This window comes from Anopheles arabiensis, chromosome X (genome assembly GCF_016920715.1).
Source record: "Anopheles arabiensis isolate DONGOLA chromosome X, AaraD3, whole genome shotgun sequence".
NCBI lineage: Eukaryota > Metazoa > Arthropoda > Insecta > Diptera > Culicidae > Anopheles > Anopheles arabiensis.
In genome coordinates, this window is record NC_053519.1 from 8,743,402 (window position 1) to 9,026,792 (window position 283,391).

Genomic DNA, 283,391 nt, shown 5'->3' on the forward strand with positions numbered 1-283,391 from the left:
CTGCCCCCGTACGGAATAGGACGGCTGCTGCTGCTGCTGGTACTGGGTCTGCTCCTGCTGGCCCTCGCCCGTCTGCTGGACGTACTCGTACTGTGGCTGCTGCTGCAGAGAAATCCAGCGTGAGTTTTGGGGAGTTCGCGTTCTTTGCAGCGTTCCGATGACTAGTCCTTACCTGATTGTTCCCTGCGTAGACGGTGGCGTCTGGGGCCGTCGGCTGAGCACCGAAGCTGGTGAAGGTGGCATACTTGTTGGGCTGTGGGGCGGCGTACTGCTGCTGCTGCTGCTGCTGCTGCAGAAGGCGCTGCTGCTGCAGCCGCATCCGAATGTTGGGATTGATGTAGTTCTCCTGGACGGTGTAGTGCGGCTGGTCCGGGAACTGGGCGACGTAGCGGTTCAGACTTTCCTGCTGAGGTTGCTGCTGCGCCTGCGGCTGATAGTATATGGGCTGCTGCTGCTGCTGTTGCTGCTGATAGGCCTGTGCCTGGGTGCCGATCAGCGACGGATGCGACTGGAATGCAGGAGAAAACGTTTCGAAATATCCGTTAGATTCATTGCAACGACAAATTTGTTTGTGCTACAAGGTGCACCGTGACTCCGCGTGATTTAAATGTCAAAATAATTTGATTCCGAGGTATGTCCTACGTTGTCATCTTGATTGTCGATTCTTATCAGGTTTTACTCCCATCAATACACCCAGATTTATTTCCAATATATCTAAAACTTACTGAATAGTCCAAATTTCTGGTTAAGAACTAGTTAGATTTCAGCTGAAAATTAACTTGAAGGTATCGTTTGCTTCTACTAAGCCTTGCAAAATGTATTGAAACCAAAGAAGCTTTATAAGCCAGTAGCGTCGGATCAAATATCTTTTTATTTTATTTTGCCAATTATTTTTGGATAAAAAAATCAAACCAAAACAAGCTTCATTAAAGTCCGTAGGTTACAATCGCTCGCAAAACGCGTTCCCGAGCAGCATTGCGCTCAAACAATCAAACATGCTGCCCACAAATCCCGCGATAACGAATTATCTTACATCAATTAAAAAATGCTCCCCGCGCCAGCAAGTCCAGCAAACTCATCGGGACGTTATTGTGTTGCAACTTTTAATGATGCACTTTTATTACAACCCTGCTAATGAGCGTAGCTCGGCGAGGAAATCAATGCCAATGCAAGTTTTTTGCAAAGCACGGGGAGAACGCATCCCGGCGCTACTCCTTCCACCTTGGCTGGCGGGCGCTCCCGTCCTGTCCAGAAATTTAAACCGACACTCAACGTTAATTAATGGAGCATAGTTCCGACAACACATTTGCGCTGCATTCCACTTCGCTTCCGTTTGGTGGAATCAATAGTTTTCGGGGTAAGTTTGCGGTACGTTCATTTCCGGTTGTATGTTTCTTTTTTTTTTTTGCTGCATCATCAGCAGTACGCACAAACAGGCATTTGGTGCGAGAAGCTGCAACACCGATCTACCGAAATGATTCCGACTGCAAATGGCAGCGGGAGAAGCGCACCAAAAAAAAAGTAAGGATAGAATAGAACATCCTTTTTCTGCTGCATTACAAGGTAATGTGCACAAGAAAGAGAGATAATGAGAGAGGGAGTAAAGGGAAGCGCAAGAAGATTGACAATTTATGCACCGGTGCCGGTGACATCCGGTCCTGCCGACGGTCAACTTGCCGTCAGCTTCAGCAGAATGCGAGCTGAGGCAACGCAACCGAACATGCGCCCGCTCATTGCTATTTATGTGCTGCTGGCAAGCGTCCCCTGCCCCACCGCCCGGCGCCTCGCCACCCCGTTCCTGTGCAATGAAGGTGCATTTGATTACGCGCCCGGGTGGTGGATTCACGCAAGCAGCAAAAGAAAAGCGCAATCCCAGTGCTGTAATGGGCGGTACGCCATGTTGCCACATCTCTCTCGGTCTCTCTGTCAGAACTCGCTGCAAACAGGGAAACATTTGAACATAACAAGCGTACAACAACTTGGAAATTGTTCAACACCGGAAGTGTGGGAAGCGCGAGATCGGCGGCACCATGGCTACCTGCACAAAAGATAAAATTTAAGTAGACACCCAGCCACTACCAAGAGACTAGCAAGAGAGAGAGAGAGAGAGAGTGAGAGGTAATGCCTGATAATGCCACTGTATATTAATGTGTGTGTGTTGTAAATTTCTACTTTGAAACGACTACCAGCAAGTGATGTGCTGTATGGAGCGCACCCACGACTCCGATCCGACTCCGACTATTGTTAGTTCGATTCCGACTCCGGCAAAATGGAACCACTAGATCCGCCCGGAGTCGGAGTCATTCGGAGTCGTTCGGAGTCGTCCGGAGTCACCCGGAGTCACCCGGAGTCGTTCGGAGTCGTTCGGAATCATCCGGAGTCGCCGGAGTCGGAGCCGTCCGGAGTTGTCTGGAGTCGAACGACTCCGAACGACTCCGATCGACTCCGGACGACTCCGACTCCGGGCGACTCCGGACGACTCCGAACGACTCCGAACAACTCCGAACGACTCCGAACGACTCCGTACGACTCCGAATGACTCCGGACGACTCCGAACGATTCCGGACGACTCCAGATGACTCCGGACGACTCCGACTCCGAACAACTCCAGATGACTCCGGACGACTCCGGATGACTCCGAACGACTGCGAACGACTCCGAACGACTCCGAACGACTCCGGGCGACTCCGGACGACTCCGACTCCGGGCGATTCCGGACGACTCCGGACGACTCCGAACGACTCCGGGCGACTCCGGACGACTCCGACAACGGGCGATTGCGGACGACTCCGAACGACTCCGAACGACTCCGAACGACTCCGAACGACTCCGAACGACTCCGACTCCGGGCGACTCCGGACGACTCCGGACGACTCCGAACGACTCCGAACGACTCCGGGCGACACCGGACGACTCCGACTCCGGGCGATTCCGGACGACTCCGAACGACTCCGAACGACTCCGAACGACTCCGAACGACTCCGGACGACTCCGACTCCGGGCGACTCCGAACGACTCCGAACGACTCCGAACGACTCCGAACGACTCCGACTCCGGGCGATTCCGGACGACTCCGGGCCTTTTTTAACGATTCCGAACGACTCCGGATATTGCAGCGCGGACCTACCTTCCGAAGTCGATTCCGAATTTATCGGCGTCGGATCGGAGTTGACTCGGGATTTTTGCCAACCTTACCCATCACTACTACCAGCGCACTACATTCTCGCGCCATTCCGTGCAGTCGATATTTATTTCCTTTTCGTCCCCGTTGTTTGTTGTGTTCGTCGCCTGTTTTGGGGAGGCGAAATTTGCATCGGAGACGCATCCGCACACAACTCTTCACTGGTAATGCAATTATGCGGGAAACGGTTTGATGGATTGACAACTATTGCACGGCACGCAACGCGAGGGATACACGATCTTGTTATTCGGTGGGGACTGGAATCGAACACACCGATTGGTATTGTTTACGACGTTCCCCGGTGTGCACGGTGGCGTGTGCACAGTAATAACAAGCATAATGCGTTCCGCGCAACCTTCGGGAGAAGGATGCACACTTGCCAGCGATTCAGGCAGCAAACAATAAATAATAAAACGGGTACAGTGTTTTCCACCGCCCACGCTTACCAGTGTGCTGGGAATTTGTTGCTGCTGCTGCTGCTGCTGTTGCTGTTGCTGGAGCAGGGCACCCTGCGGTTGATTGCCGAAGTAGCGCGTGAACGATTGCTGGAAGGAGGGCAGCTTGATCGAGAAGCTGTTCTGGGATGGATCGTTGTGGAAGGAGAGCTGACCGGACGCGGCGGCCACCAGTGCCAGCAGCGCCACGAGTGACAGCTGCCCGAAGCGACGAACTTGACGGTTGCTCATGTTTTTGTTTTTTTTTTTTTCAACAACCGGAAAACACTGGAAATTGAGCACTATCACACACACACACACACAGTCGCACGGTTTCAACAACAGGATTTTCACCCACAACCAAGCTGCAACGCAACAGCGAACAATGAATCGGAAACTTTTATTGTTTTTTTTTTTTACTGTTAATGTCACGAATGTCCAGCACCGTACCTGAGACTGAGGCTCGTACCGGTACCGGACGGCAGTTAAATACCACCTGCCCGCTAAAGCGTCCCCCACCATCGCAGTAATCCGGCAGGGTGGAGGGTTGTGGGTGGACGGATTTTCGGACCAACCAATGCTCGCGCGAAAACACAATGGCATCCCGTGGCAGTTGATGGCGCCCCATCCGGGCCCAGAACTGCTGGGCAAACAGAGAGGAAAAAAATAAAAATAAAAAACACCAACACGAGTGTTTCCGGGTACGTTAATTCACTTTCGATTTCTACTCCCAGCTCGCTGACCCGGGTGGTAACGGCGACCGGCTGGGAAACTTTTACAGTTCAATTTTATAGCCCCGGTAAGCCGGGCTTGTTGTAAGCTGCATGCGTCCGTGGTAGGATATTTGGTTTTTCGTCCACCATTTTTTTGTTTGCTTTCTCTCTCTCTCTCTCTCTCTCTCTCTCTCTCTCTCGCTCTCTCTCTCTCTGCTTGTTGTTTGTGGCGCTTGTTACACTTCCAATCCAGGTCGCATCATCGGAACGTATGCTACGCTCGTCTCGAGTGATCGGCGGTCGGTTGCGTGCGTCACACCTCGCCTTTTAAAATTCACCTCGTCGCCCCAAGTCATCGAACCGTGGCTGGGAGGTTATGGTTCTTTCTTTTTTTTTTTGTTTAATACTTTTTCCCATTTTTCTTGCCTTCTTTCTCAATCCCCGGGCGCTGATGTTGGATGGATGGAAGTTTCTTTCTATTTCTCTTTTTTTTGTTTTTTTGTTTTGTTCGGTTGAGATTTTTGCCGTGTGGCCGTTTCCTGGTGCCCCGTGCCGCACGGCGAAACGTGACTGTGTTGCGATAATCGAACATTTAAAATCGAAACCATCGAATGGTTGCGATAGGTTAAAGCGCACACACGTACAGTGGCGCAAGACTGGGGCACAGCAGTAAAGCACGGTCGACGCGTAGGGGCAGGTTCTTCCGGCAGGGGCGCCGTCAGTCACGCACCCGGACGCGCGACGGAGCGGCGCAAAAGGATAAACTACAGCTCGGCACGGTGGGCACGAGCGGAACCCGGATGGAGCTGGTCAAAACTTCGCTTACTTTACGTGTGTGTATGTGTTGCTTTTTTAACAGCCAATTTTGCTGGATCTATTTGTTGAAGTAGGCCGGTCTCGTAGTACAGTCGTCAACTCGTACGACTTAACAACATGCCCGTCATGGGTTCAATCCCCAAATAGACCGCGCCGCCATACGTAGGACTGACTATCCTGATATGGGGGGGAATCAATTAGTCACTGAAAGCCAAGCCCAAAGGGTACAGGCAGGCCTTGACCGACATCGGTTGTTGAGCCAAAGAAGAAGAAGAGATTTGTTGAAGTAGGTGAGCAAGTATTGATTGAAAAAAAACAGTTTTTTTCTAGCAAAATTATCTAACGTGGTGCACTAAGGAACCATCCATGAATTGCGTAACGCTACGCACACTAATAAAAGTTTTAGTTTTTTTTTTTTTTTATTCAGGAGTAACGGTCCAAAAGGCCGTATTGCTTAAAAAGTTTTAGTTTTTATTAACAGTAAATATCAAAAATATTCCCATGCTTTTTCCTACTCTATTCAGTTGCTCAATCGGAACAAGAACTGAATCAACTCCAGAGCATAACCGAATCCGGAACAGGTCCAAGTACAGTTGACATATAATATCGGGTGCTATTTCAGGACCGATATGAGCTCAGTATTAATTCCACGCCCGATAAGAGTTGATAAGCTTTTCCAGGGGTTCCGGCATGGGCTCATGATCGGTTCCAGAACCGGTATAGGTTCATGCTAAGTTTCGGGATCGGTAGAGGTTCAGCATCAATTTCAGAACCGGTATAGATTCATGAAAGGTTACAGGAACGATACAGGTTCAGCATCAGTTCCAGGACCAGTATGAGTTCCTGATCGGTTCTAGGACCGGTACGAGCTTATGATCGGTTCCAAGAACGGTGTAGATTCAGTATCAGTTCCAGGACTGATATGAGTTCATAAGCGGTTCCAGAACCGTAATGGGTTCATGATAGCTTCCAGGATCGGTATGAGTTCAGTATCAGTTCCAGGTTCGGTTTATGAGTTCATGATCGATTCCAGGATCGGCATGGGTGCAGTTTCAACTCCAGGACCGGTATAGGTTCAGTATCAGTTCCAGGACCAGCATTGATTCATGATCGATACCAGGACCGGTATGAGTATTGTATCAGTTTCTGAACCAGTATAGATTTCTGATCGGTTCCAGAATTTAAATAGGTTCGTGGTCGAATCCTGGACTGATATGAGTTCAGTATCAGTTCCAGGACCGATATGGGTTCAGCATCAGCTCCAGGACCGGTATGAGTTCATAATCGGTTCCAGTACCAGTATGGACTCATGGTAGGGTCCGGGACCAGTATGAGTTCAGTATCTGTTCCAGGTCCGGTATGAGTTCATGATCGATTCCAGGATCGGCATGGGTGCAGTTTCAACTCCAGCACCGGCATAGGTTCATGATCGATACAAGGACCGGTATGAGTATTGTATCAATTCCTGAACCAGTATAGATTTCTGATCGGCTTCAGAATTTTACATTTATTTATTTATTTATTTATTTCTCATTTAGTATCTTGCATAGATTTGCTGGGACACGTACTTATATAATAAATCCTTAATTCATCTACAAACTTAGCTACAGCGCTATCAATAAGGAAACGAGAGACAATTTGTTTTAAACTGAGCTATACTAATATTGAAGTCGAAGAATCTTTGGTATTTGTTGAAGCTATGTATCATTTGGTTAATAGGCGCATTGCAGGAATGTGCAGATCTTGAGAACGTAGGTCTTAACAGCTCACGTATCCTGAGAGGTCGTTCAGGAGCATAAAGATTCAGCTTTTCAAGCAGGTTTGTTGAAATAGGTTCGTGGTCCAGTCCTAGACTGGTATGAGTTCAGTATTGGTACCAGGACCGGTATAGATTCAGTATCAGTTCCAGGACTGGCATGAGGTCATAATCAGTTTCTGAACCAGTATGGGTTCTGTATTGGTTTCAGGACAGCTATGGACTTGGTTTTTCATTCTGACCTCTCAATGAGTCGTTTTTGTTCCTCGTTTGAATTGGGTTTCAAAATCAATAACTTCGGCGTACACTTCAGAGGAATCAGGCCAATTTACTGATTTACAAAAACGGTTAAAAACTGCAAAAATCCTCCACCTAGGCCTAAGTATCTGCACAAAAACATTGTTTTTTTTTTTCAAACTTCAAAACAAGAAATCACGTATCTCGTTTTGAACGAAAATCCTAACAAATATACCGTTTGGGGTGGAGCAAAATACGCTTTCAGGTATACCAAAGCAACAACAACCGTACAGCAAACCCGAGCACGAAATTTATCCCATACGCTTACCATACAGCGCTCACTGTGCCAATCTCGACTGTTATTGCTTTGCCCCGATGATGATCGAACGGGGACACTTTCACTCAAGCTGCTGCCCCAAAGGGTGCCCCAAGCACGGAGCGGGACCGAAAATAAGACACGCTCCGACGTGTCGCTACCCTTTCGATGAACGAACTTATTTGACTCAGCCCACCACCGCTTCATCACACACTCGTACGGCACGAGCGAACCCGGTGCCGGCTCCTTGTTCCGTTTTGCTTTGCATTTAAATTTGCACATTCCCCCTGCCCACCCTCCACTCCAGATCCTTTTTCGTACTGCCTTGCAAACCGTCCCCGTCCGTACCTTTTAATCCCAGCCAATGAAGCTCAAAGCCCTGGCGCAAATCTCGCTGAGGTTCGTTTTCACTTTCAGCATCGGCTGCATCGAACCTTTGGGCCTTCGTAACTTTATCCCTTTTTCTTGCCCTTTTCCTACCCACGCCTCTCATCACCAACCCGCATCCTTTCCTTGCATGTTTAATGCGGCGCTCTGCCTTAAACGATGGACAGCACCAAAACGCCGTAGCAGCAGCGACAGATGTGGCGTGGATCGTGTAACTTCACGTTTGCATAATTTATGCCGGCAGCAAATCGGCAGTGGTACATTTCGTCCCGTAGCTTTCCAGGACGTGCCTTCATCGGTCCACCGTGCTTAGCAGGCCGGGGGAGAGGGCGAGGACGGCTACCACCTTAATGAAACCGGCAGGGACAGTGATCTGAGCGGTAGAGACGGCGCCCGGTACAAGCATCATTGATGATGCAAGGTTTGGGGCTCGGGGCCGACTGTTTGCTAAAGCTGGACACGCCATCCACCATCACAGGGAGAGCATACCGTTTGCTGCCAGCGGGCCAAGTGCAAAAGCTAACTCTACACCTCGTTTATAATTCATCGTTCAATGATTTACCTTCCTGAATCGATTACTGTCAAACATCTCTTTAAATCCAGCGAGCTCATTTTGTTCCCTGCCCGGGTAAACCCTACCACCCCAGCCGAAAAAAGAAAACAAACTACCGTTCATTACTATGAGGCTGTCGCTGGCAACGGGTACTGTCCATACATTACGTATCGCGCGCAGGCAAGCATTGGACAATTGAAAAAGATATAGAGAGATACTGTGGAGGGCGACATCACTCATGAACAACCTTGACAATCCTCATTTTTTACTTGTTTTCATTCTATCCAAACTACAGGCAACGCAAACTTACTTAATTATTGTGTTACGTAGCTTATGGATAACTCCTACCGATAGTACTGTCAACCGTTGGAAGTCACAGCAGCAATTCGATGCAAATTATTTCGACAACTGGGCGTCCTGTATGATATCTCTCTCTCTCTATCTTTTCTCTCTCTCTCTCTCTCTCTCTCTCTCTCTCTCTCTCTCTATTGTGATTATTCCGGTGCCGTGGTACCGTGAAATGAGCACTTTTTCGGTGCTTCACTAGCTTCAATGCTTCAAAAGATGTATTTTCCCCTCGCTGAAAGAGCAGCCCCCGGGACGCCCACTGCCTTCCTACCCGTTTTGCACGAGTCCAAAAACGTTCAAAATATTATTCCTTCTCGAGTGCGATTAAATTTTATTCGACGCGAACCACCGAACCTGCCGCCTCCAATATCTCCACCCATACAATTAGCCACCGAGCCGAGTGCGAAGAGGCGCATCCGTCCATTCGTTCCATTGCCCGATGTCCTGGCGGAAACAAATGGAATTAAATTGCCGCATCGTTGCTGGAAACTCTCCAGCTATTGCGGTAGGTGAAGGTCAAGGGCGAGAAAGAGAGAGAGAGAGAGAGAGAGCAGATTTGGGATGTTCTTTTTTCCTAGCTCGAGGTGACTTCTTGCCAACTTCGATTGCATGACACAGCGTGAGAGAGAGAGACGGAGAGTGAAACAATTGCTCGTCCATCATCGTTTGTTTATTTAATCAATGTCGTTCGCATACTGGAGTGTTGGAGCCGGAGGCGGCAAGCACAGCCACGGTTCCATCGGGAGTGGAGAACCTCTTAGAATCTAGAAAGATACCAAATTAAAGCTTCCCACTCGAAAAGTTCATCCGTACTTTGTGTGTGTGTGTGTGTGTGTGTGTGTGTGTGTGTGTGTGTGTGTGTGTGTGTGTGTGTGTGTGTGTGTGTGTGTGTGTGTGTGTGTGTGTGTGTGTGTGTGTGCCACATTTTGACTTCCTGGAAACTTCTGGAGAAAGACACGGCTCATCAATTTCTTGCCTCACATGCCAAAAGCCATGCCATCGGACTTGTTTGCTGGGAAGATTGACAGGAACCACCGAGGCTTTCGAATGATTCGACTTCCAACTCTCACAACCCATTTCCCACGAAGGCATTAAGCTGTACTCCTTTGGGACCTTCTGTTCCTTCTTCAGGCATTGGCGTGGATTCAACGGTAGGTGGACTGAGCGACCGCCCGGGGATCCCCGTGGATAGTTACTCCAGCATATACTGAACATTGGCAAAGCCGTCCCAAACATCCGAAATCCACCACCGAGTTTCAGAGAGGGTAGTCGAAACAACAACAAAGAAAAACGAAAAACGCCACCAAAATTTTCTTACGTCCGAGCAGCACCTACTGCCTGTGCCACTGTGTCTCACATTTATTCGCATCCTTGCTCGAGGGGGCTGTTCACCCGAAATGCACAGTGGTTGCTAAGAAGAACTTAGTTACTAAGCTGCTAACTGTTTTTTGCTATCTGTCTGTGTGTGTGACTTGACTCTTCTGTAAAGCTATTGCTACTGCTGAGCTAGTGCGACGTCGTCGTCGTCGTCATCATCATCATCATCATCATCGTTGGTATCAGTGCGTGCGATGCAGTCAGCGGGAGGCCTTACCAGGCGTAGCTGGCACCGAGACCGGCGAACTGGACCACGGATCCACCGTGCACGGCGGCTACAGGAGCGGCCAGCGGAGTCCTGCAAACAACCGGGGAAAATTTAGAGTAAAGGCCCGTTTTGTTCCCGTACCCCCTACGAAACTTACTTGTAGGCCAGCGGGGCAGCGTAGGCAGCAGGGTAGGCGGCCTTAACGATCGGGGCGTGGGCAGCGTAGTGGACGGCCGGAGCGGCGTAGTGAGCGGCAGCCGGATAGTGGACGGCGGGGGCAGCGTAGTGGGCGGCAGCCGGGTAGTGGACGGCCGGGGCAGCATAATGGGCAGCTGTGAGGCGGGACAACGATTAGAACGATCAGTGTTACGTGACGAGTGGAGAAACTACGAAGTGAAAGCAGACGTCACCGGTTCATCTTTGCTTACCGTAGGCGGGGGCGGCGTACTTAACGGCGGGGGCGGCGTACGCGTATCCGTCGTTGCTCAGGCGCGAGCTGTGCACGCGCACCGACGAGTGCGCCGAGTCGACGGCCTTCGAGTACTGGGACAGCACGTTCTGGCCGTACAGGCCCTTGACGGTGTGCTCGTGCGACGAGCCGACCGAGTGGAAGTCGGCGCTCGGCGCAGCAATCGAGTAGGCGGCCGGTCCACCGGCACTGACGGCGGCCACGAGCGCAGCAAGGATGACAAACTGCCAGCAGGAGAGACAATGAAATAGAGCAAGATGGGTCAGAATCACTATCACACACACACACACAGACACACACAAACACGCAACCATACACACTCTCAAGGACAAAATGTCAGAATTTTGAAGAATTTTGGAGAATTTTGGAGAATTTTGGAGAATTTTGGAGAATTTTGGAGAATTTTGGAGAATTTTGAAGAATTTTGGAGAATTTTTGGAGAATGTTGGAGAATTTTGGAGAATTTTGGAGAATTTTGGAGAACACTGGAACATCTCTTATAATGTCTTAGGGAGTTTCACAGACGGCACCCCACTGTTCGGGAGTTTGTGCGGAGCGTTCCTGCCATTAAATCCCGCTGGCTGGCACGGGACCAACTTACCTTGAAGGCCATTTTGCAGTTGGTGTTGGTTGGTTTGATTGGGCGAGTTGATTGAAGGGCTTTGCACACACTCGTTTGCAGAACGGAGCTGATGAACTGATGCTGCCAAACCCGTCGGCCGGGCGCTTTTATACGGTTGGACCCGCCAGATCTGCGGCTCGGCGAAATCTGTCTTCGCAGAATCCCCTCCCCCTCCCAGTTCTGCCCCTCTTTCGCTCGGTCGGGTTATCAGCCCCCCAGAATGAACGGGGAGTTCGCGCAAGAACTTATCTAAGCGCTGCGTACTCGCACGCGTACGTTCACTTTTCGCACATTACGGGACCGAGGGGCGGGGGGGTTTTGGGTGTCGCCCGAAACCCAGGTTATCAGATCACCCACCCCGGGTGTGTGTGTTTGTACGGGGAGGGATGTGACGGGGTGACCCAACGCCTCTACGCAATACGCACACGCAGCAAACGCGCCTCTAGGGCGTGCCTGCTGCTGCTGCTGCTGGAGGTCAACGTGCGCGTGGCTAGAACCGGCTTTCGGCAGCACTGCACAATGCACCACACACACACACACACGCGTGCGCACACTCGAACTGGTGCATATGCACCGCACGTGAGTACTTTCGCTTTTCTATCGGCGCCCGACCGCACGTTTGTTAGAGGATGTTGGTCCAACACAGCAGCAACAACAGCAACAGAGAGAAGAAAAAATAAACGAAGTCCCGTCAAGACTGGCTGGTTGGCTGGCTCGGGGTGGCAAATCATAACCGACGCCCTTCCCATTCCCCTTGAGTGTGAACGCTGCTTTGGTGGCGGTACGGCCGCACCTTCGCCGCTTTGGTCGATCGCTGTCGATCTGGGGTAAAAAGGCCGGCGCGAATCGGGGCCCACAATGTAGGTCGTCCCGTGCCTGGGTTCGCAGCTGGCGAAACCAATATTTCCACGATGGGGATGAGCAGCGGCAAATCCGTTCGCTTGAAAAGGTCGCTGATGATCGTTTTTCGAGTAAAGCCTAAGAGCGAAAGGAAGTTAATCGAAGACGAAAGCTCAACCGAGGTTTTGTACATTAGCTCTATACAGTGGACCACTGTTGAAGAATCTATGTGACGAGAATATCGGAAAACGATACAACGAAAACAAATCATTAGCAAGATTGTTAAGGCGATAATTTGAATTCTGTGAGTGCGAAATTTTCTGTGCTCTTTTGCAAACTAGTTGATTTGGCCCGGTTACAGGGTTACGCAAGATAATTTCGGAGGTATTCAATAACTTTAGGATGCGTGAAGACAACGCAAATTTAAGATGACCTTTAACTCCAAGGGACACATTAAGATGTTGATCCCATGGAATTTTACCCATCCAAGCAAGGATTTACTATCCGTCAGCGTGGTTCTTAATAAGTCCCAAAAGTCTGTAAAACCCGGCAAGAAGAAGGTTATTTGTTGCAGTAACTTTTCTGTAGCAATGTTACCACAACATTTTCATACATGCGGACCTACAGTGGACAACTGAATTCTGACATTGAGGCATCCTAGTCCACTTTTTGGGAAAACTTTCCCCACACGTCATAGATGACATTCTTTAGCTTTGTTTCAGCCAAAACATTAGATCATATGTAAGGAAACAATCTCGAAACCCCATGCAAAAGCGTTTATCTACTGAGTTGTGGCTGTAGTTTGTGTCGTTCTTCTCCTTACCTTTCAAAACACGCCAAACTAAGTCGGCGTTGCGAACCGATGTGATAACCATTCTATTGATGTAAACTAAAATAAAATTAAGCCAAGCAACCGCCGGGAAGTAACGCTGATCGATATCATGCATGAGATGGACAAAAAATCCATTATTTTGTGGATTAAGTCAATATAATTCTGCATTCCTTAGGATTTCAACATGAAACTTGAGTTTTATTACAGCTGTAAATGGTTACAAAAATACGATTGCTTAGCTGTTATTTTCTTATAAAACTATTTTGAAAAGAAATTGCCCAAATTGCACAAATTCGTTGCCTTTTGGCCTTATTTTCCATTATTGGTACATAAACCAGACATGTTTCGCTGGTATTTCCAGTCTTGGAATCAGTAAAAACTGTTCTTTCGAGGAAAAAACCAGAATGCTTATAAGCCACTCGTATTGCCGGAATCGCATGCAATTGGAATTTGCATATCCTGCTGTGAGTGCAAAATTGATTTGAAATCAAGCACACTTTTTCTAGGTCTAGGTAAACTACAATCATCACGTAGCGCTATATTCTATCATTTCCTCTACATCTGGATTTTACATTTTGGAATTACACTTGCCAGTAATCATCGCTCTTCATAGGAAACAAGATTCAAAACTCTTCAAAATAAGCGTAGATTTGTTGTGTTTAATGGTACAAAAAAAGATTGGACTGTACAAAGTGAAGAATACTTTAATTTCTCTCTGTGCACATATTACTATCTTGACACTTTGAATTCATTAAAAATCATCTGCAACACTACAAGCTGCACCACTTTTTGGGGTACATTTACCCTAAGTGTTTGCCGATTACAGCCAATGAAATGCTTTTTCCCGGAAGAAGCAAAAGCGAATGAAACGTTCTTGTAACAGCAAAAGTCTTGTTTCATTAAGTAAATCCAAGCGGATAAGGGAAGCTGAGTGCAATAAGCACAATAAGCAGCGGATAAAGCTCAAACTGGTTGTGATACTGGAACGGTTAGAGCAGCATTGCTTCACAAATATCGTTGTTGAGGGCCATTTACAGCTATTGATTGATTGCCTTTCAAAAGTAAAAATCGAATTTTCGACGAAAATGCTCAAACTAATAGAACGCTTTTCGTTACCTGTTTATACAATCATCACAGGCCTTATTAAAGACTCTCGACGGCAGCGCACTTAAAGCGATCTGAAACAAGCCTTTGGACAAATTTTAATAAAACTGAAAATGCTCTTAAACGTGGGCTACACGAAACCATGTTCTGTCAACCAACCTTCGGCGTTCTAGCAAACATTGACTCACGGCAGCGCTTGCCGTTTGTGTGTGGGCTTGTTTCTAGATTAAAGCATCAACACTGCTCAGTGAACCACCCAGCAAAGGGCAGTTTGGTGAGTCTCCATTTGCATTCGAGCAAAGCAAAAAAAAAATACTTCCAAACGCAACACGTTCCTGTGTGACTTCTGATGTGTGCCAAACGCACACGACGAGCAGTGGAAATAATTTATGAATGCTCCAGCCCCTCGAAGCGCATATTTTTCCGCATCCTCCCCCTCAAAAAAAAACCCACTCAATAACCTCAGTAAATCCCACTGTGCGTGCGGTACATGTTTGCATATCACAATCAAACGAGACGTCTTCCGTTTTTTTTTTCTCTCTGTTTTCTTCCCGTGCGCCCGCCCACACATATCGCTCGCATATATCATGCTTATGATACTTTCACTTTTAAATACCTTTTCAGCTCCTGCGAGCAAAACGCTAGCGTATCAACGAAGAAAAGGGACCGCTTGAAAAACCTCCAAATTGCCCTGCCTGTTTTGCACCACGGGAGCATCCCGATCGCGTATTTGCTTATTCATTGAGGCGGCAGGCATTTGCCACCCATTTGCCAGCAATAAATCACACACACACACACACACACACACACACACACACACACACACTTAAATCCCGGGCGCTATAAATATTAAAATCACCACACAACTACATTCCGCAGCGGGCGTGTAATCGATACGCGGACCGCGAAAGCGGGGGAAAGTGGCCGCCTCGTGTGGCGTGGCGGGTAGCGACAATAACACACAAAAAAACCCCGACATCCTCGTCAAAGCATCGTGACATGAGCGAGCGAGCGAGCGGGCCTAGGATCAGTATCAGCAGGCCGACGACAGGGGCAAACCGATATGCAAAAGTAAACGCAAAACAAATGGCAAAACAAGGGAGATTCCCTTTTTGATTGAGTCCCTGGATAAACCCAAAACACCGCGACAGAGAAAGAGAGGCGAAGGACGAGTTGTGAAAAACAGCCACCCAGCCAGCCCCGCAAAAAAAAGTTTCGATTTGGGGTTTGATTTTTTCGATCGCATTGCATTGGGGTAAATATGCATGCACAAACGATCGGGCTCGAAGGATTCGCTAGATTGGGTTTGGGGAGTCTGCGAATGGAAATGCTGAAATCGGCAGGGCCGTGATTCGGATGCTTTGGTGCGCTATTCCAGACCGAAACATTCACGGAAAGCAATCGTTGTCTGGTGGTGTTTGTTGAAGGTTTCTTTTTTGTTTGTTTGCTTCTCGCTCAACCATCTGCGAAACCCTAAGCCCTTTTGTTGCACAGCCCGCCAACGGAGCCGGCGTAGCAAATGGAGCAGCTGGTAGAAATCGAACAACTGCCATCGTTAGGAATTATCTGCCCGAAACTAGCAACATAGCAACTACATTCTCAAATACATTGCGAATGAATAATAAATGTTCCGTTTTTCGGTTCCATGCAAAAGTCCAGCAGCATTATGACTTGTTTTGCTGTCACTTTACCGTCCCGGGGAGGAACTGGGGAGCGCTGGATCGCGACAAGTGGATCTCGAAATGTGCTGAGTGACCGTGGGTCTCACACCCACACCCAGTCCAATTGCATGCGCCCCAAAGCACGTCCATAATGGCGCGAAATCATTAAATGTCAAACGCTCTGTTAGCACTCTGAGTTGTTTTTTTCATTTTTTCATTTTTTTTTTTTTTTGGTTGCCACTGTAGCGCTTTGCTGCCTTCGCCAAAGCTCATTTCGTTTCGTTGCCTTGGTTGGACGGGGAGGCGGAGGATTTGTTTGCCCTTGCCAGCGCGCACTGTTCTTGGGGTTTTGGGATGATCGAATTCTTGCTTTCGCCCTGCTTTGCGGATTAGTACATTGATCCCCACCCCCCACCCCCCCTGTTGTTTGTCGTCCAATTTCGCATCCTTGGGGGGACATAGCAGCAAGTAGCTGAGCGATTTGTCGGTTACGATTCAGTGGAATTTTATTTACCTATTTGACCTTACTGATTTTGTTTGTTTGACCTTGTCGTTTTGATGCAGCTGCAGGTAGTCTGTTTCATTAAATTTCATTTGCACTTACTTTTACTGCATTACTTAGTCAGTGCAATTTGCTCTTTACTATTCATTGGTGTCTTGGCTTATTTTCTTTCAAATTTAGTTTTGTATTTGCTTTTTTTCTAGTATTTCATGGGTCATCTTGCAAGTTACGGATCCAATTCTTTGAATTTATCACACTGTTGTGATCGAGTTATATAAATCTATCAATTGTTATTCAAAATGGTGTTTAATTTGACTCAGCTTAGCTATTATGAGCTTAACTTTTGAAAAAAAAAAAAAACGTATTGCATCATATTGAAAACTAAAAACTGTTGAAACATTATTCTTCAAGCACATCCAATGTATCAAACATGTATATTCCACACTCTAGATTTTTTTCATATTTTTTCCAGAATTCTAAAGCATTCAAAATGTCTTCTTACTTCTATTCTACTAGTAAATCTATTGTATTAGGTCCTCCACAGCCTCTCTAACGTCAGTCGTGTAAGGATTGTAGTTGGCTGGCCAAGTTCTCTTGTTTTTATAGTCTCCTGGCAATGAGCTCTGTGGTGATGTGAAAAATGAAGTTTTCGTCGGAATCGATTCCACGGCTAGCTCCGAAGTTTTCTGGTATAGATTCCAGGTAATAGGTCCAGAATCAGTTTCCGGAATCGGCTTCGGCTTCGGATTCAGATCCGGAATCGGCTATGGATTTGGTTCCGGAATCGGCTCCGGAATCAGAACCGATCGGTTTTGGCATCTCCATAAGAATAGGCGATTGGGTCCAAATGATGCTACATATTGAAAGCCGCAAAGAAACCAAAATCACTTGTAAACGATCTATTCTCATGAATCACGGATGAATTCCTGGACTGATTTCGCTTCTGAAACTTCTTATTTCAATTCAACAACTGATTCTCATTCCAGAGTTAATTCCAATTCTGGAGTCAATTCCGATTCGGTTACCGGAGCAAATTGCGATTCCCAACTTGATTCCGATACCGGATCAAATTCTGTTTTGCAATCGGAATCGCTTTCAGCAACTCCAGAATTGACTCCAAACACGGAATCGGAATCGGGTAGGTCCGATTCCGAGCTCTCACTTCTAAAGTTCTGAACTACCCAACTACTTTGAATGTGCAGAGAATAAAAAGTATAAAATGGAATCTAAACCCTCAATACAAGCATACGCTAAGCAACGCTTTTTTGGAAAATCTGGAAAAACTGGAGAAGAATGAATTTTCGGTGACGATTTTTATAAAAAAAAAATTCTACAAATTGCTTCAAATTCAGGATTCAGACTCTCGCTGTGTCAGTACTTAGCCTCTTAAAACGAACGAAAACGATGCATGGCAGTGTTTGTTCGCCTGCACGCTTATTCCACTCGCAGGTTTATGATTACGAGGCAATTATCCGACCCGCACAATTATGCGTGCGTCAAATGAAGGGACGTCGGGCGTAGTCGTAGCTGGTAGCAAACAGAGCAAAGAAGAAGTAAAAACAAAAAGCCACCACCAGCCAGCAATAACAGGGCAACCGCAAAAACGCTGCCCCCGATAAGGGGCAACGTTAATGAGATAATTGTGGTGTGTGCGCATTTACCCACATCCTCGCCCTTGCCAGGGCAGGTGGGACATCGGACACCGAATCTTTGCCAGCTTGTTACCACGTCCTTTCAGCTAATAAATAAATAAACTGCGTGAGTCCCAAGGAAATCATTTTTATCGACCTGTTACGCCGCTCGGTAGGTGTCTTTGATTGTGTCTAACCATTAGCAAACAATGAAATGCAGTGTAATGCCAGTTTGCGCAGCTTCCCAGGAAAATCCTATCGACATCACACGCTCTACGACCTCAAAATCCTTCAAACACAATTTATCAAATGCCCAACAGGCCATTGGTTTTGTCGTGCTCAATTACGCACTCAAATTATGCATGTAGACTTTGATTGTTCCGTGTACACAAAAGCACAACATACTTCAATCGATCGTCGGATGAGGCCGATGTTTGCGCCCGCGGCCCAATTGAATCCTGCCCTGCACAATGCACCCACTAATTCGATTGGATGTTTAGCTAATTTATCGTTCGCTAAAAGGGTGTTACACTCTATCGGCGAGCGGGCCGCTTCACTGCTCGAGGACGCGGGCTGTTCACACACAAACGATCGGTTGGGTAGGGTCAAGCGAACCAGCGAGCCCTTCTTTTGCCTGCCCTTTTTAAGACGCTCCGTACCACACCCGCTTCAGCAATGCGCCGACCGCGCTGTGGGCACCCAGTTATGCAATCTCCGGGGGCAATGCGAATTCGTTACCACCTGCAAAAGCCGTTTCCACCGCCGGTCGTCCCGGCACGTTCCTCCCCGGCTTCGAGAAAGCCGGTTCAGCCGCTGGGTGGTTCGCTGGTCGCGTATTTCACTGACGCCACGCGTCAACTTTACTATTCCATTCACACGAAACCGACACACACATATACACACCGAATGCATTACCATTCGTCATGCTGCCGCCTACAGGGCCTACGACGCTACATTTACCGGGCCAGATTTTTGCATCCCGTTCACCCGTATCTGCCCCGGGGTGTGTTTGTGGAGGGGATGGGGCAGGGAGGGAGGGCTGCATTATTCATCAGGGCACGCGAGGCTTGCGCCGCCAGCCAGGGCGAACGGAAACTGGTGCAATGGATGCAAAAACGCATCGGCGCGGTGCTGTGGTGGTGGTTGGCATTTTTATTTGACATTGCTCTTGCTGTGCATAATCGGACCCCAGCACAGTGCACAGTGTATACAGTGTTTACGTTTTACGGTTCCTCCCCTTGAAGATTAGCTTAATAAGGAGGATTTTGGTGGTTTATAGAAAGAGCCTTTATATATTTGAAGTGCTTGCTATTAGAATATGTATGAAGCTGGTCGCGCTAAACAGTTTTGCTTGATTCGACAGTTGACTTTTATAGTAACTTTTTCTTGTTTGGAAGCAAATTATTAAAACAGCTGCTCTCTTTTTGATACCATCTGATTGAAAAAAAAGGTATCCATTTGGCTTAAATAAGCCTTCGCAGCCGTCAGCCACAGAGTAGCTGCAAAAGAAATGTATATGTTCTTCTGATACACTTGTGAAATCAAGTTCATGTTCGGTTAACATTGAACATTTGTTTATTTGTGCTTCTGATATCGTTTAATTGCGTGTTGCCCTATCGACCTCTGGGGAAGGTTTTTGGATAAAAAGCAAGAATGATATTGGTAAAGGAATTCCCAAAGCTTTATGACCTTTATGATTTATGACCTTTACAGGGTTATCCATGAGAATTAGAAGTTGTGGGACACTTTACTCTTTCTTACCTGAAATGAACCTATTGTAATGGGAATTTGACCCTATAACATCCTTGTTGGACATATCCAATAGGTACTTCTAAGCAGCCTGTCCGAAAAGGGAGCCAGAAAGAGTCAAGGAAGTGTCCCACAGCTATACTGGAACGGATGAAACAATTTTAAGTGAGGATCCAACTGTATGGCGCATTATTTCCAATATTTTGAAATTGTTTCTTCTTCTTCATTTGGCACAACAACCATTGTTAGTCTAAGTCCTGCTTGCACCACTAATGGGGCTTGGCTTTCAGTGGATTTGACTTACTGATTACACACATAGCAGGATAGTCAGTCCTACACGTATGGGGGCATGGTCCATTTGTTCACAACACATATATAACACATATTATACATATTGTGTTCAAAATAAAATATAAGTGCAATAGAGAGAGCTTAAAAATAACCCACGTTGGAGGAACTCTATGAAGTAATCAAACGCAGGCTACCAACCACCACACACAGTTAAAAAGCAAACCATTATTACCTCAATAATATCCTCACAATAACAACAACGCTCAGAAAGATGCTTTTTATCGCTAGCAGCTGTGTGGATATGAACAACACACCCCCGCCGCGCGCGCTCCAGAGGAGATTACGTTGCACATCCTGTGGCGTGTGAACCCAAGCACAAGGCACAGCACCATCGCAAAGCGTCGCCAGCTGAAGCGCTACTTTACTATCACGTTCCACAACACGTGACACTTTCTCCCCGCGCCAAGCACCGGAACGGGCCGAGCAGGGCAAACTGGGCGCAAGGCAGTGAAAGCCGTTCCGTTTTGTTTACATCAATTATTCATTGATTGAGTTTTTTTTCTTTTCTCTCTCTCTCTCTCTCTCTCTCTCTCTTTTGTCTCCATTCCAAACTCTCGCCTTCCTCGCTTAGTCAATAAAATTGATCGATTAAATTGTGGCACAATGCGTTCGTGTGACAGTACGGGCAAACGCAACGGAAAAAAAACCTGATACCTCCCCGTCGGCATGACATAAGCTTCCCCAACGCAAATGGAACCACAAAATTTACAACCCCCATTGCAAAGGAATCGATTGCATCACGAAGACAGACCGATTACAAATTCCGTGCGCACTTGCACCAGCCAAATAAAGAAGCTATCGCGCGACGGGGGGGTATGAGAATTGAGTTAACCACTAAAACACGCCACATAGGGGTTTGACCGGGACATGATTACGATCGAGCGACACGAGGGTATATTGCGGACGGTTTGTTTTCCGTAGAAAACCACCCCCGAATGGATGCACCGCCCGAAACCATTATTAAATGTTTTTCCATTATTGCAGTGCGCCATGCTCTCGTTTCGGATTGCCTACCGGAGGAGCAGCAGCCTCACGGTGGGTCGTTTCAAAGTACAAAAATATATTTAATATGTAAATCACTGCTTATGTTTATACACTTCAGTTCTTCGTACCTTTAATTTGCATTTTGCGTTACAGTAACAATCCCTGGTATTTCCGTGCCACAGCCGGTGGCCATTTCCTGGCCTATCTCCTCTAGTAGTTCGACGAAGTCCACGTGCGTGTTTTTGAGTTCGTTTGAAATTGTGTGAAATTCGCCGCTGTCGGTGATTTTAATTTTAAAAATTGCATCGGCTTATCCGTAGGCGTAGATGGCCATTGTATTCACGCCCACACTGTGCACACAGCAGTAATAAAGTCGAAACATGTTGGATCGACAGGAGCACAAGCAAAAAAAAAAGAGAAAAAGTAAAATCCATCGCATCGCATCAAATTTGCGGTCGGAATGATGTCTCCCGTTTCGCTACCCTGCTATTATCCTCCCCCGCTTCACAGTAGTGTCTCGTACTTGATCATTTAAAATCTGGAGGAAAATGTGCGCGCCCCCGGATGGAAGCTGGGTGCACAGTTCTATGAACCAGCTGAGCCAGGATTACTGCCAGTTCTCGGTAGCACATCCCGTTAGCGACAAACCATGTTCGTTAGAGATAGATTTTTCAACGCTGCTTCCGGGCGCGCTCGCACCCACGACTGGGTCTCTAAGCAGCGGGAGAGGTGAGTGGAAAACGCTACATGGAGAATGCTACATGAGCTACAGGTTGGCAGAAACAAACATTCATTGAACATCGACTAAACATCTCGGAAAATCGTATCGCAAAACGCGCGAATGGGAATGCTTAGGAAAATTATTCCCTAGAAACAAACAGTACCTACGAGATACGATTTTAGTTGCGAGGATGTGTTTTCAGGTTATAAAATATGAGTTGATGAATTAAAATGCCACACATCGAGCAAAGCTAAGTGATGCAACGCAGAGTGCCTAAAAACGCACATTGAGCGCGTCCAGTTGAGCTCCAAAAAGAGCTTGGAGGCATATATAGAGTGTGTGGAACAAAATTGAGCGCACGGAACTACATATTGCACGCTACCTGTAATGTGTGATTAGCAGACTTTGTCTTCTCTTTAAAATGAATTACTCCGAAAACATTTGTCATTTCGTTAGGTATGCATTTATTTGTTTATCTCTTTGCTTATTCAGCAGTCCAATTCTAATTAATATTCCAAATAACAAAATTGGCTAAAATAGTCAATTTTGACATGAATTCGTCCTTTGGACTAATTAAACAGCATCAAAGTTCCTGATGAGCCTTTTAATGAGCGCTTAAGCAGCTCCCTTATGCCACATTGCAGGGATTCAACGTTGAACCAAACCTTTTATTTTGTTTTTACAAGTTTTTTTTTTGCTAAAACTTTGAAATCGCTTAAAATACAGCAATAACCGAATTTTCTACGCAAATTGCATCAAATAAATAGTTAAAAGTGCACAGGAGTACAAAATTAAATTTAAAAAAAAACCTTTTTATCTACTATATTTAATCTGAAATACATGATATTTGATATATCCTTCATAACCAGCAACAAAATATGAGATAACCGGCATGATGTTTGAAATACAGTGGAGCGCCGTCTACCCGGGCTCATCGGGACTCGACCTTGCCTGGATATGCGAACAACACGGGTGAGTGAGAATGAGTCAAATAATATATTTTATCACAAACTCCTGATTAGTTTTAAAAAATCATCTTATTTTTTGATAAAAATAACTCAGTTTATATTAACTTTAAGTTTTTAAGATGAGAATTTTTAAAATTTTCCGGGAATTTATTGTTTTTTGTTATGTCAATGCGCTCCGATAACCGTTTTTCAAATATCTTCCTCAAAACGCAATGTCACCTTTGTATTGAACTGTCATTTCTTAACAGCACGGGAAAATGGGCAGCCGGATAAAAGGTACACGGATAAACGGCGCTCCACTGTATTTGATATTTCGTTCATAAACAGCAGCAAAATACGTAACAAAATACGGTTGAAATACAAATTCGCCAAAAAAATACGAAGCGTTTTTTTTATTTTCTATTTTAATGCTGAAGCGTTTTAGCTTATTCCTTGCAAGTCGAGACTACGGTCAGCATAAATTATTGCATTTTAATTAATTACTTTACTTAAGTTGCCTTATTGCCAAACGTAAAATCTGTTTCATTGTAAGCTGGTATGCTGAAAAACTATATTTTTGTTATAATTATTTTTTTCGCACACACTCGCCGATATCGAACATACACCGCGGCCTAAGCGTTTCAAGCGTTTGACAGCTCCGTCAGCCGTACGCGCCGAAGCCGTTTTCAGCCGGGCGGTAGCGACTGTTTTGCTTTCACTCGCGAAATCAGTGCTTCGTTTTTGCAAGAGCTTCAAACCAAAAATGGACAATCTTTCACACACGCAATACAATCTTAAAACGTCCGCGAAAGCCAATAGTGTTTGCCAACAAGCCCGACTTCCGACACGCTCCCCCCAAGCATCAAACAGCTGTTCCAAAATGTAAACAACGGCCGAAACGTCAAACCCTTTGTTCCACCGAGTGCAGCTGTCAGAAAGGCGAACAAATAAAGCGTAGCTGTTTCCGCGAGAGTCGTCCGCGGTCGCCCTGGCTTTTCGTTTGTTGCCCTTTGGTGCATTCGCTCACCTTCGTACCGTAGTGCAAAACCGTGCGTGCATCCGTGTGTGTGTGTGTCTGTGTTTCGGTCCCTTGTTTTCCCGTGTGTGGTTCTCCCTTCCGGTGTGTGTGTTGCTCCGTTCCCCCATTTTCGGCAGACCCGGACGGCCCTTCCCGTGTGTCGCAGTGTCCTTCGCGAATGTGCGGCTGTGCGTGAACCCGTGTGCCACACTGCGGCACCGTAAGTGTTGCCGGGTCAGTTAAGGCGGCGAGTTCGACTGTCCAACCAGAAGCATCAAGCAACGCTGCTCAGCACCAATCAACCGGAACGCCACACAGCACAGCACCAGCCGGCCAGCTAGCGCTCTCCAGCAAGGGAACGGAAAAGAAGAAAACACACTTGTCTCATCAGCAAACAAAAGAAGAAAAAAAAAAGAACAAAGCCACTGGGGTAAGTGCCATTCCAGCTGTAACCAAGCTGCACCATCTCGAGCTGCTTTGTGCGTATTCTGGGTATCTTTACACCCCGCTCATGTTCACTTATCATCATTCGCTTCGCTTTATTACACGTTTTTCGTTTGCTTCTTTTAGTTCTATCTCGGCCCACTGCCGTTCTATGCCGTTCTATCCCCTCCCCTCCCCAAGATTACAGGGAAAAAATGATGCAACCAGCAACGACAAAACCTCAAAAAGAGCGAAGCATCGAAAATCGAGCCGATTCCGACCCGTCAAGGCATCGATTTTCCTTCCAAAAGCGCGGCTTGGCAAGGATCAACCCTATCGCCTAGCCGTACACTGAGCGGATGACGGTTGCATCCAAAACCGGTCAGTGCTGCATCTCAATGCCCCCGTCCCCTTTGTGCGCACAAGCACAGACACAACGAGTAGGATATGGTCGCAGCACGGAGCGCCGAGATCAGGTGGCCGTTTGAAAATAAGGTCACACGCCGGTAGATCCCGATGCGAAACGCGTCGCGGGGCGTATTTTTAGCTCTCTGCACTGCGATGAAATTAAAGATGAGAGGATGCGTTCCCCAAAACACAGACCATACTGTAAAAGAAAAGAGAGAGAGAGCGCGCGGGGGTGGCAAAACACACACCTACACATGGCACACACACACGCGGATACCAGCTTCGGTCAGCCTGTCAGGTCTCAGGGTCGGTCGTGCTCCATACGGACCTTCAAGGGACGGTTGACCTTCGGCCCCGTTCCTCGCTTGCAGGTGTTTTCTCAGGCCGCCCCTTCCCCCTGAAAGATGAGATAAAGGTCAACGTGGCCGCGGTGAAACCGTACTGCCCAGCGCGTGTCGGTGTGCTGTACGCTGCCCAAAATCGTATCGATCCATCACTGTCAGACGTCCCCACACCTTTCCGGCAGCCAGCCCAGGGGTCGGGCACCAGTCCCGATTTTGATGCTTTTTGGATAATTGTCTGCTGCTTGCGCGTGTGTCGAAGAAATGTAATGTAGATTGTAGTTTTTGCTTTGTTACAAATGTTGTATTAACACATTTCAACTACTATTCTGCTTTGTTCGCTTCTAAAAGGTGTTTTAAACTTTTCTAGCAACGTGATGGATGGAAAATTTGCTTCTCAACTGTTAGGCAGTAGTTTTGGTCTACTATTTTTAACTCACCGCACCACAAGCCGTTGGTAGCAGCTTAGAAACAAAATAAAAAAAGCAGGGAGTAAAAACTTTACCATCCTAACTCTCGCACCCTTTGGTGGTGCCGTGGACGAGTTTTCCAGTACGAGTCGATAATCACAAGGTGATCAACCAGCCGTGTGGTGGACACTAGTGTTGGGAGCTCGTGCTCGGAATCATTCCGGAGCCGATTCTGATTCCGGAGCCAATTTCGGAGTCGGTTCCGGAAATAAAATTGACCTAGGAATCGCAATTTGCCGCAATTTGATTTGGTAACGGAATCAGGATTGACTCCAGAACTGGAATTAGCTCCGGAATGAGCATCAGTCCTTGAATTGAAATAAATAGTTTCAGAAGTGAAATCAGTCCGGGTATCGCCATCAGAATGGATCGTTTACAAGTAAATTTGGATTCGTCACTACGGATGCATCAATACGTAGTATCATTGGACCCAAACGCCATTTTTTGAATGCCGAAATCCACTCCGTTTCGAAACCGATTCTGATTTCGGAACCAATTCCAATTCTGGAACCAATTCCAATTCTGGTACCAATTCCAATTCTGGAACCAATTCCAATTCTGGAACCAATTCTGGAACCGATTCCAATTCCGGAGCCGATTCCAATTCCGGAGCCAATTCCAATTTCGGAACTGATCCCGGAGTCTAATCCGGAACCAATTCCGTAATTGAATCCGAAACCAATTCCGGAATCGATTCCGGAACTAATTCCGGAGCTGATTCCTGAACCAATTCCAGAAACTGATTCCGGACCTACTATCCGGAATCGATTCCAGAAGCATCGGAGCTAACCGAAAAATGATTCCGGCAAAATCTTCATTTTTCCCATCACTAGTGCACATGCTCTCGTTACAGTGTGTGCAAAAGTTTTTACTCCTCCGCCAACCGCATTATTACATCCCCATCCCCTCCGTCGCGAATCCACCAGTAGGCGCTGGTTGGGCTGCTATACCAATGATGTGCAATTTGCTTTTCGCTGCACTAGAAGAAAAAGGATTATAGGAAGAGCTTTGTTTTTTGTTTTTGTGCAGCACCGGTACCAGAGTTCCCCGGGGATTAACGAGATGCAAATCGCAGGCACGAAGCAGGGCTTAGGCACAGGGTTGCAGTTGCAATTACACAAACAAACTGCAACTGCAAGCTTTTCATTAAAAAGATGGTGGATAACAAACAAGAAATCCAGCAAAGGAATTATTGCTTGATGTGTGCTGCGTTACGCAACGATAGGCACACCCCAACGATGGAAAAGGAGCGTGTTTTTAACAGTCCTGTATGATTGTTTAAGTTGATTTTTTTTTTGCTCCTTGAAAAGCGCCGCAAGCATGTACATACACAGATATGAAACCACAGGCTCAGAAGAAAAACATAGGTATCGGTCTAGGAACATCTTTCCGAATAGAATTACCACTCCCTCGCCTAAAGAGAAAAAAGCCGTCTCGGTGTGAATGTGACAAACAGCGTGTGAGTGGGTAAAAACACCTACGCTCGCCTTTAGCACACGGTGTGCCGCCCCGCGGTTGGCGGTTGCCGGAGTCCGCGGCCATGGTAACCAACCGCGCGGTTGGCTTCCGAAATCGGCTTATCAAGCCGCAGATGGAGCCGGAGAGTGGGAAAGGTGGGACAAAAAAATCGTTCTCGTGTTGTTGGATTATGATTTTCCAGTTTCCCGGCTCCGTGTCATTTCCGTGCTCTTCTTCTGCCAGGTTTTTTTCTTTTTCTTTTTTGCTTTCGTATTCGCAGAACTCGTCTCTTTGCCCATAGTGCACGCGCGCGCCTTCTCCTTAGCAACTGCCGGCTTCCGGAACTGGCAGGCGAAAGAGTGTGGCTTGGATTAACAGTCCACCGGTTAGCACCCAATGCCCCAATGCAGGAGTAGTATCTCCCTGAGACAGCGGGCATCACGCTACGATAACAACCGACCGCAACTGGGGAGAAACACGTTGTGCACACGTTTGATGGGGGTTTTTTTTTCTTTACACACAAGCACTTTGTTTGTTCCCAGACGAGATTCAACGAGATGGACAAAACAAACAGGACCACAAACGCACGAGCCGGCCACGCGCGCATGGGTGGCGGGGTCGGGGCTGCGCTGCAAATAAAAGGAGACGCCCCGTGCTCTGGTAAATATGTGCCTTTGCTGCGTCCGTCGGTTGGGTTTGGGGGGGGGCGTCTTCCCTTGGTCTGATGGCAATGTAACAAATTCTGCAGCGCACAACAACCGACAACGACATCGTGATGAGCGTATGTGCTTGATAGGTGGGAATCAAGAAAATCGTTTTTTTTTGCTTGTAAATTGGCATATGTTAAGGATGAGACGCAGCGTTTGCTGTGTAAGGCAAACGGTCGGAATGATTGTGTTTAAAGTTCAATGAATGGAATTTAGGTCGAGGTAGGCTTTTACTTCCCCTAGCATTAACTTCAAATCTCAATTACAACTAATCATACAGCTCAGCAGTTGAAGCATACAGATGCTGTTAAGGAAGATTGCAGGATACAGAGGAGAATTATGGAGCAGGACTTTACCTTTACCACAATTCAAAACGATGTGTGGTCTCTAACTTGTGACGAAAGGTATGTAACGCTACAAGTTCTAGCAGCTCCGGAGAATTAATGGCAACGCTGTCATGAACCTCGCTGCTAAATGTGGTCGTCCTATATTCCTTCTGTATTAAACAGTTCACAACTTCCACCATAGAAGGGTAGTGAGATATTGGGAGTTTTTTTATATGCTGCATATGAGTAACCAAACCTATCCCAGAAAGATGTGGTCTTGGAATTCTAATCCAACAGAAATATCTCACAATTTCGAGGACTCTGCGTTCGAGGAGCCACTGAATTGTGATCTTGAGATGAATCCGAATAATTCCTTCAAAACCACCTAAAGGCGTTCCTGGTGATCTTACTGTATGAAGTTCAGGAATTTCGAGAGTTGGTCAGAATTGACGATGATACTATCCCAAGAGCCGGTCTCGTAGTACAGTCGTCAACTCGTACGACTTAACAACATGCCCGTCATGGGTTCAATCCCCCAATAGACCGCGCCGCCATACGTAGGACTGACTATCCTGCTATGGGGGGGAATCAATTAGTCACTGAAAGCCTAAGCCCACAAGTGGGTACAGGCAGGCCTTGACCGACATCGGTTGTTGAGCCAAAGAAGAAGAAGAAAACTATCCCAAGATTCATAGATATTCGATAGACTCTTGGCAGATTCTTAAAGAAACCATTAATGCATCTCCAAGAATATTGGTTGAGATAAACGATTTAATCAAAGAAAATCCATCATACATCAAACCTTAGAGAAACTTGACTGGAAATGAATGTAAAGATAAAAGTGGATTTTAAATCGGATCCAATCAGAACGAGATCAGGTTTGCGGATCAGGGAGAAAGAAGCCCAGATCATAACCGTGAATCTCCAAATTGACGATTTCAGATCCTTTCAATCGTTAGAAACGTTCATTACAAATTCGAAAATAGTATCTCCGAATCTGTAAATGAATTACGGAGAACCAACACGCAAACTGTTAAGCCGACGCATGAATTTTGGGCTTTGCTGGGGCTAAGTAGAGTTACAGTGCGATAAACCTTCAAACATAGCTGATGTACGTTACTAAAGGCTGTCCTGAAATGGATTAAAACCAAAAAAAAAGCTTCAACTAATCTCCCACCATCCGGAATCTGCATCCCAGTCTGTGTGGACCATGGAGTGAACACAAATTCGCTCTCCCGTCACTTGTGACTGTTGTGTTGAAACGGGGCTAGCGGTTTTTTACGTTCCATAGTGAATAGAAAATCTCTCTAGGCAGGCCACTTCAAATTAAAAAAAAAAAACACACACACACAGTGTAGCAACGGTTTGCTGTGGCTGCCACCAATTAATGGGGGATTAAAATTAGCGCTATCGCGCGCACACTGCAACCCGTCCTGCAGCCTGTGGCTGCATGTGGAATCCTCCGACATCTCCCCAAGCGCACGGCAAGCTTATAATCGCCTCCGCATCCCCACGAAAGATGGGCTAGTTTTATTGTTTTACGGCAATGAAGCAGGGTTTAGCCTGGCGGCAGCGCCTACCCCGGTCCAGTTGGCCGTTGCCAGAGTCGGCTGGATTTGTAGTGGTGAATTGAAAGCAATTTAAGGCTAAGCCGTCGCTCTCTTCATCGTACCCTATCACACACACACACAGATATACACTATTGAAATACACTTTTGACAAGCCTATCGGTGCCCCATCTGATCAGGATTTAGCACCAATGGTAAGGGATTAGCGCGTGCGTTACCGTGCGATTCATTAGAGTGATCTCTGTGAACTCCACACCAGCTCCACGTAGATACCCAAACCCGAGATACTGGTCCCAATACTGTGTCTCTTGAGCTGACCAACTGTTTTCTGTTTGTTGAGTTTTTTTTTGTTTTCTCGTTGCATGGAAATATCTCAGGCAACTCTGAAAGATGTCCATGAGATTTCCGCAATCCTCAACCGTCAAGGTTACCCAAACAGATGGGCCCGTTTGGAGAGGTTACGTAGCTAGTTCGGTGTCTTACGCCCTGACATTTCGATCTTGGTGGCAAACATCTCGTTATCGGCTAGCGATAATGCTTCAACAAACACACACACACACTCACACATATCGTTGAAAGCTTCCCAGTAAAATCGGAAGCACTTTTCTGCTCAGCCCGATGCCGTAAGCTCCAAAGTCCTAAATCCCGGTGCTCTGTGCACCGTAAGATCCTCGCCTCCAAGATCCTCTCCCCAACGATGATGCGGCTGGTGCTAATGTTCTGCTCGTAACGTCTCGATGTTTGTTGTCGATGTGCTTCCCAAAACCCCACAGTTTGGCAAAGACACTGATAAAATCATCCTGGACCCTCCTCTCCACATCCGAGACACTTCCTCCGATGCAAGAACGCTTTGGAAGGTATTGGAAACGTTGCAATGGGGTTCTCTTTTTTCCACTTCCTGTCCATCCGCAAACCTGAAGTACACTCCAGCCGTACGCCTCGCTCCGACCTGCACAACCGAGATGTATTGAAGCACGTGTCCTGACTGCCGCTGATTCTTCCTTCATCGGGCCACGCGGCCCAGCTGACCCGGGTCTTCCGTCGGAGTACCAGGGGGGGGGGGGGGGGGGGGGGGGCACTACAATTGCGATTCCAGTGGAGCATCCAATTAAGCGCCTTCTTAACAGGAATTGCTCATTCACACACACACACACACACATCTACAAGCATTCTAACAGAAAGCGATGTATATTGCTGGGCAGGAGCACACAATCACCCAGCAAAACTGTCTGAGAGTGAAGGGGCAATCCCGCAACCAGTAGTAGTAATGCAACACCTTCATCACCACCATCATCGTCATCATCATCCTCATCGGTAATCATGCAGCAGCACACTCCCCCACCGTAACGATGAAAAGGAGCCGGAAATTATTGATAGGCGGAGGTACGGCGGTGGACGGTGGAAGTTGGTGTCGGTACAAACTGGAAACTGTTTTCTCTAACCGCACCAGCTCGTTCCGTAGGTTTCTCGTTCAATCATGCCCCCACACGCCCCCCCCCCTTTCCGCTCGCATTGCTCGCAACACAAAGGAACGTTGTTTTTCCGACCTGTGCTCATGCCCTCCCTTGTCAAACTCCTTTGCCTCTCACTCTCTCTCTCTCTCTCTCTCTCTCTCTCTCTCTCTCTCTCTCTCTCTCTCTCTCTCTCTCTCTCTCTCTCTGTAAAGCGGAACAATAAACATATTGTGCACGCGCATGAAACAACCCAAGCAAAAGCGTTGTGCTCCAGAATTGCACAAGCGAATGCGCGCCTGAAGGTAGGCAAAGCATCACCAAAAGCGTGCTCGTTTTTGTGGCATCGCCGCCTGGCGCTTATGCAACGCGTTGGAGGAGAGGGAGCATCTCAGCCGCAACTATGTTGAGCGGTTTTCTTTTTTTCAATCTGTATACTCAACCCGGTTTTTTGCATCCGTTTTTTTCCGCTCTTGTGCTCTCGCCAAAAGCCCGAAAAACGTGATTAGTTATGCAATTTATTAATTTATTTGTCTTGACCCTTTTTGCTTGCAGCGGCACCGGAAACGCGATCCCGATCCCGAACCAAGGAGCTAACTCAACTCGACTCGCCCAACCCCGGAGGCGGCCCGGAGACCCACCAAGCGCCCACCATGTACTATCCGACGGCGGATCTACCGTCGCCGCAAACGTTCCCCACGGCCGGCGGCGGTGGCGGTATGGCGGCGGGCGAAGGACATGTGAAAAAGTACTACCGCAAAGCCGAGCACAGGTTAGCATCATGGGGGGTGGGGGAAGAACCAGCGCATCAACAGTACACTATTGAATCAACACGCCGGCGGTCCAGTGAAATTATGATGTTAATTTTAGAGCCATTCACATTTCACAACCCAACCGAAGGATGTATGTGGGGAGGGTATGGTTCAAAATCGCGGTTTCTAAATCAACGCGCGCTCTGAAACGCCGGTAGAGCAAGCACGTTCACGTGGCGCGCGGGATTTTGTGGCACACGTGCCTAACGCCCACAAACGAAAGTGAAGGAACAAACTCCTCCACCACCGGGACACGTAACACACCTACACACCGTTTTAGTTTTGTTTTATTCTTTTAGGTTTTGCCTCCGGCTGGTTGACCCTTTTTCGGTGCGAGCATGATGGGGGTTGAGAACAAACAAAAAAAAAACGTACGGCCACCCTGTTTCGGTACGGTTTGCATGTGAGAAAGATATACGACGGTTCGCCACGAACACGACCGGGAGAAACCACTGAGTTGGGCTTTTTTTTTGCTTTTGCTGGGTACGGTCGATAAGATATACCTTAAAATGGATGCAGGGGAAATAACCAGACAGGGAAATTTCGGATCCCCATTGCGTTCAGTTTGCCGTACCTTTAGATGAGGACGCGGTATGGAGAGACAGCAACAAAAGAAAAGTGGCCACTCGATAGCGTTCCAGGCAACTCTCAATCAATACGCGAGCTGTGGCTAGAAATAGAATAGATTTTGAATTTTCCGCCAGACCAATATGTTTTTGCTGGGCATTATGAAAAGGAAGGGAAGGTATACATTTTAAAGCGAAAAGCGCTATCCTGGCCATAGTCCTGTCAGTCGAAATAGAATTGTTCGCGACAACTGTTACAACCAGAGCCGCATAAAACGGGACCAGAGCACCCTCCTCAACCGACAATGGTTTTGGCAGGGATGTTGTTTTTTTTTTAAAGGGTAAGACCGCAATCAGACGGTGAAACGGACAGGATAGGAGTCTTTTTTTTTGGGTAGCTTTCGCGATGTGGTACCAGTGCTTACTGAACACACTCACACACAGTCCAATCGCTGTGCTAAATCGGCCACTGCTCGCGCGAAGGAGGCCACCCGTTGAGGATCGCCTTATCGCCCGGCATGACCCTGCGTCTCGGATACTGATAGTGGGCCGACCTTAACACTAACGCTCAGGTTGGAGCATCAGCATCCCTTGGAGCTGTACCTTGGAGATGGACGGTCCTGCTCGGTCGTCTTGCGAGACATTCAGGGCCAAAAGGGCTCACACGCACACGGGAAATAGACTCCCGCGTGGGACAAAGCATCCCAAATACACTCTCAGCAAAGCAAACACTCTTGAATCTCGCACCGTGTGACATGCGAAACATGCACGCAATACACTACACGCTGCCGATTTGACAAGGTTTGTTGTCCCTTCCTTTGGCACCATTCGCTCATTTTCCTACTCGCATTCGCCTCCCATCATTGCGGTAAACGTGTGCGGTCTTTGTGTGTTTTTGCTCCACCCGCAGCACGATGCAGCTTATATTGATGGTGCTGTTGCGTTGCATCGCGATGTAGGTTTGTAAAACCTGAACCTGGCACACAGTGGCGGGCGGGGAAATGCGATCGGCGCTCGGCGCCAGATGGCAAAGATAAGGCCGAATGAATCAACCGAAACGGGCAGTAAGAGGCAGAAGCAAACAGGCAACCACGACCGCTCAGATGATGTTAGGTGATTTATCGGAACGGTCGCCGCAGACGGGTACCGCCTTATCGGAGAACGTTTGCCTTTCTTGTTCTGTTGACGCTTTTGTACCGAAATGAGTTATTGGGTGGAAAATCCGAATCGTCACGAGATGATAATCACAAAAAGAGGAATAAAGAATAGGACTTTGTTTGGGGTCAGAGGTGATTTGCGCATTCGAAGAGTACTAAGATACGCTTAAAGTAACCTATTCGAAGTAATTAATTCATATTTTTTTGTAAAACTGTGTAGTACAGTCCCATTAATTGATTTAAACAAGTGAAGAATAGAGTTTAAAAATTGATTTATTGTTTTTAACAGAACATTTCCTCCACTTTCGCTGGTATTTTGATAGTGTCCCTAAGTTTGATACTTGAGTGGCACGTTGTTGATGAAGCGAAAATAGAGGCTCATCCATAAACAAAGTGCCGTTCAAAATTGGGTCAATTATTGTGCAAATCTTGGTCATTTTCTGTACCATGAACAGCTTGAACCAGTCGAGTGAAACAGTTTGTTGTGTGCGGGCGGCTATTTCTAGGTTTTTTGTACACTTCTTACTTCAAATGTTGCTACAAAAAAGGATAATTCTGAATCAAAACAAGCATATTATATCTTAGACCGATTTTTTCTACGCAGTTCAAAGAGACAAAACATTTACAATCGTATTATTTTCAGCAATGATACTAGCAATGCAAGAGAGAGCATTCCTCATCGCCGAAAAACGTTTGTGAAAATTACAAAACCATCAATTAGATCAACAAAAGAGTGAAATATTACTAAAAAAGGAATTTCGCAATTTTGTAAGTGTTTGCATAGCAAATTTGATTAACAAATTAGCTCTATAACTAATTTAATTCTGTGTTTTGTTTTTGTTTTCACTTAAACTCGGACACAAAATGGCAAACCCCGTACATTTGGGTGGGACGACTCGGTTCATACTTCCATGGAAAAGTTATGGTTTGCCGATCCAATGTTAGCGATAGTTGAGAAATGTTGAAAGCAAACGCTAACTATCGCTGTGGACAGCGTGCCTGTGTCAGTAGAGTCACCAATCGATTGTTATCGTTGAGGACCTCATCATTAGAATTCACAAATGGCACACGCACAGCCACAGAAGCTGAACTCGAGAGATTACGTCCACGGTGACCTCATCCGGAACCGCTCGCAAATCGCAGCACCCTCCCCCCCCGGTGCCGGAGCTTTCGTTTCCAAAATCTCATACCGCGGCGACAGAGAGATCGCTACACAACAGTTAGCGTTATCGGGAAGCAATCGCAACCACACCGCACAACAGCACCAGAGCCCGCCGGGTAATCAGCTTCGGTAGATTACCACCGACCCGGCGATTCCCTGACCCCCAGCGATAGATCCGATCGATCGGTCAATACCGATAGGCAGCAGCAATCGCACACAAAGACCGGGGCGATAAGGCGGGCCGGTCAAAATACGGTAAATTGCATCTGCGCCGATAGGGCTGCGCAAGTGGCGTCGTGACGTTCGGCTGTGGCCCGGTGGGATATGGAAGATGCTAAGAAAGTTAGCGCGTAGTTGTCCGCATAGATTGGAACGAGCGACGCCCCGCCAGTGCCGGAACTATCACCCCACCGCAGCACACTATTATCGATCCGCAAGCCATTCGCTAATCTGCAGCAGGAGCACACGTTGTTTACAAGGGGTGGCGATGAGCGTGAGCTCTATAGCTCCCCAAACGATGGTGATGCTCATGATAAGACTTGTCGGACCAGGGAAAAATGGCAAGTGGTACACAAACGAAGCGAGCTGCTGGAAGCACCACTACTGCTTGCGGAAATTACGGGAGTCGTTGTATCCTGAGCGTGTATCTCCACAGTACTTCGACCCGTTAAAGTTACTTCTGAGGGAGGAACTTCGGTGTTGGGCCCTTGTTTACCTTCCGATCTGCTCTTGCTAGACTAGAGATGTTTAGTAGGTGTGAGATATTGGACCCCGGCGCGATAAGATGATGGCTACTTTAATTGTTGGAGATTGGCAGATGTCTCTTGGGATCTTTTTGGAGCATTCAGGGATCACTACAATGGGATTAGTCAGCTGAAATAGATACCGCGCTCTTGGCATTTCACAAGATCTCTTTCACGATCTCTCACTCTCTCAATCTCTCTCTCTCTCTCTCTCTCTCCCTCTCTCTCTCTCTCTCTCTCTCTCTCTCTCTCTCTCTGTTTCTACCTGTCTCTATCTATCTCTCTGTACATCTCACACAACAGAGGTACAAGTTCCACTCATTCATTTGAACTGCCAACGGCACTGCAACTGCGCCGCGCATGGCCTTCAAAAGAAAGAAGAAACCGCCTCGAGCTCGTTGGTGTGTGTGTGTGTGGACGTCACCATCAACAGCGCTGGTTCCGCTTCTAGCAAAGAGGGTAAATGAGTTCCCCCTACACACACACACACATACAAGTATTGCAAGGGAAAGCGCTTACGCCTCATGCGCGCCCACGGGCCCCTGGAAACGCGCGCAACTGCACCGTCCAATGCAATGCCTATCAGGTGTTGTGATTCACCACCCCCACCACCACCACCCACAAGCTTTCTCCCTTCCCCCCCCCCCCACCTTGTGGTGCATTCTCCTCGGACAGCTTGGAGAGTTCCAGACCAGCAATGCCGCGTTTCGTAGTGCGGCCGCTGGGTCGATTGCGTGCCTTTCCTCCTCTCCAAGCTTTCCCAAAAACCGGCCCTAGACCCAGTGCTTACCCCTCTGCATCTTTGCGCAGCGATATCTTACGCGATATCAGCGGGTGGGAAGGTGCTCGGACGGTTTAACGGGGCACTTAGATTCGACACTACAAGTGTCATCAGAGGGGGGGGGGCGCATATGATTAGCGTCGGGCACACGCGCGTCGTCAAACGGCGCGCCACATTCCAGTGCGTTCGGGGCGGCGCTCTCTTTTGCACACACTCTCTCTCTCACTCTCGAAAACACTATCATCGCTCTCCTACCCCTTCCACTCTCGCCCTGCAGCTCTCTCTCTCTCTTTCTTGCCCCTGTGTGTCTATTTCCAAACCGCGCAATGTAACAACTCGGGGGCGCCCGCCCGTCCCGATGCGTCAGCGAGCGTCCGTCCGTGTTCGCTCTCAGTTTCGATTCAACTGTCGCAACGGCTGGCAGTCATCTGTGTCTTCTCCTCCACTTCGCCAACCTCGCAAGCCCGTGCAACGGCATTCCAATTATTTTTATTACACTTCCCCCCTGTCTGTGTGTGTTACTGTGTGCGTGTGTGTGTGCCAATTCCAGCCAAAAAACATAGCGTCCCTATAAGGGATATGCGCATCTCCCACACCGATCGTCGTGCCCCTTAATCGTGTTCCCTTTTTTTCTGTGTAAATTTGTGTGTGCTTGACGTGCCGTTTGACTTCGATCAAAAAACCACCACCACCATGCCGGACATCTCGCAGGATGAGTTCGAGGCGAAGCTGCCCCATCTGGCGCCGGCCACCGCGGCCGAGCTGCGCCAGCGCGCCAACTCGGGCGGGTCCCGGTCGGCCGCCCGCAAGCCCGGCGCGGCCACCAATCAACCGACGGCCGCCGACACGGCGGTGGCCAAGCCGGCCTACGGCTACAAGCGCGAAATTAGCCACAGGTACGTGTGGCCGCGCGGCGTTGCGCGGCCTCTTTTTTGCTGGGCGATCTCTGTTCCACGGCGGACGGCGACTTGGAAGACTTGGTCCGTAGCCGACGGACACGCTTAATCATTAACCTTGCCCTATTAGCCTCTCGGTCTCAGCTGATAGAGAGGGCACCAGCACACACTGTACACGGCGCTGCCCCTGTGGAAGAGTTACACGCAGAGCACAGTTTAATTTCACCAAAGTTTCACGCTTTTTTCGGTACACGACAGTTAGCACAGAAGTTGCCCGCGATTAAGCCAAGCGTTAGAGCACCAGCGAAATTTAACGTGAAATTTTAGGGTTTTCTGCTATACTTCAATAAATTCTTATCAGAATATGGCACATCGTTCACCAAAAGAAAGGATATTCCATTCCCCTTCTATGTATACTATAATTCTTATCAGAATATGGCTTATCGTACACCAACAGAAAGTATATTCAATTCCCCAACTATGTATACTATAAAAAAATATTAAGGTAATACATTAATTGCATTTCCTTGTGCTCCCCGGCTTTGTTCACGGTGGAAAATAATGGTCGGCCGGGAATCGCAGAGAAATGTATTTATTTCATTGTTTCAATGTGTTTTACCGGCTAAATAGATGTGGAATAGAGTATCCTTTCTTTACTGGTTTACGACAAGTCATATTCCTAAAAAAATATTTAATAAAATATAGCAAAAAATAGCAAAATTTCACACCGAGTCTAATGCGACCTTTAAGTGAAGTTAGGATCCAGGGGGCGCCCCTGGTGCGGAGCGACCAATGATGGACGTTCCACGTGCGTGCAGTTTTCGATAATTCTATTAAAGTTAACGGATGCAGATGCAATGCCAAAAGCCAAACAACAAATGAATTAATAGTCTGAAACAGAGCAAGAGAGAGGCGTAAGATACGTGGGACGGTGGTAGATACATTCCCGTAGTTCGCTTACACGTGATAGCAATCAAGGCGCGTTTTTTTTTTTTGGGGAGGGGGGATTCGGCGGTTGCGGCACGTGTTGCGCGCGGTTTGAAATCAACTCACTCTATATGCAAATGAGCTTTCCAACCCACGGAACAGATGTATGTTGGGGGATTGTGGGACCGTCCGAAACCATCATCACCATCACTGGGCAGCGTGTGTTGCAACCCCGAAAACCCCAACCGCGCACCGGACGGACGGGCCGTGTGAACAAGAAACGGAAAGTGAAGGCGTCGGGTGGCGGGGCGGGGGGGGAGGGAATCTATCGAATCTCTCCAGCACTGTGGATTGGCCGGTGTGATTGCGTGTGCCCTGGCATTGGCCGTTGGCCGTTGACTTTCCCTAATTAAAACCATGTACCACCAATCCCAACCTCGGCGCCGTTTCCTTTTTATCATATTAATGAGTTCTTGCCTGCCTAGAGACGCATGATGCGACATGCTGCCGTCAAGCAGCGGGCAAGAATAATAATTGGAAAGGACAGTGTCGTGGTAGGACATCGTTTCTTCCCTACGCATCTTCCAACACGGCCGAGTTTTTCCTGAAGATGACCAGCTTGCTGGGAATGGAATAATTTCTCAATTTGTCTCACTCCAAGAACCCGTTGCTGTGACACTTGATAATGGCAATGGCTGCTTCCCAATGCTCTCTCTCTCTCTCTTCCTCTTCGGTGGCCCACGTAGCTATCCCGTGCGAGTGATCTTAGCGCGCGATCGCTAAGCCCGATTGCGAATAGCTCGGAGATTGTGATTGGAACACAATCCAGGGTGAATATGATGCTGCGTGATAAGCAGCAGGGAGGGGGGGGTGGGGGGACACATCGCGCCGCGCGAGATCATCGGCCCTCGGCCGTTGTTGCCAATTCCGTTGGACGTTCCGCGTCGGGTTTCGGGGTTGTTGTTTCTAGCGCAGCGGCATGCGCCTGCGGCCTCGTCCGGGTGACTGCAGAAACAGCAACAACAACAACAACAAAACGCACACAACACTCGGCACTAGAAGTTGGAAGCAATAACATACACACCCATGGCCCGTAAACAGGCACGGTTCGAGACCCGCGTCCACGGTTGATCGTTGTTTTGATGTGTTGTTTTGTCCCGCTGGCGGCGCAAGACTGCGCCGTGTGCGCAAACCCTTTTTCCCTGCTGCTCTCTTGGACAAACAGAAGGGAAGGAGAGCGAGGGGGGGGGGGTTAAAACAAAACAAGCATCAGCGTGTACTGCACAACATTAAGCAGCAGATACAGTGACGATGTGCTTGAAGGACGCGCGAATAAGAGCGTAATACTGCGCAACAGAGCAGCTCGGCGCGCGTACTCTGTTCTAAAGGGTGGAACATGGGTTATCTTACTAGAAGTATCATCAATGAATCAATGCCTGGATGGAGGTGTGTGTGTGGCTAGCACGTGATATCTCTGAGGATGGATAGGATGCCGGTCTGCGCCCTGATACGCCAAACCGAAAGCAACGCAAAGCCTCAAGCCAGCGATGTCAAACTCATTTGATCATGCGTACCTAAAACCAGTTTTTTTTCTACTTAGATTTACAAAAATTGGTTCGTACGCTGTTATTGAAACAATATTAAGATTACGGTTCCATTTTCACAACAAGACTTTTTTTTTTAATTACATGATTCTTATCGCGCTAGCGAACAGACTATGGTAAGGTCTGTGTACGAACCAGATCTTATAAGAATTCTTTGACAACTAGCCAAAAGTTCGTTTGACAGGTAGTTTGACATCAGAAAACCCTTTTCGAATCGAAATTTTGAATATGATTACAATGATGAGCCGGTCTAGTCATCGTAAAAAGGTTATTATTTGGTTCATGAATTTTACAAAATGGCCAAATCGATTTTGGTTAATGACCTCGTTTCTTCACAGACCTTCGGCTAGGGTCTAGATCTGACTTAGGCATTACTGGATTTGTCAAGAACTAATTTGATTTATTTATATGTTACCTAAAAGTCCTTTGCCATCATTATTTTTAGGTTTTTGTCAAATTTATAGAAGAACACTTTCGATAGGATTTTTCTCCTGAATTGTACACTCGTAATCTCCAATGGTACGGAAGGTACCAGAAGGTCTGACCTGAATGTCCAAATGTTTGGATTGAGTGAAGAGTATCTCTGGAACATCTATGGAAATTTTAGGTTCCCCTGAAATTATTTCTGTCAGTGCTATTTCTCAACAGATTCTTTCTACGATTCCCCATGCATTCTTCAGGGCCATAGATTGTGTGTTGGCACGTGATCATATTCCCAATTCCCAACTCCGTACAATCGCAGAGCTCCGTACGCTAAATGAAAGATTGAGCAAATTGATTGTCTAATTATCTCATAAAATCCAAGAGCTTCAATTGCCTGTTTACGACTGGTAACAGAGACGTGCTGCCAATAAAATGTTGATTGGATTTGAAATTGCCTTAAAGATCAGCAGACGCTGTAAGGTTGGAAGGAAATTCAGTACATGCAGTTTTTAGAAAGGCTGATTCGGCACGCGTATACCCGTAACAAACCCTTTGTATGGGTTTATTTTATCGCTAGTTGTTTTTATTACAACGGCGCGCAATTGAGTTGTCGAATTATTAACACTTACATAAAAACACATTAATAGATATTGAAAGTCGCGTCGCTAATGTATGTATGTATGGTAAGGAGAAGTGTGTACTGTGTATCGTCATTCAATCATCTTCTTACCTTCTCTCTCCCCCACTAGAGAGAGGTTCGAACTCATGACCTCTCTCCGCGCTACGTAATACCTCCGAGCGTTATGGCACGGCACCATTGCAGCGGCAGTGAAACCGACACGCTATTTTACTATTTAATCGCTCGCCCCGTGTCCGGTGTCTCTGGCGGATGCTATTACCAGCTCTCCATTGTACCGTTTATTGTGGCGTGTGCTATTCTTCGCTGTGCAAGCTGTGACGCGCCTTAACGTGTCAATGCGTTACTCATACAAACAAACAAACAAAAATGCAACAATAATGATAAAGTTCAAACCCTTCGTAGGAAAAACGTACGTACATATATATTGGCGTTAATGACTAAAAATAATTAATTGGTATTTGACATCCATCCGGGCGGCGGCGGCGGCGGCCATCCGCCATGCGCTTTAGTTTCGCTTTGGCTCCGAATGTACACGGCTGCAAGGGTGCGTTATTATTAGATTGCAGCGTAAAAATAAAAATTCAATAAACAGATTTGCTAACCGGCGGATGCAATGCACGTCCCCCGTGCACAATCCGAGATTTTGGTGATTAACGCTGACAAATGTCGATATTTTACGAGCCATCCAACGGCCAACATTCCATTCGCGGCCAATTGAAGCAGTATCGCGTAATGCGCTTCCACCGGATTAGCACCTCTCCTATACCTTTCTCGTGTGCGTTTATTTTGGCGATGGGCAAGGTGGGCATGTTTCCATGCGCCCGTTTTGTCGGACGTTTCTTTTTTTTTTTTCTGATTTACCCTTCTGGTGCAGTTTTGATTCCAAAGGCATCTTACCAATGCCGACCGGGTTGCGGGCGAAGAATTGTGGAAAATTCTCGCAGGTCACCGCATTTCTTTTGGCCCCACTCCAAACACCTTCGCCACGAATGAATGGGAAGGTCAGCCGGCCCACAGGGCTGTAAAACATGCTTCACCACACTCGAAAACAACCCCAACCGCCCCGCTCGAGTCCATCTCCGTTGCCATTCGTCATCTGAAGCACGGGGAGATTGACATTCCATAAATTGCTCCCTCGTCCCAATTGCTTTCTTTACCCCCTCCCCTGGTAAGGTGTAAGCAGCACTCATCGGGCGGCAACGCCTGGACCGTTGACGAGCATACAGGGTTTTCCATTCCAATTAACAACTGTCCACAGTCTACTAGCAATCCTCGATTTGTAAAACACAATTGTCTACCACTTACAAACAAGTCAAGCCGTTTTTGGTACACTGTCCATTTGAATTACACAATTGTCGTCTTCGAAAACACACGTCAGATGCGGCAGGGTTTTGGCTGGAACGTGTATCACTTGTCTGTAAGAATTGAACCATGTTGTATACAGGTCTTGATTGAATATCAGAATATGGGAAAGCTGGGCAATTTGGACATGTTAAGCAGTTTTATCATTTGGTTTTAGTTATTCTTGGATCGTTACAGTTTTTAGGTTATTTTGGGACGTTGTAATTTTTTTTTTCATTGGCTACCAGTAAAAGCACCGATAAATGTCAAAATTCCTGCATTGTATTGAAAGATTAAAGTATACATAAAATGCCTAACATGTCCATGTTGCCCAGCAGCCCAACTACAAGTGATACACGTTCCAGCCAAAACCGAAACAAACCGTGCCGCATCTGACGTGTGTTTTCGAAGACGACAATTGTGAAATTGAAATGGACAGTGTACCAAAAACGGCTTGACTTGTTTGTAAGTGGTAGACAATTGTGTTTTACAAATCGAGGATTGCTAGTATACTGTGGACAATTGTTAATTGGAATGGCAAACCCTGTAATGAGATCCCTCCGGTATGGAAATTGAAATTATATTTGTGTATGTGTGTGTGTGCCGCCAATTTAAAGTTTCGCTGAAAACTGTCATCGGACGGCTCCTCCGAGCTTCTAATCGTCCAAATTCTATGAACTCCCAAGGGCCCTTTTTTGTTGTTGTTTGCTTTCTTTAGCTCCTTTTGGGCAGTGGCCATTCCCACGCGCAAGAAAACGGAACGTTGCCATTCACTCGGCCAGCTCACCTTGACGCATTGAAGGGTTAGCACATGTGTTTGTTGTTCAAAGGGGGGGGGGGGGGATTGGGGGAGGACCATTGCGGCTACGACGGCCGATGAGAAGCGCGTTCCCGACCATTCGGGTTGGGTTTGTGCTTCGATACAGGTCGCGCTGGGTGTAGTTCCTGCTACTACTAGTCCAGTCTCCAGACATCTACTCTAGTGTCCTGTGTGTGTGTGTGTGTGTGTGTGTTTGCGTGTAGTAATGATGCTCTGTAGCGGTAGTTCCTCCTCCAGCCTGTCGTCCTCCAGTACGGAGGATGATCTGTGCGACCACTCCACGCTAACCGATAGTGGCTGCTGCAGCGTCTGCCATCGCGCAAAGTAAGTGCGCATGGTAACGCGCTGTTTGTGTGTGTGTGTGTGTGTGTAGATGTGTGTGTGTGTGTAGATGTGTAGGCAAGAGAGAGAGGATATCTCACGGTTTTGTACGGGATTTTCGGGCTAGCATCTAAAGGTCCGCGCTTCGCCGCTTCGGCATCAATTACCACCATCTCGTCACCATGGCAGTTCCTCCGAATTCAAACATGCCGCGCGCGCGCCACGTGCTCTACGGTGCCATTGTGCCAGGGCCAGGCGGTGTGATTGGCGTGACGAGCAAATTGGACACAATGCGGACACAATTTGTCAACCCGATACGCATTTACCACGGGCCGCCGGGTTTTCTGCCACCATCCAGCGCTAATCCCACCATGCTTTCCTACTTTCAACCGCCTCCCAACAGAATCTTCGTCAACCGGTCGATGCACCTGGAGAACATCAAGTTCTACGGCTTCGACATGGACTACACGATCGCGGAGTACAAGTCGCCCCAGTACGAGCAGCTCGGGTTCGATCTGGTGAAGGAGCGGCTGGTCAGCCTCGGCTACCCGGCCGAGATCCGGCAGTTCGAGTACGACCCGTCCTTCCCGGTGCGCGGCCTCTGGTTCGACTCGCTGTACGGCAACCTGCTGAAGGTGGACGCGTACGGCAACATCCTCGTGTGCGTGCACGGTTTCGAGTTCCTCAAGCAGTAAGTAAAGACTAAGTAAGCAGCAGCAGCAGCGCAGCGAAATGACGCCGTACCGTTTGCTTTTGTGCAGCCACCAGGTGTACGAGCTGTACCCGAACAAGTTCCTGCAGCTGGACGAGAGCCGCGTGTACGTGCTGAACACGCTGTTCAATCTGCCCGAGACGTACCTGTTCGCGTGCCTGGTCGACTTCTTCACCCACTCGCCCCAGTACGCGGAGCAGGTCGACCGTACCGGCGTCAAGTACGGCGAGCTGTTCATGTCGTTCAAGTCGATCTTCCAGGACGTGCGCGGTGCCGTCGACTGGGTGCACATCTACGGTGATCTCAAGAAGAAGACGCTCGAGGTAAGGCAGTCAAAACAAAGCATCAAAGGGTTTTTTTTCGATTTTTTTTTAAATTAATTTTTGCAATTATGTCAAAAACGAAAAACTTTGGGGGCTATCCATATAATACGTAACTAACAAAGAATGAGATTGTTTATCCTTTCTCTTCCTAAATCAATCATCAGAGGTAGTGTAAAAGTGTTTATTGTTTTATTAATAATTTACCAGTTATTTAACGAATCTTTTTGAATGTTATGAATATGAAACGATTGGTACTTGAGCTATTCAGAAATTAAAATCATAATAGTTTTAGCCTTTTAACACTTTTTTTAATGGCTTTACATTTATCAAATGAGGGAATTTAATTTATCCGTCATTTGCTACATAAAACGATAATGTTACGATTGTAAACAAGTTCGTGAAGCTTTTTTAGTGTTTGGAGACGCTACATAGCCTAGGTATAATAAAAATATCAATTCAATGTTTCTTCGTACTTTTTTCACATACACTGGGGCCCTTTCCATTTTAAGTTCTTAGGCTGAAATTTTAGCCTGTCAGCTGTTTGAATGCGGTTAGAATAATCTAGGCTAAAAATTGCAGGCTATTTTTATGGGTGATTTTGTATGGAGTGTTTACATAATATCAGCCTCCAACTGTCAAACTCCATACAAAAAACTGACTAGAATCGTGAAGGGCCCAACTGCTAGTCAAGTGAGGCGAGGCACAATGTCCGATTATTAGGATAGTTCCCACTGATGGGGAATGACTTGTTGAGATACTTCAAGCGTCTCTAGAAGTTCTTGATGTCTTTGTCAAGGATCTTACACTGTGTAGGGTGAATCTGATTCAGATTCATGCATCTCTATGATTCTTTGAAATGATTCAATGAATCTGAATCTCTGTTAGAAAGATTCATGAATCTTACAGATTCGTGAATTTCTATGAATCTCAAAAAAGTCATGAATATCATAAGATTTCTATATCTCGAATGATTCAGGAATCTTTAGGGACTCATCAATTTCCAATAAAAGCTCTATGATTTGATTTGAGATCTATGATGAAGAGCTTCTAATTACTCTTATTCTTGTCTTAACAACCTACGTCGTCATGCCTGCCTACAGAGGCTCTCGAGACTTCTTGGGATTTACAACACAGCCGGATAGTTTGCTTTGATACGGCGAGACGGTCCATGCCAGGCTTGAACCCACGACAGGCATGGTGTCAAGCCAGTTCAATATTTAAAAAAAATCATTCATCTCTAATGATTCATGGGTCTTGGAAGATTCATGTATCTTACGAGATTCTCGAATCTTTGGAGATTTAAGAATCTTCAGAGTTACGTGAATCTTTAAAGTTTCATGAATCTTTGGAGATTTGAATTCGAGGTTTGAATTACTCATCCCTGAAGATTCATATGAATGAATCTCAACAAAAGATTCATAAAACCCAACACTAATGTTACTCGAGCATTGCTTCCAGTGCTCCATGTACTCCGGAAGTTCTCTGGAACGTTTTTTTTCACTTCCAAAAAAAAATTGCCTCTTTTAAACCGTTCAAATCATCATTTTGGACACGTTCATTACCAGTCATGTTTTACCTTAAACTTTCACTAAAAACTTTCACTGTTTGGGGCTTATAATTACAATTAGGCGGATGATATTCTTGTAATCGAGATGTCTCGTCGTCGAGTTGATGAATTTTGTATGTTCATTTCTATGCAAAAGTTCACTGTGGAGTTCATTTTCTCGACTTGAATCTAGTTCATAATAGAATAAGCCTGAATGTTGTATCCACCGAAGCCCAAAGGTGACGCTTCAAAATGACTCCGTTGCGTTTGAAAACGTTTGTAACGGGCAAGCATACAATCCATCTCGCTTTTAGATCCTCTTTGGCCCACCTCTAATTGTTCTTTTTCTCCCTCCCCGCTCCGCAGAACCTGGACGAGTACGTGAAGAAGGACGAGCGGCTGCCGATGGTGCTGTCCCGCATCCGCGAGTCGGGCGCGAAGCTCTTCCTGCTGACCAACAGCGACTACATGTTCACCGACCGCATCATGACGTTCCTGTTCGACTTCCCGCACGGCGGCAAGACGGACGAGCCGCACCGGGACTGGAAGACGTACTTCGACACGATCGTGGTGGACGCCCGCAAGCCGCTGTTCTTCGGCGAGGGCACGATCCTGCGCCAGGTCGACACGAGCACGGGCGCGCTCAAAGTCGGCACGCACATGGGCCCGCTGCAGGCGAACCAGGTGTACTCGGGCGGCTCGTGCGACGTGTTCACCAAGCTGATCGGCGCGAAGGGCAAGGACGTGCTGTACATCGGCGACCACATCTTCGGCGACATCCTGAAGAGCAAGAAGATACGGGGCTGGCGCACCTTCCTGATCGTGCCGGAGCTGGTGCAGGAGCTGCACGTGTGGACGGACAAATGCCAGCTGTTCGCGCAGCTGCAGCAGCTGGACGTGCGGCTGGGCGACCTGTACAAAAACCTCGACTCGAGCGCGAAGGAAAAGCCCGACATCCGGTCGGTGCGGACCGCGATCCGGGACGTGACGCACAAGATGGACCTGGCGTACGGCATGATGGGTTCGCTGTTCCGCTCCGGCTCCCGCCAGACGTTCTTCGCCGGGCAGGTCGTCCGGTACGCGGACCTGTACGCCGCCACCATCCTCAACCTGATGTACTACCCGTTCTCGTACATGTTCCGGGCGCCGGCGATGCTGCTGCCGCACGAGTCGACCGTCGCGCACGAGCAGCGCTTCACGCTGGACGCCCCGATGATCCAGCGCACCCGGCCGCCCCGCGCCGAGCTGCAGCTGTCCGCCGCCGCGGCCCCACCGCCCCACGAGCTGGACGACGAGGAGGAGGGTGCCGAGGGCGATGCCGATGCACGCGGGGACGAGTCGAAGGAGGTGGGACGGGTACGATCGTTTGCGTTTTGTCACCGTTGGAACCGTTTTTTTTTTTTTTTGTTTGCGCAAAATTATCAATCAATCTTTTTTCCTGCTTTTTTGTTTGTTTTTAGCTGCTGCTGGGCACACCGCAGCCTTCCTCGCTCCCGTCCGCCACCGGGTCGGAGCTGAGCGTGTCCGTCCCGCACACGCGCCCCGAAACGCCCCGCTCGGTCACGCACACGCACGACGAGGACTACTCGGACGAGGACAGCGACGACCAGAAGCGCACCAAGGGTGGTGAAGCGCCCGGCGCCAGCGATGGCCCTGCATCCGCCCAGGCATAAAGAAGAAGAAGAAGAAAACACCGCTCTCCTTTACACCACGTGTCGCCGCGTGTGTGTTTAATCTTTTTCTTTCCTTTTTTTACTGTTTTGGTACGATTTTTCCCACTAAAAAAAACGGAAGGAGCGAAAGGCAGACAGAGGCAAACAAACAAACAAAAAAACAAACAGAGCCGTGCTACGCACAAAAACCATTCTTTTCAAGGCGCCTGCTGCTGCTGCTGCTGCTACTCCTTTCTACTCCTTCCTATTTTTCTTTTTACAATTTAAAATGATTTCCCACTGCTAGCCCGCCGTCTAACAACTATGCCATCTGTTAATTTATTTTGCATAGGTAGGAATTAATTATTTTATTTTTATTGTTTTTTCTCTAATCGCTGTCACTAAAACGCTTTCCTTTTTCTTTTTTTCTAGATCAGCTTGCTCATTAGACGAGTTGCCCAGCACCCCGGGCGGAAAGCGTAGCATAGCGAAGGCAAGCGGCTGCTATTTCATTTCCTCAACTCAACTGCTCGGCAAAGTGGTGACAATGTTTAGTTTTTTTAGCTTCGTTGGTCCCTGCACCTCTCACGCTGAGAGAGAGAGAGAGCGAGAGAGAGAGAGACGGGGAGTAGGAGGTGGAGGGGGGTGAATGGTGTGCAGGGCTTGTTGTGGTGTTGTTAAGAATGTAGCTGTTAAACTCGCGTACGTTACAGGGAGCTTAAGTAACATGTTTAAAAAATATATATATATATAAATACTAGACAGAGAGATAGAGAGATAGAGAGAGAGAGAGAGAGAGAGAGAGAGATTTTCTAGCGAGAGATGCGTTCGTACAAAGGAAGACAGGTTATTCTTCCCCTTTCGCAGCTAGTAGTAAGATGGATGAAGGTTTAGTTTTAAAGAAAACAACCCAAAAGCAAAGGCACACACACACACGCGCGCGCTCGCGGTGAATGTACACGTACCCTAGTAAAATAGGCAGCGAATCTCTTGGCCAGAAATATCCGGATGTTGGAGAATATTTGGACAAAAAAAGTATGGGCGTCAAATGGTGAAAGAACAACCCGAAAAACGCGTTCTTTTGCTGCGCGCGTGTGTGTGTTTTGAGTGAGCTTTTGGTTTGTGCCTATTCTTGCCCGTTACAATTTCAACCACCTGCATTGTTTAGGTGAATGGTGGGGATGGAGGGAAAACCGGAAGTACGCCATTAGCGCAAAGAAATAATACTAGTACACAGGAACGTTTCGGTGGTTGCTACTCTTTCGTTATACTATACACAGGCAAGGGCAGACAAGCGTTTAGCGTATAATACAACAACAACAAAAACAAGCAATAAGACCACGGTCATGCAGCAAACAAGAAAAGAAGCAACATAAAAACCGGCTGTTCATGCTCAATTCATTCGCTCGTTCTGGTGCTCGCGCCTACTATACTACGCTCCTTCTCAAACATATCTCCTCCAGGGCCGTTGTCCAGAGTGTCCATCTTTAGGGTTTTAGTTGCATTTTTTTTTTTTTTAACAAATTAAAGTGATCGTTTCTGCGCGGTTTTTTCCCAGGCTTGCGTACCTACGTGGAAGCTTGGAAGCGGAGGAGGAGATTCAACCCACTATCCCTTCCCTTCTCAGAGAGCAACAAAATAGCCAACAAAAAAGGAAAAAACATGCAACAACAAAAAAGCGTTAGGCTAATTCTATGCCGTTACAAACCACAACAATAAAACAATTTAATAAAGAGTTTGTTGAAACGTTACATGCGCACGATTTTTTGTTTTGTTCGCCTTTGCCGTCGGATGGCATTGTCGAAAATGGGTTAAATAACATTCACCTAGGCTTAGACTTTCTCAGACTCTTCTGGGGGTAGTTGGGCAGTACATTTTCTTGAAGGATTAACGCATGAACTGCGCGGACATTAGCATTTACAGCAACTTCAATCAAACATTCCGAGAAACATCTTCAGAAATGTGTTCTTTTTTTAATTATTATTATTAAAACGTTCTCTCTTATAGGACGTCAATACTTATTCCGCATCGGACTGTACCATCAGTCAGATGGTCGTCCAGATAACTGAAAAATATGATAATAGAATAAGCAAGAATAGCAATTATAGCGTCTTCTGGAATTAACTGAATTGATGAGGCTCGAAAAGAATCATTCGGTTATTATTGTGCTTTAATTATTGAAATTGTTCGTACCAAGACACCTATTTGTTATACGATAGCCAGGATACATTAGTATCAATTGAAAAAGTAACTCTCTGCAAACCCGACTTCAGTGTAATTCTCACCTTCAAGATAATCAAGAACTACCCAAAAGCGTTTATCCAGAAGTAGTAGAGAATTATCTATTGAAGCGTGCACGTGTACAATGGAAAATATTATCCCAAAAACCAATAAGTGGGGATCTTGAGAATACTTCTTTCCCGAAACTGACCGATTCTTCAAAAAACATTCATCAATATATCACACTATTCGTAGTATCGAAACTCGCTAATTTTACTCGTTAAGAGTTAGGTATTTGTTAAGGTATTGGTCTGTATTTTCCATTCCAGAGTCGTGATGATTCCAGGTTTGTTCTAAAATTAATTGAAGGCAAACATTTAAACGCCATTAAAAACCCTTTGCGATGGACCGATATGAGAAATGAGATAATTAAATGAAATTAAACTAGAATACATTATTTCATTAGATGTTCTATAGGAAATTTTTTTATTGTTTGGCTTACGTTACAGTCATGTTAGGGAATTGGCCCTGGCAAGATTTGCTGCATACTGCGATTTCGGCTGCCCGATTACATTGATTTTCATTATCAGATTTGGTATTTCGAGTTGGAAATTTTTATTCGATTCTCATACTGCATGCTTTTGCTCGATGAAAGCGAGCTGTAGGCACTGGTCGGACCCGAATTTTATCGACATGTTTGAAACCAATGTTCTATGCCATAGAACCTGCTAAATTAAGTGACCGCAGATTGTAGTCATGGCGGTAAATATAGCTGGAATTAGTTTTTTTCTGGATCTTTTACAACAGGGTTTTTATTATACTACCGAGTCGAGAGTAGTGGTGTACTCTCTCGAGTGCGCCTACAACAGTGAACCAACTCCGGCTATTGTTGGTCAATTTCTGACTCCGGCTAAATCGGAATGACTAGTTCCCCCCGTAGTCGGAGTCATCTAGAGTCGTCCGGAGTCCTCTGGAGTTATCCGAAGTTGGAGTCATCCGGAGTTGTTCAAAGTCGTCAGGAGTTAGCCGAAGTCATCCGGAGTCGCCCGGAGTCATCCAGAGTCGTCCGGAGCTAGCCGAAATCGTCTGGAATCGACTGGGGTAGAAGTCATCCGACTCTGGATATCTCCGGACGACTCTGAACAACTCCTAATGACTCCGGAAGGCTCAGGACGACTCAGAACGACTCAGACTCCCGATAACTCCGGCTCTGGACGACTCCGAACAACTTCAAATGACTCCGAACGACTCCGGATGACTCCGGACGATTTCGGACGGCTCCAGACGACTCCAGATAGTGCTGGGTGGACCTACCTTTCGGAGTCGAATCAAAGATGTTTGGCAACTTGACCCATCACTAGTCAAGAGTCGAAAATATCGATGGACGGGTACTGAAACCGAACCCTAACGGAAAAAGATCTTTGATAACACTGATATGAAGATCAGTATGAGATCTGAACTTACATTGGCCCTAGAACTGATCATCACCCCACTCCGGTACTGGAACTGATCCTCACACCCAGCATGGTGTGAGATCCCTGAATTAAACCTGAAATTAAACCCCGATCTCAAACCGATCCTGGAGTTGGTTCTATCCCTGTACGGGTCTTGAAACAGATTCAGAACCAATCTTGGAACTGCCTCGAACGCCCCTGCTCCCTTTTTCCTTTGGTCCGAAAACCCAAAAACCCCCAAAAACAGCACCTACATCTATCGCAGCCATGGAACTATCGAGTACAGTGGCTTGCCTGTTTGTTTTTAATTTGTTGCAGGAACATTTTCGGACGCTTTTCAAGCCATTTTTATAGGTACATTGAAGAAATGAGAATGCGGCTTTCTCATATCCACGACTTACAGTGGCGACCACCACTGCATGAAGTGAAATACCTCATATTGTTTACGCATCTCCTGACTTTGAAACTTTCTGTACAGTTGCTTTGAGCCACGTGTCGGAAAACATTCTTCATATGCCGTAGCACTCTCGGCTCTTTAGCTATTGGACATGTGTGAGTTAACCTGGACCGGATGGATCTGCTACTGGTAACTCACCGTTGATGCATGAGCGGTCATCGGTTCATGTGTGCGTGCAATCCATCGTTTGCGCGGTCGCAACGAGGTTGAGCGGCGAACACGCGGCTCTCGGAGAACTGGCATGGCTCTTCTGGTAACTTCAAAGCTAGCTATATTTTATTTTACATTTTTATTTCATTTTATTTCACTTGTTTGCCTACACTCGCTATACAATGATGATTAAATCTAAACAATAAGCTAACCTAGCAAAACTAAACTAATTTCACAAAAACTCACAGGTGCGGAAATTATACATTTATGGCTCATTGGAGAGGAATCAAAGGAGTAGGTAAGGGTACGAGCAGGCTTCGTAAATGATAACAGACAAAGAAGCAGCGTTTAGTTTGGTTAAACCAGTCTTAACATTAAATCGACGCAAACAGCTCAAAGGACCATTATATTACTGTCATAATAGTGCATCGATGCTGTCCAACAGTAAACCAGCAATGAGTGTTGGTTCCAGCAGTTATTTACGTCTAGCTTGTTTATACCCTAACCTTAGTTTAGTTTATGCCGCGACGGACCAGACTTCTTAGAAACGTCCCCTAGATCTGTACACATTCTGCGTATGAGTGACCAACAGTATGCATAGTACGACTAATTACGCACTCCTACTGAGCAGATCTCGTTCCAGCAGAACGCCAAGATCTCCAAATACAACAGTAACACGAGTGATTACACATGAATCCAAATAATAATTGAATGTCAGCGAATTACGCGAGCGAGTTCACATAGGATCTCAGGAAGGACACTGCCATACTGATAACAGGAAGAAAAATACTATAAGAGATAATTAATCTCTTAATTATTAATAATAGATCTGCACATTCACAAGTGTTGAAGATGCTCCAACCCCCAAGCGCTCTACGCAGTTCGTTGCGCGGCTGCGGATAATGATCGTGCATGAAAGAAAAATAGAAATAATTAGAATATCGCCTTCACATGCTTACTTTCTACGTTTTCCAACTTACTTCCACCATCGGCTTGCGTTCCCCGTCAGTTTCGGGCATGATGTTTTGACACCCTGTATTCTTTTACCCTGTATTTGACACCCTGTGATATCCCTAACGCTTACAGCGCCAACCCGCACTCCAGACACGTGTGACTCGTCTGTTGCTCGTGTAGGGCCGTTTCCTTCCGTTTCCTTCCTTGGATCAATGGGAGAAATTTCCGCTTCCTTCGTCGGATCAATGGGAGAAATTGGGTGGGCTCTTCGAGTGGCTCACTCGCCTCTACCCATTCCCTGGCGACCGCTAGCCGGAATGCGTTGAACCCCACTCGGCTAACCGTGTCGGCCTGGGAGAGCAGGATGTACGCGTTGAGCAGCGCCACATTGATCAGCAACAGTACGGTGCGTTTGTGCCACCGGACGCTTGCTTTCGACAGGTATTCTTCGACGAGCAAACCTTCGAACCGGTCCAGATCTGCCAAGCGTCGGTTTAGGTCCGCCACACAGGCCGGTGGCGAGCCATGCGGTTGGTCCGCAGCAGGCTGCATCGCAGCCGCACCGTGTATCGTCGAGAGAACGCGTTTGCCCTGCTCGTCCATCACCAGGACCGGACTGTTCCGCTCGGGGGCCACCGATTCTTCCGGAGCGTTCCGCAGCGTTCCGCAGACGAGCGTTTGGTTTGCGTACAGCGTGTCCGCCGCAGCAATCGTGATCCCGTCGTTGCCCCAGTACACATGGTGCCAGCGGCCGAAGTACGGGTGCACGATGGACACGTCCGTGAGGGCGACCTGGTCCAGCTCTTGGTTGGCAAGCTCCACGTTCAGCACATAGCCGGTGTCACTTTCGCACAGCAGCCTTAGCTGCTTTGCGCTTTCCGGCGGTCTTCCTTGGGCGTCTTCGCTGTGGTTGGGCGGCTCGGCTTGCTGGCCCTGTAGCACGTCCTTCGGAATCGTTACTTCCGCCACAATCAGCTGCTGCTTCGGTACGTACAGTGCCTGGAACTTCGGCACCAGATGTTCCAGCACCGGTTTCGCATCGTACGTTCGGTTGGCCTGCTTCATCCCGTGAAAGTAGCGACTTATCTGTTGAAATCTCTCATAGCTCATGGTGTTCGCAAACACGGGCGTCTCGAGCAGCGGGTCCGTCGACCAGTAGTAGCGCCGGCATTCTTTTCTGACCTGCCCCATCACCAGCAGCAGGCCGACGTACCGTTTCATCTCGGCCACGGTGACTTTCCGGTACGGTTCAACTGATTGCCCTCTAGCCCGCATACAACCTGCCCACAGTTTTCGGTGCCGGTTGGTTGCTTTCACGAGTATGCCGAACAGCGCATCGTCGCACACTAGTGCCGCATATTCGCTCGCAGTCCGTCCATTAGCCCCGTCGAATGGGACGTTTTTGCCGACCGGTTCGTCGAATATGCCGAACGTTTGCGGCTCTTCCCATTCGCAAATGAGGTCGTCGTCGTCGCTCTGCTGTTCGGGCTCGCCGGCCCCATCGCTGTTCAGTGCCGCTTCGGCACGCGTTGCCGGGCCGGTGTCATTTACATCGTCTTCAGACTCCAATTCAATCGCAACATATGGACCCTGCGCTGCCATGGTAAAGACCGGGTCACAGTTGGAGGGTGGAGTAAACATTTTTGAAAGATGCAGGAAAAAAAAATCACTCTAAGGTAAGCGCTGAGCTTGGGGTGTGGTCTGCTTCCGTCGGCGATTCGATCGCAACTGCCTTTGTCTTCACAAACACACCCGATGGTAGAACATAAACAAGTTTGACAGCTTGATCAGGGGGATCATCCACAATGATCTCGTCCAAACCGGGTTAAAAGGGACTAGTGATGGGAAAATGAAGTTTTCGTCGGAATTGATTCCAGCTTCTCCGAAGTTTTCTGGCATCGATTCCAGATAGTAGGACTGGAATCAATTTCCAGAATCGGCTCCGGAATCGGAATCGGCTTGGAAATTTAAGACGGTTTCGGCATCTCCGTAAGGATAGGCGCCTGGGTGCAATGATGCTACGTATTGATAGAATCAAAATTTACTAGTAAACGATCCATTCTCATGGAGATTTTGATTTCGCTTCTCAAACTTCTTACTTCAATTCAAGAACTAATCCAGGAGTCAACTCCGAGAATCGGCTCTGGTTTTAAGTCATTTTGGGTTAAAGCACCCTACCTACAAACTTCCTTTAAATGTCTTCCTAATCGCCTTTTATTCGCCGGCGAATTGAAGGCAATTAGCAGTGCATTTAGCAGTAACTAAACGTCTTTGATATATTTCAATGAAACATTTCGTTTTGAATTTAAAATTTGAATATGGCAACTTGCTAAAACCTTACTGAAGCCGTTTTCAATCCTGCACTGTTGTAGTGATTTCCCAGAAAAGTGAGTGTGTAATTCGATAGCACGATCTACGTGTTATGTTCTCTGGTAGGTTTTAGCCTGGGTTATTTCTCTCTGCTGTGACGAGTAGAAAACGCCCTTAGACACTCAGGAGCTGCGCGCCTCGGAACGTGAGTGCGTTCGGGTTTAGCCAGGGATCGTGAGGGCACTCTCGGATAAGCGGTCAAGCGAGTAGGAACGCGATTAGAAGATAGCGGAATAAAAGCTGTTAGCTGTATTAGTAAACGCGTGTGTTAAGTGTATTGTATTACGAACCACCCGAAAATGTAACACTCTTAATTAATGATTACCTTTTTCGGATGAAGTTTTGGTTGAAAGATTTCTAAGGGTAATATTTCTAAGATTTCTAAGATTTCTTCTAAGACTATTATGGCTTTAAATACCTTCAAAACCGTTTAATGCTGGTAGGGTATAATGAGCAAAGCATGACGTTTCTCAAACGTGCAGTTTGAGCATGACATTTTCTCAAACGTGCAGATGGCGGTCGCCATAACTCGGCCATTTAATAATGATTATACATTACTCCAAATATGTTCTTTAAACCTCGTACATCTCCTCGATAGAATGGTGATTATACTCTGGGGTTATGGCAGTGAAAATAATCAAACCAGTATCTAAAAACACTGATACAATACCAAGCAAAGTCATTCAGTAAAAAAAAATTAAATAGTGCACTACACTTAGGTCATTTAATGAGCACAATAAGTACAAATGCTTTTGACAACGCTAATATTCAATTGGTCGCCCGAGTGGTCCAAGGGCATAGGGACACATTAAGAGAAACAGATTCAGAATCCATATCGATCCCGAAACTTTGACAGAACCCATACCTATGTGCTGCAACTGATGCCAAGAATTGAACCAACGCTGGCCCTGGAACTGATCTTAGCCTTAATCCGGACCTGAAAGCGAGCTCGGGCCCGATATCGATCAGGCGAATTGATCCCCGACGATTCTGGTCGATTTCGGCTCAGTCCGAATACGGACGACTTCAACTCCAGACGTCTGTGATTCCCGATGACTCCAGATTAGTGATGGGTAAAGTTGACACAAATCCAGAGTCGACTCCGATCAGGCTCTAAAAATTTCGGAACCGACTCCGGCAGGGAAATCTGCCCAGAGTTATCCGGTAACGTACGGAATCGTTTGGAGTTGTCTGGAGTCGCAGTTGTCCGGCGTCGTCCGAAGTCCGTAATCACCACGAGTCGTCCGGAGTCATCCTGCGTCGTCGTAGTCCTTCGAGACAAATTCCTGTGAACTCTCGCCTAGTATCGACTCTAAACGACTCCGAATGACTCCGACTCCGCTCTACTCCGGAGGACTTCGAACAACCCTGGACGACTCCGACTCCGAACAACTACGATACCGGACTCCCGGCGGAACTAGTGGTTCCCATGTTGCCGGAATCGGCATTGGATATTTTCCAAAATTACACATCTCCCTTTACTACCTGGGACTGGTCCCGAACACATACTGGATTCGGAGCTTATTTGGTTGCATATCGGTAGAGAAGCTAATTTCGATCCCGTAAGCCACACCCGTCCTGGGGCAAATTCGGAATCAATTCCTGTCTAGGAACTGCACCTGAAGCCATGTCCAGTAACAGTATCTGTCGCAATATCGGAGCTGTCTAGTTCCAACCAAAAGCGATTTCTTTCCTTCTGTGGCCTTTGTTGGACCACCGTCTCGTCGCGCACCAATTCCCAAACTCGTTTTTTACGATTTTAAATTATTTTTTGTATTTTTTTTTTGTTTGTTCTTTATTTCTTGTTTGTTCACTTATCATCTACCAAAAAAAGGGAGAAACGGCGTTCTCTCGTTCTAACTTTCATATCATGTTTTAATAGTGTGGTACATACGTTTGTTTTTTTTTCTGTTTTTGTATAATGTTTTAGTAGTAATATGCGATGCTCGTTTTCTTCCTCTCTTTCTTTATCTCTCTCTCTCTAATTCTCGTTTTGTTTATCCCATGCAAGAGATTATGCTTTGCGCCATCATGCGGCTGCCGCTATCCAAACGAACGATGAAATGTGAGTGTGGACGCTTGGCGAAAGGGAAGAGAGTCGGGAGACTGGACTCCATAAATGGCATACAATAAAAACCGATTTGAATTTGGTATTTTAATGACCGAAACACGCCAGTATGGCCTGCACCATTTAACCTCCAAAACGTAACCATTGAAAGGGGTGATCAATCTGCTCGCTCGCTTCTTCAAGTCCATCAACTTTTACACCACCTTCCTCCAACCACACTACTCTACGTAATCCTTTCCATCTCTTTTGGGTTGTTTTTTCGCGGTGTGTCAGAATTTTGGTTTAACTGCAACTTAAGCTTTTATTGATAGGTTGCGCTAAGCGTTAGGAAACGTTCCACAATGTCTAAGAGAGTGTGTTGAGTGGTGTGTTTGGTTCCCTTTATCCTACCAGCTAGGATTGACACACGACATAATTAAGTAGAAGTGAAGTCAGCACACACGCGTTAACCAACTTCCGAATCTTTCCAAAGCGCCGTTTTTCGTAGTGTTGAAGTGCTATTGCCATTTATTTTTAGCCGATTTCTTCACAACAAAGCCGATATTAGTAATAACTCGCATTTCATCTACGCGCTATCCAAATCCACTACAGCACGATTGGTGGTGGTCTACATATGCTTCTTGTTTTTTTTTTCTCCCCTCTAGAACGCTTCTTAATCAATGAACCAAAGCGGGAGAATCAAGAAAGGCAAACACTGGATATGAAATCATGATTTTCAAGTATTAAATGTGCAAAAAAAACGGGAAGAGAAAAGTATAAAATTTCACTGGATAAGAATTACGCTTTAAAAACAAAAATATGGCGCGCGCTTTTCTTTTTTAAAAAATATACAAAATAAAAAAACGGAAGGGAAAAGTAGTCAAAAGCAAAAGGCTAATCGCAAGCCCTAATCTCTCTTTTCTCCTGCTGCTCCTAACGATTGCAATTGTAATGTTGCAGCAGAAAGTGGGGAGAAAGAGACCGAGTGAGAGGATTGTTTTGAATTCTTCACACAACGCCCCGTCTTGCGTGTGTTTTTGCTTCTCCTCGTCTCCTGAGCATCCATACATCCATCACAAACAATGATCAACGAACGCGCCGTTTAAGCTTGCTTCTCTTCACAAAAGGAACACATGACTAAGTTTCTTGTAATAAAAAATGAAAAAAAAAACTAAATGAACAGTGCACGATTTTGCTCTCGTACCCTGGGCTAAATGAATTCTCCTTCTCTCATTGTCTCTCCATTTATCATTTTTTCTCTCTCTTTGTAAAGGCGCTTTAAAACAAACTTAATCTAACAAGGAGAAATGCCAATGATTTTCGTTAGTGGTCGATACACATGCGTTTCCTTTTCATTTCTTCGCATCTCTCTATCTTGCTTTATCTCTCTCTCTCTCTATCGATCTTTCCTGTATCTAAAAAGCAGTTTTCAGTGTGGAAACAGGACTGTTACGTTGGGATGGTCGAAATGGGGCGAAGAGTAAGGGGATGAAGATGGATTCATCATTGATGGGGGAGTTCAGTTCATTTCGCCTCGCGTAATTTATGTATTATATATGCATTTATGCATTCTGCCGTGCGAGTGTTTGCCGTGAAATATTTGCGTCCTTTTAAGCTTTGTGTTAAATCCGTAACCTTAGCGACTCTTCTTCTCTGCATACACAAAACTAATTGCGCGCCCACGATTCCTTTTTCATGATGTGAATATTCTAGTACAGTAAAAATAAAAAATAAAACCAAAAATATTCTTTTCCCAATTAATTAGTGCAATAGAAAAAAGGAAGAAAAAAAACCAACCAAAAACGAAGCGAAAAGGGCAATCTCTCGTCGCACACACAGATTTCGCGCATATTTCGATTCACGGTTATGTTTAGTGTTATGTTTTTTGTTTTGTTTTAATAAGGCTTTAATTGATTCGCCCTGATTCTGGTGGTGCTGCCGCTCCTGTTGCTCCCACAGACAGTGTGAGTGTGTGTTATGTCCGGGGCGGAGCAGCAACAATAATACATATATCCCTGCTGCTGTACACACACGCATATTAGTATATATGTAAGTAGGTAGATAAATGGAGGAATCGTAGGGGACATCACGATGGGAGATGTTAGGAAAAGAAGTTAATGTTTTTCATCTTCTTGCTGCTTATAGCGTGATACACAGGTAATAGATTTTTGTTTTGTTTTTGTATATAAAGAGTATGAATGAATTTCTTTCTCTCTTTCAGTCGCGCTCTTCCTCTGCGCTTCCCCATATATCTGTGTGTGTGTGTAGCGGTTGTAACTTTCACCTCATTTCCGTGATCCTTCTGCTTTTTCGCAACAAATTTAGCCCAAAAAACACGCATCCTACATCTCACACACCACACGCTGCCATTTGCTTTCATTCGCGGGGCCACTATTCTCTTCTTTCTCTCTCTCTCCGTATCCTTTTCCTTTCAGCTCCTAGTTCCTTGACATCTTAATTTGTTTTCCTCAATGAGTGGTGGTTGCAATATGTGGGGGTGGGGGGCGCCGCCGCCAAGAAGTTTGGGTGATGCGCAGCGAGAGATTTGGAGGGAAACACACAAACACACCCACATTTTACAAGTCGCGCTGGAAATTGACCTGCTTGATCAGGCCACCGTCACCCTCCGAGACGAAACGCTTGCGACCACTGCAAGAAAAGAAGAAGAAGAAGGAAGCACAAGTGTTAGTGATAAGAGTATTAGAAGTTTGTAGTAGTAGTAACGGTAATAGTAATATCCCTCCACAACTCTAGGAAAAGAGTTGTCACTCTAATGGACGCGGAGGGAGGAAGAGATAGTGGTGGGAGCACGTAATCGGACCTAGCCGATACCGAATCCGTGCTTGGGATCAATTCCGGAGCCTATTCCGTGCCCGGAATTTATTCCGGAGTCGATTCCGATTCCAGATGTCGATTCCGATTCCAGATGTCGATTCCGATTCCAGATGTCGATTCCGATTCCGGATGTCGATTCCGATTCCGGAGTCGATTCCGGAGCCAATCCCGGAGTCGATTCTGGAGCCAATCCCGGAGACGATTCCGGAGCCGATTTTGCGATCAGAATCGGATCCGGAATCAGAATTGACCTTAGAATCGCAATTGATCCTAGAAACGGAATCAGGATTGACTCCAGAATTGGAATTAACTTCGGAATGAGCATCAGTTCTTGAATTGAAATCAGAACTTTCAGACCCAAACGCCTATTCTTATGGAGATGCCGAAACCGACTCTGATTTCGAAGCCGATTCTGATTTCGGAGGCAATTCCGATTCCGAAACCAATTCCGAAGCCAATTCCGGAACCGATTACATAGTCGATTCCGGATCCGATTTCGCGATCAGAATCGGCTCGGGAATCATAATTGACCTAGGAATCGCAGTTGGTCCTGGTAACGGAATCAGGATTGACTCCAGAGCTGGAATTAGATCCGGAATGAGCATCAGTTCTTGAATTGAAACAAGATGTTTCAGAAGCGAAATCAGTCCGGAAATCTCCATGAGAATCGATCGGTTACAAAAATTTTGATTCTTTGCGGATCAATATGCAGCATCAATGGACCCAAACGCCTAGTCTTATGGAGATGCCGCAACTGACTCCGATGACGATTCTGATTTCAGAGTTGATTGTGATTCCCGGAGTCGATTGCGATTCCGAAACCAATTTCAAAGCCTAATCCAATTCCTAAACCAATTCCGGAGCTGATTCCGATTCCGAGTTCGGAACCAATTCCGGAGCCGATTCCGGAATGGATTCTGGAAACTGATTCCGGGCCTACTATCCGGAATCCGGTTCCAGAATACTTCGGAGGCTAGCCGGAATGCAATCCGAACAAAAACTTCATTTTTTCCCCCCATCACTTGGAGGAGAGTATGACTAGCTTCATTGAAATAAGCGGAACGACGAACTGCTGTTTTTATTGGCTTGCCCTTTTTACCTTGTAACACTAAAAACACTAAGCGCAAAACGCTCGGAGCGCGTTTACTTGCGGCTTGGATTCGTTCCAATGCTCAAAAACACAACAATATATGGGGGGAGGGGAGGGTGAAGCGAACGGAACGAAGCGAAAGTGTTCTGTGTTTATATGTTTCGCTATGTTCTTGGGGTTTTGTGTTGTTTTGCTGTTCAAACCAGCATTCTCAAGTAGCTGCATTGCCATTATCGATGGGGCCCCGGCAGCCGTTGTTGTATTGCGTCGTAAAAAATCCACACGACTCGCAAACTGTGCCTGTGCCTGTTTCGGTCCAACCGAATGCCCAACCAACGCGGGATGCAGCATCCACACATGCAGCCACTACTTTTCGCCTTCTAAACACACCTCTCGTTGGCCGGCCCCCGCCCGCCGGCCACGCAAAAGAGCGAATGCATCATCATAGATGTATGCCAAGCCATCGGGTTAACGATCCCGCCCGTGCACAACCTTCAACTCACACACACACACACACATTTGAGTGTAATGGGTGCACCGCGCGTAACATAAACATAAATTTTTGCTGCAAAGAGAACTGCAGGGCAGACACAGTTGTGCATTGCAAGCAACCACCGCAGCCACACCAGGCGCGTTTGAAACAGGTTTTCGCAGTGTTCAGCGCTTCAGCTTGTGGGGCGAATCATGATGTGACACTAACGTGCAAACTCTGCGGTCTGGGACAAACAGCCGAATGCACCACACACAAACAGGGCGCAAAGGGCCTATAGATAGAAGAAAAAAAAGCAGCGAAAAGAGAGAGGGCCACAGCGGTAGAGGAGTTTGTTCTTTATTTTTAATACTGCCTGCCCCGTTCCATTTGATCACATCGTCGCTGTGCGACGCAAACAAGAATACAGAACAGAAGCGCGCCCCGGGTGCCCGTGTGTGTCGGCGCCGGGGTGCCGGTTTGCAAAACTCACCGCACACGCCGCCGGCAAACCGAATGCCGGCTCACTCCTTCTTCTTTTCGCATACCACCACGGCCACGCCGGGCGTGGTGTTGTTGTGCTACTTTGTTTTGAACATATTTGCTCTGAGCATTAATGCACGGCGCATTAGCACACATATAAGCGCACGCAGTATGGCATTATAAACGGTCGAAGCAACGGGCAACACCACCACCAGCACACCAAAACACGAGGGCGGGGGGGGCATGGGGAGGTTTTTTTCGGTGTAAAAGAACAGCTAATATTTCCAAGGGCGGGCTGACCTTGAACATGTACGCAACTAGCTCGACAACAACAAACCCAGAGGGTTGTTTTGGGGATGGGAAGGAGCGAGAGGTAGGCATTAGGCACGCGCAATCGAAAACAACGCCTTCCACCACTCCCCGGTGAGCGTTTTTATTTTGGAACGGGGTGGAAAAACATGATGTTTGTGTGTATCCGAGGGAGTTGACAAACGATGTTTTTCGATTACCTGCCCTCCATTGAGCTTATTTACCACGCCTGAGAGCTCAGTACAGTATTCTAAAAAAAAAGGCTTTTCGTTTCAGCCTTAAACCATGGCTCCACTTTTCCTCTAGTGGCTCCACGCAACCTCTAATTAGACGCAGAAAACGATAACATTCCTCATCGGTCTGAGTTGCAGAAAATGAGACGAATGTTTTGTGTACATTATTTGGCGTTGAAAGTTTCTTCATGTTTACTCTCTCTCTCTCTCTGTATTTCGGGGTGTGTCTGTGTGTTTGGTGCCGTTTCGTCGCATGCTTCTACGCACGTACGCATTATTTGGGCCTGTTTTTCGGCTTGGAAAGAGCATTGCAAGCTGGCAGAATCAAAACAAACACAAACGAACAGCTAGGGCCTACCGCTACACCACACGAATTTGCCTCGAAGCGAACTTCCCAATACATTGCTGCTGGCGAATGCGCAGGTGCGTGTTGCCGCTAGAGAGAGATATATATAGAGAGAGAGGGAGATGAGAGCTTGGATTGCATAAAAAGCATAATATAAACCGATGAAGCAACATCAGCATCCGAGCGAACGGAAATAGTGTATGGGTGTATGTGTGTGTGTCCGCATTTTGATGTCCAACATAGTGGGCCGGCTAAAAAAAACAAAAAGAAGATGGTTCTCCCTAAAACGTAAAAGCAAATTCGTTGATAAAAATACATACTTCAGTGCGCGTTAATGTTAGTTTACACTAATCAGCGCTTGATACACTCGAAGGCAATTGAATAACATTGTTTCTACTGCCGTCTAATAAACAACAAAGTAGGTCTCCCGGTTGGGTGTATGTGTGTGTGCTTGTGAGACATGTTGTTGTTGACACGAGGAGTAGTCTATCGCTTAGAAAGGGGAGGAGTAGTGGGGGGGACGCATACTTTGTTTTGATTTTGCAACGTCTCGAACGCCCTCTGTTTTCTCACAGTTGTACATGAGGCGTATTACTAATTCAGATGGCATTCCGCACCGGCAGACGACTGTGTGTTAAGAAGTGTTTATTCCTCCGTTATAAAAAAATGTAATATTGAATCCGGGCTTGCCCTGTCCTAAATTCGTAACGTGTGTTCATCAATTGAGACGCACTTTAAGATCATTTCCTACTTGTGCTCGATGAACTGCTATCGTTCGAAGAAGGTACACCATAGTGTGCGTAGGGACAAGCAAAACGATGATTGTCAGGAGTGGGACCGATTTTAATCAACCCTTGCAACCCACACCACATCCCTTTACAAGCCGGGAGCAACGGGACACACCTTTAACAAGGGTCCCCCCTCCTCGCGAGCGCGATAACGCAGAACCGGTGGCAGCAACAACAATAGATGCAAATCTCCTTGTTTGGCCATATTCCGCACTTACAGGGTTCTCATAGTTGTGGGACAATTTTTTGACTCTTTCTTATGCGAAGTGTACTTTATATGTTGCAAATTGTGCTCTATAGCATCCTTGTTGAACAAATCTAATAGGAATTGCCAAAGAGCCTGTCCAAAAAGGGTGCCATGTGTCCCACTGCTGTGGGAACTGCTGAAAAACCGTGTAAACGAGAGACAATAAATCTACAGGAAATTATGACAATATTGATGGTAAAAACAAAAATCAAACTTTAGCGACAGTCAAATCGACGCACAGGAGTAGTTTAAATGTACCAATTAGTGATGCTGCAGACGTGTTTTTTAACATTCTGATTCTGATACTTTTCTGAACTCCGTTCAATCGTAACTAAACTTTTGCTTTCCCCAATATTAACGTACGTTTATATTACCCGGGTTCGTTTCTTCGATTATCATTGTGATGCAATTGGAATTGTTTGGAGTCTGATTTCCATTAGATAATGCAGTAATTTAATAATCAATTATTACTTTTTAACCAATTTGGGATAAATTATTTGGAAGATACATTCAAACTTTTTTTATAAATGAAGGCACAATCATAAGTCTAAGCTCCAGCTACAGCTAACGGATCAAGAGGCGGGTATCACTTGTTTAGTTATGATTGAAGGAGGATCAGATGGGCATCAGTATTTCAGTTAGACGTCAAATGTTAACTTCTGTAGTTGGACAATGTTCAAAAGCAGCTTGACATTGTTTAATGTTTTGTAACCATTTGCTAAGAGTGCGTACGTTCCATGAGCCCAATTTAATCGTGGTCCTGCTGGGACAGGGCTCTCGGTGGTATCGTTGAGTTTTTCCGCAGTCAGCTAAAGTCATGGACTGTTCCCGCGCCCACGTGACGGTTTGGTTAGCGTTGTGTTGCCCCGGGTTGAATGTATTTTAGTGCAATTGTACAACCACTATAAGCACTATTTACCCCTAATACCTAGTATTACATTAAAAAAAGAAATTGAAAATGTAATAACAGCTGTTTGTAAGGATTTTGTGTGATTGTACACGCAGGCTGAAAATAAACATTAGCATTTGTTTAGAGGAAAGCAATTTGAGTCATTCCAATCCTACACCTATACTCCTCCAATATCTCCTACACCTTGTACCCCCCCAGTTGATTATGACAACAACAACAAAACAATAATGGTGGTGACCGCCTTTTTACAATTTCAACGCTTACTTTTGTACCGCAGTTAGTTTTACACTCACAGCAGCTGTTACACTATGTCAACACTCTCCAGCCCATCCATCCATTGCCAAAATCGTACAGTGTTAGTGAGCCAATTTTTCCTATTTGATTCCGGTACATTTTTTTTCCAAAAAGAAAATATTAAAAATACAAACATTGCTCGTTGCTGATGATTTCGCGGACGGGTTTTAAAGGCTAATCGATGTGTGGAGTGGTGTGATTTGCTTACGAAACTGGGACACTTTGTTAATTTAGCTTATTTTATCAAAAAATCGATAAAAAAGCGTTATTTTCCACCAACACCTTGTATGGGAGTGAAAGGGAAAGTCTTGGTGGTGTATTTTGATTGTTTTTCTCCCCCGGAATGAAGGTCACCGAAGAAAATTGCGTCTTTGCCTCAAATGGATCGCCCTTCTTCCCCCCGCTGCAACACATCCCGATTGCTGACTTCCGGGTGTCCCCCCCCGGGATTGGCCGGAAAAGCTGGTGACCTTCAAGAAAAAGCGCAACACACACACACACACACCGAGACGCACATCGCGCACACGCAAAACAACAAACCATTGGCTCTCTCTGCTGTTTTCTCTTCCCTCTTTCCCTCATTTCAATCTCAATCGATGATCTTTTTATGAATATATTCTATGTTTTCTCTTAACCTCACTTTTTCGGCTTTAGTCGGTTATTTTGTTTTGCTTCCGTTTTTTCCTTCCTTCCAACCATAAACCACACACACACACACACACAAACACACATACATTTCAAGGCCAGCTTAGAGAGCCGGCATTCCGAATGACAAACCGCACACAAAATTGCGTCGCAAAACAACTCCCGAATTTGGGCAAACACGTCGAGATAGCAAATCGCACACACACACACACATGCACACGTGCGTACATTACAAGTGTTTGTTTTCGTGTAGATAAAACACACTTCCGGACGGTGAGGAGGGGAGGTGGGGTGTAGAGAAGGAGGGTTTAGATGCTTCGATAGGATCAAAACAAAAACACACAAGCGAGAATCGGATGCGGGATGGGAGGAGGTGGGGTGTTGGTGTAACGGGGACATTCGGTCCACATGAAGGCCAAAAAACAAACCGGTAACAAACGGGTATGCTCTTCTTCGTCTTGCTTGTTTTGATTTTTTTGTTGTGTGCTTTGTGGTGTCGAAAGCGGACGTTTCCAAAAAATTAGAAACAAAAAAAAATAAAAACAACAACAAAACTGACACACACACACACACACGTGTGGAAACATTGTGACACAAACCCCTTTCAAGGGGGTTGGAGAGTTCGGGGGATGAATGGACATGCCGATAGACGTGTTTTGCTGTCTCTCCAGCTTCTCTTCCCCTCTTCCCCGGCAACATCACGCGATGGAAAAATGACCGCAGCCGCTCCTGTGTGTGAGTAACTCCATGTGTAATGGTATTTGTGCGCGCGGAATGGAACCGTGGGACCAAAAAATTGCGACGCAAAAGACGCGTTTCGTTCCGTCCGTTCCGTTCGGAGAGCAAAAGCAACAAAGGAAAAGAGGCAAAAAGAAACCCACCATCCCCTTTCTCGCTGTTGTGCAATCGAACGAACCGGGTTTGTGCGTGTGTGTGTGTGTGAAAGGGAATGAGAGAGCGAGAGAGACAGGGAACACGCAAAAACAACGATAAGAAGCTGCTGCTGCTGCTGGCGGACACTTGCCTGCGCCACCCCGGTGTGCCCTGTTACATCATGGCCAATGCGTGTGCACCAACACATGCGCAACACAAACACACACAGATGAAACCCTCTATCGGGCCCGAAGGTCGAAACACACCATTTTACTGCCTTGTGGCGCTCTGGCTGCCGCTTTCAGTTTCAATATTCCCGGCTTTACTCCGGGGAGATGAAGCTATTGGTGTGTGTGTGTGTGTGTGTGTGTGTGTGTGTGTGTGTGTGTGTGTGTGTGTGTGTGTGTGTGTGTGTGTGTGTGTGTGTGTGTGTGTGTGTGTGTGTGTGTGTGTGTGTGTGTGTGTGTGTGTGTGTGTGTGTGTGTGTGTGTGTCTCATTCTGTTTCAGATTTCCCTCTCTTTCTCCCTCTCTGCGGCGAAGTGGGCTAAATGTGGCAAACAACAACACACCCCATGGTGTGTTTAGAAAAGGGAAGGGCAAATGCGTTGCCGAAATACGAGCGCGCACACACACACGCATGAAAGGATAGGGACTGCTTGAAAAAAAAACAAACTTGCTCAACGTCACGTAGGCCACCGCAGCAGTTCCGTCCGTGCACAACACGTTGGGTACCTAGCAGTGTTGGATTTCATGAATCTTTCGTTGAGATTCATTCATATGCATCTTCAATGATTAGTTGGTACATGATGAGTAATTCAGATCGAATCTTCAAAGATTCATGCATCTCTAAAGATTCACAATTCTTCAAAGATTCAGGCATCTCTAAAGATTCACAATTCTTCAAAGATGCACAACTCTTCAAAGATTCAAATATTCAAGAATCTCCAAGAAATAATCAATCTCGAAAGATTCATGAATCTTGAAAGATTCTTGAATTTATAAGATTCATATATCCATTAATCCATAGATATATCTCCAGGGATTTATGAATCTTTAGAGAATCTTCAAAATATTGACTTTGCCCAATCCCACATAAAAAAAAATGTCCGTCGTGGGTTCAAACCCCGCAACCCCGACCATCTCTCCCCGTAGCAAAACAAACTATCCGGCTGCGTGGTACTTGCCAAGAAGTCTCAAAGTTCAGAGATTTATGAATCCCTTGAGGATTCATTAATTCATCTAAATTAAATAAATCATAATTTATTTACATATATTAGTAATTATGATAAATTTCTAGCAAGTATTAATACATAAAATGAAACTACTTTGAATTGAGACACGCGCGCGTATAGTGGACTCGGGGTTCACAACTTGCTAGATTGGTGTTCATCGGGCTAATAACTCGTCAAACCTTTATGCTTTTGTTCAGCTCTCAAACATCTATTCGTTTAAATATTTGTAGATTTATCAAATTATCGTACGATACCTCGAAAAACTCAATCCTTTATAGGAGTCAGAGATGGGTCATCATCATCATCATCATCATCATCATTCATCTTTCGAGATAGAAGCATCTTTCGAAATTCATGAATCATTCCAAAGATTCATTCAGATTTATGAATCTGAATCAGATCTTACCCAACACATCACAGGAGCAGGAGAAGAGAAGAAAATGCCACTTACCGGGTGGGAATATCCTTGATGAGGGCCTCGCTCATGAACGAGCCGGCGCGCTGGCAGCGCTGGATGAAGCGGTCCAGGATCGAGTAGGCGAGCGGGATGTCCAGCACGATGTCGGTCATGTCCTCGTAGACGCGCCGGAACCCTTGCTCCATCTGCTCCGGCGTCACGATGCAGGTACTGTCGAGCGTGCGGAACAGCTCGCAAATGGCCATCTCGGTGGACTCGTTGAACGCCTCCAGCGTCATTATGATTGCCTGCGGGAAGGGATGGAGGTAGATGTGGGGAATAGGAAAAGGAGGAGAATAGCAAATGTCCTCACTAGAGGATACTTACCTCGTAAATCAGTTCGTGGTGGAAGTGCGGCACCTCGAGCTCCTTGATGGAGCGCTGGGCTTCGCTGAGATCGCGTGAGAGCAGGTACTCCTGCAGCAGGTAGGACATCTGCTGCGTGATCGTCTGCACCGGCCGGAGGGCACCACCGACCCCCCAGACGTTGTCGAGCTGGCCCCAGCCGTCGTGCATCGAGAGCAGCGTGGTGGCGCGCACGAGCGCCGCCTGCCCGTGCCGGTCCAGGTCCTCCCGCTCCGACTGGTACGCGTACTTGGGCGGAATGCAGTCGTCCGCGACGGCCCGCGCAATGAAGTTGCCGAGCAGATGGGGCGCGTCCGGCGTGTCCAGCATGATGTCGGCCAGGTTGGCCAGCAGCAGATCGAACCCTGCGCGAATCGGTTTGGACAATGAGACACACGCTGCAAAAAGACCAACCGCCTCCCCCCTGTTCCTTACCTGCGCAAATGTCCTCGCGCGTCACGATGCGCCCGTACAGGTCAGACATCAGCACCGAGGTCAGCTCGCGCTGCGACTGCTTGTGCTCGAGCGCAACCGACACGAACGTTTTCGTCACCAGCGGCTTCAGGCCGGGCGGCAGCAGCTCGTCCAGCGCGTCCGCCACCTCGCGCGTATCCCCGTGCTCGAAGTACTCCAGTATGATCGTCTCGAGCTTTTTGGCCACCTCGGCCTCGGTCGGCTGCGGCACGATCTCCTTCAGCTCCACGTTGTGCGAGCTGTTGTACGCGTCGATGTCGAAGTTCGGATCGTTCGGGTCCTCGTCCAGCTCGTCGTACACCTCCTCCGATCCCGGCTTGCCCCACACGCCCTTGCCGCCCGCGCCCCCCTTCTTGGGCAGGCCGCGCCCGTACCCGTTCCGCGACCGGCGGCTGTTCTTCCACTTCCGGTGCGGTGCGACGAAGTTGGGCGTGCCGGCCACCCCCAGCACGCCGTCCTTGCTGTTCGAGCGGGACAGCTTGCGGACGCGCTTGGTGAGCGGGCCGGCCGGCTTCTTCATCAGCTCGCCGCCGCCGACGGCCGTCCCTTCCTGCCCGGCCGCCGCTTCGCCACCACTGGCCGGGGAGCCGGGGCCGCTGCTACCCTCGCCGCCGGCGCCATTGCTGAGGAGCTCAGGGCCGCCGCCGCCGTTCAGCAGCTGCTTGCCGCCGTTCTCCAGCACTGCCGCACTGTCGAGCTCCATTATTGTACCGCACGTGTCCCCTATTGCCAGCGAGAGAGAAAGAGGGGGATAAAAATTGAAAGAAAAAAAACGCATGTTTTTTGGGGTACATCAGAAAAAAAAGATGGCGTTCACCCAATAATAAGAAAACGATCTAGATCACGTTGCCCCTTCAATGGTGTGAGGAGGAGATTGATAAACCGTGCGGAGATATGGTTGGCAACTGGGAGGGATGGGGGAGGACCCTCTCTACTCTACTTACCTGTTTTTGATTACTCTGTTGTTTTTCTTCCTTTTCTTCACCACTACACACACCCGCCTCAAGCACCTATTCTGCTAAACGCACACACACACACACAGTGGCGTTTGTCGCGTGTTCCGCTTTGGGCCGTGTCTTCACAACACAAAATGTCGCCGGCTGATAGAGGAGAGCGCGTGGTTTGGCAAACGCCGGTTGATACGAAGAGTGTCCACACACACACACACACACTGCACAACACACAACACACAGCAGCAGCTGCGTCTCCTGTTCGCGCTTGTTGATCGTGGGATATGGAGCGTATGTGTTGTGAGGCCACAAAACACACTTGCGCTGATGGGAGAGCGTGTTGCGCGTGTGCGCCGCCGGGTTCCACACGCTCGGATTATTTGTGTTTGTTGTCTCTGTGTGTGTGTGCGCGCGTTCGCTGGGGATGCTTACGGCAGCGATCGAGCGGTACGCGGCGAAACACGTCGCAACATGTACGACACACACAATCGTGTTCTGTTCGCAGCAGCAGCAGTGTCCGAAACCCGATTAGTTTGCCGGTACCAGCAAAAAAAGAAAAACTACACACCGTCAGCCATTAAATACACGCACACTCTGTCTTTTCCTCTCTCGCTCGTGCGCCTTTGTGTTGATGGATGTGTTCCTTCCTTTTTGGTGTGCGTCTCGCTCACGCTCACACCCACCGGGGTAAGAACGGTGGCAACCGGCTCCACACACACGCACACAAAAACACCGAAATTTTAGCCTCTTTTTTGGAGAAACACACGTTACAAGTGTGCCGGTCGCAGTTGCAGTCGAAATTGGGAGTGAGATGAAATGAAAAGGTTCTCACTCGATCCCTTGCTGTCTCGCTTACGCGTGCGCCCGCATACACAGCCGGTTGAATGTGTGTTTTTTTAGGTCTACTGGGATGTTCTTCTTTTTCTTTCCGCTCCAATTTCCCTCCTCACCCCCAGGGGGTAAAACAGAGTGCAGGAACTTTCCCGAAACTGCTCGAAACAGCAGCGAGCACACACGTCGTCCAGGGGGAAACCAATAAAACTCAAAAAGCGCAACTTGCAAAACAAAAGGTAAAGTTAGTTCTTCGAACCGGTGCGTTGTACTTGCTTCTACTTTTCTTTCTTCTCGCACAGGCACACACACACTCGCTTCGCAGGCTCGCGCACACAAACACACCGTTTTTTCAGTACCGCAAACGCCGGCTTTCGAGTGCTCACGCACACATGGGGCGGTGGAGGACAAGTGGTCTCGGGCGGGATTAGAGAGGAAGAGGCACCGCTTCCCGGCGAACGAAATCGAAATGTTTTTTTTTCTTGCTTGTTGTTGTTTTCTACCCGTATGTTTTTTTTTCTTGACTCTCTTTCGCAATTCAATTCACTTTTGCACTTGGCAAGAAAACGCACACTTGAGAGCAATCGCTTTAGCGATAGAGAATGCAACGCAAAATTCTCCCTTTTACAACGCGGATGATGGCGCTTCAGTGGGGTAAGAAGAGAGAGAGATTTTAGTGCACACTTATTGCTTAGCGAGAAAACGACTCTTCACCTAATGGCGGCTGACACAGGAATGAGCTGCAAGAGCTCGATGCCGCGTGCCGGAACCGTCCGGTGGTTCACAGTGTTCGGCATCACACGCACGCGCGTGTGTTGGTGAGAGCGGTAGTGTATACGCAGGGCACCTTTACACCAGCGGAGCGAGTTCGCCCGGGGCGACGGTTTATTTCCACTAAGGGGCGCTCCTTTGTTAGGGAGCAGTTTTTGTGTTGTTTTATAGAGGTTTTGGGTTATTAGACTGAAATTTGCCTCTTTTCTTCATTTTTGTTTAAATTTTTTTAGCTAACGGCTATTCACAAGGATTTGTTAAATTTTTGTTATAAATACTGCACGGTTTTACGAAAATCACTGCATTGTTTTAATTTATTTTTTTTGTAAATGCTTCATTTTTATTTCCAGAAGTGAAAGGCTTATTGGCATCATAAACAAAACAAGAAAACACAACCACCAATGCTAGCCATCTAATCGTCTATTCGAGTGGGAAGCTCACAAGTGAAAATACATTATTGAAGAGGACTTAATGTTATGCAAGCACCTATAAATACCTAAAAGAGTTCCTAAGCGCATTCCAGTTGTGCAGTATAGCTGATAAGTCGTAAGAACTAAGAGCATCCTCTTAGATCAATCCTGAGTACACTCGGGACTTGAACCCAAGACGAGCATGTTTACGCTTCAAATATCTTAAACGTTTTCTAAACGCAGTCTAAACAACTCAAAATCTCAGTCTAAAAGGAGTATGAACTCCTTTTTCCTTAAAATAGAGATGGTGCTGTGGGCAGCCGTGCCGACCCCTGGACTTGCCGTGGTAGTTGTGCTACCACTGGTCAATGTCCAGGGGACGACAGTGTGTCACGCACACTGTCGTACGCACAATAAGCGCGGGCCGCTTAGTGTGTGTTGTGCGCTCGGACAAGCAGGTGTTGCGAGCAGCCGGTCGAGCAGGGCTCCCGGCAGGGCTCGATACGACTGGCGCGCGGCCGAGTATTTTATTGTGTATTGTGCTTGTCAGTATTATTTATTATGTGTACTGTTACTTGTTTTAATAAAGTACCTGATGCAAGCCAAATTGTATTGTTTTAAACAAGTACCTGATGCAAGCCAAAGACACAACAGATGGAAAACAAGGATTTTAAAAATTAAAAAAAAACACTAGGAGCGACATCTGTTGTAAGATTCGGAAGCCAGTGGAATTTTCATCGTTTTGAGAGGTTGCAACTTCTCACTTTACTGTTGATCGGTTTTGAATTGACGATATGCATCGCGTAGCACTAGAACGGCAGTATAATTGTTTACTGAAACTTTACATTCTGACCAACAGTATAGAAGGGAGCGAAAAATGGTTGACTGAAATGGTCCACCCATTTTCAATCCCTAACGTTTCATTTGATACCGTTCTTAATTGCCGTTTCTCACTCTGCCGATAATTCTATCAGCAACGAATTGACCACCCTTTAAAAAACACCACAGTCGAGGTGAGGGAGTTTCGTTTTCTTCCTTTCCACCCATTCAATTTCGAATCAGCATACTGGTTGCCATTTCCTACGCATTGCTCTCTTCGCTCTACTGACACAACTCCTATAGTAAGCTCAATTCTCATGATCATATGATCATTTTAGTTATGTTTGCTCGGAAAGCTAGAATAATATTTAGGGTGTGACCGATAGAAGGTTTCGCGACACTCACTAAAAGATGGCTGGCTGCACTGAAAGAAAAGGACAGCAATATAATAATTAATAAAACAACGGCATCCGTAGAGCAAGTCAAGTTTTGTAGGTTTAGCCATTTTTGTGTGGATATTTATATGTCTTTTAAGCTTAACCGGTAGTGCTAGGATAATGTTTCTGAAACTTTACTAAAGTTGCTAAATTCTTAAACGTTCACAACTGTACAGTTTGAGCGTAGTGTTATTTCGATGGGCAAAATAATAACAAAAAACTGTTTTCCGACAATTTGCACAATTAGCTGCCAATGAAAAACGCTCTGCTGAAGTTTGCTCGCACCCGACCAGGTGCAGTTTGCTCTCCAGCAAACTAACGGAAATTGTTTGCAATGCGCTGCTCGTACGCTGCTTTGTTGTTTTGCTCCGACCCGGCATATGTACCACCACTACCATCATGCGAATGGCGCGCGTGTATTAGTGTGTGTGTGCGCGCGCGCCCGTGTTCCATCGTTGTCAAATTCGACGCAGCTAAAACCGTCCCAAAACAAAGGCGATGGAAACCGTCCTCTCCCGTACGGGTTTATCGGGAAATTTCCGGAACGTTCCCGGTAATGTAGCCTTTAGTTTTAGCACCCCCCACCGGTTTCCCTTCCCAAAACAAAACACAGGAAAGGCTATAAAAAACAACAAATGATACATTTCTAGAACACGTTTGCACCAACACAAATGCGATATGGTGTGATCGTCGATGCTGTTGGATGGTAGTTTGCTTCACGAATAAATCATTTCGTGTTGGCCATACTTCATGGGAATTTCGTTTATAGTTTATAGTTTTTTTTTATTGAACGCCCATCGATGATAGTATGGCGCGTTGAAGGGAGCTTCAAACCAAACTGGAGTTCCATTTTCAAAGCGAAATCAATCCCAGAACGTACTGACTTTTTTATATCGCAAATGTTCAACACATTTACTTGCCGGTGTCAATATTCAACCCGGCGTCCTTCGAAAAATGCACCTTTTTTGCACCGCAAGGCGTAGATGCTATTAGAAAATTACGGCACCATCTGTAAACTCTGTTAGCGTAACGCGTTAGCGATGTAAACAAGAGCCGAGCTGGTCGCAAATGGTCAAGGAAAACGTGTCATCCACATCATTCCCCACGCGGTCCTGCCCTTTGCGTGGTACCAAAATAAACCACACATGTGTTACAACGCGCGGGGCACGGCATACAGCAGCAGCAGCAGCAGCAGAGCGAGAAGCACATGGGCCAGTGCGTGATCGACCGAGCAAGAATGTGCAAGCGCGAACGAGAGAGGAAACACCTACACAGACAAGCCACAGTCTTGTAAGAGATGCACACAACATGCCGTTTGAAGCGTGTTGGAGAGGATGGGAGGGTGTATTATAATGTGACTTTTCTTCGATTCTGAAAGCTGTAGAGCTATTTTTTGTGTTGGTATCGACACATTCAACGTACCTACACCTACCACCACAACCAATTTACCCATTTTGTACAAACACTTACGAGTATTACTGGATGGACGTAGATACATAGACTTACACTATAGAGATTTACATTTTACCTAGAAATCCGATCGATTCAAATCTCTTTTGCGCTACACGGCAATAGAGTGTCTTCGGATGGGAATCTATCGATAATCGTGCTTACAGGAGCCGATGCGTTCATGCAGTGCACTATCGAGCTTGCCCGCAGTGGCCTCTGTTATCAGCGATTAAAAAGATAACAGACGCGAGCTTGCCTAAAACCCGTTCGAGGAGCACGCGAGTACGGCGTTGTCGCTGGTGGATATTATCCGGATCTGGTTGCTCTCAATCGTTAATCAAGTGAAAGCAAGCTTCGTAGGCAGACGGGTGTAAGTGGCCACGGACCTTGAGCACTGCATTCTTCCGGTCCGTGGGTAGCTGTATTCGGTTGGACAGCTGGGCGTTGGTATCGCAGTTCCGATGGCGTGATGACGCCACCGCTAATCCCTAATCCCATTTAACACACTGTCCACGTAAGTGCACACACCCGCACACACCGGGAGCAGTACGGCAAAAGGGTAAAAACTGGTCAGCCCTAATCAGGCCCGATAATCGATCGTGTCGACACGTTCAACGCGTTTCTGGATGACGGGGGAGTGGGTGAGCTAAAATGCGGAAGTGCGGTACCTTCTACCCCGAACAGAACCAAACCAAGAGAGCGAGAAGGAGCGCGACAGGATGGCCCAAAGAGGTGTAAATTTGTGTACCCTGGGTGCCCGGGAATGGCGTGAACTTCAAATTGATGAGCAACGGTCGCAGTACGGCACTGATTGTAAAGCCGCAGCGTTCGCCGCAATGGCGGTACGATTGATAAGATAAATCCACCAAGATCGGGGACCACAGAAGGGCCCTCCCCGATACTGATCGGTTATGTGCGTTTTTTCTTTCTTTTTTCTTTCCTCTATCGATGCGAGGGTGTCTCTCGCAAATCGTCCCTGCGCAAAAGAGGTGCGAAAAGATGGGCGCAACTGGTCCGTTGATATGGTTCGCTGCAGCTCACCCGTCAGTAGTTGCTGCAGTGTCGTACGGTCCGGTTCGCTCGAGCATCGGTGCATCAGTCCAAGCAGGTCCGTCCGTCAACCCTTCCACCAGAGCTTACAGCGTGTCAACCGAGGGACGCTCCGATGGCAGACAGTGCCAGTGCGGCGGGAGAATCGTGCCCGGGCGATACGGCCGAACCGGAGCTGGCGGTGGTCCGGCTGCGCTCGCTCGACGAGTCCCAGTCGCCGAGCATCCGGTCGGACGGGTCCGGGTCCGGCGGCTGCCGCAAGTCCTCGCTGTACGTGTACGGCGACGGGCAGTTCAGCATCACGCTCAAGCACTATGACAGCATCGTGAGCGAGGTGAAGTGTCCGGGCTGTGCGGAGCCGATGGACGGGCCGATCACGATGTGCGGCACCGGGCACAGCATCTGCGCGGTGTGTCGCGTCAAGCGGGGCACCTGTCCGCTCTGCGGCGACCGGGTGACCGAGCTGCGCAACTACACGCTCGAGGCGATCGTGTCGAAGGTGCAGTTCCCGTGCAGGAACGCCGTCAAGGGCTGCTCGGTCCGGCTGCCGCTGCAGCTGCTGCGCTGGCACAAGGAGCGGTGCGGCTACAAGCTGATCGAGTGCTTCATGGGCAAGGTGTGGGGCGGGTGCGGCTGGCACGGGTGCGAGCGGGACTGGCTGGCGCACTGTCTGGCCGAGCACGCCGACCACGTGCACGAGGACCGGTGCGTGGAGCTGCGGTGGGCGTACGGGGCCGAGGCGGCCCAGCGCGCGCCCGAGCTGCAGCTGGTGGTCGCGTACCACGTGGTGCGCGCGTACGGCGAAGCGTTCAACCTGTACCAGGTGTACGACCAGGACAGCCGCACCGTGCTGTGGACGGTGATCTGCGCCACCAAGGAGTCGCAGGTGAGTGGGCGGTACGCGTTCGAGCTGGAGCTGTACTCGCCGGTCAACACCTGGCAGCTGCTGGTGCAGCGCTTCCCGTGCCACTCGGAGCTCGATCCCGACTTTCTCAAGGATGGGCACTGCGCGAAACTGGCGCTTGCCGATGCGCTACGCTTCATGACGGAAGATAAGGTACGGGCCTGACGCACAGGCTGTATGCGCTATCGCTTCCTTCCATCTTTATCGCTTAATGCATGGCAATCGCACCTTTGCCCCAACCTCCTATTTCAGGTACTGCACTATCGCGTCCGCGTGCTCGAGGTAGGGGCCTCGCGCACCCAAAGCTTGATGAGGCTGAACACTGGCGGCGGCGGCGGCAGCAGCCTCAGCACCTCGGCCACACACCTGCCCACCAACTACTGCTGCAAGAACATCGAAAACGTCAACCTGAAAGCGGTTCCGGAAGGGAACATCATCTGCCGAAAGCAGCCGGCCCACAGCAGCGAGACGGCGGGCGCGCCGGACGACGACGAAGTCTTTCTACCGTACGTAGACGAGGAGGAGGAGGAGGAGGAGGAGGAGGCGGAAGCGAGGCCGATTGCAGGCGCGGGCAAATCGGTGCGCGTGCACTCCGAACCGAACTCGCCCAGCCGCACGGCCAGCCTGCGGGTGGCATGCTCCGTTCCCGTGCTGGCTCAGCCGCCGAGCGGCGACGGTGCCGATCCGCGGCAGGAGGTCGAGCTGCAGCCGATCCAGCAGCTGGTGCGGGTCAGGATTTCCGAACGCGAACCACCGGTCAAGCTGCAGGCACAGTACGGTGCGGTCCGCAAGGCGAACGGGGCGGCCGAGCGGGGCGCCTCGAGCGAAAGCCTGGCGCACAAGCCCAGCAAGGGTGGTCTGTCCAAGTTCTACAACGTCACCATGTACAAGGCGGCCAAGTTTCTGGACAAGAAGGGCATCAAGTGAGGGGAGGTCGCGTGCAAATGTCACAGCAGCGTTCCAGCGTGGTAGTGGTACGGTTAGAATGCGTTGGGTGCTGCTGGCGAAGTAGATAGAAACACTTTCATTTCATGTAAGCTAGGTGTAAACAAACAAAAAAAGTCAGAGATTGATTGACAGATCACCAGGCGCTGTCTTCCACTTCAAACGGGATGGCAAAGCGCGTTCGGAACTTTGTCGCTGGTTAAGCGCTGATTGGAAAGGGTTCTCCCGCCGGTGGGCAGCTTCAAAGCTGCTTAGTAAGCGCACGATGTTCGTTGAAGCTTTGTGGTTTGTTAGCACAATAGGGAATTTCACAATATTACTGGACAGCTTTTTCAGTTGCAGTTTGACATTTGGTAGCTGTAATCATGCCAAAACTCCATACAAAACCACACGCCTCACACTCAGACTTTCGGGCTGAAAAAATGTAAACAAATGTCGATTCGTCGATTTTGCTGAAGCATAAATATTTAGTAAACAACAGATTAAAGATAGTTTGAATCATTGTTTAAACCCGTATTTAAAGTATTATAACTCACTTCATATAGGAATAAAAATAAGAAAACAAAACGATTTTGCAATTTACCGTCTTACAGGGTTTCCCACGATTTATTGGTCAGTTCCCATGATTTATAGGTATCGTCCGTTTGGATATCAACACAAATAAACGGAAAAAAAATCTAGGAAACGGCCAATAAATTGTGGGAACCCACCAAAAAGCTATGGGGATCGACCAATAAATGGTGGGAAACCCTGTATAGCGTGTATAACAACCCCCCTTTTACGAAACTAAGAGCTTGGTCTAAATCAAATTGAAATAAAATAGACAAATTTGGTTGTGTTGTTTTTGATTTTTTTAAAATAAAAAGTAAAATTTAACTTTTTCCAAAAAAAAAATCAAAAAATCACCAGAGGGAAGGGGAGAGGGGCGTCGTTATACAAGCCAAAATACGGTATCTTTGTTTGTAAACAATGGGACAAATTAATAAAAAACAAACAATCTAGATAATGGAACTTCAAAGCTGATTAAAAGTACGGACGCGGCTGCGCGGTGGAACTGCACGCTTAGGGTAGTGGATGATATTTTAGAATTTCGGGGAAGAATGTGCATTAGACAGTGTTGCAATTAAAAGCCACTATTTGTATTCATGTATGCGTATTGGATTAAAATACATTGCTAACTGTTTGTTGTCGCATTCACCACTTGACGCAATGATGATGATGCAGTAGTTTTTTGTTTGTGCAACTGTGCGGTGTGCGAATTGCTACCTCACGATCTTTTGGCCGCCGACAGGGCCACCGCGTAGTGGTGAAAGATGAGATCCAGCTGCTGCTCGCCGCTGCGCAGCCGGAACGGTCCGAACAGGCGGAACACCTGCTCCCGGGCCTGCCCGTGCCCGAACGTGTCCGACAGGGCGGTGAACGCGTGCACCACACTGTCCTTGACCGCCTCGTCCACCTGCCGGCGGACGTAGACGGCGGCGGCTGGGCCACGCTCGTCGTTCGATCTCAGATGGCACATCGCCACGTTCGCCAGTGGTTGGAAGGTGAAATCGTCGCACACCAGCACCTTCTGGTCGGCTGCCTCTCCCTGCGGCAGTGCGTTCGAGTTTGCGATGCGGATCGGTGCGCCGGCAGCTTCCGGTGCGCTGGCATCGACCGATTTGAGCGAGGGCAGGCGCGTGGCAAGCTGTCCGAACGCGGCCACGGCCCGTTCGTCGGCCAAATCTAGCGCACTGTGCGATAAGAGGAAGCAAAGCGACAAGTGATTTAATATTCGAGCAGACCTCATGCAAGAATCGATTCCGGATAGCTCCGAAGTTTTCGAGAATCGATTCCGGATAGAAGGTCCAGAATCAGTTCCCGGAATCGATTCCAGGATCGGCTCCGGATTCGGAATCGGCGTCGGAATCAGATTTGAATTCAGAATCGGATCCGGTATCGGAATCGGATCCGGAATCGGCATCGAATCCGGAATCGTAGTCGGATCCGGAATCGTAGTCGGTTCTGGAATCGTACTCGGTTCCGGAATCGTATTCGGTTCCGGAATCGTAGTCGGTTCCGGAATCGTACTCGGTTCCGGAATCGTAGTCGGTTCCGGAATCGTAGTCGGTTCTGGCATCGTAGTCGGTTCTGGAATCGTAGTCGGTTCCGGAATCGTGGTCGGTTCCGGAATCGTAGTTGGTTCTGGAATCGTACTCGGTTCCGGAACTTAAATTGTATCCGAAATCAGAATCGGCTTCGAAATCAGTCAGTTAAGGCATCTCCATAAGAATAGTCGTTTGGGTCCAATTATGCAACATATTGATAGCCTCAAAAAATCAAAATTTACTTGTAAACGATCCATTCTCCTGGAGATCCCAGGCCTGATTTCGCTTCTGAAACTTCTTATTTGAAATCAAGAACTGATTCTCTTTCCGCAGTTAATTCCAATTCTGGAGTCATTTCTGATTCCGTTTTTGGAGCAAATTGCGATTCCTAAGGCGATTCCTAGGTCGAGTAGGAATCGGCTCCGGAGTCAACTGCAGAATCGGCTCCGAAATCGGAATCAATTTCACCATTCGAGTCGCCTCCGGAATTGATTCCGAGCAAAGAATCAAAATCGGTATAACCTCACAATCGCGCGTAATCTCGCGCAATACTTACACCGGGCCGGTTTGCAGGCGCTCCCGGCTGATGGTCTTATCAGCGATCGCCACCATCACGTCGCCGAACGTTTCCCACAGCAGCGGCTCGAGCTGGGCATTCGGGGTCCGCAGCACCACCACATCCGCGTCGGTCCCATCACGCACCGCCGCCACGCAAGCCTCGTGCGTCTTGAGCACGCAGCTCAGCGCAGGGCGTATGTCGCGCGAGTAGGCGGCCTGCCGCATCAGCTCGCACTTCTGCCGCTCCGGCTCGGACACGACGCACAGCCGCAGCACGTTCCCGTACCGGCCCTCGCGCTCGATCACCTCCGCGTAGTTGGCGCGCGCGAGATAGTCGCGCGGCGCCAGCGTCTCGTTGCGCGCGACCAGCGGAGCGTTCCGGTCGATCCACAGCCGCTGGGCGGTGGCACGGTCCGACTCCTGCTCCGGTGCCGTCCAGTAGCGGTGCAGCTGCTGGCCGACCGACTGCAGCTCCTGCAGCCGCGCCCCGCTCAGATCCCCGTTCCCGAGCAGCACCTGCCACGGGCGCTGGGCCCACGAGCACACCGGCTGCCCGTCCCCACCAGCGATCGGGCGCGTCGTGCCGTCCTCGCACAGATACACAAAGTCCTCCGGTCGGGCGGTCGGGTTGACGGCGGGTCCGGCCGGCACGCCACCGCTCGTCACCGGCAGCCCGAAGTACTTGCGCACGTTGATCGTCTTGCTGAACGCCACGTCACCGCCGTTCTCGACCAGGCAGCGGATCGCACCCTCGTACCCGGCGTACCGGTCGTCCTTGGCGCACCGGTCCGGCTGGGCGCACCGCTGGCACAGGTTGCCGTACCGCTCCTTCAGCAGCCGATCGAACCCACCGTCGGACGAGTAGCTGCCCGGCAGACAGGACGCACTGAACAGCTCGGACAGGCCGGCAAGCTCCCGCTCGACCGGCGACAGTGTACCATCGCCCTGCGGCAGCTTCAGCACGCCCGCCCGCTGCAGCCGAGTGACCGGGATTTTGTAGCCCACGTTGCGCCCGAACCCGGTGTGGCAGGAGCGCTTGCCGCGCAGGTCCGCCAGCGAGCGGAAGTTGTCCGCGGCGCGCACCAGCATGATGCCCTCGTACCGGAACTGGGCGGTCGGCTCCTCCGCCGTCCGCAGCTCGGCGAACACGGCAAAGTCGGCGTTGTCGAAGTGCGACGCCACGTACACGTCCTCCGGGTCGGCCATCAGGTAGTCCGCCTCCCGGTTCTGCACCTTGCGCAGGCAGTCGAGCCGATCGATGCCGCCGACGCAACCGATCGGTACGCCGGCCGCCGCCGTTAGCCGCCCACAATCGTCCACCAGCTCCTGGGGGACGCACCAGCGAAAGGAGAGCGCCGAACGTTCCTGCCGAACGGCGGCCGGTCCGGCGACGGCAAGCGCGGCCAGTGCCGCTACGCACAACGCGATGCCGCAATACATCCTTGAACTTGACTTGAGGGAACAGCGACCGGTGGCTTACTGCCCGTAGGAATGGATCGCGAGGCACTGATTAGAGCGGCACTGGTCGGAGGCCTGTTTTATACGGGGCAGCATCACGTACACGAGCACGTACGCGAGGGGGGCCAGAGAGCATTGATAATGCTCCCCGGGGCTGCTCCATCAGTGTTTCTCAAACGGAACTGATTGGCGATAGACACCCAGCACGAGACGTTCTTCGGGTATTCTTCCACCGAAAGTGTTGGGAGATCGTTTTGGAGCATTCAGGATCTACCGTATCTCATGCAAGACACTACCAGACCTTTGTATATGTATCTCATCGGTTACATCAAGTGTAGGCGCTGGATGCTCTCAGTTCAGGTATCTCGTAAAGTATTATTCCAAACACGTAGTCCTCCATCCAATGCCCCATACATTTTTTTTGTTTTGTTTATGCAGTTTGGTTAAGTGCCACTGCTCCTGCAGGGGATTTTTTGATGCTGATTGGATGCGTTTCTTTTTCTTTTAATGGGACTTCCCCTTTCGTTCTACACTAGCAGTCGGCGAATTCTGGAACGCGAACGCATTTGCTTGATTATGAAAGATAGGAACCTTAGGACCTATGTATGAAATACAAATTCTAGCAACTCTCTCGCTCTACTTCTCTATTGTTTCCTCACTCCTTTATTTATAATTCTTCATCCGTTGTTTGTCAAATATATGAAACAATTACTTCTTTGTTTAATGTTTGATGTGAAATAATGATCAAAGAAGAGTAGGATGATGACACATTATTCAATTAAATATAGCTATGTTTTCATATTTTATACTTGGATTTTCAACGCTACAACAAAAGAAACAAGCCAGGGACGCATAATAATATTGGCGAAAGACAGTCGGTCGCCAGAAGTGAACTATGGATTGACATCTAGAGGGGCAGGCAAATTAAACGGACTACAAAGAGAGATATGATTCTGAATTTTAAAGGAGAGCATGAGGGTACATTATAGAGAGTATGGTAAATAAAACCTTGCGTCCTTACATTAGAATACAACCTGGGAACCTGGGTCTGCCAAACACACAAGAATTTAGGCCCCCATTAAAAAGAATTGGGAATAAACCAAAAAGTGTTGCCGATATTATAAAGCACAGACTCCGATCAGACTCCGACTATTGTTAGTACGATTCCGACACCGGAAAAATGGAAACCACTAGTTCTGTGCGGAGTGGAGTCGTCCAGATTCTTTCGGAGTCGGAGTCTTTCGGAGTCGTGCAGAGTAATTCGGAGTTGTCCGGATTCGTCTGCAGGCGTCTGGAGTCCTCTGAAGTCGTCTGGATTCATCCGGAGTCGTCTGGTGTCGTCCGGAGTCGTCTGGAGTCGTCCGGAACTGGCTGGAATCGGCCGGAGTCGATCGGAGTCATCCAGAGTCGGTCGGAGTCACTTGGAGCCGTCTGGTGCGATGTGCTTGTGATCAAGCATTGCATTTAACTCAGTTTTTTGCCTTTCACTTTGCGCGTGTACTTCGTCTTCAGTTCTTTGTTTCGAAGGTCCACCTTAATCGTCTCTGGACTACTCCGGACGGCTCTGGACGACTCCGACTCCAGGTGACTACGGACGACTCCGGATAATGCTGGGCGGATCTACCTTCCGGAATCGGTTCCGAAATGATCGGAGTCGAGTCTGGATTTTTGCCAATTCTATCCATTCCTACCTGGTACTCTATGACTGTATAGATTATCTGGCAGGAATAGGAACAAGTATGAGTTATGCTCTATACGAAAGTAAAATATCGCATGCCAAAACAGGGCAACCAATATGCCTTGAAAATTATGCAGCTGTGTTAACTGGGCTAGTTCGTATATAAATTACAGAACATCTTTTGGTATGGCGTTTCATACCGTCAAACTTTTCTAAATTTGATTATCGTAACATGAAAATTACAGGCTATCCAATATGGTCAAGCTCGAGGTTAATTTTCCCATATGTAACACCTAACGTTCTTCTCAATAAGTTCATCTATAAGCGATATTGCTCTTGCTTTGTAGTGTTGACTGATCACACTGTTTCGCTATTGCCGATCCTTAACTGATACATTTGACCCTTTAGCTCAAAAGTTTGCCGACCGCTGATCTACACTGATACCGCCCTGTTGCTGCATTTCGCGTAATGAGAGATAGCTTGAGATTAGTTCTTAGAATTTCAAAAAAAATGTATCTGCTGCTTCGCCAACTCTCTCCTGGGATCGGTTGCTTTGTGGTGTTAAGTATTGTTGTAAAATATATCTATCATTTAAATTTAATGTGATGAGTGGCTAGGAGGAGAGCCTCAGCGATGTATAGTTCTGCAACAGCTTGATGGTACTCAAATAAAGGACAAAGATTTTTTTTTTTTTCAAAAAGGCAAAGGATACAAAATGACCAAAAGTCGCTATTGGGAACACGAAACTTTGAATTTAAACAAAAAAATAGTTTAACGCATATTCTTGATCTTGCGATAACCATTAAAACATAATTTATGTGAAAATCCATATACTGAACCGTGGGAATAGGAACAAACATCAATTAGAGATTTTTCCATTACAACAAAACTCAAGAGCAAGCGATCATAAAAAATTAGAGCTAACTAATTAACAGTCGACCATTACATTATGAGATCATGAATTCAACAATTAAAAACATATATCAAACTTCGGAACACACGAAACGACCCACGCATCGTGAAAGTAAAGAACAATTGTTCAATTCTGAGTTTTAGGAACAACCAGGATCGTCATACAGCATCGCACGCAGAGCAATAAAATGAATTGATGCGAAGGCATGGAGTCCACATCCCGAGAAAGGTGTAACGGATCCAAGCACATGGTAACGATTGTCCCTTCTAAACCGATAGGAGAAGACGTAAGTAAAAGGAACAACCGAAAAGTGGAATACGTGAAACAATTACCTCCCGCAAACTGTTGTCGCATAGGAAAGGGGGATTGAAATTTTAAGGATATTTCTTCGTTTCGTTTTAAATAAAGTGGTCAGCCTTTGCAAAACCTCATGATCCTTGTAAAATTACATGAAGAAAAAACAATTACCTTATGAGAAATTGAACGACAGTCTATACACAAATTAGTTAAATCATAAAATCTTGAGTAACTGCTAACCGCTGGACGATTTTGTTTACAGCGGCACTTGCAATGTACAGCGGAGCCCCTCATTACAAACATATTCTTATTAGGATTTTCCCCCAGTAAAATCTCGCATAACGAGCAATATTATTTGTGTTCCAAGTGCATTTTAAAACCAAGATTAATTTTGAATATAAAACGATGTCTGTCTGTCAAAAGATTTAAAGTGACTTTAGTCCTTACGAACGCTTTCCTCACTGATATAAAACTATTGCCAGGAGTAAAAGTGTCATTATTGTGAGATTGGTTCTTGAGTGCTTTACTGGATCTACTTGTTTATGAAGTCGCGAGATTCCCCTGCCAATTGCTGCCACTTGGAGGAGTTTCGCATGATTGCAGATGACTGGCGGGCAAGTGTGGTTGTAGATTTAATGGCAATAAATTTATCGAATCATTTAAATACGTTACTCGTGCTGAAGAGTATTTTAATCACAGTAAATTTCTAATTGTGATTAAACCGGCTTATTTTGGGAGGGAAAACTCTAGCAGGAAATGTTTAGCAGCGCGTCAACAATATCTTTCTGGAGTTTAAAAACGAGAAAAGGTCGTCGTGCAAAACAAAATTAAATGAAATCGATTTTTGTAGAATTTCTAATGCTACCAGCGGTTAGAAAATTAATATAATTTAGAGAATTTAGAGAAGCTTGAACAGTTGGATTCGCAAAAAAAAAACCCCAAGTGAAGAGTGCGACGTAGCTGATTATTGGAGAAAAATCCATAAAATGTGAACTGGTTCGCTCACGTTGACACCCCAAAAATGTTCTTCTAACCAGCTTCAGAATATTATTTAGCCAAATTTTACCATAACGCCTCATGGTAGCTATGTGTGAAAGGGCTGGCAAAACTATAGCTACCACAGTTGAGTCGCTTTTACCCGCGCTTTAAGGCCACTAAGTTCGGATATTGCTCGAGTTAACGGTAAGCGAAACCTCGTGAGTCGTTAAATCGCTTGAAGCTAGCTACCCTTTCTTAATTCAAACGTCTATTTGTTGCTACTTCTACCCTCCCTCTTCCCTAGTTTCTGTTGCCTCCTATACAACGCCTGCTCCCAAGCGACATAACACTGTTTTGCCCTGAAACGGATAATGGGCCCCGCAAATGGGCCCGAAGCAGTAAAAAAAAAAAGCGAAGCCTTGCACACCCGGTAAAGTCGTTTGAGTTAGCGTTTATATTTACAAACGAATAAAGGGATCGACATCAGTATGCTCGCTAAACAGGGAGAAGGGGTACAGAGCCAGACAACTCGCCAAACTGGGCAGGACAGCACGTGGCACAGCGCACGCAGCAAACGCGAATTTAAGCTTCAGCAGCGATGCCAGTGGCAACCGCCCGTTGATGGCCAAGAAGAATGCCTCTTCTGCGGGCTGTTGTTAGTTGTTTTTTACGTTGCTCGCCTATTTGCTGTTTGTGCCAGTGCATTCCGAACAGTGCTAGGGGGGGGGGGGGGGGGGGAGGAGGATTGCATTTACTTCTTGGGCGTTTCCGCGGCGGTACGCTGCTGCAGCAGCTGGATGCGGTGCAGATTGACGCAGTCGGTGAACTGCTGCACCTCCTCGGCACAGCGCAGCGTCTCGTTCGGGTTTTGCCGGTAGCACGCGATCACCTTCGCCTTCAGGTCCTGGCACGGGGGCAGCTGCTGCTGGACGGCGGTCGTTGCGAACCGCTTCTTCACATCCGCCACCTGGTACGGGAGTACGAGGAGAGAACTGTACATGAAACCACCATCTCACGCGGGTTTAACGCCGCCCATCCCTTACCGCATCGCTGTACTCCTTCTCCAGCACCTGGTTCGTCTTGGCGAGGTTGGCCTCGAGCGCCTTCAGCCGCTGCGTCCAGTAGACGTCGTTCTCGCGCAGCTCCCGCTCCTTCTCCTGCAGCACCTGCATCGAGGTCAGGGGCAGCTCGCCCTGGTACACCACGGACGGTGGCGGCAGCGGGTTCGGGTAGGAGCTGGGCCCACGACCGGCCGGCGCGCCGCTATCGCCACCACCACCCTGCTGCTGCTGCTGCTGCGGGGAGTCCGACCCGTTCCGACCTGCCGGGGTTGATTGGTGCAAAAAGAATCAAATTGAGACGGGCTGCGCATCGCTCACGCCACCACCTTCCAGCCCGGCGGCATGACAGTGCGACAGTTGCTAACGGTTGCATAACCGGCGGGAGGGATTTAACTATTGATGGCGCGGCACGGCCATCGAAACGCCCCACCGCGGCGGCCGCACCGGAGAGGCTCGGGTTCGGTTCTAACAGCTGCCCGCCGGCCCACCCACTTGCCTGCCTGTCTGCCCCCCAAAGCCATGCACTTTTTGCGTGTGGGGATCGATCCGCCAGGTGTGCTCTCTCTCGCTCGCTCACGGGGCGATTGCAGCAGGGTTGCAAATGCCGTACTCACCTTGCGCCTTCGACGGGAGGCCACTCTTGAGCCGCTGCACCACGTCGTCGGAGATGTCGATGAGGCCGGCGGGTGAGTCGTTGTTCACGACCAGCGTTCGCGGATTGCTGGATGCGGCCCCCATCGTAACTCGGAAAAGCAGAACCCGTGTGGACGCGCGCGTGTGTGTGTGTGATGGCCGTTCGACGTTTGCCGTGTCTGTTGTTTCTTTTCCTTCCCTTGTCGTCGGTCTTTTCCCTTTTCTTTTCACTGCGCGAGAATTTTCAACCCCGAGCCTTTGTTTTGACAGCTGTCACGGACCGGGAGCACCCAAGGAGCAAAACCGCGCGACAGCCGGCGGACAATCGCGATGTGAACGCAATGGAAGCAAAACAAGCAACAAAGTAAAAATGTTTAAGATTACAGCTAGAAATCTACAATGGTTTCAAAATTGCGTACACGATACATGTCGAAACATCCCCGAGGAATTGATGCACGGAAGTAAGTAGAAGAAATCTTGGTTTGACAGTTAATTGGTCCAGTTAGTTTGTTTACATTTTGTATTATTATGAAGAATCTAGAGCAACAAGCAACGACAGTCCAATTTGAGCAAAATCCTTCCATTTTTGGTACATTGTGTCTCGAAGAACTTATTTGAAGATATTTTTAACTCTATGAAACTAATAAACTCGAGCAGAACACCACAACGCTTGGCAACGCTTTTTCGCATGCGATTTCATCGGACGGCCTGTCAAAATTTAATATGGAATTTGACAGATAAAGTCAAATGATGAAATCATTGCGATTTGTTCGATAAAATCGCATGCGATAAATCGTTCCCTTCCCGTAAATTTCCGTTAAATGTCTTCTAATCGCCGGCGAATTGAAGGCGATCAGCAGTGCATTTAGCAGTACAGTCTGTTCCCGAGTTACATGGTTCTTGACTTACGCGGATTCGGAGATACGCGGTTTTCTTAATTTGACAGATTAAATGTCAAATCAGTACAATTTGCTTCATGTTCGTTATAAATTGATTTTTTGCTAACAAATTGAAACCGCTTAAAAGCCTGAAATATTAGAATTTTCTGCACGAATTATATCAAATAAATGATAAAGTGTATAACAGTACTAAATTGAATCAAAAACTCGGAGTAATCAATATAATTTTAGTCAAAAAACGTGAAATTCGACTTACGCGGATATTCGAGATACGTGGATTCGTCGGGAACGCAGAAACCGCGTAACTCGGGAACAGACTGTACGCGAAAAATCGAGATACGCTATTGCGCACGGTCCCGTACGATAGCGTATATCGGATATTGACTGTATTTCGATTCTATTGAATGTCTTCATATTAAAAGTTGGTGACTCAAAACTCACTCAGTGCTCACAGTGTTTTAAATTCAGAATGTTTTTTTTTACCTGAATACAATCCAATTGCACCACACATACTGCTATAAAATACATAAATAAATAATTTTGAAATATTTCCAGACTTCAGAGCGTACTTTAAGTTTTGACGCAAATCTTGAACGGCGCTTCCACTGTGCAGCCACAACTGACCGTTTAACTGTCAAACTGTCAAACAGGCGAACGTTAATTGCCTTGAATTACGCGCGGCTACCACCTTTGGCCGATGAGATACACATTGGTAGGGCTGCTTCGTTTTTGTTTACCTATGTCTGTACCGGCAACCGGAATCCGGATTGCTGGAGTCACTAGTGCTGAAACATTGTGAAAGAAAAGTGGTGCAAAAAAAAAACCCATAAACGAATCCAAATCCTTATCAACGTAAAGCAGGGACGGCAGCTTTCGCATTCTGGTTGTTGTTGTTTTTTTTTCCGCGCAAACCCCGGTGCTTGTGCTTGTGCCTGTGTTTGGTTATGTTTCCCCCAGTGCCACCGTCGTCGACGCCGTCGGTTCGCTAAGGTTGCAAATCTGGAAGATAAAGGGGAAAAGATGATTACCGCCACGGAACCGTTGGTAGGAACACGGGGGGGCATCCCTCGCTGCCTCACCGCCGAACACTACACTCAACCGTTTACTCACCATCCACACCCAAACAGGAATACTTTCCACGAGGCCGTCTGGTGGTGGAAAATCATCCGGGGCCGAACGTGGACGAGGAGCTGCCGGTGGCCGGCCAGCACCCGAGCGAACTGCTGCTGCTGCAGCGCCTGCAAAACGTGAACATCTCGCTCGACGAGCGGGAACCGGCCGAGTTCTATCGGCTGCGCGAGCTGCCCCTCGGCCGACCGACCACGGTCACCGCGGGCCGCGATGTGACGCCGCCGTACGTGTGCACCGAGGAGGAGCTGTACGTGTGCGGCCCGACCGCCGTGTGGACGCGCTGCATCAGCAACGAGCCGGACGGGCTGCCGCAGAAAACGTTCACCTGCGACACGCCGATCCGGTTCGCGTTCTTCTGCCCGCGCCGGTTCGTCCGGCCCGACACGGCATCGCCGAGCGCGCCCGATCCGCCCGAGAGCGCCATCTGTCTGATCGAGAAGGACACGCTGCACGTGTTTCTGGACGGGGGCGACACGTACAAGGCGATGCTGCAGTGCCCGGTGTCGGCGGTGTGGATGATGCCGGACGGCATCATGCTCGAGCAGCAGACCGACAGCACGCAGGCGGCGGCGGCGGCGCCGGCGTGGAGCGAATCCGTCCCGTGGCCCCGTCTCTTCACGCTCACCTTCCCGCTGGAGGAGATGAAGCCGGTGCTGCTGCTGACCGGGCTGAACTATGGCTTCCTGCATCAGCCCGACTATCGGGTGGTGTTTACGAGCGAGCAGGTCGCGCTGGTGCTGCTGTACGTGGAGCCGACCGGCAAGCACGTCATCTACAAGCTGCGGCTAACCGAGGAGGACGATCTGCCCGAGGCGCGGTACGCACCGTGCGCGCCCGACACGGCCGACTCGGAGGCCAGCTACGCCCATCAGCAGACCGTTGACGCCAGCGGGCTGTACCACGGTTCGGTCGCTGGCACTAGCACTATCGGCGGGGGCCTTGCCGGCGCCTCCAAGCTCGGTGCCAGCGCATCCGTCTCGTCCCGGTTCGGGTCGTTCCAGCTGCCGAACAATCCGTTCTCCGAGCAGGCGTCCCGGCTCGCCGAAGACGTCCTGTCCGGGCTGGACCGGCAAGGTCTCGCGCCGGAGCAGCAGGAACCGCGCAGCGAACCGCTCGCACCCCAGTACTGCCTCGAGCATGTGTGGACCGTCGGTGGCAACGGTGCCGGTGGGCCGGGTGGCAATCCTCCCGGCTCGACGTGGAGGTAAGGCTTTAAGGTTTTGTGACGGGTTTTAATTGTTTTCCAAACATTGTGCGGTTTCCTTTTACACAATATGCATGTTAGAATAGATGGATAGATGGTTGTTTGTTCTTGAACATATGGCAGAGGAACTAATCGAAAAGTCATCGGTAAAAGCGTATTGTTTAATTTTTTTGGAAAATCGCATTTGGAAATATTAAATAGTAGTGGAAAGTACTGTGGACTGTGTAGTAGTGGAATCGGAATTTTCTCCGGAATCAGCTGCAGAATTGGCTACGGAATCATAATCGGTTCCAGAACCGGATTCGGAATTTGTTCCGGAATCGAAATCAGCTCCGGAATCGGATCCAGAATTGGTTCCGGAATCGGAATCGGTTCCAGAATCGGAATCGGTTCCAGAATTTGCTTCGTAATCATAATCGGTTCCAGAATCGGAATCAGTTCCGGATTCGAAATCGGCTCCGGAATCGGAATTGGCTCCGAAAGTCTCATGTTGAATCCCAGACGGAATTCTCTTCTGAAACTTCTTATTTCAATTCAAGAACTGGATCTCATTCCGGAGCTAATTCCACTTCTGGAGTTAGTTCTGATTCATGTGCAGCAACGGCCTACCGCATTTATAATCGGGCAAGATACAGGGCTTTACATGGGTAGACTTCAACTTCAGTTCCGCTCCGACCCGAAATCGTTTTTTAGGTTCGTTAATAAGAGCCGTAAATCCTTCCATCATGTCTAGGCTCACCAACTGCTGTATCTACGGATGGAATTTGTTCTCTTTTTACAGAACATTTTTCAAGCAGTTCCTCTGAAGTCTCTCCTGCATCTGGGAACATCTCCATTCTTACTAACTATCGGGGGATATCCTTGCTGTGTGCACCTGCAAAGGTGTTTGCGACAGTCATGCATAACATTCTCCTCAGTCAGACTCGACCTTTCATCATTCCACAACCGCATGGCTTTCTACCCAATAGATCGACTACCACGAATCTCAAGTGTCTCGTCCATTTTGTATCATCGAAACTGGTATCAGTGCCTCAACTTGAAGTTGTGTATATTGATTTCAAATCTGCCTTCGATCGTGTTTCCCACTCCTTGCTCTTCAGTAAACTTAATATTATTGGCGTCTATTCCTTTGTTATCTCCTGGCGATGTTATGTTTAAAGTAACCGCGCTTATCGTATTAAATATAAGGATTAATTATCCTTTCCTTTTGCATCTTTGTTGTTCGTCCTGTTGATCAATGATGTATGTTCAGTCCTCGCCTCTGATTGTTTCCTTTGTTACGCAGATGATTTGAATATTTTATGATCATATATCGGGTCGTGATGATGATTGTGATGTCCCTCAAGTGATGTCCCTCCCAACCGACTCCGGAAGACAGGTGCGACCAGCATTATCTGGAGTCGTTCGGAATCGTCTGGAGCCGTATGGAGCCGTCTGGAGTCGGAATCGTTCTGAGTTGCCAGGAGTCGTCTGAAGTTGCCAGGAGTCGTCTGGAGTTGCCAGGAGTCGTCCCGAGTCGTCCGAAGTCGCCTGGAGTCGGAATCGTTCTGATTTGCCAGGAGTCGTCTGGAGTTTCCAGGAGTCGTCTGGAGTTGCCAGGAGTCGTCTGGAGTTGCCAGGAATCGTCTGGAGTCGGAAACGTTCTGAGTTGCCAGGAGTCGTCTGGATTTTCCAGGAGTCGTCTGGAGTTGCCAGGAGTCGTCTGGAGTTGTCAGGAGTCGTCTGGAGTTGCCAGGAGTCGTCTAAAGTTTCCAGGAGTCGTCTGAAGTAGCCAGGAGTCGTCTGGAGTTGCCAGGAGTCGTCCCGAGTCGTCCGAAGTCGCCCGGAGTCGGAATCGTTCTGAGGTGCCAGAAGTCGTCTGGAGTTCTCGGGAGTCGTCTGGAGTTGCCAGGAGTCGTCCCGAGTCGTAAGAAGACGCCCGAAGTCGGAATCGTTCTGAGTTTCCATGAGTCGTCTGGAGTTGCCAGGAGTCGTCTGGAGTCGGAATCGTTCTGAGTTGCCAGGAGTCGTCTGGAGTTGCCAGGAGTCGTCTGGAGTTTCCAGGAGTCGTCTGGAGTTTCCAGGAGTCGTCTGGAGTTGTCAGGAGTCGTCTGGAGTTTACAGGAGTCGTCTGGAGTTTACGGGAGTCCTGGACGAGTCGGAATCGTTCTGAGTTGCCACGAGTCGTCTGGAGCTGCCAGGAGTCGTCCCGAGTCGTCCGAAGTCGCCTGGAGACGTTCGGAATCGTCCAGAATCGCTCGAAGTCGTTCGGAGTCGTCCGAAGTTGGAGTCATTCGGAGTCGTGTCCACATCGATCGGAGTCACCTGAGTCAATGTGCTTGTGATCAGGCATTTCATTTCGTTGAGTTAGTGTTTTTTTCGTTTTTCACTATGCGCGTGTTCTTCCTATAGAGGCCTCCAACTGGCTCTGGACACCGAACGGCCCCGAATGACTCCGGATAATGCAAGGCGAATCTAGCTTCCGAAATTATCAAAATTACGAAATTGTCGGAGTCGATTCGGGATTTTTGCCAATTTTACTCATCACTAGCAGATATGACAGACCACACGGTGATAGTTAGAAGCTACTGAACAATCCCTTTTTTAGTACACAGGACATATCCACACAAATTTCCAGATGGTTTCTGGAACACATCCTTGTTTAAACGATCTGCAGAACCGTCAGGACCTGGGGTAAATGATGATTTCAGTTGAAGAAGTGCGACATTTGCCTTATCCTCATTGATCTCGAATGTAGGGTTATGGCGGATGGTGAATCGAACAATGGTGAATTTTCAAAAATAGGTTAATATTGTCCTGTTTGCCGCACCAATTCATTGACTTTGGCCAATTATTTGTATTTTTTGTTGAATTATTTTAAAATTATTGGGAAGATTGAGGAAATCATTCAAATATGTTTGAGAAAAACATTGGAAAATCCTGTTTGTGCACACTTTTCCTTACAATTTTGATCATTTTTCGGGTACAAATTAAATTTAAACCACTAAAAGCTTAATCAATCTCTCTCTCTTTCTCTCTCTTCACAGCGCTACCGACGGCGAGATGGCGACCGGCGCCTTCCTGCACACCGATCTCGTCGGCAACACGTACATCTGCTTCCTGCAGGCCCGGGCCTGCCGGCTCACGCTGGTCCAGTACAGCCCGACCGCGCTGAACGTGCTCGGCATCAGCACGCTGCCGGCCCGGTCCGCCGTATCCCTCGAGCAGGTCAACCTGATCGTGCTGCTCGACCCGACCGGCCGGCTGGTGCTGTACAGTGGCTGCATCGCCGTCGGCAAGCTGCACCTGAACGGGCTGCCGAGCAGCAGCTGCTTCCGCGCGCACGTCACCGGCGCGGCCAGCGGTCCAGGGACGGCGCCGCCACCACCGCCAACCCGACCCCCTTTCGTGCCGAAGCGTCCCAGCGCACTCAGCAACAGCAAGCTGGACCCTGCTAGCAGCACCGGACAGGAGGGTTTCCCGCGCCGCAGCACACTGCTACCGAACGTGTCGCCCGGACACGGGAAGTTCGAGGAGGAGCTGCACCTGCTCTCCCCGGTGCGGCCCGTCCCGCTGACCGGCACGTGCCCCTCGGGCAGCAAGTACGTGCTGCGCACCGACCACAGCCCGATCGTGGCGCTGCGCGACGCGACCGGCTCGCGCTTCACGCTCGTGTTCGGCAACGAGCGGCTCGTCCGGCTGTCGCTGGCCCCGCTCGCCGAGTCGCACCTGGTGCGGAGCTGCCTGGCCGTGCTGCGGCACGCCCTCCCGACCACCACCATGCACGAGCTGCTCATCCACTGGTACAGTACGCGCAACGTGCCCGGCTCGCACGCCGGCCTCAGTGCGCACCAGGAGTGGGACCTGTTTCGCACGCTGCTCTTCACGATGATGGGGCGGCCGGTGGGCCCGCCCGATGCGGACGATCGGGCGGCCGACGCAACGGGCCAGCCGGCCGGCTCGGGCAGCTGCCCGTGCGCCGAGGAGCCGAAGAAGCGTCGCCGGGGGGACGCCACCCATGGCCAACCGGCCGACTGGGAGTTTCTGGTGCGGCACGCGACGGACCGGCCGGCCGAGGGTGTGGCGGAGCAGCCCGGCGGCCGCCGTCCATACCAGCGGCGCGAGCTGAACAGTCTCTATCCGCATATTCCCGACTTTCTGCAGATGCTGCACCTGCTGTACGAAGACTTCAAGCTGAACGTGTGCCGGGCGGACGAGCTGCGCCGGCTCGCCGACTTCCTCTACTGTCTCGCGGCGGACGCCCAGCTCGCCGTGTACCAGCTGCACTATCTGGTCGACTTTCCCGAGCTGTTCGACCGGTACCGGCGGCACGGCAGCTGCCTGATCGAGGAGCCGGCCCTGTTCGGCCGGCTGGGCGAATCGCTCGCCCTGCCGCCAGCCATCTTTCGCTACCTGGAGCGGCTGCTGGCAGGAGGGTGCAAGGGTGCGGACGCACCGTTCCCGCACTGGCCCGGCATCAACGATCTCAGCTACGACATGCTGACGCTCGTCGCGTACATCTACCGCGTGCCGAGCGCGCAGCGCTGGGTGCGCCAGCATCTCGCGTCGGTCCTTTCGGAGGAGTTTTTCACCCGGCAGCGCACCCGCCCCCTTGCACTGCAGGCGACGAACGCCGCGTTCGAGCGGACGGGCGACACCGTGCTGGCGTTTCTGGTCGAGCGCGGCTACACCCGGGACCAGCTGGAGCAGCTGCCGATCGCGCTGCGCTACCTCGTGCTGAACTACCTCGAGGGCTGCCGGCAGTACCTGTCGCACGGGCTGCAGGCCGTCTACTACGAGCTGCTGCTGCGGCCGGAGCTGCGCGCCCACGGGCTGGCGAGCGGGCTGCCCGAGTGGGTGCCGGACGTGCGGGCGCCCGAGCCCACCGAGCGTGGCAACCGACGGGCGGCGACGCCCCAGTACGACGAGATCGCCAGCTGGCAGCACGAGATGAGCGAAATCGAGGTGGTCGGGGCGGGATCGGCCGGGCCGACCGGCGGCACCACTGCCGCCGGGATCGCGTCGACCGGCAGCGGCACGTCGGCCGCCCCGAAGGAGGACGGGCTGCGGGCGGGCCAGCCCACCCAGGACGAGGACGGCATGGGCGGGATGGACGGGGAGGTGCTGCAGCTGCGCTTTCCGGACGATCGGCGCATCGAGGACGTGCGCAGCTACCTGAACAGTGCCGCCCGCATCCAGATCAATCTGCCCCAGTCGGCGACCACGCCCGACCACGAGTTCCTGGAGGAGCAGGAGCGCCGGCTGTACATGCTCTGCCTGCGCACGATGGCGCTGCCGGTCGGGCGGGGCATGCTGACCGTCTGCTCGAGCCGGCCGAGCGAGACGGAAACGGTGCGCGTGCCGCGCCTCTGCCTGTCCGGGCGGGATGTCACCCGTGGCACCACGATCGAGATCCAGCAGATCGAAGTGCCGGCCAACATGAGCCTCTGGCCCGCGTTTCACAACGGCGTCGCGGCCGGGCTGCGCATTTACCCCGACACGCCCAACCTCACCTCCACCTGGATCACGAACAATCGGCAGGGCGGAGGGAGAAGCACGCTGCTGCCGGCCGGCACGGACACCTCCACCGAGCACGGCGGGTTTCTGATGGCCCTCGGGCTGACCGGCCACCTGCGCAAGCTGTCGCTGTACAGCATCTTCGACTACATGCTGCGCTCAGACGAGATGGTGCGGCTCGGGCTGATGGTGGGGCTGTCCGCGGCGTACCGCGGCACCTCCGACCTCACCATCACCCGGCTGCTGGCGGTGCACGTCGAGGCGCTGCTGCCCCCGACCGCGGTCGAGCTGGACATCTCGCAGAACCTGCAGGTGGCGGCCCTGTTCGGCGTCGGCCTGCTCTACCAGGGCACGGCCAAGCGGCACATGGTCGAGGTGCTGCTGCAGGAGATTGGCCGCCCGCCCGGCCCGGAGATGGAGAACTACGTCGAGCGGGAGTCGTACGCGCTGTCGGCCGGGCTCGCCCTCGGCCTGGTGACGCTCGGGCTCGGCGACTGCTCCTCGTCGCTGCACGATCTCGCCCTGCCCGACACGCTCTACTACTACATGAACGGGGGCAACCGGCGGCTGATGGTCGGTGCGCAGAAGGAAAAGTACCGGCTGCCCTCGTTCCAGATCAAGGAGGGCCCGACGGTGAACGTGGACGTGACGGCGCCGGGCGCCACGCTCGCCCTCGGCCTGATGTACTTCGCCACCGGGAACGAGCCGATCGCCCGGCTGCTCGAGCCACCGAACACGCTCTACATACTGCAGCATCTGCGGCCCGACCTGCTGCAGCTGCGTACCGTCGCCCGGCACCTCATCCACTGGCATCGGATCGAGCCGACGTGCGGCTGGGTGGAGCAGCAGCTGCCCGACCTGCTGCGGCAGAACATTTCCCTCACGTGCGACGCTCCACAGCAGCAGCAGCAGCAGCCGCAGGACGACGCAATGGGCGCTGCGGAGACGGCGGAGGAGTCGGACACTCCCGGCGATGGTGGCGGCGCTGGTGGACCCGCCTTCTCCCAGCGGCTGTCCAAGTTCGAGCAGGTGCTGTACAGCCAGGCGTACTGTAGCGTGGTGTGCGGGAGTGCGGTCGCGATTGGGCTGCGGTACGCCGGCACCGCCAGCGAGACGGCCGTCGAGACGCTCGACCACTACCTGCAGTACTTCATCGAGCAGGGCGTCCGGCTGCACAAGGGTTCGGCCGAACCGCCCACCAGCCTCGCCCGGCTCGTCGGCAGCCAGGTGATCGAGAACTGCACGATGATGCTGCTGCTCGCCCTGTCGCTCGTGCTGGCCGGCACCGGCAGTCTGCGCGTGCTGCGCCCCATCCGCATGCTCCGGTCGCGCATCGGCTTCCAGCACGTGACGTACGGCTCGCACATGGCGGTGCACATGGCGCTTGGGTTTCTGTTTCTGGGCGCGGGCCGGTTCACGCTGTCCCGGTCGCCTGAGGCGATAGCGGCCCTCGTCTGCGCGATCTTCCCCAAGTTCCCCACGTACAGCAACGACAACCGGTACCATCTGCAGGCGTTCCGGCACCTGTACGTGCTCGCGATCGAGCCGCGCATCTTTCTGCCGCGCAGCATCGACACCGGCCGGCTCAGCCTGTGCCGCATCCGGTACGCGGCGGTCGGGCGGGAGCACCAGCCGGTCGAGCAGTTTGCGCCGTGCCTGCTGCCCGAGCTCGGCACGCTCGCCTGGCTCGAGGTGTGCGATGAAAACTTCTGGCACTTCCGGTTCGACCGGCGCCACAACTGGCAGATACTGGAGTGAGTAGGGGTGTGGGAAGGGTAGGAGCTGTTGAACTCGCGGGGACATACCCGATTCCGATTCCGCGTTGGGAATGAATTCCGGAGCCGGTTCTGGAGTCGATTTCCGAGCCGATTCCGGCGTTGACTTCGGAATAACAATCGGCTACGGAATCGGAATCGATCTGGGAATCATAATTATCTTCGGTAACGGAATCAGGATTGTCTCCAGAAATCAAATCAGCTTCGGAGTGAGAATCAGTTCTTGAATTGAAATGAGAAGTTACAGAAGCGAAATCAATTCCGGGCCGATTCCAGAACCAATTCCGAATCCGGAGCCAATTCGGTTTCAGGAGCCGATTTAGATTCCGGAACCTATTCCGGAGTCGATTCCAGAGCCGATTTCGGAACCTATTCCGATGCTGGAGCCGATTCCGGAACCAATTCCGATTTCGGGTTGGACTTCGGAGTCGATTCCGGAGTTGACTTCGGAATCAGAATCGGCTGTGGAATCGGAATCGATCTGGGTATCGCAATTATCTCCGGTAACGGAATCAGGATTGTCTCAAGCAATGAAATCAGCTTCAGAATGAGAATCAGTTCTTGAATTGGAATAAGAAGTTTCAGAAGCTCAATCTATTCCGGAGCCGACTCCGGAACTGATTCCGGATCCGATTCTCATTTCGGAACCAATTCCGTTTTCGGAACCAATTTCGATACCGGAGCCAATTCCGATTCAGGAGTCGATTTCGATTCTGGAGCCAATTCCGGAGCTAGTTCCCGACCCGATTCGGGAGACGATTCCGGAATCAATTCCGGATCCGATTCCAGAGCCGATTTCGGAACCAATTCCGATTCCGGAGCCGATTCTGGAGTTGACTTCGGTATCAGAAACGACTGCGGAATCGGAATCGATCTGGAAATCGAAATTATCTCCGGTAACGGAATCAGGATTAACTCCAGAAATGAAATCAGCTTCGGAATGAAAATCAGTTCTTGAATCAGTTCTTGAAAGTTTCAGAAGCGAAATCAATTCAGGAATCTCCATAAGAATGGATCGTTGACAAGTAAATCTTGATTCTTGCGGATATCAATACGTAGCATCATTGGACCCAAGCGCCTATTCTTATGGAGATGCCGAAACCGACTCCGATTTCGAAGCCAATTCTGATTACGGAGCCAAATCCGATTCCGGAGCCGATTCTGATTTCGGAACCGATTACGGAACCGATTCCGATTCCGAAACCAATTCCGATTCGGAAACCAATTCTAAAACCGATTTCAATTCCGAAGCCGATTCCGAATCCGGAGTCGATTCCGAATCCGGAACCGATTCTGATTGCGGAGCCAATTCTGTTTCTGGAGCCGATTCCGGATCCAGAACCAATTCCGGAGCGGAGTTCCAATTCCGGAGCCGATTCTCATTTCGGAGCCAGGTCCGATTCCGGAACCAATTCCGATTCCTGAGCCAGTTCCCGAGCCGATTCCGGAATCAATTCCGGAAACTGATTCCGGGCCTTTTATCCGGAATCGATTCCAGCAAACTTCGGAGCTAGCCGGAATCGATTCCGACAAAAACTCCATTTTTCCCATCACAACTCGCGTGCCTAATTGCTTTTCCTTCTTTCCGTCATCAATCGCAGGAGCATCTTCAAGAAGAACGAGCGGGTGGACGTGAAGCAGCGCACCGGTTGCCTCACCTACCAGGAGGATCCGACCCGGCTCATCACCAGCCAGCTAAATGCGTTCAGCCAGCCGAACCACAGCCGGTGGCACTTCGAGCCGCTCAACCTGCTGCAGCTGGCCGACCAGCCGGACGTGATCAACACGACGCGCACGCTGCTGCTGCAGCCGGACCGGCCCGCCCTCCGGTGGCCGATCGAGCCGGCCGGCCACAGCGACGAGCTGCGCCACAGCGTGCTGCTGTACGCGCGCCTAGTCGCGGACAGTGTGATGGGCGACCGGTTGCACGGGCTGCCGATCTTGCTCGGGCTGACGCAGGTACGGCCCCGGAAAAGCGAGGCGCAAAGCTGCTCCATATTAATATTTATTTTTTCTTTGCACAACCAGATATTGCAAGACGATAAGTGCCGCACGAACAAATCGCTCGACGCCTGGCAGCTGCGGCTGCTCCGGGCGGCACTGGAGAAGCAGGCCTGGCCGCACCGGGCACCGGACGCCCGCTGCCTGGTGGCCAGCAATCTGCTGCAGTCGCTGCTGAAGCGCATCTGGCAGCGGTGCGACGAGCAGCGGGCCCGCTATCGCACCATCATCCGGCAGTACCTGCAGCTGGGCGACGACGACGACAGCGACGCTGGCCAGCCGCAGCAGAAGGAGGAACGCCGTGGTGTCGATCCGGAGCGGCGCCGGGAGCAGCTGCGCGTGCTGGTCAAGCTGATCGTGCTGTACGAGCTGCCGTACGACCGGTTGCTGCAGGGCGGGCTGGAATAGCAGTTATCAGCAGCAGTTAGCACTGAGTGAGCTTTTTTTTTTAACCGGTATATTTAGGGATGTCTTGTGTAGGAGTGTAGGCGCATACTGTAGCACAGTAGGAGATGGAGATTTCAGAACAAAAAGAAAGACAGAGAGAACGGCACATTAAACGGCCATGTAGCGTTAGAATCTCATGGTGTAATACGTCTCCTTTGAAAGGATTTTCAAACGGCACAGCTTTTCCAGTTGACAGCACAGATCATTCCTTTAGCACACAAACACCCATGTGATCTTGAAAGATCAGTAGAGATAGGTTTAATAAGCGTCGCCGCAATCAACACCGCTGCACGTGTTTTGGCTGTTTGCTAGAGTTGAGGTTTAACGCTAAATTTCAAATTTCAAACGGTTTTCGGTATTTTCCCGTTCCAATTTCGCTGCGCCTACCACACGCCTCCTCATAGATGGGCCAGCCAAATTTACTTTTTTCAATTGTTTATGAAATTATAATACAAGTAACTAAACCATTCAAAATAAAAGGAGGATTTTTTGTAGAAAAGGATTTGAACAGAAGAAATTGCTGTTACGTACGTGAGATAAGCAACATAAACAATGCAAATTGAGCGTTATTTTATAAAAAACTGAAAACGTGCATTGAAATCGTTGATTCGCGTCCTTCGTTTGTACGAAAGAAATTATTCTCCCGTACACACCGCAACTTTGAGCCACGGTATGGTGCGGCTAATTTTTTGCTGCTTTTTTATCTCCCGATTTTTCATTGTTTTTTGTAGTGTGGTTGAACAAATTTCAAGAAAAAAAACAACGGTCAACGCGTTAGCTAATCGAGACACGACCCCTGCCATGCTTAAATCGGGATGATCGGTCAGAACGAACCGAGCGAGACGGGAAAAGGGAAAAGGGTAAAGTGCCGAACAAAGAGAGATACAAAGATCACACTCGAATGGGAGAAAAAAGAAATATAGAGAGACGATCGACCGATCGTGTGATCGCGAGAGCAAGTGTGACCTACGCAAGGGGAATTAACAGCACGGGAAGCTGTGTACCTTTCCCTAGCTCTCTTTCACCCTCTCATGAGAACGAGCCCGTTCATCCCGAATAGAGATGTGCTTACGGTCACGTTCAGTTCATTCCATTGTTATGCAACTAATTCGTATAGAATTAATTATAAATTCTCGCATTAAATGGACCATGCGATTCCTTTGTGATTGTTACACTAAATAGAATAAGTTTCAGTTTCGGTAAAACATCTGTTAAGTGTGGCGGAAAGGTCTGTAAGTGTTCAACATTACTTTACTAACATAATGGAAAAATGATCCCTATTAGACTTGTGTTTCATGGGAATTTTATGGTAACATTTGCTGCCGAATCGTATGCACGAAATGGAAAATTCTAATTTCGAACTTTAACTTAATTTTCATAACAAGAGTTCAAAAAAAGACATAAATAACAAAATTTCGAATTCTCGATCGTTCTGATTTTCCGATTTTCTGATATTTGTGCACATGATTGGTTAGGATGTAAAGTTTGTTTAAAATCGTCCGTGTAAAAGGTAGAACAACATCTTCTAAGAAATACTCTAAGAAATAAAAGGCTCCTTACACAGAACTTTTTTTTACTGCAGTTTAGTAAAATATAAAAAAAAATTTCAGCTGTAATTTAGCTATTTAGTAAGCAATAGCTCATTTACTTAAATCATAGTAAAACCATTCTGAGCTTACTGTTGGTTCGGTAAAAGGTCACGATTAAAAAGTGACGGAATATTTCTTTCAAATTGAGGTTTTTATTGATGCGCTGAGATAGCCGGTGTCACTGCTAATGTTCATCCATGTTTTAAATTGTTTCATACAGTTTCTACACTTCATTTGATCGTTACAAGCTATGATGGTTCAATAAGGCAGCGGTCTAATGTTGTTGCGCGCAATATTGTTGCTCGGAAACATATCGCTGAGGTGGTCTATGAATGTTGCTGGCAACATTTCACTTTGACATTGTTTAGCGTCAAAAGTTAACCAATTAACAGCTCAGAGTTTATTTTTTATCATTCACTTGTTGAATAAAGTTTTGAAAAATTAAATATACACCAAAAAATGTATCATAAATGCTTAAAATCCAAATTTAGCGGATGTCAACAAAACGCACACTGCTGCTGTGTCATTTCATACACCCGATTACCATGACCAAGGTAAATAGAAAATGTTGCCAGACAAAAATCAAATTGGTTTGATTTTGGCCGGCAACAAAGTTGCGCTAGCTGTCAAAATCCATACATTTTGCCAGCAACAATGTTGCGCGCAACAAGATTAGACCAGTGCCTAAGCGCTCAAAGACACCACGAAATGCAGCAAGCACAGTGAATTTTAGCAAAGACTTTAGACACCAGCACGGCTGCCTTTTTTTTTCTTCAAATTAATCCCGAAAGCCAAAATCTCTCCTGCAATTTTATTGGGATGCTTGTAAGCACCTACCAAATTCACCTCTTAACTGTATATCACGAGGAAGTTAGCATATCATTATGGTTAGTTCTGCTGCTCTTACTGACAGGTCGATTTGACGGCATTAATTGCTGCATTTTGATTCATTTGTTTTATTCATATCCTATGACCCGGTTCATTGTTAACTGATGTTGATGATTTTCAATAAAACTGTGTATTACTTGAATGCATTAAACAAATTGATTTACTGAATATCATTAAAAACGTAACATTAATGCTGAAAATCAGTTAAACATACTATTACTTAACCGTTTCCGTTAATAAAAAACTTTACTAAAGGCTATTTTTTATTGTTTCTATGCATACAAAATGGTATCTATTCGTTATATTGAACTAATTTTATCAGAAACTTAAGAACTGATTATCGAAGTAACAGATAAAACCCCTCCACAGATGTTCCCATTGTGTAAGGATGAACGAACGAGTCGCAGTAGTTCGCTGAGCGACACCCGTGTTCATTCACGCGCACGCTCAGCCGCTTTGCCCACCACTATACCACAAGTGCGCGCACAGCAGAACGCTCTCGCTCTCGGGCACGCGTTCTTGCGCTTCGACAGCGGCACGATCGGGCTCAATCTACAGTGAGGGCTCGCCGTTGCCGGACGTGCATGGTGCGTGCGCGTGTATGTGTGCCCGGGAACGTAAGCAAGCGAAAGTCGTGTGTACGCGCGTGTTTCGGCAAATTCCTGCAAAAAAAACACACACACACACACACACACAAGCGTGACAGTTTGCGCACAGTTCTACGGAGCGCGTGCGCCCGTTTGTGTGTATTTCGGCGAAAGCAAAGGTGTTATGTGTGCGCTATTAGCTGATGGCAAACGAACGACCGTTACTTTGCCAAAACACGTGAACACAGGTGCAGGTGCGTTTATGTGTGTTTGTCTGTGTTTGGCTGTGTGAGTGTGTGGGATTGTTTGTTCTAAGTAGTGGATGGGCGGACGGAAAATCGATAGCGCAGCCGAAGGTGAGACACAGGCCGGGCGGAGATATTTTTGTGATCGAATTTCCTGATCAAGATGAGCGTTGTGTCTGTGCGTGTGATTGTGTGTGTGTTGATAGAGTTCTTGAATGTATGTTTCTCTCTCTCCCTCTCTCTGTCTCCATGTGTGTTCAGTTGTTGCCGACACACGTGGTTTGCCGTGTTCTTTCACTACCGGGTTGTCAACACGCAACAACAACACTTCACCATTAGAATCACATTCAACCTTGCTTAGTTAGCAAAACAAAAATAAGTTTATCTTTTCCCCAAAATGACAGTAAAAGAGCCAAAAACTAGAAAACTTAACATGTCAAGCGGCCTGTTTACCTTTTGCTATGCTTTTTCTCTTCCGTCACTTGTCAGTCGCTTTCGCCAAACTAAAGCAAAGTGTGTACCGTTTCAAGCGCGCTTGACTCAATCCGGCCAAGCAGGCGCATGAAGGAGCCACCCGGTATCCCGGCACAACAGTTTTTTTTTGCACCACAAAAGCTTGAAGCTTCATTTTTGTGTGTTCATGATTCAGGCTGCGGTAGCAAGAGCAGAATCGTGCGCGGCGGAAATGTGTCGAGCGGGGTTGGTGAGCAGGGGGAGAAAAAGGCGAACGTATTTTTTCCTTCTTGGAACAGCTAGAATTTCGCGTAAACGAGTGAGTAAGTAAGAAAGCGATAAGACAAAAGATAACACACAATACACACAAACGCGCGCGCGCATTGAGCGAGAATCTGGCTCGATTTTTATTACTTTTTTTTATTGTGCTCGCCGCCCCGGCAAAAAAAAAAAATTCTTTTCTCATTCAGGTTCTCTCGCACACGCCTGGCGGTGGTGGGGCAAGCTTGGGTGTGATTAAAGTGGGGAGTGGGAAGATGGGGCACTATGGACATGGTATAGGATTTTTTTGTTTAGTCGACATTTTGCCTCAAGCACTGATTGGGGGGTTTAAATTTTTTTCCCACTTAGAAAATTATTCGTTTGAATAAGAAGAAGGATTCCAATTTGATCGTATTTAATTTTTGCAGTTAAAAATTACAACAAAAAAAAGATCGATTGTCCGATAATTTTGGAATGGTGTTGATAACATTATTCAGTTAGTCCGTTGGATTCGAGCTATGTTAGTGATTTTAATGAGAGTGTTTTTTTTTAATATTCAGATATTTCAAAAACAGCCTGCAATCAGTTTATAAATAAGTCTTGGAAACCACCCTTACCAACATTTTGAAATTTGTTGTTATATTAGTTGGAGTTGCGTGACATGATCATTTTCGAACAAGACGATCATCTTTTGCCATTGAACAGAGCTACATTTCGACCCACTGAACAGAAAGTATTGAATGTTCTATTTTGTAGCTCTTCATACATCACTGTTAACGGTAGAATCTTACTACAATTATCAGGATGGCGCTTAGCTAAACCTTTGAGTGCTCTTTCGTATGATCGATCAACGGTTTAGCTCGTTACAGGTATTGTAATGGATTGTTTTCTAACATGCATCGTACAAACGGCAAACGGTAAGGTCGTATGCGGATCATTGCTGTCGTACCTCTCTTTACCTTCATATACTTCATAGAACTTTCGTAGAATTTTACATCTTGGTTTATCAAATAAGTAAAAATAAATTTTTGAACATTTTTGTGAAAAAGCTTTATTTTTACTTTTCTTCTTCTTCTTCTTCTTTGGCACAGCAACCGCTGTCGGTCAAGGCCTGCCCGTTCCCACTAGTAAAGTGAGCTTGGCTTTCAGTGACTTATTGTTACCATAGCAGGATAGTCAGTCCTACGTATGATTTTTACTTTTAAAACATTCAAAAACAACAATAATCAAATTTGTACAGTATGCCAATATGATACAGATCAAATAAGTGATTTTTCAAATTAGTGAATGGAAGGTTATATTATCTTCGTATTCTTTTGGCATTTTCTGTGCAAGTTTAGTTGTTGACCTTATGTTTAAATGGTTTCTTTTCCTTTGAATTTGAAACACCAGTTTGAAGAACCAGTAAAATCAAATCTGTGTGTTTTTTTTAAAACCTCTTTCCTTTTCCTTGTGCTAATTAATTGGCAATATTATTTGATTTTTCCAGTTATCATTCATGCACCAGACTGTCTTTGTGTTTAATCAAATTTGTTGTCTAAAGTGCCATCGAAACGAAACGTGTGTAACGAGCCCTTCAATGCGATTTTAATCATTTTGGACCTAAAAAGGAGTTTACACACCCATACGGTTATAGTTTATACGGTACATTTTAACATTTTTTTCGATGCATCAAAATCTTTACAAGAAAAAAAAAGTTTTGCATTATGATTAAGCAAACCATTTTAATTTTCCTTTTTTGCGTTCTCCCATCTTTCCAAACTCTCCAAGCTCGGACCCTCTGCTCCGGGTGTGTGCCGTTTTGCAGTGTAAGTCACTCTACCACAAAATACTGAGCGTTCGCCGGCGGTGTGGCTGCGATCGCATTCTGGCCCCATCATCCCTTTTTGCAAAAGAGTAAATCCAATATCAACACGCCGCCCGACCAATCGTGCCCGGGAGTAAAACTGTGTGCGCGCCGTCTCTGACGCAGCCCTCTCTCGCTCTCGCTCTCTTTTCTCGCCGCGGCGTTCACACCGCCACCAAACATTCCTCTGGAGGCGAGAACCGTGCGAGCGGGACAGATTCGCACTCTCGCTCACCTTTTCTCTCGCTCCCATCGGTGTAGCTGTCGTGCGATCAACGGCACTGCTGCTGCTGCCGCCGCCGCCGCGCCGACAGATCCAGACGATCTTTGGACTCCCAGTCGGGCCATTCCTTTTGCATCCTCCGCCTCCCCCCACCCTGTGTGCTAACTGTGGTACGTGTGTGAGTGCACATATAGTTTAATTTGTCTCGTGAGCGTGTGTGCAGCAGCAATCCCCCGGTAGACACAGGCGCTTTGCACGTTGTGTGGCGCTAGTAGAGAACGCTGCCAAAAAGGCAAACAAATCACTGCCGCCTGTCCTCCCAGCCTCCCCCGGTCGGGCTAAGCCGTAAGCGCAGCATTTTTTCGGCAACGGACACACACACACACACACACACACACACATGAGGAGGCTTTCCCTTTGTGTTTGTCTGCCGCGGGTCGATAAGTCGAGAATCACCTTTCGACGGTGCGAGAACGGCCGACAAAGGCGGCCGGCAGCAACCAACCGGTAGGAGTGGCAGTATTAGTAGTAGTACAAGTACTAGTAGACGCAAGAATACAGTCCGCCACAGCCCTGTGTGTGTGTGTGTGTGCGTAGGGTGTCGATGTATCTTCCGAATGTGTGTTGTTTGAATTAGTTTTTTTTTTTTTGCGAACGGGAACAGGCTTAATTCCGAGCCCCGGAGCGAACACAGAGCCTCGAGCGGTAGAGATGCTGTATCACTCTGTTTGTGTGTGTGTGTGTGTGTGCACGTAGGTGTGCTGGGAATAACAAGAGATTAGCAACTGTATGTGTGTGTGTGTGTGTGTGGTTTCATATTACTTAACTGTGTTTGTTGCCCGATCCCAATGTTTCATAATGTTGATAATGTTCTCTTTTCACGCATTTTTTGGCTTATTTGGCATTAGGATTCTAAGCTGGCAAGAGGAAAGCACGTGTGCAACAACGAGGAAAGTGGATGTGTGTGTGTGTGTGCAGTGAACAATCCAGCAGTGAACAAGTGAAGCTAGAAGAAAGGAAAGGAAAGAAAAGCAAGAAAGAAAGAAACAAAGGGGGAAAAGAGTCGTAACAAGTGTCGCTCAGCTTCTGTCGTGGCTTCCACATACACATATAACGGCGACAACGGTGTGTGAGCTAGTAAACAAACGTCATCACCATCATCTTCAACCTGTGCGCTTTCCACCCCCCCCCCCCCCCCCCCCCAGCTTCCCAACTCCCATCCCGGGAGGATGGAGGCGACGACCATCGATCAACACCGAGGCAGCGTGTCGCTCGATTCGGCAGTGCATCTAGCAATTAGCATCAATCAATAAGTTGCCATTACATGCCCACACACACTCGCACGCAAATACGCGGTAGCGCAACGAGCGGAGAGAGTTGGCGGCAGCTGCTAGCTGCGTGTCAAATTCGTGACCCCGCTGCTCTCCTGTACCTTGTGCCCGACGTGAGCAGTGCCGGCGACAAACCGTATTTGGTAAGTTTGACTCTTCCTTGACATTCCTGGTTTTTCTTCTCTTCTCTTTATAACGGTCTTGTGAACCTTGGGTCGGCTTAGCATGTTGGGGAAGAGCATCATTCGTCTTCTCCAGCAATTATTTTGAAGCTGTAATCTCGTGACCGAACACCTTGCCGGTGCTGCTTTACTGCAGTGGCAAAAGCAAGCAAGTAAGTTGAGACTTAATCCCGACGCACAAATGTAGTTCTGGTTTAGAGATGCTCCACCAAGGTCCTGTAATGCCAATTCCTGAAGTCTGACGTTCCAAAAGTCTTTTCTGCTGCTTATCTTTGGAATGCAGGAGTTTCAGTTTTTGGTTTGAATTGGTGCGATCTTAGATTTATTAAAAGAGTTCCAAGTTATCCGTTGTGAATGGCGTCATATCTTCAGCGTTTATTGTGACGTAATTATATAGAACTGGAACTCTGAAGAACTCTGAAGCTGGTAACTATAACTAAACATCGCAGCCCGATGTCTACAACTGGGTTTAGCTTCTTGGTGCAATGCTTGATGTATCTTCATATCTAGACTTAGAATTAGCGACGTATTATTAAGATCTGACCCTCGATGATGTTAATATCATAACTAGATTTGAAGATTGAGCCATGCCCCTATGAAGGTCTGAATTATTTGTTGCATTCTAATGTCTCCAATTTTTGGGCAGGGTTATTTTCCATTCTGATGGTTCAATTAGCCGGTCTCGTAGTACAGTCGTCAACTCGTACGACTTAACAACATGCCCGTCATGGGTTCAATCCCCAAATAGACCGCGCCGCCATACGTAGGACTGACTATCCTGCTATGGGGGGGAATCAATTAGTCACTGAAAGCCAAGGCCACTAGTGGGTACAGGCAGGCCTTGACCGACATCGGTTGTTGAGCCAAAGAAGAAGATATGGTTCAATCTTGAGTCAAATCGTGTGTGTGAGTAGAGATCCTGACATACAGACATGTCAAACGATCTTCAAAATTCTCAACATCTGTCGAACTCTAAATCCCAAAGTGAATCTTCTTTTCGACTAGGATCTGTACTCTGCAGTCTTACGTGCGGATTTGTACACTTGGAGTCCGTAGACTTGTGCTGAATTCGAGCCTGAAGAGCTTAAAGGCGGGTCGTAAAGGAACTGAAATGAACGGAGTCGGCTGACGGATGTTGTAATTCACATGTCCTGGACTAAATAGTTAGATTCGGTAAATCTTCAGGAATTTGTATGATTTCTCGAATTGAAGTATTGATGAATACTAACTGTTGAAATATGGAAGCGTAAATCCTGAAGTAGTTCTTTATCTATTTCTGACGTCTAGCTCTAGCTGCTATTACTGTGTAGGACAATTCTTCAGGGAGTTGTATGATGTACATAAAAGCAAAGTCCGTAAAACCTAACAGCCAGAGCTCTTGATAAATGTGGGAATTGTATGATTTGAAATTAACGGAGTCGGCTTACGGGTGGTGTAATTGACATGTCCTGGACTAAATAGTTCAATCGGGAAATTCACAGGATCTGTAGGATTTCTTGAATTCAAACTCAGTATCTGTCGAACTCTAAATTCTAAAGTGCATCTTCTTTCCGATTAAGATCTGTACTGTGCAGTCTTCTGGATTTGGCTGAGAAATGTCTAGCAGGCTGTCTAATGTCTTCACCAATCATAATAGATGTCACTTCCAATCGATCAATGATCTAAAGATGTATCATCCAGAAGATCTAGTGAGTGGCAGAAAGATCTGGAGAAGAGTACATCTATTGTATTGTATCTCCCAAAAATCCGTAGGATCTTGTGTAATGTACCTTCCAACCTATGACCTATCTTTATTGGGGAAAACTATTGCCAACGATTGTCCAAGAATTAGAGCAAAGTCATGTCACAGCACCCACCCACACACACATACATAAACGCCTCTGGCTCATATTTACTCATAAAGGGATTGCTTTAAGGTGTGCTTCGGTGTCAGCGCATTTACGCGCGTGTCAAAAAGTTCGCCACCATGAGGACGGGGGTTGACACCAACACACGGTGTGCACGGGCGAGAGGTGTGAACTCATATATTTATAGCGAAAGATCGCACTTCTAGCTTGTCCCACCTCTTCCCCCCCCCCCCCCCCCCACATTCATCTGGTTGGTGCTGTGCCGGTGTGGCAGCATCTGGTTGCTGTTTTGATGCATTCGTGCTCTAGGTTTTCCACGTCTGGGTTTGCTTTGCCTTTGCCTATAAATGCACCCGACGATGCACCCACGTGTGTGTGTGTGTGTGTGCGGGGTTGTTGTGCTCCATTGCTTCAACCCTGCGCGAATGTGTCCCAGCAGCAGCAGCAGCAGACCGAATGTGCGTAAAACCACGGCGCGACCGAAACGTGCGCAATTGATGAGCCGAGCGCGTTTGTTATGTTGTGTTTACTTCTGCTGGCACGCTGGGGGGCGCTGTGTGTGTGTGCCGTTTTTTGGTCGATGTTTATGCCCAACGCCCCTCCCCAGCCTCTCTCATGCACAGGACGCGGCTGCCGGCGATGGGAAGAATAATTGTTTCTGCTTTCTGCGCCGGGCCGGGTTCGCCTTTAGCCTCTAATCCGCTCGCACAACACAATTTCGGTTCGATCGCGCGGATGCGGTCGCCCTCTTGTTTTTTTTTTGTGTACAAAAAGCATCAGCAGAGCGCAAAAAGGGAAGATTTCAGGATTAGCGAAAGACAGACAGAGAGAGAGAGAGAGAGAGGGCATCAACGGTTTACGAGTTTTCTGCGAAACACTTTCCGCGATGTGTCTGACGCGTGACGGAAAGTGCGGTCTAAGAATACTGGCACGACTAGGGTTAGGCTTTGGTAGCGAAAGTGACGGTAGCAAGAAAAAACAAAAAAGCGCAAACTGTTGTTTCATTACCAAGAAGTAATTATCAAAGTTTGTGCGAAACCGGCCGTAGGCACCTCGACAGTATTTGGACATGCCCAGACTCAGTCTGAGTTCACGTAAATTAGTCATCAGGGGGGTTTTTCACCCGCCAACTAACTGAGATGTGATGTCTGCGCGCTAGAATATATCTCCGAGAGGACATCAAAGAGGTCTCTCGCAAAGGTTCTGAGCTCACCGCACAGCGGCAACCTTGGCGAGCGGGCAGCGAAGCATCTCAGAATCCACCAGGGTTTTTTTTTGTTCCCTCGTCCGTCCGTTTCTTCTGCGGCATTTCCTTGTGCGGCATGGTAGAGTTTCTTCCGATCGCAATCGCTCCTCCCGCGAGCGGCGCGTTTTCGCTTCTCGCACGTGAGCTCATTAGGGAGTCGTTTGATGTCGCGCACTCCACCACCACGAGACATTCGGAAGTTGCTGGGCGTGCGGGGCGGCTGGCATACAGTCACGCTCTCCCGCCGCTCCGGCGTGGGAATGGAGTCACGTAGGCAGCAGGCGGTAGGGAGGAATCAACTGCACAAGTGCATCATCATCATCATCGGTTAACCGCTGAGTTTAATAGCCGCTTTTAGAGGCCACTAAACACACAGACACACGCACGTAAACTGCGTGCCGTTGGTTTCGTTTTTTTTTTTTGTAATGGCGGTAAGAGATAGAGAGAGGAAGAGGAGAGCTTGTCGCGACGAGAGAGAGAGAGAGAGTGAGTAGAAGAGTCTGCCGGGGTATGAAAGCGCATTAGGTTCATCCGCGCCAAACTTCCCCGGCGGCACTGCGTGCGCAGTGTGTAGACGTCCGTCCCAGTCTGGTTGAAGAAATCGCCTCCCCGCTCCTAACTCCTAGCGCCGTGGATGCATGTCTGGAGATCACGCCCCGTGTCACCCTTTTTCGTGTGGATGGTCGAATCGTAACGGTCGCGCCACACCACTAATCTGTCGTACGGGTGAAGGGGGGGGGGGGTTTATGATGAGGCAGGCGCCGTCGGACGGATTCCTGGGTTGAAGAGATTGGAGCAAGCTGAAATATTGTAATCCGTTTCGAGAGTGGAAGCCGTATTAGCAAAAGAAAAGGCAGAAGGCTCTTAATGAGCTGGAAGTTTGGAAACCATTTATCAAAGTCTGAGTATAGGTCTTGTACGGCGATTGATCGACTTAAAGTCGTATCCGATCGTTGTCAAAAATCAAGTTGAGCAAGTCTTTTTTTCTTGAGGAAATAGAAGCTCTTATGGCTATGATCGGTTGTTGAAGACAAAGTCTAAGGATCGGACATCCCAATGTGTTCGTTGCTTTGTCAGAATAATTGAAGCCAATACCGCGATTTCTTTTGGCATGCAAACGGACACTTGGAGTCCGTAGGCTTGTGCTGGAATCGAGCATGAAGAGCTTATGGCGGGTCGTAGGAATTGAAATGAACGGAGTCGGCTGACGGATGTTGTAATTCACATGTCCTGGACTAAACAGTTCAATCGGGAAATCCACAGGATCTGTAGGATTTCTTGAAATGAAACAATGTTGGGTTTTGATTTCCTAATGATGATAGTCTGAAGTGGTGGTGGATCCAATGTCTATCTCTAGTTGTAACTACTATGTACACTTATTCCTCGGAAAATTGTACGATATTCATAGAAACAAAGCTCGAATGACCTGACAATCTGAGGTGCTCTTGGTGAACGTAGGAATTGAAATGAACGAGTCGGCTAACGAGTGGTGTAATTCAACTGTTCTGGACTAAACAGTTCAATCGGTAAATCTGCAGGATCTGTAGGATTTCTTGAAATGAAACAATGTTGGGTTTTGATTTCCTAATGATGATAGTCTGAAGTGGTGGTGGATCCAATGTCTATCTCTAGTTGTAACTACTATGTACACTTATTCCTCGGAAAATTGTACGATATTCATAGAAACAAAGCTCGAATGACCTGACAATCTGAGGTGCTCTTGGTGAACGTAGGAATTGAAATGAACGAGTCGGCTAACGAGTGGTGTAATTCAACTGTTCTGGACTAAACAGTTCAATCGGTAAATCTGCAGGATCTGTAGGATTTCTTGAAATGAAACAATGTTGGGTTTTGATTTCCTAATGATGATAGTCTGAAGTGGTGGTGGATCCAATGTCTATCTCTAGTTGTAACTACTATGTACACTTATTCCTCGGAAAATTGTACGATATTCATAGAAACAAAGCTCGAATGACCTGACAATCTGAGGTGCTCTTGGTGAACGTAGGAATTGAAATGAACGAGTCGGCTAACGAGTGGTGTAATTCAACTGTTCTGGACTAAACAGTTCAATCGGTAAATCTGCAGGATCTGTAGGATTTCTTGAAATGAAACAATGTTGGGTTTTGATTTCCTAATGATGATAGTCTGAAGTGGTGCGAGATCCAATGTCTAGCTCTAGTTTTAATTACTATGAAGATCTATTCTTCCGAGAGTTGTAAGATATTCATAGAAACAAAGCTCGTAAGACCTGACAATCTGAAGAGCTCTTGGTGAACGTAGGAATTGAAATGAACGGAATCGGCTTACGGGTGATGTAATACACATGTCCTGAACTAAACAGTTCAGTCGGGAAATCCACAGGATCTGTAGGATTTCTTGAATTTAAAAAAAACAATAATGGGTTTTGACGTCGGAATGATAGTAGCGAATAGCCTGAAGTCGTGCGAGATCTAATGTCTGGCTCTAGTTGTAATTACTATGCAGACCTATTCTTCCGAGAGTTGTAAGATATTCATAGAAACAAAGACCCGATAATCTGAAGAGCTCTTGGCGAACGTAGGACTAAACATTTCAATCGAGAAATCTACAGGATCTCTAGGATTTCTTGAATTCAAACAATGTTGGGTTTTGATTTCCGAATGAGGATAGTCTGAAGTGGTGCTAGATCCAATGTCTAGCTCTAGTTGTACCTTTTCTTCCGACAATATTCATCCAAAAAAAGTCTGAAGAACTCCTGAGAACTGTTGTCTAAAACTATGTCCAAGTCTCTGCTTGCTCAAGTCATTCCAGACAGATAAAGAGAGAGAGAGAGAGAGCTCCAAGCAGACTTCAACACATTTTACACACACCCTTATTGACACAGTTTCTGAAACGCTTCCTACATGGGTCGGCGAACCAACTGGTTTGCGAAGGCAGAAAAAGCCCCGTTCCAGATGCTTTCTGCGGGTCCCAATTCTATCCACCATCGGTGTCTCGGTGAGAGGCTCGCGCGTATTTAGAGTGATCAGTCATCGTGCAAAGCCCCCCGGTTCGCCGCGCCAAGGTTCGCAGCGCCAAAATAGGGCTACCGTGCGTCAAAACCATCACTCCTTCTTCTCCTCATGTCCTCCTGTGGATGGGCGACCAGCCGCAGCTCATCAGAGGGAGGACGAGTCGTGTGTCGGGCTGTGTCGTCCCCGTCATGTCGTTGGAATGCGTCACCCGGGCGTCGGACGCTGTCGAGCTCCATATCTTCACCGCTCTTCCTCTTATTTGCTGCTCCCTCCCCCCTCCCCTGCCAACATCACAACATCCTTCAGACAGCCGGGGGAGAAAAAAAACAGGCGTCGGAACCAACCGATCGGCCACGTTGAGATTGTTTGCCCGGTTGTGTCGCTCTCTCTCTCTCTCTCTCATCCACAATCTCCCACAGTTTTCTTGTCAGCGAAAATACGATCGCACTGCAAAACGGCTGCCGGTCTTGTTTACTCAATCCCACACCTCTTATGGTCGTCGCCAAGGGCTCCACCACCACCCGTCGAATGACGGGTTTGGTGGTGGCGGCGGCGACGACGGATACGTACGGCTATTTTTAAAACCCCCCCTTGCCTTCGCCGGCCGTGTCTTGCACGATGCGCTTGCGGCGGCTGGTCGAGTTTTTTTTTTTGCGTGCACATACCCCCCCCCCCATCCCCATAAACACATCAAAAAGGGTGGTGGAAGGTGCAGTATAGATATGTGTTAACATATTTGTATTTGATTAGATCGCGCTTTTCAGCATAAACAATGAAGCAAATAGAGGCAAATGAAACGGTCCGCGCCACATCAACCCCAAACTCTCGCTTCCTCTCTCTCTCTCCACCCTTCCCCTTCTCTCCTCCCTCTCTCTCTCTCTCTCTCTCTTTGAGCCGTGAGACATTTCAGCCAATGCGGCGCGCGGACACATAAACATTACACCGCTGTTTGTTTAATTTGTAAGCTTCGTTTCCTTCCCCTTTTCACGGGCTTCTTTTTGCGCTCTCCCTCATCGAGAGAGAGAGAGAGAGAGAGAGAGGGAGGGCGATCGAAGGAATGTGTGCCCATTCGCGGGAAAGGGCGGCATCGGTTGATTTTGCAACACTCCAAACAGCCAACAACCTGATCGCTTCTGATGCGTTTTTTTTTTTCGTTGTAGGTGACGAGAAAGAAGGCAAGCGATTGTTTTCTGAAATTGTTGTTCTGTTTGTTGTTTGTTTTTCGTTGCGTTGCAGTTGTGTGTGTGTGTGTGTGTGTTTGTGTGTTTGTGTGTGTGTGTGTGTGTGTGTGTGTGTGTGTGTGTGTGTGTGTGTGTGTGTGTGTGTGTGTGTGTGTGTGTGTGTGTGTGTGTGTGTGTGTGTGTGTGTGTGTGTGTGTGTGTGTGTGTGTGTGTGTGTGTGTGTGTGTGTGTGTGTGTGTGTGTGTGTGTGTGTGTGTGTGTGTGTGTGTGTGTGTGTGTGTGTGTGTGTGTGTGTGTGTGTGTGTGTGTGTGTACACCTGCACCCCGTGGGTTTTGTCGACTGCTGGATGTTGCGCGGTTCACACTGCACACACACTACCCACGGTCGGTGGTTAAGATGCTTTTTCACACCTCACACACACACACACACACACACACACACACACACACACATAAATGCGTTACGATCGGGACAGTTTGCCTGTGGCTGGCCCAAGCGCAACAAAGCGTTTCCATGCGTAAAGACGGGGACAAAAGGTGTGTAACACATAAATGGATATAGGTGCATCTTGTACCTTTCCGGGCCCGTCCTCTGTACACCCAACCCTTGAGGGGTACGGGGTTGCCACTTGAAAACAGTCCGGGGGTGTCCGTTTTCCACTTCGACAACAAAAGGCAAAGATCAATCGGGGCGCGCGCGCGCACGCTGCGGTGCTGCTGATCATTGACACCCATTGGGCAGGAGAGCGCTGCAGAACAACAGAGCGGGAAAGGAAACAGAACGAAACACGACCCGAAAGGGAATCCTTTTTTCACCCCCCCCCCCTACTCTCACCCTCTCGTTTTCCAAGCCTTCCAAGAGCTGGTTCAGTTCTCGGGAATCGGCAAAGCAAAATGGGATTATAGTGGGAAAAACAAGCGGGAAAAGAAAAGATTTTGTTCAAGTGCCTGGTCGGTTCTTTCACCACAACCGGCGGGGGCCCTCCACGGCTGTCCCTTTTTTTCGCTGCATGCAGCATCGCCAGGAGGATTCCCCTGCTCGGTCTAATTCGTCCTCCGGTGGTCAGCGTCCGAATCGATTTGTTCTGCGTGGGCCGTGAGAGAGAGAGATTGGGCACTGGAGTGCACGGGTGCTTCTCTATCTCTCTCTCTCTCTCTCTCTCTCTCTCTCTCTCTCTCTCTCTCTCTCTCTCTGCGCCACTATTATTACCTGTGCATGGGCTTGGACCGATAGCGTGGGACAGCGAAGGGTCGAGAGCAATAATTGACACTGGCGAATAATAGGAGTGTCCTGTTTTTCTTTCCTGAGCGACCAAGACGCGTTTAGGTAAGGGAAGGATTTGGAAGCTGTACAACACGCAGCAAAGCGATTGGAAGGGAGTTGAATAATATGACGTTTGTTGGCAGCAAGTGCATTTCTAGGGGGTATGAGGTGCTGCGGGAAAGACTAAAAATCTTGGCGGGAAAGACAAAACAATATTTTGAAGCGAAATTCACTGACCAATTCTAAATCTTACTTCGTATCTCGCATCGAGCAGTTTTTTACTGGTCAGCTTTTATAAGCTTGTTAACGGCTTCAGCAGGGATTGGTCAAGTGGTCGAATGGATAAAAGTGCTTGCACGTATATGTAAAGCACGCTGTGGGATCGATTCCCATCTCAAGCTCGGTATTAATTTGTGATCTTATACTTAAAATGTGCTTATACTTATGTGTGTGTATAAATTATCGTAGTGTAAAAAAAGGTTAAAAGTAAAGTTCCAAAAAAGAAGAAGAAGAAGACACACACACACATGTTTCTGGATGATAAACTTTCATTATGTGTGTTTCTGCAGCCTCTATTGTTGAACACATTGTTATGCGTGCTTCAGAAAAAGGTAACGCCAAAAAGTGTGTGAAAATGTTGTCCCCTCCCTCCTCTCTCCTTATCATGGCTTTAACGAACAAAGCATTCTTGCTTATGAGTATGTGTGTGTGTGTGTGTGTGTGTGTGATATAATTTAAGGTGAAAACAATAAAAGGGTCCCAGAAAAAAAGGACACAAAAGGTTATGGTTTCACAATTTTTGACCACTGGCTGCTTCTATCATCAATTTTCTCTCTCTCTCTCTCTCTCTCTCTCTCTCTCTCTCTATCTTTCTCTCTCTCTCTTCTCGAAAATGAGCAGTAAAAGGATAAACGCGTTGTTTTAGGGTTCATCCGAGCGTGCCATTATGAAATGCGAAATGGAAATTAGTGAATTTGAAATGAATTTTGGAAATTAGTTTCCCATTTTCAGCGGTGGTCTTTGGAGGGCTGACTCACGGCTGCGGCTATCACTGTCTCCCTCACCGTCTACCGGCAACGCACAATCCTTCCTCTGTTTTATGCCGCCTAGAGTTGCCGCTCGTAAGGGAGAGGGAGAGCCATCCTGAACAATAGTAGCAGACACCGGTTTGCCCAAGCATGCCGAATCGGTTACATCAAAGTGAAAGCGCGTGTGTGTGTGTATGCAAAAGAGAGAGAGAGACAGAATGTGTAAGAATCTTTCTGGGGGAAAAAAAACACGGAAAATCATCATTCCACACTAAACACCGACTCACACACATGTGCTAGACGGAGGAGTTGAACGCGACGCCAGACATGTCTCTTCCGTGCATGTGCGTGTGTGTACGCATGTACGTATTTAGTACTCCTGTTTTCATCATCCCGTGTGTCTGGTTCTGATCTGTTGTCTGGGCTGTGATTTTGTGCGGCGCAAAGAGATAGAGATATATGAGATGCAAACGATAAGAAGGAGCAGGGAGGAGTAAGAGCAAAAGCGAGAAGCAGCAGTAGAATATGATCGGGCCCGATCGGGAACCGGATTAGGCGATCAGGCAGCCGAGCCCGATCCGTGTCCCGCAATCTTTCAATCGGGTGGGGGGCACTGTGGGATGAGTGAAGTGTTGGGGATGGACAAAACTCACCACAATAACCGAAAATGAACAGAAGAATCTTCTTTTTCTTATTAGTCTTATTTCATTGCAATATTTAACCCAAAATGTCAAAATCGTACAACTGATTGGTACGATTCGAATTAGAATTTTTTTCTAATTAGAGTGATTCGAGCTAATGTGAGAGTTTTTGAGAGGTACTTTTTTATTTTGATAGACTTACAATAAAACAATAAAATAAAACCCATTCATTCTGCAGCACTGCATTCGATAGCGACTCTCAACCGGTCACATCACAGCGAAACGAATCACTCCGGGCGTCGCGTCACTCCTCGGAGTGTGAGTCATTCGGTTGGAGTGGAATGACTCAATTGAATCGAAAAGTGAGTGGGTTCAATTCACCTAATTCCCATGATTCATTTCGCCTTCAGTTTTGGCCAGTAAACATGATCAACAATACAGCGTTTTTTCAAAGTCAGTTTCGAATGTAAACTTTGTCATTCACCGCATACAAAAAATGTTGTTCCACATCGAGCTGACATTTCATTTTCATCATAATAATTTTTTTAAATCTGCAGCATGATTTTCAACACATCGCAAGCTGGAGTGAGTTTGACAGCTCTTTGGTATTCATGTAATCATGTGTTGCTACTGAAGTTTCACTTTGAAACAAACGCACCTTTTGACAGCTGTTGAAAAACATTTTGAATGCGGTGAATAACAATGTTTACATTCGAAACTTTGAAGTTGTATTACACGTTTTGCTTTGCTTTTTTTTGTATAATTTTGTCCCCTTCCTTACCCCTCAAAATACCCATCGTGCCGAGAGAGAGAGAGAGAGAGAGAGGGGGAGAGAGGGAGGGTTACCAGCGAGGAAATACCGAAAAGGATAAGCGCGTCGTCGATGATGGCGTCAGAGGAATAAGTGAGCAAAAGTTGATCAGCGCAGCTGGTCCAGGGCGTTGCGCCGGGTTGATGATGGGAGGGGGAGTGGGGAGGGGGGGGGTGTGTGTTTCGGAACACGTTGTGGTGTTCTCCATCACACACACACACGCACGTCGAACGAGTTGTTGTTATTTATGCTGCGTGCGCCCCCCCCTCCCCCTCTCCCCTCCTTCCTCCCGTACCACCGTCCCGATAAAGCCATGCTTTTGTTAATTGGGATCTTCTTCTTAGCCCGCTGGTCTACCCGCTTTGTTAGCCGTTCTTCTTCTTCTTCTTCTTCAATTGCTTGCCTCCCCATTCCGGTGTGTGTGTCATTAAACGATCGTACGTTTTGCTGCTCCTCCCGCCTCTCCCTCTGTGTGTGTGTGTGTGTGTGTGTGTGGTGGGGCTGTTCGTTCGGTTTGCAATTTTCTATGGTTAGGTTAATGACTGAAACTGGTGCGGTGGGAAGGAATGCAGCCGCGGAGAGGGGGTCTGAGTTCGTCTGAGAATGCGAAATCCGGGGGGGAAGGCCGCCTTTAGTCAGCGAGTGTAGTCCCGCGTGTGTGTGTGTGTGTGTGTGTGTGTGTGTGTGTGTGTGTGTGTGTGTGTTCGCTTTTTTTGTTGCTTTCGTCTACAAATCCTACTTTAAATTGGAAAGGAAGAAGGAGAGGAGGAGGTCTTGTGATAATCTGCTTGTGGTTTATAGTTGTTGTTTTTATGTGTGTGTGTGTGTGTGTGTGTGTGTGTGTGTGTGTGTGTGTGTGTGTGTGTGTGTGTGTGTGTGTGTGTGTGTGTGTGTGTGTGTGTGTGTGTGTGTGTGTGTGTGTGTGTGTGTGTGTGTGTGTGTGTGTGTGTGTGTGTGTGTGTGTGTGTGTGTGTGTGTGTGTGTGTGTGTGTGTGTGTGTGTGTGTGTGTGTGTGTGTGTGTGTGTGTGTGTGTGTGTGTGTGTGTGTGTGTGTGTGTGTGTGTGTGTGTTTGTGTGTTCCAAGAAAACAAAAGGGAAGGTAAGAGAAGGAGAGAGAGAGAGGCCTCCAAGCCTCAGCTAACCATTTATTTACGATGATCGTTCTGAATAATGCTTTCGGAAACGATACAAAAAAAACACTAAAAATCTCCAGACCCGGCGCAAGAAAAACGTGCGGAATCTTCAAAATTGCTAACGCATTTTTGTGAACGGTTGAGTAACGGGTTCGTCAATCCTTCCACCCTATGGTATGGGTGGCGGGTGTGATAGAGGGAACGATGAGCCGTAGAGTCCATTTGTTGTCCCTTGACGGGGGTTTTTTTTTTAATAAGGGTCCGTTTTTATTTTCTCTTTATGCCTTAACCAAAAAAAAAAAAGAACACAAAAAAGCGAAACAAAAAAAGGGCGAACAACACTTCACACTTCCCTCAAATGCTGGGGCGATCGATGATCTGGATTGTGTGTGTGTTTGTGTGATTCTGTTGTGCCCTTTGCCGGCAATTCATCATTTACTAAGGGTTCTTTGCTGCTTTAAACGTTTCTCGGTTCTAAGAAAACGGTTTCTCGGTGGACGCGCGAGACGCAAAATGTGGCTTGACTGATGTGGCGCGACGACGACGACGAGAGGGTCAAGAAAAAAAGCGGCTGATCTTCTCCAACAAGTTGTTGCACGTGTTTCGTTCCGGGGCAGAGATTGGACGCAAGAGCGAACAGGCCTGCTCAGGGGAAGCGATCAAGGGCAAGATCTTGCTCTGTGTGTGTGTTTGTTGTTCGTCTTGGGCTTTCCACGAATAATTGATCCCTGTTGCTGCTGATGCTGCTTGCCTCTTGCCTAAAACCCCCGTTCCCGTGGCGAGATAAAGAAAGCTCTCCAATAAATGGCGCGACGCGGATGAATGGGGGCTCTCTTCTCCACGGCGCGCAGAGAGAGAGATGCTGGACGGACGGACAGCGTATAGCGAAGGAGGTGAAAACGTGAAGGAAGAAAGATAAGAGTGGTTAACAAAAAATAAAAGGGGGAGAAAAATCCCAGCCGAAGGCGGGCGCGCACACAGGTTGGGTTTTCTGGGAAGAAGGTCCGCATTCTTGGGTTACATTCCTGCGTGCCCCGTTCGACGGCCTTTTTTTGTGTCTTCCTTTGGCCTTTTTGGTTTTGCGGCTGTGTCATTGTGTTTTCGAGTGGCTACGTAGAATGAGGATGGTGTGTGTGTGTGTGTGTTTGTAGGGGAGGGGGGAATGTTGTTTTATTGGTCCACACAGCGATCATCTCGTATCGGGCATGCTGAGGCTGACCCGGCAGAACAAAGCGAGAACCTGGCAAAGGATATATCTTCACTTGATAGCAGCTTCCAAGACAAGGGGTAAATAAATAAGAAGAATGCTTAAGAATGAAAAAGAGATATTGAGAGACAGAGAGACAGAGAGAGAGAGAGAGAGAGAGAGAGAAAGAGAGAAAGAGAGAGAGAGAAAGAGCGAGAGAAAGAGAGAGAGAATGAGCGAGAGAAAGAGAGAGTGATAAATGAAGAAAGAATTATAAAAAAGAAATAAAAAAGAGTGAAAGAGCAAAAGAAGAAAGATGGTTAGAGGAAGCGATAAAACATGAAAAAAGAAAAAGATAGAAAGAAAGAGATTGACAGAAAAAGATACAAATAGAAAGATAGAAAGAGATAGAAAGAAAAAAGATAGGCAGAAAAAGATAGAAATAAAAAGATAGAAAGAGATAGAAAGAAAGAGATAGAAAGAAAAAGATAGACAGAAAAAGATAGACAGAAAGAGATAGAAAGAAAAAGCTATACATAAAGAGATGGAAAGAAAGAGATAGAAAGAAAGAAAGAGAACGAGAAAAAGATGAAGAGAGCAAAAGAGAGCAAAAGAGAGCAAAAGAGAGCTAAAGAGAGCTAAAGAGAGCTAAAGAGAACTAAAGAGAACTAAAAAGAGAACAAAAGAGAACAAAAGAGAACAAAAGAGAACAAAAGAGAGTAAAAAAGAGTAAAAGAGAGCAAAAGATAACAAAAGAGAATAAAAGATAGCAAAATATAGCAAAATATAGCAAAAGAGAGCAAAAAAGAGCAAAAGAGATCAAAAGAGATCAAAAGAGATGAAAAGAGATGAAAAGAGATCAAAAGAGATCAAAAGAGATCAAAAGAGAACAAGAGAGAGTAAGAGAGAGTAAGAGAGAGGAAGAGAAATAAACGAGAGATAAAGAGAGAGCAGGAGAAAAAAAAATAGAGCATGAGAGAGAGCAAGAGAGAGAAGAGAGAGAAGAGAGAAAAGAGAGAAAAGATAGAGTAAAGAGAGAAGAGAGAGTAAAGAGAGAAGAGAAAGTAAAGAGAGAAGAGAGAGAAGAGAGAAAAGAGAGAATAGAGAGAAAGAGAGAAAAGCGAGAAAAGATAGAAAAGAGAGAGACAGAGAAAGAGAGAAAAGAGAGAGACAGAGAAATAGAGAAAGATAGAGAGATAGGGTGAAACCAACACCAAGGATCCCCAGAAAGGTGTGCGGGGAGCCGAGGGGTGGCACATGCATTTGTATAAAGAGTTTAAGCTCCCCGAAGGGACCCATCGCGGGGACACAGAAAAACAAATCATTTGCATTTTATACGACAGCAAAAGAGGATCATCTCGTAAATAATGCTGCTTGGGGAAGGAGGAAGGTTTATGCTTGCTAATTAGGTTCCAGAAAAAATGTAATTAACTCGGTTGACTGTGTGGAAATAATTGTGTAACAACAAAACAAGCTTTTTTATTTGTTATTGTGCAGCTTCCAATTAGTATTTCATTTGTGCTAACGCTCTAAGAGACGCCTTTATGCCTTCGACTACTGACTGCGTCCTACTAACCTAGACTGATAGAAAAAAGCATGTTTAACATATGTAGGTCCTTCTAATTAATAACATTTTTCACCTGTCAAGCCCCAACGTGCAAACGTGCACACTACTGTGCTTGATTTATTTGATTAAATGTTCCATCACCACGGGCATTGCATTGTGTATGTGCAATGGTTTTCCATCTCTCTAAACACAAATTGACACACGCGCTGATGGTTGTGCTAATGCTGATGAAAAACCAAAAAAAAATTCTCTTCGCGCAGAAAAATCAACGCGACACCGAGAAACACAATGCTTTCGCCCCCGGGCAAAACCAATCAAATTAGCCGCAGTGTCCCGGTAGTTTTGTCCCGCCCGACGACGACGACGGACGGTATTGCCCGGCGGGCAACGATGCTAAACAAAAACAAACCGAACAGGGCTAACGAAGTTTAGCTGCGCTTGCTTGCATCGCTGGAGGGAGAAGGTAACCCGGCAACCGTCCGGACGGGCGAACCTTTGTCCGATGCTTGGATGTGCAACGGTTCTCGGCTTTGCCCCATTGTCGGTCTGCAAAAAAAGGCATCTCCAATAAACGATTGGAAAATAACTACGCGGAAAACTCACCTAATCAAAGCGGGAAAAGAGAGAGAGAGCGAGAGAGTACGCCATTAGAAATTGTGCAAATAAAAATGCACCCGGGGAAAACTGCTCATTAAATGCATGTTGTGTTTGTTTTGTTGCGATTTTGTTATGATGAACGAGCAAAGAGAGGAAGACTAAACAAACACAAAAGGGGGGCAGCAACACAACGAAAAAAAAAAAAAACATACCAGGACGCATGGTCTTTTGCATGTGTTGTTGAGGCCACGGCAGGCACCACCCAAACCAAACCCCCCCTCCCCCCATGGCCAAAAGGATAATGATGTTGCTCGTTAGCATTGCGCGCGTTGGTGCCAAGCGGAGGCAATATGCAACACATTTATTTTCTAGCTTCCGGTTGCTTCCGGTTTGTTGCTGTTGTTCGCCTCCAACGCGCCAGAGATGCATCGAGAATGCCGATCAGAGGTGGAGGATTTCGCGGAAAGCGTAAGGGAAAGTTTCTAATCATTAGAGAAAGATCGAGAGAGCGCGGTCGGTCAATTTGCGCAGTTTGAAAATAATAATGTGTGTCCTTTTTTGTGCTATTTTTAATTAGACACATGTGAACGTCATTTCATTATTTTCGATGTTTTTTTTCCAGAACAAGTGAGTTCTTCTCTAATCAAAATGTGAATTTTCAGCAAAAAAGAAAACCAAATTGTGAGTGATTTTGTAATGTCAAGTGAATAGAGCGTTTAAAAGCAATTGACTACTCGATTACTGTTAAAAAATTGGAGTTTACACTTCAATTGCTTTTGTTCAACTATGAATCCAGCGTGGACTACGTATGACTCTGACTCCGGACGACTTCGACTCTGGATGAATCCGACTCTGGATGACTCCGACTTCGAACCTCGACTCTGGATGTCTTTGACTTCGACTCTATCCTCGGATGACTTCGACGACTCCGGATGACTCCGGATGACCCTGGGATAACTCTGGGTGATTTCGGAAAACTCCGACTTTGATTCTGGATGACTTCGACACGGGATAACTTTGACACTGGATGACTTCGATTCCGGACGACTCCAGGCGATTCCGGATAACTCCTACTGCGGATGACTCCGACCCCGACTACTGACCGACTTCGACATCGAATGACTCCGACCTTGACTAGAGAAGACTTCAACTCCGGTTGACTCCGACTTCGACACTGAATGACTTCGACTCTGGATGACTTCGATTCCGGATGACTCCGACTCTGGATGACTCCGACTGCGGATTACTTCCACTTCGACTCTGCATGACTACGACTCCGGATGACTCCGACTCCGGATGACTCCGGACGACTCCGGAAGACTTCGACTTTGACTCCGGAAGACTTTGACTCCGGATGATTCCGACTCTGGATGACTCCGACTGCGACTCCGTATGACTCCTACCTCGACTCTGAGTGACTTCGACTCCGACTCCGGATGACTTCGGGCGATTTCGGATGACTCCTACCCCGATCTTGACTCTGGATAACTCCGACTCCGGATGACTTCGACTCTAGATGACTCCGACTCTGGATAACTTCGATTCCGCATGACTCCGTCTCTGGATGACTCTGACTCCGAATTACTCCGACTTCGACTCTGCATAACTACGATTCCGGACGACTCCGACTCCGGACGACTCCGGACGACTCCGGACGACTCCGGATGACTCCTACTCTGACTCCGAATGATTCAGATCTTGACTCTGGATAACTCCGACTCCGGATGACTTCGACGACTCCGACTCCGGATGACTCCGGACGACTTAGGAAGACTCTGGGCGATTCCCGACGACTCCGACTTCGAATGACTCCGACTTTGACTCCGGAAAACATTGGCTCTGGATGATTCCGACTCTGAATGACTCCGACTGCAACTCGGAATGACTCCTACTTCGACTCTGAGTGACTTCGATACCGACTCCGGACGACTTGGGGCGATTCCGGATGACTCCTACTCTGACTACGAATGAATCCGATCTTGACTCTGGATAACTCCGACTCCGGGTGACTTCGATTTTAAATGCCTCCGACTCTGGATAACTCCGTCTCTGATTGCGAATGACTCCGGATTCGACTCTGAATGTCTTCGAACTCCGATTTCGACTCTGGACTCTGGACTCCGGATGATTCCGACTCAGGATGACTCCGGACGATTTCGGACGACTCGGGACGACGATTCCGGACGACTTCGGACGATATCGGACGATGCCGGACGATGCTGGTTGGACCTTATTTTGGCCAACTTTACTCATCACTAGTCCAAATAGAATAGCAGAACTCTGTGGCATTGGGCCCATCAATTATGGTACATTTTTGGTAAAAAAAAATGGTTCAGATATTAAGATCACGTCAGCCGAATACAGTTGACATAAGCGGTAAAAAATGTGAAATCATCCTTATAGTCGCCTACTAGTCTTATATGTTTTTGGAACATAGCGAGCACAGTATTACAGACGAGCAATTATATGGTTTCGAAGAACTGCTAGTTGGCTAAATTAAATACAGCAACACAGCACCGAACGCGATCGTACTTGTTTCAGTCAGTATCTGTCTTCTTGTCCCAAACGCAATCAGTTCAGATTGTTTTGGCTTAACTTTTTTGTTGTAGTTGTTTATTTTCGCTACCGTTTGCTCATAGAGAGAGAGAGAGAGCGAGAGTTTTCTTCTCCTTCCCCGTTAGGTGCCTGTTACCTGTTGTGTTTTGGTTCTCGAATTTCACAAGCAACGAACAGCTTAATCGGGATGGAAATTTTTCATCGGCCCTCTAGGTGTGTGTTTGATTGTATGGGAGATTTGTTTAGACTTCTATCCGTACCCCACAAAACTGAAGAAGATTCTCCCCACAGTTCATGCTTTGTAAACACACACATACAAACATGCTTCTGTTACTGTTCGTCCGGTGTGAGTATTCCGAATGGTGGATCCCTGACTCATACACCAATGTGTGGGTCGGGAGGTGAATGGTTGGGCCATGCTGTATCGTTACGAGGGAAAAAAACAGCGTGCCTCTTGTTTACGCAAAAGACTCCGCCTTGCAATGTTTCCGATTTTAGAGTTACCCCTCCATGTAGGAAGAAAGAGGAGGAGGCTGGATATTTGATTAGTTCAGCTCAATTCATATTGAACAATGATTGTTTGGGTTTGTCTGCTAATTGCAAGTTTGATGTCACTCTGATCAAGTTAATGTTCTGTTGCGCTATTGTAAAATCAAGTCTTTTATTTTATGATCATAAAATTTCAATGAATTAAAAACTTGTAGGACACAAAAACAACACAGTTATATATTATACACGATCCCCTTTTACCCAAGCAACTGGTTCTGTTAATCTTGTTGATGAATCATTAAAACCACGACGATGAGTGCGCGGCCCCACACTCTGTCCCCAAACTGTTGATTCGGGATGGGAATTGATTGCGCGCCCGCCCAAGAGAAGCGCATACAGAAGAAGCAGCGCTTCTGTACATTCAACCACCGGACAGAGCTCGAGCTGCTGACGTTTTTTGATCAAGTGCTTCTGCTCTCTCAGTGTGTGTACTGTTTTAAGCCTCCTATGCCTGTCTCAGCAAATCAGTTGCTTTCCAAGACTTCAACTTTAGCCCTCACAGTGGAAAAAAAAGAACCATAAAGCGATTTCTGGGAAGGATAATCAAAACAAAACAATAAAATTTCAAGCAACATTTCCTATCACAATGCTTATGATGGACACACTCACACATACATACATGCTCTTGTAAATGATGGCCCATCGGTGAAGATCGCCATGGCAAGCAGGTCATTGAAGCGCCGGCACTTCACGAAACACACACACACACACACACACACACCGGGGCAAGAGCGCACTGTGCTATAAAAAAAATAGGCATGAGACATTCTGGAGTCTGTTGTTAGGCTGCAAAACCGAACCGAAACAAGGCGGCAACGATGCTAACCACCGTGAGCCATGCTCGGAGGCTCTAAGCTATCCTTTCCCATAGATGGATCATAAAAAAAACGAACAACGAGACCTGGTGGCACCTTAGTTTGCTGCCATAAAGCAGGTTCTGCCAGCGGCCAGCACCGTAAGATCATTTATGACCCCGGGGCCTTTTTTTTTATTGGCAGTGCTTGTGTCAGTGACTGACCTGCGAGGCCACTGGTGTGCGCCAAGGGCACAGCATCACCGCTCCTTTGGTCTTGGTGCCTCGTAGGGTGTGTTCCCGTACGATCATCGAGGCCCGGTTCTGCCCGGATACCTGCCCAGTAGTGGGATACCTGCATGGACACCCCCCGCGTCGTTACACTGCTCCGCTCCGGGGCCGATCCGTCCGTTGTTGCCAGCTCTTCAGTGTTTTATGGCAGGGGGTAGTGTGCCGTTCATCTTCTTCCGCGTGAAGGTGGTTGGACGCCCTTCGAGATTGGGCGAACGGTGGAACGGCTCCTCGTTTGGGCCATCACACTCTGGGCTCCGGGCATACCCGGGACTCGAGTTTGCAATTCACCGGGACTTTCGTTCCGCCGAGAATTGGTTTTCACCCGGCGGGCCTCCGTGTTCGAATGTTCGAAGTGTTGTTCGCTCGGTCTCCGCACCAGAGGTGTTGTTTGCTTCATTGCAGTTTTGCTCCCGGCGGCAGCTTACACTATTGTTGGGCAGAAGGGCAGAAGGGTTGACAGTCTTCTCCTTCTCCCCTCAATCTGCCGGGGTGAAGGTTTGCTTTTTATTATGTTCTGGAAAGCTTTATATTCATGTTATGCAAAGCCTTGCAAACTAAGCTCCTCAGAATGCAAATGGGCAAGAAAGGGGGAGAGAGGAGAGGGTCCTGAGGTTTGGTACATTTGTTACGTTTTTTGACCTCCGACAACACACTTTTTGCTTCAGTTAAGCTTCCCTTGCCGGGCGTCAATTTTACTGACGCTGCAGTTTTTATTATTTTATTTTTGCGCAAAACCCGCCATAAATGGCCGCCAACGAACATGAGCACACAGCAACGTGTCTACAGGAGCGCATACCAGTTGCCTGAACCGATCTCCGGGTGGTGTCGGGTGCAGGGGTTATGTTTTAATTTATTTCCCACCTACAGGGGCAGGTGTGTGAGGGCTTGTAGAGCGGAATGCACACGATATGCACTTTCGGCTGGACGCGGGTCTTCCAAGTAGCGGGTCCTTCTGTTTTGCCAACCGCAAGTGATTTTTTGTTGTTTTGTTGGCTTGTGTCGATTACGAGAAAGTGCAGGAGGAATCAAATACGTTATCAAAGCTTTGCAGCAACTTCAAAGGTTCCCTTTTGAAGTTCATTACCTCGACTAGAAAGCGGCGGTTGAATAGCAAAGTAGTCAAACGATCCGAGTCTAAGGTATCTGTAGCATCCAAATGCAAAATCAAGGCATTTGTCTATGACATTTGTCCAAATTCAAAACATAGAAATTCAAAATCAAATCTCCTTTTTGCTGGACGAATCAAATCTACTTTTGAATCGGATTTGACTAGCATCGAGTTGAAAATGAGTTCAAAACATTTTTGGAGCTTTCGGCGATATCTTCACTATCTGAAAATTTTGGCCAGACATTGAATCCAGTGCTGCAAAATGTCACTGCCAATGTCATAAAAAAAATCTGACTGAAACAAAATCCATATCAGCGTCACGTACTCAATTGCGATAATCAGAGGTGATACTCAAAACGGTCCCGTGGTATGGTCGTCAACTCGAACGACTCAATAACATGCCCGTCATGGGTTCATGGGTTCAATCCTAGAATGGAACGCGTCCCCCCGTAGCAAGGATTTGACTACCCGGCTACGTGGTAATGAATTAAGTCTCGAAAGCCTGTATAGGTCGGCCGGCATGTCCCGCGTAGATCGTTAAGCCAAATAGAAGAAGAAGAAGACTCAAAACGGTCGGTGTGTTCAATGCATACTTCGTGACATTTTTGAGACCAACGCTTGGTCAGTCACTATGTCATGACTTTTTTTTTACCGTGATCAGTTTTGCAAAATGTCACTGACATAGTCATGCCAAACTCCAGCTGAAACAAAATCATGTCAGCGTTACGAGCTCTACTGTGATGATCAGAGGTGATACTCAAACAGTTGGTGCGACCATCACATGCTTGGTGACATTTTGTGCCACCAACTCTTGGTCAGTCACTTGCTCATGACATTTTATGTAGGTGATCATCACGATAGTCATGGGAGATACGTGCGTGCGAGTGGTGCCATGAAACAAATTGAGCATGTTTTCTCGCTCTGTTTGCCTCGACAGACAATCAAAGCAGACAGAGCGAGAAAGAATGCTCATTTTGTTGCTTGGGATCACCACGTCAAGTATATTCAAAGAAGGTCGTGATTATCGACGACTGAAAATGTCGTGACCAAGTGAGTGACCAAGAGTTGGGTGGTAAACAAAATGTCACCAAGCATGTGATTGGTCCACTAACTGTTTGAGTCTCATCTCTGATCATTACAGTTGTTTACGTGAGCTGATTTGAGCTTCGTTTCAGTCATGAGTGCTGGTGACTGAAACCAGTGACATTTGGCAGCACTGTTCACAGCCAGAAAAAGTAATGATAATGCTAATGCCGGCATTAAGTTCAGCTTGTCAGTTCAGAGTTTCGCGTTTGATTCAAGCACTCGCATGTCGTTTTCGGCATGTCATGACGCACTTTCATTGAGTATCAGCAATGAGCATCAAGCTACCACGGATATATTCATTGTTTTCGTTGGTGAAAATCTCATGATGCTCATGACATTTTGCAGCACTGATTGAATCCGAATGATGCTCAGATGCATCAGACGTTCGATTAGGATCTTCCAAAAAAGCGAGATATACAAACAATGTAGATATAACACGACCAATGTATATGCCTGGTACACCTCATTACGCAATCAATGGTTAGAATTTCCAGTTTTGAAGACTTTAGTCCGTTTTCAAGTTATTCGTTGTAAGGGAATAGCGCCTAAGATCTCGTGATGTGCAAAATGTAGATCCTTGGCAACTATCATCAAGGACCGTTAGGTGGAGCTCATCAAAGACTCTTTGGCGAAGCGTTTGGATGAAGCGATGTTTTTAATGCCATCGTAATTCCAAAAGTTTAGAAGATATCACAGAGTTCGTCTTCCAAAAATCCACATCACACTTCTACCAGTAGACACTTCCAGCCAAGGTGTGTTGATAAGTTGGCCGGTGATGTTTTATTTTCCACCCGAACCCGAAGGGACAAGAATGTGAGTGAAAGTAGAGTTACTCGTCCGCCGCATCCCCCCCCCCCACTCTCCCCACAAACTCTGTGTGGCCGCCTGTATCTGTGTTTTCTCGTGCACGGTGGTGACCTTGAATGGTGTACACACCAACTCACGCGTGGCAGTAGAAGCAGCACTCTCGGCTTTTCATGCAAGAAGAATTCTGTGTTGGTTTTTTCGTCCCCAACAACTTTTGGGAAATTGGTTGTGCGTGTGTGCGTGTGTTCAGAGTTTATTTTTCGACTCCAGCATCTGCATCGGTTAGTCTCTGTCAGGACGAAAAGTATCAATGCCAGAGCCTAAATTCAATGTCAAGACATTCGAGCAAGCCAGAGCGAGATAGAGAGTTTGTGCGTGTGTGTGTGTGTGTGTCTAGGGTACATGAGTGTGGTCGCCTAGAAACGTTACAAGATTTCAAAGAAAATGCGCGTCCCCTTCATCCCAACACTGGTAAATAATCAAACCGATTCTTAATTAGGCAGCGGAGCCGGCAGAGGGCTCCCAAAAATCGTATCCAATTAATTAGGCAGCGGGCGAAACATTTTGAAATCTCGTCCTCCCCCCAACCCCCTCCCTCGCCATGTTTAAAACCCGTTCGTCAAATAATCAGCTGGTCCTCCGGTGTATGTGTGTGTTGGCGCGCGTGCGAGGAGGAAGTGCGGCAGGTTAGTTAGTGTGGTGTAAAGCTGTGCGTTCTAAGGTTGCGGTATCACGCAAACGTGGAAGAAGGAACAGGTTGTTTTCGTTCGTTATCGCACCTTTCCGAGATACGAACGTGTGTGTTTGTGTGTATTTGATGAGCGCTTCCACCTGATAGATGCTTGAGCTCTACGAATTCTGCTATCGGTGAGTCCCGTTCGTCCACTATGGATGAAGCTTTGGCCATTAAACGGAGGAGTAATAGATAAAGCTTGACGGCACTTACGGTTGATGTGATCGGGGGTCTGGTCACGTTTTCGACACATCAAGAAAAGAGCAAAACAAAGGTAAGGCGTGAGCTTTAAACGAAGAGATATACGCCTGTCTAATTGCATTCCTTCAGTTGTGGCGTTCAAAGGAATGCACTGAAAAGTTCTTGCACAAATTTACTTTTGCGCTTGAATTATGTGCGAACGCTTTTGTTGGTCACACGTTGGTAGTTCGGAGGTGGCGCATTGCTAGTTTGAAATGCTTCTACGTCAAGATTTTCAAGGCCATATTTTTTTGCTTCTGGAACAAACATAACCGTGTCTTCTCCAAAACTTAGAGCCTTCTCACTGGACTCATATCCTAGAACATAGCAATCTATTAACAGATCCAACGGTTTTTAGAACATCGCGAGTACTGATGATACATTCGATATTTATGCATCTAGCGATCATTCATTATACGACCCGTTAAGACTCTAACAAATATACAGTCATCCAAAGCTATAAAGGCCGCCACCTTAGGTCCTAATACTTAAATGTACGTTGTGTGTCGAAGATCCCGAGTCTCGGAATGCTTGTGGTTATGTAGGCCTGCCAACAGACATGGAAAGTAAATGCGTGATTTGTTGAGTGATCCAAACTCCAGAAAATTTGGATCCAAGATATATTCTCCACTGGAAGAATGTCCAAGCAAACATTGCGTTAAGGTGCGATATCATACTCCTAGTTTGAAAACATAAAGCCTGCCAATAGATCAGGAAAGTCGGTGCGTGATTTGTTTAGTGATCCGAACTCCAGGAAATTCGGATCCAATACATTTTCCACTGGAAGATTGGCTAACCAAACATTTCGTTTCCAAGGTGCGATATCATCTTCCTAGTTTGAAAACTTTCAGAGAGAATAGCAGATACATTCCAAAACTTGTGTATCGCGGAGCATCAGTAGGATATAGTTCAAGGCCCCAGAAAGGTAGAATCCTCTACTGTGCAGTGTTGCTGTAGAGTCCCCAAGCGCTTGGAAATAGTCTGAATTTCTCAGGCTCTAGTCATTCTAGCAATGAGGTTTAGCTTTGTTGACAGTGGAGATGTTTACAGGATTGTTCTTCAGCATTCGATTCAAATTCGATTCGGCTACTACAACATGAAAATCTTTTTAGAGCATAGACGCAAGAGTACAACGTTATTGTAGGCACTTCATAAAGACACTCCAATATTGATTCCAAGTGTGTCAGAATCATGCGTGTATCCCACAATTTTTTTTTGGCTATTTGCAACACTCTCTTACGATGTGGAACATTATTTCAAAAACAGCAAACCTGCATGACATCTTCGTTCCCATAGTTCGAGGGAGTGCTCCGAACGGCACTCACCAAGGATATAAGACCAAGGATCTCTCATGCCTACACTTGTTTGCATGTGTGTGTCAAGCACGCACCGAGCCCCACATCTCCATCCTGTCCTGCCTCGAGGAGCTTTGTGTTCCTCGTCTGCAGCCTGTTGACTTCGGTTCGGGTTGGCCATGTCCTTTCGGAACCCCTCCCCCGCCGGTTGTTTTTTTGTTGTTGTTGTAGGCTGTTTGGTGTTGGTGTATGCAGCAGCAGCCAGAGCCTGCCGCCGAGGATCGATACAGCTGAGATTATATTTAGCCTCGGTGAACCAGGGGACCACACCGGACCCGCTCGCGCTCTCTCTCTCTCTCTCTCTCTCTCTCTCTCTCTCTCTCTCTATCTATCTCTCCTTCTCGCTCTCCATAGAGTCCATGTGTATCTATCCGCCCGGCTAATTCAGGGTCCGACTTTCAGTGGCATATCCCCTCACGTATTCGACCAGCGCGCGCGGTCTAGTTCTTATTGGATTTTTGGAGCGGCATGGAAAATGAATCTTCTTGAAAAACCAGTACGAGCAAAATGGTCACAATTTTCCCGTAGAATGTTGTGTGTCTGTGTGTGTGTGAATGTGTGTGGGGATGCTCTTGAATGTGGTGGCGCGTTGTGTTCTCGCGTTGGAGGCTTTTCAGTAGAGGCGTGTACCGAACTTCAAATTTGTTTGTTTCGTTTTTTAGACTTTTTTGTTTAGGTACAATGGGGTTGTGTTTGGTTGCTTTAGTAAGAAGTGAAGGAATCTAAAGCATACGAAACATACACATACATACATATATAAACACATGAACGGTGTAGTAGGCGCTTTGAGCGTTGAGCGCCCGGCTCCGGCAATCCTCCGGCAAGGACATTTGTATCGGAAGTTGTAGTAGCAGCCAGGACACTTCCTGGAGAGGGTTGGTGGGTGCATCATACAGTGTTTGTTTGTGTGTATGTGACCATCCGTATCGGGTTTTTTTTTTTCTATTTTCTATTGAGGAAACGAATCGCGGGGTCCGAACGAATCCATCTGAGAGCGAACACTCGCGTTTTACCACCCTGTGTGGGTGGGTGGGCGATTTGTAAGCGGTAGCGAAAGCGCCTCGCTAGAGAGAGAGAGAGAAAGAGTGAGCGAGTGAGAGCGAGAGAGAAAGAAGAGAGCGAGATGGAGAGAGAATGAGTGATCCTTTATAATGGATCGCACCGGCATTGCCGGCGATTATTTGCCGTCCGAGCGCCATCCAATCGAGACACTGCCGGCGACGACCGCCCCCCATCCTGCCCCACCACCAGCAGGCCTCCGGGTTGTCCTTGCCAAACCCACCAACAAGGCGGCTCGAAACCGGCAATTCAATTTCAGACTCTGGGAGGCAGCGCTGGTGGACAAGTGATGTAAGAAGCGACGAAATAAGTTCTTTTTCTTTGGTTTTTAAACAAGTGAGCCTGCAAGAACCGCAAACCGTTGATCAATTCAAGTGACGTGCGTGTGCGTGTGTGTGGGTGTTAATTTGAAACGAAAGTGAAAATCTTGTGCACAACTGTCTCCTTCCTGAGGCGAGGCTGAGTTTTTTTTAACGAACAATCAACCCTCACAATTCCTACGATAAAACACGCCTTGCTTTGGGCCGGGGCTTGGGCGTAAATGGGAAAGCCAAAGGCCAAAGCCACAAGATTCTTCTCAAAGCGGTCTGCTGCGACTGTGCGTGTGTGTGTGTGTGCATTTCCTTGTGAGCCTAAAATTAGACGGCCAAAGTAGCTCGTGGCGGCGCGCCTCGTGCGTCTGGTGAGTTTGGAGTTTTGTAGGAATTTTGGAGAAGAAGCCCGCATTTTACTGTTTTCTTAATTAAATTTGTAAAAAAAAAAATACCCCGTGCTAATTGGTTTGTTTGGTGCGATCGGGTGACGTTCTCTATTGTGTCGTCTTTCCCACTGCAACACCACCACCACCACCACCACTGGTTAAAATTGTACTGCAAGCATGATAAGGATCAGGCACTGGAGAAAGGCGCCGTGATCGGAATATTTCGTCTGTTCGCTACCGTTGTTTTCAATTGCTTTCAAATTAGACGGCGATCGATTAGCGATTGGCCATTTAGACCTAGAGAGAGAGAGAAAGAGAGTGGTGCTGGTAATTAAAGGGAGCCGCTTTAAAAGGCAGCGACGAGAGATGTACGTGTGCTGTTAAGGGGCAGCGTACACACCTGTTGCCTTGCACCAAAAAAAAAAAAAAAATCCTGGACGTACGCGACGAACCTGCCGGGGAGGGTGTCGAACCGGATCAGATTTGTTGGAGATGATGCTCTTGGCGATTAGTGGCATCTGCTGCTGAAAGCATCTCCTAAATGGTTGAAGTTGCAGATGGAAGATTTTAGGCTTCAACTTTCTCTGAAGAATTCTTCACAAATTCAGGATTTTTCTCTCATTATCCAAATATTATTCGGTTCGGTTTGTTTCTGTTTTCTGTCTTTCTCTCAAGCTCAAACCTCCTCTCCTCAATACACACTCCACGCTCGGAAAGGGAGGACATTTAGATATGCCGCCTTGTGGGATTTTTTTTTTGTTGGAGAATGTCTTCGGGAGGCAATTGATCTAACACAGTTGCGTTGAAAGTGTTTGGCTTTTTTTTCGGCGCCAGACACACACACACACACACACGCACTGATACCAAGTTCAAGACTACTCCCACTGCTCTCTGCTCGAATCGAATATTGATCATAGAATAGGCAAAAAACCAACAAAAAGAGAAAAAAAAACCCTTCCCAAAGCAAAGAAAAACTTCCAAAAAAACGCTTTTTTCTTGTGTTGTTCAGCCACTCAAAATAATCCTTCTCGACATTGCGTTTTTTTTTATTGTGTGTGCGCCTTCTTCTTCCTCCTCTGCTTTGTGGCTGCTCAACCATCCACAGCTTTGCCACCGGCGGGGAGCTTATTTTTGGACGAGCTTGTTGTTCGGCCCGCGCGGCGACCGGGAGCGCTTCGGTGAGTGGCCCCTTTTTGGCGAATGAGTTCCATCGCCTGTGTGCGTGTTCGGGTGTCCTTTTGGGGCGTGCGAGAGAGGACCTGTTGCTTCAGCTTGTTTACTATCGCGTGCGCGTTCGTCGTCGCCATCCATCCCTCCCCTCCACCCGTCGTCCTTTTTGGAATGTGTGTCGGGCGATAAGTGGGTTTTGGTTAAGCAAAAGATTGACTCTCTGTGTTTGTATGTGAGTGGAAAGAGCTAGACACTGTGTGGGTGTTTCTTGCCTGTGTGTGTGTGTATGTCTTAGCGTGTTTGCCGGTTTTTTTTTTGTAGCAATAGCAGCAGCAACAACATCCTTTCGCCCGTCCGGTTGGTTGTGTTGTACTGTGCTTCTTGAAGGAAATTATAATCCCTCCTCCATCGGTCTAAATTAAGCTTTGGAACAGAGGGGGGGAGGAGGGGGGTGGGAGGTGAACGTACAGGGTTTTCTAGGGGTGCTCATAGTTGTGCGACACTTCCCTGACACTTTCACCCATTTTGGACAGGCTCCTTAGAAATTCTTATTAGATTTGTCCAGCAAGGATGCTATAGAGTCCAATTCTCAATAGGTTAGGTACATTTCAAGTAGGAAAGAGTCAATTAGGTGTCCCACAGCTGTGAGAGCACCTGGAAAACCCTGTATAGGGAATTTAAATAAATTATTCATTACAAAAACAAAATTCTTCCCAAAAAAAAAAACAACACTAATATTCTTGTTATATTCTCTCTCTCTCTCTCTCTTTTTCTTATTTGTAGATCAAACTTACTATACCTCGCCCCATTCTTCGTTGCGTCCTTGCGGTGTAATGCGAGCCGGCCTACCGCCCCCTCCCCCGGTGGTGGACGAGCGGTGGCAAAAATGGTCCCTCCAGTAGCGAGCAGCAGCAGCAGCCGGTCGCCACGGACGTTTGACGCAGCTCGTAGCACACCCCGGGTCCGGGCCGGCAGCAGCAGTGTGGGCGGCGATGTGGGCCGATGCCCAGAACGATTCGCTGTGTGAGGCAGGCGGAAAGGTGAAGCAAAGGCAAAGAGGAAAGAGTGTGTGTATGTGAAAGTGAACGTTACAAAATTACAAAAGAAACGACAAAAGCTACTATCAAAAAATAGTTTTGCGAAGAGAACATTTCGTTGCAGCAGCAGGGTGAAGACGACCGAGTAGGTGGGGTTTTTTGTTCCCCCATCACCCACAATCAACCAAACGTTTGAAGAAGAAGAAGAAGAAGAAGGAAATAAATAAAAACGCCAACAAAAAGCCATCTCCAACTCAAACTGCCGAGTTGTGCCGTGGAGAGGGGACATCATGCTGTCGGCGGTGGAAAACCTGGGCCCGTCCGGGCCGGGCCGTGTCCCACCGTACCCGCGGCACCATCCGCACCACCACCAGCTGCCGCACCCGGGGCAGCAGCATCTGCCGTACCATCCGCTGCACTCGCTGCTGTCGCCGACCTCGCTCGGCCAGCTGCATCTGCCGCCGCTGTTGAGCGCCCAGACGCCGCTGCAGCCGCCGCCCCATCCCATGTCCTCGGTGGGTGGCGAGTTTGTGCGGCCCTACCCCAAGCAACGGTAATACCATAATGAATCTCTCTGTCACTCACACTCACACACACACACACACACATACAGCAAAAATGCGGATCTTTTTGCTAATTTTCTTTTTACTTATTTTTGTAGGTACGACGACAACCGTGGCTTCAGCATACCGTCCGCGCTGACGGCCGAGCGGCGGCTCAAGTACGGCGATCCGCCACCGCCAGCACCGGCCGTGCCGAGTTCGTCCAGCGCCCCCGCCCACACCCAAACTGGCCCGATCAATCTGGCGGTGAGTAGTGGTGGTGGCGGTGGCACCAGCAACACCAGCGGAAGTAGCGGAGGTAGCGGCAGTGGCGGAAGCGTAGACGAATTTGTCGGTGGTGGCGGGGGCTTCCCCCCCTACCTGCCGCACTATCAGCCGTCCAATCCGCAGGAAGCGGGCAATGGTTCCCGGTTTTCGCCCGGCGCAAATGCTCCACCGGCCGTCGCTTCCTACCAGCAGAAATATCAACAGGAACAGCAACAGCAACAAAAATACCAACAGGAACAACAACAACAACAACAGCAGCAGCAGCAGCAGCAGCAGCAGCAGCACCAAATGCTTCAATTTCTCGGCGCTCAGCAACAACAACAGCAGCAGCAGCAACAGCAACAACAACAGCAGCAACAACAGCAACAGCAAGCGAACGGAAACCGGATGCTCTGCTTTCCCGGCATGCCGTCACTAGACGTGTTCGTCGGCTATCCGGGTCTCAACTACGAGATGTATCCGTACAGGTACGCTGGTATTGTGTTTGCATGTGTGGAATTGAAATTATTAATTTGCAGCCTTTAGGAAGCTACGTCCCCGAACACTAACTGATGGAGCATGCCTTTAAATTAAGAAACAAAGGAAATCGTTTATAGAAAAATGGCTAAATACAATTCGTTTGATCGTGGGTCATACACGTACGAGCAGTGCTGCAAAATGTCATGATCATCACGAGATTTTTACCTACGAAAACAATGAATATATCCGTGGTAGTTTGAGGTTCACTGCTGATACTCAATGAAAGTGCGTCATGACATGCCAAATGCGACGTGCGGGTGCTTGAGTCAAACCCGATACTTCGACTGACAAGCTGAACTTAATGCCGGGGCAAGCATAATCATGACTTTTTCCGGCTATGAACAGTGTCACCAACAGTCATGGCTGAAACGAAGCTCAAATCAGCTGACGTACACAACTGAGATGATCAGAGGTGACACTCAAACAGTTGAGGATCAATCACAAGCTTGGTGACATTTTGTTTAGCACCCAACTCTTGGTCACTCACTTGGTCACGACATTTTCAGTCGGTGATAATCACGACCTTCTTTGAATATACTTGACGTGTGATTCCAAGCAACAAAATGGAATTTTTTTCTCACTCTGTCTGCTTTAATTGCTCATATTGTTTCATGGAATCACTCGCACGCACGTATTTCCCATGACTATCGTGATAATCGCCTACATAAAATGTCATGAGCAAATGACTGGCTAAGAGTTGGTTGCACACAATGTCACCAAGCATGTGATGGTCGCACCAACTGTTTGAGTATCACCTCTGATCATCACAGTAGAGCTCGTAACGCTGACATGATTTTGTTTCAGCCGGAATTTGTCACGACTATGTTAGTGACATTTTGCAAAACTGATCACGGTAAAAAAAAGTCATGACATAGTGACTGATCAAGCGACGGTCGCAAAAATGTCATGAAGCATGTATTGATCACACATTAATCATTTTGAGTATCACCTCTGATTATCACAATTGAGTACGTGACGCTAATATGGATTTTGTTTCGTTCAGATTTTTTAATGACATTGAAACTGGCATTTTGCAACACTGCTTACTAGGAACTTTCCAATGGAATATAATGGAATAATTTAATCGTACAGCGCTCCGCAAACTTTTGAGGTGTAGGCGCCAAATTATGTAAATGCTGGAGAGCCGCGCGGGCCAGTTAATTTTGCTCCTTAGTTATCGACATTATCAACAATTTGAACGCAATTGGTTTACATGGTTTTCCGAACCAATTTCCAATGTCCACAACATTTTTCATTGCTTGGGAGCTGTCTTTCACCTGCTGTCTAATGCTGTAGTTGCATCACAATGCAGGGTTTTCCAAAAGGCAATAGAAAAATCCAATATGTTAGACGAATTATTTAACAGCCATAAAAAAACATGATAAAATAACGGCTGGATATGTGTTAGACTTAAGTGCAACGACTTGACATTGTTTTCTAATTCTTTTTCGCCATTTTTTCATTCTGTTCTCATTCCAGCCGCGTTCATGGACGGTCCAACTATTTACCAAACCAGCGACCGCTGGAACCGCGCTACACGTCCGCCGGTACCGCTGCCTCCTTTCTGCCACCACCCCGTCCACCGGCTCCGTCGGCGGATGCTGCGAGTACTGCGCCGGCCGCCGGAAGCCGCCTACCGAAACCGGCCGCCGCACCGATCGGCATCAAACCGAACCGATGGCTGATGCCATCGACGGCACCGTCGCCACCGGCCGCACCGGCCACCATCAGCTCGTCGCAGCATGCCGCCGCCGCAGCAGCAGCAGCAGCAAGTGCCGCACCGCTCAGCGCGGGTGTTGATTCGCTTGTCGCTTCGTATCGGGCGCTCAATTCTGCCCACCTGCCGCATGGCATGGGTGGCTTCCAGCACCACCACCATCGGCTTTGGGCCGAAACGCTGCCAGCGCAGCAAACCTACCTGACTGATCTGCCACCACCGCCACCACCACCTCCACCGATCGGCGAGGAGGAGAAGGGACTGGCCAGCCGGCTGTACCATCCGGCACTGCTCGCGCACGACGCGCAGATGACGCATATCGCTGCCTCGCTGCAGGACTCGTTCATGGCTTCCCGGCAGCAGCAGCAGCAGCAGCAGCGCCATCGCGCCAAGTTTGCCAACGGTGTACCGTCCAGCACTGCCACTGCCAGCAGCAACAGCAGCAGCCACCAGCCGACGGTCAGTGGTAGTGGACCGGCGCGGCCCGAATTCAAGGTGCCGATCGGGGCGGAGAAACAGCCGCCGCCGCCGCCCCGTGCAGGAGGAGGACTGGTGCGAGCCGAGCCGCAGCTAGCAATCGGTCCCGGACCGTCCTACACCCTTGGGCCGGGGGGAGATGGGTTGAGCCGTGGAGGCAGTCAGCGCGGCCACTACGAAGCCAAGGCACACGACTTGCCGGAAGATGCCGCCGCCCAGCAGCAGTAAGTAGCAAAAGGGATTTTGGCGTGGGGTCTCGCGCTAATCGATAATAACAGTTTAAGGACAATGCTATTTGTGCAAACGATTGCATCCATTTAAATGTGTTGCAATTGAAAAGAATAAGGCAACGATTTGTTGCATTTTGAAAGGTCTTTAAAAACAGTCGTTGCCGCTCGATTTTGTCTCTAGCTCTACTATTCATTAATTTTTTACAGTGCATGCCATGTGTTTGCCTTGAAGCCACCAATTTTAGACAGTATGCTGTCCAGATTTGGCTCCATGGTACCTATTTGTACTTTATCATCAATTCTGGTCTCTATGGCATCATTTTTTGTTACCAAAAGTCAATCGCTTTGTTGAGACACACACTGCTTTCGAAAATTAGCCATCTTAGCTCTAATAAGAGAACTCTCTCGCCTTTGGTAGCGGTCTAAGATAATATCGGTGATGAAGTGGGTGGTCGGAGGAAACAATATCAGGTTTTGATTACATTCCTCAACTATGTATGCAACAATAGAAAAAAATTGGCTAAAAAATCTTTATTGTACACTTTATTGTTGTGAACCATTGTACACTCAAATTGGCAATTTAATTTTTTTTAAATATTTTTACATACTCTGGTTTGTATTTTTTTAAAAATCATTAACTGAAACAAAAAAAAATGAAAAAATTGATATCTCAAAAAATATATTTTGATAATCATCCTTATAAATCTTAAAAGTAAGTTATTAACTAAATTTTTAAAATAGTTAAAATTGTATTTCTGTAAAACCTCCCTAAAATATGTTATTTGTATTTTTGGACGATGATCTTCAATGATTCATGAATCTCTACAAATTCACGAATTTTCAAATATTCATGAATCTCTTAATATTCATGAATCTCCAGAGATTTTTAAATCTTTAGTGATGTATGATTTTCAAAATATTGCATTTGCACGATCCCACCTAAAAACATACCCGTCGTGGGTTCAAGCCTCGCATGGACCGTCTCCCCGTAGCAAAACAAACTATCCGGCTGCGTGGTACTTTCCAAAGAGTCTCGAAAGCCTGTATAGGCTGGCATGACAACGTAGGTTGTTACGCCAAAAAGAAGAATAATGAGAAGCTAAGGCTCTATGAATCATTGGAGATTTACGGGTCCCTTGAGATTAGCGAATCTTTCGAGTTTTATGAATTTAGGAGATTCATATAGATTTGGAGATTCATGAGTCTTTGGAGATTCATGAATCTTTGAGATTGATTAATCTTTCGAGATCCATGAATCTTTAAGAGCGAGATTCAGATTCAATAAATCATTTCAAAGATTCATTCAGATTCATGAATCTGAGTTAGATTTACCCAGCACTAGTTAGGATTAGTGTTGGGTAAATCTGATTCAGATTCATGAATCTTAATGAATCTTTGAAATTTATTTATTTATATATATACAACCGACGGACCATCGTGTCTAATCGGCAACCTTATAATTAAATTAAGGAACATATAAATAGACCTCTAGTTATAAGCAAACATTAAATGTGACGTAGACTCAATTTCTCCTTGAACGTAGATGTAGACATACTAAAATCGAACAAATCTAACACTTCATTGAACTCGAGGGACATACGTATAATGGGGTGTCCCTGGCTATGATTGGTGCGGATACGCGGTACACGGATATGGAAATTGGATCTAAGAATCCGACAGGGAGCGAACACATTGATGCTGGCTAGTAATGCCGGGGAATCGATCTCACCGTTAAGGAGCCGGAATATGAAAAGGCATTGGGCAGTTTTACGTCGAGAGCAGGGTGGTTCAAGTCCGAGCAGCAGACACCGCTGATGGTAGGAGGGCCGAGCGTGGTGGGATTGCCATGGAAGGAGTCGAACCGCGTACCTGGTGAGTTTCCGTTGAATGGCTTCGAGGCGATTGATGTCACCAACAGCAAGCGGGCACCAGATCGGGCAGCAGTACTCCAGGCACGACCTTACGATGGCACAGAAGATCGACTTGATGCACATGGGATCGGTAAACTCGCTACAGGTCCGCGTAATTAGACCAAGTAGCTGATTTCCCGTCGCAACAACGCTATCAATGTGAGGGCGAAATGACATCTTCTGATCGAGTAGCACCCCCAGATCACGGATACATGTCGTGCGAGCCAAAGCCGTGTTGAGCATAGTGTATGCAAACGTGATAGGGTGACGGGCTCTGCTGAATGATATACACTGGCATTTAGCAGCACACATTTGGAGGGCGTTTCTGCTGCACTAGCTGTCGAGATTCTCAAGGATCATTTGAAGGCGTACACAGTCACTGTCGTTTCTAACTGGAGCGAATATTTTTACGTCGTCGGCGTACATTAGGTGTTGGCCTGGCGGTAAAACAAAAGATAGATCATTTATATAGATGAGAAAGAGTAGCGGTCCCAAATTACTCCCTTGAGGCACACCGGAGGAGCTGGTGAAGGAGTGAGAACGATGAGATCCTATGCTTATGTAGTACGAACGACCAGTTAAATATGAACGCAGCCAGGTGATGTGCCAGTCGAAGAAACCGAGTTTTTTTTAGCTTCGAGAGTAGAATATCATGAGAGATACTATCGAACGCAGCCCTGAAGTCGATATATACTGCAACAACTTGAGTACCACGATCCATGTTGTCGAAGCAGAAACCAACAAATTCAGCAAGATTTGTGGTGGAAGATCTCCTTGGGAGAAATCCATGCTGACTAGGGCTCATATAGTTTTGAGCTGCTGTGAGTAGCGGATTGTATAGAATGAGCTCAAACACTTTTGCACAAGCGCATAGGGAAACAATGCCACGATAATTAACTAGCATGGAGTCGACTGCCTTTCTTATGGATAGGAACCATTCGCGCGTGTTTCCAGGACGCAGGATACATGCCACGCATAAGGGAATCATTAAATATTTTGGCAAGAATGGGTGCGAGTGATTGACGCCAATGCTTCAAAATGTATGCAGGAATATTGCCAGGTCCAGATGATGTAGATGGTTTTATATCGCTGAGTGTGCGCGCAACTAGTGCTTCGTCAATTGTGGGTATAATAAAGTCGACAGCATCCGATGGAGTATTGCGAGTGGCCTCTGCTAGTGTGTTAGAATTGTGAACAGGAAGGGTGAATGCATCAGCGAAACGATTGGCGAAAGTGCTGCAAATGTCTGATGTATCGATACTAGTTTCACCATTGTAGCTCATTGACGGAGGGATACTTCTTATATTGCGCCGTTTGTTCCAGAAGCTCCAGAACCGCGTCGGCTTAGAAAACAGTTGCCTTTCAGTACGGCGAATGAAGGAGCGGAAGAGCACACAATTTTGTCGACGATAATTGTTCAGTGCATCGAAAAAAATTCTCCTATGCAGCGATGATTTCGTTCTACAGTAATCCGCGTAGGCTTTTGATTTTATTTTTTTCAACTGTCTTAAAGATGCATTAGACCAATCGGGGCCAGACTTTCGTTGAGCAACAGGAACGCAGGAGCTAATCGCTGAGCGCATAAAAACGCTAAAGAAATCGGTGGCTTCGTCGATAGTGGCAAAGTTGGAGCAGTCAAAATTGCGGTCAAACGACACAATAAGAGAATTCATACGTTCCACATTCGTTTTGAAGAAATTTCTATTGACTGTACTACGAGTGTGGCTGTTGGTGGTGTGGGATAGTTGTACGGGATAGTAAATCATCATATCCAATGAAGGATGATGAAAGTCCTCACTGAGAAGTGGAATACTACAGTGTGTTACGAATGGGAGGGAGTTCTCTAGAGCTGAAGTACCATTCACAGAGTACAGAGGTGTGATTGAATCGCACAACATATTGGTTGCGGCAAGGTTTGCGAAGACCAGATCCAATTGACGCCCAGATTGATTTGCAATACCACTCAACTGGATTAAACCGCTACTATGCAACCCATCAACGAAATCAGTATTAGCCATGGAATTGCATAAAGGTGCATAATGCATGACAGAATAACATGGAGAGCAATCGGTGGCTTCTGATGTATTAGTCAGCTCCCATCTGATATCAGGTTTATTGAAATCTCCGAAGACGTATAATAAATCGCTCTCTTTAATGCGGCTTGAAATTTCACGTACACTATCATGTAAAAGATTCAATGAATCTGAATCTCTGTTGCAAAGATTCACGAATCTCGAAAGATTACTGAATTTCAAAAGATTCGTATATCTCAAAAGATTCCCGATTCTCCATGGATTCATGAATCTCAATAGGGAGTACAACTTCAAAGATTCAAAGAAATTGGGCTGCTCATTATTCTTCTTCTTGGCGTAACAACCTACGTGGTCATGCCAGCCTATACAGGCTATCGAGACCTCTTGGCAAGTACAACACAGCTGGAAGTTTGTTTTGCCTAGGGAAGATGATCCATGCGAGGCTTGAACCCACGACGGGCATGTTGTTAGGTGGGATCGTGCAAATACAATAGTTGTAAAATCATACATCTCTAAAGACTCATGCATCCCTGTAGACAAATGAATTTTAATGAATTAATGAATCTTGGAAGTTTTATTAATTTTTCGAGATTCAATCTTTCGAGATTCATGAATTCTTGGAGATTCGGGAATGTGTAGAGATTCATGAATCTTTGAAGAGTCGATTCGAGATTCGAATCACTCATCACTGCTGATTCATATGAATGAATCACAAGGAATGATTCATAAAACCCAACGCTAGACTATAAGTAAATATGAAATGCGTTTTGATGCGACCTCACGCTCTAGCTTCTTCTGCTCTGCTGTGAGCAACGTTTCCCCAGTTGAAGCAGCACACAGAGGTGATCCGATTTCCCAAGCAATTCGTTCTCGCTTTCGGTTGCTCTCCACAAACTCCTTCCAGTACGCACACACACAAACACACACACACACACGCATACTAACATTGCGTTTTATTCCATTTTCCCCACAGCATACTGCACACGACGGTGGTGAAGCCAAAAATGTTCCTGCGCGGCTCGATGATTTCGTTCCAGAATGGGGTGAAGAAACCGGTCGAGGAGGTGCGGCTGGAGGACTTTCTGCGCACCGCCGCCATCTCGCCGGACGTGCGGCTGACCGAGGCGCAGACGCGCCGCATCACGCCCCGCTACAGCAGCGGCGGTGGCGACGGTAGTGGCCCGGGCGAGCCGTGCAAAAAGATTCTCGTCCGCTTCACCTACGACCAGCAGCAGCGTTACGTACGTTTGCGTTTTGTGTGGGCCCAATTTTTGAAATCGCGTTTTAACGTTCTTTTGTCTCTCTCTTTGTCCCGACAGAGTGCGCTCGAGACGACGATCGACTATCCGTTCTTCGTCACTACGAAGGGCTGGGCATCGTACAGCCCGGACCGGACGTTCGCCAACTACGGGCTGGAGTGTGCCCGGATCGAGCTCGGGGACGTGTTTATCGTGCTCGTGCCGCGCCACCAGTCCGGCGAGCGCCAGCTGCTACTCGAAGAGGAAGAGGAGGTGCAGAAGGAGCAGGAGGACGAGATGGTGGTGGAGGAGCAGGACGATGGGCCCGAGCGGCTAGCAGTGCCGCCGGCCGAAAAGCAGCTGCGCCTGGTCAACATGTTTTCGCTCAAAGCGGCAGAGCAGCAGCAGCAGCAGCAGCAGCAAAGTGCGGGCCAGCACCATCACCCTTACCACCACCACCACTTCCATCGGCACCACCGGCAGCAGGAAGAGACCACCATCGCCAGCAGCAACAGCAACAGCAGCAGCCCGCCGATTCTGATCGACGACGAGCCGTGCCGGGACTGGCTGACGGCTGGCGTAGGCTCAGGGCCGCCACAGCCCGTCGGGTACGCCGCCGGTGGCAGCAAGCGCCGCCCGGACAGCCAGCGCCGTGGCTCGGCCAAGCGCAAGCTGACGGAGCAGCACGGGCCGCCGGGCAGCAGCGCTGGCGGTGGTGACAGTCACCATCATCCCACCGATCGGAAGCGTCGCACCGCCAGCAGCGACTCGATGGAGTAGCCTTCCCAGCGTGCAGTGTAATATTTAAGCAGTAGGCGGCCTTAGCGTGCTGAAATGCTGCGCCGAATAAGGGGATAAAACAAGAGCTAGATATAACAGCAACAATTGTAAAGAAAAATGGGAGGGAGAAAAGGGAAAAACTTTTTAAAAGTACCGCACTAAACGATTTGTAAGTAGCAGCGCAGCAACAACAGAGAGCACACACACGGACAGAGTAGCGTGTGGCGTGCGTGATTTGCTCGGTTTTACAGGTGTTTGTAGAGGAAGCTAAGCTGGGAAGGAAATCCATCCACGCAGAGCAGCATACCGCTTTGGTTGGTTGCGCGCCTGGGCTGTGGTGGTGTTGTATATTAGTTTATTTTTTTGCTGCTGCCCCATAGGGTATTTTGTAAGAGGCATTAACTGAGAATGACTGCCATTTAGTGATTTTCTTTAGCGTTTTTTTTTTTCATTTGTTAATCTAATCCCTTTCTGGTAGGGGAATGAAAGGTCCAACAAAGAGGAGGAGAGCAAGGAGCACCAATTCGCTAGCCAAACAAGAAAGGAGGAGGAGGAGGAGTAGTAGTAACGGGGGGGGGATGGTCTCCGAAAAGACTGATTTAACCACACGCACACACGGCTGCGGTGGTGTAGAGGTTTCGCGCAGCGGCTGCTGCGCGCGCACGGTTTCACGAACAACGCGTTCACGCGCAAACAACGCACACACACACACACATACGCACAGGAAAGCCACATGCTGCAGCATCTGCAAAGCAGCAACATTTTGGAATCTCTCGGCTACGCACCGCGCGCAACCCGCTAGGAGAGAGCGACTCAAACAAAACAAAATATTCAATTGGTATTGCGCGCGAGGAGAGAAGGGAGGAGACGCGCGCGTACCTGTGATATGCTTACCGGGTCCCTCTCCCCACGACACATCTCCCATTGCTGTGCCGTCCACTTAGCAGCTAGTGCGCGCGATATTTGAAGCTTATCGAAAACGAAGAAAAAAACAAAAAAAAATAACTGGAAAACCTAACACACCTCCATTTAACAGAGGCCACAAAACACACACACACTCGCACTTGTTGTTTACACTTTTCTGTCACATTTTGCATTATTTTTCTTTTTTCATTTTCCCATTTTTTTATTTTTTTTTTCAATATTTTTTTGTTATTGTTTTGCTAGAAAAAGTTACGATGAATTTTTGCATTGGAGAAGATTGAATTACCAACCATGAAATACTGCTTCTTTTCTTATTTTTAGATTAGATTAGATTAGATTGCGGAAAAAATGCTATTATATTATAAACTAAAGAGTCTGCAGATGCGCGGCTTGCTGTGTGTGTGTGTGTGTGTGAGGTGGTGTAGTGAGCATCGTCCTTAAAGGCGTGTGTTGTGTTAGTTAGGAAGAAGAAGAAGATGAAAAACACAGTCAGTGGTTCAGCACTCGGTTCCTTTTCGCTCGTTTGATTCTCATTATTCTGTATGCCAATTAGCAAAGATGCACGAAAGAGAGAAAGAGAAAGAGAAAGAGAAAGAGAAAGAGAAAGAGAAAGAGAAAGAGAAAGAGAAAGAGAAAGAGAAAGAGAAAGAGAAAGAGAAAGAGAAAGAGAAAGAGAAAGAGAAAGAAAGAGAAAGAGAAAGAGAAAGAGAAAGAGAAAGAGAAAGAGAAAGAGAAAGAGAAAGAGAAAGAGAAAGAGAAAGAGAAAGAGAAAGAGAAAGAGAAAGAGAAAGAGAAAGAGAAAGAGAAAGAGAAAGAGAAAGAGAAAGAGAAAGAGAAAGAGAAAGAGAAAGAGAAAGAGAAAGAAAGAGAAAGAGAAAGAGAAAGAGAAAGAGAAAGAGAAAGAGAAAGAGAAAGAGAAAGAGAAAGAGAAAGAGATCGCTTGGAAAAGTAGACAAGAAAAAGGATTAAGTAGGCATCTCGGCATTTTTGGCACTGTAAGTTACTCTCTGTCCATAAGGAAAAGATGTGTAAGTGTGTGTGTGTGTCTGTGTTAAGCAGCTGTATGCACCGGTGAATATGATGGAAGAACTCAAAAGGATGAAGTAAAACTATATATACATATAAGGCATACATGTAAGGCATTTGTATTGGTTTTAAGCAAAAAGGGACAGCAAAAGGGAAGAGAGCGAGAGCGAGAGAGAGAGAGAGAGAGAGAGAGAGAGAGAGAGAGAGAGAGAGAGAGAGAGAGAGAGAGAGAGAGAGAGAGAGAGAGAGAGAGAGAGAGAGAGAGAGAGAGAGAGAGAGAGAGAGTTGAAACAAGGAAAAGCGGGAGCTGATTGTGTTTATCGCAGTGTGTGTGTGTGTATGTTAAAAGGATATCAGATGAAAAAAACAACCACACAGAGACACAAACACACGCACACATTCACACTGACATACAAGTCGTCGAAATCAGGGACTAAAACTAAAGATAGACGAATATACGCCTAGGATCGTGTTGTTCGTTTTTGTATAGATGTAGATGTACTTTTCGTCGCGCGGGCGTGTTTGTGTGTGTGTGTGTGTGTATATATATAGAAATGGAGGCTTAACGGCAGAGGTTTCATTGATTGATAGACCAGAGGATGCAACAAACAAACAAACAGATATTTTACGCACACTAGGCTCACTCTTACGGTTGATTTTCTAGCGAGAAAACAAACAAAACACAGCACACAGGGGAAAAAAGGGAAGAGACAACATTTTAATCCTCTCTCTATATATATATACAACGAAAGAAGAAGAAGGGAACGAGGGAAAGAATGTTGCATGTTATGTGTGTGTGTGTGTGGGAGGTCTGGTAGGGTGTCGTCAAAATGGTGTGAATGTGTAAGCTTTAATTCCCCCCCGCGAGCTTTTCGGGTGTGTGTGTGTGTGTTCGTCCAAGTAGCTAGGATTACACACTAGTGTGAGATTATTTTTTTAACCAAAAGCACTTGTGTGTGTGTGTGTGTGTTACAGAGAGGAAAAAGAGAAGAAAAAGGCCGGAAACGCGCCGTGTACATATAGAGTGATATAGACATGTTGCAGTACACACACACACCCCCCCACGAGGGATGGGCCGAAAGGGGGCATGCAAAAACTGATCAGGGCAGGTGTTGTTCCTCAGCCGAGATATATCGATAGAGCGCCGACATTGGTTCACAGCCCGCGAAAGCCATACTTCCAGTCCATACTTAGCCGCGTGCGCGCGCGCGCGTGCGCCTTCTTCGGTTGTGCATTATTCGCTGTGCCGTGAAAAACAAACAAAACAAAACAAATAAATCTAGCTACAACTAAATGTTATGGAAACAGAAATACAATAAAAAAAAACAGTACACAAAATAAAATGAACGTTACACTACTACTTTTTTGCGTTGCCCTGTGGAAAGGGGAGAGTTCGTCGTCTGCTTTTGTTGGCCTATGTCGTACCGGGCGGACGCGTGCTGTGCGCGTTCGCTTCGATTTTGTGCTTTGAAGTTTTGTCTTTTTACAAGCTTTCGAATCAAATAATGGACTGCATGATTCGCTCGGTTGTAGCGCTGTAGAAATCAAACTTAGATGTAAAAAAGAACCATGTGATGATTTATGAGTTTGCGGTGTTTCAGCACATGTTTAATATTTAGGAACAATTTTATATTTATTTTAATATGTAATGAAGCATCCAACAATCTCTTCTCCGCAGCAGCATTTGCTTACTGCTACGGACTAGCACGTGTAACGATATCTTTCCAATTTGAAAACATGTTTTCTGTTGGATTCAAGAATGGCGAGTATCGTTTCAATTTAAAAGAAAATGGTCAAAAATTGCCGATCTTTTATGGAATTATCTTAACTCGCACTAACGAAACTTCAATTGCCCTTTCCATAATAGTATCCCATGAGTCAGCAGACACAATTTGACACCTCTATCAGTCGAACTATAACCATGGTTTTTAGCCACCAAAGAGAAGCATAAACGAAGGCACGGACTCCGTTTGAGGACGTCGTATGTATGAGTCTGGTCCGGTATCTACAACATCTTGCCACTATTAGACAACAATCAGAGCATCGCAAGAATGCTCAGTTCCGGATGGTCAGCGACCCTCAGCGACAAGAAGCTCCAAAATGATGCTGAAAATGAAGACCGAAGGAAAAGTCGCTCAATTGATGTTCATGGAAGAGAAATGATTTATTCTGCTTAGTTTAAGGCTTCTAGTTAATTTGGCCAGGTTGCAAGGCTGTACAAATAAAAGTCAAAGATCCCTTTTACTCTTTTAAAGTACGCCGAAATTAATGGCCTCTTAAGCCAATTAAAATGAAATACTTATAACGACCCTTACGAGATCTGAACCCAAAACCATACTGGTTCTGACCCTTAAGTATTACATATTCTGATTCCAACACTGCACATCCTGGATCCTGGATCTGATACTGAGCCTATATCAATAATAGAACCGATACTGAACCCATTCCGGTTCAGGAATCAATACTGTTCATATCGGTTCAAGAACTATTAACTCATACATGTTCTGGAACCTGCAATGAACCCATACCGGTTCTGGAACTAATTATGAACCCATACCGACCATGAATCTTTAGCGGTCCTGGAACCTATCATGAACTCATACCGGTCCTGGAACTACTCATGAATCCATATCAGTCCTGCAACTGAAAGTAAACCCATAAAGGAACTGGAACTCATACTGAACCCATACCAGTCCTGGAACCAAGCATGAACCCATTCCGGTCCTGGAGCTACTTATGAATCCATACCAGTCCTGGAGCTACTCATGAATCCATACCAGTCCTGGAGCTGAAATTAAACCCATAAAAGACCTGGAACTGATCCTGAACCAATACCGGTCCTGGAACTGATAATGAACCAATACCGGTCCTGGAACCAAGTATGAACCCATAAAGGTTCTAGAACCAATCATTAAAGCTTACATGCCCTGGAACCTATCATTAACCCATACAGGTCCTGGAACCTATCATGAGCCCATACCGGTTCTGGAACTGATACTGAATCCATACCGGACCTGGCACTGATACCGAACCCATACCGGTCCTGGAACTACTCATGAATCCCTATCAGTCCTTTAACTGAAAGTAAACCCATAAAGGAACTGGAACTGAAACTGAAATCATACCGGTCCTGGAACCAATCATAAATCCATACTGATACACAAATAGCTCCCGATTTCATTTATATGCACAAACAGTATCTGGAAATGTTCCGGATTCGCAACGATACTTGGACCTGGTCCGGGTATGGAACCGATACAATTCGATACAGCGTAGGACTTGGTGCAAGAAGTGAACTTAATTTTTCATAACGCTACAAAGCTGCTTGGCACAATTCTTCTGACCGTTCAAAATATCCCCCCCCCCCCCATATGCCTGCAATCCTCCATAGCAACTTGATAAACACCGAACCATTTGAAACATTTCACCGAGCGGATCTAGTAGTCCGTTACATGATTCGAAACCTTGTAACAAAAAATTAATAAACGATTTAACTCACCGAGAGCTATTCGGCTTGATGACAACCCCGGCTCCTACCGGGACTCATTACCGGCGGAGGCTTCACGTCATGTGAACTTCACTGTGCTTATTTCCTTAAAAGAAAAAGAACTCGATTCGGTACTACAACAACAACAACAAAAATCAGCAAATTTTTAATCATCGCATTTTAATTCAATTTTATTTAACCGCATTTCTTCCCGCAACTGCACCCGGTAGGGGTACATGATGGTAAGAGGTACAACGCTTTAATTTACACTTTTTTTTGCTTTTTGCTTGAACCAATGCACCCCAAACGCAATAAGACATCTAAAAACTCTGAAAGCAATTAAACAAGCGCACAGCGAAATTACAATAACAACACAATAACGTTTGCTTTTGCTACACGGTCTATAAAAAAAAGTCTACAATAGAGATAGCAAAAAAAAGATACAAACTTACAAATTAAAAAAAAAAAAAGATGGTTCCCTTTACACACGAGTGGGGGAAAAAAATTAAAAACAAAAAAACTGGCCTACAAAAACTATCCTCCTTCTAAACACGCACACACACACACACTGTTCCTACATTTTTTTTGTTTTCTTTTCCTCCACTACTATACCTTCTTACTGTACACACACTGTAGCTATGGTTGTAAATTTACACGCTCACTGTAAAGCTTAAAACACTAAGAAATTGGAGAAAATGAAAAAAAAAAACTATTTAAAAAAACAAACACTCCATCCAATACAGCGAGTAATAGCAACATTTTCTGTCTCTCTCAATCTCTCTCTCTCTTTCTCTCTCTGTCTGTTTAAACTTAAATCGCATTTGCCCGAGGAGCTTCCTTAACCCCTACACCTTACACTCTATACACCTGATTCCTTCGACAGCGTTTGTATGTGTGTGTGTGTGTGTGTGTGCGTTGATTGTGTCTAAATATTTCAAGCACGTACACGCCCTCGCCCTTTGTTGACAACAAAAAAAAAAAAACAAAAAGCGAAAACGCAACCAGGCGCCTCCATCGGTTGCGCCATTTTTGTTTGCTGTTGTTTACACCCACGGCGTCCAGCCCTCGTACAGCACGGCCAGATTGTTCGGATCCATCGCCTCGTCGATCATCCAGCCGACCTGGTCGGAGACGCCGCACCGCCGCCCCGGGTCCGGGTCGCGCCCCTCCAGCTTCATGCGGATGCGCCGCCAGACCGAGACGGCGTACGCGTTGCGCTTCTGCTCCTTCTGCTCCTTTTGCTTCAGCTCCTCTGCAAAACGAAAGAGACAAAAATAAGTAAGTGTGTGCGTGTGTGTTTTGTTGGGGCAGGGTTTTTGCATTTTCCAACACGTACTGCGATCGACCGGTGGCAGCGGTGGTTCGTGCGGTGCCAGCACGGACGAGGAAGCATCACCGCCCGCATCCGTGCCGCTCACGTCCTCCTCCTCCTCCTCCTCCTCCTCCTCCTGCTCCTCCTCATCCTCGACTGCGTCGTCCTTTTCGTGCTCCGCTTCCTCCTCCACCACCGCCACCAGCTCGCCACAGTCGTCCGGTGGCTGGTCGAACTGGAACAGCTGCCCGAACACGTCGTGCAGCCCGGCGAGCAGTTCGTCCACCATTGCGCCCGCCGCCTCGGCAGCGGCCCCCCCATCGAGCGTCGGCAGCGCGTCGTGCAGCGCCTGCAGCAGCTCGAGAAAGCGCCGGTAGCGCTGGAGGTAGTCGCGCAGCGCGGCCGACCCGCCGATGCGCAGCTGGGTGCGCAGCAGCGCCCGGATGTCGCCGACGATGGCGTCGTGGGCGCGCACCAGCCCGAGCAGCCGGCTGGCGGCGGCGGGCAGGGCCGCCCGCACCGTGCGCTCGTCCTGCTCGAGGCGGGCGAGCTTGGTCAGCACCTGGTCGGTCAGCTCGTCGATCAGGGCGCGCACGTTGCTGATCCAGGTCGGGTCGATGACGCCCTCCGGGTCGAGCAGCTCGACCAGCGCCTCCTCGGTGGGCGACACGAACGAGGGCCCGCGCAGCGTGTACCCGGCGAGCGTCTTCTGCCACCGGTCGAGCTGGGCGGTTAGGTCGGTGGCGAGCCGGCCGTGCAGGGGCTGGTGGTAGCGCAGGACGGCTTCGCCGTGCTGGTGCGCGATCGCAAGCGACTGGCGCCAGCGGGCGCACCGCTCGGCCCCGTGCCCGGTGCGCTGCTCGAACGCGACCGGCAGCTCGAGCGGGCAGAGGGGTGGATGGGCCGCCGACGCCCAGGCGAGCCGGTTGCGCAGCGCTTCCGTGGTGCGATTGAGCTGCCGCAGGGCCGTGTCGAGTGGGGGCAGAAGGGCCGTGAGTGTCTGTACCGCTTCGGTAAGGTTGCGCAGCCAGTCGGGATCGTTTGCGGGCGGGGGCTGATGGTCCGGGGGGTCGTGGTGCTGCTGCTGAGCGCACAGTGGTAGTACTGCGAGTGGGGCACGCCCGGCCAGCCGCAGCCGAACGTACCGCTGGATGAAGCGCTTCACCGGGGCAGCACAGTCGGGCGGCTGCGGGCCGGCCGTCTGCCGGTGGTACGGTGGTACGTTGCGCAGCTCGTACATGCTTTGAAATTTGGCCACTTGTAGCAGGGTGGCAATCAGGGGGGCGAGCTGTTTCGTTGCCGCTTCCGGATGCTCGTAGTGCCACACCTACAATGTTAATTAAAAGGTAGTTAATGTTCTGTTTTTGTTTTGTTTTGTTTTTATACAGCGCCTACCACAACTATATGTACAGTCGATTTTCGCGATTTGCAGCAAATCCGTAAGAGATAGGTTAAAACAGTGAATGTATGAGTTGTGCAGAATACTTTGTTACATCTTCGAAAAAATAAATGGGGCCTTTCTAGAATATGTTATTTATATTTTTGAACGATTTTTAAATGCGTAAGTTAGCACAAAAAACCTGTTTTTCGAAGTGTCTTTATAATTACAGTCAGTGCTGCAAAATGTCATGATCATCACGAGATTTTTACCAACGAAGACAATGGACATATCCGTGGTAGCTTGATGCTCATTGCTGATACTCAATGAAAGTGCGTCATGACATGACGAATGCGACGTGCGAGTGCTTGAGTCAAACCCGATACTTTGACTGACAAGCTTAGCTTAATGCCGGGGCAAGCATACTCATGACTTTTTCCGGCTATGAACAGTGTCACCAACAGTCATGACTGAAACGAAGCTCAAATCAGATCACGTACACAGCTGCGATGATTAGAGGTGAGACTCAAACAGTTGGTGGATCAATCACAAGCTTGGTGAAATTTTGTTTAGCACCCAGCTCTTGGTCACTCATTTGGTCACGACATTTTCTGTTGGTGATAATCACGACCTTCTTGGAATATACTTGGCGTGGTGATCCCAAGCAACAAAATGAGCATTCCTTCTCGCTCTGTCTGTTTCGATTGTCTGTCGGGGCAAGCAGAGCGAGAAAACATGCTCATTTTGATTTCTTGGAACCACTCGCACGCACCGCATACCTCCCATGACTATGAGGTGATGATCACCTACATAAAATGTCATGAGCAAGACTGACCAAGAGTTCGTTGCACACAATGTCACCAAGCATGTGATGGTCGCACCAACAATTTGAGTCTCACCTCTGATCATCACAGTAGAGCTCGTGACCCTGAAATGATTTTGTTTCAGTCGGAATTTGTCATGACTATGACAGTGACATTTTGCAGAATTGATAAAAAGTCTTGACATAGTGACTGATCAAGCGATGGTCGTAAAAATGTCACGAAGCATGCATTGGTCACACAAATCGTTTTGAGTATCACCTCTGACTATCACAATTGAGTACGTAACGCTGACATGGATTTGGTTTGAGTCAGATTTTTTTATGACTTTGACAGTGGCATTTTGCAGCACTGGATATAGTACGACCATAAATTTGATTTTTTCTTAATTAAGTCATGTAAGAATGTTTTTAAAATTAAAAAAATATATATATACGACGATGTGAAATAGTATTCTGCACAACGCATACATTCACTGTTTTTACCTATCTCTTACGGATTTTCCGCAAATCGCCAAAAACAACTGTCCATATAGTTGTGGTAGGCGCTGTAGATACCCTTGCTCTTACACTTACACCGAGTAGTGCTGCCTGGTCGAGCAGCTCGGCGCTTCCACCGGTCGGCTCCACCGTTCCAGTCGTCCCGGGCCAGTCGGCGGTCGGCAGACCGTGCAGCAGCTCGTCGAACGGCAGCACGAGCGCCTCGGGCAGCTCGTCCACGATCAGCTCGGTCCAGCTGTTCGCCAGCATGCAGGCCATCCGGTGCGCCTCGCGCACTATGTTGTACCGCGTGCCGTCCCACTGCCCCTGCCGCAGACAGTGCTCGACGTTCAGCACCAGCTGCTCGAACTGCTCGTGCAGCTGCAGTACGCAAGGGTCGTCCTCCATCTCGGACGCGGTGGCAGTGCCTCCCCCGTACAGCGGCAGCAGCTTGTCGTGGAACGCTCGAAGCTGCCCGTACTCGGTCGCCGTTTGCTGCAGCCCGGCCGGGCTGCTACCGCACTCTTCCACCAGCCGGTCGAGCAGTCGGGTCAGGGCGGGTAGTTGCAGGGCGACGCCCCCATCGAGCAGAGCACGTTCCGCTTCGAGCAGGGTCCGATTGAGCTCGACAATGCGCTCGAACGACGGTCCGGGAGGTGGTGGTGGTGGATCGACCGATTGCTTCTCTCCCTTTTCTCGCTCCGTCTTTTCGAGCAGTTGCTGGTGCTCGCGCACAATCTGCTGGGCGGTTTCGAGTGCTGCCGGCGGGTCGGCGCCCTCGTCTGCCAACCGCCGATACCAGTCGGCGTACCGGTGCAGTGGGTGTGCCGCCGGTGGCACCTCCTCCTCCTCCTCCCCGCCACGGTACTGCTCGAGCAGCTGCAGGATGCGTTGCGCGATCGGTCCACCGCGCCGCTGCAGCTCGCTCAGCTCCATCCGGGCACGGGCGTACGCCTGGTAGTCCGCATCGTCCCGGGGCAGAAAGGCAACGAGCAGCTGCTCCGTCTCGTCTCCGTCCGGGGGCTCGAGCTGGGCGGCGGGCAGTTGGGCCAGCTCCTCGCGCAAGCCCTCCAGCTCGGGCGTACCGACCGCCCGGCGGACCCGCTCGTACTGGGCGAGCTGCTGCGCCAGCCGGTCCGCCTGCTGGGCCAGCTGGGTCCGCTGCGCCCCGTACACCTCCTGCAGCTGGGCGCGCATCTCGAGCCGCTGGGCCAGGCTCGCCAGCGGATGGCTGCCGAATGCGGTGTCCAGGTAGCCGACCTCACCGATCAGCTGCAGCATCTGGGAGTAGAGGCTGCGCAGCCGCTCCGACTCGGCCGTCTCGCGCCGCACCTCGCCCAGCTCGCGCACCAGCTTCTGCAGGCAGAGCAGGTGCTGCAGCAGCTCGTCCCGGTTCTGGTACCAGTCGGTGCGGCACTCGGCAAAGCGGACCGCGAGCGTGTCGCGCGTCACCTCCCGGTCGAGCTGCTTCTTCGCCTGGCTGATCGAGCGCGTCGTGGCCACGCTGCCCGGTGCGTGCGAGGCGGCCGCCGCCGTCGAGACGGTAATGTCGGTGGCCGTCATCGGCAGGCCGCTGCCGATCTCCTCGCCCACCGCCCAGTCCACCAGCGGATCGTACACGAACGCTTCCAGCAGGGTGAGCAGCGTCTCCCGTCCCTTCTTGAGCGATTTCAGCACGTGCTCGCACGCCAGCCGGAATGTACCCTGGAGAAACGAAAAGGATTTGGGATTTTAGCTTTGAAAGGTTGATTACAATGTTCCAAAAAAATTGAACAAACAATTTACTTCGATGCGAATGCTAAATAAGCGAACGGCAAGCAATTGTCCATAAATTACGTACCGCCATCGCAAAGTGTTAAATTTGCTTTAAGAATTAGAACCCATTATTGTTGATTGGGTTTGAAACACACTTTTTGCAAATGGAATCTTGTTTTTTACGTAGCTACTGTTACGTAATGTATTGACGACACCTACTATACTAACAATACTAACAATATGTGCAAATTACAGTCCTTGCCGATAAATGTTGGGTCTAATTCACCCATTTTTGTCTCTAAGGCGCCCATTTTTGACAGTGTGTCACCATTTTTGCCTCCAAAGCAGAAATTTTTCGACAGTGCGCAACAATTTTTATCTCTATGGCATCAATTTTTGGCTGTAAGTCAATTGCTTTGATTACAAAATTTAACCTAATATCTGAAACTGTGTATTCCAAAATTATTGACTTTAAGTTAAGTAGTTAATAATTGTTTGGAAAGAATTTAACATAATACAAATGCTTTCCCAATTTTGGAAGATTTAATGAACTGCAAAAGTTGACATGTAATATCAGGTGTAAACATAGAGTAACCATTTCCACGAATAGCACAGAAGAAAAAAAAGATGTATGTGAATAAAACATAACACCTATTTAAACCTGCATACGATTTCGAGCAGAAGATACTACTCGAAACCCTGGCAATGTTTAACGGAAAATGTGTATTTTTGTTGATCATTTTACAGCTTTTAATTCACTCTTGGCTGAATAGGATGTGGTGACGCCTTTTTTTAAAATCTGTCAAATGTCACAAACAAAGCATGAATGCATCAATTAAGGCAAACAGTACAGCAAGTATGCTCTTTTTTATCAGATTATAAGACAAATCGTTGTAGAATATCTATGTAGTGTCTTAAATAACCTTCGCGGCTAAAAAGGAGTCGAGGCGGGGCTCTGTTTGAAGTCTCTCAGGCGTAATCTAATATTGCAATCGAGTCGTCTCGACGTCTTCTTGAATTTTGTGTGTTCATTTGTATGGAAAAGTTCACTTTGGAGTTCATTTTCTCGGCTCGAATCAAATCGAGTTCAGAATAAAATATGCCAGACTGTAAAAAAAAGCAACCTAGCTTGATCCGGACAAGATTTGAACCTGGATCCGTACGATGCGATAAGGTCCTGCGTTGTACGGCTCTACCACGGGACCAGCCGAATTGCAAAGAGCAAAATTGCAATATAAAGCATTACCAAGTCATATCATGAAGCTTTTCTGGTCTACGGAAGCGTGTTAAATAAATTGTTTAGTTTCTTCTTATTGCTTTTCTGAGAATATCTTTCACAACCAGTCTAAATGTCTGGACATTTTCTCTGATTGAATACATTCTCCAAGTTTTTTTTTTATCCACCAAAGCAACATATCACGAACCACAGTGTCCTCCCCCGCGGTGTAGACACTTTTATTAAGCTCCCAACCCCACCCCGGAGGCAAATAGAAAGCTGAGGGAGAGAGAGAGAGAGACTAGAGGAAATAAAAATCCGCAAACGCCGTCAGTCCCCCTTTTTTGCGAGGATCTCCCTCCCTTCCCCAGTCACGTCAGCTGGCGAAAGTTTTATCTAGCCCACGCTGCCGCCCGAATCCTCAGTGGGGGAGCGCCGGTGTTGGGCGAAGTGACTTATCTTGCCCAGTTTGTTATCGCTAAATCTAGTACCTTAATTGTCTCTTTACCGACAAACGCACCATCCCCCCCCCCTCATACCCGCCACAGCACTCAATCGATTATTCATTAGAGCAACCACGGCGCATTTTACAGATCTGGGACATGGGGGGTACTAATACTACGGCACCAGGACAACAACAACAAAAACCAAACGATGACGTGCTGGGTGGTGATACGCACCTGAAACATTCGCACGGATCTTACCGACGACTCACAACCCCGCGAGGTCCCGATAAACGATGAGTTGTGCATTTGTTATCGTTTTTTTTTTTATTTAGCGAGCGAGCTATATATTACCAAAGACAGATTGACGAGGAGGCGGGGGCGGGTGGGAGTTGACGCAAAAAGAAAATGAATCAACTATGATTTTGGGTACGCATTCTAGGAGAGCGTGAGAAAAAAAGTTTGACAAATATCCCGCTTTTAAGCAAAAGACGCAATTAGATTGCATACTTTCGGGCGGTTATGCGTTCCCAAGGGAGAAGATGGTGTAATAACACACACACACACTGTGCAAGAGAGTGTGACAGAATAAATCGTATGGAGTCGCCAGAAGCATTGGAGGCAAGGTACATACGGGAAGGAAGAACAAACAGTAGAAACACGAGGCGGCACGAGTTTTCTCTTCGGTGGCCTTCGGTGGCAATGCTCTGCCATGCGTGGGCCCCCTCTCTGTCACAACAAACCCCCTCCCCTACCCCTTCTATCTATTCCTATTTCACCTTTCCTTTGCTTGCTTCTGGTGCCGGCCGTTGTGTATCTTACAATTAACCTGATGATCCCTCACGCTCGGTATGCGTTTTTTTGTTGTTGGTGTTGCTTCTCTTTTCAGCCCCTGTGTCCACACGCAGGTCCATACGGGGTGTCCGAGATCTACTCTTGAAGGCTTGCATATAGTGACCGCTGAAGAGATATTGTTTTTGTTTGTTCAACTACAGCAACAACTACCCAACAATACGTACACACAAATCGATACGACAGCGGGGGGGGGGAAAAAAAGCGTGCGGCTCCTACACACTCAAGTACTCCTGCGGGCGCTGCGAACGAAACGCACAAAGGCCGACGGTCATCATCTTTCTCAACGGAGAGTGGAGCGGAGAGCAGACGGAGAACACCTGCGAATAGTGACGAATTGAACCGGTTTTCGGCCGTGGTGCTTCAATTAGGCACTGCGCGGGAAACGGTGGCAGGCGCGGGTGCGGTGTTAGCAGTTCTGCAGTTTAGTCCGGAGTACACCGTCACGGTAAATCTGACAGTCATCCGACCCCCGACTGCTCTGCCGGATCTGTCTGCCGACAGCTCCTCATCATTAGAGTACGCTCCAAACTCTTTTTTGATGCGCTGTTTCGAGAATTTGATCGCTGCCAGAATCGAACGCTGTTTGATTCAAAGGGGTGCGAGTTTTTTTTTTGCTTGGGTCTCTCAACTTCATCTTCGGAGCCTTCTCCAGGGTACGCGAAGAACTCCTCACACATTCAGGATATCATCGCATTGAGTTTGAATTGTCTATAGGTCCTCTTCTTGGTTGAAAGCTGAAGGCGCCCAGTTTTGTCCCACACGAGCCTAAACACGAACACGCTGTTCGCCGCTCTCGTCCACCCATCAATGTACGGTACAGTACCTCAAATGGGGTGGAAGGGGCATCTGTCTGGGAGCGTTGGGCCGCGCTGCTCCACTGTTTACCGTACGACGTCACCATGCGCGCATATATCTCGCGTATACGCGGGGTCACCGTTTGGACAGTATGGAGAGCGGGATGGAGCGGTTTGGAGCGGCAGGGAAATTCGTCAGCGCACTACAGCGCCGCGTGTTGGGTCGGATTTGCAAAAGGAAGCGCGCACCAGTAGCAGGCTGTCGGTAACGTACGACGGTTGCACGGTTGCTCGCGAGCGCGCAGCTCTTGCCGTTCTGTGGCTAGGCGGGCGTTTCGAGCAGTGTTTGTTGAAGTGTTCCCGGAAGCCGCGATGAGTTGAGGAGGACTCCACCATATATCATCACAGAGGCCGCCTCCCCAAAAAAGTGTTCTTGGTGTGCTTGGTGTTTGTTCTTTTTTTTGTTCGGTGTTCAGGGGAAGCTAGTTTTGTGCGTTCAGAGTGTTTTTTGGAGAATTTTGGGGAATTGTGTGCAAGACATCGGCTACCACAAAACCACAACCACAAACAATGGAGTCTCCAGAAAGATAGTGGTTGGTTTTTTGTTGTTATTGGCTAAACTTCCTGGAGAAGTAGAGAATTTTGAAGTGTTGAGTGAGATTTTTGGTGAACCGCTTCAGCTACAATCACAAACAAACCCGCACAATCAAATACCGCCAAATTCGCACAGTCGCACAGATGGCGACGACCGCTGATGCAGCGTCGTCGAGCAGCAGCAGCAGCAGCAGCATCATCCCGTTCGTCGACCGGGTGAACGAAATCCACAAGGATCTGGTCATCTGGATCGCGATCGACGGCATCCTGATGGTGTGCATCTTTAGCGGCAACATCCTGACGATCATTGCCGTCTGGTACTACCGGCGGCTGCAGTGGCTCATCTCCAACCTGTTCGTGCTGTCGCTCGCCATCTCGGACATCTTCGTCGGGCTGACGCTGCCGTACCATCTCGCCTTCTACATGGGCGTCGATCTCGGGCGCCAGAAGCACCTCTGTCTGCTGCGCTTCTTCGTGCTGATCATTGCGTGCAGCGTGTCGATCTGGAATCTGATCGCGATCGCGGTGGATCGGTACATTGCGATCTGCTACCCGCTGCACTACACGCGGTAAGCCCGGTTGGAGTTGGGTTTATTGGGGGGGTTTTTTTCTTTTTGTTCGTGAAGTGGGGCATTCGCTCACAGTGCGCTCTTTTTCCCGGCAGGTTGATGACCAAGCGTACTGCACTGACGATCCTTGGGTTCGGCTGGTGTCTGGCGATCTCGATCGCCACCATCCCGCTGATCTGGAACAAGTGGGAGACGGCCCAGGAGTGTGAGTTCGACGAGCTGCTGCATCCGTGGTATGTGGCCGGCGTCATCACGCCCATCTTTTCCGTCGTCTGGCTGTGCCTGTTCGTCGTCTACTGGCGCATCTGGCGGGAGGCGTCCAAGCACGCGAAGCAGCTGCGCGCTCACGGCGGCGCGTCGGAGCGTTCCTCCAGCGACTGGAAGTCGGTGCAGGTGAGCTGGCAGAGCCATCCAACGCGTTTGGCAACGTTGGTGATTAGTGTGTGCTCTTCATGAGCAACATCTTTCGTTGAGATTCATTCAATGTATCTTCAGCGATGAGTCTTTACTCATCCAAATCTCCAAAGATTGTTGTTAAGTCGTGCGAGTAGACGACTGCACCGTCGCAGAAGATGGATGTGTTTTATGCGGTTCATGAATCTCTAGGCTCAATAGATTATACAGATTTATGAATTTCATGATGATCTTCAGAAATTCAAGAATAATCAGAGGAATTCATGGATTTTTTTTGGATACACGAATCTATGGAGACTCAGGAATCTGTATGGATTTAATAATTTTTGAAGGTTCAAGAATTGTAATCTTTTAGATTCAGATTCATTCATTTCAAAGATTCATTCCGATTCATGAATCTGAAACAGAGTTGCCCATCTCTAGTGATAATTGAACCCCCTTCTCCACAGGTGGTGCTACTCATCATGGGCTGCTTTACCTTCTGCTGGATACCGTACTTCGTGGTGGTGCTGACGCAAATCTTCGCGTTCGTCGAGGACAGCTCGCCGACCCTCTACAAGGCGGCGTTTTCGCTCGCGATGGCCAACTCCATGATGAATCCCATCATCTACGCCTGGAAGAATACGCACTTCCGGTACGCCTTCAAGCAGCTGCTGACCTGCCACAAACCGGTGGTCCCACCGGCGGCCGCCAACGGTGCTGCCCCTTCGTTCGAGCTGCCGGCGGCCAAATCGTGCCCGGACCACCACCTCACCACCGGCTGCTCGCACGATGCGGTCGGGCCGGCCGGCCCCGTCCCATCTACGCTCACCGCCCACAGCAGCTTGGCGAGCGTGTCGACCATCGCGCCGCCGGTACTGCCGCCGGTTGAGCCGGGACGCTACGAGTCGCTGGTGCTGCTGTCCCAGCAGCTCACCGACATTACGGCGAGTGCGACCATACGCGTATCGCTGAGCAGCGAGGAGCTGCCTGCAATGGCACAACTCTCCCCCGAGGCGCACACGGCCACCGTCGTACCGCCGGACACGCGGGCAGCTTCGCCCAAGCCCACGCACATCATTGCCGGTAACATCATCATCAACAACTTCAACCTGTACGATCAGGCGCGCATCGAGCGACTGCTGCGGTGCGAAATGACGGCGACGAGCGGTGGTGCGCCGAACGAAACGTCGGAACCGCCGGGCCACCATCAGCCACCGGGAGCGGAGGTGCCGCCGACCCAAGCCCCACAAGAGGTGGTGATGAATGTGACCAAGCTTTAGTGGTGGTTTTGGTTATGTTTTTGGCGGATCCTTTCGTCGGACAGTAAAGCTCTCGCAACAGGCTCGATGAGGTTTGAATTTCCAAACTAATGTAGTCTTTTTTTGGGGGGGAACGAATGTACTGAATTGTACAGCAAACACAATTTGCTGGCAGCACCTTTCCTAACAGTCCTATTTTGTTTAGCAGTATAAGTTTAGCAAATATAAGAATCGATTAAAAAAATCATCTCGCTGACGCATTTTGCTGTCGTTTTTTACACTGTGTAGATACTGGCATGGTTGCAAAGTAAAGGAATATCGGTACCTCTTCTTAAAACACTTAGGAAGTCTCGAGTTTCAAGATTCTTCAACACAACCGTTCGCTTGGACAGATGGTTTGTGACTGGCTGCTAGTAAGCTACCATGAACAGATCGTTCTAGAAGTGTCAATGGATGCTTCCATTTACACATCTTCAACACAAAGGCTCTACAACGGATCTTTGGGAACATATGCCACTACGAGGAGGATGGCCACTTCGGCAATTTGAAGAGCACGAAGTACTCAATAGGATTAGAAGTACTTAGCGCTACTAGTTCAAGTCTTAATCCCGGAGATCTTTCTGTGGTTTTCTAACGTCTGTCTTCAATTCTCTGTCTGTTGTTCTTCCTGTCCGGTATCCACTATATACCCTTAACAAAGGTCCCATTTGCTATACAAGATCCATGATTTGTCGGATTCAGTTTCTGAGTTCCATTAACTATCCCATTGTTGCTACAGACTCCAGCCTTGTGTTTCAATGAGGTCATACGATATCACATATGTAATCGCAGGAAGAATTTGAAGATCAGGAAGAACTCAATAAGATTGAAAGTATCTGTGTTGTATTGCTTTTGTATTGTACTTTGTAACATCTAATAGTTCATGTCATAATCCTGGAGAACTTTCTTGTAGTTGTGTTAACGCTAAATCAACTGTCTGTTATTCTTCCTGTTCTGTATCCACTATATACCCTTAACAAAGGTCCCATTTCTTTTCCAAGATCCGTAATTTGTCTACACTCAGTTTTGTCGGCCTCATTAACTATCCCATTTTTGCTACAGACTCCAGAGGCTTGTGTCTCAGTGAGGTCGTGCTACCATTTGCAGTCCTAATACGAGGCATTTGTTTCTCGACCTTGCTAAGGACGCAATATATTACGGTCTCGGTATCTATCAGCGGTATCTAACGTTGTCTGGTTGTGGTTTGGCCCTGGTACTGCTCACGACAGCTGAACAGGTCATAATATTCAGCTGCGACTTTGAGCTTGATTTTGGACTAGGAGCTCCGTTGGTGGTCACAGTTTAATCCCTTCACAGTTGTACGATTTCGACAACTTGTCACCCATGTTTGTTTCTGATTTCCAATTCCAGTGATACAAGAAATGTGTAAAAATAACTTTTTTTGTGGTAAAAATCTCTCAAATTTCAATTTCAGCAACATCAATTGAGCTGCTTTAAAAGAGGCAAAGGAGATAAGAAGGAGATGCATAGTCGAGCATAGTCTAAGCAACCAATGGCAGATCATTACCAGTCACCATAGATGTTGTTTAAATGTAGTTCAGGTGGCTAATGGTGTTGATCTGGCTATAAAAGTCTTCAAATCATATTAGGTTTAAAAATCGTATCAATCCACATGCAAGTTAGCAACTGATTTCCTGATACACCTCCACCCATTCTTAACACTCTGGGCGCTGGTATTTTGCAATAGCGTTCTGCAGAAAACACAGTACAAGACAAGAGAGAGGTGAGAGCGTTTCATTGGCTTACGATCGTCCACTCTCTTTCTGATCTTCAGAGACGATGCCGCTTCTGCAATATGCGCTCTCTCTTTCTTCCCGCTGCAATACGCTCTGCTGAGAGTTGTTGAGAGACCAATCACAGCGAAGGAAAGTGAAAAAATGGATCCACACAGCGCCCAGAGTGTTAAATCTCTACGGGCGTTATTCTCAACACTTAATTGGCATAGCCCCCATATACAGGATGTTTGCACACTGATGAGCGGCACTCACTGTTCTAGTATATTTCAACACTTGTATTTTTTTTGTTTTGAAACTTCAACCGTTAGGAAATTATTGGAGTTTGATGGTTTGGGACCTTAAAATGATAGCGCAACTGTTCGACTCAAAACGATAATTTGATATGTTTCCCATTTTAATAAAAAAAACACTTTAGATTTCCATAAAGTATCAAAGGAGTTCTCAGAATTACTGGGAACTGTTATCAGATCAAGACACTCACCTCGATGCCGGTCATGCCGAGCGCCTCCTCCAGGTTGGGCGTCATGCGGAACGGCACCTTTTCCGGCACGCGCAGCGTTTTGCCCTTTTCGAAGCAGACGTTGTAGTCGATGTGCACGATCTCGCCGGTCGCCAGCTTGACCAGCACGTTGTCCAGGTGCCGGTCGCCCAGCCCAATGATGTACCCGATCACGCTCATCACCGCGAGCGACAGCGAGTAGCTGCGGATGACCTGCCGCCAGCTGGACGCGGTCGCACTGTGGCACCACAGCTCCTTCGCCAGCAGGTCGCGGGGCGTTTCCTGCTGCAGCTCGGCCAGCACCTGCTTCAGCACCGGCAGCGGCCACTCGCGCCGGCTCGCGTTCGCCTTCAGCCCGTGGCTCTGCAGCAGGGGCGTCAGTTTGCTAAAACACAACACAAACATTTGTTGGAAAAATTAGTCTGTTTTGGATAGTTCCAATCTCCGCCGGAGCCACTTACTTGTAGAACAGCTCCGATGGGCGCAGCGTCGCACTGCTCCCGGCACCCTTGCCCTCCTTCTTCTGCAGCGCTTCGCGCTGCTGCCACTTCTTGTAGAGCGAAAAGATGGGCACGGTATGGTCGACCCAGGTAATCAGGCCGGACCGCGGGCCGAGCGGTATGACCGAGTAGTGCTCCGCCCGGTAGTGCGTCACGTTGCCATTGCAGTCGATCGATTTCGTCATCATCAGGTTCGCGATCGACAGGAACTGCATGATGCGCTCGTCCAGGTGCAGATCCTCCAGCCCCTTGGACAGGTAGCCGAACCGGCGCCCATCGTTCCCGCAGAAGGTGAGCTTTTTCGGGCGCGTCTTGGTCGGCAGTATCTGGATGTTGTTGTCGACGGTGCGGATCAGGATCGGCTGCCGGCTGCCGGCGAGCGTCGTGTCGATGCCGGGCATCGCGATCGCCGTGTTGGACAGGCGCAGCAGGTTCGGGCTGACGTCGGCCAGCCGCAGGAAGAAGGAGAAGCGCTTCTGGCTGCGCTGCTGCAGCTGGGCGTAGAGCGTGCGAAACCGGTTCCAGCCCTCGATCGGCCGGCTAAAGTCGGCCGGCTCGCGCAGCTTGGCGAGCATGTTGCGGATGTACCGGTGGTAGCGCTCCTGGAAGTGGCGCTCGTGATTGGTTTCGGCCGGGCGCGACGTTATGCCGTACAGCTGCTCCAGCACGAACAGGAGCGGCCGGAGCAGCAGGCGATGCTTTTCGGCGAGCAGGGCGCGCCGCTGGTCGGTCAGTTGGCCCGATGCGTAGAGGCGCCGGTACTCGGCCTCGAACGTCGGTATCCGCTTGGTGTAGTCGGCGTAGATCTGCTGCAGCGACACCACCCACAGCTCCTCCCACAGCAGCGAGATGCGGCGCAGCTCGTGCACGAGCGTCTGCACCTGCTTGACCGTGTCGGGGATTTCGCGCGACAGTATGTCGAGCAGCGCGTTGAAGCAAAAGCTCAGCCCGGCACCACCGTCCTGCGCCGACTGCGCGCTCTCGCCCTCTCCTTCCAGCCGGTTGGAAACTTCCTCCACGCCATCACGCAGCACGTCCACCACGGCGAGCTGGCTCGGCTCCTCCTGCACCGAGCCGACCACCGCCGGGAAGATGATGAGGTGCGGGGCATCCTTCGCCACCCGGCACAGCAGCTCGGAGACGCGCCGCCGCACGTACGGCTCGTGGTGCGCCAGGCGGGAGAAGAGCTGCGGCGTGATGACGCGCCACGGTTCGCTCGGCGTCGTCGCCAGACCCTCCTCGAGCACCTCCTTCAGCCCGAGCGCGTGCTTCACGATCAGGCGCAGCAGCCGCAGCGTGACGGTGACCGACCGGGCCCGCTCGCTGTCCACGCCCTCCTCCTCCACCGCCTCGTTCCGGCCGGACGAGAGCTGCAGAAAGCGGAAGTAGGCTTCGGCCGCCGCCTCGTAGTGCCCGTACACCGCCCGATGGTTGCTGCGCCAGATGTCGATGATCGCGTGCAGCCGGTCGGGCGGCACGTTCCGCTCCAGCCCCGGCATCGCCCGGTGCAGCGCGTCCAGCAGCCCGATCGACCCGATCGTAGCCGAGCTGTCCAGCTCCAGCTCGTCGGGTTCGTCGCCTTCACCTCCATCCGGCCCGGCCATCATTCGGGCCGGCTCGTGCTCGTTCAGTATCTCCACGATGCGCTCACAGTCGGCAAGCGAAACGGCCGGCCCGGCCACTATGCCCGCCACCTGGTCCACGCTGATACGCACAGGCGAACTCGAAGGCGAACCGTCCGCCGCGCTGTGCTCCACCAGCCGCTTGCCCCATCGGTACAGCCACGAGCCGAGGGCGAACCAAGCTTTCGCGAGCGACGGACACCGGTCCACCGCGCCCTGCAGCAGCGTCCCGATCAGCCGGTCCGACGCCCGGAACATGTGGGCGTGGTCGGCGGCGAGCGGTTTCGCCCCGACCGCCGGCAGCAGCTGCCCGAGCCGCCGCACGCTCGCCAGCTCGTTCGCCGTCGGTTCGCCCGCCTCGCCCGCCATCCAGTCGCTGATGGTGAGCAGGAAGCGGCCAACGCGCTCGGCCAGCCGCGGCTCCGTGCCGCGCCGCTCCCGCAGCACCCCATCGATGGCGGCCGTCGCGCAGGCGGCAAAGTTGATCGCCTCCAGCCGCTTGCCCGGCTGGCAGTGCAGCCACTTGCAGTGCTCGTACACCGCCCGGGACAGGTTTTCGTCCCACACGGCCGCCCCAGCGCTGCGGGCGGTCAGCGCGGCCGCCACCTGCTCGAGCGTGAGCCGCTGCTGCTTGGGTGGTTCGTCGCCTGCGGCCCCAAGTCGCCCGATCAGGTTCGATTTGTGGTAGTACTTCTCGAGCTCCCGGCGGCACAGGGCGTAGTTTTTCTCCTTGCGCCCGATCGACACCATATCGAGGCGCAGGTCGATGTTTTGCTGCTGTTCGCCCGCATCGGCATCGGCGAGCAGGAACTCGGACCACGCGAGCAGCCGCATCAGCGTCAGCGTGCCGTAAAACTTCTCCACATTGAGCGAGCCGAGTCCGCCGCCACCGTCCGCAGTGGCGGATGCGGTGGCACCGGCCGCCTCACCGGCGGCCGCCGTTGCGTCCGGCGCCCGGATGCGCTGCGCGATCTTGTACAGGATGTGGTTGGTGATGGTCAGCTGGAACAGGTACTCGCGGCATCGGGTCAGCAGGCACTCCTGCAGGTAGCACTGGATCAGCTCGGTGCTCGCGTCGATCATGCGCTGCCGCTGCTCGATCTGCTCCTGCAGTATAATCCCCGACAGGCTGTTCTCGACCGCGCAGATCGCCTTGTGGCAGGAGAAGTCGTTCGGGATGTTGGTGCCGACGTCCACCAGCTCCCACTGGCTGATGTCGATCACGCTCACGTCGTGCGTCTCCTCGTACCGTATGATCGACCGGATCTGGGCGGCCGTCACCGTTATCAGCGGGATGGTGGCCCGCGGCGTCCCGCTGCTTTCCTCCGCCAGCAGAAACTCGTACAGCTGCCGATAGTCCCCGGTAAACAGCAGCGACAGGATCGTCTGGTCCACGATGAAATCGCGTATGTGCCGGTCCATCCCCGCGCTGCCCGGGTCGGCCAGTATGCTTCGGAACCCGCTCGCCGCCGTCTCCCGATGCCCGGACGCTTCCTCCGCCGCCATCCGGATCCACGAGTACTTGCGCCCGGTCAGCCGCTTGCTCCACACGTACACGCCGTACAGTGCGTCCGACTCCCAGTTGCGCACCAGCGCCCACACCAGCGACATCAGCATGTGCTCGAAGATCGGGTCGCCCGTCTTGCCGGCTGCCACCAGCTCGCGCAGCACCGCCTCCGAGTACCGTATCACCATCTCCGGCTCCATGCAGTGCAGCGCGACCAGATCCACCGCCGTGCGGATGCGCGTAAACCACTCCGCGCACGTCGACTGGTTCACGCGGAAGAAGGTGCGGGCGGGCTTCTCGGGCGCCGGCAGCGCGTACGCCGTGCCCTCCGCCGCGTTGTAGATCGACTTTTCCAGCGCCTCGAGAAAGCCGAGCAGGATGCGGGCGTGCCGCTGGTTCGCGATCGAGGTGCGTATGTCGCGCACCGGGAACCGGTCGGTCAGCGCCAGTATACGGGCGCACTGCTTCACGATCGACTCGATGCGCAGGAACGTGCTCTGCGGTTTGCCGAACGGCGTGCGCAGCTTCTGGTTGACGCAGAGCTGGGCCGCCTCCCACTGGGCCCACGGGATGAGGCAGCGCAGATCGCGCAGTGCCATCTCGCCGTACTGGGACGGCTGGTTGAACGAGCGGGTCAGCAGCTCGTGCAGGTAGCCCCCCGCGTACTCCGATCCATCCCGGCTGAACGCGATCCGGTTGAACAGTGTGCGCAGATCGGCCATGCGCAGCGTGGCGGAATGCTGCAGCGCATAGCCGCCCTGATGATAAAGCCCGTTCTTCAGCTCCCCGATCTGCTCCCAGCGGCGCCGGTTCACCCCGGTAAACTCGTTCACCTGGCGCAGCGAGTGGCGCAGCGGCAGCTTCGAAAAGATGACCGTGTAGCGCGTCCGCAAGCTGCCGTACACCGAGCAGAGATGGACGCAGCACGCCTCCGCAATCGCCTGGTACGCCGACGGGTGCAGGCTCGCGAACCGGCACGCCGCATCGAGACAGTCCGCACAGCGCAACCCGATCGTTTCACTTTCGCTGCCCCGCTCGACCGCCACCGTCCCGACGTGCACCAGCAGCTGGTTGAAGTCGTCACAGTCGTGCAGCACATCATGGTACCGCGTCGTCTGCGTCACGATCGCAACGCACCAGTCGAGCAGCAGCGGTAGCAGCTCCGTGCCGCGCACCGCACCATACAGCCGGCCGCCCGACTGTTGCCGCGTGCCCCACTGCCGCAGTATCGTGCCGAGAAAGCGCAGCACCAGCCCGAAATGGTCCGCGGTGGGGCTTTCCGGCGGGGCGTCCGTGTCGCTCGTGTCACGCCGGAACCGCTCCACCACGGTGCGGCCCGCCGGCCGCAGCAGCCCGCTGGACGAGATGAAGTGATTGTTCGCGCTGCAGTGGTGGAACGCCGTCAGCAGCACGGCGTAGTGGAGCGGGGCGTGCGTGCGCCGATCCCACAGCCGGCCGTCGGCCGGTGCGAGCCGCTCGAGCAGCACGTGCAGCACCGGATCCTCCCGGAGCGTCCAGGTGATGAAGATGGAGCTGCGTGCCATGGCGAGTGGGGAAAGGAGCAGCAGATTGAACTGGATGCGGTACTGGAGGCGCACGAGCGTCCCGGGGGACGGTGTGCGGTTGCCGACCGCCCGCAGCCTCCCGAGCGCATCGTCGATGTCGGCCAGGATGGAGCGGTACGCGCCCTGCAGCACCTCCGCGTGCTTGAGCGTCAGCATGCGGTGGTAGAGCAGCAGCAGGGCCCGCTTCACGGCCGCACTCTGCCGGTAGCGAAACGCGTAGAACGGTCCACTCTCCGCGAAGATGAGCGGCCGCAGGGCGAGAGCGCGTGCGTGCTGCCTTTCCGTGTTGCCGCCAGCGTCGGCGTATCGTAGCAGTAGATGCAGCACAGCCCCAATTTGCTCGTCGCTGTAGCCGCTTCCATGCTGCACCAACCGACCGACAATCTCCAGCAGTTCGTCCTCTCCAAGCGGCGTTAGGGTGGACGCGGGCAGCATTAGCTTCAGCATGATGAACTCACAAATGGCGGCCACTGCCAGCCCCGTCGGGGGTGCCTCGAGCAGCCGCACCACGATCGCCACGATCGTGCAGCAGCAGCAGTCGAACCGGGCCAGCTCGTCCGGCTGCAGCAGGAACGTTCCATCGCCGGCCGCATCCTGCAGGCACTTGAACACGCTGTTGAACGCGGTCAGCAGCGCACCGAACAGCCGGTTCGCGTCGTCCGCCTGCGCCCGATCGGCGTACTCCACGTCGCCGCAGTGCCCGTCAATATCCTCGCTGAACTGCTCCAGCAGGTTAAACGTGACGTCACGCTGCTCGCACCAAAACGGACGAAAGGCGAGCAGCACGCGCGCACAGTGCAGCTTTACCGCGGTCGGCTGCGTGCTCTCCAGCTGCCAACCAACCACAATGTCCACGATGTCGCTGAAATGGGGCGCGAACGCGTGCCCGTACCCGTCCGCCAGCCGCACCATCACGTCCGTCACGAGCAGAAACACGTCCAGCACGTCCGTCTGCTCGAGTATCTGCTGCAGGTAGCCGACCAGCCACTCGGCGACCGGTTCCAGCCCCCGCTCCGTCCGGTCCAGCACCACCAGCTGGCGGAGCGCGACCAGCGCCGGCCGCCGGATGCGCTTCGACTGGTTCAGGTAGCGGTCGGTCCAGCCGCGCAGCACCGTGCCACAGTCGGGCCCGGCGCCCCCGACCAGCACGTGCAGCAGCATGCCGAACAGCTGGGCCACCCGGTCCTGGCACTCGCGCAGCCCGCCCTCCAGTATCTGCGCGACCGTGTGCGCCAGCAGGTCGAACGATTTGCGCACGTAGGACGCGTTGGACGGGTCGAGTATGACTAGCTCCAGCCGGTCGCACAGCTCCGCAAACAGGGGGCCGCCGCTCGTTTCGCCCACCAGCCGGCGCAGCAGCTTCGAGATGCGCATGTCCGCCGGCACGTTCGCTGCTAGCTCGTGCGGCACCGCACCGCCACCGTCCGGGCCGGCCGGCCCATCCGATGCCAGCCGGCGCACCCGCCGCTGTGAGGCCGCCTGGGTGCGGGCGGTCTGGTAGCGCTTGCCGCCGCCGCTTCCACCGCCACCGGCCGACATTTCCTGCTCCTGGCGGTCGCCGGACGACGCGCGGACCAGCCTCGAGCCACCGCCGCCAGAAGGGATCGTTTTGGGTTGCTGTTGCGGCGCGGGAAAAAGAAAACAACAGGGATTAGCTTGGTACGGTATCCGTCCTTAGAAGTGAAAGGGACAAATGAAGATTTCGTCGGAATCGATTCCGACTAGCTCCGAAGATTGCTGGAATCGATTCCGAATAGTAGGTCCGGAATCAGTTTCTGGAATCGTTTCCGGAATCGGCTCTAGAATCGAAACCGTAATCGATTCCGGAATAGCAATCAGTTTCGGATTCGCAATTGGCTTCCAGATCGGAATCGCAATCAGCTCCGGAATCGGAATCGGCACAGCACCAGAATCGAAATGGGCTCTGAAATCGGAATCAGTTCCGAAATCGGAATCAGTTCCGAAATCGAAATCGGTTCGGGAAAAGAAATCATTCGGAATTGGCTCCGAGATCGGAATCGAAATCGCAATCAGCTCCGGAATCGGAATCGGTTCCGAAATCGGAATCGGTTCCGAAATCGGAATCGGTTCCGGAATAGGAATCGGTTCTGAAATTGGAATTGGATCCGGAATCGGAATCAGTTCCAGAATCGAAATCAGCTCGGAATCAGCTTTGGAATAGGAATCACTTGCGGCATCTCCATAAGAATCCAAATTTACTAGTAAACCAGCGATGTCAAGCTGATTATCGGAACCGGGCAATGACCGCGTACAAACGACGCCCACGGGTCTTCATGCAGGTCCCATGACGCCCATGCCCGAATGCAGAGCCGATTACATACGATTATATCTTCACCATTCACGGAAGAGGGATAGGCTTATACCAGGAACGTACTTTAAAGGTATGCATGATTCACTCATCAGGATCTAAAGGCAAGGACATGGCAAGAGAGACACAGAAAAGATTCCTCACGACTACACATGTCCTCTAGATGCGTTGCCTATGCGTCTCGCTCGGTATCACAGCAGTACAGCTGCTGCTACCTGTTACGCACGCATGTTTAACGAACACAACTATTCGGTTCGGCTCGGTAAACGTCGGGTGGACGCCGGAACGCAAAGGAGCAGACTTTTTCATTATTGTGTATGACTTCGACGGTTTTGGACCTCACATGCGGACGCTCGCATTTGACTCCACGGGCCAAAATGCTACTGAAAATAGTATCACGGGCCCAAGCCTTGTTTTTAAATGAAATTATGTGATACAAAAATCGGATCGTTAGCAGTTCCTATTTCATTATGGGATAACAGTTACGTTGCTATATGCAAAATAGGCCAAAATAATGCCAAAAACTGATCATGAATAACTACGTTGAATTAATCCAATATAGAATAGTAGAATTTATGTTGATATAAGTATAATTTTGATTATTAATATTTTTGAACTGGTATTAATTGTGACCAGCATTTACGTACGTTAGAAACAGTGAATTCTTTCTTTTGATGCTGTCCAAGTCTAGTTCAGAGTTGTACAAAACTTCATTTGACAGCAGGGGAGTGCAAGATGTCATATAAGACCTTAAGTCATATAAACAACCGTTACTACCTTCCTGATAATCTCCATCGAAATCCTCATTCTTATTATGGCGACCAAAAAGATAGGCATACGCCCACCTGTAGTTTATCTTAACACATTTGTCTTGGTAGGCTGCTTCATGGAGAGCTTGAGATTGTTTGTGCGTCCTATCAAAAGTAACACGTGTTTGTGCTGACATCTGATTTCAGTTGACTTCTAAAACGGTTTGCAGAAGTATAATGTTCTAAGATGCAACCATACCTAAATAGGGGTTCCGACCAAGGACTGAGTATGAACGAGGTCCTCATACCAAGTAATAGCCAAAATCGGTTTGGCCATCTTGGATGCTTTTTGACAGCAGAAAGCCCTGGAAAACTCATCAAACCCTAAAAACCATTATTATTACAAGTGGCATCAATACATTTGGTGAAATATTCAAAAACCAATTGACAATTTTCTTCTGATGATCAGACCGATTTATCATTTTTATCACAAATAAAATTTGAATCGAAAGGGCTCTTAGATTTCCAACTGCTCGTAAAAAAACTTTTGGCTACTTGTCAATTCGTTCTACACTTGACCTCGTTCCTACACAGTCCTAGGGTTCCGACCTTTTGCGAAAACAATATGCCAAAAAATGTAGGAGCTTCCTTTTTTAATTCCTGTTGGTAGATCAACGTAGTTATTCATGATTTTGTTATTTTTTCATGCCTTTCTTTTAATAAATTTGTGTTTTGGTTCGATTGATTGCTTAACAATAAAATAATAAAAATGTTCCCAAACAGAGGTATAAGAAACTTCCAGACATTCGCGGTTTTGTAAGAATTTGAAGCAGACACGTAAATAGTTTCTACAAAAAAAAGTTAATCAAATAATTGTTACTAAAAAAAAAGATCCATGGAAAAGGATATAACAGAGTTTTTTTTATCATTTTACAATTTCACTAATATTGTTCAGTATAAAAAGCTGATTTGCTAATCTGTTTAGTGCATACATGCATTGAGAGAAGGTGCGATAAAACACCGACAAAGTTTTTATGACGTAGCATGGTCTAACAATCATTAGAGAAATCTGCAAAGTTGAAAATCTTCTAATATTGCAGGTGTTTGGATTTGGCTGACATGTACTGTAGAAGCAGAAATGCTTCTACGAATAAATTTAAACTCAAGCGTTCGCGGGCCCCCAGTTTGACATCTCTGGTTTAAACAATCCATTATCATGGATTGATTGATTTCGCATTGATTTCGCTTCTGAAACTTCTTATTTGAATTCAAGAACTGATTCTTATTCCAGAGCAAATTCCTGTTCTGGAATCAACTCTGATTTCGCTACCGGAGCAAATTGCGATTCCGGGGTCGATTCTGATTTCAGAGCTTATTCTGATTCCGGAATTGGCTCCGGAGTTCACTGTGGAATAGGCTCCTGAATCGACTCCGAAATCGGAATCGGAATCAATTGCAGCATCGAAATTGGCTCCAGAATTGATTCCAAACACGGAACCGGAACCGGGTAGGATCGATTCCGAGCTCGCACCATTAGTCCTTACCCGTTGCTGGTCGGTTGCTGGCTTCTTCTTGGTGCGCCGCTTCGTCGCGCACTGCTGCTGTGACGGTTTTGTGTCTCCTTTCCCTCCCATGGTCTGCCCTGCGTCATGTCTGCCCGGCGCGGATAGCGGAACGTGCTCCTTAGTCAGTGGACATGGGGGCTCGTCGCGGGTCCTGTGGAGGAGAAGTATAGATGTGTAAGAACGGATTCCGGCACGGCACCGAACTTCCTGCCCACTTACCCGGATGCTACGTCCGGCGCTCTGGTCTGTTATGGTGCCTTCCTTTAAGCTGCTTTCTTTGCCCTCTCCGGCCGGTTGTTTCCGTACTGCTTCCAGCAGGTGGCCCGGATTGCTGGCCGCCCAATGGCAGCCCTGCTCGCTCCGTATGGCGATAGTCTCGGGCGTTCGTGGCTGTGTATGTGTGTAGCTGTATCCTTGTGGGTGAATGGGAGAAGTAGATGCCACGCCGTGGCGTTTTCCGGGAGTCGGGAATGGGGGGAGGAGGGAGGTGCGCCACAGATGTCGCTATTTTCTCCCGGCTGCCTGCTCGCGTTTCTTCCTCGGTGCGCGGGTACGGTTCCGGTGCGATTCCATCCGGCAATCAAAATAAAATGTGATAAACGGTGAACCCGTCGTTTTGACGTTTCGCCAGCCGCTCGGTCGCTCTCGCCTGTCCTGCCAAAAAAAACCCCTACAACAAAAACCCACATGGTGGGTTGGGAAAGTTAGCAACACTTTCAATCAAAAACAAAACACATCCACACAGAAAACTTTTCACGATCGGGAAGGGCGCTCACCAGCTTATTGGCGCGTGCTTTCCAAAATCCAAATCGCCTGATTCGTAGCAACAAATTGCCTGTAGAAAAACAATTGATCAACCGTGTGCAAACACAAACACGCACACATGCACACTCTGCGCACGGTCAAAAAACGTAAACATTAGCTGTCAGTTGCGGTAGAGTCACTTCACATGCGGTTTGCCGTGTCGTGCCGCGCGCGCCCTGCTCGCTGTCACACGGGAAAAGGTAAACAACACGCATTGTGACAGCGGATGGATTGCGAACGGTATCGGTGAGTATGAGATGGGACTATGACGGAATGGGACGAGAAAGAGTTTTCCACTTTGTTACATGGAAATTGAAATAAATGGTCGCGAATACTAATACCCAGCAATTGCATGGAAAAAAGGGTGCGAAAGAGCGGTGGAAGTGACGCTTTTTCCCATCGACACATTGGCAGCTGGATGTTGGACGTGGTTTGACAGCGCGACCTACCTCAAGCGCGGTCAAACAACACCGATAGCCGTTGGAATTGAGGTTGTGTGTACTCGTTCCCTGGTGACTTCGAATCTTGCGGAATGATGGAATGTCCTGGAAGGTACGTGCAATCTAAACCTCTGGTCTGGTGTTGGTTACGATGATTCTAACGATTTTGAAGATTATCTGGCTTATTGGTTGTATCTAATTTCTACTGCAGTCCATTTGCGTTGAAACCTGATTTTTGTCTTTAAAAAAAACAGCAGTTAGAATTTTGATAAAATTAGTCAAAAACCATTTATTACAAAAATCTTTTAGACCGAGATCAGGCAGACTGAAAAAAACAACCGCAACGAAAAATTGGGCTGATGAAATATAACGCCTCGTAACGTTTATTTTTTCAGTTGTCCAAAGTTGTTCTACAGCGCGAAACAACAATTTAATATAGATGTTAGCGAATTTTTCCATGCTTTCACGTCAGATTTGTGTTCAGAAACCGCAGTTTTTTGTTGTTGACACTTACAAGCGTTATTTTATTTTTTTCGCATTAAAGTTTAATTTTCAAACAATCGTACTTGCCGGTCAAGTTATAGCGATACATAACATCAAAGTTATTAAAGCTCTACTGGCTGCATAATGATAGATAGAGCGCTAAAGGCTTTTTTGCTATTTTGAAAATGCTCCACTTGTTTACCATCTGCTTAAAATCAGGTCTCTCGGGTCTCAGATCTTGTATGATTCCCTTTAGGTAACGGTAATCGCTCCTGCGGGCGTGCAAAAAAAATTATTGAGAATTAGAGTGGTGTAGACTATTGATGGGTAAAGTTGGCAAAAATCCAGAGTCGACTCCGATCCGAGTCCGATCATTTCGGCAACGACTCCAGAAGTCGTCGGAGTTGTCCAGAGTCGGGCGGAGTTGACCGGAATCGGTTGGGTTCGGAGTCGTCCGGAGACGTCCGGAGTCATCCAGAGTCGGCTTTCGAAACAAAGGACTGTATACGAAGTGCGCGCGCAAAGCGAAAGACAAAACAAACAAAAAACACAACGAAATGAAATGTCTGATCACAAGCACATTGCATCGGACGGCTCCTGTTGACTCCTACCGACTCCGATTCCAGTCGACTCCGATCGACTCTGGCCGATTCCGAATGACTCCGATTCCGGTCGACTCTGGACGAATCCGACTCCGGAAGACTTCGGCTCCTGGCGGAACTAATGGTTTCCATTTTGCTGGAGTCGGAATCGGACTAACAATAGTCGTAGTCAGATCGGAGTCGTGGATGCGCTTAAAAAAGTACACCGCTAGTGTCGACCTCGTTTGATGCATTTGTGGCGCTTCGTATCTGATCAGTAGTCATCCAGACACGCGGTAAGACTCATACCCCGTTCGGTTGGATGTACTTAAGCTGCTTGCTATATTTAAAGAATGATCAAAATGAGTCAGCGATAGTTTGGATGATAAAATCGGGATCTTTGATGAGTTCCAAAATTTGGTATTAGGGTGAAGTCACACACATACCTAAATACATTACATTTCCGCTACAGAAAACAAAAAGAAATGTAAAACAAACAATTGCGATTTCACTACATCTTAATAGTTTGACCAAAATAGGTCACCCGAAAACAAAACAAGAAGCGTTACCAGACGTTGTATCTACATCTGTCAAAAATGCTGCTCACGGCAGTCCAGCAGCGCCCTCGCCCTCATCCAAACAAACCCCCTTTCATCCCAACCCTTTCTGCCCCTGGTCCTATTTTCTGTCTAATCAACTGGGAACGCTCTCGAAACCGGGCCCGCCGCCAAGTGCCTTCAAGCCTCGGGCTATCTCACCAGCGCTTTAGTTTCTGTTTCGGCCCTCTCACACAAAAGCAAAGCAAAACAAAAAGTCATCCCGCATCCCCTCCCGTTAGCAATAGAGTAGTTTTTTGTTTTTCTTCTATAGCCCGCAACTAAGTAGTGGTGGGAGGTGATCACACAAAACAACCACCAAAGGCACGACAAACACGGGCACCACTCCAGCGTGCCAGTTGTACCAGTGCCGCCGTACGGAGATAAAGCATTGCACCAAACCTTACGGGTACATAAGCACCAGCGCAATCTCATCCCGAATCTCACAGTTTTCCCACGTGTCGGACGTGTCTGAGACCCGCTGCTCAAGATGATTGCCGCCCGGGCACTGCACTACGTCTTCAAGATTGGTAATCGCGCGAAGAACATCCAATTCTTCCGGGAGATACTGGGCATGAAGGTAAGCGGTGGAGGTGGTGTGTGTGTGTGTGTGTGTGTGTGTGTGTGTGTGTGTGTGTGTGTGTGTGTGTGTGTGTGTGTGTGTTTGGGTGTGGAAAATCCGATTTATGCTTTCGTTGCTGCTGCCGTTGTAGGTACTACGTCACGAGGAATTTACGCAAGGTTGTGATGCCGCCTGCAATGGGTAAGAGCTCTAGCAAGTGGAAGTTTCTAGAAAACCCTGTTGCTAACATTCTTCCTTTCATCCACTCCATTGCAGACCGTACGACAATCGGTGGAGCAAAACGATGATCGGGTACGGGCCGGAAGCGTCCCACTTCGTGATCGAGCTGACGTACAACTACGGCGTGCGGGAGTACGCACTGGGCAATGATTTCGCCGGGCTGACGATTAAGTCGCGCGACATCCTAGACCGTGCCCGGCGCCACGGCTACCCGGTCGCGGAGGAGGGCGCTCCGGGCGAACCGTCCGTGCTCCTGTCGCCCGACGGGTACCGGGTGCTGGTCGTGCCGGAGGAGGTGCCGGCCGGCGCCGACCCGGTACAGCGCGTCGCCCTGCACGTGACCGAACTGGCCCGCTCCCGGGCGTACTGGGCCGACACGCTCGCGATGGTCCCGGTGGCGGGGACGACCGACCCATCCCCCGACCGGCTCGCGCTTTCGTACGATCAGGGCAAGTTTGTGCTGGAGCTGCGGCAGCTGGCCGCCGGCACGCCGCTCGACCGCGCCAAAGCGTACGGGCGCATCGCGTTTGCGGTGCCGCACGCCACCCAGCCCCACATCGACGAGCTGATCCGGCAGGCGGGCGGCACCGTGCTGACGCCGCTCATCTCGCTCGACACGCCCGGCAAGGCGACGGTGCGCGTGATCATACTGGCCGATCCGGACGGGCACGAGATTTGCTTCGTGGACGAGGAGGGCTTCGGCGCCCTGTCCGCGCTCGATCCGGATAGCAATGCCGCGCTGGACAAGTACATCGCGAAGGACCCGTTCCAGGAGCAGTGAGCCCGCACATTCCGCATGGTTATGGCGTTGTTGCGCTAAACATGGGAGAACTTTTCATATAGAGAAAAAAAAGGAATTATTAATTTGTATTGCAGAGCGAGACAAAACACAAAGCAAGACACAAACGCGCACTGGTGAAGGGGATGGACGCGGAGCGTAGAAACTGTGTACTTAGTGGACAATAAATGAATCATCACCCTTTACACACCGACCTTTACATGCAGCCAACATGGTTAGTGTTGGGTTTGAAGAATTTTTCGTTGAGATTCGTTCACATGAATCTTCAGTGAGTGAGTGATTCGAATCTCGAGTCGGATCTTCTAATGTTCATGAATCTCTAAAGATTCACAAATCTTCAAATATTCACGAATCTTCAAAGAATCAAGAATCTCTAAATATTTACGAATTTCCTTAGATCCATGAATCCATAAGATCCATAAATCCATTAATTTGATATATCTCCAGGGATTCATGATTCATGGCCTGATCACTTAGGTTGTCACACCAAGAAGAAGGATAATAAAAAGCTCAAGCTTTACGATTTTTTAGCGCCTTATGAATCCCTTGAGATTAATGAATCCCTAGAGATTCGTTACAGGGTTTTCCACGAGCTCTCGTAGCCGTGGGACACTTGATGAACTCTTTCTAAGGTGAAATGAACTTAATGTAATGGGAATTGGACTCTATACCATCCTTGTTGGACAAATCCAATAGGAATTAAAAAAAAAAAACCTGTCGAAAAAGGGTGCCATAGAGTCCAATTTCCACCATATGAAGTTCACTTCCAGTAGGAAAGAGTCAAGGAAGTGTCCCACAACTATGGGAACCCCTGGAAAACCCTGTAATCTTTCGAGAATTACATTACATTGGAATTTTGGAGATACACGAATCTTTCTAGATTCATGAGTGTTTGAGATTGATGCTCGAGATTCAGATCCATTGAATCATTTCATAGAATCATTCAGATCCATTGAATCATTTCATAGAATCATTCAGATTCATGAATCTGAATCAGATTTACCCAACACTAGTTCAGACAGGTGTACTGTAAATGAATTGTTTTAACATTGCAAATTGCCCACACCCTCCCCCTCCGGTCATTAGACGACTAGAACGATCTGCCATACCAGCCCTTCACCCCTTTATGACGCTGGGAAGGTCATCAAGATCTCGCATCGAGTGTTTGTGCGCATCATTCCAACTCTCAGCAAAAAAAAAAAACCTAACGACAGACAGCGTGCATTTTTAGCCTGCGCTAGTTTCCTACTTTTTTTTTCAATCCTACGCCTCGGTGCGTGCGTGCGTGCCTTGCGTACATTGCGCTCTTTCGGTGCATCGAGGCTGCAGGCCGCACGCAGTGCCCGTTCGGTGGTGCATTGGTGCAGTTCAAATTTGCTCGCGTGTCAAGCCGGTCGTAAACTCCTCGGGATTATCTAACCTTCCATTTTTTTTTTGTGTGTCTGTGTGTGCACAAACGGAGGCTTTGTTGTTCCCCCCCAGCGTGTTGAAGGGAGCGAGAAAAAAAAACAATTTAAATAAACAGGATTTGGTGGGTTTTGATTTGGGTGATTCAGCGCGCAGGTGAAACGTTTGAAAGTGTATTCTTTTGCCACCCCCCCCCCCTTGCTCTTCCACCCCGCGCAAAAGGACGGTATCAATCAGCACCACTTCAAACGATAGCAAGCACGTGCAAACACAGGCCGCTCCAACGATCAACTCACGCTCCTCTGCCAAGAGTGCCAATCAACTTTCGCGCGGCCCGCTTATCTTCCCAAAAAAAAGATCCAATTGGCTGCATAATGCCCTGCAAAACGTGCGGCCAAGGTAAAGTCTGGTGCGCACCCGAAACCCTCCACACCGCTTTCAATGCACTGTCTGTGTTTGCTTTTCCTTCCTCCCTCCCCGTAGACTGCAAATGTTTGCGTATGATGAGCAAGCGTAGCTGCGGCACCCGGTCGTGCGATTCGGGCTGCACCTGCAGCTGCAACACCGCCACGCCGTGCCGGAGCACCCAGACGGGACCGGACGGGCAGCCGGAGGGAGCGGCCGGGCGGCAGCAGTCGGACGATGGCCAGTCGGGTGCCGGGTGCTGCTGCGCGACAGCCGACGGTGGCGAGGACGGTGCAAGCGCCGGCTGCGGAGATGCCTGCACGTGCTAAGAAGGGGACGAAGCGTGCCACCGAGCAGTGCCGCCGCACTCGCTAGAAAGCAAGTGGACGAATAAAATCGCGCGAAAGCTGGGCCAACTGTGGGTGTTTCTTTTGTTTCCCCTCTTCTTTGTTTCGTTTTCTCAGTGTCGGCGGCTTGTTAAAGTGTCTTTTTAGCGTTCGAATCTGCTTCAAACGCTTAGCGGCACCAATGAGCAGCTTTTAGGCAGCTTTGAGGCTGCACAAGCGACCCTTCGCAAACGGATCATATTTCAGCGACCAACTATCACATCTGTTCAGTGAATCAGACCATAAATCCTGTTCAAACAGTCCTTCCATCGCTCCCTTACGGTAAGAAAAGAATCCATCGCGGGTTTCAATTTTCGATTTTACGCTAATGTTTTCGAGGATCGCTATCATCGCATGTAACGTGGGAACTGGAGACTGTATGAAAAATGGGATCGTCTTAGGAAGTGGTAAGCGAGGTCGGTTTTGGTTGTTTCACTAATTTTGTTCAGCTTTCTATTGCTTTCATGAAGCATAGTTGAATTCGATCGAAAGAAATAGTTTTGTAGATTAAAAAATTGAATCATCGATATTGAAAGGGCGTTTTGTTAAATTTCGTCTTAATTAATCGAAAAAGATATAAAGCAATACAGGTAATACGGACTAATTCGTCTGAATAATGAAACCATAACAAATTAATCAGCCAATATTGTTACACAAAATATTGCTGCCTGTATTCTCATCATTAGTAGTTAGACAGCATCAAAGTTCCAGTGGTCATTTTAAAGAGCGCTTAAGCAGTCTCGTTATGTGACAGCGACGCAACATGATTTGTTTTGTGTACATGTTTGTGTGTACATTTCAAAATCCCAAAATGTTCATGCATTTTACGCGATGTTCTATCACAATCACATTATCGTTACCTTCGCATCACTCCAATCATTCACAATGTACGATATGGAAACGATTTTCTAGCAATTGCCCAGCCCTAAAGCAGCAATAGAAGCCTGTTGGTTGAGGCTGATTAGGATTCACGAATGTAAATTGATTTGATAAATGATTGAATGAATCTGAATATCGGCTAAAATGATTCATGAATCGCAGATTGTTGGATCTCTAAAAATGAAAAAAAATCTATAGATTCATGAATGCACAAAGATTAAAGAATCAATAAAGATTCATGAGTCTCTGAAGTTTTATGAATCTTTTGAGATTCTGAAATCTGATATAAAAAAATAGATTCATGAATCTGTATGGAGATTCTTGAATCTGTAGAGGATCATGAGCCTTTATGTAAAAAAACTTTTTAGATACGAATTCGAATCACATCGCTGGTAAATAAGAATGGCTTTCAACGAAAGTTATCAGAAAAGCAATACAGAATTTCATCTGTTTTAGAAGGGAGGTGTTATAATGATGTTATAATATTGGGTTGGGTATGCACAGAAAAATACTATCTCTTTCTCTATCTCTCTCTCTCTCTCTCTCTCTCTCTCTCTCTCTCTCTCTCTCTCTTTCTCACTCTCTCTCTATCCCAAATAGCCAGCTCGTACTTTATAGCTCATTTGGGGCTGTTTAACGAAAAATCGTTCCGATGTCGTACTGTGTGGCTGATTAAGAGATAGACGGTACTTTGCGGAACTATGGAGCTTTTTAACAGGCACATGGTACTCTCAGAAACCTGTAGCTGATTAGCCTGATGTGTATGGTTCACGATGGAACTTCAAGGCTTGTTAAGAAAGCGTTCCGAACTTGGTGGAACTTTATAGCTTTTTAATGCATGACATCGGTATGAGGTGGCCCTTGTCAAAGTGTCAAACATTGGTGCCGTCAATCATCTCGTTGCTGCTGCCCAAGCTAGTTAAGCTAATCGGAGGAGGAATGTTGAGTGAAGTGAATGTGATTGTACAGTAAATGACATTTTGTATAATTCATGAATATTAAGGATTTAAAAATATACACATGTACACGAACAAAACAAATCCTGTTGTTTATTTCATCGATGACGCTTGCTTGAAAATAAAACACAAAGAAAAATAATCCCCGGCACCGTAGCAAAATACGGACGTCACACGAGGCGTAAACTCAAAAAGTTTACGCTTGATTTGTATGGGAGAGCGTAAACTTCCTGTCAAAAGATTTCAGGGTTGTATGGCTGAAATCCAGTTTACACCAAAGTTTACGCATCGTGTGACGTCTGTATAAGGAAGCTGCTTAAGCGCTGTTTGAAAGACCCACCTGGAACTTTGATGCTGTTTATTTACTGCAAAAGGCGAATTCAATCAGCGATCTTTAGCATGCCAAAATTAGCTGCACAAGCGATTTTTACTATTTGGGATCTATCTCTCACACACACACACACATACACACACACACACACACACACACACACACACACACACACACACACACACACACACACACACACACACACACACACACACACACACACACACACACACACACACACACACACACACACACACACACAAAATGCATGAACAAATCGTGTGGATTGCGTCGACGTACTGGGAACATAAATTTCAAGCTGCGCTCGGCCAAACACTCTTCATACTCGAAGCCGGAGATGCAAACGCACTGTTTACAGCCATGCCCATATTGATGTGAAGAAAAATTCAACTTCAAACGCATGAGCAGCGTTATCGGAAAGTCAACAGAAACCACAGCGAAGGGTGCGCGCTCTCGGGCCTCTCTCTCTCTCTCGCTCTGTCTCCTTCTTTTTATTCTAGCAATGCCTGTATCCAACTGTCAGTTGTCGGAGCTGCCGCTTATCTGTCGTTCGGCGGGAACCGTTATCAGTGAACGCGTCCGGCAGGATAGCAGTGTGTCCTTTGCTGGCACACGGTCCGCTGTCCGCATGGGCCCGGCGAATCAATAAACACCACCTAAAGATAAGCCCGATCGATTGAGCGCATGCAAGCAGCCCGGGAGGAGGGGGGGGGGAGGAATAGTTTTGGTTAAAACGCACGTTTTCAAGTGCCTCACTCATCGCACACAGTGTCTCAGTTCAGTGTTGTTCGACGATGGTTGCGTTGCTAGAGTAAGAATCGGCGTAGATTTCGCTGTCCGGCCGGCTTTCTGTCTCGTTGCTTAATCGGTTTGCGCATTTGCGTTCTCTCTTTCTTTCTCTCTCTCTTTTTCTTTTTTTTTTCTCTCTCTCTCTCTCTCTCCCTCTCTCTCTGTTGTCCGTCAGTCGCAAGATGCAGCTGAAGCATGTGCTACTGTTCGGCACAGTGGTGCTGCTGTGTTGCCTCTACCTAGTGTACGACAAGTGTCTGCTGGCGACGATCAACTCGTACCAGGTGCTGGACGATCACAACCGGGCGCGGGCGGCCCGGATCGAGCAGGAGGTCGGGGGCGACCGGCGCACGCGCTACATCCTGCTCTACACCAGCTTCTTCAGCGAGCGGTGGTGGGGCCTGCGGGCGGAAACGCTCGGGCCGGACTACTTCGCGTACCGGCACTGCCCGGCGACCGACTGCGTGCTGACCAGCAACCGGCAGCTGCTGCGAGCGGTGGCCGACTACGATGCGGTCGTGTTTCACGTCGCGACCGGCTGGGACGGACCGCTGCCGGCGGTGCGCAGCCCCCACCAGCTGTACGTGGCGGCGCTGATGGAGTCGCCGGCGCACACCAAGCACAGCCTCGCCCTGGACGGCAGCTACTTCAACTGGACGATGACGTACCGGCTCGACTCGGACGTGCTGTTCAACTACCGGAACGTGGTCGACCTGGAGAGCGGGGAGGTGATCGGCCCGGCGTTGCGGCCGAGCTGGCGCAACGGGTTCTACGAGTACGGTAACGCCAGCCTGGTGGAGCTGGTGCAGCGCAAGCGGAAGGCGGCGGCCCAGTTCGTGTCGCACTGTGGCGCCCTGTCCGGGCGGGACCGGCTCGTGCAGGCCCTCCAGTCGGCCGGGCTGGAGGTGGACGTTTACGGCCGGTGCGGTACGCTCAAGTAAGTAAGGGAGAGGGTGGTTTCGGGGTTTCGGCTCACCCGGTGACGTCATCCCATGCTCGTTTTGCGTTGCTCTTCCACAGCTGCCCCCGGGGGAAACCCGAATGCAGCCAGATGCTCGACACGGTCTACTGGTTCTACCTGTCGTTCGAGAACTCGCTCTGCGTCGACTACGTCACCGAGAAGCTGTACAACGCGCTGGAGCACCACATCGTGCCGGTAGTGTTCGGGGGCGCCGACTACAACCGCTTCATGCCGCCCGGCTCGTACATCGACGCGCAAGCGTTCCGGACGGCCGGCGAGCTGGCCGAGCATCTGCGCTACCTGATGGACAATCCGGCCGAGTACGTGCGGTACTTCTGGTGGAAGCAGCACTACGCGCTGGAGGACACCAACCAGTACTGCGACCTCTGCCAGCGGCTGCACAGCGTGAGCGCCCGGGAGCGCGTCCAGTACTACCGGGACATTAAGGCGTGGTGGTACGACGATGCGTGCACGGCCAGGTCGAAGATCGAATTTTGAATCGAATGTTCAGGTGAGGGCAGTCCTGTTTCGGAATCGCTTGTGCCGCAGTGATTAAGCGTTAATCGTGGTTTTTTTTCGAAAATGAATTACAAAGGAGTTTCGCAGTGCGACAAGTTTATAGCCCAGTATTGAAAGATCCTCCTTTTACGAGCTTTCATTAGAAATGAATACGAACTAGACTAAGGTGCCTCGCGAGGTGACTAAAGTGCGTCTCTACATTAGCGAATGTAGTTATTGAACTGTAACCGTTGAGCGCGTAAGAACTAACGTGAACAGATGAACTCATACAGGACAGTTTTCACCGATGTGAACGTTTATGTACTTATCGTTTTTGTTTTTTATAAATATATTTACACTTGAATCAGAGAGTTCAAAAGGATTGCTCCCACCGTTCTTTGCGATCCGTCTTAAACCAGCTGCTATCAACGAACTTATCGGTCCGATCTGAACCGGCTGTTCTCAGCGTACTCTGTGCTCTGTGCTGGGCCGGTTGCTCTCAGCGCTCTTTGCGATCCGGCTTGGTACGCTCGACATTCTACTCTCTTTGACTTGATGAGCCGGCTTGTTTACAACAAATGATCCAGGTTCAATATGAACCTGTTTCTCTCAGCGTTCTTTTCGATCTGCTCTCTTTCATATCATGGGTCGGTTTGCTAACCTCGTCAACCTCACCAGCCTCGCTAACCTCGCCAATCAACCTCGCACACCTCACAACCAACCTCGCTAACCAACCTCGCCAACCTCACTTACTAAACTCGCTAACCTCACTTTCCAAACTCGCAAATCTTGCCAACCACGCTTTCCAAATTTGCTAAACTCTCTAACCTCACTTTCCAAGCTCGCTAACCTCGCCAACCTCACTTTCCAAACTTGCGAAACTCACTTTCCAAACTCGCTATAATCGATAATAAAAATTCAGTCGTACGCTTTTGTGTGTAAACTTTAGTCGACTTTTAAGCTTGAAATCAATTTAAATCACTTACTAGGGGCTAGCCATTAATAACGAATCGCAAAAAAACAAAACAAAAATACACAGGGTAAATGTACCTATAGTGGTGGTAGTACCAATAGTGGTGGTATTACACTAAAATGCGATTCATACGGCAAATTAAAAGCAATTAAGTTATTTACGTTAGTGTGAAATGTTCTTTAGCCTTTTACAAAGGGTTTAAAAGTTAAATGGGGCCATTCCGTTACTTAGTTACCGAAAAATCCATTATTTTGTGAAATGTGTCAACATTTTTCCAAAATCCTTAGGATTTCATAACGAAACTCATATTTCTGTTAACGTTCTAAATGACCATATAACCACGCATTTACTAGTTTTTCAACATAACTGTTATGAAATGTTATTGTTTTACTAAAATTATTTGCCTTTGGACCATATTTATGCATTTTTAAGTGTTTTTTACCATAGTGCCATTATAGGTACACAAAACAGGCATGTTCCTATGGTGGTCTTAGTTATAAAATCAATAAAAACAAGTCGTTTTCTGTTTATTCGAGGGTATTTTCGACATGTCGTACTGTTTTCACTAAAATAAGCAACAGAAATGAGTTTTATGTAGGTAATTTACCAAAAACAGGTCAAAAATCGCTTATTTGGCTGAATGAAAAATTGACTTCAAATCAAGCACACTCTTCCGGGTGTAGGTTGACGACAGGTGTGATGCAGTACTTTCGTCAATAGTTTCATCGATCAAATTTATACATTTTTTTACGATCAAATTACGGAAGAAACCAATATTATGGCAGTAATCGTTGCTATACGAAAACAGCTTCTAAACTAAGTTTCATTGATATTATACACCGTTTTTTATGCATCTTTGTTTACCACCACTATAGGAACACAATACGACGACTATAGGAACCATACCACCATTATAGGTACAACGAAGCAGTTACAAAAATTTGTATTTTTTCGTAAATTTGATGTATTTCATGGTGAAAATGGTTGTGAATGCTAAGATAAAACATATTACAATTGCTATGTGTTAAAATATTCAGAAAATGTCCTTTCTGACACTTTAAATCCATTAAAACACATCGGTACCAATACAAATTGCACCACTATTGGTACATTTAGCCTAAACAATTTTTGTGTAGGATGTATGCAGAGACGGATTAAGCGCTAAGCAAATTAAGCGGCCTCGTGGGCCCCGTGGTCTCGAGTGGCCCCAGAAATGGAATCCAGCACCCGCTCACAAGTATAATTGTTACCCATTGCTTCTCTGGTTGGGAACAGTTCATACAATTCCTTGCTAGACGCTTCAACCAAGCCCACATTCGTGTGACCGCTTAGGGCCTCCACTCATATTAATCTGCCTCTGGATGTATCCTGGATCTGGATGTGAGTTAAAGATTTAAATCTGTATAGTTACAATTAAGCTTTGATTCAACACTCTGAAAAGATTGAATTATCTCATCTCTCGTCCACAACGCATAATGTAAACACTTTGTGATTTTGTTGATGCAGGAAGTAAATTCATCAAGAAGCTGTAGAATCTCATCTCGTTGCCGAAAGACGCAGGGCGTACAATAGAATTTTCAACTTTAAAGTTCTGGATCACACGAAAAAAGTTGTGTTGTTGTTTAGATGGTATCAACTGTAGATAGTTATAGTCTACAGTCGGTTACCAAATACTGCATGCACTGTATCTGATACTTTTGTACATCAATAATGTCATCATGTTTTTTTTTTACTTATTTTACAGAGACTGTGAATTGTCATCATCTTTTTGCTAACGGTTATTAGAAGAGATTTAATAAGAATATGGATTTTGTTGACCATCTCTAACATCTCTTACTTTCTAGGTCATATAATACAGTCTAGAATCTCTCTGTTTATCTCTTTCTTTTTATTTCTTTCTCCTTCTCTTTCTATCTCTTTCTTTCTCTTTGTCATTTCTCTCTCTCTCTCTCTCTCTCTCTCTCTTGTTTTATCTTTTTTTGTGTTTCTCTCTCTCCCTATCTATCCCTTATTTTAAACATTATATCTCTACGAGTGTTACGTCATTCATGGATAGTCATCCATTTGCTTACGAAGATGCATCAAGAGCTGGCGATGCAAGGGATAATAATTTTTCCTTGTGCGTAAGAACGTGTGGATATTATCAGTAACTATGGGTGGAAAAAAACTGAACCCAACAATTGCTTGCAACTACCAGTTTTCTTACTGTCAGTTTCTGCGGTTAAGAAAACAGGCTTTGCATAATTAATAGTGCTCAGAACGATACATTTAATTGAAACTACCGAATCAAGCTAGCTGACATTTCATGCTGATAATTGCTGATATCTAATTGGCACATAACTGGATAACAGAGAGCTCCCGGGGCAGGTAAAATGTTTTCAATTTGGTACCTTACGTTGCTGCTCTGGTTGAGCTTTCTCGCTTGCCCAGGATGTACTGTAATTCACTCGCTCGATTGCAAACCGTTCGGCAAAGCTCACAAAGAAGGCAAACCTGTACAAACCTTGGTTCGGCTTGTCCATAAAAGGCTCGCACTGCCCTGAGCTGCGGGCTACAGGTACTTTGCCGACCCCGAAGTCGGTTGGTGCGTCCGTTCGCCTGGCTGTGGTAGTAGCGGATGTACACGCGTTACTCGACACACACACACACACGTGTGCGCGGTGAAAAATTGCACGTTATGCAATCCGCACGACAACGCACGGAAAGACCCCCTCCCGACCGAAAACGCAGCCTGAAAAGCGAAGTGCGCTCGAAGTGGCGTCCGGAGTGCGCCGACGCACACAGTCCAAGCAGCGGACATGCGAGGTTTGTCCCACATTAGCGGGCGAAATCGATACCCCCGACAGTGCCTGCCAGTGCTCTCCGATGCTGCTGTGATGCTTGAAACAGCCATGCCTTCCCCCTCCCCCCCCCCAGCTTTGGTTAGTAATCGAAAAAAGCCCCAGAGACGGTCATCTGAACTTTTCCAAACCATTTAAAAGCTTTGCTTGGGTATAAGCCTATAAGAGTGGGAGGGAGTGGGGGAAGGAGGGTGAGGGTAAGATGAAAACATTTCGTCACATTCGACGTCATCAGGCCGCTGGCGGCACGACCACCCTGACATACCGTGTGCACTATATCTGCGCCTGCGCCTGGAACCGTTCCGGTCGCTCTATCTATCTCTATCTCTCTCTTCCTGTTTTCCAGCGATAGTGCGTAAAAACTCACTGGAAACGAGAGCGGAAAGAAGACAGCACACACGGAAAATAAAAAAAACACACACACACACAAACACTCCACACATGAACGGACTGGCCCTGGCGTGCTGACAGCCTGCGACGGTCAGTACTCACCCGAAAGGCTTCCCGTGCTGTGCGTTGTGCCGTGTCAGTGAAAAGCAAGGTGATTTTAACCCCCCCCCAACCCCAGTGTTCTAGCGTTTAGCAGTACGCAGAGAAGTTACACAGAGAAAATCCTGAGCGTTTTCCTTACTCAGGGATCATCAACCAAGTGAACTCTGCGGCATCCAAGGACTTTTGGTGAAGCGAAAAAGAAAACCCATGCATCCGATTAAGTAAACGCGCCGTCAAACAGTCTTCAATCCACCTCTTTCTCCTCCTTTTTTTTTGTGCGAGTATTGGCCGTTTCCTGGTGAAGGAAAATTCGCTTTTCCACACACACACACACAACCACATACACGTACACAGTCACAGATATGTGTGCGCGCGCGCGCACACACACACACACACAGCTACAAACACAGGCACAGGTGCGAAGGTACCCGTTTCGGGTTTTCGGAAGGGTGACTTCGCTGGGACGCTGCGCTGACTGCTGTCCACTCCCAAAGGGAGCTGCCCCTATTCCCCTGCTCGAGCAGACGAGCAGACCAAGCGAACGTTCTTGCTTCCCAGTACGCAGTCGGGGCGTGTGTGTGTGCGTCTGCCTCAGAGTCTCGGACTAGCTCAGGCTGCAACTCCCAAGAAAGAAAAAGAAAAACCCCCTTGATTGCTCTGTGCAGTTTTGTTGCAGTGACTAATGCCCGTTTGCTATCCGTTGCAGTTCGGTTCGGTTGCAGGTTTCAGGTGATTACAGGAGACAGTGATAGTGCCGTGTGACAGTGTGGCGATATTCGGGGGTAGAGCATTGGACGGATTCGTAGTCACGTTTAGAGACGGTAATTTCTTCGTAGCAAGAACAAAAAAAAAACCCACACATACTCACATACAAATACTGAACCCTCAGTCATCAGGACCCGGTCACGACAAAGGCGTTCCTATGCTATACCGTGCAAGGGGAGACGTAAGTAGCAGCAGCAAGCTTGACACCTTGACACACCAAAAAGCATAACAAGAAAAAAAAATGTGTTGGGGGATCTTTTCTGGGATGAAGTATTCTTGCGAGAGCACTATGCAATATAAGGGAACTAGACGGAGGAAGGAGTGAGAGGGCATGGAGAGTAAGGCAAGTCATGTTCGCTACTAGCGCCTGAGTGTATGTTTGTGTGTGCGACACGTTACGTGTCCTTTAAAAAAGAATGATATTTTCGGTTGAAAATCTTCCGCCAGTAGCTCCAATTTAGAGCCTTTGCACTCCGGAGCAGAATCCAGAAGATTCGCAGAGACTCTGTTCCCTGGTGTCGGAGCTGGCATGAAGCAATTGTGTCAAACTTTCCGGCCCGCAATCGATATTTTACTGCTGCAGCAGCCCCTGAGCAGCGCCACCCCTCCACCCCCCCCCCTCCATGCACTCCTCCAGTTTGAGTGTGAAAAGAACACTTCAGCAGAAGACGTGCATATCACGTGAGAATTCCCGCAAGAGTTTGGGAGAGCAGCTATGCAAGGGTGGAGAACGGGAGTACTGACAGAGTGTTTGCAGCGTTTGCGCGAATTGGCGAAGAAGTTAGGATTGGAGAGGGCAAAGCTGCTGAAAAGCCTCCCTCCATCCCCCAACAGGACCCGTGGCCTGCCTATCAAATCCAAAAAAAAAACGGAACCAATCAACCACGTTCGGGAAAGGTCTGACCACAAGACCTTGGAGAACATGAAGGGAAGAAAAATCCCCATGCAATATCTTCGTGTGGACGTCAACGGCTTGCCTAGATGTTCATGTTGTTCGTGCTCGGTACTAGATCCCCACATCCCAATGAATGTCCAGTGAGCATCTCCGGTGATGGAAAGGGCATTACGTCTTCCCAAGTGGTTGAGGTTTTGGTTTTCTTATGAGTTCCTTATGTAGGCCTCATTCCACCCATTCGGGAAATAGACTTGGCAAAACAAGAGGACATCTTTTGTGATGTAAAGTTCTTCTATCTCAGAACACGAATTACACCACGATGTCAGGCTCGGAACCCTGCATGTCCAGAATCCATACTCGTACGCTCTATCTCCTTCTCGCACACTCTGGCTTTGCTCTTCACACAGACACAATTGCAGCCTCAGACGCACACTTACAGTGCCCGTCGATAGACAAACAACATGTACGCACGCGTGTTCTTCCTCTTCCGTCCGTTCGATACGGCTGAATACCGTTTGCTGAACTTCTACTCCATTTCTTCTTCCTCTTCCTCTGGCACGAGGTAGAATCTTTGCCGAGGAGGTCCTCTCTGAAGAGGGAGGGGTGGGGGGGGAGGTTTTTCACGCTGACAGCACCTCGGAACGCAGCACTTTCTCGCTCGTCGTTCTGGTGGCGTCATCACGGGAGGGAGCTTCGGCGTCCTGCGAAAATCCTGCATAACTACAATCCCACGAAAACTGGCGGAAGTGAGTGTATTCCATGGAGTAGTAAGACGTTTCTTTTGATCTATTCCTACTGCTCGTTTTGTGTGGATTTGGGTGCAAATCAAGGCTAAACACCGGAACCGTAGGGAACTCTCCTAAAGTGTTGTTGTTGGTAGAATTACCCGGTGACCTTGAATCGGGGTGCCGTGGGCGAAACGGGGCGCCAGTGGTTTTCTGCGGTGGATTATGTAATTGGGAGTGTTTCTGTTTTTTCTCGGGTCGGCACGAACCGAAAAATGTGAGCCCCACTCAAACGTAGCCGAAGATGCCACACTGGGAAACTTCCGGTTATTGAGCTTGAGTTGGGGGAGTTGTTTTTTTGTATTCCTGCTCCCAAAATTACGCCTCAAATTATGAACTCACTCGATTGGCTATTGGTTTCTCTGCCCGAACTCCTGCTAACAACCTTTTTTTCTTCTCTTCTCTGTCTTACCATCCTCTCCTCTCCCCGGTGGTTGCAGACGCTTCGATGTCTCGGTAGTTTAGATAATGCTTAAGCTACCCAAAGGACTGAAGAAGAAAAAGAAAGGCAAAAAGTCGAAGAAAGACCAGGAACTCTTTACCGAGGAGGAGCTCGAGCAGTACCGGCGGGAGCACCAGAACCAGTCGGCGCTCAACTCGGCGGCACCATCGGACAGTGAGGACCAGCCGAGCGGCGGCGGCGGCGGCGGCGGTAGTGGTAGCGGTGGTGGCGGCGGCACCAGCAGTGGCAGCGGCGTAGCGCCGACCGACAAGCCCGACACCGACGAGGAATGGTCCAAGTTTGCGGCGCTCACCAGTGGCATTGACTCGGTGCTCAAGAAGACGCAGGGCGACCTCGACCGGATCAAGAGCACCTCCTTCTTCCAGAAGGTCCCGACCCGGGTCGAGCAGGAGGCGAAGGAGCGCGAGGAGCGCGAGCGGCGCGAGCAGGAGGAGCGCGAGCGGGCGGCCGAGGAGGCGCGGGCCCGCGAGGAGCAGCGAGCAGCCGAGGAGCTCATCAACGCGGTCGTCGAGCTCTCGGAGTCGGAGCCGAACTCGGAGGCGGAGGCGGAGCAGGACATCTTCGACACCGGGTACATCGATGCGATCGCGAGCGGCGAGCTGCCGATTGCGTACGTACCGGAGTCGCCCGAGCTAGAGTCGTACGAGGGTGAGGCGGATCCGTTCGATACCTCGTACGCGGAGCGCGTCATCAAGGGGCCGGAGGTATCCAAGCGCGGCAAGAAGCTCGTCAGCATCGGCTCGGCCGTTGAGGTGCTGACTGGGCGCGTTGAGAGCGTAGCCGGTGGTTCCACCAAGGGTAATCGACCGCGGCGTGGCATTCAGAATTTGCTGCTCGCGAGCTTCGACGAGAGTGAGCAGCAGCAGCAGCAGCAGGGACGGAGCGAAGGAGAGCCGAGCGTTGGTGGAGAGGGCAGGCAGACTGAGCAGCATTCGGTTGCAGCCGAGCCGCAGTGTTTTAGCTTGCTGGATGACTTTACCGATCTGCCAGCGGACGTACCGATCGATTTGAGCGTTTCGCTACACCTGACACTACAGAAGCAGCAGCAGGAAGAGGTAGCATCGGCACCGGAGGGCAACGGAGCAGCTCCGGAGCTCGATCTAGACGAGTTTGACGAGCTCAAGAAGCGCACACCGGTCCTAGCGGGAGGTGACGACTTTGAGCTACTGATTGGAGACGCTGGTAAGTTGCAGAAAGCATTTTGGGGCTGGAAAGAGTACTCTTGCCCTCACACACCTCTTTGCACTCTTTTCGTGACAGGTTCAAAGGCAGCAGCGAGCTCCGACCTACCGGTCGTCGATCTAGACGAGTTCGAGCCGGCCGCAGTAGACGACCCGTTCGATACCGGGTTCGTGGAGCGCATCCTACCGGCGACTGCCGTCGAGGACGACGAGTTTGACCCGCGGGCGGAAGAGCCACCGCTCCCCGAGGACGACTTTGACTTTGATCCGCGGGCGGCCGAGCGTGAGTGCAAGCGTCCCAGCACTCCGGACCTCTTCTCGGTCGATCAGCCGCACCGTTCGCTGCCGGTACGGCCGGACCCGCCGGCCAAGGACCTACTGTCCGGCAGCAGCACCGACCTAGCCGGTATCGCCCACGCGCCCCTTGAGTGTACGGCGGGGGGTAGTGGAGCAGCACCAGCCGCGACCGTCGATCCGTTCGACACCTCGGACGTCGAGTTTATCGTAGCGCCGGGCCGCACCGAGCTCAAGTTCCTCGAGCAGGAGCTCCTGACCGACGGGCGGCCGGCAGGGCTGAGCCACTCGCTCAGCGATCCGGACTTTGATCCGCGCGCGGACAGTGCGGAGGAGCAGCGCACGGCCGAGGAGGAGCATCGCACGGAGGAAGACTTCCAGTCGCTCGCGCAGCGCAAGTCCTCCCTCAGCCTGCACATCGCGAACGGAGCTGCCCTCTCTGGTGCTGGTAGTAGTGCGAATCGCAGCAAGTCGGTCGTGTTTGCCGTGCCGACGCCCGACCTGCTCAAGCTCGACGGGGAGCAGTCGCTCGCGAAGAAGCCACTCACGCCGTACTACAACCGGGAGCCGTCGCTGCCGGACGCGGACGTCGACCCGTTCGACACCTCGTTCGTGCCGTCGGTCGCGCCCACTCAGCTCGAGCTCAGCCTGCTCGAGCGGGAGCTGAACGGAGCGTCGCTCAACCGGAGCCTGTCCGATCCGGAGTTTGATCCGCGCGCCAGTCCACCCGCCGCTGCGGCGGCCGCTACGTCCGGTGCTGATCTGCTCGGCGTGAGCGAGGGCGAACTACATCTGCAGAAGGTGCTGACGCCTGCGCGCGGCAGTGCGGCAGCGGTCGAGGCCGACCCGTTCGACACGTCCATTGCGGTGAACCTGCAGCCGGGCCGGGCGGAGCTGAAGCTGCTCGAGGACGAGCTGATCCCGCCCGTCGCTGCGGAGTGCGCCGGTACCGTGCCCGACATCCTCTCGGACGGTGCGCCCGAGGCGAGCTCGGTCTTCGTGAAGGTGCTGACACCGCAGGCCAGCAGCGGTTCGCTCGATCTTGCCGGTGGTGCGGAGCAGGAGGAGATCGACCCGTTCGATACGTCGTTCGTGCCGAGCCTGGGACCGGGCCGGGCGGAAATTAAGCTGCTCGAGAGCGAGCTGATCGACCAGCACTAGAAGGTAGAAGCGGCAGCAGTAGCACATCGCGAGCGCGATGGCGAACCCGTTCCTGATGGACGACGAGCCGCTGGCGGGCAGTGAGCCGACGCCCAACCCGTTCCTGTTCGGGGACGATGGTGGTGCGGCGGACGGTGCCGCCGGCGACGAGTCGGACAACCCGTTCCTGGCGCAGGCCGGGCGCGGCAGCAACCCGTTCGCATTCGGCGGCGAGGATGACGAGGAGATGCCGTCCGCAGCGGCCGTGACGAGCGCGATGGATCTGTTCGGCAGTGCGCCGGACCCGGTCGTGGTGACGTCCGGTGCGCAGCTGTTTCTCGCGAGCGACCACATCATGACGGCGGTCGCACCGAGCGGTGGAGCTGGGGAGCCGAACGCCAACTTCTTCCACACCACGATCAACGAGGAGGACGATCTGATCATCCCGAAGCCGACGCATCTGCACCTCGGCTCGAACACGACCGCCGCCCTGATGGATCCGGACGGGGCCGCCTCGAGCGAGGACGAGCTGACGCGGGGCGGACCGCCCCGCCCGCACAAACCGGTGCCGCCGCGGCCGATACCGCCCTCGACCGCGACCCAGCAGCTGATCAGCTCGATTGCGGACCAGCTCGACCAGACCAGCACGAACCTGCTGCAGAAGATACCGGTGACGCGCACGCCCAGCCCGGTCTCGATGCGGGACCTGCACTCGCCCAGCCCGACGCCGGCCGACTACGGCGAGCTGGCGGCGGCCGCCGCCGACAACCCGTTCGCCGACCCTGACCAGCCGCCGGTAGCGGCACTGAGTGGCAGCGTGACGCCGGTGCAGAAGCCGCCGCGTCCGAGGCCGCCCCGCCGCGGCCGGCGCCACCCCGCAGCTCGGTAGCGTCGTCGCCGGTCGCTGCCCCGCCCGGTCCGGCGCCGCCCCAGGAGCCCGACCTGTTCGATCTGTTCGGCACGGTGGCGGTGGCGGCCAAGCCGGCGGCACCGCCCAAACCGCCCGCGCCCAAATCGAAGGAAGACATCCTGTCGCTGTTCTCGCAGCCGGCCCAGCCGACGACGGCGGCGATGGCCCCGCGACCCTCCAAGCCCGATCTGCTCAGCGACGATCTGGACGACTTTCTGGGCGGTCTGCCGGGCGCGGCGACGGGCGGCACCGGGCCGGAGCCCGCCTTCGTGCCCAATTTGGCGGAAAATCTGGCCACCGTCGTGCAGCCGATCGCGACGGTACAGCCACCGGCAGTGGCGGCAGTGCCCCCGCCAAAGCCTCCGCCACCGGCAATCGTGCAGCAGCAGCAGCAGCAGCAGCAGCAGGTGGAGGAACCGCTGCCAGCGGAAGAGGAGGCACCGCCGGAGGAGCCGGAGTGCTTCGGGGTGGAGCCGTCGCCCGAGATCGTGCTCGAGGTGGCGCCCGCCTCCGACCCGAGCGACCAGTTCCGCTCGGAGGTGTCGTCCGAGTACAGCCCGACCGGCTCGAACATTACCTCCGGCAACATTCCCAGCTCGGTGTCGGGCAGCATCGTCAACCTGCCGACGCTCGACCGGGCCCCGGTCGAGATGGAGCTGGACGGGGTGGCAGCGGGAGCGGACAGCGACTACGACCGGTCGCAGGTGGAGGAGCAGCACGCCGCCCTGTTCGCGGCGGAACCGATCGCACCGGTGACTGCGCCGCACTACTACGGCGAGACGACGAACCCGGCCGACCAGCTGATCAGCGGCGGCACGAACGGCACCGCGGCCACCGTCAACCCCTTCGCAATGGTGGACGAGGAGGAGGAGGAGGCGGAGGAGCAGCAGGATGTGGTGAATGTTGGACCGACGCCGGGCAGTGGGCTGGCGTACGCGAACGAGCTGTTCGGGGCGACGAACCTCACCAACAACAACAACAACACCAGCGTGGCCGAACCGGACGCGTTCGATTCGTTCGCCGCCAAGTTCGAGGGCAAGCAGAGTGGCGGCGGCGCGGGTGATTTCGGGGGGCTCGCGACCACGGGCGGAGGCGCGGGTGGCGGCGCACGGGCGGAGAACATCTTTCTGGACGATGGGCTCGGCGGGACCGGTGCGGCGCTCGAGGTGGATGCGTTCGGTGGGGACGCCTGGGGTACGGGTGGCCCGGTCGGTGGTGGCGGTGGCGGCGGGTTTGACGAAGCGAAGGGCGATGGGTTCGGCAACGAGGACGGGTTTGACGATCCGTTCCTGAGCATGCAGGCCCCACCGGCACCGGAGGTAAGTGAAAGGGGAAGGGGAAGGGAAGGTGGTTGGTGAAGACGGAACGAGACGTGTTTCGATTTGATGCAAAAGTCAACGTTTATTTAGCAAATTAAGCGCTTTGGTCAGTATTGCAAAATGTCACTGACATAGTCATGACAAATTTCGACTGCAACAAAATAATGTCAGCGTCCGGAGCTCTATTGTGATGATCAGAGGTGAGATTCAGATAGTTGTTGCGACCATCACATGCTTGGTAACATTTTGTGTTACCAACTCTTGGTCAGTTACTTGGTCGCGACATTTTCTGCCGGTGATCATCACGACAGTCATGGGCAATATGCAGTTCGTTCGAGCGCTCCAAGAAATAAAATGAGCATGGTTTCTCGCTCTATTTGACCCGACAGACCATCAAAGCCGACAGAGCTAGAAAGAATGCACATTTTGTTGCTTAGGACCACACGCCAAGTATATTCCAAGAATGTCGTGATAATCACCGACAGAACATGTCGTGACCAAGTAAGTTGGGTGCTAAACAAAATGTCACCAAGCATGTGATTGATCCACTAACTGTTTGAGTCTCACCTCTGATCATCTCAGTTGTGTACGTGAGCTGATTTGAGCTTCGTTTCAGTCATGAGTGTTGGTGACTGAAACCAGTGACATTTGGCAGCACTGTACACAGCCAGAAAAAAATGATGATCATGATTGCACCGGCATTAAGCTCAGCTTGTCAGTCACAGTTTCGCGTTTGATTCAAGCACTTGCTGTCGTTTTGGGCATGTCATGACGCACTTTGATTGAGTATCAGCAATGAGCAGCAAGCTGTATTCATTGTTTTCATTGGTGAATTTCTCGTGTAGCTCATGACATTTTGCAGCACTGGCTCTAAATGTAAAGCCATAATGGCGATAAGTTACGTAATTTTTTGTTTTCTTTTGATGCAAAATGTAGTTCCTGAAGAGAAGTTTCTTTTTCTATCAGTTTTGGTGATTGATGGCTTGTTTTGAGAGCTACAAGATGTACAAGACTAGGGATTAGAAAGCAAGAAGGAAGCACTAGTTGGGAAAATTCATTTGAAATGATGAGAAAGACAAAGATACACAAGGATCAGGTCTGAAGTTCGAATAGAGAATCCAGACATGCAGCTACCCGATTGGAGATATTGAACAGTATCAAGCATCTAAACTGTGATTGAAGAATACACTATTCAAGTAAAGCAACCGAAATACGTCTCGTGGTTAAAGCCTAATGCACTTCTAGTCCCTGTCTTAACGAGTTTTTCTATCTACAAACAACAAAAAACAGGGCACACCGTTTGGCAGATCGCACTCGCGCGATTCGGACGAAGGAGGCCGTGAGTTCAACGTGGTGATTCGGCCGAAGGAGGGCGTCGAGACGCACTATTCCGCGCTGGCCCTAGCGCCACCGCCCAAGAGCCCGCAGACGGCTTCCATCTACTCGGGCGACTCGTCGCCGCGCGTCAATCCGTTCGAGCGCAGTGACGAAGCAGAACCCATCCCTGTGAGCCTGCCGGACAGTAAGACACTCACATCGCTCTTGCCCCAGCTAAGAATCTCTGAACTCTCATCCTCTCTCTCTTTCTTCGCTTGCTTCTCTACAGAGCCGCAGCTGGAGCGTACCGATTCGCAAGAGACACCGCCGACGCCCCTGTTCGACGAGGACGTGTCGCAACCGCTGGAGGACTTCCCGCGCGTCATCTACCACGGCGACGGGTGGGAGATGCAGCTCCGCCAGCCGAACAAGAAGAAGATCACCGGTCAGCGGTTCTGGAAGAAGATCTACATCCGGCTGGTGTACCAGGGCGACAGCCCGGTGCTGCAGCTGCTGAACGCGGCCACCGACAAGGAACCGTTCCAGGAGCTGCCGCTGCAGGCCTGCTACTCCGTGTCGGAGATCGGCGCCCAGCAGTACGACAACTTTGGCAAAATCTTCACGATCAAGCTGCAGTACGTGTTCTACAAGGAGCGGCCGGGCGTGCGGCCCGGCCAGGTGACCAAGGCGGAGCGGCTCACCAACAAGCTGAGCCAGTTCGCGGCGTACGCGATCCAGGGCGACTACCAGGGCGTGAAGGAGCTCGGCAGCGACCTGAAGAAGCTCGGGCTGCCGGTCGAGCATGCGCCCCAGATCTCGCAGCTGTTCAAGCTCGGCTCGATGAACTACGAGGACATGAAGCAGTTTTCCGTGTGCATCGAGGAGGCCCTGTTCAAGATGAACGTGCACCGGGACCGGGCGCTCACGTACAAGACTGAGGAGGTGCAGGTGACGGCGGTCGACGAGCTGTACGTCGAGCAGGACGCGGAGGGGCACGTGATGAAGCAGATCGCGCGCGTCCGGCTGTTCTTCCTCGCGTTCCTCACTGGTAGGTGATCGTCGACAACTTCTCATTTAACTCTTTTTGGTGACTTCCAACACTCACAGTGAGTTGAATCGCTTGAAAGCGACACGGTAGATTTGAGAGTAGAATCATGACTCAAGTGAAGTAACTCTCCGGATGCACAAGCAACTCACTGTACTGAATCAAATAACTCACTTGAGAGTTAAACTACGAGTTACAAGTCTGCGTCGCCCAAAAACTCACTTACTAAGATTCAATGAGTTAACTCACGCACTCTTTAGTAACTCACGCAATAGAGTGCTCGCTTCTCATTAACTTCATTTAACACTCCACTTTTCTGTTTTGTTTTCCTCCTTCACCCCCACCCGAAGGCATGCCGGACATTGAGCTCGGCGTGAACGACCTGTGGCGCCAGGGCAAGGAGGTCGTCGGCCGCCACGACATCATACCGGTCGTGACGGAGGAGTGGATCCGGCTGGAGGGTGTCGAGTTTCACAGCTGCGTCCAGCAGGACGAGTACGAGCGGAGCCGCACGATCAAGTTCAAGCCGCCGGACGCGTGCTACATCGAGCTGATGCGGTTCCGCATCCGGCCGCCGAAGAACCGCGAGCTGCCGCTCCAGCTGAAGGCGACCTGGTGCGTGACCGGCAACAAGGTGGAGCTGCGGGCGGACGTGCTGGTGCCGGGCTTTGCGTCCCGCAAGCTTGGCCAGATCCCGTGCGAGGACGTCTCGATCCGGTTCCCGATACCGGAGTGCTGGATCTATCTGTTCCGCGTCGAGAAGCACTTCCGGTAGGTTTTGAGCGGGGGCTGGGACAATATGTGAGTGGGTTTTAATGCTATCTCTCCCGCTCTCTATCAGATATGGTTCGGTCAAGTCCGCTCACAGACGCACGGGCAAGATCAAGGGCATTGAGCGGATTCTCGGCACGGTCGACACGCTGCAGGAGTCGCTGATCGAGGTCACGTCCGGGCAGGCGAAGTACGAGCATCACCATCGGGCGATCGTGTGGCGGTGCCCCCGGCTGCCGAAGGAGGGCCAGGGCGCGTACACGACGCACCAGCTCGTCTGCCGGATGGCGCTGACTAGCTTCGACCAGATCCCGGAGCAGCTCGCACCGTACGCGTACGTCGAGTTTACGATGCCCGCGACCCAGGCCTCGCACACCACGGTCCGGTCGGTCAGTGTGCAGGACTCGGAGAGTGACGAGCCGCCGGAGAAGTACGTGCGCTATCTCGCCCGCCATGAGTACCGGTAAGTGTTTGCAGAAGCATATCTGGTACAGTAGCACTGCAGCAATTCGCTATATTCTCTCTTGCATCGACAGTGTCGGCATCGAGCATACTACTGGCGAGTCGTTGAACCCGTACCTAGCGGCGACCACCGTGACGAAGCAACCGATCCAGGAGGAGCAACCGATGGCGACCACACCGATCGCACCGAGCGATTCTGATTCCGATTCCAACTAAAGGGAGGGAATTCCTTTGATCCTACGCAACCCTCTAACGTGAAAGCAGAAGAGGCCAAGCAGACGGTTAGCGTGGTTAGGGACGTTACAATATTACTGAAATACTCATCACAGGTTCCCCGCAAGCAAGGACACTAACCTTACTCCCCGTACGTATTGATAAACAAGATAAACACACAGACAAACAAAAACCCAACAAATCGCATACGATGCGCACGTATTACATTACACTATAGAAACAATATAGCTGTTATTGAATTATATTAGTTGGACAATAAACGACACAGACACGAGCCACTGGTAGGTTATAGAGAGAGAGAGAGAGAGCTAGAGAGAGCTAGAGAGCGAACGAGGCTAGTGTATACACTCGCACAGCTGTCACAGACACTGGCCACCCAAGCGCTGAGTGACCTGGTGCCTGTGACGCGTCGAGTTAGTGCAGTTAGTAGCAGCAATATACATTTAGCATTTACAAACAACAGCCCCAAAATCGAAAGCAGCACGAAGGTGACACAAACACACAGCAAAATAGCGCGCGCGTGTGTGTGTGTGTGCTGGTGGGTATGCGCGTGCGGGTTGTGTGTGTGTGATGTGTGTGTTGCAGAGTAAGATATTAATTAGGACCCGCCCTACGACGGGAACGTAAACCATCACTACAGACGCGCGCGCGTGCTCTCCTGTACACACCAGCACCAGCACACATGCTGCGTGTACGGATGAAGGGGGAAAAACAGATCGTACTCTAGTGTGTCTCTATCTAGCTGTGTTTGTGTGTTACGGCGAGCGTTACTTTTACCGTTACTTAGAGTGCTCTGCCCACGACCCTCACTGGTACCGCTTACGTGTTTGCGATTGTCGTCGCTTGAACTAATCCGCCATCTGCATCTGCTGTGCTGTGTTTGCTTCCCTACCATACCCCCCATGTCCCCTTCCCCGCGGTGAGCGTCTCACTGTACATATGACATATTGTACTGTCACTATATATCTGACAGTCTGTTCCGCAGTTCCGCGAAGCCGCAGTTCGCGGCTTCTCTACATGTGATGATGGATGGTGAGGATGGGGATTCACACTTCACAGTTCAGGCGAGACAGTTTGAGGCGTGTACGGGCTAGTTTAGTATATTACATAACTCGCTTCCTATTATAGCATTATTGGCAGCTAACCGACCCAATCGACCAATCGGCCCAGAGTAGCCTGGGAATTCGTGTGCTTAGACAAAACCAAAAAAAGGAAGAAAAGAAAAAAAAAACAATAATGCACCAGACGGTATCGGTTTGTTACGTTTTTGTGTTGTGACACACGCACTCAGCACACCAGCACAGCAGCAACCACTTCTTTCCCCTTGCGCAACAATGCAGGTGTGTAGGAGGTTAGTTTATTTCAAAAGACAGGCTTGCGCTGGAGGACGTAACGCCGGTGCGCGTTACGCGTTGCGTTACACAGCCATTGGCTTTTTATCTGCAATCTGGTTTCAATCAGTTAGTCGAGGTGTAAGTGCGCGCGCGGGTGTGTATGAGTGTGCTTTCTAGGTTCGTATGGTTACATATCATTAGACATTCCAAGCAAAAACCGAAAATTCCTGGCAATCCCCGTTGTACGTTCCACTTTTGTTTTGCCAGCGATGGGGGATTGCAATACACCCCTACCCGTTACCTTCCTTGTCTGTGTGCGTGTTGTCTCTTGCGTTACGCCTCAGTATACACTAAGTTTAATGCCATTCTCTGGCTCGCAGGCGGCAACTGCATGGAGGCTGACGTGGCGTCGTTGTTTGTTGAACGCGGTGGATGATGTTATAGTTTTTGCGTTAGGATTCCTGTAACCCCCACTACCCCCCCTCCTTCCCACACAGATGGGCACGTTATTGTTGGTGCAAGCAAGATATTAGCGTGTGCGCGAAGTATGTGGCGCCCGCATGAGAAGATGATGAGTGATTATACGCATGAAAATATAAATATATATATACACACACATGGTTCATAACATTAAATGACCTTGATTGAACAAAACCCGTAGCGAATATAAAGCAAAAACACATGACAACTTATATATATACATAGTGAAAGAATGGCAAACGTACGTGTGTAATATGGTTGATTAAATATAGAACTGCTATTGCTAAAAGATTAAAAAACCGAATAGAAAAGACAGGAACAAACGAAACATCCCGAAACATAAGGATAGTGGATAGGTGGAAGGACAGACATCAAAAGAAGGAAGACAAACGAGCGAGTAAAGAGTGGGGAAAATGGGGCGAGCAGAGCTGATAATATCGCGCAATAAATACAACTCGACAGTTGCAGATGCAAAAAGAAATGAAGGTACAGACAGACGAAGCTAGATGCGGAAACAATATACATATATACATAGATATATTATATATAAATGAGAAAGGAAACCAAAACTAGATATATATGACGATATACATAGAGCGAGATGTACTAGCGAGTCGTACGCGCAAGTGGTCACCAGTTGAAGCGACAACACTACAGTTTCCAACACTATTTTGCTCGATCTGTGTTGGCGATCTGGTGGCTCTTTAAGATCTGTTCAAGGATGAAAGCTAGAGAGAGAGAGAGAAAGTAGCTCTACAACTACTACACACGCAATGACAGTTCAGTATTCTTTGCGCCCAGGGTTCCTGTGTGTCCTCTCAGCCCTCCCGCTGTAGTGTGTTCGTATCGGGACATGGTAACAGAACAACAACAAAACAAGTTATTAAACCACGACTACACAACCAAAACATGAGATGAGCAGCAGCAAAAGGATACAGGCGAAATCATAACGTACGAAATTTGCGAACATATTCATATATACATACATATAGCTATCCCTTACCTGGTCAGGGGGAGGGTTACTAATATTACATTTAAAAGAAATCAACTGGACAGAAAACAAAGAGTGTTACAAACAAGCAACCTAAACCATGTAGTGTGTCATTGTGTCCCCCTCCCCTCCAAAACCTCATTTCTCCCCTGCTCCCTTCACCAGGAACATTGTTGTGAAATATTGGCAAACGCATATTGGAGTGGCAGCGGTAAAGCCCGCACACTGTGTGCCCCTCGGTCCGGTGTGCGGTGAGGTGGAAAGGGGGAAAGAGCGAAAGAAAATCAATAACTTAAATAAACTCAAAGTGTTATATACCAGACTACGCGGAGTGTGCAGAGTGGGCGAGTTTTTGGTGCGTCTGTTTCTGTAATATCTGAGAAATGATGAGTCGCTCCGACGATTTGCAGGTTTTGTATGGCACTGTTTTGGTATAAGAGTCTCGGGAGAAGATGATCTGTGAGACTACGGAACGTCCCGAATTCCTGTAGCCGTCCCTTGTACTCTAACCCACTCAACTGATAGAAAAGCCTGTATATTCAATCTTTTGAATTAGGTGCATGGCTGCTATTCGGCGATGTATTCTGTAGAAACTCACATCAGGCTTATTTGACATCGGAGCAGCAGCAGTAACAGACAAGCATCGGGGATGATACGATCCGAGCTTCTCCGGCAGGCCACGCGAAGTATAGGCCCTCAGCAAGAGTCGTACGGTCGTAGGACAAACAAACAAAGACAGAGTCTTTGACACACTGCCTACTAACCAGTCCTACCCGCTGGTTGCTTCTAATCCAAATGCTGGGAAGCCTATGCAGTCGGAAGGGGGTGTAAAGTTTGAAAATCCAGGTGCTATGTCCTTGTTGTAACCGTTGTAGGGTTCTGCCGAACTGTCAGCCAAGCGCATCGCGAATAGGACAAAAATAGTTAAATAGGGAACGAACGGCAGTTTCTGCCCTTTTCAGTAAAACGAATTCACGCGGGAGAACAAGCCACAAAACGCCTAAAATAAAAACTAATTTTTTGGCACCACGCCTAAGCCTAAGAATTCGGAATTATCTTTTTTAGTTTCTAACAGTCCTATTTTGGGATGATGAAATTGAAGGTGTTAACTCCAAGAACTTCTGCGTTTGAATCTCCCTTTATTGAAAACAAGGCCTACTTTTATACTAATGTTTTCCCTTGCACGTTTACCCGATTATCCGCTCGGACTGGATTGTTCGGGTGTCTTAAGAAAAGTCTTATATTGACGTGGAAGGATTTGGAAGGATAAAACAATGGTTACTGGGACGACGAAAAGCAAATCGGTGAAGGAAGAAATTTATAATCGCGTGCATAACAATCAGTGACTTCCAGGCGTTCCTTGGATATAAGGTCTGGGTTTCCAAGACACTGGAATTCTTTGCCGATTAGCCTGAAGAAATAACGTACGTCAAACATCCGCGACATCAGACATTGGAGCATTACAGCTTGCATGGAAGGACCGTATACGTGTTTTAGACTGCTATTACTTGGCCAGAGTTCTCGTCATATTCTCCTGAATAGATGCTACGAGTCATCTCGTTTTGACTTTATTTTGATTATATGTTTGTATCATCCACAAGAGTTCCAGAATACATCTTATGCACGGGGTTTTGCTCTCGTTCCCTATTCAGCAGATTCTGGATATCAAAGAGATACACATATACGCAGACACTTCCTTCACACTCACGTTCGAAAACAATAGTTTTGTTATCTACCATCTGCGTCATCAAACGTGCTTCCGTAGCTGGGGCTTTCCCGACCCATGTCTGCGCACTGCTAATCCTGCATTACCATTCCACCCCGTCCCGAATCTTGTTGACGCCGTAGTTTCACTTCACTTTCCAAAATTGTCGTCTCCGTCCTTATCAGCGGTCCTCGTAAAGCGACCGATACCAAAAAAAAGTGCATTCGTCGGCAAAGATTTTACTGCCGGTACTGTAGTCTGACCTCTACAACCTGCCACCACCTCCCCCCCCACCCCCCCCCCCCGTAGCCTTTAGTGAGACGATAGTATGCGATCGGGAAGATCCTATCGTGCCAAGGGCACACAAAAACGGAACATTATTCGGTAAGAATGGTCTCGCGTGAAAGCGCGTAATACCACGCAACATCTAGTGACATCTCCCCGCACCGAGGTGAAAGAGCATCCGAGAACCACCTCCCCCGCCCCCCCTTAAAAAAAAGAGCACGAAAGATAAGCACGTCTCGGACACTGGAGCGGTGGGCGGTACCAGCCAGGGAAGGCGGGTAAGATAATACACATTGCAGAAGGATAATAAAGCACGGTTTGCCGCGCGCCGCAGCCGCATGTTTTATCGAATGCTAATTTCGGGGCGGACATAAATCACGATGAAATTCCATCATTCATGTGTGTCGAGCAGGCATACCGGGCGGTCCGGGCGGACCAGCATACCATGGTGGTGGAATTTGTGCGCCCGGTTTCTGTGGATGTGCGAGATAGGGAAGAGTTTGGCCGTTTGCACTGCGTTATGTCCGGCGTATAGAAGAGTACTTGCACAGTTTGAGGTTCCGGCGGAAGTGCGAAGTTGCGGGGAAATCAAGTCAAGTTTGTGTGCCGTAGCAAAGGGGCCCATGGAGGAGGGAAGCGATTTGTCTGATGAATGTAGAAACAATGCAGGCAAGCAATGTACGCCTTCGGTGGCCTTCTGTTTCGTAGCTTGCATGTTTTTTGCGCTCTTGCTCCGTTTCAGCGTTGTAGAACACAAGAATTTCTATACGATTCAAGGCAAGACTGCCCTTTAATCATTTGCATCGTAAAACTACCTTAAAGGAATGTCCATTTCAAATCAATATGCCATCCGAGGATATGTATATGACCCGTTAAGCAAAAAAGTTTGACAAACCTGCACATGAGATTAATCTTAATATGTTTGTGGTAGTTGTACAGTCGTTGCCACCAAATTTTGGCTCTAAGGCAGTGATGTCAAACTCGTTTTGGGTCGCGGGCCGGATTACGGTTCAAAATATTGTCACGGGCCGCAGTTGGGCGGCGGTGGAGTGGGGGTGCTTTCAATTGGCAAAAATCATTGAGGAATTATTCTTGAACCTAGAATCTTATCTACATTTTTTTCGTAGCCTCCAATAAACAGTTCATGAAATTGATGAGTTTACTCAAACATTACTACACCGGCTGTCGTCCCTACTCGGAAATTTAATAATTATTACTCAATTGCTCCAGATATCTGCTAACTTGCAGGTTACCTGGACAGTTCTTTAAACCATGAAGATTGTTTTCACACAATGACACACGAAGTACAAATGCTGCATTTTGACAACGGTAATGACTAATAACGATAAATCAAAATTTATCGATACATCGGCAAATTTTGGCTAGATATGTGGCCTTTTTTTGAGGAAAAAAGACTACCAGCATACAGCCGACCTCATACAATTCATACCTTTTTTGAGTGCTTAGTTTTTCATGCATTTTAAATTAATAGAGTTCTGATTTTTGCAGAACTATATCTAAAGAGCACCCTCATCAATGAAGAGAAGAAAGTGGTATTCCAATACATGATTTCCAAACTTTCCAGAAAGCCTCAATGTTGGAAAATGGGTGAAAATATTGGTAGTGCGGCTTAAGAGTGCTCTCGGGAAACAACTACTAAAACACATGCTACATGCCATCTTCGCGAATACCTTCCCAAACAAGTAACTATGTATAACTTACTTCACTCTTGGATAATCAAACTATTAAAACTGAATGTTGAAACCAGTGCTGCAAAATGTCATGGGTATCACGAGATTTTCACCAACGAAAACAATGAACATATCCGTGGTAGCTTGATGCTCATTGGTGATAATCAGTAAAAGTGCGTCATGACATGCTGAACACGACATGTGAATTCTTGAGTACGACGCGATAATCTGACTGACAAGCTTAACTTAATACCAGCGCACGCATAATCATGATTGTTTCTGGCTGTGAACAGTCCTACCAAATGCCACTGTTTCAGTCATCAACACTCAAGATTGAAATGAAGCTCAAATCAGATCACGCACACAACGGAGAAGATCAGTGACTATACTCAAACAGTTGGAGAATCAATCACATGCTTGGTGACATATAGTTTAGCACCCAACTTTTGGTCACTCACTTGGTCACGACATTGTTGTCGGCGATAATCACGACATTCTTGGAATATACTTGGCGCGTGGGCTCTAGCAACAAATTGAGTATGCTTTCTCCCTCTATCTGTTTTGATTATCTGTCGGGTCAAACAGAGCGAAAAAACATGCTCATTTTGTTTCTTGGAACCAATCGCACGCACCGCATATCTCCCATGAGTATCGTGATGATCAACGACAGAAGATGTCATGACCATGTGAGTGACCAAGAGTTGGGTGCTAAGCAAAATGTCACCAAGCATGTGATGGTCGCACCAACTGTTTGAGGCTCGCCTCTGTTCATCACAGCACAGAGCACGTGACGCTGACATGATTATGTTTTGGTCAGAATTTGTCATGACTATGTCAGTGGCATTTTGCAGAACTGATCTCAGTTAAAAAAAAGTCATGACATAGTAACTGACCAAGCGATGGTCGCAAAAATGTCACGAAGCATGTATTAGTCACACCAATCGTTCTGAGTATCACCTCTGATTATCACAATTGAGTACGTGACGTTGAGATGGATTTGGTTTCAGTCAGATTTTTTTATGACATTGATAGTGACATTTTGCAGCACTGATTGAAACATTCTTGCTCAGTGGATAAACCTTAAAACACTCGTTTTTTTTATCTTATAATTTACAGTCTATTTCTGCTTCTTTCAAATAACTGCCAAAGTTCTTCGCGGGCCGGATTGAGAGCATTCCGTATGTTTGACATGTCTGCTCTAAGGCATCAATTTTTGTCAGTGTGCATCAATTTTTGAAAATAGCTCACCTATTTTTGTTTTAATTTATCAACAATGTTTGACGATTGAAGAAATAATGATACATTTACAAGGTATATGAGGAGATGTATGACAACTGAAATGTAACACTACAAAAACATAACATATATTGTGTAATTTGTTTTCTTGGGAATCCTTTATGACAACTAAACTTTTTCAGTGCATTATATCGTCCAAAATTAGCAGATTTTTTTTTGTATTTTAAAATACATGTATTACACTATTCAATACTCAGCTTAAATTGAGTAACATTGGAACACACAGCGTAAGACATAAGCTTAAATTTTATACACAAAACAATTGACTTACAGCCAAAAATTGATGGCTTGGAGGAAAAAATTGGTGATGACAGTACTGTTAGAGCAGTTCGCTAGTATCTTTGATATTATTTTTGCATCTATTTAAAGAAGAATTATCATTCTTCTGATGAGTTTGACGCGCCTGGCTAGAGAGAACTAGCTGAAGCGTACCATCCATAATACCCGCAGACTTGCTGCCATCAATACCCTGGGATAAGATGGATAAGAGTTTGGTTTTGGGTTGGGTTGGGCTGCTTTTTTTTGCTACACTTTTTTCATAATAGTTTCTTGCACTATTTGCTTGTTTCGTCTAGATATCGCTTCTTCAGTATAGATAGAATGGAATTACTAGGATCTGATCGTGTATACGACCGACAAAGTGTAGATGGCTGAGCCGCTTGTCCTGAGCGAAGAAAGAAAACTCATCCATCAGCTACTAATCTGAGTTTGTTCAATTAGAAAAAAAACTAGCCTGATGCTACGGGGGCAATAAAGATATTTCCTTTTTAACACACGATTCTATAAGTATGAATATTAGGACGTCATTTTCAGCAACAAATTTGCGCCAATACGTACCTTTATCTCACCTATTAGGGAAGCAAAGTCTTTGAGAAAAAAAATGCGTAAAAAAAGAAAGAAAAAAAATCGTTCGAGCCGCTAAAATCACTCAATCATTTGCCCGAACTGTCCGCTGAAAGGCCCGCAGGAAGAATTGGAGCAGCAGGAAGCAAGTAAAAGGGTCCGGGTACTGGCTGGCGATAAAAAAAAAAAAAAAAAAAAAAAAACATGTGCCGAAACGATGTAGGCATTGTGTTCGACCGTTCACTTGATGCTAATAAAAGATTTATTCGCTTATCGGGGTTCGCAATTGTGGCAGTAAACCAAAGGGAAGCAGCCAAACTGTGACGAGTGGGATGGGGCAGATACCCAAGTGAACGGTATGGAAAGAAACTCATCATCTCGCTGCTGCCTGCTGGGGATCTCTGCGAGCCCGTAAGTGGATGGAAGAATAAATTTACTATTTGTGGCGATACGAGCGACGGTCGCGTTGGTTGGTGCGAGCGCTTTCCTTCCGCTTTTCTCCACACTTTGCTCGATCGTTGGCCGCCGGGAAATAATGTATGAGCCATCCACGGGCCGCGAAGCAGCTGGGCCGCGAGAGGTCAAATCAGCAAGCTAGATGAATTAGGCTAATTAATTGGACCGAGCGGCCTCCGAGATCGGCGCGATGGTTCGATTGGGAAGGCATGATTTGATGGTTTTTGTTTGCGTATGTGTGTTTAGAAGAAAAACTTTCGCGAGGAGCTGTGAGAATTTAGGGGTGGGAAGATTTACAAATATGTCAACGTTATATGGATAAAAAATATCATGTGCTACTTAATAAAATGTCATTTGATGGTGGGATATTAATAGATTAACTTATTCCCTAATAAATATTGGTAAAAGTACACGAAAAGATAATTTATTTAATTCATAAAAAATAAAAAATAAAAATCACATCGAACAACTGCTGGCGAGAGAATAAGGCTTGAAGTGTGTTCAATTGACTGTTGATAAGAGATGCATCCTCTATATGTCCACTGGAAGCAGCTAAAATTCCATTGAAGAAAAAGAATTAAATAAGTTTGTTCATTACAACAAATAATATTAACAATAGCAACAAAAGCGAAGAATGAAATCAAACTATGTGTTGGATTTTGAGATAAGCAGAGCGCACCCTTGTTTAAAAATTGAATAGGTAAAGCACACCCTAAAGGTTAGGCAATGGATAATAACGCCCACACATAGGCAACACGCACTACATCTATTTTCCCATTAACCAGAAATTCCATTAACCAAAGTCCAGCTAGAATAGTGCACACTTGAACGAGAATTGTAGAGGGAAAAGTATCCATCACTGGAGAAGCATGTAGGCTCATGATCAGAACACCCCAGAAATTGCCTCTTAATCCAGTTAGAATTCCGGCGTACCCTACGTAATTCCCTCATCATGGTTTTGATGAGCATTGCTCGCTTCAAGATGTTCGATTCCCATTGGAAGTGGCAAGACCTTTTCATTAAGTTCTGCAGTAAGCAAAGTGGAATTTGTATCGCGGTCTCAGCCTTTTTTCATGTCTTTGGCTCGTGAGTTAAACTCCCTCACTTTACAGTCCGCGAGACGGAGTAAGCCGTTTATCCTACACTAAGCATGAATGAGTGACATCGTTAGCACAAGGAGTGTACACAAAATTAAAAGTAATTAAATCAAAGGAACCAAATAAGGAAGAAAAAATTTAGCCTAATGAAATAGACGAGAACAAAATCCAGAGCATATGAATTTTCATTTGTTTTAGCAACTTTTTTGCATTAAGATTGATGTTTTGGTGGTCGTTCTTACAATTTGTGTCTTTTTTATGTTTAGTTTTAGTTTTTTGGTAAGTTTTCATTATGTTTTGATTGTTTAAATGAAGTTCTTTTTTTATATCATTTTAAATTGAAAAAAGTCTTAAATAATGTATACTTGAAAGAAACTAACCGTAACCTGGAGCATACATCAGAGCAAACTTGAGAAAGTGCTGATGCCTTTCGAAAAGTTATAACAAGCAGATCAAAAACAGATCACCCACAACGGCCCACACACACACACACACACACACACTCAAACCAATCGGAATGTATGGAAAAATAGGTAAAAACAACCTCTCAGCCCTATTTTTTTGAATGTACTTTTTTTGTTATACAATTTTCCGTTGCACCAGACCACACAGACTGTTTTGGCCAAACAGCGGGCTGGCCACTTTGGTGAGTTTCGTTCGGCAGCAGCATCGGCAGAAGCAGCCGTCGCACGGGCCCCCCCCATTTCCTTCCTTACGCCCTTCGCCCGCCCGTCCGTCCGTCCGCTGCTTCCGACCAGCGCAACCGTTCGGTGTTGCCGTTTTTCACACCGCAACGTGTGTCACATTTTTGCCATTGATGGCCAAATTCATTTCCACTCTCTCGCTCACACACACACACACACACACACACACACACACACACACACACACACACACACACAGAGAGTTTTGCCTGGAAGCGAGACGAAACGATGCTTCCGTTTAACGAACCCTGTCGGGAAGCGGGAAGGGCCGGGGTTTGTGCCAAGTTGCGGAAAGGTGTGGGGCGCGAAGTGAAACTGTGCTAAAGTGCCTAACGAAGGCGCAAGGCGTGCCAGCTCACACCACCACCAGCGCCGTGAGTGAAGGAAATGGAGGGCGGCCGGTTTGACAAAAGGAATGAAAAGAAACGCAATCGGATGGCTCGCCGGAGGAGGGAGGGAGGAGAGCGTTGGGGAACAATCTGCATCAAAATAGCAGGCAGAGCGCACCGGAGAGAGAGAGAGAGAGAGAAAGACAGGGAAAGCGGGGAAACCCGGTACCGTCTCGAAATCAAATAGCAACTTTCCGTTTGAAATTCAAATGCACTCTAGGAAGTTTTCGCTTCACTTCCGGAAAAAGCGAACCCTGGAGGAAATGGAAACGCCGTCGCTGGCAGTGGGGAGGGGGGGGGGGAGGTGGTCCTGGGACCGGTTTTGGAAAATGTCGCTCCGGTTGGCACACGCCAAAGCAAAACTCCTTCGCCAAAGAGGCAGCAGAGAGAGAGAGAAAGCAACAAAAAAAAAATGGGGAAAACTCTTAGCACTCCCTTGGCAGGGCGGTTTGCAGGTGGGGCGGAGGTGCTACTTTTCAAAAATTATGCTAAATGAACACTCCGGGGCCGGGGCCTACTTGGCACTTTCGTGGTGATGTGGTGGTGGGTGTTAAGGAGAGAGAGAGAGAGGGGAAATATCTTGTGCCCGCTTTGTGAGCGAGCGAGTGCATTCCGTTCGGCAAGTGCTCCAATTAACGTGCCTTTCCCGCGTGTTAAGCGGGCGCTTTATGTTATGACCCCCCCCCTCCTGCCCTTGTGGCCCCGCCTTTGCCCTAATGCTCTAATCCCGCTGCACTCTGTTTCGTTGTGTGCACTCCCGCCCGCCCACCACAAGAGCCAGCTGTTGTCTGTTTTATCTTGTTGTGCTTTTTTTTTTTTAATAAAATGCACATCTACCGTTTGTCTACCTGTAGCCAAAGGGAGAGTGGAAAGGGCCGGGAGCATGAGTAGAGATACTCCCTTCGAATGGCGGCAGCAACAAAACAGAGAGAACTAGCAAAACATAATAATGAAGGTTGTGTCGTTCACCAGAACACTGACGAGCCTTGGGTCGCGTTGGAACAGCAACAAAAAAACATACATTCCACCCGCCCCGGGAAGGTTGTTTTTATTTTTCTGGGCATGTGTGTCTACAGGCTGCATAGAGGGTAAATAATTTCACTTTTGGGCGAGTCAAAAGGATAGTTCGAGCAGGATTCGTTAGGGTTCGGTATGCTGAGGCGGTTTGCAGTGTGCAAAGTGAGCGAAAAAAAAGAGTCCCTATGAGTGTGCTGCCTCAATAAGGCAGTTTTGTCGAGCGGGATTGCATACATTGAGGCGCTCAAAAGTTCGCGCAAACAAAACGGTGAGATATTGCGATATTAGGTTGTAATTGTTTGTTTCCAGCTAAACTTACAATTGTTTAGCAAACATGATCGTGTATGAACCATTCTAAGCTATACAATACTAAAATCTATAAAATTGAAAATGGCTGCACGGAACTGTCAATTGATGATGAAACGTTAGAGGAGCAATGATATATGGCACTGTAAAAGATTTTGCTCTATATCCCATGGGGAAAATGACTTTAAACTGATGTTTTGACGGCAACCGATGTTTAAACAGCTTATTCAAGAAAAACAATCATAAGATGACGAATCAACAACTTACATAAACGGATGAAATTAAATCCCTGAACATGCCTATATGATTTTAGAAAACCTTCTATGTTTACAATGAATAATAAAATCTCAATTGAGAGAGAGCGAGAAAAAGAAAGAAAGAAAGAGAGAGAGAGGCACACAGAGATAAAGAAAGAGAAACATAAAGTGAGGAAAAGAAACAGAAAGAGAGGCAGAAAGAGAGAGAAAAAGACACAGAGATAAATAGAGAGAGAAAGAGCTAAAGAGAGAGGAAGAGGGAAAGAGAGAAAGTGAGAGAGAAAAAAATTGTGAGAAAGAGCGAGAAGGAGAAAGAGAGACAGATATAAATAGAGAGAGAGAAGGAAACTAAGAAAGAATGATAGAGAGCGAGAGAGATAGAAAGAAAAAAAAGAAAAAGAGAGAGAAAGAGTGAGAAAGAAAAAAAAGAGAGAAGAAAAGAGAGGAAGATAGAGAGAAAGAGAGAGAGAGAAAGAGAAAGAAAGAGAAAGAAAGAAAGAGAAAGAAAGAAAGAGAGAGAGAAAGAGAGAGAGAGAGAGAGAGAGAGAGAGAAAGAGAGGGGATACTGATCAGTTTGCCCCAAGCTGGAAGTACCATTTTGCCCCAAACACAACATTCAATATGTTTTTAGTTTTTTACTATGTATTAACAAGTGCCTGTAAACGAAACGCTGAAAATAACAACAGCTGCCATTTTATTTTGTATTTTATTTTAGAAATTTTTGATTATGAAATGTTCATGATGTGCAAACACTCTTTTTCATGTTTTTCAATCATTATCAATTCATTTTAAACGTGCGTAATTGTCCAAAAATGCAGGTGACTATTTTACTCCTCATTCCCCTAAAGCTAAAGAAATTACGCCTAACAGTATGCAAAGTGCATCACAAATGACGCTTTTTCTCACTATTTCATGGCATTTCAGAAAGAGAGAGAGAGAGAGGGAGAGAGAGAGAGAGAGAGAGAGAGAGAGAGAGAAATTTGCGCTTAAGAAAAGGCTGCGCAGAAACAGCGGAGTGTATGATGTTTCTAGTTATCACTAAAATTTATATGAAATTTTGAGTTGTAAGTCAAAAACTATTTTTAAGCGGTACCCCCTCTAACAGTATGCAATTTGCAAGACACCTGTTCGGCTTGTTGAGCTGCAGTTGTGTGTGATTCCCAAATAAGTGTGCCCATCCGCTTCTCCGTGTGCACTCCATTTGCGCCATTCATTCGCTGATGAGCCACGCCACGGAACGGCAAACGGACGCACGTACACAAAGCACCGTGTGAAAGGCTCACGGTTATGCAAAATTTAATTTTCGTATCCTTTGCTTTGGTGCACACTACTTTTCCGCTACGGTTCGTTTTTACGGGCGCCGTGCGTGTGGAAAGGTTTGCCCGGACGTGTGTGAAACCGGTGAGCGGGAGCTTTGCGTATGTTTTGCGTCGATTGGGAAGGTAGGGGAAGGGTGGCATGGGGGGGGGGGTGGTGAGGTTATAGAGACCTCAAAGATGAATTCAAAAGGATGACGATGGCGCTAGGGGTAGCCAGGACGGCACACGAAGCGAAATCAAAAACAAACTGCTCATCGTTCTGTTGCGCCTAAATGTATGCAAGGGGAAGGAAGGGCGCTTCCACGCGGCAACGGCTGGGGTCGGTGGCTGTCTATTATTTTTTTCTTATCTCACTCCACTTTATTCACACACACACACATACTCATACACAAATACATTCAGATCAATGATCGGTGAAGTTTTTGGCAGTCCTAATGAAGGGCAACCGTGTCGTACTCTTCACCACAGCGGGCTCTCAACCCAACGCACTCTGGTACATTCAACATAGGACTCATTCGATTTGTAGCACAAAAACCTCCCCCCCCCCCCCACGACCACATCACATCCTCGACACACAAAGAAAACACAGCAGTGTGGGTGTGAGTGCAACAAACCTTAAAAAACGAGCAAACACACTCCTGCCAGCTCCCGCTCCGCCACGCCTGCACCGGGGCGTGCCTGCACGGGGATGGCTGGCTGGCTGATGTAAAAGCCCGGTGCGCACCAGTGCGGCAATGTTAAATATTTGAGTTTTTATTCGAAATAAATGTACACAAATTTGCACAATTACGCTTACGGGTTGCGGCGCCGGGTTTTTGAAGCGCAGGGGGCCCGAAAGGGCCGGCGGGGAAGCTCTGGCAAAGGGGCCGTGCGGTACCAGACCTCATGAACAAGTGGTTTGAAAGGCGTGTTTGTGTTTGAGCCGTGCACTTGCTCTCTCTCTCTCTCTCTCTCGCTCACACGTCCACTCGAGTTTTGGTGGATGAATATTTCGATTTTCGGAACGCTTGTGGCGGTTTCAAATAATGGCTGCTGTAGGGGGAGGGCGGAGTTCACGGCAGCGAGGGCAAGTGGAAAGTGCCCGTGTGTGTGTGTTTGAGCTGGCTCTGCAGCACATTCATGCATGGGCAATGTGCAATGGGGGGGCTGGGGGAGATGGCAAAAAAGCGGGGGGGGTTAATTGTAAGCCGAGCTGTGCCCTTCCGGGTTTTGTACAATGGGTCGTTGAAGTGTAGCGCGGGAGCAGGGTCGAACATGTCGGGAAAGGAGGGGCGTTAGTCCTTTTGTCTGACCTGCCCGCCAGTGACCGGAATGGGGCGGTAGTGGGAGGGGAGGGCGAAAGGGAATATGCAATGCCATTTTGACATAACTGGAATAATCTGCCCCTCGGTTCGAAAATGGTCGGCATTGCTGGTTAAGGGCATCTGAAAAATGTTACCAAACGAAATGAGATAGAGACTGGGAGTGTGTGTGTGTGTGTGTGTGAGAGAGAGAGAGAGAGACAGCAGAGGGATGGAGAGTAAATGAGAGCTGTTAAATAATCACACCCGCTTGCACATCAAGCGTGCGGTAGAAATCGATTTCCCCTTTTTTTCATCCCGATATGGAAAACGGCGCTGTTTTCTGTGCTCGTCCCAAACGCCAGTCGCCAAACAGAAGCAAACCAGTGTTGCATCCTTCACAAACCGAGCGTGTCACCGTAACGATTGCAATCTTACACATTACACCGGAAGCGGGCAGATATCTTATTTCCCGCCGGTTGCGACAAGCGTGCAAAAGCATTTCTTTGTACTTTGCCATTTTTTTGCCCCCTTCGTTCATACAACAAAAAAAAAAGTGCGCTTTCTTTCTTTCTTCGGCTGCCCCGCTCCAGCCCGAAAGCCAGCAGCCGAAAACGGCTCCGCAACGGGCAGACTTGGTGCGTTGCCGCCCTGGGTGTGCTCATTAAATTTTTCCACTTGCCGAACCATTGCGCTCCGCTGCGTACCTTTCCGTGCCCCGGGCGGGTTGTTTGTTGCCAGCCAGCAGCACCCAGAACCAGTCCTGTTTCGCTTTGGCGGGTCCTGTTCAATGCGGGTATAGGTATGTATAGGCCTTTTGATGAGCGGAGCGGAGGCCGTTGTTAGCGATGCGCCTGCCCTACTAGCAGAGTGCAGAGCGGTGCTGTGTCCGTGCAAGAGTGTTGTAGTCTTTTTTTTTTCTTCTTCCGTGCGATGCGTTTAATTAATGTGGCAGTGTAAGGTGCCCACCGTTTCCTCGTTTGATGGAGTCATTTCTTTTGTGTAAACCGATGAGTAGCTTTCAGCACGGTAAAGAGCGGTAGAGGCTTTCTAATGACGCTCGGCGGGCGCCCGTCAAACGACTTTCAGATATGGAGAGAAAAAAAACTGCATCAAAATGCATCGTGCAAATCTCAAAACCGCTAAATGAGTGAAGGAATGGACGGTTACAGCTTTGTTTCCGTAATGATTACTAATTTTGTAACGTTAGCTTGCAGATTGCATACCTTTAGGCGGTTGCAAACGTGGAATAGAAGTAAAATGTTTTGTTCTTCTAAGGTGTTTGAAATATCAAGCAGTTTTCGAAGTTTGAAGTTTGTATAAATTCGAGTTGGATTTTTTGTTAGAACGTCCAATGGTTTTTTATTTGCCAATTTTGGAATCCAATGCTTTTCCAGCAGAAACACACACACACACACACACACACACACACACACACACACACACACACACACACACACACACACACACACACACACACACACACACACACACACACACACACACACACACACACACACACACACACACACACACACACACACACACACACACACACACACACACACACACACACACACACACACACACACACACACACACACACACACACACACACACACACACACACACATTAAATCTTATCCAATAGACATTTTTGAGCACGAAAATTAGAATTTCATTATTCTACATTTTTAACCATGATCTGCTCGAGTGGTGCTCGAAATACCATAATTTGGTCCCTTTCCGTTTTAAGTTCGTTGGCTGAAATTTCAGCCTGTCTGCTGCTTGCATTTTATAGCAGTTTTCGAGCAGCCATCCAAGTGGGTATAATATACAGGTGGGCTTATCCCAAGGTGTATGAATTTCGAAGGCTGATTTTTATTCTGTTTCTGAATGAAGATTTCAAGAGCGTTTTGTGTGTTCGTCAAGCCTCAAGAAAGCTTGTTTGAACAAACATTTTCACTTACCTGTCAAAAAGTGATATTCAAAATTAGTTATAAAACATGCTATGAAACCACCTGGATTACATACACTTTGATTTTGGATTCCATCACCTGATCTCTTTAATGCACCTTGGGATAAATTTAAACACCACCTTGTTTTGTCATTTTTCAAGCAGGTACTCGAATCTCATTACAGCTTTAAGGCTAGAATGATCTAGACTGAAAATTGCAGGCTAGTTTTTATGTGTGGTTTTGTATGATTTCAGCCTCCAAATGTCAAACTCCATACAAAAAACTGACTAGAATCGTAAAATGGCCCCAATTGTAGATTTGTGCATGATAAACCGTGTAGAAAGCGTCAATTGTTCGTTTGTGCCTGTGAATGACCTTCTTCTATCGGATGATGATAACGTCCAATTCGTTTTTTGTTCATTTGCTTTAATATTTGACGAAAAAGAAGGCACATTTCGCGCATCATTATTTTGTGAAAATTCGGTGTTTTTTTTAATTATAAAATTACAATACTTCCAAAGATAAGGATTAAAATCGTTATTTCCTAAAGGATAGATACGAAAGTAACAAAAAAGCCACATCACAGTCGATTTTAAAGGGCTTGTTCATAAGGTACAGTTTAAAGGAAGTTTAAGGCGCCAGCTTAAGGAAAATAGCTCGAAAATGTCAAGTAAGTTTTGTTTTCTAAAGCGTTTTCGATACAGCGTAAATTGAACTTTCTTCTACCGATGGACAATTGCATTGATTTCATGTTACATTCACTTCTTTTTCATATTTGTTTTAATATTTGTTTGTGCTTCGTTATCTAATGAAAATTCGATACAGTTTAATAATAGTTACACGACCTATTGCAAGGATCAGGTCTAGCGATTTTCTAGCAAAACAAGGGTAAAGCAATTAACAAGCCAGTTCTCAATCGACTTTAAAGAGCTTTTAAACTATACCATTTTAATTTTTAGATTTGACTTTGGGGAATAAAAAGCTCGAAAATCCGTTTTAAGTGCTCGAAAATGTCACTAAAATATTCGAAATAGACCAGATAGGGTTGAGCTATGTTGAAAGCGGTTAGCATCATCATTTTAAGCAAACAAAAAAGCTCCACAGAAAGCTTTCATAAACGAATGGTAAAAACAATAATTTAATAAGTGGCGATTTCTGGCAACAAATGAACAGAATAATAATATTAGTTGAAGTTTTCCCATTGATGGTTTTAAATTAACTAATTAAGAATAAGGGTTGAAAATTTGGGTCACATAACGCTGATCATAATGATGACAGTATGAGAAACCAGCAGCATCCAACAAGCTGCCATGCAAGCTGCTTCTTGTTTAAATTTCACCCCCCCACCAGCACAGATGAAGCAGTAATCCACCGCGTAAGCTACGTTTGATTATGGCATCATGTCGGTTGATCATAGATCACACCCGCGCCACCTGCCTCTCGGCCACCCCAGAAAAAGCAGGCAGTTGCTTAAAAGAAAGCACAGCGTGGCATAACTTTAGGCGCACTGCTCTCCCAGCACGATACCGATGCGTGTACACGAGACCAGTGTGATCCAGTAGCGTGGGAAGTATCCCCACCACCCACGCAGAAAGTGTGTGTGTGTGTGTGTGTGTGTGTGTGTGTGTGTGTGTGTGTGTGTGTGTGTGTGTGTGTGTGTGTGTGTGTTCGGCTACCGTTTGATATGCAAACTCAGGAGCAGCAGCTCATTTCCTACGGGGCGCGAGAAACAACCCGGAAAGTAGTGCTTATAAATCCCGCTGGAGCTCGCTGGGAGGAAACTGTACTACATATATTTCATCACACACCACACAAACACACACACACACATACTCGCTAGCTAATAGTGGCGGGACAGCTCCGAACACATACACACACACACACATACGATCTACGAGGCTGGGAATAAAAACTTTTCGCCTTTTCCTCCCATTTTGTGCGAAACCAAACGCTAAGCACCACTTTTCTTATTTATGTTCAGCACCGTGCATTGCTCATTTCCACCCTACCCCCACCCTCAAGCCCACATTTTATCTCCCTCCTTCTCTTTCACACACATACACACACACACACACCGAAGGTTCACCTATCTTATCCCGTGGCGCGGTAGACGTTTGTCAAAAGCCCTGTGCGCACGCGAAAGCTTCACCCGCGGCAAGCCCTGGGGAGCGCGGCAGTCGAGACAGGGCGGAGTGGCACGCCCGGAGGGGGGGGGGCGTACAGCGGCAAGGCAGGGCGGCCGGGAAAATAAAGCCGATGGATGCGCCCGCTGCCGGAGCTCATTAATATTCATGAGCAAACACATGTCGCGTTTAATAGTGATATGTGTATATGCGTCTGTGTGTGTGAATGCTGCTGTGTACGCTGTGTGCCGCTTTCACGATGGGGATTCTTTGCCACCCCTTGCCAGCTACGCGCCTTTCCCTTCCCCCCCTGCCCCCCTGGGGGTGCTCTACGATTGTATGGTTGTGTTTCGATTTTTGCTTGAAAATTTATTTATATTTGGCAAAGCGAATGTTTTCCACCACTTTTCGCTTTTCGCGCGTGCGTGCTTACCCCTCCTGCTACTGTGGACTTTCTGCACACTCGATCTTGCCATTTGCTGCCCTCAGCAGCCGTATCCTTTCTTCTTCCAGCGAGTGAAGCGTTTTTTTTCTTCTGCTTCTTCTGTTGCCCCTCTTCTCTCTAATACATTTTGTTTGATACCGAGTGTGCAACTGTTTATGTTTATCGCATTTTCCCACGGAAGGTCCCTCCCCCCCCCACTTGAGAACGGTGCCTTCAGTGTTGCCCTTCTCACTGCTCAGAAGGAAGCAGTGAAGAAGGAGAGGGAAAGAAAATTTTCATCTCAAACAGCTCTTCTGGGGTGATGAGTGGCGGGACCGTTGATACAACGATTTAGCTCTGCCAATATTTGACGTTTGGCTGTGCTTTGGCCGTGATCGACTTCGGCCCGACCCGGTGGCACATACACACACACATGAATCCTTCAGTGTATTCGACTTTTGCAAAGTGTGACTACGGTTGTTGTTTTTTTTTTCACGCTGGCTGACTCAAGCATTCACACATTTGTTTGATTTGCTCGCTTCATGTTTGACACGTTTCGCGCGGTGTTTAAATTCCAACTGGATTATCCGGCGGTATGAGTAAGCTGGGTGCAAGCGTAAACAGTGGTGGAATGAATTTTACAACCAGCAAAATGGGCTGGCGGTGTAGGCGGTTCAGGCAGGCTGCCCTAATAAATCCACGTCACGTGGTCAGGTGTGCGGCAAACTTGAGTTTGAGGCGCCGTTTCGAGGAGCTGACAGTGAACAGTGTTTACTCAATTTGTGATTTATTATGGTACCGATAAGACGGCATGCTCCCAAGGGGGGGGGGGGGGGGAGGAACTAGACGCCCTTGAGGATGTGTCAATTTGGGGAGGCAGGAAAGCGTGGCGCTACTGTAGACATTTATTTAAATTACATTATATTGCTTTCGAGCAGTGTGCGCGTCCTGCGATGAGAAGTTTTAGAGAAAATTCGTTTATTTTATTTTTTCTCTTTTCTTTACTACTGTGGTGAAGACATAGTAGTAAAGACACAAGCTTCTTGAATACTAACATAAGGAAAAAAATGCTACTTGGGTTTGCAATGCGCCTAAATGTATGCATTTTAGATGCATTAAGATGAGTAAGGGAAAGCGGGGCAAAATGGCACTTTAAAGGATTTGGTTTAAACTGATATTTTGACGGAAATCGGTTCTTCAACGACTTATTCATGAAAGAGAAAAAGTATTAATACGTATTACCAACAAATGTAAATGAATAAAATGAAATTTAAAACTCAACATCAAAAGAAGAATGGCTATGGGGCAAAATGATCGTATACAAAATGTCAAAAAACATCAAAATAAAGGCGATTAAAGGACCACCACATTGTATTTGAGGCTTTAGACCCTGACACCTAGACAGAATTGTAAGGGTAGTGATTTGATGATGGTCTTACCTTTTCCCCTTCATAGGTTCCAGAAGGACGAAATTATCTTAAGATATTTTTATATTTATTATTTCAGAAAAATATACTTTTCACTTTTTATTACAGGGTTTTACAAGTCAGAATCGAATGTCATCAAAACAATTTCAGCAGCTCAAGATTAAGTTTAGCTGTCAATAGTTGTTGTTTGACCACACCTATGCTTTTTTTCACAAGCACATCGTTTTGCAAATCCAAAAATGCATTTAACAACTTGCTTAATATAAGCTACACATTTATTTTTAAAATGGTCGAAGGTTTACAGCATTTATTGTTTCCGATGGCAACGAGTTGCAACGAATGCTTTTAAAAAATAATGAGTTTTGAGCATTCCTGGACAGGTAGTGAGGTGTCCTTGGCTCATTCGCGCTTAGGATAGCGGTGGACATCGGTTCCTCTAAACAATCTGCTCTCCAAGATATCCTTTGCTATGACGTTGTCCATGTGAAAAGGAAGGAAAAATCAAAACTAAAAGGAAGTTTATCATCAATAATTATCGCTAGATATTTAATTTCAGAGAACTGTTCTATTTGTTCATGATTAATGCAAATTGAGAGCGGAATTTGTAGTTTTTTATTTGTTATCCTCATGTTTGCGGCTTGATTCTTTACGTTTGAAGCCAATTTTGTATGCTTTAACCAGCCATCTAAAGCATTTAAGTCGACGTTTACAAGAGTTTCTGCCTGCTTCACGTCACGCCTAGAAATGAATAAATTGGTTTCACAAGCAAGAAACATTTTTTTCATGCCGCTGTTGTACAAAGTGAATAAAATTGACCGCAAGACACTTCCTTCCGGAACTTTAAGGGTGTTTTCCAGCAGATCTGATACACTATTCATAAAGGATGTCGTTTGTTGTTAAGTTTGTTGATTAAAGTTTTGTATGAAAGTGTTTTTTTTGTATAATTAAGTAAATTGCTGGAATGTTTTTATAATGCACGTGTTGTCAGTTTTTTTCTTCTTGTTGATAGGGTTTACATGCAGCATAGTTTTGTTGATGTAAAACAAATATATTGCAGCGACATTTGCTTACACCACAGCCTCATCATTTTGCTCTTGTCAAAACATACCGACCATTTTGCCCCGAGCGAATCATATTGGGGCCCTTCACGATTCTAGTTAGTTTTTTGTATGGAGTTTGACAGTGGGAGGCTGAAATCATGTAAGCACTCCATACAAAACCACACAAAAAACTAGCCTACAATTTCCAGTCTAGATTATTCTAGCCTCAAAGCTAGAATTAGATTCGAGTAGCTGCTCGAAAACACGGTGCTGTTTACATTTACCCCAAGGTGCATTAAAGAGATCACGTGGTGGAATCTAGAATCGAAGTGTATGTAGTCTAGATGGTCTCATAGCATGTTTTTTACAACCAAATTTGAATATCACTTTTTGACAAAATGGGTGAAAACTTTTGTACAAAAAAAAAAAACTCTTAAAATCTTCATTCAGAAACAGAAGCGATAAAAATCATCCTTCTTAATTCATACACCTTGGGATAAGGCCACCTGTATATTATACCCGCTTAGATAGTTGGCAACACAAGATTATTTTTCTTCTCAAATTATTTAATATTTAAAAAAATTATAATATTGCACTTTTACTAAATCAAATGTAGCATTTGTGAATATCATATTTGATAGGCAATAGTCGCATTTCAATTAATTTTCTTTTACTTCTAGCTTAGTGAAAAACAACTGCATAAACATCGAGCTGGGCAAAACTTTAACTAACGCCATCGCTCATCCGGCAGCGGTCGAAAGCCCACCTGTTGAAGCTTTTTGTAATTTAATTTTCAGTCTGCTTCCCGCGAACCAAATGAAGCAATCTGCATTTTGCTCGTGCATGGACAAAGCTAGATTAATAATAATAATAATAAAAAAACACGTAACTTTCATTGCCCCTCACTACCAGCAGCACAGCCGGTGGCGTATGCACCGCCAGTACCGGGCTTTATGATTAATTAAAATTTTATCCAATCCAATTGCCACGAACCTGCCCACCTTCGGCCCTGCTCAGCCGCAAATGCAGGCGTAATAATGCACAGCCATCAACTGAAGCAAAAAAAAAAAAAAGCGGAAAAAGCACCCACAAATACTACAGCAGGAAATAATGAAAGGGCCCCATCGGTCAGCCTGGGCGAGCGAGCGAACGGATGAATGAAAGCTTAATCAGGAAAAGTTTGTATTTTATTCGCGCTGAAAGGAAACTATAATTTCGCTACCTTTTCGCTTCCTTAGTTTTGCGCCCACCGACCCCCCCCCCGCGCACCCAGTTTCACAGCAAAAATGTTGCCACCCCTTCCGTCCGGCGTGCCGTGAAGAAGGTTCGCGTCTCATTTGGCCGTTTCACGTGGCGCTGCCGCTGCTTTGATGGGCTAGTGCGGCACAATCATTATTTCTCAGCTCGTTACGATTATCCTGCCCAATTATTATGGCTGGCCGGAGCGGGAAGCATTTTCCACTTGAGGTTTCGACCGTCGAATTAAAGCGCGGAGTTCTTCTCGTCGCTTTCGTTTTTTTTTGCTTTTTCGCTCGTGTTCAACCGTCGTTGCTGCATTTGTTGCTGCCTGTTCTTCTTCCAGGGGTTTTTTTTATTTTTTTTTAGCTCACTTCAGGCTGTCCTCCTAGCTGTACCGAATCCATCTGCTCGCATAATGTGCCCCCCCCCAACCCCCTTCCTCTAGCCACGCACGCATGCCGAGCCACCGTGTGGCTTTTTTTCGTTGTTGTTGCTGGTGCCCGAGTGGGATTCATATTTTTGCTCTAATTGAAAGATTTCAAAAGCCGATGCAAAGGAATGGGGGTAGCCAGAAAGCTAAGGGTCTGCTCACAAAATCATCCTCTATCCTCCACCGCCCCGCCCCGCCAGCTATCCGGCGAGCATAATGAAAGCGGTCGGAAAAGCACATTCAAAATCTGAATAGCAGCAAAAGCAACAACAAAACAACAAAAAAAAAAAACACTCACTGTGTTTCTACCCCACTGTGTGTGTGTGTGTGTGTGTGTGTGTGAGTGAATGAATGTGAGCAAAAAAAAAAAAGAAAAAAAAGAGGAGCAAAAAACACATCTAAAGAAAGCGAAGCATTCTGCAAATTGCGAGTCCTGGCAAAAAGGGTCAAACTTGCTCGGTAAGAAAATCCAAATTTAACAAAAGCCCAGCTGGACCGGGACGCATCCCGAAAACGGCTTAACCTCGAACAATGCCGAATGGAATTGTTGAGCGAAAGAAAAAAAAAAACGGAATCTCGACCAGCAAAAATGAGGAAAGAAAGAGCGAGAGAGAGAGGGCAAAAAACATTGAAAAGATTCACCAAGAAAGCGTACGCAAAGCACTAAAAGCCACCAGATGGAGAGCGAGCTTCAATGTAATGCGTTAGGCAGCGGGACACACACACACACACACACAGATGCAAACTGAAAAGGAGGAATGGTTTGTGGTTGTAGGCAGCGCACTCTGTGCAGCACACAACCAGACAACCAGACATTGCGAGGAGATGAAAATTTGTTTTTAAATTTGATATTGTGCGCTGTCTGCAGGCGCTATCTGCAAGTTCACAGTGCAGCAGGTAAGCAGTGTGCACTAAGGCGAAACGCCACTTTTGTTGTTCCCTTTGTAAGGCTGTTTTTATCTCCTTGGTGTTTTTAAAAGAAGTTTAAAAATAAACAAATATTCTGTTTGTTAACGTTTCATATGGGTACACTTGTAATGTCGATGTAACTAAAATAAGAAAGAGATCCACATTAATACTCAAAAAGCCAAAATAAGCAAGTTGTGGAGCGTATTGCGTACATTTAGGCGATTGATGGAACAAGCAGCAGGTGAGGCGGCGCTCTGGCAGCCTTCAAACGAACGTATAAGGAGCTATGTGGAAGTGCCGTCGTCATACACACTCTCGTACAAACAAGGCCAACATCGTCTCCAACATGTCAGTTTGATTCTGTCAATAAAGCTCTCATACTCACCTATGCTGTGCGGACCTTGACTGTCAAACGCTTCCATGCTAAAGTAGAAAGAGCTACATTCGAGACATTTGCAAGTTGTTGTATGTAGTTGTGTAGGATTGCGCCCGAGTCGAGTTTTCTATGGGAGCAAAATCAGCACAGTTACCATATACACCGTAGAGCGCTAGCAAGTGTCAAGCAAGAGCTACCCGCCAAGGATTCTAGGCAAGATTTGCTAGCTGGGTGATATGAAGACATGAATTTAAGTAGCTCGGCTTCAAAATGTATGCTGTTAACTTAATTCCATATATTTTCTGAGGATACTGACTACAAAGTGCGATGCTCCGCTAGCGATGCTTACAGTTTTGGTTTGTACATTTGTTAATTATTTCCCAATTTCCGTTATCATACAAAAGGTTTGCATTTCCCGTCCAGTACAAGAACCTTTTGATCCCATGGTTTGCATGATTAATTTTGTAGATGGCGCATCTTAATTAATCTCAATTCTTAAATCATTCCTAGATGGCGCTATTCAATTTATACTTTATATTAAATATGATGCAATGCGAATTGCCTATACGTTGGGGGCATGTCACTCCTAAACAGTAGTGTTAGCTCCAATGTCTCATTTTATTCATAAAATTGTGTATAGCATATATATTACTGCGACAAATAATGACTTTCGACAATGGAATGCTTCACAATTATTCAAAGGGTAAAACATACAGGTTTAAAACGTATAAAAATATTACGCATTCATTCAGAGTTTTCCTACTCAGTTTTGAATATGTAAATGTTGTTATTCGTCGCGTGTAAATTCACAGCAATCTGTTAATTCATATTAATCTTAATGAATCATGTTAATCCACATCAATCTTAAATTTCATTTCCATCATCATAATTTTTAATTTCTTCAGCATGATTTTCAACACGTCTCAAGCTGGATTGAGTTTGACAGTTCTTTGTGATGGGTTTGAAAATTGATTTGTACTGAACTGAAAATTTATTATAAAGCATATACACAATTTGACAGCTGTCGGAAAACACCTTCGAGGCGATGAATAATTCGTAATCGACTTGGCCCCCTGCGATACATTTTTATACACTGTATGTATTTTGCCATGGACATTTGTTCACCTTTTTTATTATTAAAATTGAACAATGTTTTGATCATTGTTAATGTAAATTAAGAGCAAATTATTTGTGGAATCTGTCTTCTTTAAATGGATATTATTTGAAATTAGGCAAATAATTTAGTTAATTTTTTTTAGCGAAAACTACAGATGTTTTGCATTGCATCGTGACAGGTCTATCAGACATGAAACAAATGCCATACCACCTTTAATCATTATTCAACCTTCATTCATCGCACTGCCTTGATACGCTTCAGTTTGTAGAGCGTATTGCCTACATTTAGGCGACTAAATATGCTGGTTGGTCGTTTGTTACTTTCGAAACGTCGCTTTTGTTTTTAATGCTTTATTGAGATATCGTTGACTACAAATTAAAAAAAAATACATCTCATTTATAACAATATAAAAAAAAACCTTTACATTCGAATGGATCACCTTGCATTATATAACGTTTTAATATACAATACCAACATTAATCACCAATAAACGAACGCTCTGTTACCATACGTTCCACTAGGCAACGCGTGCTGCCTACATTTAGGCGGGTGAAGCAATATATTAAATAATCGCACCCGTACTATCGCTATCGTCGAAACGCGTTATTTAAAAACAAAAAAAAACACCCGAAGCACAATCAATGCTAAGAACCGCGTTAACCGTGTTTATCTTACGCCCAATGAAATGTGACACCTGATTCAATAATTCCACTGTGCAGCTAGTAATAAAGCGGCCAGCAATGAATATCGTGCCTGGGGAGGATGCATGTAAAGGAAAACAGTTGCGATAATTTCATTAATGGCCCGCCAACGTGTGTGTGTGTGTGTGTGTGTGTATGTATGTAAGGTCGTGTGAGCAAAATAAAGATAATAAAAAAAGGGGGGGGGGGGTTGAAAAAACACACAAACGCACAATGGATAACGCTCACCCCGTGCCAGGGCTTCGCATAATATCAATTAAACGCATTCATTTTATGGGCTAACATGTGCGTGACTGCGGGCGCGCGTGTGAGTGTGTGTGTGTGTGTGTGCGCGCTGTAAACAAACGGAATGGCGAATTATTTAATACCATTAAACACTAACTTGTTTGTCGTTTCATCGTTCACACGATGCGGAGTGGGGAAGCACCGGGCAGAAAGGGTGTCTGCTTTACCAAGTTCCAAGAGTTGAAAAGAATTGTCAATTTAAAAAAAAGGGGGCATGAGCCAACAGCGCAACAGTAAATAAATAAAGGCTCCAGCTCGCACCGATGAGCCAGCCAAAAGGGGTCAAACGATGGGAAGGGCAAGGGGATAAAGCGATTGAACGGGTCCTAGCTCCATCACACACTTCACTTCACCAGCCCCCACTCAACGAGGGAGCAAAACAAAAAAAAAAAATGGCTCCGAGTGGGATAATCATAATGTAATAATGAAATTTATTTGCTTCCCACTTCAGGGCAATAAATAAAACACCGAACCGTACCGTACCGTAAGCGTAGCGCTGTGAGTGCGCGCCCCGCTGTTGCGCGGGCTCACCATCCATTTGGCCATCGACACCGCGTGTGTGCTCGCCGTTTGTTTGTTTGCCCGCTCCATCCTGCCGGGGGAAGAATGGATATGTGGAGTGGAGTGGGGTGCGAGCGTTTTCAACCTTATCAAAAATATTTCACAAATGATAACTTCCTTCCAGCGTCGGTGAGAAATGTGTTTGTTTATGGTTTGTTTGCTTTTTGCTGTGTTGTTCCAGTGCCGCAATGATTTGCTATTTTTTCGACCATTTTTGTTGGGACCCTAGTCGGATGGTTGAAAAGGCAAACGTACTGTGCGATGAAATAGCACCGTACGTGATGCAAGATTGCATACCCTTTAGGCACTCATTAGCGGCACAGTTTGATGCGTGATAAAGTGCTCCCAAAAGTATGCAATCTGCTCGAACTGCGCCTATTTAGGAGCTTTTTAAGCCGCTCGCTCACTCACCCGCTAAATAGCAATGGACCAACGGGGCAGCAAATCCGGCATGGAGGGGTGTCCTAGTCACGTTACTACCACCACCCAATGTAATGGTGGGGAGGAACACTTGCTGGTAAATTGACGATCGTTGTTCCATCTAGCGCACGAAAGCATGGCCGTTCTGATAACGGGAGTGCCGCCCCGGGACATTCGCACGACACTCGAACGCAATAAACTTATAACCCGCTCCGGCAATTGGGGCACTCGGGGCCGCCCGACCTGCAGTGGGCGGTGCGGTTTTTGCGGCCTCGGAATGCTGGACCACCGCCGTGATGGGCGGCTCCCTGTCGGCACAGGTTGTTTACAATTTATCACAGATCGAACCGGGTGGAAAGGATCAGAAATCAATTTCATCCTTCCGGGTTCCTTTCGCCGACTGCGTGTGCTGCCGCGATACGGTTGCTGCTCTTTGTGTGCATGTGGGAAAAAACGGAACGAATCACGCGCTTAACGATGTTTTGTTCTGCGTCGATATGGTTTTTACTGCACACCCACCCACGACACACAACACGACTTGCGAAGCTTTTTACTGCGAAAGTCCCGGCTAGAAAAGTCTTTTTCGTGTTACACATCATTGCAATGGATGCAATGGCAGGGACGCGTTGCTTGCGTCTTGCACTCGTGTGCCTTTGTGTGTAGCGTAGTTTGTTGCGAAATGCTTCCCCGGGAAACTTGCGCAGATCCTAGAGGGAAATAAACATAGCGATCGTTTTCGATGAGTTTGCTGCTGCACGGTGATTGTTGCAGCTGAAGTTTCATGTTTTTCCCCCCTCTAATTTACCACTCCACTGGAAGCTGTTCCATTTGCTGCCCCCCTCCACCTCTTTCGTTGACCTTTCAGCGGCATCATACAAATGGTTTTGCGGATGCAGCCAACCTTGAAATAGAGCGTGTAGCTGTTTTGCTCACTTTTGTCCCCGGGAATGGGGGAAAAAACAAAACCAAAAATCTCGCCCCTGGGTCGTTCGTTTGCGGTTGCGGTGCCTCACGGTGCCGTGACCAGGATCTGATAATGCCATGAAACAGCGACTGTTGCAGTTAAAGGGTTGCCCACTTCCGAAACGCTCCGTACCGTTGGCTCGCTTACCTTCGTATGGCTTGAGCAGGATTATTGTCCACTTCCTGGCTGTTCCTGCCATTACACAACATCACAAAAAAGGGGCACGTGGAAAGGGGAGGGGTAAAATTAAACGAATTACTATTAAAAACTTTTCTCCATTCCGTGGAAACCATACGCCGGTTTGCTGCCAATAGCTGTAGAAATTGAAGCGCACGCTGGCTGGACGTTGGACGTTTTCCGTCTTCCCTTCACCATACCTGCACGGCACACTTGTTGAGGGGAATCTTAACCTTTTGAAGCACAACCTGGACGAGGACGTTTGCCCGTGTTCGGTGAATGTATGCAGCTTAGTTTCATTCCGGTATGGGTTTGAAGGGCTTTTTTGTGTCGCTCTCCTCCCTGCCCGGAGCCATTGTAGCCGTGTGTTGGGTTTAACGTCGAGCAGCTTTTGCTGCTGGAACTCGGGGACAATGCACACAAGGCGAGGTACGTTATTGATTCACCCCACCGGCTGCATATGCATAGCCGACAATGCAAGGTTTCAAGGCGAACGTTGTCCTGCGGTCCATTATGTGTGTGTGTTACAGTAACAGGCAGGCTTCCTGTTTCATCCTTTCCCCCACACACACACAAGCACACAATGACATGTGCTTGCCGCGCACACATCGTTAAATATGCACATATAAAGAGGGGATTTTGGCCTGCCAATGGTACACCGCCGACAATGGCGGTTTCACTGTCGGTCTTCCTAGCCAATTTTCCTCGCTCTTACCTGCGCTCCCGCCCAACCAGTTTCTACTACAACCCGCTGCCATTGAGCCGATGCGATGAGTTGCCTTCAATTATGCCCGGTAATCAAAGATTAAAGCACCCGTCTCAGCGCGGAGCGCCCATTGTTCCGGCTCGAAGGACCAAACTTTGCAACACACACAAAAAGCTGTAAAAATATAGTGAAACAGAAGAGCAAGACTTCGTTTCGGCCCGGCTCGAGTGATTATTCTTTTCGCGCCCCTTACCCACTCCCCCGCTTGCCTGCGTTACCTCTCCAGCCCCCACACTCACCCCCTTCGGTGCAGCATTCTGGGCGTGTAAAAGGGAAGAAATGTGGTAGACGCCTGATATGATTATTAATATTATTAATTATCTGCGCGGGGCTGACTTCTTGTCGCGCTCGTTGGGCTGAAGTGGGCTGGGAGCGGACGAATATCACGGCATGTTTGCACGGCAAGTATGCAAATTTAATTACGTAGCCTGAGCGACGGGACCGGCAGCCCGCGGGAACCGCCAGAACTGCAAGCCGGAACAGTGAAAGATGGCGACAGCGAAAAGTATAACAGTGTGCGGGCGCACTGTGGGAGTAGTGTGCGGAGGCTGCGGCCATTGGTATTGTTTTTTTTTTTTTGTTTGGTTTGGTCTTGGCACCGATTTGCCGCCTGATGTGTAATCAGGTCACACTTTTATCATGCAACTATTCGGGAGTATTTGCTTCTGTGCGCCCGAAAGGTATGCAAGCTGTGCAAGTGACGTTTTGTAGCCGAGTTTTGTAGTTGGGTAGCCCCAGTAAGAAAATGCAGCTCAAACTTTGCACACTAATCATCGCTTACTTGGACAACTTTTTTGTGTGGTGCAGTTTCAGCCATTGAGCATCGCTGCTTAGGAGAAATCGATTACTTTGAAGCTGCACAGAAGTAAGCGTTTGGTGTGATAGGCGCAAAGGGGAACCATTCATTTGGCGAAGTTGCTTACCAGAAAATGAACAGTTTGGAGCAGCATAAAAGCAACCGTCTGCTTAAAAGCAAAAGTACTGGCTAGTCTCTGACCTTGCCTATATTATATCAGATTAATATTGTCTCTGTAGGTTGAACTAAACTGACTGAACTGTAGCTTAAAGGATCTGAATAAATGCTGCAAATTGACAATCAAGTTGGATTGGATTGTTTTTCTATGAGAAGACTCTATGAGAAGATGTAGAACTATAAAAAGCTCGTAATTTGCTCTGACTAGGTGTTTGAGTGCATAGTAAGTGTAGGATTGTGACGGTCAACTCCGCCTCGTGGAATATATAGAGAGGGAGCTAAACTCCCGAGCCAAAGTCTTGTTAAAGACTGACACCCTGATATATGCCTCCGCTCTGCTAACCGCGGAACTTATTGAAGAGATTTTGCTACTCTTACCGAAAAACAAATATCTCATAAAGAGCAATGACCAACAAAATTTGCAACGGCAAAATTTAATAGATTGTACTGCATTTCCACCTTGATTTTTTCAAAATTTCTGAGGTGTTTTGACCAGGAGCCTACGTGCTTCGTTAGCGATTGATACATTTTTTTTATATAATTCTGGTTAAGTATGCACTATTCCAACTGGACTTTAGTTAAATGGGATTTCTGGTTAAATGGAAAATAGATGTAGTGCGTGTTGCCTACATGTGGGCGTTTTCAATTCATTGCCTAACCTGAAGGGTGTATTCTGGCTATCTCAAAATCCAACAGTATGGTTTTGCTGTATCGTTGAAAGGTATTTTTTCTCACTGGGCTTCGATTGAAAAAAAAGCCGTCGTGTTTTTCTTTTAAATTCGCTCTAGGCTCTAGGTATGCCATGCATCCCTTTTTTCCTTTAAAAAGGACTCTCCCCTGTCCAGGTTTGAATCTTCATACTCTCTTCGTGGTTCCAATAGCATCCATTTTGCATACCTTTAGGCGCCGAGCAAGAGATGCCCCAAGGGGAGATTTTTACATTTGTTCCCATTTTTGCACACTTCCCATCCATTGTTGCCCATAGTGAGCGTCAAGAATGGCTTTGCGGCCTTAAATCTAAAACTCCCCTTCCGCAGGAGATGAAAATTTGCCACCCTGCCCCAGCACGATGTTGATCGATACGTCCGCCGTATACCACGTCCCGTTTAATTATGGGAACACGCGGGGAGCCCGCTTCGCGCCAAAAACGAACGTCGCGCCAAAAAGTGGCAAGCAGCGACACTCACGTGTTCTGTTCTGTGTTTTTTTCTTCGTTCGCTCTACCCCACCTCCCTACCATGTGTAGTAAAGCACATAATTCATTTTGTTCGAGCTTGCAGCCCCGGCACAACGGCTGGGCAAAACGCGTGCGTGCCTGTCATGCCAAATCGCGCGCTCTCTCTCTCTCTCGTACGTACGGGGATTGGAAGGAGGTGCTGCCAAAAGCGGTGCATCAAGCGTCCCCGCCAGTTGGTTGCGAGGGAAGCTGGTGAAAAAGTCAAACACATAATAAGCAACTTTCCGTATGCTTCGTACGCGCCCAGACATGGGGAAGGTGCAAGCGAAAGCAAACGCAAGCGTTTCATTACACGGGCCGAAGGGAATTGAGTGGAAGGCGGGGGGGGGGATGAGGAGGTAAAGCAAACATGCACTTGCTCCGGCTCGGGGAAATGGCGGAGCCGGAAAAGCTAACCGTGCATAGAAATTGGTGCCGCGCGCTACCGGAGACCACAAGTCGCCCGGCAAAGCTAAATGGTGCGAACAATGACGAACATACGGAGGGCGGTTGAGGAGAACGGGTGGTGCAGGTAGCTGCGGCACTATTACACACCCTCGCGCACGGCAAATTATGCGGCAAATTGCTCTATCAAACTGTTTGCCATTAATAGTGCGGGCCCCGGGTGGTGCATTCCGTTCGATTGCGGTCTTTGCCGGGCAGGGAAGGTTGAAAGTTTGGTGAATTAAAGCGAGCGGTGACGGCGGCGACGATGGTTTTTGTTGGTTTTCTTGTGGGGCGTAGAGATTTTTCTTGCTGCTTTCCCTTCCCTGTTTTGATGCGGGGTGAACCGATTGCGGGGTGTAGCAAACGTTTACCATACAGTTTGCAGATCGATTTGTAACGTAATTCGTAAAGCAACACTCCTTTCGTTTAACGTTTAATGCATAAAAGGACTGGGAAGAATAAAAAAGCAATAATTGCTGTGAAGATTGCATACCTTTGGACGTATAAAGCGCAAATTAGTTAAACGTAATTTACTTACGTAATACGTTTGTGTGTGTACAGAGTAGTGATGTGCTCTTTGGAGCGCACCCACGACTCCGATCCGACTCCAACTATTGTTAGCCCGATTCCGACTCCGGCAAAATGGAACCACTAGATCCGCCCTGAGTCTGAGTCCCCGGAGTCGTCCGGAGCGTTCCGGAGTTGTCCGGAGTCGTTCGGAGTCGTCCGGAGTCGTTCGGAGTCAGAGTCGTTTGGAGTCGTTTGGAGTCGTCCGGAGTCGATGGGAGTCGGAGTCGTCCGGAGTCGTTCGGAGTCGACCGGAATCGGAGTTGGTCGGAGTCAACAGGAGCCTTTGTGCTTGTGATCAGACATTTCCTTTTGTTGTGTTTTTTGTCTTTCATTTTTCGCGTGCACTTCTTTGTTTCGAAGGTCAACCTCGGCCGACTCCAGACGACTCCAGATGACTCCGTCTGTAGCCGATTTCGGATGAATCCAGACGACTCCGGACGACTCCGAAGACTTCGAAAGATTCCGAACGACTCTGAACGACTCCGTACGACTCCGACTCCGAACTACTCCGAACGACTCTGAACGACTCCGTACGACTCCGAACGACTTCGGACGACTCCGAACGATTCCGGACGACTCCAGATGACTCCGACTCCGAACAACTCCAAATGACTCCGGACGACTCCGACTCCGAACGACTCCGAACGACTCCGAACGACTCCAGACGACTCTGAACGATTCCGAACGACTTCGGACGACTCCAGACGACTCCGGGTGATTCCGGACGACTTCGAACGGCTCCGAACGACTCCGGACGGATCCGGACGACTCCGGGCGAATAATGCAGGGCGGACCTACCTTCTGGAGTCGATTCCGAATTTATTGCAGTTGGATCGGAGTGGACTCCTGATTTATGCCAACTTTACCCATCACTAGTACAGAGCATTGCGTTGGATTGTTTTGTATGCAACGATTTTATCTGACGAAGATTGCATACTTTTAGGCGAAATGAGTACTCGAACCATTCGTTTGAATTTGGATAATTTCTAGATGGTTAAACTAGTTGTGCACTTTTGACGGTTGAATCCAATCATAGGACCATCCTCTTCTATCCCCTCCCATACTTCCCGGTTTCAATAAAACTTAATCTAAAACAACATTTAACTCTAACGGGTTGCTGTGCAGTTTTAGTTGTATCAAAAGTTTTAGTCAAAAATAAAGAGAAAAAGCCAAACTCCTGCCCGTGAAAAGAGCCCGTGCGAAGCAGTGAAAAGCGTTCGCCCCGTTCGGCAATGGAGCTATCTTGACGGTGCTTTCGGTTTGCCGTCTAATGTGTGAAGAAGTGCAGGGAGAAACGCTGAAAATTAATAACAAGAGCATTGCACACTGACTTTCTTGCCTGCGAGGGAATGCATTTGTGCGGGCACGAACGCACGTGATTGCTCTTTCCGCTCGGAGTCTGCCGGCTCGGAAGCCGAGAGGGGGGGGATGGAAAGTTGCCGGTGCGTGTATGTAAAAGCGATGAAACGGAAAACCGACGACACCCCCGCAAAACCCTTTTGCCGCTTTATGGGAAAATCGGGAAGTTCGAATCCGTTCGCAGAAGAGCGGACTGGGGGAGAGAAAGGGGGTAAAGTTTTACACGCGAATTCTCACGTGCCGGTTCGCACGCCACGCCGACAAGTGTGCAAAGCGTGGGAGGGGTGGCGGGCGAAATTGGAACGGCGACGGGCCACAGCAAACATGTTTCCGAAACTCCATCATCTCTTTTAAAAATCATTTAAAACTTTTCCATTCGATTTGCCACCCGGGATATTGGGAAATGGTTGCTGATACAGCGGGAGGGTGTGGGTAGAGGGGGGGAGAGAAAGAGGAAGGGGGAAAGGAAATGTTTGTTGTCTAGGTGGTGTGGAGCAGATTGATTGGATTTTACTAAATACTGGCTGGCGCATGGAGTTGAAGTTGGTTGTGAGATTGACACTTTTTTTCTCGCACAACTTCCCATTGCATTACCTGTTGATGGGAGTTTTGTTCATATGTGTGAGTGTGTGTGTGTGTGAGAGAGAAGAGAGGGAGAGTTTAGGGCCGGACTAGTTGATTGATGGAAAACTTTTCCAGCGCGAACGTTTGCCCTGCAGCCCCGGAGCTTTTGTCGAGTTTCGTCAGTGCTGATAATTTCGTAGTAGTACGATTTGTGCAAGCACTTCTTTTCCCCTCTTTGAAGGCCATTTAATCAGAAAAAAATCATTACCATACCGAACTAAAGCTAAAGTGAGGCACCCAAAGCAAGCGATGGGTTTTAGAATTAAATTCTTTAAGGCATCGCCACCACAATCTTGAGCCGTTGGCAGATGCGGGCGGCAGACTTAAAACCCCTTGTGAGGCCCGTGTGTAAAGTTCAACCATTAGTGCAGGGGCACACGGTAAGCGAATTGCGCAGTTTTTGGTAACAAAAAAAAAAAAAACACTTCGTTCTCAACCTCGCCGTGATGCTGGCCAAAATTTTAGCAGCTTCCCCAAATTTGTGCCAACTTTCGATGCGAAAAAACATTACCAACTCTTCGGAAGGTAGAAGGACGGGAAGAAGGAAACCAAAAATAAAACAAAACACACACACACATACACGCAAATAAACGAAGCGAAGACAGAAGAATTTTATATGAAAAAAAAAAACCTGAACCCGTATCGCCCAAAATCCCGTTTGCCTGGGCGGATTCAAAGAAAACCTCCCGCCTTTCCCGTGTTGTTTTGTGCGGGCTGATTTCTGAGCCAAAAGTTTGGAGCGCTGAAATTATGGTGAGATACAGCGAGTGAGGTAGTTGGGGAGAGGAAAAGTGGGAGGCAATAGCAAAAACAAAAAAAGGACGCTACTGTTTTCCTCACTTGTTGAAAAACTTCACAACTTCTACTTCACAGACACACCCACACACTTTTGCCAGGTGAGCGGCGAGCTCCCTGTGCTTCCTGGGGTTTGGTGCCTTAACAGTCTCCTTTGCCATCCTCTTTTATCCCAGCCGGTCAGTATTAAGCAGGCCACGATCGCTCCGAAACTGGTTGAATTTGAAAACTTTTGAATTTACGTGCTTTTTAGAGGGAACATGCACCTCCCCCCCTCTCCCCTGTGCTTGATGGTTTTTGGCGCGATCTGACCAGCGTCCAGTACGTGCCCGGATCTCATTCATCGTGGTTTGTGTAGCGGGTGCATTCGTGAGTGAAGTTTGCGCGAGAGTTTCATAATTTCACATAGCACATTCTCTTGCATGCGTACAGTAATGTAGGTAGTGTTGTGTATTTATTGGGCAAAAATGCAATCATTTAGAATGTTTAGTTCAATTGTAAGCGTTTGAAATTGAATGGAGGAAAGAATGCTAGCTAGCTAGATGCGTACAACTCATATCGTTGCCCTTGTGAGATCATCCGCGAGTACTCAACCATAGATGGCAGATTTAGCGGGTTCATGTTCTAGGAGGCAATAGCACGAATAGCAGTTGGAAAAAAACTATGTATTTAGGGCCTTTTGAGACATATTACATGTTCAGATGTTACACTAAGATACAAGATTGTTGTATTTGTTCGCAGAACTTTGACACTCGGCTCTAAGTGCGGTTTACACTGGCGTTAAAAATCCACAAACAAATTCGAGCAGTTTATGAGCTCGCATGAGGCCTCGCAATCACAGTAGCTTTTTAGCGCTGGTATATGGGTACAGATATTCCCCGATATATGCCATACTCGATACACGCGATTTGGATATACATTATGTTCTAATTATGACAGCAAATTGTACTAATTTGACACATCGAATGTCAAATGCGAAAATACTTCCCTTTGGTCGAATTTCCTCAATATATACGCCATACTCCATATACAGGCGGTCCCCGAGATACACGGTTAATGGGGACCGAAAACGGCCGCAAAATACCGTGTATCTCGAATTTCCACGTAAACTCGTAATTTCAAGCCTAAATATCACTAATTTTCGTGCAATTTTGTAAGTAGGGGAGGGGGGGGGGGATTTAGCTGCATATTGAGTTATTTGATATTATTCTGACTAAATTTAACAGTTTTAAACCTTTTAAAATGGTTTTAAACATCTGATCCAAAGAGAATTTCTTGGCATTTGATAATCGAATTGTCAAATCTGTACAATTTGCTCAAAGAACTGTCAAATAAAAAAAAACGCGTATCTCCGAACCCGCGTATCTCGGGGACTACCTGTACGCAATTTTACTACCTTTACCTACTACCTTTACGCGATTTTATTAATTTGACAGTTCTTATACTTATTTGACCCATCAAAAGTCAAACTCAAAATAAATTCCATTTTAGTTGAATTCTAAAACCCATTTTAAATAGTACAAAATTGTACAAAGATCAAATAACTAATTTAAACCTACCCCTTCAAGAAGTATGATAAGAAAATAAGCTATAATTGAATCGAAAACCGCGAAATTCGTCTTACCTAATATTCGAGATACGCGATTGCCTCCAGTCCGCATTAATAGCATATATCGGGGAGTACCTATATATGGTATATGGGTCGAATAAACTCCGTGGTAAACCAAAAAACTCAGTGCAAGTCCAAACGGATGATGGTTTTAATTACCTACGGTTATTGCGACAGATAAAAAGAATCGAAGCTTTGGGATATAATCATTGTAATCATAGTTTTTGTACTCCTCGGATTGTATATTCTTCTATTTTTAATTAAAAAGAGACATCAATTTTATCCCGAGCGAAACCGGGTAAATCAGCTAGTCTTCTATGGGGAGATGCGGCAAAATCAGCAACCGTTATGGAAGCATTATTTTACACGAAGAATAAATTCCAATATTAAGTGAAGTGAGTGAAAGGAGAGTGACTCCTTTGAGCCCGTTACAGGGTTAATGACTCCTTTGAGCCCGTTAGAGGGTTTGCAAGATAATGTCGGGAGCTAGAATTGATCTTCACCCACTACTGGAACTGATCCCGAACCGATACTCACACTCACACGAATTCTGGAACTGATTTTGACCCTATGCAGAGGTTGTAACATATAGTGATTCCAAACTTTTACTGGTCCTCGAACTGCTAATATATCTAAATGCTAAATATATCGGTACTGGGACAGATCCTACCCCAAATTCGGGACCCTTTTTAACTCTGGATCAAAAAATAGTACCTGTATCTCTCTCCGTCATGGAACTATTCACTCCAGTGGTTTTAAATTGTTATTTGCTGCATCGGAGGGTCCCGTGGCACTATAGTCAACTTGCAAGACTTAACCACATGTCCGTCCTGGGTTCAAGCCTCGTATGGACTGTTGCCTTAAGCTAAGATGGACTTTCCGACTGAGTGGTACTTATGAAATATTAAAAGCCTATAATCGTAAATTTAATTATTTTTGTAGGCATGTTGTAGGAATGTTGCCACGTCATGTTCATGCATCTGAACCTACAGTGGCGGCCATATAAAGTAGGACACTATATACTGGCTTCGGGGCTTCCTGGACAGTTCCTTGGACCACTTATTGGGAAACTTTTAGCAAAAAAAAAAATATATATAAAAGAGTAAGAGATCCGCTTCCCCTACCACATATTTAATCCAAAATACCATCACTGAAATAGAACAGGGCATTGTTAATAAAAAACAAAATGAATTGAACACAACGAAGCTATTATTATGTTTTAGTTAATGAAAAAATAATGACTGAAAAAATTAAATTTAAATACCAAATGCAAACAAACCCGAAATGTGGATTTATCGAAGATCTTTTGCATAAATTGAAAGAATATTTAATGATTAAAAACATATGAATAATAGGAAGAGCGCAAAATGAACTAAAATAATGTATTTTTTCATTAATTATTTGATATTTATTTATAAAGAGCGAATATATAGATTATAAATATATTGATAAACAGAAATATGGAAAACACCAATGGAAAAGCATAAATTACAGCCTTTGTTATAAGTGTCAATAAAATGTTTTTTGTTTTACTAAAAAAAAAACATACCTAAGCACTGTTGTTTTGACCCATATTGGCCCAAGTAATTTGAAGTTTCACGTTTTGTTTTGCATACTACCGATTTTGCCACAGAGCGATGCCCCGCGTGTCAAACTAGCATTAAGTTTAAACATCAAACTTTATTTTAAAGTTTTATTTTAAAATTAATTTTCAAAAACCTCTTCTTTATGGAGTGCTAAACTAGAATTGAGCGGTCGGTTTGCAGCTTGGCTGGTCGTTGGCGGACTCGCTGATTGGTTCGTTCGATTGTTGCTGACATGCAGATCGGCCACTCAACTATATACCAGTTTTATACTCCAGAAATTGACGTATGTTTTATCATTCACAGCCTTCGAAACAAATCAAATGATACTGCATTGAATATCGTCTTCTTGCTGGCCGAAACGTTGATGTTCAGATGGTTAACGTGACAAAACTAGTTTGGTTGTCTCTTCACGTGGGAGGTTCTTGATTTGCATAACTCGACTCGCGGATCTGGCCTTGCTCGGTGAAGATTATCAAAGCTGGCTGTTTTATGTTTCGATTTGGAACCAGTTTTGGGGTTTCCCAAAATTCCACCGATCAGGCATCATAAACGTTTATCATCCTCCGGTCGCGGCTAAAGGGAAGATCACTTCCAGTTCTGCTGTGTTACAGTACGGTCGCAAGTTAAGCTCAAGCTCTCTCTGTCTAAGTTGTGTGTGTGTTTTGCTGTGTCGTTATGTATTGCTCTTCAATGCTATCTCCTACTTATCGGGTGTTTGCATTGGGTGGCTCAAACACGTGGACACGAGGATCATTTATCGTGCGGCAGACGCAAAGTGAAAACAAATTACCTGATTCACAATGGCGCCAATGCCATTGCTGGCTACTGGCCGTGGCATGCGGCTATCTTCCATCGTAAAGGCGAGCAGAATGAATACGCGTGCGGTGGCTCCATCCTTGACGAAACAACTATTCTGACGGGTAAGAAGCAATGCAATAGATTTCATTTTGCGTGACGGAAATGTGATTGTTTGATTGTATCTTGTTCTTTCAAGCATCGCATTGCGTGTACACTCTAAGCGGCGTCATCTCGGCAGCTCTCGTGACAGTGCACGTGGGACAAATCCACCTGAATCAGACCAGCGAATACACACAGACGTTCGATGTGCGTGAGATAATCAAACATCCTGGTTTCAGCAAAGCCAGTATCATCCACGACATAGCTTTGATCAAGCTCAGGATCAACATCAGCATGAACAGGTACGTGCAGCCTGTCTGTCTGTGGACAATGGACAGTGCGCTGGAGTTGATCGTGGGCAAAAACGGAACGATCGTTGGATTTGGGCTGAGCGAACGGGATGTTGTGTCGGAGCAGCTCAAGCAAGCCACGATTGGAGTGGTGGATCCTTACACGTGCATTGCAAGTGATCGGGTCGTGTACGGAACGCATCTAACGTTGGACATGTTCTGCGGCAAAGGACAGAACGGCGTGAGTGCGTGCAATGGAGATAGCGGCGGAGGCATGTTCTTCGAGGTCAGCGGTCGGTGGTTCGTGCGCGGCTTGGTGTCGTTCACTCCAGCGCGGGGAAGCAGCGGACTGTGCGATCCGCTCAAGTACACCGTCTACACCGACGTGGCCCAGTACGTGGAATGGATTAAGCAGTACGTCGATCAGCGTGTCCTACCGGTTGAGAGTGAAGTGCTGGAAGTGGACTACGAAGAAAAGCTGCGGCTGTTCAACTTTGACACCTGTGGTGTGAAATCTTATATTAAAGTTAATGATCGATATAATTTGACTCTACCATGGTTGGGAGAGGTCAAGGTACCGAATGAAGATAGTCCGAGGTGTATGGTTACACTGATCAGTGATTGGTATGCTGTCGGGCCGGCACATTGCTTCGATATCGTTGGTGTTACGTAAGTATTGTTTTATTCTTGCAAAAGATACGCATAACAATAAACTTAACATAGTTATGTTTTCCACCCAAAGTCCTTTCACTAGGCGGTGTCACCGGTAATGAGACAGCAACATGCAATGATGGTAATGAGTCTGTAAAGTGTACAGTTTTTGAACAAATCCGGAAAATTCGAAGGGTCATTGTACATCGAAAGTTCGGCAAAAACAATTCTACAGACAATATCGCGTTGATAGAGCTGCTGAGTCCAGCAGACTCCTGCCAGCCGAACGTGCAGCCTATCTGCATGCCGATAACGCCTGAGCTTAGAACGAACGCAAAGACTAACTTATACGTGGCAGCAAGGGATTGGAACCCAAGAATTGCAGTAAACATTCTCGTGCGGTATATGGAGTCGGATGAATGCACGAGCCAGTACGCGGAAAAGCAGGTTGTGCTGAATCTGGAACACAAGCGACTGTGCGCTGTAAGAGACAAAGACGACAAAACACTTTGCTATCCTCTGGCAAGCGGTGCTCCGTTCCAAGAAATGAAGATGTTAGGTGGTCAGGAGCACTACTTTCTGCGAGGATTTGAGCTGGCTGGGCTGGTCTGCCGTTCACCTGCACCACAAGTTTATAACAATATCGAAGCATATGTCGACTGGATACTGTACAACATGAGGTACAACGTGCTAGAAGAGACAGATGGTATAGATGCTGAAATAACTCAGCAAACACTGCAGTCGGAGTGGAGCAAGTTACAGCAACAGCCAGGAAATGAAAAATTGCGTCTGTTCAATATGGATCACTGTGGTTCATTCAGCCCCGATAGCAACAGCACGACAGAAGATAGTTTCATACCATGGGTGGGAGTACTTGTAAGCGAAAATTTACGTAAGCAGAAGGCAACCACCAGTGCAGTAGTGCTCATCAGCGAATGGTACGTCTTGGTGCCCAAAACCAGTGTGCAGGACGATGTAGATTGGTGAGTATCTATCCGTGCAGTGTAGCTGATCCTATGGTTTCCGCTGTGTCTCCTTTCCATACCCTGTATATCTCGGTATGTATCGTCCTCTCTCTTCATCTCTCTGGCTTGCTCGTCCTTTTTTGCAGGCGATCTGTTGTCCTGGGAAATTACGCAATCTTCAAACGGTACTCAGTGCAAATCAAGCACATAATCTTTCCTCCGCCCGATCATCCTAGACAGCTGTTTGCACTGATAGAGCTGCTCGAGCCAGCAGATCTGACAAATCCTTACATCAAGCCGATATGTTTGCCCTTCTTGGATGGGCTGCATCGTAACAAACTCGCGGAGGTGATTTTGTCGTCCTCAAACTTGTTCAATTCATACGAAATCAAAAAGCTAAAGATAACCGACTTCCAGAAATGCCAGCAGCAACTTTTGCACATAGGTCACCCTATCACATTGAACATGGAGGCATCATGTGCAGTAGAGGATTTTGAAACATTTCACCAAGAGTCAATGTTTTCCGAACCGGGCAGTCCGTATCTGGTCTGGGTACCGTACAAAGACGGTCCTCGCTATTTTCTGTACGGCATGCATGTCGATGCGTCATTCATTCTCTCACGCCTCTCGCACGGTCCGTACATATTTCACAAGATTGAGCAGATAGATCTTGCATGGATACTGGAGAACGTGCGAGAAAATGAACGACAATCTTCGTATCCCAGCTGGATATGCAATGAACGAGTACAAGTGAAGCCAGTTGAATTTGATGCCGCTGGGAGCGCTTTGTTTAACTTTGAAACCTGCGGCGTATCGTCAGACAGCTATCCAATGCCATGGCTGGGAGAAATCTTCTCCGGTAGAAACACTAACAGATATGTGATTCTCATAAGTGATCGGTACATGGTTGGTCCAGTATACCAATGTAATGATGCTGACGAGGAGTAAGTATACTGTTGTTCAGTTTAAAGATGTACCAGGAATGCTATCAAATCTTGTTTTCCAGTTGCAGGGTTTCTATTAAATTTGGAGAACTTCGTTCTTACTCCAAAATAGAAGGGTGTTTGCAGGCAAACAACTCAGAATCGTGCGATCTTCCGTTTCAAATCATAGCAATCGACAAGATCTTTGTCCATCCGCAGCACAATGCGACCAATCGTGCTAATAACATTGCGTTAGCTCGGCTTGCCACCGCTGTGGATACATCTCTTCCGAACGTGCGGCCCATCTGCTTGCCGATTATGCATACGATTCGTAGCTATGATCTATCAAGCCTGTTGATGGATTATTATGATACATCACTGAAGGTCTTCAAAGTCGCCAATGCTTCTGATAGGTACATCGAGCAGGCAGAGTGTCAACATCGGTGGCAGGGATTGAAGGTTGAATTCACCGTAGATAGGTCGAATCATTGTGTGCTTACAAGACGAACGCTAGCAGACGGTGTAAAGGTCCATATTAACACTGGATACGGGATGCACTCACGACAAAGATTGGCATCGAGTGACAGACAGTTTTTTCTGAGGGTTTGCTGTCTCCCGAGTGTCGCTTCCAAGCATTTACCATACCGTTGTTTACATCAACACAGATGCCTATCTGGATTGGATTTTGGAAACTATGGAGCAGCGCACAGAGCTTCCTTGCTATCTGCGCGAGAAGCTTATATTCAGCGATAAATAATGAATCGTTGATATGGCACTATCACGCCAGAATAGTCAATTTAAAATTATTTTTGAATAATCATCTTGTTTTATTTGTTTGATTTTTTTCCATTTGCCTTTTTACCTGTATGACAAATCCTTAATTTTTGATTTTATATCGGTCGAGCTGTAACAATCGGGCCGCGCTGCTTATGCTTCATCGCGACACACGAGCCTGATACAGATCCACCTATAGCACATACATTTACCTACACATACGGAACGGCAGCTGTACTGTTCGGCCTACAATGCATGTCCCTTTTATTATTTGTTTTACTTTATTGAGACTTTGAGCCTCATTCCTTCACCGCCGTAAAGCAAGAACATAATCTTAACATTTAACATTTGTAAATATTGATAGTATTATATTCGTTGATTTTATTATTAATGATGTTGAGAGTATGACGCGTTTATTAGTGTTTTTGTGATGTTCACAAAACAACCTTTTATATCTTACAGAGTAGCTTTAAAGATATTTTTTCGTTTCTCGCATCTGAACTCGACAAAACAACACACTGGCGCGGGCGTCCTCGTTTGCTTTTGATATACAATTATTTATAATTGGCGTAAGCGTCCATTCTGGGCTTGAACCCAAGACGGGCATATTATTGAGTCGTTCAAGTTGACGACTGTACCACGGGATCACCCCAACTATACCAGCTACGAAAGTCACCAGATGTTTTATTTGTTGCTTTCAAGTGTTTAGTGTTAGGAAACTTATTGCCCATACTTGGACATGTTCGTTTCGCTGTCAAATTTGGTGTCAAACAGTTTAGCCTCTTTCTGTGGGTTTCAGTTTAGTTTTTTAGAGCTTAGTCAAATAAACACGACATTGCTCGATAGGCGCTTTGTCATCAGTTCGATGTCTCATAGATCTATCATGGTGTAGTGCAAAACGCTTTCATAGAAACATTTTCATAGTTCAAATGAAAATCCAGTTACAGATGGAAGATTCAACACATAATTTGCTAGTAGCCAATAATAACAATCACACCAATAATAACAAAAATGTCATTCAAATTTCATAATGAAAAATGTAAATAATCACCTATGGAAAAACACATACAGAGCATATATTTGCGTTATGTTCAGGTAATATGAACCATTTAATATTATACGTTTCATTTTAGCGTTCCACTAATAAGCAACCATAGTTGACAGTAGTTTTACGTGTTTTACACGCAATTTTATGAAGAAAAAGAGACAAGCTACGTACACAAGCTTGAAAATGTTCCGAATCGAATTTTACCTGCTGTAGCTTTGAGGCGTTTGACAGTCAAGGTGCGCACAGCATAGGCTGGGCATCTAACTTCTCAGGCAGAATCAAAGTGACATGTTCGACACGATGTTTGTCTTGTTTGTTCAGCAGCGGCTGACAGTGCACCTCCATATAGTTCTATGTATTTGTTTCTAGTTGAATGTCTTGTTCGATTGGTGCCAGAGCGGCGCCTAATCTTGATCTGACCCTTTCCTACCTCATTCGCTCTGCCCTTGTGGGCAGTCTAATGTAATTTTACTGGAGGACTACATCGTTCAAGTCCTAGCGTGTAATATGTCCAGCCTTTCGGATCCTACTGAGTATGAAATGGTGCTCGATGGTGAGATCACTATGCAGCTCTTACACAACTCATCGTTGTTTTGAATTCTACCTTGTCATTTCATACACGGGTACAAACATAATTCTGATCATTCCAGGCGAATATTGGTAGGCTAGTATGGTACACTCTCAGTTCCGATCATTGTGACATTTCACCAAGGAAAAGGTGTTTTAACTCTGACTTGTTGCAACCGGTTCGTATAGTAGTTGATTGTGCTCGATCCGATTCGATGTTCGTGTTCGATGTTAAGGATATGCTTGGACTATTGTTGCACCCTCGACTTTTCCTTTTTCCGATTTTTGTTGCTGGATTGTTTATCATTACCGAAGCTCCTAAGGCCCACAGAACATCGGGAGCTTCTACCGGCATTCCGGAGTCCTTCGGATCGAGTAAGAAAGCTATATGTAAAACCAGTAGGGGCAATAAAGCATAAGTGTTTTTGTCAGCGAAAATACTGCATAACTCTTCCGGGAGGTCGGTACCCGCTACACGCTGAAGCACAGCAGGTTCAAGGCACGTCCTGAACTCACTGCACCAACAGGACTGAGTCGCTACACCAACTAACCATTCGGATTTACTCGAACTCATTGCACTCACGGGTCGAACTTGATTAAAAAAAGTGTTTAACTTTTTTCCTTACAAAAATCAAAGTATATCAAAGTCAAACAAATTAAAAGAAAATCATAAATAAAACTTTTGTTTTCAGGTTCATGACTGTTCAATTGCCGTCGACACATAAACGATATTTAACAACTGTCACTAGGCTTTAAACGATCGTCAAATAAATTACTCGAAACATATTTTCGTGTTTGACATTTTTCTGACGACAGTGTTAATGACTATCGTTAGCTGCATTGTCGTTTATAATTTGACATTCGTTTGTTGCTAGGAGACTCCAGGCATTACATTCAAAAATAATCGATGTACGATAGTCGTTACGACTCGCGATGCCAGCCAAACATTGTGTTTCGTGTAAAATTAAAATTAATATTAATCAAACTGCTTTACACGATCTAATTGTTTCGCTTTCCTTTGCTTGATGAAATTCAGCGAAAAGAATGATTTTTGTCTGACATTTAACGGGCATTTAATTTCCAGGAAAAGTGTCTGAACATGTCGCTTCAAAGTTATAATCAAGGGTACACATTAGAGCAGAAAGAGCGAATACACTCACAAAAAGTCTAGCCAGCAGGGGCGGGCATCGAACTTCAGCTTGGCAACTTGCTGGACGCCAATGACCATGCGCCTAAATGTAGCTCCACGCTGCGGTCTTCTTGTTCGACATCTTTTGTTTAACTGGGCAAAACTTTTCCTGCCCATTGTTAAAAGTATGCTTTTTTGGATGAACAAAAATTAGAAAATACAAGCTGTACGATACAAATCTTCTCTTGCATGAACACCTCCAGCGGTAAGAGCTCTACCGTTCAACGGAATAATATGTTGCTGCTCCCACACGTCGTTGCCTTACAGCAAATCATGAACAGCGAATCAGTGCTTCGTAGGGGAAGCTAAAACACAAAAAGCATGCAGCAACTCTTCAATCAAAAATTCTGCGCACCTCGTTGCTAGCGGCTATAGATCACGCGTTCTTCCAATCGCCTTTTAATTAACAAGATGCATTTGATGGGCTTGGGGGTTTATCCTTTTCATGCATCTGTGGGCTTTATCCCGCACAGCCCGTCTGGTGCTACCGACGGCTCGGCGTCGAATGCAAATGCTCGCAACGGTACGCTCGGGTGTATCCATTACATGTTGCTTGTCCCATTACACAAGCAGACAAAAAAAGGGTTAAACAACGGCACACAAAAAAACACACACACCCACACGTACTCAGCGACGTAATCCAGTCAAATCAACTCCAGATGAAGAGCAAAAGATCCACCTGAAACACGGAAACCAATTCGCCAAATACACTACCACCATACATGAGCATGCGAAAGAGAATAAAAAATGTGTTTTTCAGTTGCGCTCGTCTCGTTTTTTGTATTTTATTTTTTCGTTAGTCTACCTCGAGTCTTTGGTGGCTTTTGGCCAGGTATCTCGGTGCTTTATTTATTCGGCCGGATCCATCGGTCAATGGATGCGATGCCGGTTGGTGTGTCTGGTGCGCTTTCTCTAGTACGCTCCTGCCCGAAAACCACTTCTAACCAAGCGGGTATGTTTACACGGAAAACTCTCTCGTCCGAATGTTCAGTCTCGGCCACAGACCGTGAACGAAACAAACAAACTAAATCCAGCAAAAAAAAAAAAAATGGGAAAAAAACACACTCGAGGGTCGTGGTCGAGCGTGTGCAGCTATTAAGATAACTTGAATTGAGAAAAACAACAGAATTCAGCTTAAAAAAAAAGAGAAACAGCGAGAAAAGCGGGGGAAAACCCATGAATGTGGCATAGAAAAGGGGTGTGGCGATGGAAGGGGGAGTTAACATCGACCGCCAGCACACGGCAAGTGTTTCCGGGACAAGGAAACACACATACCCATCAAAGAGGATGTTACTTGTTTCCTCCCTGATCCTTTTCGCTATCTATCCCCCTCCCCCCCACTCCGTCCCTTTTTGTTGGAGCTTTCGCTAGCGGAAAGCGTTTGGTGCCCGCGAGTCCAGCAACCACCACCATTGGCCAAACACTGTGCGCGGCGAGCTGCACTGTAACAACTAAACTTTTAATCAATTTTATAATTAATGCAGACGTGTTGGTGGAAAACTTTTGCAACCCCCTTCCCCCCAAAAACTAGAAACCCCATCGCTTCGATGGCTGGCTGTGTGGGCGTGTGCATGTGTGCTGGAGGAACAAGGAGCCACAAGGCGGGAAGAGCACAAAAGCGAAGCGTTTTATGTTATTTATGTTACCGCTGCCGTGTTGTCCGCTGCTGTGTCGAGCGAAACTCATCGCACACGGGTGGTTTTTGCTCCGTCCCGGGCAAGAAGAATGTTCCCCCGCTTTTACGGACGGCCAGGTTTCCATGCGGCCCATGCTCCGATGGGCGAGAAGCATGCGGCTTCCATAATCTAAAGGGCGGCGGGGAAGTTGCGCTGCTGTAAACGATGCCGTCCGTCAGTATCGGGTGGATTTGGAAAGGGATGAAATTAATTGTTTTTCTTTTTGTTGGGAGCCACCCTGTACAAGCCTTGACAGAGTTCGTCATGCGCCCGATGTTAGGCGACCGTATGCGTGAAAGCACGATCGACGCTCTTCGGGATAGAGAGATCGTTCTCTTCTCTCCCGACCGGCTAAGGCAAAGGACGTATCGTTTGGTCCGTGTGTAAAACATTACATTATATTAATAAAAGTTATTGTTATAGATCGAAGATACAAAAGTGGCGACGAGGATAATTCTGGCGAGCTGTTTCCCGTGATTTTATCGATTTTGATTTCTATTTTACCCGTTTTCTGTGTAAACGGAGGATCCGTGTCTTTGATCTGATGGAACGAAATGGTGAACCATCGCCATCGCGGAGCAGCCATGACCCAAGCCAGCGAACCGTCACCAATTTACCGTTGGACACGAATGCCTTCATCCAAGACATATTTAAGCAGCAGCAGGAAATTCTTCATCAGCAACAACAGTCCTTTTTGCAACAGCAGGAGCAGCTAATTACTAAAGTGCTAGCTTCAATTGGATCGCGACAACCTGTGGGAAATGAACACATTATTGATGCCCTAGCAAAACACATACAAGAGTTCCACTATGATCCGGAGGATGCTGTTACATTCAGTGCTTGGTTTGCGCGATACGAAGATCTCTTCGAAAGGGATGCGGAACGTCTGGACGATGCCGCGCGAGTGCGTCTTTTGTTGCGGAAGCTGGGTGCAGCGGAACACGAGCGATATGTAAGTCACATTCTTCCAGCTAAACTAAATGATTTCGATTTTAGATCGACGACTGGCAAGCTGAGAAAATTATTCGGTTCTCCTGAATCCGTCATCGCCAAACGGTACCGATGCTTGCAGATGTGTAAATTGCAGGAAGAAGACTACATGACTTACTCGTGCCGCGTGAACAAGGCTGTTATAGAATCCGAGCTGGGAAAGTTATCCGAAGAGGAACTAAAATGTCTAATTTTTGTATGTGGTCTGAAAGACGACAATTATTCCGAGATTCGCATAAGGCTCCTAAATCGACTAGAGGAGAAAAGCGATAAAACGGTAACGGATATGGCAGAAGAGTGTAAACGGATGGTGAACTTGAAGCGTGATACGGCAATGATAGGCGAGGGAGAGAAGAGTGTGAGCATCGTTCGTGGATCCCGTGAGAAATACCCTAAGAAGGAGCACCAAGCGTGGAAACAGCCGAATAAGCCAAATGCAATAAAATGCTGGCTGTGTGGCGAAGGGCACCATGCGCGAAAGTGTTTCCACAAATCCTATAAGTGCAATAATTGCCATAGATACGGACACAAGGAAGGGTACTGCGAGTCAGCTTTGAGATGGGCCAATAGAAAGAAGCGATGCGTGAAATCGGTGATCGTGAATAGGGTGAATAGTGCTAGCCGTGGCCGTGTAAATTTATTTTTGAATAACACCCAGATCCCGATGATGGTAGATACCGGAGCCGATATAAGCATAATTTCGAGCAAGCAGTGGCACGCAATCGGTAGCCCTGCATTAATTCCTGCAAGCGTGAAAGCGAGGACGGCGTCTGGTGATCCATTACACATTTTGGGCGAGTTCCAATGTGATATAACAATTGGCCAGCAGTGCAAGTGTTGTACAATACGGGTGACAGAAGCTGACCTAATGTTGCTGGGAGCGGATTTAATGGACACATTTGGTCTTTGGAATGTTCCTTTGGCATCAATATGCAGTGAGATAAATGTCGTAGAAGCAAGCGAGAATACGAAGACCCTGCAAAAAGCTTTTCCTGCATTATTTTCGTCGAAGCTAGGGCGATGTACGAAAGGTTGTGTGAAGTTGATGCTGAAAGAAGGAGTGACACCAGTGTTCAGACCCAAGCGACCAGTAGCGTATGCGATGTTGCAAGCAGTCGACGATGAGCTTCTGAGGCTGGAAAATGATGGCATTATTACACGAGTGGAATATTCGGATTGGGCAGCACCTATTGTAGTGGTACGCAAGGCGAATGGAACCATCAGGATCTGCGGAGATTATTCAACGGGTTTGAATAATGCTCTAATGGCGCACCAGTACCCACTGCCATTACCCGAGGAAATTTTTGCCAACTTGAGTAATTGTGTTGTGTTTAGCCAGATTGACCTCTCTGATGCATTTTTGCAGGTAGAGGTAGATGAAAATCATCGCGGACTTTTAACGGTCAACACGCATCGAGGTTTATTCCGATATAACCGTTTACCACCCGGAGTCAAGGCAGCGCCGGGAGCGTTCCAGCAGTTAATCGACACAATGTTAGCTGGCTTGGATGGTGTCGCAGCATATATGGACGACATCGTAGTTGGAGGCAAGGACATGGCAACCCATAATGGCAACCTGCGAGCGGTTTTGGAGAAGCTGCAAGAGTATGGATTTACTATACGCGCAAGTAAGTGCAATTTTTATAAATCCCAGATTAAATACTTGGGCCATCTATTAGATGGAAAAGGGTTACGTCCAGATCCGGACAAGATTAAGGCCATTTTAAAATTGCTGCCCCCTACTGATGTGCCGGGAGTGCGGTCATTCCTAGGAGCCATAAATTTTTACGGCAAATTTGTCCATAATATGCGAATGCTGCGACATCCTCTTGATGATTTGCTCAAGGAAGGAAAGGTTTTTTGCTGGACGCCACAATGTCAGCATGCCTTTGAACAATTCAAGAAGATTTTATCTTCAGATTTGTTATTAACGCATTATAACCCACGGCTCGACATAATTGTTTCGGCAGACGCTTCATCGATTGGATTAGGAGCTACTATATCGCATAGGTGGCCGGATGGAAAGATAAAAGTAGTCCAACACGCATCGCGAGCACTTACAGCAGCTGAGCAGCGTTATAGCCAACCTGATCGTGAAGGGCTAGCGATTATTTTTGCCGTCACTAAATTTCACCGTATGCTGTTTGGACGACATTTTCTTCTACAAACAGACCATCAACCATTGCTCCGAATCTTTGGTTCGAAAAAGGGTATACCTGTATATACCGCAAACCGTCTACAGCGTTTCGCTTTGACATTACTGCTTTATGATTTTGAAATAGAGTACGTACCAACTGAGAAGTTCGGAAATGCAGATGTGCTATCCCGGTTGATGGATAAACATGAAAAACCGGAACAAGATTTTATAATTGCCAGTATTGAACTAGATAATGATGTCGGAGCCCTTGTGAAAAATGCAGCGAAGAGTTTACCGCTGGCATTTGAACATGTAGCGCGCGAGTCGCATAACGACCCTTTGCTTCAGGTCGTGTATAACTACATACAAAGTGGGTGGCCAAAGAATATAGATAATGCGGAATTGAAATACTTCTACGCGAGACGAGAGTCCCTTTCAACAATTGAGAATTGTATTTGTTTTGGAGAGCGGTTAGTGATTCCTGCGTCGCAGCGTCGGCGGGTGCTAGAAATGATGCACCGTGGTCATCCAGGAATCGATCGTATGAAAGCTATAGCACGAAGTTATGTTTATTGGCCATTGATAGACGCGGATGTTGAGAAACTTGTAAAGTTATGCAAATCGTGTGCTTTAGCAGCTAAATCGCCAATTCATAGCTCTCCAATATCATGGCCGAAAACTGATGCACCATGGCAGCGTGTTCATATAGATTACGCTGGACCTATAGATGGTGTCTACTTTCTTCTGGTGATTGATTCTTTTTCTAAGTGGCCTGAAATTATTTCGACTTCAAGTATATCCGCTAATGCAACCGTCACTATGTTGAGAGGATTGTGTGTTAGATTTGGCATGCCTAACACGATAGTGAGCGACAATGGTAGGCAGTTTACCAGTGCAATTTTTGCCGATTTTTGCAACACTAATGGAATCGAGCATATTAAGACTGCCCCATACCACCCTCAGTCGAATGGGCAAGCAGAAAGGTTTGTTGATTCCTTTAAAAGAGCGCTCAAAAAGATAAAGGTGGGGAAGGTGTCATTACAGGAAGCCTTAGATACGTTTCTCCTGACCTACAGAAGTACACCGAACAAGCAGCTAGAAGGAATGCGTACTCCAGCAGAGGTCATGTTTGAACGAAAAATCCGTACTTGCTTGGAACTGCTGCGTCCCCCAGTACAAGTTGAATCAACGAGCAAGCAGATGCCACCCAGAAAGTTCCACGTTGGTGAAACGGTTTATGCTAAGGAGTACCGTAATAATTCCTGGAGTTGGATTCCTGGTGAGATCACCAAACGGCGTGGAAACGTAATGTATGAAGTACAGAACGCAGCCGGAAAGAAGTGGCGTTCACACATCAACCAGCTACGACCACGATTGAATATCGGTACACATACTGTCCAACCAGACGCTACGGAAACTTCAATGGCTTTGAACATTTTATTGGATGAATGTCGAAGCACTGTTAGTGACAGCTTTACCTAGGCGGTGTTACCTCCTGGGATTTCTGTGCCATCGTCATCGTCATCGTCTTTAATGTCAGCGTCTTCGTCATCGTCGTATTCGTCTTCGACGTCGTCTCCGTCGTCTTCATCGTCATCCCCGTCACTGTTACCTTTCATGTCTGAATCGTCTCCGTCCCTTTTGTTATCGTCAAATAATACGGATGTTCTAAGTTCTCCAGATTTCGCTCCAGCTGACAGTGCATCATCGCCTTCACCGGTGCAGCCCCTACGTCGTTCTACGCGTGTTCGAAGATCGCCACAGTGGATGCGGTCGTACCAGAGAAATTGAAGAGGAGGGATGTTGGGAGCCACCCTGTACAAGCCTTGACAGAGTTCGTCATGCGCCCGATGTTAGGCGACCGTATGCGTGAAAGCACGATCGACGCTCTTCGGGATAGAGAGATCGTTCTCTTCTCTCCCGACCGGCTAAGGCAAAGGACGTATCGTTTGGTCCGTGTGTAAAACATTACATTATATTAATAAAAGTTATTGTTATAGATCGAAGATACAAAACTTTTTTTTTTTTTTTTTGGTTTTGCCTGAGAGGTTGAGGCAGTTGACAAGTTTTTAAACAAGCCGGTTTGAGCGGATGGAAAGATGCTGGATGGATGTAAGTGTGTAGTTTATACGCATCAAACTATCTCCGATGAGCAGATAGGGTGAATTTAAGCGTTAAAAGAGGAGATAATTTTACGCAATGAAACCCCCGAATAACTTGCTCGCTTGAATTTTGAGTGAAAACCCTGCTACAAACCCGCCTAAATGTATGCAATCGTACGCACAGAGCAAATTCATAAAGGACGTTCACATTCCATCCCCTAAATGTATGCAATGTGGCACACAGAAGTAGCTTAAAGTTCATTACAGGGGGTTTCCAGTTAGAATCAGAAATGTCAGCAAAACAATTTCAGTAGCGCTAGATTCAATTTAGCTGTCCAAAGTTGTTGTTTCACCGCCCCGATGCTATTTTCACAGGTGTAGTTTGATTTTTTAAACGCTCTAGGTATTTTTTTCAGAGGCATTATTCATCGTTCTGCAAACATAAACTCGGCTTTTGAGATTTTTTCATTGAAATCAATACTTTTATGCGTTTTTCGGTGCGGAGAAACAACAACTTTTGACAGCTGAATCGAATCTCGAGGAACTGTAATCGGTTTGCTGACAGTTGAATCTGTATTATAATCTTTATTATTCGAAATTTGTCAGACCCTTTGGTCTGGACAAAATGTACTTATACTATATGCTTGCTAGCTTACACTTAGTATTGATGCGTACGAAGACGCTCTCTAAACAATGGTGAGGACATATTGGAATCAAATAGTTCGAGGATAGCATTGAATACAGTATGCTTCAGCTACAGAGGGTTGCTTTTTCCGTATCTAGTCCTCGTGCAATTCATCATAAAGTGTGTGCAGGTTTGCATCCTACAATAGATAACAACAACTTGCAATTCGAGATTTCTACGGAAGCAAAAATGAACACAATTACCATATTCATAGGAGGATGCTAACAAGAGCTACCTGCCAAGGACTCCATGCAAGATTTGCTGGGTAATATGATATAATGCAAGCTCCAAAATGTGTTCTGTTAACTGAATTCCATGTATTTTCGTGGGATAGATGCTAACATTTTTGGGTTTGTACTAGTGATGAACTCGCATAAATCCGGAGTCGACTCCGATCCGGCTCCGATAAATTCGGAATCGACTCCAGAAGATAGGTCCACACTGCAATATCCGGAATCATAACACTCATTCGGAATTGTCCGGAATCGACAGGAGGCATCTGGAGTCATCCGGAGTTGCCAGGAGTCATTCGGAATCGGAGTCGTCCAGAGTCGTCCGGAGCCGTTTGGAGTCGTTCGAAGTCGTTCGAAGTCGTTTGGAGTCGTCCGGAGGCACTTCGTATCTAGGCCTTTGTTCCGAAGGCCGACTTCAGACGACTCCAACTCCGGACGACTCCGAACGACTCCGGACCACTCCGAACGACTCCGGACGACTCCGGACGACTCCGGAATACTCCGGACGACTCCAGACGACTCCGTCTCCGAATGACTCCGGACGACTCTGGACGACTCCGATTCCGAATGACTCCTGGCAACTCCGAATGACTCCAGATGCCTCCTGTCGATTCCGGACAATTCCGAATTAGTCCGGATAATGCAGTGTGGACCTACCTTCTGGAGTCGATTCCGAATTTATCGGAGCCGGATCAGAGTCGACTCCGGATTTTTGCTTACTTTACCCATCACTAGTTTGTACGATTGGATTAATTCACTTCCCCTCTATTCGTTGACATCCAAATACCTCCCAATTGTTAGCTAATACATCACACTTTTACTCCAGGATTTGCATGACTAACCAGGTAGATGGCGCTACTGTTAAGCTTCAAATAGCTGTTTCACAGCCTCAAGGTGGCGCTGCTGTTGGTTTGTGGCTTAACTCAGGTATAAACAAAATTGCCTATATTTTGGCGCATTTCAATCCTAAACACACAGCATCGATCTGTAATCCACAACCCATGTTTGTAATGCAATAACTAGCTGATAGATAGATAGTTGATGTCCTCTGTTTGATTTGTATTTTTTTTTTGTACAGGCACCATTGCCACATGTTTCCCAGCTTTAGGAGATGTAGGAGCTTACGTTAGGAGCCTACGACTTTACGTCATCCAGTCGTGATAAAACTAAATCATCGTCGATCGCCGGGAAATGCTATTTAAATAGCATCAAGTGGGGCGTCAACTATAGAAGAATTTCGTATTTATTCCAAGTCATTGATGGGGGAATGCAATTTGGTGAACAGAAGTAGCTGAAAGCTTATGCCACAGAGTTGAAATATCCAAATGATGTAAATGAGCGACCAATTTTGCATGAAACGAACTCCCAACGTACACTTCCGTCTGTGTGTGTGCGTGTGTGTGTGCGTGCGTGTGCGTGCGTGTGTGTGTGTGTGTGTGTGTGTGTGTGTGTGTGTGTGTGTGTGTGTGTGTGTGTGTGTGTGTGTGTGTGTGTGTGTGTGTGTGTGTGTGTGTGTGTGTGTGTGTGTGTGTGTGTGTGTGTGTGTGTGTGTGTGTGTGTGTGTGTGTGTGTGTGTGTGTGTGTGTGTGTGTGTGTGTGTGTGTGTGTGTGTGTGTGTGTGTGTGTGTGTGTGTGTGTGTGTGTGTGTGTGTGTGTGTGTGTGTGTGTGTGTGTGTGTGTGTGTGTGTGTGTGTGTGTGTGTGTGTGTGTGTGTGTGTGTGTGTGTGTGTGTGTGTGTGTGTGTGTGTGTGTGTGTGTGTGTGTGTGTGTGTGTGTGTGTGTGTGTGTGTGTGTGTGTGTGTGTGTGTGTGTGTGTGTGTGTGTGTGTGTGTGTGTGTGTGTGTGTGTGTGTGTGTGTGTGTGTGTGTGTGTGTGTGTGTGTGTGTGTGTGTGTGTGTGTGTGTGTGTGTGTGTGTGTGTGTGTGTGTGTGTGTGTGTGTGTGTGTGTGTGTGTGTGTGTGTGTGTGTGTGTGTGTGTGTGTGTGTGTGTGTGTGTGTGTGTGTGTGTGTGTGTGTGTGTGTGTGTGTGTGTGTTTGCTTTAACGGTGTTTTCCTGTGCTAAAATAACAGACTCGCTAACCTGACACGGGACGCGCCTAAATGAATGCAACCGTGCCGACTGTGAAGCTCTGCGCCGCACCTATACTTCTTCATTATCGTGAGTAGGCGTCGAGTGTAGGACACACGTTATTTTTTATTTTAGATATCAAATTCATCCATTGCAAACTAATCGATTTTGATGTTCGCACCATGTGCCATGGTGCACAGATTCCCCGCACAACGACCCAATAACAGCGCAATTATTGGAGATTGCGGAACTACATATCGATCGGGCGAGCCCTTTCATGTTTTACGCGTTTTTCGGTGGGGAGGCGGGAGGGGGGAGCATTCGAAATGCGTTCCATTGCATTTTGGTTCGCGTTCGTCGAGAGAAGAAAGCGCGATTTATTTGCCGTTTTCTTCCTCGTTGGCTGCTGTTTTGCAATAGGGGCTTCCTCCATTTTTCCCGCCAGAGGGAGCTATTCATCGCCATAAAACGAAGTTGCCGCTACAGCATGTGGTGTTTACCAAGGCTTCACAAATGAGTTCTAACGGATGCCACGAAAGCGATTGATCGACCGAAAGAAGACGGAGAGCGAGAGAGATTGTCAGGGAAAAGATGAAATAGGGAGCAGAAGAAATACAATCAATAAATGCATCCCTAACGAGCACACTCCATCTCCAAAAGCACGAGTGCTTTCTAAGGGGCAAGCACTTCGCATAATGTCAGCCCCGCAGTCCCCCGTCCCTTCACCCCCCAAAACCCCAACTTCATCTACTTAACGAGTGCTGCATCGGGGGATGAGGCACCGAAATGGTTTCGGGCGGGGCAAATCGAATTTATTACAATTTCTAATAACTGTCAGCCTCCCAGTAGCGGGCTCGTCACTGCTGATGAAAGCATCCCATTGCCAAATGTGGCCCGGCAGGCGGGCACGGGGGCAAGCACACAAAATCGCTTAACAAGCGCCACAAAACAAGCCCGTCGACCGGCTCCCGACACAAACCGGCTGCCGCAGCGAAATGTGGCCGCCCTTTTGCCGCACCGCTCGCAACATACTTGTACGCGCCGCACACATGTACCCGTGCTTGAAAGAAAAGCCCTCCGAGCTCAGGATTTTGATCTCATTATTTTTCTCATTTTCCGCCATTTCATCAGCTGCGGATGGGGAAGGCTGCGTAGCAGGGTGGTGCAGAAGCATTGAGCCAACATCATCAAATGGTTCATCAATTTGGTTCCACCGTTCGGCTGTCTTTGCAACTGGCTTTGCGGGTGAGATGGAACGCTGCGGAGTGCGGTTTGTTGAGAGGATGGCGGAGGATGGGGCAAAATTTCAATACTTTGTTTCGGTTTGCCGCTGCCAATAATGTGTGTCTGTGTGTGTTGGTTAAGCACTGAATGAGATTGTTCGGTAGGCGATAGGCGTTAATCAGGCTTAAATTGAGACGAGCGAATCTGTACAGCGAGCCGGTTAGAATGGCACGTAGGTTTCTGTTTGTTTGTATGTTTCTTGAGAAATGGATAGGATTGTGTGCTGCGAGCAATGAGCGCGGAATGCGCTCGGATAGCTTTGCTATCAAAAGGATTTGACAGTAAGTTCACAGCGAGCTTATGAAGTCCCGGTAGTGTAGGTCAGTAGTTGCCAAGCGTGAGGTGATTAAAACGTAGAAGGCGACTGCTTCGAAGAACGTCTGAATGGAGCAGAGGTAGGAGAGCACAGCGACATCAATGATGCAGACAACGAGGACACTGGCTGAGATTGCCAGTGCCATCTAGCAACTTAAGAGTAATAAGTCTGCTGGCAGCGATGGACTGGCGGCCGAGGTCTTCAAGATGGGGCCGGAGAGGCTTACCGTCGAAATGCATCAGCTGGTCGAAAAAATCTGGGAACATCAGGAACTACTGGAGGAGTGGAAGCTGGGTGTCATCCATCCAGTCTACAAAAAGCGCGACAGGCTGCTCGAATTTTCAAGTCATCACAGACCCTAATGCCGCTTACAAGATCCTGCCCCAGATCCTGTTCTGCAGGTTTGCTGGGTTTGTTGGAAGCAAATCCACCACCGATCAAATTTTTACTCTACGGCAGATCCCCCAGAGGAGCCGCGAGCGCCTGATCCCTACGCACTAGGCTTGGGCAATTTGATTCTTTTCAGTGAACGCGTGCGATGTAGTTCGTTCAGTATGATGAACTGAACGCGTGCGGTAGGTCAGTCGCTCAATTGGAGCTAAGTACCATTTTTTAAAATATTATGTTTAATTTTATCGAGATTTTAATGCAAGAACAAAAAGTTATTGCTTTTAAGGCTGCATTTTTAATTATAAATACCGTCAGACCGAGATACGCGGTTCATACATAACTAGGTAACTAGGTTTTTACATTAAACCATTTATTCATGCAGAAAATTTGAAAATTTCTGGGTTTTAAGAGGCTCTAAAATTTTTGGTAAAACAGTAATTTATCTTGCATTTGAGAATCCTTTGATCCAATTATACTAATTGCACACAAGAACTTAGAAAACGTAGCTCGAGAACAAACTGTATATACTTAAGTTGATTTGTAACGAAAGCTAATCTAAATGAATAAAATCTACAAGCTTTCTTTTTTATGTTGCTGTGCGCTTAACGAGTTCTTTTTGTGCGACTGAACTAACTGAACGCGCGTGCGGCAGTGTGCGGCAAGAGTTCTTTTTGTGCGGTAGTGTGCGACTGACCCCACTGAATACGAGTGCGGCAGTGTGCGACTGAACTAACAGAACGCGCGTGCGGCAGTGTGCGACAAGAGCTCTTTTTGTGCGGTAGTGTGCGACTGACCCCACTGAATACGCGTGCAGCAGTGAGCGACCGAACTAACAGAACGCGGCAGTGTGCGACAAGAGTTCTTTTTGTGCGGTAGTATGCGACTGACCCAACTGAACACGCGTGCGGCTGTGTGCGAATGACCCATCGGCTATGAGTGTTCTTTCTCACTCAGTATGGGGTCAGTGTGCGGCAGGAGTTCTTTTTGTGCGGCTGTGTGCGATTGATCAATCTGACCATGCTAGCAATATGTGCATTCTTTCTCGCGCAAAGTGCGATCGATCTTCTTGTGTCGTTGTGTGTGACAAATTCTGCCGACCCAAAACGAATGTTTTTTTTTTCGTTCTGTCTATGACACCGACAGTTATCTTGCATCTCTTTCAGAGCACATTTCAGTTAGTTCTGTATGCGTGCGGAAGACCTACCCGTTCACTTTTTCGCGTGCGGCGATCAACCGCACACTATAATGAACTGAGTGTGCGGCATAGGTCTCGCACAATTGTCCCATGCCTACTACGCACCATCTGTTTATCAACTTCAAGGCGACTTTGAAGTTGATCCGGCTGTTAGAGGCCACTATGAATTGAGTGCAGTGCAAGGTGAGAATGACAAACTTGATGACGCAATCGTTGGAATCTCATAGGAGTCCTAGGCAAGGTGAGGGACTCTCATGTCTGCTATTCAACATTACCCTGGAATATGTGATTCTTAGTGCGAGGCTAGACAACGACTCAAATACGAATAAACAAGAATTAGATTTAGACTAAATGCGAAGAAGACGAAGTATCAGCTTGACGGAGACACAGACCATCTGGGAAGCAGTGTATTAGTTGACGGTGACAATCTCGAAGTAGTAAAGGAGTTTTGCTATCTTGGGACGGTCGTTACTTTGTACAACGACATCAGCAGCGAAATCCGGAGACGCATTGTGCAGGAGAATCACTGACTGTTGTGATCCAGAAGACTTCAAGAGATATATCGCACATTGATTCGCCCAGTGGTCCTCTACGGACACGAGTCCTGGACCATTCGAGCGGAGCTTGCAAACGCTCTGGGCATGTTTGAGCGACGCATCCTCCGGACCATCTTTGGCGGTGTGTTCGAGCATGGATTGTGGAGGAGAAGGGTTAACCGCGAGCTTGCTGAGCTGTAAAGCAAAGCGAGCATCCTGACGGTAGCGAAGGCTGGGAGAATACGATGGCTGGGGCACGTTATGAGGATGCAGGACTCCACCAAGCCCAGAACACCAACCTCAAACTAGACACAAGGCGTCAGGGAGTACTGCGAGCTCGATGGCTGGATCAGGTGTAGCAAGGCCTGTTGGAGATCGGACGTCTGCATGGTTAACTTGAAGATTCGATTGCAAGGGAAACAAAATTCAATCAAATGACAATCAAATGATAACGTAGATAGAATATCAACTTCTCGCGCAGATCGAAAGGAAGTCGTGTGCGCTGCTCCTACGTTATAAGCTTTTCCGAGTTATGCAAATCAAGAATCTTCCACGTGAAGAGACAACCAAACTAGATTGGTTGCATTTAGTTTACATCGCGTGAAACTTCTTGGATAAAGTTTCGGCCAGCAAGAAGTTGATTTTACGCAGCGAAGACAATTGAATTTTTTTAGTATCGCATCATTAAAAATCAATTGTCCCGAAGGCTATGCAAGTTTAAATCTGCCTGTACCACTGCTGATGGTTTAAGAATGATGTATGTATGTGTATTCGTCAAGCCTCCGGATAGCTTGTTTGAGCCAAAGCTTTCACCGGTCCTGTCATAAAGTGATGTTCAAAATTGGTTATAAAAAATGCTATGGAACCACCTGTACTACATACACTTTGATTCTAGATTCCATCACCTGATCTCTTTAATGCACCTTTGGGTAAATGTAAACCCCACCTTGTTTTGCCATTTTTCGAGCAGGTACTCGAATCTAATTCTAGCTTTGAGGCTAGAATAATCTAGACTCAAAATTGCAGGCTAGTTTTTTGTGTGGTTTTGTATGGAGTGTATACATGATTTCAGCCTCCAACTGTCAAACTCCATACAAAAAACTGACTAGAATTGTGAAGGGCCCCACTGTTGGAATATATTTTAGGACGTTTTCTTTTTGAATCGTTTTTTTTAAATAAAAATAAAAATAGTAATAATTATTATTATTATGAAAATAATGAAAATAGATAAAGTATTGCTATGTAGCATTTTGCATATGTGCATGCGTAATTTAAGATTATTCGATACGTGAAAGAGAGGCGGTTAAATTGATTGTAAAGCAAAAAAGATAAAATACAAGCGCTTTTTTTATAATCTTAACATTACATGTCGATGAAATAAAAAAGCAGCATATATGTATGTGTAGATAAAGAAACACTGCTTTGGTTTTCTGTACCCTTTCTTATCTTCTGCATAAATCCGAGCCAAATCGATCGGATGTACCATGTAGCAAATTGCGAACAAACGTCTTCATGCTTGTACCGATTTTAAAGTCCGATTCCAGCCGACGCTCCAATACTGTGTGGACAAGTTTTGTCTATCTTATATTTATTAGATACCGATGGCCGCCCACTCCATCCCAAGCTGCTAACTGTGACCCACAGCTGCGTCCCTTTTCCTCCCGCTTCTGCCTTGGCTGAAGTGCCGAGGAATCTGGTAGCGTGTGCTCGCCGAGCACGATGAATCACCCTCCCGGGAGCAAATCCCGCCCGGTCGGGCGGGAGGGCGGGTTGAAAGATTTATTTCCGGCTGTGCCATCTGTTTGGCAGCGAAGCTTACTTGTTGGCCGGAGCAAAACAAGACGATAATTACGTAGTATACCTGAATCGAAGGTTCGATTTCGAACGCAGCTCAGTGGTTGCAACGCGCGTAGCCTACCATTCGGGCGTACACATTAACTGGGCTGGGCAGCAAAGCGTGAGGGGCCGGCGCGGGTTTTAAGGCAAGCTAAGAAACGTCGCTGCCAATTTATTTGTGTGAGGCGATAATATTTATTGCTCTCCTACCGGCATACTTGCTCCTCCCGTACTGCAGCGCGACCTGAGCGTGTTGGTGTGCCAGCGCCTGAGATTTATACCACCGGGACCGGGCCCGGTCCATTGAAACCCTCGAGCAGCGCTGTCCGAACAATATGTGACAACGTTGACGATTGTTCAGGTGCAACGCTGCCGTCAATGTCTTGGCGAACCCTGGCAGCCTGCAGTGAATGCCGGTGTCGGCGCTCTGGCTTTTAGTGTGATGCACCCGAAGAGCTGATGATTCATGCATGGCTTACGCATTCCGCATTCGGTACGGGGGCTGCTGCTTCCTTCACCCAAGTGCGCGCGATGATATCTGTCGGCCGCCCGGGGAAGAGACGACCGGAGATGTCCGGCAGCCGATGTAAATAAATAAAGCATTGTGTGCGCAACTAATCTTCCACTCGCCAACCCCACCCTGCGTGCCGCTTTCGGTTGACTTCCGGAGGGAGAAAGAAATAAAATTGACCTTCCCGCTCTCCCACTTTGCCCGGCCATCGATCATACAATTCTCGTCACCCGCATCATCAGTCAGTCAGGAGCATTCAGGTCCGTTGCCAACCGTACGCCCTAGCCAGGGTAGCGTTTGACGGTGGCCGTGCCGTGCACCGACTGCCGATTTGCCGCCGGTCGAGCGCATTTTCCAACGGCCCACAGCGCATTACTCATTCATGGACGGCAATGAATATGTAGCGAGCTGATACTGCTTCGATTTCGCTTTTGCTCTCGGTCTCTCTTTTTCTTGCTCTCTCTGTCTATCATCTTCTCATTTACGCTTGATTGTCAGTTTCCTGTGACAATCCCTTCCGGACGTTTGACCTCAGCAGCATCGCTAGTGAGGCGGAATGGCAGGTGTTGTTATTTCAGGCCCCTCCGTTCAGAGTGCGCCCGGGGCCTGCCGATCGGGACAGGAAGCGCATCAGACAATGTTGATTCCCATCGGTTCCCCAACCACTCGAACGGTGGAAAGGTCCTCGGCAGCTTAATCGGTTCAAGTTCGGCGGTGAAAGGGGGCAAGGTGAGCACTGAAAATACACAAAGAGAGAAAGAGAGAGAGAGAGAGAGAGAGAGAGAGAGAGAGAGAGAGAGAGAGAGAGAGAGAGAGAGATAGAAAAAGCCAACGGCAAAGAGTCAAGACGCTCGATACATTGTTGAGAACAGAGCAAATTAGACGCCTGCAAGAATGGAACGGTGTCAACAAATCGATCAATAAGAGCACCGATTCGTTGCGTCAGGGACTAGTTTTGTTACGTGAATGTTATTGTGAATGTGGCAGCGATTTCTGCGAAGAGCTTACATTATAATCAGCATTTCAACTGAACGCTTGGAAGCGTACGGAAACGAGTCAGTAAAGTTTGCTGCAGCGATGACCGAACTAACCGACTGCCTGGAGGTATGCAAATTGAAACACTAATGGATGTTTTGCCATACGTGAAGGCTACTTTTAGGCGGACTGCACTTTATCTATTTTGATGAGAAATTGATCCATGTTGAGTTTGTATTCTTTATTTTATAGTTGTTGTTTATTAAACAAACATATTTAATTTTTTGTTGTAATTTTTTCAAGAAGCCTCTAGTATTTGCCAAACAAAATTTATAATGATGCTTAAAGTTGACAAAATATGTTTTTTTTCATTTTCATTATACAACCTAAAGTACAAAAGTGTTAATTAGTAGTTTAGTTGCAATTTGTACATAACTTTAGGCGCCAAGCGGAAGATACTAACAACAAATTGCATGTATTTAGGCGCCTTCAAGTAGAGATGTTGTCAGTTTTGGGCAAGCATAAACCCCTCAACACAGTGCTCTAAGTGTTGTGAAAGCACTTCGCCGAACCACCTACCGTTCTAGGAGATAAGGCTCGTTTCCAGCCACACACCGTCTGGCTGATGCGTGTCCAAAACAGTTTGTAGTGTGTCATAACCATCGAAATGTCAACATCACCAAATGGACCAACCTGGTAGCGGTTGGCTGACAGCGGCTGTCAACAGGGGGAACGGGAAAAAAGTGCGCCACTGGAGCAGCGTCGGGAGAAGCGTACAAACGGGAAAAGATACAGAAGTACAAATATACGAGTGAAATACAACAAATTGGCGACGAGGAAGTACGAAAACCACGTTATTATACCTAAGCAAACTAAGCTTGTGTTGTTTTCATGGATCCGGCGTCAAAGAAGACCGAAATTCCTGCTGCTTCTGTCACCACACGGGCTGCTGCTAAATCTGCCAGTACCGGAACACCTACGGCCGATTCTTCTTCAAACCTTCCTACTGGCGTCCTTGCTACGGACAATTCTGCTACTGCTAAGCCTATTTCTTCGAAAACTTCTACTAGAGGCCCTGTTACGGCCCATTCTGCTGCGGTAAAACCAAAGGCATCCAGTTCTACTACATCCAGCACATCGGTGCCCGGCTCAAGTGTGGGTGAAGGTACCGCTCTGTCTGTTTCGGTCCGGGGGATAACTACTGCTGTTACGAATATGTCTACAATGTTCTCATTTGAGCCGTTTGATCCAACAAACTGCAAAATCCAGAGATGGTTGGAAAGGTTGCAAATTGCCTTCAAAATCCATCGAGTTTCCGAAGAAGACAAACGTGATTACCTTCTCCATTATATGGGTGGTGCTACTTATGACGTGTTGTGCAACAAGTTAAAGAATGCAGAACCGCAAACTAAAACGTTCCAGGAAATTGTTTCCATTCTTCAAGAGCATTTCAACCCAAATCCTTTAGAAATTTTGGAAAATTTCAAGTTTGCAAATCGGAAGCAAGCTGAAAACGAAACACTGTCTACGTATCTAATGGAATTGGAGAAGCTAGCACAAACATGCAATTTTGGGGATTACCTCGACAAAGCCTTGAGAAACCAATTTGTATTCGGACTCCAAAACCGTGCGATCCAATCGCGGTTGCTCGAGGTGCGCGACTTAACATTGGCTAAAGCGAAGGACATAGCTTTTAGTATGGAAATGTCAAATCGAGGCGCAGACGAAATACACGGCGCCGGTGCAGCGTATCCAGTTCAGCACATCAGCACCACGAGCAAGAAGAAGAGCAAGCCAACAACGGTTCAAAGGAAAACAGCTTGCTATCGGTGTGGAAACGAAGAGCATTTTGCGGATAAGTGTCGACACCGGAATGCAATTTGCAACTACTGCAAGAAAATGGGACACTTGGATAAAGTGTGTCGTACAAAACTACAACGAGCAGGAGTACACACACTGGAGTACGAGCCTGATCTTCCTGCCTGTGACGATGACGTTGTGGATGTGCTCAACCTGAGAGCAGTGCAAAATCTGGCGGGTAAGTTTTTGCTGGAAATGGAAATCTCTGATAGAAAACTTATTTTCGAGGTGGACACGGGTTCTCCAGTATCACTAATAAGTAACAGGGATAGATTAAATTGTTTTCCTAACACATTGATGAAGAAAAGCAATGTAAAATTGAAAAGTTACTGCAACGGTGTTATCAACGTTCTTGGAGAGATCGAAGTGAGAGCAAAAATTAAAAATTTAGAAATTCCTTTGCCATTGCTTGTCACAAAATCCGACAGAAATCCTTTGCTTGGACGTAACTGGATGAGAACTATAAAGTTAGATTTGAATAAATTTATGCATACCAGTCAAGAAGTTTCATATTGTGAAAAGGAAAATTTCACTCCATGCTCAATACTAGAAGCTCTACTAAAAAATATTCGGAAGTATTTGAGGCAGGAATAGGCAAAATTGAAGGGTTACAAGCTTCATTAACTCTTCGCAAAGAAACAAAACCTATTTTTATCAAAGCGCGGCCTGTCGCATTTGCTGTCCGAGATGCTGTAACCAATGAAATCAATAAGTTAGTTGAGGAAAACGTTCTAGAGAAAGTGGATCATTCTGAATGGGCTACACCTATTGTGCCAGTAAAAAAATCAGGGGGTAATGTAAGATTATGTGGTGACTATAAAATCACGGTTAATCCAAACCTATTAGTAGACGAGCACCCACTACCGACAGTTGAGGAATTGTTCACAAATATTGCAGGCGGGGAAAAATTTTCTAAATTAGACCTTTCCCAAGCCTATCTGCAATTGGAGGTAAGCCCCGATTGTCGGGATATTTTAACATTAGCAACCCACAAAGGATTGTACCGCCCTACCAGACTAATGTACGGGGTGGCATCGGCACCAGCAATATTTCAGAGGTTAATCGAACAGATTCTACAGGACATTCCAGGAGTAACTGCTTTTATTGATGATATTAGAATTACAGGGCCAAACGATGAAATCCATTTAAAAAGATTAGAAGAAGTACTAAAAAGATTACGAAAGTACAATCTAAAAGTAAACAAAGCTAAATGCGAGTTTTTCGCAGATCAAATAGAATATTGTGGATACCTAGTTGATAAACATGGCATACACAAACTACATACAAAAATTAAGGCCATACAGGACATGCCGGCTCCGAAATCCGTAGATGAATTAAGATCTTTTCTAGGTTTGGTAAATTATTACGGACGGTTCTTCCCAAATTTAAGTACTGTAAACTATCCTTTAAACAATCTTCTAAAAGATGGAATACCATACGTTTGGAACGAGCATTGCCAAAAGGCATTCGCTCAGGTAAAAAGGGAAATGCAAACGGAGAGAGTACTGGTACACTATGATCCTAACCTTCCTCTCATATTAGCTACAGATGCCTCACCCTACGGGGTAGGTGCCGTCCTTAGCCATAAATTTGCCGATGGAACCGAAAGGCCATTACAATACGCATCGCAAACTTTAAACAAAACTCAACAGCGATATTCTCAGATCGACAAAGAAGCCTACGCAATCATTTTCGGAGTGCATAAATTTCACCAATATTTATATGGACGGAAATTTACTCTGGTAACGGACAACAAACCCTTATCACAGATATTTTCAGAATCCAAAGGATTACCAACGATGTCGGCAATGCGAATGCAGCACTATGCAGCTTTTTTACAAGGGTTTGATTATAACATTCGTCACCGGAAATCTGTAAACCACTGTAACGCCGATGCATTGTCAAGGTTGCCTTTACCGTCAGAGGATTCTGATAGAAGAATAGAGGATTCCGATTTAGTTGAGATCAACGTAATCGAAACATTGCCTTTAACAGTTCCTGAATTGGCAAAAGCCACAGCTGTAGACCCAAATGTTGAAGAACTACTGCGTGCCCTCAGAACGGGTAAAATAATTTTACCGAAACACTGTTTTGGTATTGATCAAAATGAATTCGATTTACAAAGTGATTGTATTATGCGGGGGAGTAGAGTTTACATTCCGCCTTTATTAAGAGAAAAGGTATTACAGGAGCTTCACTCTTCTCATTTTGGGATCTCTAGAATCAAATCTTTGGCAAGAAGTTATTGTTGGTGGCCCAACATAGACAAAGAAATTGAAAATATTGTAAATAACTGCCAACCCTGTCAAGAGACAAGAGCAAACCCACCAAAAGTACCGATACATTGCTGGGAGAAAGCAGAAGGGCCTTTTCAGAGGGTGCATGTGGATTATGCTGGTCCTTTCATGGGAAGCTACTTTTTATTTTAGTGGATGCTTTCTCTAAATGGCCTGAGGTCCGTGTCGTCAACAACATGACTACCGAAACCACAATTAATGCCTGCAGGAAATATTCAGTACATTCGGAATTCCTATGGTTTTGGTTAGCGACAATGGCACTCAATTTTCGTCAACGGAATTTACCAGGTTTTTAAAGCTAAACGGGGTGATTCATAAATTTAGTGCACCTTACCATCCAGCGACAAATGGACAGGCCGAGCGTTTTATTCAAACACTAAAATCAAAGCTGAAGGCAGTAAAGTGTAATCGTACAGAAATTCCAGAAGTGTTGAGCAATATTCTATTGTCTTACAGAAAAATAATTCATCCTAGCACTGGTTTTTCGCCCTCTTTGTTAGTATTTGGAAGGCAAATACGCAGCCGTATTGACATAATGATTCCAACTTCAAACTCGAACAATAGAGAAATCATAAAAACTAAAGATTTTGAAATAGGACAAAGAGTAGCTGCAAGGGAGTACATTAAAAATAACAAATGGGAATTCGGAAAAGTAACAGCAAGATTAGGTAAACTGCATTATGAAATAGAGTTAGATGATGGACGAACTTGGAGACGTCACATCGATCAAATGCGCGCTGTGGGTATTAGTATGCAAAAACCCATAAATAGGAACACTTCTTGGCAAGGCAGAGAGACTACTTCGCATAATTTGGAATCAGAAACTAATACCATCCCGAAAAATAGCAGTACACCAGAACTAATGACAGATTGTGGATCTAGGTCAATAGTACAAGCGCAACCATCCAACCCTCCACCAATGAGTTTTCCATCAGAGGCTCCATGTTCAGCAGAAGTACCACCGGAAGCAAAACTGCGGCGATCAGCAAGGAGTATCAAAACACCACAAAGGCTACTACTGTAAATAACTATTTCGGAGGGAAGAGCTGTCATAACCATCGAAATGTCAACATCACCAAATGGACCAACCTGGTAGCGGTTGGCTGACAGCGGCTGTCAACAGGGGGAACGGGAAAAAAGTGCGCCACTGGAGCAGCGTCGGGAGAAGCGTACAAACGGGAAAAGATACAGAAGTACAAATATACGAGTGAAATACAACATAGTGTTTTGCTGTTTCGTTGTGGTTGTTTTTTTTTTTGTTGCTGCTACTTGCCACTGATTTAGATACCGGGTACATGATATGGAGCTTTCCCCACAACTTCACTTGTTCGCCGTACTGCGACGCGGTACGTTTCGCCGAAAGGAAATTAGTTTGTGTCCTTTTTGCCCGTGCGCCCCTCGGTAAACGATACCGGCACCGGTTGCTAAGGTGCCCGGAAATTGGAACCCCCGTCGGCGTCGGCTCGACTTTATCCGGGGACGGCCACCGCGGGAGCGCGCGGGAGCTTTGCCCGAAAATTCCAACCACAGTGTCAAAGACTGGCACGCATTCTCGGTAGCCTTGCCGGGGTTTTTGGAGGGCAGCGCTTGGGTTCGAATTTCCGGGCGATTGTTTCGAGTGCTGTGCGTGGGTCACGCGAGTCAAACGGTGCTGCAGGAGGGGTGGGTGGAACGTGACAAGCTTCACACCTATCCATCTGAACCGTCTAAACCGCTCCTGCCCGGCCGGGGGGCGGGGGGGGGGCGGTGACATTATCGGGTGGCGCGGGAAGGGCCAGTGCGACCTCTAATTAGCGACGGTTCACCTCAAAGTTACGGCTCAATCAGCTTGCCGGGAACGGAATGCGATCGCATCAACGTGGCGAAAAGGGGAAAGATAATTAATTGGTTGGTATTTGTAGACCGCGGTCCGCTGCTGCTGCTGCTGCTCGGAATCGTTCCCGCCGCTTCCTCTTGGCCGTCGTGCGGTTTGCCGCTTGTTCGGCAATCTCTAATCACGATCCCGCGCTAGCATCGGGAGCATCCGGAGCTCACTTAATCGTATCGATTTGATGAAATTAACGCGCAGGCAGGCAGCCGTTGGGTGGATTGTGGCGAGACGGTGAGCAGCGCTCAAATCAGTGACATTCGTTGGCCAGCTAGGGCTGTGGTTCTAAGCGGACCCGACGATGCTGACTGTTGCAAATCTCTTGGCGCTCCTCTGGTGGCAAGGGTCTCGTTAGGGTACGCAAAAACTATCCAAAATCATGCACTTGCACATGCAAGCAGTGTGGCTTAAAAAGCATGTACACTGGAGTGGATTTTGTACTGCACGTTTGCATACTTTTCGGCGTATTGCCTTACCGAGGGGTAAGGTTTTTGTTTTCGCACCAACCGAAATAAAAGCCGTCACGGCAACGCTGCTACAAAAACCTGCTAATGAAGTAGTTTTGTATTGCAGATTGCATATATTTCGGCGTCTTACGCTACGCGTTTGTGCTGCCTCACTTCACCCGCAACACGATATTCATCCAGCCCAAAGCACAAGACATGACAAGCATTGCCGTAGCCGTCGCCGAAAAACTTTCGGTGTGCACCCCCTGCACCGACGATACCTCCGCTCGACCTCGGCACTAGCTAATTACGTAGTGACACCGGGCCGGAAGTAATGCCGACGTAACGAACGTATATCCGCTCCGGCGCTGTCGCAACGGCCGGCCCCCAACCCCACGGCTCAATGCGTCCGGGTTCGCAGGGCAGGGCAGCGCAAACAGTCCCACAGTCTCTTCTCGTCGCCAGCAGCACGCAGCAAGATAATTAGAAGATGAACTTGAAATAATATGTCGTGCTCGTGCCGTGCCGTGCCGGTGGAAGTGATTTTTGTGTGCGTGCGGAGGGAAGTGCGGATGCAATGCATGCGCCCCGTGACGGTACACGTTTGCACTGATTGTCTTTGATGCTGTCATTAAGGTTCATGCATACACACATACACACACACAGACACACACACAGACACACACACAGGTCGTGGTAAATGGTCAAGTTGGGTGCACGGCATTGGAAGGAACGTGTTGGTGCGTTTTGTTTGATTTGGCAGTGCTGTGGCAGGATACGGTACCGGGTTTGCTTCTTCGCAGCCAGCGGGGGCCAGGGGCGGGCTGCTGACAACTAAATTAGAGGGTTTTAGAAAGCGGCCCCCGGAAGAGGCTGCTATTGATCCGCAGTGCAGTGAGTATTGGGTGTCTTCTGCCCCCTGTCGGACGAAGGGAATTCGCTTTCACTCGCCGAAAAACCTCCCGGGCACCGCCTGACAAAGGGTTCCGTCGTCTTCGATGCCCCAGTGGAAGGGGGCAGGATGCATTCTGCTCTGCCGTGTCCTTTTCCCGGGGTAAGCGTTTGTTTGTTGCTTGTAAGTGAGGCGCCCGAGGAACGCCCTCGTCTGTCTCGTGTTCCGGTGCGGCCGGAGAGCGAAGGCACTGGGCGCCCATTGAGTGGCTTCGTTTTGGGCCACCCGCCAAGCAGTATCAAGCAGCCTGGTCGCACTGTCGCATAAGAGGCTTAGCATCAATTTGTGCTCACTTATTGACATGGGGCTGGGCACAAAAACCCCGGCCCGGCACGACCCGGTCAGCCATAATTAGACCGGTCGCTGTCAATTGTTTTCAAAAGCCGCCGACCTCAGGAACTCTACTCTGGGGCGCATACCATTCCAGCGCTACCTGCATCCCTCTTCTCTCTCTCTCTCTCTCTCTCTCTCTCTCTCTCTCTCTCTCTCTCTCTGTATGTGCCATCCTGATGTGTGTGTGTTGGAGGTGAGCAGAGATTTGATGGAAATTAATTGACCACCTACCAGGAAAGGGACACACTAGGTGCGGTTGGTCGTTCGCTTCACCGTGCACACTAATTCAATTAGGCTCCGACGTGAAAGTGCGAGCTGTTATGTGACCGTTCCGGTGTATGTTTGTGTGTGTGTGTGCTATGTGCTTGTGGGTGATGTCTTTATCAAGTTGAAAATTAGTGTGACAGCTCGCCATGGCACCGGTGCCGCCAAGTGCGTTACGTAAAAGGGAAGACCTTCCCAAGACCCTGGTTACGCATGACCACCTTCGGGCGAACTCTGCCGAACTGTCTTCGAGATCTAATGGCAATGTTGGTGGACAGCTTCTGTATTTAGCTCTCTCGCTCTATCTTTCTTTGTTTCTCTCACTCGCTCGTTTCATCTCACGTGCTCTCCGTTCCTTTGGTTGGGCAAATTTACTTTAGCCGGGCAATGGGAAACGAGTTGCTAGGGATATTTGTGAACCAGCGCGTGCATGCTGTGGGCGGGGGCTTCAGGTTGCGTTCCGAGAACGATGGCGACCGATACGAGAAATCTAATTTCCCTGTTTGATAATGCACCCCTGAGGTGCTCGGGGTAAATTTTTAATAATCTTCCAATCGCTGCTAGAAACGAACTCATTAGTGAATGTCTACATCATCATCATCATCACGAGCATCGACGAAGCCGATTAGTGGAAATTAGCTGCCCCAAAATGCAAAGTAGCTCCCACCGGAGGGAATCGGTACCAAAACGAATTGGTCTGCAGGACTGCTACAGTCTTCCACTGTCGCCCCATCGCCGTGCAGCCTGTTTTGGGAAGGCTACGCCTACTACGCGGCACTGTGTGTGTGTGTGTGCTCGCTAATGTCTTCTTTCTGCTTTGCCATCTAAGTAATGGGGGAAAGAAGAAGAAGAAGAAGAAAAAGAAGACGAAAAAAAACACCCCTGTCACTAGTCACAGCCCCCGAAAAGGTGGTGATGTATCATTTCTGTAATTAAATTTCACTCGAACTCGGACTCGGGCAGGTCATTTATCAAAACGGATCAACGGACAGCCGGCCCGCAAAGCCCGATCGGTTGACTGCGGCTACGGGGGAAGAGCCGCTTGCTTCTGCTCCTTCCTGCCGGTGCTGTTTACTTACTTTCCAGTACGAATCCGGTGCCACCGGTACGATACGATACCAATAAAGGAGCAATTAGTGGCCGGGGGGGTGGGTGCGGGTAGGCCATCAGGGCGATTTAAATTTTTAATTAATATTACTAAATCAAAGTAAGCGCTAGCGCTAGGCCGAGGCAATTTCAATGTGCGTTGCAGTAAAAAAAAAACACACACACACACAAGAAGAAGAAATCCTAGTTTTGGGCATACATTTAGGCGCAGCAGCAGTGAAGCTCATAGGCTTGATGTTGCCTTTTTTTCATTTAATTCAATGTAACGACATAGGCATGGGAACGAGCAAGTATTACCGGCTTTATGCTGATGAGTCTTCAAATATTAATTTCAGTAAACTCCTCTCATGACGAGCACCCCGCATGGCGAGTTTTTCGCATAACGAGCAATACTGAATGCTCCACAAATACCTCTCCTAACGAGTACGTACTCACATAACGAGTAATGTTGTTTGTTTTTCTAAATACATTTTTGTTGCCGATGTTATAATGAGTTTATAACTTTTAAACTTGAGTATTTGTTTACTTTTGATTATCGCACAAGCAAATGAGAGTTTCGATACTAAGAACCATTTTTATTTTAACATTAAAGCTAAACTTATTTATTTATTAACTATCCAAAAATGGGTCCAACAATTCTTGGGCTATGGTTCCTATGGTGGGAATGGTTCCAGTATAATCGGTGCATCAATATTACCGCGAAGCAGTCCAGCTGCAAACATCCATTGTGCAGATAAAAGCAGATCGATAGGAGTGTGAATTTTATTTGTACTGCTTCTATTCTATTTCTCCAAAATATACTGTACATGGAGTTACTGCACATGGAGTTACTACTGGACTAGGGCAAAATCCAACAATCTGATACACATATGATCCAAAGTCACAGCCTCAAGTAGTCTTTAGTATTAAACCTAGCGCCGAAACATTTCGTCTAAAAAATGGTGTTAAAAAGAAGTTATCGTCCAGAGTCGATTATCAATACAGGGTTTCCCACGATTTATTGGTTGGTTCCCATCAATTTTTGGTGAGTTCCCATTGTTTTTGGTGCGTTCCCACGATTTTTTGGCCGTTTCCCAGAATTGTTTGGTCCAATTGTATTGATATCTAATCGGAAAATACCATTAAATTTTGGGAATGAACCAAAAATCTATGGGATGCGATCAAAAAATCATAGGAACGCATCAAAAAATCACCAACTGACCAAAAAACCGTGGGAAACCCTGTAATATGTAGACATTTTGCAGTTTTGTCCGATTTATATCAGCACATTTGGGGCTGGGAAGATAAAGAGTGAATCACTGGCACGGTTTAAACTCGTCATGTGTGGTTTCAATCTACTTAGACCTTCAACAACAGTGCAATAGTGCTTCTTAGTTTGAAAAGTAAATCATAAAATAAATCAACATATTGCAAACACTGTAGGCGCTTAGCGCGCTTCCCTTGGTACAGTCATCGGCTCGCACGATCCTGGCTGCCTGGTACTCAAAAAGTTTCGAAAGCCGAAGGCTGGCATGTCCGCGTAGGACGTTACGCCAGTAAAAAGAATAAGAAGTAGGCGCTTAATAAGCCCGTCGAGGTTTTCAATTTCATTCGATGCCCCTGAAAACTAGGCTAAGTGCATTACATGCTGGATAGTTTGTTTTTGCAATTATTCAAGTGAAAAAATGTTTAAGCATGTCGTTTTTTTTGCTTTCAAAAACTCAGGTTGTTTGGTCCTTCGAACCGGATTATGAGCATGGGCTGAGCTAAACATAGAGATGGCAAAAACTGGTACATCTAAAATTAAGTTGCCTTCAAGAAAACGACACAGAGCAGGTGGTCCTCCTGCCGGTCCGGTCATCCGGCTGCGTACCTCGGTTTGGCACGAAAATGAAACGATCCCACTCCCAGCCTGGTTCGGGCCGTTTGTAACGAAACGAGCGCAGCCAAACACTTCAACCATGAATAAAACATCACGCAGCGACAGGAGGTGACTTAGCGTCCGCACGCTTCGTTCGTGCGTCACTTTCGGGGGGGGGGGGGGGGGGGCGGCGTTTGAAGTGGATCTCGGTAGCTCGGGTCTTTGCTCTCCAACAATCCCCCCCTCCCCCGCTAGAAGCTCACGCACGCTGTGTTTGTTCCTGTCGAATCCAGTCAAGGAAAGTTTTCGCTCCTGAGAAAAACCGGTCACCCTTTCCACCGAGCTGTGTACGGCTGTGTGATGGGGTGGCCGTCACCCACACACACACACACACACACAGGTCGGTTGTGTATGTCCGAACTTTTATCTCAGCGTCTGTTTGTGTACTTGTGTGGTCCATCTTCTTCAGTTTCCAAGGGACATGAATGCTGCCATCCTTTTGTTGTTGCTACTTCAATCTTTCCACACACAGACACACGCGCCCGATTAAAGATAGCTCATCGCCTCTGCAATTCCGGAGCCGTTGCTACCAGCAGCAGCAGCAGCAGCAGCAACAGGGATGGCCTTTTTGAGGTTTTGATCCGACATACCTGTGCCAGGGTCGGTGCACGGTAACAATGTCAGTTTGTGCTGCTGGGGAGGGAAGGGTAGGTGGGCTAAGGTAAGGATTCTTTCCTACCCATGCTCATCCGAATGCCCTTTTGTGCCACAATCCACCCCCCCCCCCCGCTGTGGTGCCTGTCGATACCCGCGAGTCGAAACCTGGCCGACCCACATTCGGTTTGCAAGTTTCTGAAGTGTTTTCCAAACATCTGGGCCCTGCCGCTTCCCCGATTGCCATCCCCCGCTGGGCAGCCGGCCCAGTGATATGGTTTATCTCGCCGCACTTCCGTTTGTTTGGCTGCAGGTAGCGGCAGCCGGCATGCACGCAGTACGCGGAAACCCCTTTTTCGGCGAGGCGAAAGCGCTGGGAATTCGCCGGAATGAATCTTCCGCACAACACGCGTGGGTGTGGGTGTGCTTTGCTACCTTTCTTTTGTTGCTTTGTGTTGTGATGTGTTTTTCTCCCCCCCAGTAGAATGGGAGGAAGAGGTTACTAGTAACTGATTTGGGTGTGTGTGTGTGTGCGCGTGGTTTTTTGTTCTTTTCTTTTTCTTGAATAAAAGGACAAGAGCTTTTTTTTTCACCCAACCTTACCTTAACGCGCAAACAAAAAAACCGACCAAAAGCTAAGGGTAAGATGTTATGGTATGAGTACAACAAGTGAAGAAGATAAAAAAAAACACAACGAAGAAACTTTTCGTTTCTCATTCTTTTGCAATCTTATCCGGCGGGGGTTCTCGCATTGTGGAAAGAATTATACCTACAGCACCGTAAACCGTGGGGTGGGACAGCAAAAAAAAAAACCCGGAGGCCTTTCGGTTGCGGCATTTTGCCGTTTTGTCCCCTTCTTCTTCGAAAGGGAAGCACTTCTGCCCGAGCGAAGCAACTGGCTTTGTGTCGCTTGCGCCCGAATGATAGGCAAAGCGCGTGACACACGACAAACCGCCAGGTTCCACTGGACGGGCGGGGCCCTTTTTTGTGTGTGTTCTTTTACTTGTCTTGTGAAAATATGCGCATTCCAGCCGGGAGCTTCGGTTCATTCGTGTTTTAGATGTTTTTTTTTCCAAGATCTGTACCTCCGCCATCCCTCCCCCCCCCCAATCCTCTGCTTCTCCCCGGGCACGTTGTTTGGTAAGAATTTCCATACGTTACCGGGCAGCTAAACAATGCGAAAATGGTGATATGATAGACGGTAAGCTGTGTTTGCGCAGCGATTTGCTTCCGTTGGGGGGAAAAACTGGTGGATATTATTTTTCTTGGAGCTTTTGCCCCTTCTCAACTCCTCCCAAACACTCCAGTGTGTGTGTGTGTGTGTTCACTTCACACATTTGCACGTGCGATGGAATCGAGCAGTGTTGTGTGGGCGAGCTGATAAGAGAGAACCCCGTAGGCACTGGTCATTAATTTCCATCCATCAAACCCCCAGACCCTCGGAAACTTAAGCGAAAGAAGTGTGGAAAGGGATAGAGAGTGTCCATAACTTATCGGATCAGCACCCATCAATCAGGAAGCGCCGTGTGCAGCGTGCGGAGAAGGACGATTTTTCTCCATCGCGAGTGAGCGCCTCAAACTTACAACTGGAAGTTTGAATGTTTGTCTTAATGTTTGGTAGAACTGGCCAAAAAAAAAAAAGAAGAAAAAGACTGTACAGTCTGAGGTCGGCCTGGTGGTCGGTTTGATTCAATTTACGGTCCGGCTCGTCCTGTTTTGCGCGCAACACCGCACTCTCGCAAAAAAAGGGACATGCGCTTGGACAACTACCACGACACGTACTCGGTTTCGTCGGCGCAAGCATAAATTATTCATCGGGACAGGGTTAACGAGGGCGTGGGGTTGTCCGAAGCGTCGGCGTGTTTGGTGGAAGCGTTGCCGGCAAGGCAACGTGTGTATGGTGGCTAAGATTCTTAACACTTGTAGCAGGATGTTGTCCGAGGCTGTGCTACCACGGAGAAACACGGCCCGGGTCCTAAATTATACATGAGCAAGAAAACACATTATCGTTCGCTCGGGTGCGGATGATTCCGGCAAGGGGTGTGTGGCGAACGGAGTGGAAGGCACAAACATAGTACACAGAACAGATGTAAGATGAACAGGCGGGAAAACAACAACGAAACTGCTCGAACAACATGATCAAGCTAGCGGACGGGAAGCTTCGGAAGCTACTCTGCGAGCTGCCAAAGTCTATTATATAGCGAAAGTGCATCGTGCGAGATAGCGGGAGAGAGAGTGTGTGTGTGTGTGTTTTAAGGAAGCAATAAAGCCTCAAAATTCATCTGTGCCCGATTTATTGTAGTCCATGGCGTTTTCGAATGAAAGTTGTAGGATAAATTCAATTGTCCGATTCAAACTCCGAGTCACTCGGGACGGGAATTCACTTTAGGGATCGAATTGTTTTAATCTACCTTTGCCGCTTATTCTATCTCTCGCATTCCTTTAGTATTTGCTCTCGTCTGCTTTTGGGATTCAGTACATTCAGGTGATAGTTTTGCTAGACCATTTGCTATTTATATTGAGCGATTCTTATTATTAAAACTTGCAACTGCCTGTGCGATAAACTAAAACAACGCAATGCTACACTGAGCGCAATGCAACTAGCAATGACAGTCATAAAAAGCATAATTACATGCATCAGTCAAAGCATTTCAATTCATTTCATTTCATTTATTTAATCCAATATCCGCCATCAAGACTAAATAAAACAGACTTAAAACAAATTAAACACTAACAAATAAACAAAATCATTAATGAAAAACTAAGCCTAACTAAACTAGTCTTGACCTAGCAAAACATTAAAGAAAAAAACACAGGTAATCCGTAGAGACTATCATAAACTCAATGAAAAAAGAGAGTAAATGAGACGAAATCAAAGAGATAGTAAAAATGGTTAAACAACCTGAAACAGGATAGAAGAGGATCATTGAAAGTATAAAGAGTATGACGTGTTTCAATTGACAGAGGATCACTGCTACTGCTTCTTCAATTGCTCAACTTGAGGCGATTCAACGTAAACTCACGCGATATGCCCTACGCCTACTTCCCTGGCAGGATCGCAATAATCTTCCTCCGTATGCTGCGCGGTGCCGTCTTCTAGGCCTTGAACCTCTTTCGGTTAGAAAACGCAATGCACAGTGTTCTTTCATCGCTGGATTGCTAAATGGCTCTATCGACTCATCGCCTTTGTTGCATCGAGTCGATATCTATGCACGCTGGTCGGTCTGACCCTATGTTCCGCATGTCGGCTGTCTTCAATACTGTCTCGGATTGCTTCGACTTCGACATCTCGACTCAGTGCTTCAAGAAACGTCTCCGGCTTTTGCCGTGGCCGCAGTGAATTGCGATGCAAATCTTGTTTTTGTTAGGTTTTTTTTTAATGAACTGTTACATCTTAATTAGGCCATACGGGCCGTTGAAGATTTAATAAATAATAATAATAATAATAATAATAATCATAGACGACGACGATCTCGAGATGGTAGAGGAGTTCTGCTGCCTTGGTACGATCGTAACTTCGGACAATAACGTAAGCAGCGAAATACGAAGGCGCATTGTTCAGGGAACAAGAGGAGCACAGCGAGCTCGTTGGCTGGATCGGGTGGAGTCGAACCTGTCGGAGATCGGATGCAGCCCCTTGGTTGGAGGACTGTAGCCCAGGACCGAGTTTCCTGGAAACGGATTGGCGACCTGGCCATGTCTACTAGACGTGCTCGCACATGAGCAGGCCAAGAAGAAGAAGAAGAAGAAGAAGGATCATGTGGTCGAAGAGAACGAGAGGGAACATACAGCGGGATGGACGAGAGTAAATCAGGAGCATCAGTAGCAGAAAGTATTAAGCCACCAATAAAACATGCCTGAAACAATTGGCGGCGGAAGCTTAAAGAGTGAAAATTGAATCACTGCAATCGAGTTTCATATATATAATCCATAGTTTTAATTCTAATCCATCCATAGTTCTAATATATTATCCATAGTTTTTTTCAAAATAAAAGAGACATTCTTACAGATGGACATAAAAAATGATCCATGAGCTATGAGTTTCCCTTTATTCAAGGTAAGCCGTCTAGGCTCCAACCTTTCCAGTAAGGGACAATTCTTCTGAATTCCATGATTATCTGCTCAGGTGAGCAATGGAACCATCTAGTAAAGAGCTATCGATCGTGGCATCCAAAGTGCACATATTTTAATCATTACTTACTTACTTATCCGGCGCTACAAACGCTTTGCGGTCTTGGCCTGCCTCAGGAGTGTCCGAAACCGCTCACGGTCTCGCGCCTTCGTCTGCCAGTCCGTTATCCCGGCCTTAATGGCGGACGCCTCCACGCCATCTTGACACCTCAATTTGGGCCTACCACGCCTCCTCTGTCCTTCTCTGGCCTAAGAAGACTTTACGGGCTGGGTCCTCCGTTTCCATGCGTACAACATGGCCAGCCCACCGGAGCCCGGCGAGCTTAATACGCTGTACAACAGTGAGGTCGCCGTACATCTCGTATAGCTCGTCATTATAGCGGCTCCTCCATTGTCCTTCCACACATACGGGGCCAAGTATCCTTCTGAGCATCTTCCTCTCGAACGCGGCTAAGAGGGTTTCGTCAGATTTGGACAGTGTCCACGTCTCAGAGGCGTATGTGAGTACTGGTACTATATAGGTACTATATAGTCCCAGCTTCGTCCGTCGCGACAGGTTCTTTGAGGTGAACTGCTTTTTCAGGCTGTAGAATGACCGGTTGGCAGCCAGCATCCTTGCGCGTAACTCAACTTCCATGCTATTGTCGTTTCTGACCTTAGATCCCATATAGGTGAATTCTGGGACGACTTCAAAAGTGCGTTCACCTATCTGTACATCACGCCTACGTAGATTCTGATTATTTATTGTTAGGCCCGCTGATGTTGCCACCATCAGTTTGGTCTTTGCCTCGTTTATCTGCAATGCGAGGCTCTCTGCAGCCTGCTCGATCCCTTGGTAGGCTTCTGCTACATAGAAGAGCCGCAGACCA

At 47.7% G+C, this 283,391-nt stretch overlaps 19 protein-coding genes across 36 annotated transcripts in view; 12 read left to right on the forward strand and 7 right to left on the reverse strand.

The window, feature by feature from the left end:
* The window catches only part of LOC120906772 (putative uncharacterized protein DDB_G0271606), a 4,320-nt gene extending 233 nt beyond the window's left edge, over positions 1-4,087 (reverse strand). The window contains exons 1-3 of one of the 2 annotated variants that reach the window (XM_040318749.1): positions 3,628-4,087; positions 173-508; positions 1-99 (exon numbers count right to left, since the gene is read on the reverse strand). The exon at positions 1-99 is cut by the window's left edge and continues 233 nt beyond it. In XM_040318749.1, the coding sequence (XP_040174683.1) occupies positions 1-99; positions 173-508; positions 3,628-3,867 (675 nt within the window). In that variant the 5' untranslated portion in view covers positions 3,868-4,087. Of the gene's footprint in view, positions 103-172; positions 509-3,627 lie in introns of both variants that reach the window. The other variant, XM_040318748.1, reaches the window with a different exon arrangement.
* A 5,963-nt stretch (positions 4,088-10,050) lies between these two features.
* On the reverse strand, positions 10,051-11,527 carry LOC120906765 (pupal cuticle protein G1A). Its single transcript, XM_040318705.1, has 4 exons — positions 11,397-11,527; positions 10,755-11,019; positions 10,484-10,658; positions 10,051-10,416 (listed from the first exon to the last, which is right to left on the reverse strand). Exons 1-4 carry the CDS (start codon positions 11,406-11,408, stop codon positions 10,332-10,334), a joined length of 537 nt encoding a protein of 178 aa, XP_040174639.1. The 5' UTR covers positions 11,409-11,527; the 3' UTR covers positions 10,051-10,331.
* Positions 11,528-23,428: 11,901 nt separating this feature from the next.
* Positions 23,429-49,086, forward strand: LOC120905729 (cytosolic purine 5'-nucleotidase). 4 transcript variants are annotated; one of them, XM_040316764.1, is made up of 7 exons: positions 23,429-24,187; positions 31,465-31,681; positions 43,506-43,793; positions 43,864-44,137; positions 46,050-47,039; positions 47,144-47,687; positions 47,768-49,086. In XM_040316764.1, the coding sequence occupies exons 2-6, from the start codon at positions 31,563-31,565 to the stop codon at positions 47,354-47,356; spliced, it is 1,884 nt and encodes a 627-aa protein (XP_040172698.1). In that variant the 5' UTR covers positions 23,429-24,187; positions 31,465-31,562; the 3' UTR covers positions 47,357-47,687; positions 47,768-49,086. The 4 variants fall into 4 exon arrangements, with proteins under 4 accessions (XP_040172698.1, XP_040172695.1, XP_040172697.1 ...); XM_040316761.1 differs by lacking the exons at positions 23,429-24,187; positions 31,465-31,681 and adding an exon at positions 36,512-37,026; XM_040316763.1 differs by lacking the exons at positions 23,429-24,187; positions 31,465-31,681 and adding an exon at positions 36,512-37,026 and having other exon boundaries at positions 47,773-49,086.
* Positions 49,087-51,777: 2,691 nt separating this feature from the next.
* On the reverse strand, positions 51,778-54,284 carry LOC120906037 (piggyBac transposable element-derived protein 4-like). Its single transcript, XM_040317435.1, has 2 exons — positions 52,597-54,284; positions 51,778-52,509 (listed from the first exon to the last, which is right to left on the reverse strand). Exon 1 carries the CDS (start codon positions 54,209-54,211, stop codon positions 52,697-52,699), a length of 1,515 nt encoding a protein of 504 aa, XP_040173369.1. The 5' UTR covers positions 54,212-54,284; the 3' UTR covers positions 51,778-52,509; positions 52,597-52,696.
* Positions 54,285-56,800: 2,516 nt separating this feature from the next.
* Positions 56,801-71,545, reverse strand: LOC120905655 (programmed cell death protein 4). Its single transcript, XM_040316644.1, has 5 exons — positions 69,963-71,545; positions 68,980-69,741; positions 68,527-68,909; positions 68,194-68,447; positions 56,801-59,636 (listed from the first exon to the last, which is right to left on the reverse strand). The coding sequence occupies exons 2-5, from the start codon at positions 69,719-69,721 to the stop codon at positions 59,564-59,566; spliced, it is 1,452 nt and encodes a 483-aa protein (XP_040172578.1). The 5' UTR covers positions 69,722-69,741; positions 69,963-71,545; the 3' UTR covers positions 56,801-59,563.
* Positions 71,546-73,668: 2,123 nt separating this feature from the next.
* Positions 73,669-78,151, forward strand: LOC120905917. Its single transcript, XM_040317258.1, has 2 exons — positions 73,669-76,792; positions 76,892-78,151. The coding sequence occupies exons 1-2, from the start codon at positions 75,851-75,853 to the stop codon at positions 77,564-77,566; spliced, it is 1,617 nt and encodes a 538-aa protein (XP_040173192.1). The 5' UTR covers positions 73,669-75,850; the 3' UTR covers positions 77,567-78,151.
* A 550-nt stretch (positions 78,152-78,701) lies between these two features.
* On the reverse strand, positions 78,702-81,751 carry LOC120905916 (transferrin). The gene is made up of 2 exons (XM_040317255.1): positions 80,228-81,751; positions 78,702-79,317 (listed from the first exon to the last, which is right to left on the reverse strand). The coding sequence occupies exons 1-2, from the start codon at positions 81,667-81,669 to the stop codon at positions 78,852-78,854; spliced, it is 1,908 nt and encodes a 635-aa protein (XP_040173189.1). The 5' UTR covers positions 81,670-81,751; the 3' UTR covers positions 78,702-78,851.
* Positions 81,752-85,779: 4,028 nt separating this feature from the next.
* Positions 85,780-87,493, reverse strand: LOC120905918. The gene is made up of 3 exons (XM_040317259.1): positions 87,229-87,493; positions 86,597-86,874; positions 85,780-86,520 (listed from the first exon to the last, which is right to left on the reverse strand). Exons 1-3 carry the CDS (start codon positions 87,350-87,352, stop codon positions 86,305-86,307), a joined length of 618 nt encoding a protein of 205 aa, XP_040173193.1. The 5' UTR covers positions 87,353-87,493; the 3' UTR covers positions 85,780-86,304.
* Positions 87,494-88,796: 1,303 nt separating this feature from the next.
* On the forward strand, positions 88,797-100,702 carry LOC120906374 (anaphase-promoting complex subunit 1). Its single transcript, XM_040317986.1, has 5 exons — positions 88,797-89,190; positions 89,274-90,481; positions 93,508-97,731; positions 99,354-99,711; positions 99,781-100,702. Exons 1-5 carry the CDS (start codon positions 89,167-89,169, stop codon positions 100,159-100,161), a joined length of 6,195 nt encoding a protein of 2,064 aa, XP_040173920.1. The 5' UTR covers positions 88,797-89,166; the 3' UTR covers positions 100,162-100,702.
* A 2,517-nt stretch (positions 100,703-103,219) lies between these two features.
* Positions 103,220-148,023, forward strand: LOC120906389 (ataxin-1-like). 11 transcript variants are annotated; one of them, XM_040318003.1, is made up of 7 exons: positions 103,220-103,620; positions 107,201-107,766; positions 136,536-137,342; positions 137,451-138,086; positions 139,618-140,556; positions 145,479-145,746; positions 145,825-148,023. In XM_040318003.1, exons 3-7 carry the CDS (start codon positions 137,080-137,082, stop codon positions 146,521-146,523), a joined length of 2,805 nt encoding a protein of 934 aa, XP_040173937.1. In that variant the 5' UTR covers positions 103,220-103,620; positions 107,201-107,766; positions 136,536-137,079; the 3' UTR covers positions 146,524-148,023. The 11 variants fall into 11 exon arrangements, with proteins under 11 accessions (XP_040173937.1, XP_040173936.1, XP_040173938.1 ...); XM_040318002.1 differs by having other exon boundaries at positions 103,220-103,518; XM_040318004.1 differs by having other exon boundaries at positions 103,220-103,512.
* Positions 148,024-152,123: 4,100 nt separating this feature from the next.
* LOC120906388 (serine/threonine-protein kinase Smg1-like) lies at positions 152,124-177,272 on the reverse strand. Its single transcript, XM_040318001.1, has 9 exons — positions 177,217-177,272; positions 176,740-176,798; positions 176,183-176,633; positions 175,943-176,114; positions 166,588-172,937; positions 166,109-166,511; positions 156,047-157,654; positions 153,297-154,599; positions 152,124-153,212 (listed from the first exon to the last, which is right to left on the reverse strand). Exons 4-9 carry the CDS (start codon positions 176,030-176,032, stop codon positions 153,004-153,006), a joined length of 9,963 nt encoding a protein of 3,320 aa, XP_040173935.1. The 5' UTR covers positions 176,033-176,114; positions 176,183-176,633; positions 176,740-176,798; positions 177,217-177,272; the 3' UTR covers positions 152,124-153,003.
* On the forward strand, positions 161,282-164,078 carry LOC120906391 (adenosine receptor A2b-like). The gene is made up of 3 exons (XM_040318015.1): positions 161,282-162,176; positions 162,272-162,569; positions 163,040-164,078. The coding sequence occupies exons 1-3, from the start codon at positions 161,752-161,754 to the stop codon at positions 163,850-163,852; spliced, it is 1,536 nt and encodes a 511-aa protein (XP_040173949.1). The 5' UTR covers positions 161,282-161,751; the 3' UTR covers positions 163,853-164,078.
* A 1,712-nt stretch (positions 177,273-178,984) lies between the features above and the next one.
* Positions 178,985-180,700, forward strand: LOC120906393 (glyoxalase domain-containing protein 4). Its single transcript, XM_040318017.1, has 3 exons — positions 178,985-179,447; positions 179,581-179,630; positions 179,706-180,700. Exons 1-3 carry the CDS (start codon positions 179,358-179,360, stop codon positions 180,448-180,450), a joined length of 885 nt encoding a protein of 294 aa, XP_040173951.1. The 5' UTR covers positions 178,985-179,357; the 3' UTR covers positions 180,451-180,700.
* Positions 180,701-181,437: 737 nt separating this feature from the next.
* Positions 181,438-182,696, forward strand: LOC120906394 (keratin-associated protein 5-1-like). The gene is made up of 2 exons (XM_040318018.1): positions 181,438-182,274; positions 182,359-182,696. The coding sequence occupies exons 1-2, from the start codon at positions 182,250-182,252 to the stop codon at positions 182,607-182,609; spliced, it is 276 nt and encodes a 91-aa protein (XP_040173952.1). The 5' UTR covers positions 181,438-182,249; the 3' UTR covers positions 182,610-182,696.
* Positions 182,697-185,410: 2,714 nt separating this feature from the next.
* On the forward strand, positions 185,411-187,516 carry LOC120906392 (alpha-(1,3)-fucosyltransferase C). The gene is made up of 3 exons (XM_040318016.1): positions 185,411-185,664; positions 185,818-186,579; positions 186,663-187,516. The coding sequence occupies exons 1-3, from the start codon at positions 185,648-185,650 to the stop codon at positions 187,099-187,101; spliced, it is 1,218 nt and encodes a 405-aa protein (XP_040173950.1). The 5' UTR covers positions 185,411-185,647; the 3' UTR covers positions 187,102-187,516.
* A 3,826-nt stretch (positions 187,517-191,342) lies between these two features.
* LOC120905719 (protein stoned-A) lies at positions 191,343-196,974 on the forward strand. 4 transcript variants are annotated; one of them, XM_040316742.1, is made up of 5 exons: positions 191,343-191,455; positions 192,113-192,227; positions 192,296-192,352; positions 194,292-195,496; positions 195,575-196,974. In XM_040316742.1, the coding sequence occupies exons 4-5, from the start codon at positions 194,320-194,322 to the stop codon at positions 196,948-196,950; spliced, it is 2,553 nt and encodes an 850-aa protein (XP_040172676.1). In that variant the 5' UTR covers positions 191,343-191,455; positions 192,113-192,227; positions 192,296-192,352; positions 194,292-194,319; the 3' UTR covers positions 196,951-196,974. The 4 variants fall into 4 exon arrangements, with proteins under 4 accessions (XP_040172676.1, XP_040172678.1, XP_040172679.1 ...); XM_040316744.1 differs by lacking the exon at positions 192,296-192,352; XM_040316745.1 differs by lacking the exons at positions 192,113-192,227; positions 192,296-192,352 and having other exon boundaries at positions 191,355-191,455.
* Positions 196,966-206,117, forward strand: LOC120905718 (protein stoned-B). Its single transcript, XM_040316741.1, is given in 7 exon segments — positions 196,966-197,780; positions 197,783-199,158; positions 200,449-200,680; positions 200,765-201,523; positions 201,871-202,291; positions 202,362-202,754; positions 202,828-206,117. Coding segments are annotated over 7 exon segments (4,116 nt in total). The 5' UTR covers positions 196,966-196,987; the 3' UTR covers positions 202,970-206,117.
* A 45,940-nt stretch (positions 206,118-252,057) lies between these two features.
* On the forward strand, positions 252,058-256,646 carry LOC120905551 (uncharacterized protein K02A2.6-like). Its single transcript, XM_040316438.1, has one exon. The coding sequence runs from the start codon at positions 252,058-252,060 to the stop codon at positions 256,120-256,122; it is 4,065 nt and encodes a 1,354-aa protein (XP_040172372.1). The 3' UTR covers positions 256,123-256,646.
* Positions 256,647-267,597: 10,951 nt separating this feature from the next.
* On the forward strand, positions 267,598-271,867 carry LOC120906710. The gene is made up of 2 exons (XM_040318594.1): positions 267,598-268,809; positions 271,811-271,867. The coding sequence occupies exons 1-2, from the start codon at positions 267,663-267,665 to the stop codon at positions 271,816-271,818; spliced, it is 1,155 nt and encodes a 384-aa protein (XP_040174528.1). The 5' UTR covers positions 267,598-267,662; the 3' UTR covers positions 271,819-271,867.
* The last annotated feature ends 11,524 nt before the right edge of the window (positions 271,868-283,391 follow it).

Excerpts from the sequence above, each read along its gene's own strand:
- LOC120905719 (XM_040316742.1), top strand. The coding sequence starts at position 194,320 with ATGCTTAAGCTACCCAAAGGACTGAAGAAGAAAAAGAAAGGCAAAAAG. Across the intron at positions 195,497-195,574 it reads GCTACTGATTGGAGACGCTG|GTTCAAAGGCAGCAGCGAGC; the intron begins GTAAGTTGCAGA and ends TTTTCGTGACAG.
- LOC120906391 (XM_040318015.1), top strand. The coding sequence starts at position 161,752 with ATGGCGACGACCGCTGATGCAGCGTCGTCGAGCAGCAGCAGCAGCAGC. Across the intron at positions 162,177-162,271 it reads TACCCGCTGCACTACACGCG|GTTGATGACCAAGCGTACTG; the intron begins GTAAGCCCGGTT and ends TTTTCCCGGCAG. Across the intron at positions 162,570-163,039 it reads GCGACTGGAAGTCGGTGCAG|GTGGTGCTACTCATCATGGG; the intron begins GTGAGCTGGCAG and ends CCTTCTCCACAG.
- LOC120906765 (XM_040318705.1), bottom strand. Across the intron at positions 10,659-10,754 it reads GTACGCCGCCCCCGCCTACG|CTGCCCATTATGCTGCCCCG; the intron begins GTAAGCAAAGAT and ends CCCGCCTCACAG. Across the intron at positions 10,417-10,483 it reads GCTGCCCCGCTGGCCTACAA|GACTCCGCTGGCCGCTCCTG; the intron begins GTAAGTTTCGTA and ends GGTTGTTTGCAG.
- LOC120905729 (XM_040316761.1), top strand. The coding sequence starts at position 36,824 with ATGCCGGACATCTCGCAGGATGAGTTCGAGGCGAAGCTGCCCCATCTG. Across the intron at positions 37,027-43,505 it reads AAGCGCGAAATTAGCCACAG|AATCTTCGTCAACCGGTCGA; the intron begins GTACGTGTGGCC and ends GCCTCCCAACAG. Across the intron at positions 44,138-46,049 it reads TCAAGAAGAAGACGCTCGAG|AACCTGGACGAGTACGTGAA; the intron begins GTAAGGCAGTCA and ends CCCGCTCCGCAG.
- LOC120905655 (XM_040316644.1), bottom strand. The coding sequence starts at position 69,721 with ATGGAGCTCGACAGTGCGGCAGTGCTGGAGAACGGCGGCAAGCAGCTG. Across the intron at positions 68,910-68,979 it reads GCGCGAGGACATTTGCGCAG|GGTTCGATCTGCTGCTGGCC; the intron begins GTAAGGAACAGG and ends CGATTCGCGCAG. Across the intron at positions 59,637-68,193 it reads ATCAAGGATATTCCCACCCG|TGGTCGCAAGCGTTTCGTCT; the intron begins GTAAGTGGCATT and ends CTTTTCTTGCAG.
- LOC120906037 (XM_040317435.1), bottom strand. The coding sequence starts at position 54,211 with ATGTTTACTCCACCCTCCAACTGTGACCCGGTCTTTACCATGGCAGCG.
- LOC120905917 (XM_040317258.1), top strand. The coding sequence starts at position 75,851 with ATGGCAGACAGTGCCAGTGCGGCGGGAGAATCGTGCCCGGGCGATACG. Across the intron at positions 76,793-76,891 it reads GCTTCATGACGGAAGATAAG|GTACTGCACTATCGCGTCCG; the intron begins GTACGGGCCTGA and ends CTCCTATTTCAG.
- LOC120905918 (XM_040317259.1), bottom strand. The coding sequence starts at position 87,352 with ATGGGGGCCGCATCCAGCAATCCGCGAACGCTGGTCGTGAACAACGAC. Across the intron at positions 86,875-87,228 it reads CCTCCCGTCGAAGGCGCAAG|GTCGGAACGGGTCGGACTCC; the intron begins GTGAGTACGGCA and ends CAACCCCGGCAG. Across the intron at positions 86,521-86,596 it reads AGAAGGAGTACAGCGATGCG|GTGGCGGATGTGAAGAAGCG; the intron begins GTAAGGGATGGG and ends CTCCCGTACCAG.
- LOC120906388 (XM_040318001.1), bottom strand. The coding sequence starts at position 176,032 with ATGGGAGGGAAAGGAGACACAAAACCGTCACAGCAGCAGTGCGCGACG. Across the intron at positions 166,512-166,587 it reads CCATCGGAGCTGTTCTACAA|CAAACTGACGCCCCTGCTGC; the intron begins GTAAGTGGCTCC and ends GTTGTGTTTTAG. Across the intron at positions 153,213-153,296 it reads GCTGCCACCGGTCGATCGCA|AGGAGCTGAAGCAAAAGGAG; the intron begins GTACGTGTTGGA and ends TTCGTTTTGCAG.
- LOC120905551 (XM_040316438.1), top strand. The coding sequence starts at position 252,058 with ATGGAACGAAATGGTGAACCATCGCCATCGCGGAGCAGCCATGACCCA.
- LOC120906710 (XM_040318594.1), top strand. The coding sequence starts at position 267,663 with ATGGATCCGGCGTCAAAGAAGACCGAAATTCCTGCTGCTTCTGTCACC.
- LOC120906374 (XM_040317986.1), top strand. The coding sequence starts at position 89,167 with ATGATTACCGCCACGGAACCGTTG. Across the intron at positions 89,191-89,273 it reads TTACCGCCACGGAACCGTTG|GAATACTTTCCACGAGGCCG; the intron begins GTAGGAACACGG and ends ACACCCAAACAG. Across the intron at positions 99,712-99,780 it reads TCTTGCTCGGGCTGACGCAG|ATATTGCAAGACGATAAGTG; the intron begins GTACGGCCCCGG and ends TTGCACAACCAG.
- LOC120906393 (XM_040318017.1), top strand. The coding sequence starts at position 179,358 with ATGATTGCCGCCCGGGCACTGCACTACGTCTTCAAGATTGGTAATCGC. Across the intron at positions 179,448-179,580 it reads GGGAGATACTGGGCATGAAG|GTACTACGTCACGAGGAATT; the intron begins GTAAGCGGTGGA and ends CTGCCGTTGTAG. Across the intron at positions 179,631-179,705 it reads TGTGATGCCGCCTGCAATGG|ACCGTACGACAATCGGTGGA; the intron begins GTAAGAGCTCTA and ends ACTCCATTGCAG.
- LOC120906392 (XM_040318016.1), top strand. Across the intron at positions 186,580-186,662 it reads GGCCGGTGCGGTACGCTCAA|CTGCCCCCGGGGGAAACCCG; the intron begins GTAAGTAAGGGA and ends GCTCTTCCACAG.
- LOC120906389 (XM_040318003.1), top strand. The coding sequence starts at position 137,080 with ATGCTGTCGGCGGTGGAAAACCTGGGCCCGTCCGGGCCGGGCCGTGTC. Across the intron at positions 138,087-139,617 it reads TACGAGATGTATCCGTACAG|CCGCGTTCATGGACGGTCCA; the intron begins GTACGCTGGTAT and ends TTCTCATTCCAG. Across the intron at positions 140,557-145,478 it reads GATGCCGCCGCCCAGCAGCA|CATACTGCACACGACGGTGG; the intron begins GTAAGTAGCAAA and ends TTTTCCCCACAG.
- LOC120906394 (XM_040318018.1), top strand. The coding sequence starts at position 182,250 with ATGCCCTGCAAAACGTGCGGCCAAG. Across the intron at positions 182,275-182,358 it reads CTGCAAAACGTGCGGCCAAG|ACTGCAAATGTTTGCGTATG; the intron begins GTAAAGTCTGGT and ends CCCTCCCCGTAG.
- LOC120905916 (XM_040317255.1), bottom strand. The coding sequence starts at position 81,669 with ATGTATTGCGGCATCGCGTTGTGCGTAGCGGCACTGGCCGCGCTTGCC. Across the intron at positions 79,318-80,227 it reads CGCCTGCAAACCGGCCCGGT|TGCGCTAGATTTGGCCGACG; the intron begins GTAAGTATTGCG and ends CTTATCGCACAG.